This window comes from Monodelphis domestica, chromosome 4, assembly GCF_027887165.1.
Source record: "Monodelphis domestica isolate mMonDom1 chromosome 4, mMonDom1.pri, whole genome shotgun sequence".
NCBI classification, from domain to species: Eukaryota; Metazoa; Chordata; class Mammalia; order Didelphimorphia; family Didelphidae; genus Monodelphis; species Monodelphis domestica.
In genome coordinates, this window is record NC_077230.1 from 382,648,710 (window position 1) to 382,937,067 (window position 288,358).

At 42.2% G+C, this 288,358-nt stretch overlaps 4 protein-coding genes and 1 non-coding gene across 17 annotated transcripts in view; 2 read left to right on the plus strand and 3 right to left on the minus strand.

Annotated features, from left to right (window-relative positions):
• Positions 1 to 22,342: 22,342 nt before the first annotated feature.
• On the minus strand, positions 22,343 to 60,692 carry RCAN3 (RCAN family member 3). 4 transcript variants are annotated; one of them, XM_007491310.3, is made up of 5 exons: positions 60,424 to 60,692; positions 51,517 to 51,770; positions 32,126 to 32,299; positions 30,623 to 30,794; positions 22,343 to 27,602 (listed from the first exon to the last, which is right to left on the minus strand). In XM_007491310.3, exons 2-5 carry the CDS (start codon positions 51,709 to 51,711, stop codon positions 27,418 to 27,420), a joined length of 726 nt encoding a protein of 241 aa, XP_007491372.1. In that variant the 5' UTR covers positions 51,712 to 51,770; positions 60,424 to 60,692; the 3' UTR covers positions 22,343 to 27,417. The 4 variants fall into 4 exon arrangements, with proteins under 4 accessions (XP_007491372.1, XP_056651542.1, XP_007491371.1 ...); XM_056795564.1 differs by having other exon boundaries at positions 60,430 to 60,527; XM_007491309.3 differs by lacking the exon at positions 60,424 to 60,692 and adding an exon at positions 59,069 to 59,425.
• Positions 60,693 to 62,959: 2,267 nt separating this feature from the next.
• Positions 62,960 to 138,899, minus strand: NIPAL3 (NIPA like domain containing 3). Of its 6 annotated transcripts, none has more exons than XM_056795563.1 (13): positions 138,627 to 138,899; positions 130,881 to 131,117; positions 103,121 to 103,189; positions 98,951 to 99,122; positions 97,486 to 97,545; positions 96,930 to 97,051; positions 93,999 to 94,095; positions 85,710 to 85,845; positions 83,303 to 83,391; positions 77,152 to 77,215; positions 74,821 to 74,915; positions 71,909 to 71,931; positions 62,960 to 68,923 (listed from the first exon to the last, which is right to left on the minus strand). In XM_056795563.1, the coding sequence occupies exons 2-13, from the start codon at positions 130,971 to 130,973 to the stop codon at positions 68,894 to 68,896; spliced, it is 1,050 nt and encodes a 349-aa protein (XP_056651541.1). In that variant the 5' UTR covers positions 130,974 to 131,117; positions 138,627 to 138,899; the 3' UTR covers positions 62,960 to 68,893. The 6 variants fall into 6 exon arrangements, with proteins under 6 accessions (XP_056651541.1, XP_056651537.1, XP_056651536.1 ...); XM_056795559.1 differs by lacking the exon at positions 71,909 to 71,931 and having other exon boundaries at positions 62,960 to 68,574; positions 68,724 to 68,923; positions 138,627 to 138,850; XM_056795558.1 differs by lacking the exon at positions 71,909 to 71,931 and having other exon boundaries at positions 62,960 to 68,574; positions 68,724 to 68,923; positions 96,930 to 97,075; positions 138,627 to 138,850.
• On the plus strand, positions 78,057 to 78,163 carry LOC130454119 (U6 spliceosomal RNA). The gene has a single exon (XR_008911803.1). It is a non-coding gene; the product is annotated as a U6 spliceosomal RNA (small nuclear RNA).
• Positions 138,900 to 148,675: 9,776 nt separating the features above from the next.
• STPG1 (sperm tail PG-rich repeat containing 1) lies at positions 148,676 to 229,913 on the plus strand. Of its 5 annotated transcripts, XM_007491307.1 has the most exons (10): positions 148,676 to 148,751; positions 157,229 to 157,363; positions 161,864 to 161,982; positions 183,879 to 183,980; positions 194,200 to 194,370; positions 201,473 to 201,584; positions 206,105 to 206,273; positions 222,531 to 222,599; positions 224,526 to 224,713; positions 229,756 to 229,913. In XM_007491307.1, the coding sequence occupies exons 2-10, from the start codon at positions 157,303 to 157,305 to the stop codon at positions 229,830 to 229,832; spliced, it is 1,068 nt and encodes a 355-aa protein (XP_007491369.1). In that variant the 5' UTR covers positions 148,676 to 148,751; positions 157,229 to 157,302; the 3' UTR covers positions 229,833 to 229,913. The 5 variants fall into 5 exon arrangements, with proteins under 5 accessions (XP_007491369.1, XP_001365938.1, XP_056651545.1 ...); XM_001365901.2 differs by lacking the exon at positions 222,531 to 222,599; XM_056795566.1 differs by lacking the exons at positions 148,676 to 148,751; positions 157,229 to 157,363 and adding an exon at positions 162,437 to 162,583.
• A 7,922-nt stretch (positions 229,914 to 237,835) lies between these two features.
• Positions 237,836 to 288,358, minus strand: part of GRHL3 (grainyhead like transcription factor 3) — a 54,835-nt gene continuing 4,312 nt past the window's right edge. The window contains exons 2-16 of the mRNA XM_007491306.3: positions 275,688 to 275,874; positions 273,081 to 273,142; positions 271,801 to 272,140; positions 270,654 to 270,727; positions 269,345 to 269,498; positions 268,340 to 268,451; positions 265,171 to 265,265; positions 259,816 to 259,974; positions 258,658 to 258,736; positions 257,365 to 257,498; positions 254,584 to 254,618; positions 252,564 to 252,652; positions 251,277 to 251,362; positions 247,051 to 247,115; positions 237,836 to 238,468 (exon numbers count right to left, since the gene is read on the minus strand). Coding sequence (XP_007491368.1) covers positions 238,354 to 238,468; positions 247,051 to 247,115; positions 251,277 to 251,362; positions 252,564 to 252,652; positions 254,584 to 254,618; positions 257,365 to 257,498; positions 258,658 to 258,736; positions 259,816 to 259,974; positions 265,171 to 265,265; positions 268,340 to 268,451; positions 269,345 to 269,498; positions 270,654 to 270,727; positions 271,801 to 272,140; positions 273,081 to 273,142; positions 275,688 to 275,874 — 1,786 coding nt within the window. The 3' untranslated portion in view covers positions 237,836 to 238,353. The remainder of the gene's footprint in view (positions 238,469 to 247,050; positions 247,116 to 251,276; positions 251,363 to 252,563; positions 252,653 to 254,583; positions 254,619 to 257,364; positions 257,499 to 258,657; positions 258,737 to 259,815; positions 259,975 to 265,170; positions 265,266 to 268,339; positions 268,452 to 269,344; positions 269,499 to 270,653; positions 270,728 to 271,800; positions 272,141 to 273,080; positions 273,143 to 275,687; positions 275,875 to 288,358) is intronic.

Genomic DNA, 288,358 nt, shown 5'->3' on the forward strand with positions numbered 1-288,358 from the left:
TGGTAATAATTTAATTAAAACATTTAATTTCTAATATAGATCAGAGGAAGCGACCCTTCTGGTTCTGAGACACAGTAAAGTTACAGAAAGAATTCTGTTACCCTTTGTTAATAATCTCAAAGTAAAGAGAAGGCTAGAGGAAGAATCCTTTCCCTAATGCCCATCCTTGCAGGGCAGGAGATGACCATCCGGGCTTTCTGCTAGTGGTGTCTATAGAAGCCAGCTTTGATCCTGAGAAATTTTCCAGGATGTAAGTCACTTCTTCAATCTCTAGGCAAGCAGCCATGCCCGATTCTGACGACTCAGTGTTCCACTCTGCATTTCAAGTCTAATTTGGCACCACTTCCCAAGGTCAGGAAGCCTGGAGTCTGCTGGGGGTGGAGATTAATTTTATAAATCACGGGGCAGATCACCAGAGAACAACTTCAGATCCAGGAAGCTGGCTGACCAATAGGGTTACTGATCCAGGGGATGGTGGCCAGCTTTGAGGGGGGATGGGGCTACCCCAAATACAACATTAACCATAAACAGGAAATATTTTGTTTTCAGCTCTTCAGAACTGTGTCCTTGAGTCTCTTGGCAAATGGAAAACGAGGAAAAGGAATTGGATGGACAAATGAGGGGTCATGGCATGAAATCAAAGCTATTCCAATTCATCATGCATCATCCTGCCAAGATCAATCTTCCTAAAGGCTGCTTTCATCCTATCTCCCCAACTCTGCCAGGAACCTTCAGTGGTTCCCCATTGACTGTAGGCTAATATTCAAATTCCTTTAGCTTGATATTCAAGGCTTTCTGAAGCAAAATCTGATTCCCAACTACTTCTCCAGACTTGATTCCTGATATTTCCCTATATGAATTCTCTGCTTCAACCAGGCATGGTTTTTTTTTTCTTTCTTTTCCTGCTCCTTCTTTTATTAATTTGGGTATTTCTTCAATTAATTAATTAATTAAGAAGATTTTTTTCCCCCATGGTTCCATGATTCATGTTCTTTCCCTCCCCTCCTCCCTCCCTGTTCCTGGAGCTGATGAGCACTTGCACTGGGTTTTACATGTATCATTGTTCAAAATCTATTTCCAAATTATTAATATTTGTAATAGTGATCAATATGGGTATTTTGACAACAATGCAGATCAAATCCATCTATCTCTGCTCAACCTTTGCAACTTTTATCCAGGTCTTTTCTTATCACATAATAGAGCACGGGACCTATAGTCAAAAGACCAGAGTTCAAATCCAGCCTCAGATACTTACTAGTGGTTTAACCATAGGTAAGTCATTTAATCTCTTTCTGCCTCAAAATAATAGTAAAAATAGCAATATTTATACAGTGCTTATTATATCTCAGGCTCTGTGCTAAGTACTTTAAAAATCTCATTTGTAGTCTCAAACACTTTCTAGCTGTGTGACCCTGGGCAAGTCACTTAACCCTCATTGCCTAGCTCTCACCACCTTCTGCCTTGGAACTAATACATAGTACTGATTGTAAAGGGGAAGGTAAGGGTTTAAAAAAATCTCATTTGATCCTCACAACATTCATAGGAGACAGAGGTTATTATTATCCCTATTTTACAGAGGAAGAAACTGAGGCAACAGAAATTAAGTGACTGCAGTGAGTGTTTGTCCAAGCCTGGATTTGAACTTGGGTCTTTCTGATTCTATGCATCTAGAGATCCTGGCACTCTACCCACTGTTTTCTCCCAGATGCCTCTGTTTCCTCCTCTGGAAAATGGGAATAATAATAGCACCTACCTCCCATGGTGGTTGTAAAGCTACAATAATATTTGTAAAGCATTTTGAACATCTGAAAGCTCTCTATAAATATCATTATGATTTGAAGCCATGCATACACTTTATTATTAATTATGTGTTTTATGATGGATTCCTGTGAATGTCTAGGGAACGGCCCTGCCCTATTTCTTCCTAGCCTACAGCTCCCCTTTGTAGGGGACCTCTCTGGGTGGATGCAGGCTTTCTCCTTCCAGTTTCCTTTCAGTGTAAAGCCTTTCTGATAAAACTTGTCAGATTACAGGTAAATAACATTCTCATTGTTTGATCTCCTTAGCAAGTAGTTAGTCATTCCCAGTATTTGTTGATTGAAATAGCTGTTGTTGACCAAAGACTTGCAAGAGCTAAAAGACACACAAGCCCAGACTGATATATTCAGGCCCCTAAAGGAGGTGGTGGAGCCTGTTTGCTCAGCACTCTGCGAGAAAGGCACAGATGGACAATGAACAGACAGATGGATGGAAAGACGTACAGACGTACAGACAGACAGACAGACAATGCTGCTGGATTGGGTGAAATCATTTTAATTTTGCTTTCCAGAACCTGATATTCGTAGCAGGCAGTTTCTCCCACAGGGCTCCAGTGAGGGAGTTCTCCTTGTTCTCAGTTCCCCAGTGGGGTAAGAATGGCCAAAGTAGGATTCTTGATAACCGTGCTACAGATGAGTATTGTCTGAAGCAACCAGCCACCAGGGCAGGGACACCAGGGCTTTGTGCCCAGGTGTCAAAATGGAAAGAGAGTCTACTGCTCTCGTCCTCCTAGCAGAGGAAAAACACAAAAACTATGTTTGGCATTTAGTTAGCAAGAATTTCCTTTTTTTTTGAGGGGGAGGAAGGGGAAAGACATTTTATTTTGCCAATTCCAATTGACCAATTACCCATTTATTTTACCAATTTACCAATTACCCATTTATTTTATCAATTTAGTTGACCAGCTGGCCAATTACTAATTTATTTTTACCAATTTAATTAACCAATTATCAATTTATTTTACCAATTTCATTGACCAATTGACCAATTACCAATTTATCAATTATCAATTTAACTAACCAATTGACCAATTACCCATTTATTTTACCAATTTACCAATTACCAATTTATTTTACTAATTTACCAATTGCCAATTTAATTGGCCAATTTAGCAATTACCCATTTATTTTATCAATTTAGTTGACCAGTTGGCCAATTACTAATTTATTTTTACCAATTTAATTAACCAATTATCAATTTATTTTACCAATTTCATTGACCAATTGACCAATTACCAATTTATTTTACCAATTTACCAATTATCAATTTAACTGACCAATTGACCAATTACCCATTTATTTTACCAATTTACCAATTACCAATTTATTTTTACCAATTTAATTGACCAATTACCAATTTATTTTACCAATTTAATTGACAAATTACTAATTTATTTTACCAATTTACCAATTATCAATTTAACTGACCAATTACCAATTTATTTTACTGATTTAATTTACTCATTTACCAATTACCAATTTAATGGCCCATTTACCAATTTAATTTACTCATTTACCAATTACCAATTTAGTTGACCAATTGACCAATTACCAATTTATTTTACCAATTTTACCAAATTTACTAATTACATTTACCAATTTCCCACATAAGCTTTCTGAAGTTATATGATCCAAATTGTCTCCTTCCCTCCTCCTTCCTGGAGCTGGTAAGCAGTTTGATCTGGGTTATACATGTATTTCCATTAGCCTTTTGAAAAGATGAGATAATCAAGAGGAAGGAAGGATGAGGAACCTTCCTGAGCCTTCTAGTGTAAATAGAATAAAGGGGTTATCATAAATCTACGGGAAAGATAAATAATGCTGGGACCTTAGGAGTTGCAAGCCTCTCAAGGGTGATCAATTACTGACAAGGCAGGAGGAACTAACCCTAAAATTACATCATTATAGCAAATCCCCAACTCATAAATGGATTGCTTTCCAAAAGTTTGTTCATAATTTGTTTGCCTAGATAGGAGAATGCATTCCCCCCACAGAATCAACATTATAGATCATGCTTAGGGTTTCCAGGCTACTCACAAAGGCCTATTTAACCCATAATGTAACTGAAATTCTACATATTTGCAAAACAAAATAGTTTTGTTATTTTGTAGTGTCTGCTGTATCAGACTTTTCTTGAGCCCTGTTAGGATTTTCTTGGCAAAGATACTGGAGTGGTTTGCTATTTCCTTCTCCAACTCATTTGACAGATGAGGAAACTGAGGCAAACAGGGTTCAGGGGCTTGCCCAAGGTCACACAGCTAGTAAGTATCTGAGGTTATATGAATAAAATAAAGTAACAAAAAGTGTAACTATTAATTAAACAAAATAGAAAAATAATAAAGCTGAATAAGAGTTTTAAAAAATCTTATAATGTCAGAGCAAGGAGAACCTTAGAGATCATCTCTTGAGATCCCTCATTTTACAAATGATGAAACTGAAAGTCCCTTTTGTAAGTGGAAAAGTGGAGACTCAGGTTCCTTAACTCTCAGTCCAATGCTCTTTAAAAAAACAAACATTATTTGATTTTTCCAGTGACAAAAATATAATTGATCTCCCTCCTACCCCCCCTTCATTGAAAAAGAAAAACAAAACTCTTACAACAGATAAGCAATGCCAAGCAAAACAAAATCCCAGCATTGACTGTTCTTTCGACTCTGATGCTGCCAATATTTGAAGAAAAATAGATTGAAGTATGAAAAATCAGCCGGAAACTTATAGGGGGATTCTGAAGGGGACTTCGATGAAAGTATTTTCAGCCTTCAGAACCTGGACCCCTCACCAACATGTATTCTTTTTCTTTTTTTTAGTGTTATTTAATTGGTCAATTTAGAACATTATTCTTTGGTTACAAGAATCATGTTCTTTCCCTCCCCTTCTCCCACCCCTTCCCATAACTGACTCACAATTCCACTGGGTTTTACATGTGTCTTTGGTCAAAAACTTTTTTCATCCAACATGTGTTCTTTTAAAAAAAATTATTTTAATTAATCTTTTCCCATAGTTCCATGTTTCATGTTGCCTCCTTCCCCCTTTCCCTCTTCCCTCTCAGTCCCAACATGTATTCTTAATGTAATATTTTTTAAAATTTCCCTCTATTATTGGAATAATAATTTTTAACATTGATTTTTCTAAAATTATGAGTTCCCAATTCTCCTCCTCCCTTCTTCCATCCTCCCTTCCCTGAGATGGTCAGCAATTTTGTCTAGGTTATACATGTGTGATCACGTAAAATGTATTTTCATGCCGGTCATGCCCAACATGTAGCCTTCCATCTAGTGACACTGGCCTCCTGGGGGTTTCAAGAATAAGACACTCCATCTCCAGACTCTGAATGCTTTTGCTGGCTGTCCCCACCTGGGCCCTGGAAGGCTCTTCCTCCTCATCTCCACCTCCCAGCCTCCCTGGCTTCCTTTAAACAGCTAAAGTTCAGCCTCTACAAGAAGCATTTCCCTAATGCCCCTTAATACTAGATCCTTCCCTCTGTTGATTATCTTCAATTATCTATGTCTTGTTTGTAGGCAGTTGAGGGGTACAACGGATGGAGTGCCAGGCTGAGAGTCAGGAAGACCTCCTCTTCCCAAGTTCAAATCTGGCCTCAGACACAGTAATTGTGTGACCTTGAGCAAGTCACTTCACCCTGTTTGCCTCAGTTTCCCCATTTGTCAAATGAACTGGAGAAGGAAATGGCAAACCATTCCAGTATCTCTGCCAAGGAAACCTCAAATGGGATCACAGAGTCAGACACAACTGAAACAACTTAACAACAACAAATATTTTGGTACATACTTGCCTACATGTTGTTTTCCCTGTTAGACTGGAAACTCCTTAAGGGCAAGGACTATCTTTTGCTTTTTTTTTTTGTATCCCCAATGCTAAGCACAGTGCCTGGCACATAGTAGGTGCTTAATAATTTTGGGAGGAGGACTAACTTTGTAAGTGGATGGCATTAGATCTTTGTGACTTCTAATTTCACTTTAGATCATATGGCATACTTTTCCTTGTGATATAGGCATAGAATTAATATTCCTCAATAAATTTTAAAATGCTAATTCAATCTTTTAAGAAACTGATTTCAGCAGGATGGGTGATCTCTCCCCTGGTAATGATTGCAACCTCTTTTTTTTTTATATAAACTGAAAATTTTTAATTCATTTCCCTCCCCTATCTCCTCCCCTCCCCTTCCCATAGCCAGCTCACAATTCCATTGGGTTTTACTTGTGTCATTGATTGCAATCTCTTGATAACTTAGAATATTTTTTAATCTTAAAAATATTTTTCCATGTTTACATGCTTCATTTTCTTTCCCTCCCCCTTGTCAGAGCCAACAAGTAATTCCACTGGGTTGTACAAATGTTATCCTATTTCCATATTTTTCATTTTGCAATAGAGCAACCTGACAACTTTTTAACATGCATTTTCCAAAATTATAAGTTCCAAATTCTTCCCCAAGGATGGCAAGCAATTTGATCCAGGTCAAGAGCCACTATAATTCAGACTCATTACCCTGCAGTGAACCTGGCAATAAATAAGCTTTCCAAATTTCAGAACTTGCATTCTATCGGCAGAGTAATTGAAAAGCCAGAGTCATCTCCACTGGGGACAAGGCATAAAAATAGGCCATTGGTAGAGGGCTATAGAAATAGATATATAACATAATATACATATTATATTCCGTAGATATCTATAATATAGAAATAGTGAGTTGTTATTTATTCTCATGCGTGTGAGTCATGATTAGAGTTGTTGTTTTTCTTTTTGCAAGAAGAGATTCCTAAGGACAATAACTGGTGAACAAATGGGGACAGGAATGGGGTGGAGAAGAAGCATCAGTAGAGATTTAATGAGATTTTACAGAAGAATATTTGTCTGAGGAAGAGTTAACGGGTGGTTCAGGAAACCCGAGAATTGGATGTGTGCTGGGTTTTAATAAAGTGTGTACCCGTGGAGAAGTGGGTGGGAGAGGGTGGTGTTAAAGGAGGCTATGTACACACTCATGACAAAGAGATTGTGTGGAAAATGACCTGAGTTAACATTAGTGAAAGACTGTACAAAGGGGTGGGGCTGCTGAGAATTCCCAATGGTAGCTTATCAGGGAAGTAATTGACTCAGAACCACTTAGCCTATGGCCAGAGCATGGCTGGGGGGAGGAGGGAGGAGAATGTCCAACCTGCTCGACAAGATGTTTCCAAGTAGGGTGCATATCACCTGGGGAGTGGCTGCCCCTCAACCTCATTGTTGGGCCCAATGGGAGAAGGAAGGCAGTGGCTGGACATCATGGCGGGGGAGAGGAGTTAGGAAGGTAGAATCATCGACTTTGGCAATAGATTGGATATAGGGAGTTGGGGGAATGGAAGAGTAAGAAGTTGAGGATGACATTGGGCTCAGATCTGAGTGAGTGGGGATGAACTTTCTCTGACATTGCCACTACCCCAGTCCAAATTCTCATCACCTCCTACCTGAACTATTGCAATTACCTGTTGGCTGGTGCCCTTGCCAAAAATCTCTTCCTTACTCTAGAACATCCATTGACTTTTTTTCCCCTGAAATGCAGTTCTGACTCTGTTGTGTCCCACTCAATGAACTCCAGTGGTTCCCCTATCTCCTCCAGAATCAAACATAAAATCTTCTGTTTGGTATTCAAAGCCTTTCACCACTCTAGACCATCCATTGACTTTTTTTCCCTTAAATGCAGTTCTAACTGTCATGTCCCACTCAATGAACTCCAATGGTTCCCCTCTCTCTTCCAGAATCAAATATAAAATCTTCTGTTTGGTATTCAAAGCCTTTCATGACCTGGTCCTGTGCCTACCTTTCCAGTCTTCTTAAATTATACTCTCAAGTACCCCACCTACACCCTACTCTGTGATCTAGTGACACTGGCCTCCTTGCTATTCCCAGCAGCACAAGACATCTCCCAACCCTGGCTGGCTCCCATGTCTGGAATTCTCCCCTTCAGTATCTCTAACTCTTGATCTCCTTGACTTCCTTCAAGTCTTAGCTAAAAATTCCATCTTCGATGAAAAGTCTTCCTTGGTTCCCTTACTGAGAATGCCTTCCCTCTGTTTTAGCTCCAATTTACCCTGTATATATCATGTTTACACTGTGCAGATGGAAAATCTGCCACACCTGAGCTACATTCCCAGCATCCTTTTAAGCTACGTCCTCATTTTACATAAGGATGTTTGGGAGATAAATCTGGCTGAGACCCATACTGCTGAGAGGCTCTTTTGGGAGCTTGTGCTTATGGTAAAGTGCTGCAGGTGTGAGTTTCTGGCTCTCTTTGCTCTGCTCACTTGACTGAAAGAACCTTTACTTTTCCCTCTTTTTTAAATTTAGTATTAGAAATACTATATATTTTTAAATACTAGGAGTATTTATTCAATTTTACTCCGACAACACATAGCTGTTTGCATGGTCTCTTCCATTAGGCTGTGAGCTCTTGGAGAAAGCACCAATTTTTGCCTTTCTTCATAGTGTTAACACCTGGCACAATGCTTGGCAAAGTAGGTGTCTATAGACTGACTGGAAAGATAGAGAATAGTAATAAGGAAATTAGGAAGAGGGGAGAGTGTGGAGGAGATGGGAGAAGTTGGGCAATTAATCCAAGCTTTGTGTCATCTCCAAATTTGATAAGTATGCTATCTATGATTTTATCCAATTCATTGATAAATGGTTAAAAGGCACAGGGTTAAGCCAAGAATCCTGGGGGGAACTGCAGATTATTTTCTAGGATGGCATTCAATGATGATGATGATGATTTTAAACATTTACCTTCTGTTTTAGAATTTATACTAAATATCCATTCCAAGTGCCTAATCCTTATTGCTCTTCTGCTTTGGAATGGATATTTAGTATAAATTCTAAAACAGAAGGTCACACAGCTAGGAAGCATCCAGAAAGAGGCCAGATTTGCCCCAGAACAGAATTATTATTGTCTTATTCTTTTTTTTTTTAAATCCTTACCTTCCATATTGGAATCAATACTGTGTATTGGTTCCAAGGCAGAAGAGTGGTAAGGGCTAGTCAATGGAGGTTAAGTGACTTGTCCAGGGTCACACAGCTGGGAAGTATCTGAGGCCAGATTTGAATCTAGGACCTCCCATCTCTAGACCTGGCTCTCAATCTACTGAGCTACCCAGCTGCCCCTTATTGTCTTATTCTTTGGTTCTGGCTACTTCACAATCAGGAATCTATCCAATTGTCCAACTCGCATCTCCCTATGTTTTTCATAAGAATAGTAAGAGAAACTCCATCAAATGCTTTACAAAATCTAAGTCAACTGACTTCCTTCCTCCTACTGACCAGGCTCCTGCCTTCTCTGCTCCCTCTACTTGGAACCCTGGAAGTCAGACAGAACCGCCCCCCCAAAGAAGCCAAGATGCCTAGCAAATGGGCCAAGCCTATGAGGAAATGCCTCTGGTGGGCCATACCCAATATTTTTGTCACGTTTACTAGTCCCAGATTCAGGAATTCAAGAAAGCCTTCAATATGGTCGGCAATATCTAGTTCAGGGTGGCCAACATTTTCCCAGTTTGAGTTCCTGGAGGGCACATTCAAACTGTCTGTGAGACCCCAGAGAACCCTGGGAGAAAGTGCTTGCTTTGGGCTGCTGGACAGAGGGGGAACTGAACAGCCCCCTGAATGCCAGCTCTGCACAGGGGCCAGGGCTTTGCCAACATGGATCTAGGTGAAAACATCTCAGCAGGCAGGCTAAACCAGGCTGAGGATAACTGACAGCCCTCAAACCCACTGATGAGTGTGTGGGGGGAGTGTCTTCCCCTAGCATGGAAAGACTTTCCTGGTGGAACAGAAGGAAGTGAACAATTTATTCCAAAAGACCAGGAAGGTGGCAGAAGCAAGTGAGATGGAGGGAACACATAGAGCTTGGGTAGACACTGAAAATGCCGAGGTCATCTGCTATATCTGTGCCATCACTAGTCATCTTCCCTTTTGGCTTGCCTCTTGAAGAGAGCAGGAAAAGGGACTTTTGGGAAATACTAAGGAACTCTGAGGGATGAAGTCCAAAGGCTCCAAATCTCCATTTATACACCTCCTAGTGAGTGTCTACTCTGGACTCCAGGGACTACATTACTTGGTCATTTTACAATTCAACCCAATGCCCTGAACTAGGGAAGAACCAGCCTGTGAGTTTGAGGCACCTTTAGAGCATTCAGTTCAAAATGGCGAAGATGTCATTTGGGATACAAGACTGGAAGGAACTTAAGAAAGAGATTAAGGTTGGTTATGTAGATCGAGGAGTCAACTCTGTAGAAATTATCATTGAATCCATAGGAGCTGATATATAAAACGAGTGAGTGTAGCCAGAGACGAGAACAGGACCTAGGACAAAGCCTTATGGTTCACTTCGAGTTCATGGACATGGCAGGAATGAAGATTCAGCAAAGGAGACTGAAGAGTGGTCATATAAGCAGAGGAAGAGAACCAAGAGAGAATAATGTCACGAAAATGAAGAGAAGAGTCAGATCAAATTAACATGCTTTTATTAAGAACCTACTATGTACCAGACACTGTGTTAAATGTTGGGGACATAAAGATAGGCAAAAAAAAGTTCCTGCCCTCAAGGAGCTAACAGTCTAATGGCAATAATGGTCATTGGTGTCAAGACTAATAAGGGTAGAGAAAAGCTATTCAATCTGTCCATTAAAAGATCATTGAGGGGGTAGCTGGGTGGCTCAGTGGATGGATAGTCAGGTCTAGAGAAGGGAGGTCCTGGGTTCAAATGTGGCCTCAGACACTTCCCGGCTGTGTGACCCTGGGCAAGTCACTTGACCCCCATTGCCCAGCCCTTACTACTCTTCTGCTTTGGAGCCAATACTTAGTATTTATTCTAAGAAGGAAGGGAAGGGTTTAAAAAAAGATCATTGATAACTTTAGAGAAAATGGCTTTGGTTGAGTGATGAGGATGGAGGCCAGATTACAGCAGATTTGGAAGAGAATGAGAGGAGTAGGAGAGCCAGATTTGGACAGATGTTTGAAGGTGGGCCAAACCACATGGGGAAGCACATGGGAGGACAATGTAAATGCTGGTTGTGCTGGGTACATCTAAGCTTCACACTTCTTACCTAGATGTGTAGACACCTACTTATTCTTTGGGCCGCACATTGTTCCCTCCAGCTATTCACATGCCTCACTTGTGGTCCACAAAAATGGTGAACACGGCACTAATATCCCATCCAGTTATCAGACCAGGGTGTCATATGTAAGGACGTGTCCAAGAAGCTGTGTGTACATGCATGTTAGAGCCAGTGCAGGGTGTGAGTTGTATGAATCCATGTGTAGGCACATTTAACTATAAGTGTGTTCAAAAGCACATGTGTGTGTTTGTGTGTAGGCTAGAGTGTTTTCATATGCATGCCTCCAAGGCGTAACACGGACATCAGATTTGATTGGCCAAAAGAGAAAAAAACCCAAATAGAAGCCCTTGACACAAAAAAAGACAATCCAGGCCAATGAAATCTACAGCATTTCTCTATTTACCAGGTTAGAAAGAGTCAGAAAAGGAAATAAGATAAGCCTGGTATGACTCATTCTTGATAAAGCCATGCCACCACCTTGTGATCGCCACTTCCCTTTTAAGGTGTTCATTAACCATTTCTTAGGTAAAGAAGTCTAGAATTTTCCCAGGAATTGAAGTCAAGTTCCTCAACCTAGAGTTTTGCAGGTGCCATTCCATTATTTTTTAAATTCAGGACAACATCGATCCTTCTTCAATTCTCTCTCACCTCTCCTGGTCTCTACAATCAAAGACCCTTGACAGAGGCTTAGCAGTCCTCACAGCAAAGTTCTTTCAGGGCCAAGGATGTGGGTACTGATGACATGAGCTCATCCACACAAGTTGGGTTCTCTTCGACATATCTCCTTACCTATAAGGTTTTTCTAAATTTTATTTGTTTTCTAAAAATAAATAAACCCTTGCTTTCTATATTAGTATCACTTTTAAGTCAGAAGAGTGGCAAGTACTAGGCAATCAGGGTTAAATGACTTGCCCAGGGTCACTAAGCTGAGGTCATATCTGAATGTAGGTCCTCCCAACTCCAGTCCTGGTGCTCTATCGCCTGTGCTAGGCTTGGTACCCTTCACTATAAGCTCTTTCTTAGCCATGCTTGTTCTGCTCTTTCCAGCCCAGAGATCCTCCTTGGTGGGAGCAAAAAATAAAAAAAACAAAGCAATAAAGAATCCAGAAGTTATTATTCCCACACAGAGGTCCTTCTCTTCTTTGCTCTTCCTCTTTTCTCCAAGTCAGCTTTAAAGATTAGGAGACCATCTACAGAGAACTTAGAAAAAAGGATGATGGAGAATTACATGGTACGAGGTGTGCTTGGGTTGGGACCTATATGAATGCAGGAAGTAGGCCTATGGATGCAGTTCTACTGAGGCATCTGTCTGGGGTTGGGGTTGGATGATCAAAGTGACTGATGATGTTTCTGGCGATTTCATGGGCTAATAGGTGGAGAAACCAATTTACTTAGACTAAACTCCTCAAGGGTAGGGGCTGTCTTTTGCCTTTCTTGTATCCCCAGTGCTTAGCCCAGTGACAAGTCCTTAATAAGTGCTCATTGGCTTGACACATATGTTGTCACCTCAGGGGCTAGCTGCCTAAGAGTATACAGATATTTATTTCAGGTGTAACCTATATCAAATTGCTTGTCATCTCAGGGAAAGGTGAGGGGATAGAGAAAGAGAATTTGCAATTTGCAATTTTAAAAAACAGAATGTTAAAATTATTTTTACATGTAGAAAAATAATCATAAATATGTTAAATTTAAATGTATTACATTTAATAGTGAAAAATTGAAAAACACTGACTTCTGTGTATCTGCATGATATTAGAGTTTCTTTAGGCTAGTTATAGACTCTGAAAACAGGGAGGCCTCTTGGGTGAAAAACTAGCATAGCTGATGGGAAGTGAGATCTGAGTCCAAGTTTGCCATGATTACCTACACAAATGAACCCATTTTAAAAAATGGAAATGGGAACCCAGGCCTAGAGATGGGAGGTCCTGGGTTCAAATCTGAAATTAGACACTTCCCAGCTGGGTGACCCTGGGTAAGTCACTTACCCCCCATTGCCTAGCCCTTACCACTCTTCTGCCTTGGAACCAATACACAGTATTGATTCCAAGATGGAAGGTTAGGGTTAACAAAAATGGAAATGGGAAAACGTAAATCTTGGAAACCCAAAACACCAACTCGGGTCATTTCTACACTGGAAAGAGGCATGAAAAATTGGCTCCTTCTGTACACTTATAGATTTTATTTCCCAGCCTCCCGCCTTCCACACCCAATTAGGAAGCCCTTTGGGCTTTCTTAACACGGGCATTCTAGCTCTCTCACTCTTCTCTGAGCACAATTAAGAAGACACTTAACCTCCCTCCTCTTTCATGTCACACTAATTTGCTTAGCAGAGGGAATCTAGAGCAGCAGAGAGGAAATGGATGCCCTTTTCTTAGGCCTTTTCATTACATATGGCGAGTTTCAAGAATAAACTGTTCAGTGCTGAAGGCAAGTTACCTTCCTTTTTTCTTTTCCTAAGGGCTAGTGGGAATCACTACCAAATGACTGTCCTTCCAGAAAGTAAGAAATAAACCAGGGCTTTGTAAGAGGCTGATTATTATTTCACAGAACCAAGGGGCTAGAAATGACTTTAAAAATAGCTCTTATGGAGAAATATTTACTTTAGAAGGTATAATTTTATATAAATGTACAAATTAATTCTCTGTATAACACGAGAATCATAATCTCCTGCACCACCGCAGACTCTGGGGAGGAGAAGAGAATTGGGTTCATAGCTTAGTTTGGTCCCCTAGTTCCAGGTCCAATCCCCCCGCCTCGGACTCTTGTCCCAGGTACCCTGGCTTTTCAGGGCTTCCATCCTGAGCCAGTTGGCTGTACAACCTCACCTGCAATCCTGGCTCCAAGGTCAAGGAGGCTCAAACTTGTAGGTCTCATCAGAATCACATCTGGCTCCTGAAACTGAGGAGGATGAATGACACAGAACAGAAATAAACACCCCCAAGTCCATTTCTCAGAAATGGGGCAAAAGAGAGGGAACAGAGGAAGGTAAGTCCTTCCCTTCTCATTGTTTCGGTTCATAGCATCCTCTCTGATGCTGAAAACAAGAGTGATTGATGGCAAGAGAGGGTGAAGGGCTCAGATTTAACAGTTTTAAAGATACAGGTTTCTAATCAAAGGAGGGTACTCCCATCCTCATGGTAGTGGACAAAGTTAAGCTAACTGGGCATGCTCAAAAAGACCCGCAAGATCAATAAACAATCCAGGAATAAATGATCATTTATGAAGTGTCTAATATGTGCCAACTGCTGTGATAAATGCTAGAGATACAAAGAAAAGCAAAAGAGAATCCCTGCCCTCAAAGAGCTTACAATCTAATAGGGGAGACAACATGCAAACAAATATAAACAAGGCTATCCAGAGGATAAATAAATAATCAACAGAGGGAAGGCCTGGAATTCAGAGGCTTTGGGCAAGAGCATCTCCATGCTTAGAGAAGTGGGCATTCCCAGAAAAGCCCATGTTGCACATTTCTCCTTGTCTGAAATTTACTATCTGCAGCAAATAGGCAGGGGTGCATTTTTGCCCCCACAGTCCTCTTTCCAAATTCAGAAAAGTTCTCTCTAGTCTCTGAAGAGGCATTTGATGATGAACATTCACTTGCTTCCTCAGTGCCATACAGTAAAGCCTCAAATATCAGAGGCAAATCCCACAGGTACAGAAGAAAACCAATGATCTCCAAATATCATAGAAAGTTATTACAGATGCACAGAATGTGGAACATTTTACAAAATTCTTCAAATAAGGACCTGACAAAGTTTTCTAAATATTTTGGCCTCATGTGGTCTTTTACAACCCATAAGCAAAACAGAGAAGTAGGAGAAAGATAACTAGGTTCCATCTCATACTGAAATATGGTCCTCATGGAGCTCTTCCTACAAGGATTTAAGACCTGGGGTCAACTTGGTGTTGTTCTCTTCTCAATCAAGAAAACTGTGAAGGCTTGTACAAGAATATTCATAGCTGTGCTCTTTGAGGTGGCAAAAAAATAGAAAAATGAGGGGATGCCCATCCATTGGGGAATGGTTGAACAGATTGTGGTATATGTTGGTGATGGAATACTATTGTGCTCAAAGGAATAATAAAGTGGAGGAATTCCATGTGAACTGGAACAACCTCCAGGAAGTGATGCAGAACAAAAGGAGCAGAACCAGGAGAACATTGTACACTGTGGTACACTGTGGTACAATTAAACATAATGGACTTCTCTATGAGTAGCAATGCAATGATCTAGGACAAATCTGAAGGACTCCTGAGAACGATGCTCTCCACATCCAAAGGAAGAACTGTGGGAGCGGAAACACAGAAGAAAAACAACTGCTTGATCACATGGGTTGAGGGGGATATGGCTGGGGACGGAGACTCTAAATGATCACTCTATTGCAAATATCAATGGTATGGAAATAGGTCTTGATCAATGACACATGTAAAACCCAGTGGAATTGTGTGTCCAATATGGGGGGGGGGGGGAAGGAGAGGAGGGAAAGAACATGAATCTTGTAACCATGGAACAATATTCTAAATGAACTAATTAAATAAAATCCCCCCTCCAAAGTGACCTTTAAGAAATAAAACTGTCACGGGTGGACCTTTCCCATCCATCCCCTGAGTGCATCAGGCCATGCATGTGGAGTCTACACAAAAATGGTCCCATCCTACTCGGGCCCATTACCAAGCCTAGGATAAGTATTAAGTTTACTGTGAAAAATTTGGAGTCACTAGGTTGTTGCTATTGCACACTATCTAGTAGAAATTGGGGGTAAGTTGTTTTTGTTTGTTTGTGAATTTTGTGGACACTTGGACTGCCTACCTTTTGTGAAACTGTCTTCTGTCTTTTTAGGGTGAGAATATCCATGTAAATGCAGAAGCAATTGACATACTTTTCTGTTTCTCTAACTGAATCCACTATGCTTCTTGAGCGAATTTGCAATTCCATTTGATTTACTCTGGAGGTACCAATGATCCATGGGGAAATTTTGGGTGTTCTTTGGGATAAAGGACCTGGAAAAATTTCCTGGACCTCTATGGGGTCCACTGGAAGTGACTCCTAAAAAAGATCATCTGCCCTAACTATATGCTTTAGGGCATTCTCATTCATTTTCAGTCATTTCAATCTTGACTCTTTGTGACCCCATCTAGGGGTTTCTTGGCAAAGGTAGTGGGAGGTTTTTTATTCTCTACATCATTTGATAGATGGGGAAATTGAGGTCAACAGGGTGAAGTGGCTTGCCCAGGGTCACAGTGCTAATAAATGTATGAGAAGGGATTTGAACTGAGGGAGAAGAAGCTTCCTGACTCCAGGCCTGGCACTCTATCCGATGTGCTACCTATCTGCCCCTGCAAGTATTTTTATTTCTAAAATATAGACATATAAGAGGGAAAAAAGAGGCTATTCGATAGTGTTCCCTCTTTTTCCAAAACCTTTATTAGTTGTTGTTTTCAAGGTCAACCCTAAGCCTTATCACTACTCTGCAAGCAAAGCAAGTGTGGAATCCCAGATTCTGTGACAGACCAGACCGCAGAGCAATGTTTTGGGTCACACACATACTTTTCAAAACAGTAGATTCATCTGTTTCTATGATAAAAGCAAATTTCTTCAAAATTGATTCTGTGTCTATTTAAAACTGTGAACATGGGGGCAACTGGGTGGCTCAGTGGATTGAGAGCCAGGTCTAGAAACGGGAAGTCCTGGGTTCAAATTTGATCTCAGACACTTCTCAGCTGTGTGACCCTGGGCAAGTCACTTGACCCCCATTGCCTAGCCCTTACCACTCTTCTGCCTTGGAGCCAATATACAGTATTGACTCCAAGACAGGGAAGGTAAGGGTTTAAAAGAAAAAAAAACAACTGTGAACATATATATTTTTTGGAGACAGAAACAAAAAATAAAGATTTGTTTTCATACTCCAAAAAAGAAAAATCTCAACGATTTAAATAACATTAAAATAGGACCAAAGTAGGATAAAAGGGAATGTATTACAAAACAATTTCTTGCCCCCAGAGCACATTCTTTAAAAGCAAATGAATGTCTTCCTTTCATCTTTAAGGGCCTAAATCTAGTAAGGAACCTTGTCTCCTTTCCTGGTAAGATTTATCTAACTTCAGAACACGTCGCACTCCTCGCTTTCCTGCCAAATGGCGAGCTCTCAAGTCATATGCTGAAGACACTGACAAGGAACGCTGATGGACTGTATCTGTTTCATGGATCTTTGTGGCCTGAGAGCCAACTTTGTGCTGATGCATGTATTCCGAGATGGCAAGCCGGAAAACCTTTGCTGCCTGGTAAAATCTACTCCAGCACTCAGGCTACTGGCCTTTGGCGAGGTCAAGTTCTCGTCTTTTTTTAAAAAAATTATATTTTTATATTTAATATTTTAATATTTAATTTATATTTAATTTAATACTTATTAAAATTAAGATCACATCTTTTTATGAAAGAAAAGCTTTTGCCAGAGGAAAAGCTGCTCTATCCAACGCCCCCACCAAAAAAATAGAGTATATCAGATATACTCTATAAATAAAATACAAGAAAAAAAATGAGACTCCAAGACTACCTTTAATGTGGAACTGAGAGAGATTCAGAAGACTTAAAGAAATAGGAGCAAAAAAAAAAAGTGAGACCTTTAGTTTTGGGCTTCATTAAATCCGCGGGGCTCCCTCTGGTGGTCTGATCTAAATGTGTACTTTTTCTTTTGCCTCTGAAAGAAGTTATGAAAATTAAGAAATAAAATAAATAATAAATTAAAATTAAAAAATTTTAATTAAATTAAAAGTAATTTAAAATTTAAAAAATGCTTAATATTTAAAATAAGAAGTTGTGAGAAAATAATTTCTTGAAATTTAAAAATAAAGAAGTTGTGAGAAAATAATCTCTTGAAATTTAAAAATAAAGAAGTTGGGAGAAAATAATTTCTTGAAATTTAAAAATAAAGAAGTTGGGAGAAAATAATTTCTTGAAATTTAAAAATAAAGAAGTTGTGAGAAAATAATTTCTTGAAATTTAAAAATAAAGAAGTTGGGAGAAAATAATCTCTTGAAATTTAAAAATAAAGAAGTTGGGAGAAAATAATCTCTTGAAATTTAAAAATAAAGAAGTTGGGAGAAAATAATCTCTTGAAATTTAAAAATAAAGAAGTTGGGAGAAAATAATTTCTTGAAATTTAAAAATAAAGAAGTTGGGAGAAAATAATTTCTTGAAATTTAAAAATAAAGAAGTTGTGAGAAAATAATTTCTTGAAATTTAAAAATAAAGAAGTTGTGAGAAAATAATTTCTTGAAATTTAAAAATAAAGAAGTTGTGAGAAAATAATTTCTTGAAATTTAAAAATAAAGAAGTTGTGAGAAAATGATTTCTTGAAATTAAAAAAAAATTTTAAAAAGCATGAAGAGAAGTTATGGGAATGTTAATCCACAACTCTTTCCTTTCAAAAACATTTAGGTTTCATTTTAAAATTTTAATATTTTCTTTAACTGTTATTTCTGGCCAGGAAAATATGGGTAAGTCGTCTACAATTTAACAGGGGACTTTTAAAATATTGCTTTTTAGAAGACGTATTTAATTTCAAACAATTCTGCTCTTCATGCCATACTCCTGGAGATCCCAGAGGATAGAATGTTGTTCTCTCCTTCTAATTCCCAGCATTTAGCACATTTAGTCAGTAATTAATGACGGTCTGACAGCTTGGGAGAATGTCTTTGTTCCCATCAGGCTTCCCTTGATGAAACCGCTGTTGAGACTGACCAAGCTGAGCAGCAGAAAATCTCTGGCCTGAGAAGGTGGAATGGCTCTGAGGATTGATCAAAATCACCTGTAATACCATTTCTGGCAAAACCAAGTGGCTTAGATAAGTCTGTTCTAAAAATGGAGTCTGAGGTAGCTCAGTGGATTGAGACTGAAGTCCTGGGTTCAAATGTGACCTCAGACACTTCCCAGCTGTGTGACCCTGGACAAGTCACTCACCCTGTTGACTGCAGCCCCTGTCCTACCTCAGAGTTGGTGTGGGGAAAGAAATGAAGGTTCTGAAGAAAGACTATTGCCAAACCTCCTCGTGCCCGCTGCCTCGGCTGGATTCTCATTTGTGTCTGCTATGCTGCTATGTTCTCCCTCTGCAGAGTTCCCTGCATCTTGTCCGCCCCAGACCCTCTGTCCTGCCCGCTGGCTCGCCTTGATGGTCCTAGGATTCCCCTCCCCATCTGGGTCCTTTCCCAGACCAAAAAGCCCTCTCTGGCTCCTAATTTCCCACGTGTGTTTTCTTCCGTTATTAGGATGTGTGAGAGTAAAAATAATGAACACTCCAAGTATTTAAATATATAGGATTTAATAACAACAAAGGGAGAGAGGAAGGGGCTCCTTCAGCCCGGTGAGCAAAGCACAGAGACAGAGACCCACACCTGGGGCGCCCCCAAAGCCCCGAAGGATGCGTTTCCACAAAATTTATCTCCCAAACGTAAGGACGCAAAGTGAAGACGTAACTGAAAAGGATGCTGAAAATGCATATCAAATTTCTATTTGCACAGATGTAAGATCCTCAAGGGCAGAGACTGTCATGCTTTTTGTATCCATGTTCCCACAACTTAGCACAATGCCTGGAGTATAGTCATAAATGCTTTTTCATTCATTCATTCATTCATTCATTCATTCATTCATTCATCACCTCACTTGTTTTTAAACTATCTTCTAAAATTTTGTTAAATGTTTCCCAATTACAAGTATCCCTTCCATATCACATGAGTAAGAAGTGTGGCACCTCCACCACTTAAGAAATCTGTTTAAAATGTTTTGACCCTCCTTTCCGACCAGAGAGGTCTAAATTTTTTCTTTTTCTTCTATGGGGTGTTTATAGTACTTTATATGCATTTATGAGTTCCTGATCTTTTAAAGATATCTTTACATTTCTGGGGGTGGCTAGGCAACTTCATAGAGTGAAAAACCAGGTCTAGAAATGGGAGGTCCTGGGTTCAAATGTGATTTCAGACACTTCCTGTGTGACCCTGGGTAAGTCATTTAACTCCCATTGTCCAGCCCTTACTGCTCTTCTTGGAACCAGTAAATAGTATTGATACTAAGACAGAAGGTAAGGGGGGGAAAAGCAAGGAAGGAAGGGAAGGAAGGAAGAATAGAAGAAAGAAAGGAAGGGAGAAAGGAAGGATGAAAGCGAAAAAGAAAGAATGAGAGAGGAAGGAAGGAGGGAAGGAAGAAAAAGAAAGGAAAGAAACAGGGAGGGACTCTTTCTTTGTATATATAGCACTTACTACTACCTGGCACATGGGAGATGCTAAATAAATGCTTTTTATTAGTTGATTGTGAACTTAACACCGATGCCAATTTAAATGTTTTTGTTCTCACCAGAAATATTTAGTGGTGTTATTGTATCATCTTTGTGACTGCAAATAATTTGCCTAACTTCTTCATCTACAAAATAGGAATGATAGCATGATAACTATAGTAGAAATCCCATGAGGCTACTGTAAGGCTTAAGATAAATATATATAAAGGGTTTTGCAAATGTAAAGGCATTACATATCATTATCATTTATATTTCTTATGCTACTTCTTATGACTTTAGCTTGACTTGGTCTTTTAGTTGGTCCTTTCTTTTCCATAAAGAGAAATTTTTAAGAGATTTAAAGTGTTCCTTGAAAATTAATCCCATTTTAACACGAAATATAGTGAACAGTCCTAGGTTAACAGTCAAGAAACCTCCGTTCTATTTCTCTGCCACTAATTAATTAGACAATTTTGAACAAGTGACTATTTCTTTGGAATTTTTTTTTGTTTTGTTTTTAAAAAGAAACCCTTACCTTCTGTCTTAGAATTGTTACTGCAGAAGAGAGGTAAGGAATAGGCAACAGGAGTTAAATGACCTGCCCAGGTGTGAAGATTGGATTTAGCTATCTCCTGATTGTAATAATGAAGACACTCTTTAACAAAATCAGGAATGTCTACACCTGTACTTAAGGATTAAGAATCTAGGAGGATGGCCTTTAATAGACATGTGCAGAAACAGCTGACAGATCTTTCGGCTGTCCTAAGTCAAGTTAAGCTACCATTGGTACAAATGAGATGCAGGAAAGTGATGTAAAACTGTCCATATATTTTGCATCACTTCCTCTCTTAGCTCTCTTTCCCTGGAGAGGTGGCTCTGGCTGGTGACTTCCTGTGAGCAGGCTCGGGCGCTAGTTCAATCCTGGAACTTGAGACTGGAGGAGCTCCCTCAGACAGCTTCCTTGAGACAGTCACGTGGCGAGTGATAAGACTGACTCCTTTTCCCTTGGCTCTAAGGGGAGGTCCCTTGGCCAAGGCCTTGAACTCCTGCCTGGCTCAGCCTGAGCCGGAGCAGTTTAAATGAACTCATTCCTATCTCTCTTTCTTACACTCTTTCCTCTATATCAATTAAAATCACCATAAATTTCCAGCTGACTTGGGTATTTTATTTGGGATATCCCATGGCAACCAGTAATTATAGTTTAGGTCACAATGCTAAAATTATCCTTCACACAGTTAGGAAGTGTCTGAGGCCAGATTTAAATGTACACTTCTATCTCCAGGTCTGGCTCTCTATCTTCATCTAGTTGCTCCTCAAACTCAGCTGTCCAATTTATAAGATATGGGGGTTGGTTTAAATGATTTCACTGAATGGAAATGGGCTTAGATTTGGAATGAAAAGTCTTAGGTTTCATTGTTCGCTTTGCTGCTTTACTTTCCACATTACCTTGGGAAAACAGTCCACCTCTGAGAGCCTCAGATTCCTTCTCTGCAAAACGAAGAAGGTGACCCAGATGGTTATCATGGTTCCTTCCAGTTCCACATCTAGGATCTCGTATTCCTGCCAGAATTTGTATCTTGGGCTATTTCCTCTTCTAGACAATAGCAATTGACATGATTACCCCCATCATCAGTCACGATTAGAGTGCTTCCTATCTCTAAGTGGTTATCCAATGAAACATGTCTGGGGGAAGGCAATTCAAGACTTTGTGGGATATATCGTTCACCGCACTTTTGGATAAAGCTTCCTTCCCACCCCCACCTCGCCTTTATTATTTTATTCTACTACAAGAACAAGAATTGTTTTATTCTGTTAAACCCTCAGCTTCTGTCTTAGAATTGATACAAGTATCAGTCCCAGGGCAGAAGAGCAGTAAGGGCTGGCCATTGGAATCAAGTGACTTGTCCAGGCTTACCCAGCTAGGAAGTGTCTGAGGTCACTTTTGAACCCAGGTCCTGCTAACTCTAGGCCACTGTGCCATAGTTGCCTTAGCAGGAATCATTTTAAAGACAGCAGGGAGTTATCCACTTTGAACTCTGGTGGAAACCAGGAGGGAAGGTCCATCCTGAATCTTAACAAAGGACTACATGGGGTCCATTCTGCCTGGTTCAATCTCACCTCCCTGTCACCAACTACATGCTGAAATCACCACACAAAAGACAATTCATTGTTATTTTAAAAAATTAACTTTATTTCTTACAGTTTTGAAAAACAAAAAATTTCTTAGCAGGAATCAGTAAGCTTCCTAAATAAGGACATTCTGCTTTTGCTACATGACAGCACAAAGTACATGAACATTAGTCCTTACAGCACAATATGCTCTATGTCGGCTGATCATACACAAGACCACAATGAAGACCATCTTCTTGAGTACACCAAAATGAGGATGACACAGGCAGACGTTACTGCACTCGCTGTGTTTTGAAGCTCGATGATACACAACATACCTCCCAGGATCCCAGAGGGAGGCCCCCCAACCTAGAGCCTGTGGCAGGGCATAAATGGGAAGTGGGGCCCTGGCTACAGAGCCCTCTCGTCTTAAGGGGAACCCTCTTAGGGCAGGACGAGCAGTGGAAATGGACATGGGTACATCCTGTAAACACTCTTTCTCGTTTGGAAAAACTGCAGGAAGAGCGATAGAGAAATTGTATGGCACGTTAATGAGAAGGTGACTGCCTTTATCTACCCCATCTACTTCCCAAAGCATGACATCAGAGACTTACAGTGGGTAAAACAAGAGGGAAGACCCCGCACCATGCAAACAGGCAGGCCGGTCATCGTCACGAGGATGTACATTCAGGAGATTCCCTGAGGAGTACCAAAACTCCAGTCACAGGATTCTGGGTTGAAGAGGCGGGGGGATTAAGCATTTACATAGCTCCTACTGTGTACTAGCTCTTTACAGATATTATCTCATTTGATTCAAGAAAGAAAGAAGCAGGCCCAGGGAGCAGGGAGTCGGGAACGACGGTTTTCACTGGGCACAAGAGGATTTCACAAGCTTGGGGGACAGTTTCTTCTCCAAACATCGTTGGTGCTATTACCTTTTTGGCCAATGAGTCTAGTGATTACTGTCTGTCAGGTGGTTTTAACATTTACCAGACATAACAAAGGTCTCCTGAGCATCTAAAACGTGTTTTTAATAAGCAAAACAATGGTTCTCCTGACAGAAAGTGCCTGACTCACATGGCCAACATTATGGCACAAAGGAAATTAGGCTATTGAGTCACTATATCCAAACAATGGGCCAAAGGCTGAAAGTCTTATTTTCATTCATTCAGTGAATATTTGATGAATGTTTATTATTAAGCAGTCAGATTTCTCTAGACAAGAAGCAAACAGCTGCCCAAGTCCCCACTCTCTTTCCTTGACCTGGCCAATATAAATTAAGTGCAAAATGTATTCCCAGAGGGTGGGGATACACAAAGCAGGAAAAAAACCCCAGTTCATTGAAGTTTAATTCATGTCATACAACATAAGGTGCACTGCTATAGAGAAAAGAGAAAAGCTAAAGTGAAAAGAGCACCAGGAGATCGATCACAGGGGATGTTAGATTTCCCACCACTTTTGTATGCTGGTGACTCACTTTTTGACTGAAGTCATGATCTATAAAAGGCATATAAGAGGCCAAGGGGACACTGGGCAGACTGTTTTATACAAGCAGAGTTCAAAGACATATTCAATCCCAAAGTGGCTCTTGCATGATTATACCTCATGGTTCCCCTTTAACATGAGGCTTGCCTCCCCACAGCATCCTCCTTTCCCTCTGAAGCATTATGTGAAAATCCCAGTCTATTGCAAGATGTACCCTGGAGAGACTTCCAGATGGTTTCATTCTGTAACACTAGACCTAGATTTTAAGCATAATATTTACCTTAAAAATCTCACTACAATTATATTCTGGAAAGACCAATACATATGGCTGGTGTGGCGGATTACTGAGATGATGATATTTAAGCAGATTCCAGTTAAGCTCCACTGGGTTGAATTAAAACATTATAAAACCTACAAAGCATCAAACCTAGTTTTATGAGTTAAAAATACAATAGCCAATGGATAAGTGAGACTGCACCTACAGACAGTCTTTTCTCTGAGGTTGCAGAAGGAGCTCTTGAATTCCGGGACAAGTGAGTGTACCCATTGCTTTGATCATCATTAAATGGTCTCAAGAGCATCAGGTTTTATTTTTTTCCTTGGGGAGTTTTATGCAGGAGGGAATTCAAGTACTCTTTGGAAGAAAATTAGGTAACTTCATGCCTTGCTCTCTGAAAATCCATACGTGGTGCTAAGTAGCTGTTTGGAGGCTCTGGGCATTCTGCTTCCAGGGCATAACTAGCATGACTCAGCCTTCAGGGTAGTAAAGGCAAGTCCCTGGAGGACAGAGAGACACACAGCCTTTGTGTCCTGTAACACCCTGATATTGTTTCAATGAAAACACTCTTTCAACAACCACAGTTCAGACTGCCAAGGTCATTTACTGAAAGAGGGGAGACATACCCCAAAAGATGGTAAAAAATCTATCCTAACATTACTCTTCTCTCAGAAGTTCCCAGTGGCTCCTGCCTTCCTAGACCATCTGTGCCACAAGATAGTCTTTGGTGCACCATGGAATGAAAAAAAGGGGCAGAAAGGGCAGCTTCCTTCTGGAGCACTCTAGTGTTTATATTCACATCAATCACCTTCCCTCACTCCTCCTTTCCTCCCCCATAACACAAGGCACCTGTCCCTTTCCCAGAAGTTTCTAAATGAGTTGTTTGTTCAAGTAGCAATAATGAACTACAAAGAAAACATGGCCATTAGTTATTCAGACGAGTACAAAGGTCAACTTGGTTTATAATAAAACAATTTCAACAGCAAAAGCATTGTACTTGGTAAAAGAACAAAGTGGTACATAGGAGAGTTCTTCATTTTACAAGACAGTTAAGTGACCAGGATGCATAGTTGTCCTCAAGGCAGAAGCTACACAACTCATTAGGTTCCAAAGTGATTCATTCTGATACGGAAAAACTGAAAGGTGTGGCTAATTGTTACTTAGACACTCACCTGGTGAAACTGCACTAGAATTCTCCATGTGCCACCCTCACAGGAAACAGAGAATGCTGGCACTGGGAGGGACCTTCGAGAGCTCTGGTCTGGCACCCTCATTTTACAGAGGAGGACACTCTGTAACTGAAACAGAGGCCTCAAGAAGGGAAAGGATGTGTTTCAGTGACACAAGGGATCTTTGTGGCAGGGTCAGGATCAGAACTTCTGATTCTTGGCTCATTGCTCTTTCTAATTCTAGACCAAGCTGATGCTCTAGAGCTGTCCTGGTAGTCTGTTTAAAAAGCATTCACTTGTTAAAAAGATTTTTTTAACTCATCCACTATTCTCAAACAAGGGGGGAAAGCAGTCAGCTGGTATTGCATGGCTACTTCAAAGTGCTTTATATCTCACTGATAGGGCCCATTAGACTGGCAGGTGAGGGCAAAGCTGGAAGAAAACAAAAGCAACAAATAGGATAGACTGTGGTCACTGGGAAAGTGATGATAACCCGTAGCTACTTATGGGGAATCTGGATATGATCTCAAGCATTTTCAAAATGCATGTTATTTCTTAGTGGCCTCATTCTCTAACTCTAAACTGGTGCTTGAGGGGTAAGAATGATATGGTACCAGCACAGTCCTGAATTCAGATCTATGAAGTGAATTCATTCAGTGGTTGTCAAATAAATTGCCAAATGCTGATCCAAATTCAAAAAGTTGCTGATTAATTAAAAATGTCTACCCAATTTATATCAAAGTCTAGCAGTGACAGATTCCAGAATATGTACATGTGTGTGCATGCATGCATCTAGGGATAAGTCTAACACAGATTTCAGAACGTGGAAGGACCAGGGACATATGGAAGATGAAAAAACAAAATATTGCAATAAAACAAAAGCCCACAGAAAAAGCCTACTGTCATTAGAATAGGTAATGCTCAGCAAAAGGTATGAGAAATATCTGGAAATCACTGATGTGTACTTTCCAAGGTGCTTTCCCTCTGAGAAGGATCATGTGCACAACTGAGAAGCAATACCACACTTAAGTGAAAACAAGCAGCTAAAAATCAGGGCCATAACTTCATCCCTGAAGCAAATATGATGAGTCAGTTGATTTCTTTTCTCCTCATAACTCTTAGAAACAGAAAACCGAGAGCACGAGGACTTAATTTCCAAGAGAACATACAGACTCATTTTCAAATGCCAAACCACCTTCAGAAAATCGCTCACCTTTTTTTATCTGGACGATGGGGCAGACACAACCAACACACATTAACAAAACCAACAATCTCAAGGACCAGTGGTTAATACAAAGAGGCTAATAGACTAACATCGAGTGGCTGAAAACATGTTTTTACTCTAGACAGGAACACAGTAGCAAATGGCAATTTATGATTAGCCATTTGACACCATGGTCAATCATGCCTACTGGCAAGGTGTCCCGCTTTGAAAGGGGCCACCAGGAAGCTGGCCTTTAAGAGCGCATATACATCAGGAAGGGGTTCTGTGGATCTCTTCCCTTCAGACTTTCTGTTAAGGGTAGAGGACTACAACATGCACATGGAGAGACGCCAAAGTTTTCATCAGTCAAGGTGAATTTGGCATTTCTTTCCAAAAACTTGAAGAAAAAATACTTTGACATGGGCCGATTCATTGTCTATTAATTCTCCTAGACATCAGATTTCTAGCCGTGCAAAAATGTTAGTATATACTGAATAGCATTAACATTTGATCAATATATTAGTTAGACGCTAGTATACCAGTACAAAAATACCCACGCTGACCTGTTAAACTAGAGACTATATTTTTAAATCCATAAAATGGTACTGTACTGGGTGAATATAGATCCAGTTTTTGGTACCCCATGCTACATGATATTAGGGAAGTTAAAATTGCTGGAAAAAATAAAACCAACTTTCTAATGTTCCACTATTAAAATGTCAGAGATGCTACGTTGGGGGTGGTACTATTTGTTAAATTAAAGTGCTGTTTAGAATATCATCTAAAATTTTTAACATGAAAGACAATCATTAGTAAAATCTGCTGTTACCCTGTACTATATTTAATAAGCATGACTTTCAGAAGGAACAGCACAGGATTGCTGAAAACACAGCATCTGTCACCCTTCCACTCTTACTGACCTATACCATCAGCAGCAGGTGCAGACATTTACTCTCCGTCCCCAAAACCATGTGAGGCCTCTCCTGGTGCTGTTGGCCTCACAGCGTACAACCCAAAGTGTGGGGTTCATTTCGTATCATTGAAGGTGCTTCAGGACGCCTAGTTGGAGCGATTTTCTGTTTGGGATTTTTCACTTCTTCTTCCTCTTCAGTTTCACTTTCACAGACATGCACAACCACACTTGGGGTAGACTCAGTCCCTGCATGAAGTTCGTATTTCTCTCCTATGGGAGGAATCAAAGTCAAGGATGAGGCAAAGGGTCTTTGAAGACAAAAAAATTCCACTGTTTCACAAAATATGCTTAACAGAGGAGCAACAATGAAAATAAAGGAATCAAAGTAACCCATTTACTTTGAGCTGCCTGAACTTCCCTTTCCCCTTATGATCAAAATTTACTTATACAAAAGTGCTTAGGAATCTTATAAGATGGTGAATTTTAGAATATTAGAGATCATCTTGCCCAATGCTATAATTCTACATTTAAAAGTAATACCAGGGCAGCTAGATGGCTAAGCAGATTGAGAGCCAGGCCCAGAGATGGGAGATCCTGGGTTCAAATTTGACCTCAGACACTTCCTAGCTGTGTGACCCTGGGCAAGTCACTTAATCCTCATTACCTAGCCTCTACAACTCTTCTGCCTCAGAAAATACACTGTATTGATTCTAAGATGGAAGGTGAGGGCTTAAAAATAAAAATAAAAAAAAAGTATTTGCCTCTCAAAAAAATAAATTAAATTAAATAATGCCTTCTCAAATAGGGCAGTCTAGTCAATAAGGCAGTCAAAGAGGCAGGAAAAAAACAAAACCTTTTGTATTAACTGGTAAAGAATGCTTTTTTCAAAGGCAAACTGTTTATTGTTTGGTGCTAGAAGAAGTAGAAAAGAAATTTTGTTTAATAAAAAACTACAATCTGTGCAAGTTTTCAGATAAGCTGTGTGGGGCTGGTTTGATTACAAGAGAGGCAGAAATGAACTGTGGCATATGCAGAAAGGTTTCGATCATCTTGTAGAGGATGTAGGGCAATGTCTCTTTTATATGTGAACAGTCTGATTGTTTAAAGGATTTTTTTTTGTTCAAAATTGATCAAATGTGAGTATAAAGAAACACAGTTGGGATATAGCTTGTTAAGCTGGACCTCTCTGCACTGATCACATATAATACACCAAAATATTTATAGCTTGCACTTCTGGGGGTAGAGAAGAGCTGGAAACAAAGCAGATGCCCGATACTGAATAAACCGAAGGACATGAATGCAAGGAAATGTCAACACGATGTTGTAATAAACAACAAAGACGATGACTACAGAGAAGAATGGAAGGTCATACATGACACAAACCGATGCAAAGGGGAGTCAGCAGAGGCAAGAACACAATCACACAGTGACTCTGGTGGTGTAAAAGGAGAGAACCACCAAAAACACAATGGCAAACGAATGTGAAAAACTACAAAGGACAAGCTTGGCTCCAAAGAAGAGGCCCTGTAAGAAGGCACTTTCACCCATTCCTCTGAAGGGAAGAGTGGAATACTTGTAAATGCCAGCTTTTTATAGGTACTGGTTGGTTTTACAGAGTTTTCCCCCTCCTCTTAGTCTTCTGTTTTTTTCTTTCTCATAATTGTGGTGTTGTTATAGAGTGGCTCCTCTGGGAGGGTAGATGGAGGAAACTGAGGATAATGTAAATAAAAATTTAATACATGCAGGTGGTATGATTATTTGACAAGAGAATTATAAAAAGTTAAATTTTTTGAAGATTTTAAATGGAAGGGTTCTTAAAGACCATCTAGTTTGAATTATTTTTCTATCAGGAAACAGAGTAAACTTTCAGAAAAAAGCGAATTTTCTAAGGTTTCACTGCTAACTAAGGCCGAGCAGAGGCAGATCCCAGGCATCTTAAACTCCTTGTTCTTGTTGTAGTTTGGTTATTTGATCATGTCTGACTCTTTGCGACCTGCTGGACCACAGCATACTAATATATCCATGTTCACCGTTCCCTTCTCCAGGGGATTAAGGTAAACAGAGGTTAAGTGACCTGTCTAGGGTCACACAGATAGTGAGTGCCAGAGGCCACATCTGAACTTGGATCTTCTTGACTCCAGGCCCGGTGCTTTAATCCATTGAGCCGTCTCACTGCCCCTTACAATTAGTCCTATGCTTTTCCCTTTACATTGTGGGGTGGGAGAGAAAGTAGAGACAGATAAATGTAGGTGGGCTTAATGAAATACTGTGGCCCTGAGAATTTGGGAAGCTCTGAGAAAGGCTGCTTGATGGTCAGCTCAAGGCTCTAAAGACTTATAAGTAAGGCCAGTGCTGTGAGCTGGTAGGTCCGGCCAGTCACCAGGAAGGAAGCTCCCTGAAACTCTAGCTTGATTCTGTATGGAAGGGGTGGGACAAGGATTAAGTAGTGCTGAGACTGGAGGTCTGAAATGAGAACTCCTAAATGTTAACAACAGCTTAGTCTGGCCTACTGTCTGATTTGCCCACCGCTCCTGCCTTTTAGTCTCCCCGCACACAGTGTCAGAGGCTCCCCTTTCACAGGGTCTGTGAGCTTAACTCACTGGTGAGCAGCTGGGAAGAAAAGAGGTCGCTCTACGCGCTGGAAGGAGCATGGACTAGGAATGCCAGGGGCTGGGCTTACAGAACATTTCCCGTTCTGAGATCTCTTTTCTTTATCTTGCCAAATGACAGAGGTGAACTAGGAGTCCTTGTCTACCGCTAAGACTGATGACCAAAATCTAGGGCACAGTTAGATCCCTCATTTCCTAAAGCATGGGTACTCCTGGGCCCCTCCTTGAGCAGTCAGTCCATGGTGAAACTCATGGACTCCTTCTCTGAATAAGGTTTTTAATGCATAAAATAAGATACTCAGGAGAACAAATGAGACTGGTTCTATTGAAATATAATCCTTAAAATGTTTTAAAACAAGTCCACGGATTCCCAGGTGAGGGGCCCTTGCACCAGACAGGCCAGGGCTTTTCAAGGCACAGACCCTCCCATCTTTTGAGCCTACAATTATGGAAGATTAGGCTCCCTCCCCACCACCAACAACCATGAGTCATCCTCTATAGGATTTCTTCTGTTCTTGTGAAGGGAGGACCGAGGAGGTAGGTGGGAGAGATGAGAAAGAAGTACAGAAAGGAGAGGAGATGACCAAAATGGCCTCTGTGGCTACCTCATGCTACAGGCAGCCCAGGTGCCCAGCACAGCTGCAGACAATCCCCCCAAACTCAGACAAACCCAGTCCTTACCAGGACCCAGCTTGGACACGGCACAGAGTAAGTCATAGTTTATGACGGGCATCGCATCTTCACCCTGCTTCCAGCCCACAGGAGGAGAGGCTGGTGGGGAGATCAGGAACTGTTTGACAGGCTGCGGGGGGAGCAGGTAGGCTTTGTCTCCTGGTTCGTTGGACATCTGCACCTGAATAAGAAGAGTGGAAATAGGAGAGAGAACAAACAATGAGCTGGGACACTGGGATGCCCATGCTCACTCTCTATCAAGAGTACCCTCTCCCCTTTACTTCACCCAATCAGGATTTAAATGGCTCAAATAAAGAAAATGGAAAGCTCTCTGCCACCATACGAAAGCAAGAACATGAGCATGCGGTGCTGCGGCAGTGCAGTTTTCACTTTTACCCTGGAGGAGTTTGGACAAAAAAGCATAAACATCCATCTATTCCATTAAGTTCTCCACTGGGGAGGATAGGAATCAGTTAAAGAGAATTTAGGTATAACACATGACATTCCAATCCCACAGAAAAAAATACTTAGCATGTGAAAATAAAGACATTTAAATCTACTCAATTCATCAAAAAGAAAAGGAAAAGGGAAGTTTATCCTGACTCCTCTAAAGAGTTCACTTGCAATGAATTCCTCCTAAGTGACTCTAGCTAAGAGGAAAAGGACACAGGGGAAAGATGAGGATAACAGATCCAGCCAAATCTGAATGAGCTTCAGGAGGGTTATCCTGAGCAATACTGAAATTCTAAACTGTTTTCTTCCTTCTATTATTCAATACCACTGAGGTACAAAACAGGCCTGAGGGAGCATCTCCACAAAGCCCCTCACATTACAGATGAGGCAACCGAGGCCTGGGGAATGCACGTGACTTGTCCAAGGTCACTAGTAAAGGTAGAGATGAGGTATGAGCTTCTGTCTTTTGACACTTTGATATATACTAGTGGATATGGAAGAGACCTCAGATTGGCTTGTAAAGAAGATGAGGCCCAGAGGGCTGGCCTAGAGGTCATTTAGCTAGATAGCAGCAGAGGGAAAAACTATCCCAGGCCTCCTCTCCCAGTCTAATGTTCTTCATCAGGCCACAGATCTGGAGCTGGGAGGGATTTCAAAAAGCACTGAGTCTGCCCCTCCCCTCATTTTACAGCTGGGACTTATATAATGTCACATTAGGTGACTTTAGGCAGCTACTGGTACAGTGAATAGAGCATTGCCCTAGAGTCAGGAAGACCTGGGTTCAAATCCAGTCTCAGTCTCATTATCTGTGTGACCCTGGCCAAGTAACTTAATCTTTTGTTTGCCTCCATTTCCTCATCTATAAAATGGGTATAAGAAGAGTACCTATTTTACAGGGCTGTTGTGAGGCTCAAATGAAATAATAATGGCAAAGCACTGAGCACAGTGCCTCCTGGTTAGGGCTATACTGAAGCTTGTTCCCTCCCCCTAGAAGATACCTTTTACAAACCAGAGAAAAGGAAAAGTTTACAAGACGATGCAATCTGCATCCTGAAGTACCTGTGCAAAATAGAGCTTCAGCTTCTTGCCATCAAAGTCTGTTTCATGTAGCTCTATCCGGGCTCTTGCTGCAGCTTCAGGTTTGCTGAAGTTTATTCTGACTCTTCTAAAGCTTTTAAATAACTGAAACGTAACTTGGTCATCATAGAGTGTAAAAAGTGCTTCAAATCGCTCCTAAAATAAAAGAAAGATGATATTTGATAGGAGGAATCTTAATTGATTGAAAATACAAAGTAATGACACACACAGACACACACAAAGTGTGAGCATTTTTATACTAAAACAAGATAATGAAACTCTTTACAATGATATCACTAGCTCTCTCACAGATGACCCCCTTTTTCTCCACACCCAGGGGATTCCCTAGGCTGCTAATTTGTTGAGTTTTTTCAACAGGTCCTTAATCTCTCCAGCACCCTGTGATACCCAGAACTGTGTTGAATACTAGCAGGAGGCCTGAAGCCAACTGTCCAAATTCTTTACCAGTGCCCTTCATTGTTTTCTGTCAGAAATTAATTTCTGTTCAAGTAACACATAAAAATGGAGCTTTATTGTATGTACTTGGCACCTTTAAAGACATATTCTGAGCAAATATTCAACCTTGAGGAATTCTCTTTCCCCTCAATTTGTATTTTCCTATTTGTGACATTTTCCCCAGACTCCACAAAAGAGTTCAAATATCTATTCTTTGCTCACACAAATACAATCAGGAAAAAAAAATAATTTTGAAAAGAAAATGTGTGACCCTCAAAATGAAATCAGACTTCCATTCCTACAAACACTCTAAAAGACAGTCAGCTTCGTGTGGCTCACCTGTGAGACATGAGAATCACATGTACACAGGGAACTGAATGAGGCCAATTTCATGGCTTGGAAATTGGTGTATGAAAAGGGAATGGAGTGAAAGGAAGTACTACTATGTTATGAATTAACAATCATCATTTGAGTACCATTTCTTTCCTCTTCATCATTCATATCATCCCCTTAAAAGAGCAAAATGTATCTTTCTTGTTTAGAAAATGCTAAGACTGGCTTCATAAAAGACCAAACCGATACTTAATTGAGGTTTTATTTTAGAAGCATTTTAAGGGCTCTGAGTAAGAATCCAAATGCCTGAGAGGCAGGAAGTTTCCATGTTGGAGGGACTGGAAAAGGAGCCAGGCAAGAACTTCTCAGGATGTGCAAACAACCACAAGACTTTGGTTTTTATAATAACAACTTGTGTTTCTATAGCAAGCACTCTAAGGTTTGCAAAACTACACAACAATGTGTGTTCCTCACAACCATCTTAGGAGACTGGTGCTATTACTGTGCCCGTTTTACAGCTAAGGAAACTGAGGTAGACAGAGGTTGAGTGACTTGCTCAGGGTCTCTCAGCTAGAAAGTATTCAAGGCTGGATTTGAACTCAGGGATTCCTGATTCCAGGTCCAGCGCTCTATCCACTATGCCAGCTGTACAGTACAGAGAGTACAGAGTCATCCTTGAGTTCTGCTTCTGAAGCATATGGACACTAAGTGCCTCAGAGATGCTGTTGCCCTGCACTGGTGGAGAGTTCTCTATGAAATCACAAGTTAGTCCTGCTTTCCCCGGATTAATGATTTTTCTATAATGATTAAGTAGAACGACATATTAACTGATCCTGAGTGACCCATGTCTTGTTATTTACATTCTCCCTTAGCATCTCCCATTAAAATAATTTTTGGTCTTTATGCCAGAGATGCGCTATAACAAGGGGTTGACATGCAGGTGCTGGCAGTCATATGATTCTCTCCTGTAATCCTGTGGGAATCACCATACAGAATTCATATCCCATCCAGGCTCATTCCAAAGAAGCTCATGAGCCAGGTTGGCTTGCTCTTTCTCCTACAAACAGGAAACTACAAGCAACTAGCTAAAACTGTTGGCATCCCATGGAAGGCCTCATTTGCCTCATTCACCCTCATTCTCTCTCTTATCAAACTTTGATAAGTTATATGTATTTTATATAACTTTGATAAGTTATCCTTCAGGAGCCTCTCTGTAAACTGCATATAATATAGCCAATCCATATATAAGGATATTTAGGTAGATCAAAGTTTTATTTTGTCATCTAATTTCTTATCAGGAATTTATGCCAGGAATTTCTTAATTTAATATACATGCCATAAAATACTGCTAAGGAACATACATATTAGGCAACTGAAAATTACTGCTGAAATAAAACAAATGACTTTTGGGAAGAACAAAAACTTTTTTTTTTTTAAACCCTTACCTTCCGGCTCCAAGGCAGAAGAGTGGTAAGGGCTAGGCAATGGGGGTCAAGTGACTTGCCCAGGGTCACACAGCTGGGAAGTGTCTGAGGCCAGATTTGAACCTAGGACCTCCCGTCTCTAGGGCTAGCTTTCAATCCACTGAGCTACCCAGCTGCCCCCAGAACAAAAACTTTTAACAAATAACTTGCTTTGTAAAAATTTATAACAATTTTGCCTCATTCACCCTCATTCTCTCTCTTATCAAACTTTGATAAGTTATATGTATTTTATATAACTTTGATAAGTTATCCTTTCCAAGTTCACTGATGTTTATACACTAGTATTTAAATAATTTTTATTTTGGGGTATGTACAATTAAGAGTCATTATTTTTCTGCTAAAATAACATTCTACTTAATTGGGAAAATTTGACTGCTGCCCATCTAAACTAGAACTAAATGGGTGAGGGGTGTGTGTGGTTCTTTGGAGGTACCTGGAACAGCTGTCATAAAGTCAAATGCATTATTCCAAGAAAAGCCCACACCCTGACCCCTTTTCTGCTTTTACTTAACCAACAAACCTCAGCAGCTTTCCAAGAATCAACAGGGTAGAAGGAAGATAAAGGCCTTGAGAGCACAATGATGCTGGTGGGCAAGAGTTTCCTAACAGTAATAAAGGAGACAGAAAAGAAACATGCAGAGACAGAGCTGATCTGTGTCTGCCTGGGTCATATGGTAGTAAATAATGTCCACAAGGATCATAACACTGAGCCATCAAGGAAAGGCCAAACTGTGCTCAATGACATTTGTCTAAGAAAGAAGAGGAGTACTAAACATCTTAGAGAAATCTTTCCATCCCAAATGGTTCAAAGAAACACATTTTGGCATTTGAAAAGATAAGCTTCAGTTCTCAGAAAAATTCATTTCCCAAAGGTCCTACACAAACCAGGTGCCATGTACTGCTGGCTTAAAGAGCAATCCAGACTCGTGTTGCTTCACCACCTGTTGTCTTTATTTTCACAAGAGTCTGTGCCCTTTGCAGGATAGATGGCTTAACAAAGGTTCCAGTAATGACTAGGAATGTAACAAGTGGTATTTAAGAAACAGTTCAATACTCATAGGAATGATGTCAACATTTAAGGTCAGAGATAAATCAAAGTGATTAAAAGTAAAGACATCAAACTCTTTTTTGAAATTTTAGAGAATCACTTCAACTGGGCAGATATTGCCTGAGATTTTGCTAATTCGCAAATAAAAATTCTACATAACTCAAGAAAACTGACCAATTTCACAATACATTTGCTATACAAAATAAAACAAAACATGAGATTTTATTGCCTATGACACTACAGTAATTATTATAAAATACAAAATGCAGCAAAAAATATGTAACTAGCATATACTACCTTAAAAAAAAGGTGGTAAGTTACAGATGGACTACAGATATACAAAATCATGGCAGGATATCACATGATATTCATACTTGGCTTCTTCAGTTATCTGCCAATAATCTCAGATGCAGGATATAGAAACGTAGGATTAATTAGGGAAAGCACAGTGTATATGTATGCCAAAGGGCAACTGTGATCTCAATGCATGTATATTAAATTAAACAACTCCTGGCATAAAATGTAAGGCAGTAAGAAAAAATAGCCTTTTGGGTGAATATTCTCAACGATTTCTTTCCCTCATCTCTCCTGCCAGTGGTTTGTTGCTACATGTCCAGGAAAGGTCATAAGATCAGAAATCTAGAGCTGAAAGACATCTGCTGTTTAGCAAACTCCCCAAATATCAATAACAACAACTGATGTCTATACAGTGATTCTAAGTTTATCTGACACTTTGCAAACATTCTTTCATTTGACCCTTATAGGTAGGTGCAACAAATGATATAATGGAGGCACATCACATGAGCATTCTAAAAAGAAGAATTTACCTATATAGAGGAAGGAAGGAATGGAGGGCGGGAGGAAGAAAAGAAGGCAGGGAAGGAGGATAGAGGGGAGAGAATGAAAGAAAAGAAAAGAATGGAGAGAAGGAAGGAAGGAGAGGGGAAGAGACACAAAGATGGGGACCAAGAAATAGAACAAATTATAAAGGCTTAGTGAATATACCCCTAAGAGATGAAAGACAGCAAAGTACCACATTTCCTGCAACACTTTTTGTGGTGGCAAAGAATCTGAAACAAGATGTGTAAATTTTAAAACTACTCCACCCTACTCAGACCTTACTTTAGAAGACTTAGCTATTTCCTGATTTGTAACAATGGAGATACTTGGTCTAACAGAATCAGGTCTTGGGAACTCTACATTGCTCCACCCCACTTAGTTTAACAAGGTCAGGAATGTCTGCACCCATACTCAAGGATTAAGTAACAAAAAAGATGGCCTTCAACAGACATGTGCAGAAACAGCTGAAAGACCCCTGGGCTGTCCTAAATCAAGCTAAGCTATCATTGGTACAGATGAGACGCAGGAAAGCGACGTAAAACATCTATATAGGGCACATCACTTTCTCTCTTCACCCTCTTTCCCCAGAGAGGTGGCTCTGGCTGGCAGCATGCTAAGTGTTCTGACATCTTGGTGTGGTGGAAGCTATTTGTCTGGGTTTTGGCGGTGAGTTTGCCCTTGAGCTGATTCAGGTTCAGGTATCTTGGCTGAGCCCTCTTGGAGTTCAGGCTGATTCCTTCCTCCTTTACTCTCCAAACCTTATCTTCCTAGAGCCTCTGGTCTTCCTCCTGGCACAAACCAGGTGGGAGAAATCCTACACCCTTTCCTTCTTCCTTCTTCTTAATTTCTTTCCACTATATTAATTAAATCATCATAAATTGACTTGGGTATTTTTTTTATATATTTGGGATATCCATGGCAACCAAATAATTAATATATTTTAGGTCACAATGCTAAAATTATCCTTCACAGGTGGATCACTATAACTTGGGGAATGGCTAAACAGTTGGCAGGAAATAAATGTAACAAGATTACTTGCTCTATAAGAAATGACACATGAAAAATTCAGAGATGTAGATGGGAAAGTACAGCAGCAAGCAGCACTAGATTTGGAATCCGGGGGATTGGATTCAAATAAGAGTTGAGTCATTTTCTCATGCGAGTCACTGATGTTCTTCTTCTCTTCTGACCTATTTCTTCAAATAAAAGGAGAACCTTGATGGCCACTTATTCCCTACCACGTCTAAATCTATGATTGCAAGATTTATAGAAAGTGATACACAATGAAGAAAACAGAACCAAGAAAACAATATATGTCAGAGCTACAACAATGTAAATGAAAAGAACGACAACAACAAACAGTCAAACAGCCTCAGGGAAGAGTTGAGCAATGGGGCTCCCTCCCTCCCTTCTCTGCCTGGTAGGGAGGCTAATGTGATGGCTGCAATTGCTAGCTTGTTTTCTCTTTCTTTTTTATTCTTTGTCATAAGGGACAGCTCACTGGGTAGAAAGCAGAGGAATATATTCCAAAATGAGGATATAAAAAGAAAAGACTGATTAAGAAAATAGTCTGCCTGGGTCTTCAAGGTATTCTGCTTGATGAGTATGTGTGTCTTAAGAGTGAGCCAGAGATAGGAAAAATGAATCTGGTATTACCCAAGTTGGCCTCATTTATTCCCATGTCCTTTATAGTGCGAACATATCATGGATTGGAGGAAAGGACTCTCATAAGGAGGCTGAGAAAAAGACCACTCCTGTCAGCGGTCTGGACCTGGGGCACAATTGTTCCGTGGCACTACCCTGTGGTGGCCAGGAAGAGTGGCATCCCTCTTGGGACCCTGCTCCTGGGAAAGGTGAGGAATGACACCAGCAGGACACCTGGCCTGGCTCCCAACAGCTTCCTGGTCACAACTAAGGCTCAGGCTCCAGTAAGGACTGCCAAACTTCTTTACAGCTGATCAGTCACAGCAACTAAAGCCCCTTAATGGGTGATACCTGCCTGGGCAGCTTGGACGGAGCCTGGCAGTACCTCTGTGGAATGGCTGCAGGAAGGCAACAGGCCTGAGCCAGCAAGTGTCCCTCCTCTTCTGTCACTACTGCTGGCCAGGAAATAGGCCCTGCCCTAGTGGGGGTGCAAGAAAGAGAACTCTGCCTTCTTGTCCAACAAGGGGCTGAGCAATGGACATTTCCTGGTGAGCAAAGGACAAACAAGCTTCCAGCCTGCCGTCTGCCGGTCAGCACATCAGCTCTGCCCACTGCCTGCTGAGCCCTGCTATATGCATTGCTTCCTCTTAACAGAACATGACCTCACTGAGAGCAGGGACTGTCTCTCTTTTTAGTTAATCTCAGAACTCAAAACAATTCTTGGCACATAGTAAGTGTTTCATATATTTTTAAAATTAATTCATTCTTGAGCATATTTTGCTTTATTTCAAATTTGTTACAATTAACAGTACTCACACAGTACAAATATTATAATTTTCTATTAAAGAGATTAATCTGAATTACTTTGTTCTTTTACCATACCAGATGAGTTCTCTGCATAGACAAAGTCAGTTAACAATTACTTATTAAGTACTACCATGTGCCAGGCAGTTGCTAAGCCCTGGGGATATGAAGAGAGGCAAACAACACTGTTGAGGCCCTCAAGGAGTTCTCAGTTTAATGGGGGAGACCATATGCAAACAGCTATGTATGAATAAAACACACAGGATTCACTGGAGATAATCTCACAGGAAAGGCACTACCAGTAAGGGGGTTAGGAAAGGCTTTTTTTTCTGCAGAAGGTAGAGGTTTAGCTGGAACTTAAAGGAAGCCAAGGAAGCCTGGAGGTGGAGGAAAGTAGGAAGAGAACTCCAGGTATGTGGTCTGACTGTGCTGATCATTAGAATGAAAAATAAAACAAATTAATGTCTACACAAACCAGTTTTCTATACCCGAATTCTCCTTAAATTGAATCTTTAAAACAAATCTGCCGGCATTCCCAAATGCAGGGATATGTTCTGTTTAGATGCTGTTAAGAAACTCTTCTTGGGCATTAGAGGACACACTGAGAATAGCTAAGGCAGGGGAAGCCTGAACACTTCTAAAACAACCTTTGACTAAACAGAAATCACGCTTCTTAAAAGCTGAAGTGAAAGCTAAACATACAGACACTTGGTCTGAGAATTTAAATGCTGGCATTTTATTTTAAAATCCAAAACAGATTCTTAGAACTTAGAATTTAGTGGAGAATTCTGACATCTGTTTTGTATGTAAAGAGCTGTGCAAACCCAAGTATACCATACAAATGTTAGATATCATCCTTAGCTACAAAGTAAGTAAGAACAAGAAGGTACAGTGAAGTACTAGAAGGTTTCCTCAAAGTTCACATCCTTGGCACTCTCGTTCACCCTTCACACACCTGCACTCTAGGACTTTTGGTATGGGCACACACACATACATGCAAAAGCTCTAAAAGGTTGGTGAGCAGGAAACAAGCTTTTAAAATGTCTCAGTAACAAGTGATAAAGAGATAAACAGTGAGCATTCCTCATAGAGTTCTAACTTATCTTTTCTCTGAAAGGATTTTTAGGGGGTAGCTAAGAGCATGAGGCCTGGGGTTGGGAGGTCCCAGGTTCCAATCTGGCTGCAGACCCTTCCCAACTGTGTGACCCCGAGTAAGTCATTTAACCCTAATCACCTAGCCCTTACCACTCTTCTGCTTTAGAACTAATACATAGTATTGATACTAAGATGGAGAAGTTAAAAAAAAAGAAGAGAAAGTGCCTTTGCGGGGCAGGCTAAGGTACCACAGTGGATAGAGGGCCACACTTAGGGTCAGGAGAATCTGGATTCAAATCTAGACTTGGCTACTTCCTACTTATGTGACCCTGGGCAAATCACTTAACCCTATTTACTTAGCCCTTAGAGTTGTTACTAAAACAGAAAGGGTTTAAAAAAAGAAAGCAGTTTTAGATGTATTCTCATTTAAAAATAACTTCTGAATTATCTAATGACAAAATATAAACTGACAGAAGCAATGACACATTAACCCCATACTTTATGAGGGGTGGTTAAACAATTACTATAGATAAAATCAAGAGTTGTGAAAAACCAAAATAATTTTAACTGCTATGCTTTCAGTGATGCTTATGGGATATTTCCTTTTCCCAGTGGAATATTTATAGGAAATCACATATGTTATATAACCTGAGAATCTATCCTGTTACCAAAAGAAGAGTTTTCCAGATAAGGCAGATCAAGGGCTGAAAATAACTGAAATCATCTGTACTATGAGGTCAACTAAAATCACAAGTAATACATACAACAAGAGGAGAGAATACCAATTTCTCACTTTATGGGGAACTCAGGCCAGGGAAAGGAGGCTTCAGAATTTCAAGTCAGAAGAAGCACAAGTTGGATGGGTCCCAGTGGCCACCTAATGGTGACATTTTTTTATCCTGTTTATCCTTTTCCTTCTGTCCCCTCTTCCAAAAGAAGTAGGGGATCCATTTATCTGGGTAAGCACAATGCCAGAGAAGGGAACAGATTGCGCCTTGTCCCTTTGCTCTGGACAGTTAAAAAGATGAATGTACCACTTCTGTATCCTCTAAGGATGAGCAGGTTAGCAAATTTCACAGCTGCCTCTGATGTCAAGGGTCCCCAGTGCTGAGAGGGATGCTGTCTGTGCTTGAAATGGACAAAACCATCTGTTCTGTTTACAGGGTTGTCCATTTCTGAGACAAAAAATTTTACTTGTTTGGTGTCAAGGCAAGATATTATTATAGGTAAAAAAGGTAGATGTCAGAATATAAAATATCCTAAATGAAGAAAAGCACTATTCTGATAACTTAATAATGCAACCTGGACACTTACAGTTTATAAATATTGAAATACCAAAGGGAGGGAGCAGTGTACATGGGGAAAAACCTAAAATCTATGAACTTTTATCTTTCACAATGCTTTCCGTTAGTGGAAGGAAAATGCTGACTGATACCTGCCCACCACTCCCTGCATCAGGGAAACAGATAGACAACCCAACCATCAAGAGGAAAATGTAGACTGTAACTTGTCTTCTCCAGCTATTTACTATATATTTTTATGTTCTTAGCATGTTACTCAACATGCTTTGGAATGTAAATTCTTGGAAGGCTGGGCCTCATATAAATTATAATCCAAAATGTCTAACAGAATGTCATGGGATACTGTAACACTAAATAAGGTGGTGCAACTATGCTGGTTTATTTTTCATGGTAAGACACTGTCAAGTTAAAAGTATGAGGGGCTGTGAAAACAGCTGAGCTTTAATACATTAAGGGTACTCTGCCTCTCCATGTGAGTGTAACTAGAGAAAACAGACTTAAAGTGTAAGAAGAGATATTTTTAAAAGCAGTCTGGAATAGTGGAAAGAACTGGTAGAGTAGACACATCTGGGTTTCCATCCCAGTTCTACTATGAAGGAGATCTGGACAGATTGTAAAGTGATCTTAGGCTGCATTAAAGGGAGGCTTAGTATTCAATCAGAACAGCAGGGAATTAAGTGCTTATTGTGTACAAGGCCCTGGATTAGATGCTGGGGGTAGAGACCAAAATGAAATGGTCCATGCCCTCAAGGAGCCTTCATTCTATTGGGGCAGCTCTAAACATATGAAGGACATACAAAAACAGAGACCGAGACAGGGGATGTGAGGAAGAATAAGAAATCCTAGGCCAGTTGTTCCCAATAAGTATTTTTTAAATAAGACTAACATTTTAATTTTGAATACAGTAAATATCACTAACATATAAACAAAAGCTGGGGGGAGGTTCTTAATAATTTTTAAGAATATAAAATGATCTCAAGACCAGAAAGTTTGAGAAATACTGGACTAGGCTATAGAATTTGTGACTCTGGGCTAGGCCTGACTCAGGCTAGTCTCTTCATTGTTTAAGTTTGATACTGGAACAAAATGAGACACTTACAGATCATTCTAAATATAAAACCAAATGAGACTTGCTTAGCTATAGCTTTAGAAGAATATTCAATAAAGAGTGGCATTTCTAACCTCTTGAGCAGACTCAGCCCAGTAAAGCCTCCTTAGAGATCTACTAGCCAAGCTCCTGGGGCCCTCTCCCTTCCCCTATGGCTGTTTTATACTCAGGAGATGAGGAAGTGAAGTGAGCCTTCAGAGTCCTTCCCCCCTTCCCCCCATGCCAACCAAGTCTTGAGGAATGTCTCAAATTTTTCAGTGAAAAAACCAATCTAACCTCCATGGGTAGAGGGATTAAGGTATTATTCCTACTGGGAGGTGAAAAGCAAGCAACAAGGATTGAAGCCAGGTTCTGAGGGGCTTCAAATGCCAGATAAGAGTTTGCACTTGATTCTCAGGGCAATAAGGAACCACTGGCATTTATTGATCAGGATAGTGAGACAAAATCACCTTGGTAGCTGTGGGCAGCTGGAGTGGAGAAGGAAAGAAGGGACATCGATTAGAAGCTAAAGAACTATAAAATGAGTTTTGATTTAGATATTCTGAATTTGCGATTCCTCTAAGATGTCTTACTCTAAATGGCCAAGAGATGGCTGGTAATGATGGCTGGAAGCTCAGGAGAGCTGAGGGCTAGGCATATAAACTTGGAAGTCATTTGTACTGAAATGATGATTGAACCCACTGGAGTTGACAAGATTACTCAGAGAGTATAGACAGAGAAAAGGGCTTGGGGGTATACTCACAATGGAGGTGGGTGAGTTGGGGAAAGAGCCTGAAGTCTAGTCAGAAAGGCAGGAGAACCAAGAAGGAGAATTGTGAAAATTCAGGAAGGAGAATGACTGACAGCTTCAGATGCTGCAAGGAGTCAAGAAGGGTTTGATTATTAAGAGCTTTTTGTTAACTTTGAAGAGCAGTAACCACAGAGTAATGAGCTCAGAGATCAGAAAGCAAAGGGTGGAGATTTGAGATAGAGACAAGAGGGTATATAGCTTTTTCTAGGAATTTTCACTGTGAAAGGGAGAGAAATAGGATGAGAGCTTGAGAGAATGGTAGTATCAGCTGAGGGTTTTTAAGAAGGGGGAAGAGCCAGACAGGTGTGTCTTGCTTCTGAAGGAAAAGGTTGAAGATTAGTGAGAGGAAAGATGACCATGCAGGAGGTTTGCCAAGAGGAGACAGAAGAAAATGGAATCAAGAGTACATGCAAAAGGGCTGACCTTGTCAAAGCAAAGAGTGGTAGTAAAACAGGAAAGAAGGGGGATTTTGAAAGACAGTGAAGGGAGGAACAGGAAGTTCACTGCAAATGGCCTCTAGAATTAGGACTGAATGGGTAGAAGTTGCAAAAAGGCAAATTTAGGTTTGATGTAAGGAGAATACTTCTAATAATTCGAATAATCTAAAAGTAGAAGTGGCAGTTTGAGGAGGTAATGCAGTCCCCCTCCCTTTACTTTAAACAATTTGTCAGGTATGCTGTAAAAGGGATCTTCTACCAGGTACAGATTTTACTGAGGCCCTTTTCTATGATGCTTTTGGAGCCTTTGGTACAAATGAGGGCATACAGGGATATTAAAAATAATGATATTTAAGGGGCCTTTCCAGGTCCTTGAATCTCTGATTCCAAAGATTCTATAAATCATGCAACATATAAATGCCCTTTCCTTTACGCCTCCTCAGTCACTAAAGCAAAAAATGAAATGACTTTTATCTGAGGATTTTAATCCAATAGAATTGAATTCTACTGTATTGCCTCACCATAACATAGTGGGGGGGGGGTCTGTGGCTCCTTATTTATGGGTGAGTGGTCCCTATTCTATTTTGAATTTGACACCACTAATGGAAAAGCTATCACAGGAAAAATATCTAACTAGAAAAAATGGTGGGTTGGAGGCAGCAAGGTAGCATAGTGGAAAGAGTGCCAGGTCTGGAACTGAGAGGACCTTGGTTCAAATTTGGCCTCAGACACTTCCTAGCTGTGTGACCCTGGTCAAATCACTTAGTCTATTTGCCTAGTCCTTACCCTTCTTTTTTAGAGTTGTTAGTTAGAGAGAAGACAAGAGATGAAAGAAAGAAACAGAGGAAGGAAGGAAGAGTTGGGTTGGCTATCTAGTGAGAGTAAGAACCAACTGTTGGTTAGTACTCCACTATATCCACACAATGGAAAGTAAAGTCAGAAAGGTCCTTAGCATTAGGAGACGACACAGACAAAGGTCCCCCAGAATTGGCAGTCAAGGATGGCTTGGAATTTGTACCACTGTATGCAATGCCCACCACATCAAGAACATCAGACACAGTAGGTACTGAGAAGAGACTTAAAACAACACTAAAATCACTGAAAAATTGTTCTCCTTACACTAAGAAGAGCTCATATTTCAATAACACTAGTGATTACTCATACAACCACTTCATAAGGTGGGGAGTGTAAACATTTCCATTGTATAGATTAGGAGAGAGAGGTTCAATGACACATCCCAGGTCCCACTGCTACCAAGTGGCCAAGTTGAAACCTGCACCCATGTCTTTTCATTCAAATCCAGTAATCTGTCTGATATGAGATGGCTCTGTTTAAAACAGAAATGCCAGCGCAATTAGTGCCTATATTTGCTTAACTTTCATTTAGAACATTTATTCTCTATTCTTATAAAGATTCACAAATGATAACCATAGAATCAAGGCTTTAGATTTATGCTTAGAAAAGGTTTATGCTGAAGATGGTGGAGGTTAAGTGTTTATGAAGACACACCAAAGGATTTAGGTCAATTAAGAGTATAATGCTAACAAGGTCAGTCTTGCAGATTCAATCCCTTTATGATCTACTTTATGATCACTAATTCCTGCCAGCCATCTCATGAATAGGTGCCACTGGTCAGAGGAATGAGAGATCATCAAGCAAAAAAGGATAGATATTTTAATAAAAAATCCCTCCTGTGATGGGGGGAAAAAAACCCAGTGCAATGCATATCTGAGCATTCAAGGAAATCTCGGCTCTTTCTTCAGAACAGATCACATAAATAAGGAAAATAAATATGGGAAGGAACTATAATATAAATTACATAATATTTCTTCATAGAGCCAACTCTGCAAAGACAGGTTGAGCCAAACAACATGTGCTGAATGCTTACAGACATCATTTTGTACATTTTATATACATATATGTATATGTTTTTTTCTTTCTCAGAATTTTACTATATAGTAATCTCAAAAACTCTTTATATATATTCATATATATATAAATTTATATATTTATATAAAAACCTAGGCTATTTTAATTTTATCCTTACTTGAAAGAAGAGTAGAGATGGAGTTACAAATAAGGGTAATTGTAGCAAGTGACAACTTCAAAACTAGTTAAGAAAATAAGATGTTAAAATATAGTGCTATTAACAAAGCTACTAAGACGGACTACCTTTGACACAAGGAATCACAGTCCAGAGAGTATGTGCATGCGCATGCATATGTATATATAGACATGCACACACATGTGCACATACATGCATGTATAACAAGCACATGCAGATCTATAGGTATGTACTATATGTGTGTGCTCACATATCCACATATGTACACATAAGGTCCAATGTATATATAAGTATGTGTATACACACATATATAAATGGTAAAGAACATTTTTCAACCATTTTTGCATTTGTCATTGTTTTCTTCACTTCTTCTTTATGGCAGAATCAAAGACAAGATTATCTCTATGGCACAAAACTTCTTAGCAATTGGAAATGGCAAATGGTTCTTGGGTAATTCAGACCAACACATTTGGAAGGATGTAAAAACCTGTTTCATTTGTCCCAATAGTTGGAAGGCTATAAAGACAAGAGGCATTTCAATTCAGCAATAAACTAAAATCCTTTTGAAAATAAAATGTCTATCTGCACTCAAGGTCATCATGCAGCTACCAATCAAAATGTGATCTCTTTTATGTGAATGACAGAGATTATTCTGGCATTAAAGACATCTAAGTGAAGAGTGTTAAACACGAAGAAGAAAAAATGATATTTTTAAGAGAAGTTACTGAATGATGAGATTATTTTCCACTTCATCTGTTCCTCACTCCTCTATGCTCACCTGAAAAGTGACCCTTTCTGCTTAAGACAGGGTGTCCCCCAAAACTTGGTGTACTTAAGCATTTGCTGCTTTTCAAACATCCATGCAGAGAGCACTGAGCTTGCAGCCATAAGACCCAAGTTCAAATCCTGTCTCCATCTCTCACAGCTGTGTCTCTCAGCCTCCATTTGTCTGAAATGGGAACAATGATACTTGCACTACATTCCAGACTGCTGGGAGGAAAGGGCTTTTCAAACTGCAAAATGCAAAGCCAGAGATGAAAACATATTCCATCTGATAAATCCCCACTAAATTGCGTGGAAGAAAAGTCTGTTCCATGGCCAGATATCAGGGTACATGTTATCTTGGTCAGAGTTTTCATGAATATAGTTTTTAGATGAATGAGAATTGCACAGAGCTTCCTCCTATAACAAATATCCAAAGCTATCTTTTCTATTTAAAGTATGGAAACAGTGCTAACCTTGTTTTAAAAAAGCTTTAACATGCCTGAATTTAGGAGAGTAGAGAACAACCAGTGAGGGTGCAGAGACAGAAAAAGATAACCAAATGCTATTTTAGGAGTAAGACAGGGGAAGGAAGAAACTTTAAAAAAGCAGATATCTCTAGGGACAAAATGCCAGCATTGATACTAAGTAGCAGGGAAATCTTACAGGATAAGAGCTTAATAATTGGGACAGGTATTAGTTATTAATCCCAATGCCATCCATTCCTTCCTGAATGCTGCTACTAAAACACTGATGTGACTGTGTTAAACCAATGAGTGTGACAAATTGGAGTGTCCAGAGAAGGGAAACCAGGAGAGGGAGGGCTTTGAGTTGGTGTCCCAGGGGATCAGCTGGAGGAAGTGGGCATGTTTAGTTTAGAAAAGAGAAAATTCATGGGGATCATGATAGCTGTGTCCCAGTATTTGAAGCATGGAAAAGGAATTACGACTTAAATCTGTTTGGTCCCAGAGAAAATAGAAGAAATGTCAGGTAGAAGGTGGCTGGGGGCTCTTATTCTTTGAAGATCTTCAAGAAAAGCATGTTTACTTCAGAGGATGGATTGTACTGTGAGGATGGCACCCTCTCCCTACTTAAAAAAATCTTCAAGAGCTCCCTGTTGTCTTAGAATAAAATAAAAACCCCCAGCATTTAAAGCCCTCTCTCAACATTCTTGCTCCTATCTCCCTTTCCAAGCTTTTCCAAGTTTATCATTCACTTTCATGCACTCTTCACTCTGCTAGCTGTTACCTGGACAATTCTATCTCCCCCTTCTGCACAAGGAAGGGGTTCCCCCTCCCACTTCTACCTCACAAAATTCCAAGACAAGTCCTTCAAATGCCAAATCCTGTATTTCTTCTTTCAAGGGCTTTCCTGACTTTCTCCCTTTCTTAAAATTTCTCCCTTTCTTAAAATTGAATGTGTTTTGTACTGACTTCTCCATGTCCACAGGACAGTCTCTTCAGTAGGATGTAAGGTCTTTGAGAAAAGAAGCTTTTTATTTTTGAATTCTGACTGCCTTGAACATAGCAGGATTGTGTTCGTAGTGCCAAACTGACTTTTAGTTATTCATGACTAAAATCTAATGGAAAAAAAATAACTTTTTTCCCAAGGGAATAATAAACTGGAGAAGATTTAGGCATTTGAAAAATGAACTATCATTTTGTTCCAGCCAACACAATTAGCCAGATTACATATAAGTGGAGAGAGTGTGAGGTCTGGAGTCAGGAGAACCTGAATTCAAATCTGGCCTCAGACACTTACTAGCTGTGTAACCCATGGCATGTCACTTTTAACACTGACTGCCTCAGTTTCCTCATCTATAAAATGAGCCAGAAAAGGAAATGGCAAACCATTCCAGTATTTTTGCCAAGAAAACCACAAATAGGGTCGTGAAGAGTTGGATATGACTGAAAAGAATGAATGTTAGCATAATGTAAAATCTCATTCAGAATTTGTGATAATCTTAGCACATCCTATATAATTTTTATTGTGTAAAAAGCCTGAAATAATTCCTTTGTATGAAGATTTGCCTTCAAATAAGGGTTCTGGTTTAGTCATATCTGGCATGTTCAATTCTTCTTAACCCCATTTGGGGTTTTCTTGGCAGATATATTGGCATGGTTTGCCTTTTCCTTCTCTGGTTCATTTTACAGATGAGAAAGTTGAAGCAAACGGAGTCAAGTGACTTGACCAGGGTCACACAGATAATGTCTGAGGTCACAATTGAACTCTGGTTTGACTCCAGGCCCAGTGCCTTATCCACCAAGACATCTAGCTGTCCCTCAAGTATAGGTAATATAGACTAAATCACTAACTTTCTGAGCTTCTTACAAGGTCAGAAAATTAAGTATTTCTTTAACTTTAAGATTCAGCAAGTAATTCTTTGCTCTGAGAGGGCCCCTAGATTTATACTCCATTGCTGGGCTATCCAGGAATAACTCTGGACAGTTCATTAAACTTCTATGGGCCTTGGTTTCCTCACATAGAAGGCTTTTTGTGGATGATCTATAGTCTTTTCCAATTTTAAATCTCATAATCCTATGCTGGCTGCTATTGAATTTCAATTTAATCATTAGCTTCTTTTAACTGATTAGTAGCCATTTATATCAGTTTCAATCATGTATTATGCTCAGTACACAGCATTCCAAGTTTTAGAGTCTGCAATGGTCCACAAATCTGATGTTTCATTAGGTCAGACAGACCTCCTGCACAAAAATGAATTAGTGACGTTCTGCTACCCTATACATTTTAAACCTACCAAATCAGATTTCATTTGCAAATGACTCATTTTCAGTGTTTAAGGCCAGGAGCGCTAAGAACCTTTTTTATATCATGGATCCCGTGGGCAATTTGATGGAGCCTATAGATTCTTTTTTTTAGAATAAGGTTTTTAAAGGCATAAATACATAGGATTACAAAAGAAACTGATCATATTGAACTATAGATATCCAAGTATAAAAAAAAGTTCATGGATACAAGTAAGCATTCCTGTTCAACACATACTGCATCAGAGTAGTACATCCTCCTCTGAGTTATTTGTTGTTCCTTCTGTTCAGGTCCAGTTGACCAGCACAAATACAACAGCAGGGTCTGTAAAGGTCAGAGGTTGGGATGTGTGTGTGTGTGTGCATGCATATGTATATATTTATATGCATTTCTACATACATTAATATACATATATGTATATCTTATCTATCATATCCATACACAATAATACCATATATATGCATTTGTATTTATTTATTGTGTCTACTATATGTCAGGCCTTTTGCTGAGTACTTTACAAATATCTCATTCGATCCTCAAAACAACCCTGGGAGAAGATGCTTATAGAATCCTTATTTTAGGGGGCAGCTGGGTAGCTCAGTGGATTGAGAGCCAGGCCTAGAGATGGGAGGTCCTAGGTTCAAATCTGGACTCAGCCACTTCCTAGCTGTGTGACCCTGGACAAGTCACTTGACCCCCATTGCCTAGCCCTTACCACTCTTCTGCCTTGGAGCCAATTCACAGTATTGACTCCAAGACAGAAGGTGAGGGTTAAAAAAAATAAAAAATGAATCCTTATTTTATAGTTGAAGAAACTGAGGCAACCAAATGTTAAATGACTTGTCCCATGGCTACTCGGTAGATGGGCCACACTGCTTGGTTGATCCAAAAATTATTCAGAATGGCTCTTGATAGTGTTCTGCTGCTAGAAGTATAGTCTAAGATTAGTATTTCCTTCAGAATGGTGGGCTTGGAAGAGAACTTGAGGGCATCTGTCTAACCGATTCTTAGAGGGATGAGAATCTTCTCTCTGATATCCTCAACAAGTGGCTATTCAATGGCTTGAAACCCTGCAGCAAAGGGGAGATTTTGTTTGGAAATCACTAATTGTTAAGGAAGATTTTCTCACAATGAGCCTTGTGCAAACTCATCCTCTAGTGTCATGGTTCATTCAGTAGCTGTGGGAATGACTACGCCGTGCATGATGGAAAGAAGTCTTCTTGGACCTGGGGCGGGCTTGTACTCTCCTGGATATTCTGGCTCCTCCAGACACGTCCACCCACATCAGCTTGCCCCATCTGCCAGCCACCCACAACTCAGAGCAGACCCTGGAAGAGATTCTGTCTGGGGACCCTTCCTAGGGAAGGAAGCCCCAGGCCTGTTGGACTTCACTCCCACCTGGCAGGCTGCCTCTTCTACAGTTTCCTCTCTAGCTCTGGAACCTGAACCACCTTAATTCTGTCCTGTTCTGGGATGGGGCATGTGTATTAGCAGCCACTTCCATGTTTACTTTAGGAATAACTCACAACTCACATTTATGCAACATGTTATAGTTGACAAATCTGTACACATATGATTATTTCCATTTTATAGATGAAGAAACTGAGGTTAAAGGCTCATGCATATACAACCAAAACTAAGACTTGTCAGTCCAATACTTTCTATCAGGCCACTTCACAGACACTAAGATTTGAGCAAACCATCAGTCACAAGGAGTTTTAAAACACAAAATCAAAGAGCCATGAAAAAGTGCATTTTTTCTCTAATACCATGACGTAGGACCATTCTTGTCTAATGCATGGAGCTGTAGAAAAAAAACAAAAAACAAATGTGGTCCACGAAGTGATCTTTGAAAAGTGCCTATGCAAGCGCCATGTATGAATCTGCCCTAATGGATGGAGGCTGAAGACACACTTTGAAAAAGGGAGTCCTCTTTGAAAGCACTTCCTTAAATTTAGGAAGCAGTACTAATGGTGTACAGACATAGCTTCCATATGGCCAGCTTCTATGAATACATAAGTTGTTCATCCCAAGACAGTAAAACTCCCATATTTTGCTGCACTGTTTCCTGTAGAAGGCAGGAAGGAAAGGGAAGGGGGATGAGAGTTTATATAGTGCCTACTGTATGCTAGGCACTATGCTAAGACCTTTGCAAATATTATTTCATTTGATCCTTTAGGAGAGAGGTGCTATTATCCCCATTTTACAGATGAGAAAATTGAGGCAAATAGAAGTTAAGTGACTTGCCAAGGCTCATGCAACTAGTAAGTGTCTGAAGTCAGATTTAAACTTAGGTCTTCCTTACTTCAGGGTTGGTGTTTTGTCCACTTGTGCCATCTAACTACCTACATATAAGCATAACCAATATCCCATCCAAGTAGAAAAAAAAAGGTAATTAGGACTCTATGACTAATAATTACTAACCCAAATATACACCCACCTTCTGCTCTTGCACCTCAAACACAGTTTCATGGACACTGCATGCAAAAAGTGAGGTAGGCAGATCACTTAAATCCATCATCTCTTCCAAATCATCCTCATTTTCACCAAAAATCATCTCTTCTTCCTCTTCTTGGTCACTGCTATAGAGGTCTGACTGGCTATCGCTCCAAGACTTCATAGCGTCCCTTAGCATTGTCTCCTAAAAGCAGATCTCTTCCTTTTTCTAAGTTCCAGGATGTCACGAGGCACCTGCTGTAAAAGAAACCAGAGATAAGACCAAAGAGAATGTTGTAGCGCATTCTCAAGACAGGAGTACTGGGATGATGCACTTTTATTCAGAAGAGATAAATGAACCCCCTAGTTACCTTTTTTTTTAAACTCTTGCTCAATTCTAAGACAGAATAGTGGCAAGGGCTAGGCAATGGGGGGTTAAATGTCTTGTCCAGGGTCAGAGAGCTAGAAAGTATCTGAGGCCAGAATTGAGCCCAGGTCCTCCCGATTCTAGGTCTGGCAGGCATTCTATCCAGTATGCTAACTAGCTGTCCCTCTGGTATTTCTTAAGCCAACTAATCTCAACCTTCTACAACTGAATACTATTGGTTTTTTTTCCTTCCATACAGATGTTTTACATTTCATCAACTATAGGTAAAGGGTCTTCAAAAGTTCCTAGCATGTGTAAAAAGGCAAATGCACACACAAAAAATTTCAATTTGCAAAATAGCATCAAAGTGATGAGGAAAACATGAAGCACAATTGTGTTTACATGTTTGTTTTTCATTTAACTTCTCAACAACACTGAAAATGGCAAATTGGTAGGTGCCCAGACTGACTAATTTACCATCTGCAACCAGAAATCTGTTCTCTAGTGGTGCCACTGCCTTTTCTTAATTAGTCAGTTCCTTTCAAAGATATCAACTAAGCAAAAGTTCTCTATGAATTTAGTCATTATGAGAGCTAAAAATACTTCCTATAAGTACTGAGATAAATCAGATAACATAAAACCTTAAATAAGGATCTGGATATCACAGGGTACATTATGGGATTCTAGCAACTAGAGAAATGAAAGAGATCTGTCTAGATAGCTCTTCCACCCACCAGGTCCAGAGCAGAATTCTATAAAACAGGATTCCCATTTCTTTGGATAGCTTATCTTTCAGAGACATTCAAGCTCATTACCTCTTGAAGTGGTTATGCTTTTTAAAAATAACAGATAGGGCTTTTTTGTTTTTAAAATCAGAATAGGCACTCTATTATTATTTTGACGTCTTTTAAGAGAGATGGGATGAGGAAACACTAGCCATTTGGGTACCCGAAGACAAAGAGGCAAACTGTTTTTCAATGATATGATTTCCCTTTTTAAAGGCCCATCCCAATCAATAGTATATGAATGTGATGGAGTACAATTATGCAGATTTCCTATCATACTGAGAACCAGAATTTCAGAGGACCAATAATGAGATAAATGTTTGGATTCTTTTGGGTTTTTTTTTTTTAATGGAGGGGCATAGTCATTGTGGAAATTTGTTTTGATTGACTAAACATGTATAATGAGTTTTGTTATTTTTGTGTTCTCAGTTGGAGGTTGGGGAGAAAAGGGTTAGAAGGAGAAGATAAATTTTGGGTGATTAAAACAAGTAACATTTTTAAAAAAATAAATAAACATTAGAAAATTAAAGTTCCATCCTCTTACCCCTCAAAAGAAAGAAAAAATCAAAACAACACAGGAAACAGTACTTCCTGTACCTGAATTTTTTTTCATTTTTCATAACATGTTACCTTCATTTCCTGTTTTCTCCCTTTCTATCACTAAGACTACATTTAAAACATTTGTCCTCAGTGCTGCTATATTCCTATTAGCTCTATAGTCTATAGATATCAGAGATTACTAGGGTTTTTTCAACCAGTTTTAAACGTTATTGCATTGAGGTTTGAAGTACTGTACTACTGGTATGGTACACCAGGAGGGTTTAAAAGGATTGCTGCCCACTTAAAACACATTCACATAGAACACAGAGTTTTTGCCTCATCTGAACTATCTGTTCTATGACAGAACTCAAATCATCACAATGAGATTAGTGTCTTCATGAATGAAACTAATGTCTTTGCCACAGAATAATTAACACATATCCCTAAATGATACGACTAGCAAAAGGACAGGACAAAAATGAAATCTAAATCTGCCATCTTCATTTTTTAAAATGCTAGTCTCCAAAATAAAATTCAAAGCCAAATTTAAATAAGATATTTGGAGCTAAAGCAAATTCCCTACTCATTGTCTCAATATGGCACCTATTGACTGGCATTCTCAAAGGCTGTGCAAGTTCTGGTCATGGGCAACAAGTGCTTTGTCCTGAAGCACCAAATTTAGAGGGTGCCAACTTACATTTCTTTCATAGAGTAGAAACTATAAAGCTTAGTACCTTGCTAGTAAGAAGACTAGATTTCTTACTCCATTCTCCAGCAGACATCCTCAACAGGGACTTGCACCAGGGAACCAGGATCTCCATCTTCACTTTGCCCCATAACAACTGAGAATCCTGCCCCTTCCCCTTAATTAAGGGAATGATTGCTTCATCCCTTTTATTGCTTGAATGGTTTGTATACTTACTCTAAAATAAAAGTCTCTTATTATGGCTAGTCTGGCTGACAAGTGTTAACAACTAGTCTAGGCTTTAGGGATGAACCCAGAGATGAACCACATCAATCTACCAAGGAACCAGCATAGCTAAACTGGTAGAAGCTCATTACCAGAAAGATGGTCAGTAGGGGATTGTTGTTTTTTTTTCCTCCCACCCACAGAAGACCACAGAGTATATTGTGGGGTGATTGCTATCTACATTGTAGAAGGAATCTACACTGATGAAAACACAAATCCCTGATGGTATGAAAGTAAAGCTATCTCTAAAAAAAAAAAATCACATGAATTTTATGTCACCCTACAATATAGCTAGCTGCCTTTGTGAGATTCTGTGGCTGGGAAAGAAAAAAATAATCCCCAGCTAGCTAACTTTCTGGTAATGTGCTCTATAAATTTCGCTATACTAGTCCTTGGTAGACAGTCAAGATTTTGCATTATTATGTAATGAACATCTTACCCATATTGGAATTAAGAAATGGGCTCTTTCTTATTAAAGGCAATGCAAACATTTCTTGGCATAAATTCCTTCCTAGGCATGAGTATTTTTTTTTAAAGCTCACTGTCAAATATTCTCATAATTTCCCACCAACGTTTTAACTACAGCCAAATATGAATAAACACTGGGGCTAGGCTAAAATCAGCTGGCTGAAATGACAATCTTATCATAATAGAAATAAGTTTGATCAGTGTGCATTAACAGTTAGTAAGGGACAGGGAGAAGCCATGACTACTGGAGCTATTCATTTTCCCCCCTTCCTGACCATAACCAACACAGAGCTGTCACCAGCGTTTAGTCCCCTCAAAGTACCAGCTCAGGAAGAATGACTGGCATTAGCAACAGAATGGTCTGTAGCTATCCTTCTAGCTTCAGGAAGCAAAGGTCTTCACGGATCAGGGTTTAACAGCCTCTTCAGCACCAACTGTAGCTAACAAACTAGAATCTAGCAATTTGGCTCCTTGTGGATACATGAAATGAGTGAAAAACTCCAAGGAAAAGAATCTTGTGTCTTGCTACATTATCCCTTTTGCTAGAGGAGTCTAACCATCTTTCTTCCTTTTATAATAAAAAACAAAAAACCTCTTGCCTTCTCTCTTTGAATCATACAAGAAGTGGTTCCAAAGTACAAAATTGGTAAGGGCAAAGTGACTGGGGTTAAGTGACTTGTCCAGAGTCACACAGTTAAAAAGTGTTTGAGGCCAATTTTGAATCCAGGACTTCCTATCTTCAGGACTGTTGCTCTAGCCACTGAGCCACCTAACTATCCCAGCGTGACCATCTTTCAAGAAACACTGTCAAGCTGCTTTAGAAAGTCCACTAACTAATAGGCCATACTGTGTATGGGAAGTTCTTATCAGGTAGGTTCCTTTTTAATTGGAGTACTTATAAGGGCAGAGCTGATACTGGAATCATTTCAGAGAAATGAACTTCTGAACCTGGTTCAATTTATCCAAACTCAAGTACAGTAATGCCCTCACATGGAGTACAACATCCTTCATAAGGATGTTCAAAGAGCCATCCAACCAACCTGGAAACAAACTGGGATTCTATTTCTAGCTGTACAAAGTTCTTGCTGAATGACCTTGGGAAAGTTATTTGACTTCTTTGTGTCTCAATTTCCTTCTTTCTCTCTTTTTAAAAATCCTTTCCTTCTTTCTTAGTATCAATTTTAAAACAGAAGAGTGTCAAGGGCTAAGCAATGGGAGTTAAGTGACTTGCCCTAGATCACACAGCTAGGAAGTTCCTGAAGTCACATTTGAACTCAAATCATCTCTACTCCAGGCCAGGCACTCCGTCCATTGTGCTACCTAGCTGCCCCCGTGTCTCAATTTCTTCATCTGTAAAATAAGAAGAAATATTCACAGATGCTATAGAGCTTAAACAGATTTGAAGGCATTCCACATTCCTCAAAAATACTAGGTAATGTCAATTTGTGATTATTCTGAGGTTGCTTATTATACAAGCCTTTTGCTTGCTCCTCCTACTCCCTTTTCATTTCAACATTTACTGGCAGGAGCTTACTATTTCTAAGAAGCTCTGGGAAAAGGTTTGCTGAGGACAGAAGCTAGAACTATAAGCAGAAATGAAAATCTGCTTTTTCTTTGGATTTCTAATCATTGGATTTCATACTACCACAAACACAGATCATCTCAAATAGGTCATCACTGTAGAGATTCCATGCTTCAGTGGGAATGGGAGTAGGGAATTATTTGGCCAGACAGGGAAACCAAGTAGGAAAAGAAAATTTAAATGTCATGCTTTTAAGAATATTTAAATTATATGACTTAAAAGATGTGTTATTTACTTATGTCTCGTTCCTGTTACTGAAAAATCAATCTCAACTATCTGCCTTTTGCAAATGACACAAATGTCCTCAAACTCAGACTCTTTGAAGGGGTGAGAGACTTAAGAACACTATTTAATGTAACTGAATACTATTTTCCTTGATAACTGTGCCTAAGTGGTGTTCTCATAATCACACTATTCCTCTAGCCAATCTACAAAGTTAATGTTCATTTACAAAGCTTAGAGAGAGCAGTCTCAAAATTCAGGAAGATGGGTTCAAGTCTGCTTCTGATTGGTTAGCTGACTCTGGGTAAGTCACATCTTCTGGTTCAGTGCAACTCTCGTAACTTTAGGTTTTTTTTTAAAACCTTTACATTCTGTCTTAGAATTGATACTAAGTATCAGTTCCAAGGCAAAAGAGGGGTATGGGCTAGGCAATAGGGATTATTAAGTGACTTGCCCAGGGTCACCCAAATTCAAACCCAGGATCTCCCATCTCCAGGCTGGTGCTCTATCCACTGAACCATCTAGTTGCTCCAATACTCTTTACTGTTACATGGCAGAGAAGACTTGCAGGAGTAGAGGGAGTACTCTCATCAAAAGTTCACAGATTCAGTCCTTAGCCCCTACAAAGCTCACCTCTTTCAATGTCATTTTACAACTTAGTGGGGGAGAATATAATTTTCCTAAAAAGCACTGAGAACCTCTTTTAAAAGAATGTGAAATGGTTTCTATCTGCAGCATGGTAATAGAGTAGAATATAATAACTACATGTTAAATAACATTTATGATAGGGCTCTGGGGTTTATGGGTCTCACACTAAAGGACATCCTAAAATCATCTCTATACCACTTCAAAGAGTTCATAAAATTGAAACCAAACCAAAAAGATGTGATGTATAAACATGTGAATGTAGTTGCTTTTTAATCCTATGTTGTCTAACCACCTAATGAGCCAAACTGTAATATAGCTGATCTTAGGTACATCCAAGAGCCAGTTGTTAGTAAAAACAAAATAGGAGTGGAATATACTTTAAAATGAGTTTCGTCTTAGATGAATGCATACCATATTAGTTTATGTTAGGTAATTTGCACTATAGGCTTTATACAATCTAAATCATCTTTTTGCATCCCCACTGAAAACAATTTCCATGGCCTTCTGTTTCGGAGAGATGATATTGAAATTTCCTTCTGACTCTAACATCCTTTATCCTTAGGACCCTTGCCTTCCACTTCCAACTCCCAATTCTGATACTCTATGTTCCAAGGTCTCTCTGGCTACATTCTGGGGTCTCTTCCAAAGCACTACCTCTTTAAAACAGGTTTGGGTCTGACATTAGAGAGAACCATTAGCTGCACTTATGGGGAAATAATTCATATTTAATTAAAGGACAATTATAGATTTTTTAAAAATTTACATTTAAAAGCTGACCTCCCATACTTCCTAGCTGTGTGACCCTGGGTAAATCACTTAACCCTCATTGCCTAGCACTCTTCTGCCTTGGAACCAATACTCAGTACTGATTCTAAAGCAGAAGGTAGGGTTTTTTTTTTTTAAATTTACATTTATATTGTGCTTTGAGGTTTACCAACCACCTTTCTCACAATGATATATCATAAGCAGAATGTAGGCACTGTGGTGCACTGGTGCGATAACAGGATTTAAAACTGGTCAGCCCTTTCTTAAAACCTAGGTTCAAATTCTGCCACCCACAACTTATTGATTTCAGACAAGTTGCTTACCAGCTTCCTCATCTGTGAAACTAGTGGTCAGACTGGTTGATCTCTGTTTTAGTCTTTCCCAAATCTTTTACATACATACATAATAAACAGACACATACATATACATAGATAAATATCCATTCATATTGAATAAATGAATGAATGAATTGAAGGATTATCATTCCCCATCTTACAGACGGTAAAGGTTAAGTAACTTGTCTAGAGTCCCAGGGTCCCAGGGTTCCTGACCATTGCTCTTTCTAAAGCCTGAGTCCTCAAATGGCCTCTCCCTGCCATTCACACTGAAGGAGAAAAGAATCCTGGAAAGGGGCCACCCTTGCTCTCTCTGCCCAGGCAGGCATTCAGAGTCAGGGAGCACAAGTTTGGTGAAGTTACAGAACCTGCCAGGCAATTGTCACTCAGGCATCTCGGGGACAAAAAGCGTCTCCAGTAGGGGAGCGTCCCCTTGTTTCCCAGCAGAATCAAATCTACCAACAAAACGGTACCAGCGGTTGGGCAGGGTCTACCTGGCAGGCAGGATCACGGGGAGGGGCGGCTCGGGGTGGCAGTACTGCAGAGGTTAGCGCATCTTCAGGGCTGCAGACGCAGCCTCTCCCCCTCCTCTTAACCCCAGCTTGGGGGCTGCTCCCCTGGGGCGCAATTTAAGGATTACAGCGTGGAGGCGGGGCTGGCGGGGGATGGGGGACCACTCCCATTATCTGACACAGGATGACCACTGAGGCAGCTGGAAGTCACTCCCCGCCCAGCAGAAGGGCGCGCCTGTCGTGGTGTCGCCACTCCTAGAGTGGCGGGGGCTTGGGGTGGGGGTGGGGGGTGCGACACGCAGGGCCCGGGGCTCCGAAGAGCTGGGGAGGGCGGGGCTGGAGGCCGCAGCTGTCAGACTCACCGCAAACTTCCGAGGACGCGGGCAGGCGGGCCGGCGGGAGGCGGGGGCGCAGGGCGGGAGCCGGACCCCGGGCCGGAGCGGCGAAGGCGGCGGCGGCGCCAGTGCACAGAGCCCCAGAGGCAGCCACGGGCTGCCCGCGCGCCCCAGCCTCGCGCGCTCCGGCCCCGCGCGGCCCCACGGCCCAAGCGCGCTCCCGCGCTCTCACTCCTCCCCCTCTTCCTCCCGTTCGTTCCCCCTCCCCCCCATCATCTTTTCCCCTCCCCCCTTCGGGAGAGCCGGGGAGGACTGAGGAGGGAAGAGGCGGGAGCGGGACCCAGACCCGAGCAGGAAGCAACCCCGCCTCCCCTCCTTCCCGGAGCTTCAGGTGCGCCTGCGCAGGTCTCGCTCTTTGGCTCGTGACCCTAGCCCTCCCGCCTTCTCTTCTTTCTCCTTTTTTTTGGTACCTCTTCGCTCTTTTTCTTTCCCCTTTCCTTTCCTCATTTCCCCATTCTTTCCTTCCACTTCTCACTTCTCGTCTCATCTCTTTACTGTTCTTATTCCCTTTCCTCATTCCTTCTTTTTCACTCTCCTTCCCTTTCTCATTCCTGGCTTCTTCCACGATTCCCCTCCATCTCACTTCCCCTTTCTCCCTCCATTTTTCACTTTAGCCCCTGCATTCCATCCTAATCCTAATCCTCCCCCCAATTGGAATAACTAGAATTAGGGGAGCGAAAGGGGTGTGACTCGAACCCAGACCGTGGAAAGTAACCCTCCCTCGCAGTTTTCACTACGCGTGCACATTTCTCCTTTTCTTCCCCTCCCTTGGGAGTGGGGAATCACAGGTTCTCCCCCCCAACCAAGAGCGAAGGGCGCCTGCGCTCTCCCCTCCGGGCAGGCGGTCCCCGGATTTGGCTTTGCCTTCCCTGATCTCGTCCTCCAACCGTGTTCAGTCCGTCCTGGCCCTTCGGCAAGAGGCACGCAGGGAAGGGGCCCTCACCCCGGTCTTGAATCTTGCATTTCCCATAACAGATGCGTCTCAGAATGGAAGAGGGAGGCAGTCATAGACAAGGAAACTTAAGCCACAGCAGCAGAAGGATGGACCCTAGTCTAATGGTTCCCAGTTTAGCCCTGGAACGGAACTAGAAGGCTAGAGGGGAAATCAGAGGGGGGCCTGAGGCGCTAATACTTGCTCTGCCCCAGACTGTGCGGTGTGACCATAGGCAGTTCATGTCCCTCTCCGAACCTGGGCTTCCTCCCCATTTAAGCAAAGGGATTAAACTATCGAACCTCCAAAATTATTAATCTGAGGTCTATAGACATCCACCTCACCCAGATTTCAGCAGTGAGGAAAAAGTTACATATTTACATTCACTAACCTCTACCTGAAATCTTGCATTTCCTTCCACGAAACCTTCTGAAAAGCCAGACTGCCAAATGGGTCCACCGCCTGAGAAGGTTAAGAGTCCCTGTTCTAAGGCTCCTTCCGGCTCCCAGGTTATGTTTTACCTGCCTCAACTTGCTCTTCTAAGGAGTGGCACTTAAAAAAACAACAGACCGGAGGCAATTCTGACCCTCAGACTGAAATGCAAAAAGCCAGGCCCAGGGAAGGGCCTTTGTGTTCTCTGGCTTTTCTTGATCAAGGCTTGGCTTGAGTCAGATTGGAGCTGAGAAGAGCCAAGCTGAACCCCATAGAAAATGTATGACTTTGGCTCTGTTCCAGGGAAGCTCTCCGGAGTGGGATCATTGCCCTAATTTCCTCTTGTACAGCTGACCTTAAGCCCCATCCTGACAATTTACTGCAACTAACTGGAACCTCTAGCCACCTGGGGTCTTTGCTCACCCCTGCCTGGAAATGCTGTTTTTCCTCTTGCTCACTTCAATCCTTCCCTCTCACCCCCTCCTCCCTCCTCCAGGATTTCCAAACACTAAGGATTCTGGACTTTGAAGGGATGTTAGAGATCGGCTAGCCCAGCCCTCTCATTTGACAGATCAGGAAACAGACCCAGAGAAGGGAAGTTACTTGTCCAAGTCTCAGAGGCTGAGAAGAAGAAAACAGGAGAGGACACAGGCAAGTAACACCCTGTCCTAATGGCAGGGACGCCAGTGTCATCACATCACAGAGCCATCCAAGCACTGAGGTACGAGATGGGCAGCAAATAGACAAGTAGACACATATATAGTAAGACAAGTAGATAGATATACAGACAAATTGATAAAGAGATACAGAAGCAGACAGATTAGACAAGTATATAAGTCAAGTGGAGAATAGAGAAGTAAGTCGACATAAGTAGATAGATATATAAACAAATCAACATATAGACAAGTAGATAAATATACAAATAGATTAGATAGACAGGAGATAAGAGGATGGTCCAATTTTCTAGGGGAAAGGGGATGGGGATGATGGCTTGATTCAAGTCGAGGCATCTGTATAGCTGGAGATGTCATTTCTTTCTATTTTTTAATCCTTACCTTCCACCTTAGAATCAACACTGTATATTGGTTCCAAGCCAGGGCTAGGCAATGGAGGGGGATGGGGGGTCAAGTGACTTGCCCAAGATCACTTAGCTAGGAAGTGTTTGAGGTCAAATTTGAACCCAGGACTTCCCATCTCTGGACATGGCTCAATCCACTGAGCTACTTAGCTGCCTCATTAATAAATGCAATTTGCTTGATTAATCCTATGAAGATAGGTGAAGAGAAAGGAGGGGATTTGTACACAGTCATGCAGCTGGGACTGAACCTAGAACTCCTTCCAGAAGGAAGGAAGGAAGGCAGTCCATGCAGCCTGATCATCTTTCATGATCCCTTCCCATCTCTACCCCCTCCCTATTCCTCCTACTAGGCAGCTAGAGTTGAATAACAGCAGGGAGGAAAAGGAATACTTCCAGGATCTCTATCCAATGAAAAAAATGTGATAAGCGGGTCTGTCCCAGGAAGCTCAAGAAGCCACTGCTCACAGCTAATGGAGTAGGGTCTCTTGTTAAACTGGATTTCCAGAAATGTTCTGTTTCTGGTATATTCCTTTTTCTCATCAGATCTAAAAGTACAGGCCTTTATAACTAGGAAGAAATAATAAAATTACATAGTACTTATATGCCAGGCACTTTGCAATTATTATCTCATTTGATCCTCACAACAACCCTGGGAGGTACATGCTATTATTGTCCCCATTTTACAGATGAAACTGAGGCAAACAATTTGAGTGACTTGCCCAGGAACATACAGCTAGTGTTTGAGGTCAAATTTGAGCTCAAGTCTTCTAAACTTCAGGCTCCTACATTCTAACCACTGCATCATCTAGCTGCCTCTAGGTAGATTTAAATTCCTTAAATGTAGCCAATAAACATCCCTTACAATTAATTATCCAATTGCCTTATATTTGCTAATAATTTCATTCTCTTTCTAAGGTTTTAAGGCCTGAGGGATAGGAACTGAACCTATGATTTCATTGGAACAGGTTATTCCCCATGAAAACAAAAGCCCACAGCTGGGGAACCTGACTTCCTAAAGTCACTGCAAACGGGAAGTATTTGGGTTTTCATGGTGAAAGGGCCCAGCAGAGTGACATTTGCCATTCATCTTTTCTCCTTCACACAAGCCTTTTAGAAACTGACCCTAGCTTTTCACAAACTGATTTCCTAAATAGGCTGGATTTGAACTCAGGAAGATGAGTCTTCCTGATTCCAAGCCCAGGGCTCTCTCTGTTGCTGCTCCATAGTAAGTGCTAAATATCTCTTGACAGTATGAGAAAACACATTTTAATATAATATCTAGCAGGTACTTGCTTGAAATGGGGTGGGGGGGAAGGAGTTGAATCAAAATAGGCATCCCTCATGCCAATCTGTCCTATCTCGAGATAATTCCAGAAGTATCATGCCAAACTTGAAGATAAGTACTCAAAGCATATTATTCAATATTTTCATTATTTATTTTTATTCATTTAAATTTTTATTATTTTTCTTAAATATCACTTTGTAAAGTTACTCTCAACTAGTGGACAGATACGTTTTAAAAGAAATACAACATGCATCATCAGGTGTGAAATGAACAAAATATAAGAGGGTGTATATAGTACATACTGGAAGGCAATGAGATCCATGATTGCTGGGGAGTCTTGAGGCAACTTCATTCTGGACCTCAGCCAGTGTCGAACCAGATTTGTTCAGAAACTTAAAACAGAGCATATTGTACAAGCACATGCTGGTGTATCCCCACAGAGTACAACAAAGTCACTTGGCTTCCATTAGAGAAACTCACGGACATGTCCAACTCCTTTCTCCTAACAGCTTTTGGCTCCAGGGCTGGGGAAAAGCCAACCTAATGTATAACCCAATGTGATGGATGGATGGCTGCTTCTAGGAGAGTGCTGCTGGCACTGTCTTATAGGTACATCGGTCCTTCATCTCTTCATTAAAGCCTGTGATAGCTTAAAGCTTGGAAGAGCTCATCAGTTTTTTAAAAAGTAATACATTTTATTGATATATTGTCTTTTTACACCACCTAGATTTTCTTCTGTATCCCTTTCCTTCCCAGAAAGCCATCTGCTATAACAATATTTCTTTAGAAAAAAAAACAGCAAAATCAATCATTACATTAAAAAAAAAGTCAGTATATATAGAAAGACCCTAACCCTTTCCACCTGCAAAATTAGATATCTTTTCTTTTGGGCCACATTTGTTGTTGTTTTTGTTTTATCCCCTATCTTCTAGCTTAGAAGTGATGAGTATAGATTCTAAGGCAGAAGAGTGGTAAGGGCTAGGTAATGGGGTCACGCAGGAAGGCAACATCTGAGACAAGATTTGAACCCAAGGCCTGGCTCTCAATCTACTGTACTCCCTTGCTGCCCTGCACATTTGTTCTTTATAATTTCATTTTTTAATTTTTAAAATTGTTTCTCATTTGTCATTTTTTATTGTTTTATGGTTATCCTTTCTATTTCAATCACTGTTGATATTGCATACAGTATTTCCTTGGTTCTGCTTACTCCACTCTGCATCAGTTCATGTCAGTCTTCCCATATGTTTCTGTATTCATCATATTTGTCATTTATTATAGCACAGTAATAACCTATCACAGAAAGATCTCATGCTAATTTTTGAGTACAAAACCTTCAGCGTCTCAGCCTCATTATCCATTATTCTCCTATTTCCACCACCACTAGGGAGGGTATATGGTGGTAAGTTAGTGGGAATGAGAATAGCAGTAAAGAAATGTTCAAAAGCATGTCCCAACCAACATTTATTAAGTGCCTACTATGTGCCAGCCACTGTATTAAGCCATGTTCCATGGCTTTATTCTGTGTGCTGAATTGCTGACAAGGAGGTTTGGTTTGCCAATGTGTTAGGACTTGGCAAGTTGGGAAGGAAAATCAGCTAGAAAGAAGGTGGCCCTTTCTTCTCTTTGCAGAGGTCGGGGTCTGTAGGTGTGAAAACACTGCCTATACTGTCAGACCCAGGAGTGGGGACAGTTAAGTTTGCTGAACTTTTTGCCCCTTTTTTCTTCATTATAGAGAATGGCTCTCTGGGTAGGGGAAGGCAGAGAGACACATATGGAAAGGAAGGTGATGCAAGAACAAAAAAAGTAAAAATTAAAATAAGACACAAAGAGGAAGGTTGGGGAAGCCATGGAAGGAAAGTGAGATGAGTTTGCTGGGTTGGCCACCAGACTGTTGAGAGTGGCCACCCCCTCACAAGCAGGTGTTTCTTGTTTGCTAGCAACAAGCAGGCTGTTTACTCAATACTCACTTCACAGGGTGTGTGGGATTAAAGTGTTGGAAGCCTGAAGGTACACTTGAATTACTGTTGTTAAGAGACAAAGGAAGGGGATAGGTGCTATGTATAAATGTGCCATGATCAGTTGATTATCCTAATCAGATGATCAGCCTAATATTCTCCCAACTTCACAGAACACATCTTTGGGTACCAAAGGGCTTCCCCTCAAGTTGGGTCTCTCCTTTGGCTAGAATTGGGCTGATTGTGTGCCCAAATTCAGTTTCTGCATGAGAGAGGCAGAATGCAATAGTAGGAATAGCAAAGACTGGGATTCAAGAGTCAGGGTTCTAACCTCAGCTTTGGAAGGAGGTGGACATTCTCACTCTCACTCTCTCTTTCCTCCCTTCTTTCCCTCACCTTCAATCCTAGAATCAATACTGTGCATTGGTTCCAAGACAGAAGAGCAGCAAGGGCTAGGCTATGGGGGTTAAGTGACTTGCCCAGGATCACATAGCTAGGTATTGTTTGAGGCAAGATTTGAACCCAGGACCTCTCATTTTTAGGCCTGGTGCTCCATCCACTGAACCACCTAGCTGCCCTGTGAACTACATAATTTCTTAGATTTCTTCTTGCTCTAGATTTCCATGTTTTAAGAGCCCTCCTAACTCTGACATCGTGTTCTGTATAAATGGAGATTTTGAACCTTTGACTTCATTCCCCAGCAGTCCTTAGTATTTCCCAAAATTCCCTATAATCTCTCCTGAATCTCCATGTTGACAAGATCACGTTATTGGTATTTAAGTGGATGCATACTCCTCTCATGCTCTCTCTTTGACCTGCGACTGGGCTGAATTCAGGCAGTTCTTTTGCTTTAGTTATTAATAAAACTTTATAAAATATATTTTGTTATTGTACATTAATTTTAATCTTTACAGTTCTAAGGCTCCTCCCACCTTTGCTATCTTGTGTTCTACGGCTCTTGCCAGCTCTGATCCTCAGGGTTCTCAGGGGCCTTCCAGCTCTGACCCTCTACTGTTAACTAATCCACTGTGTCTCATCCTGTAGACTCAAAGCTTGCTTTGCTTTATGCTAGGGTTACTTTTAATTCATTATCAAATTTGGTTCTTATAGAAATGTATCCCAAGGAAAAACATTTTGTAATATTCTCTTTTGTATCTTAAAAATAAATACTTCACCTTATTCACAGGGAAGATACTGGGTCTATGGGCCTGAACTAGTGCCAAGCACAATCCATTAAAATGAATGGGTCTAATGACATGGGTCTCTTAACACTGTTACCTGGCCTTGCAATGGTAGGCCACAAGGAGAAGCAAGAGTGTTTCGAAGCTTGGATGGAAAGAATGCTATAGATCCTGATGACTGTTGGCCTTATTTAAGAAATTCTGAGGAAGAAGCAAGATCTCTTCGTTTTACCTTGCTGAACCAACTGTGGTGGGGAGTGGGGAAGGAGAACATTAGTTTGAAACTCATGAGGAAAGACTTCTAGCCTTGGTTTTGCCTAGAATTTGCTGTATGATCCTGGGAAAATTTTTTGGTTTCCTTTTTTGTAAAATGAGGGTATTGGAATCTCTACTCTCTCAGGTCCTTTCTAGCTGGGGTCTTCTGTCTTCTAAGGCCCCTTCTAACTCTAACATTCCTGATATCTTAGCTCTTTAGCTAAAAGAGACCTCAGGCCATCTAGTCCAACCATCTCATTTTACAGAGGAGAAAACTGAGGCCGATGGAGAGGAAGTGACTTGCCTCAGGTCATACAAGCAATAAGAATCAATCATGGAATTCAAATTCAGGTCCTCTTTGTTCCCCCTTCAGTCCCAAATCCTAGGTTCTTCCCCCAGCTCTGACATTTGAGGATTTTATTATAGTCAGTGTTCAGGGCCCCATTGGTTTATATAAATATGTCTTTTCTCTAAATTTTAAAAAAGATATCTAGACTGGATTAAGGGGAAGTCACTTCACACATGCATGCATACAGTGAGAAAATATTGACTGACCTCCTCCAGAAAGTGTTTCCATTTCTGAACTTGGTCTGTGTGGGCAGGGTGTGAAACACCCTACTCAACTGATCCCTGTTAAGTTCAAGGAAAAATGCCAACACACAAGTTTAGCTTGTGATTTTCAAAATCTCAGTTTAGAAGGAAGTAATGAACAATTCTGCCTTCCAAATGAACACCAAGCCTTCTCAGATGGCCTTTGCTTGGAAAAGATAAAATCCCAGGAATGCATAAATAAATCCCTGTCTTCTGAAGCTTATAGGGAAGATCTGGTGTTCTATAAGTAATATTACTGCTATCCTTGTTTCTAATGGTTAAACCAGTTTTGACTATCGTCAGGTAGTGAAGGGAGTTCCCTAACCACTTTTGTGTGAGATTTTGGATGTAAGAGGAATGCCCAGATCAAATCTTAGTTACAGCCTTCTTTTTAGGCTAAAGAAGTTCTAATTTTAAAATGCTTTTGTATGGTCCCTATTTCCTTGAGGTTCTCCATTTTGCCACCATATTTATTGGGGATTCCTGGATGTTAATCATCCTTTACCCTCAACAAGGTGGAGTAAGGTGAATCTTTTTCAAAGGCATCATTCACTTCAAATGTTAATTAATACAGACTTTCATCACTATTCTGAATATATGGGAATGCTGGCTCCTGCAACAAAAAAAAAACACCAGATCAGGGTTCCTGATCTAAAGGATGGTGAGTACATATTTCACAGATTGTCATGAACATAGAAGACCTCTTCAAGGTCTTAGGTGAATGGAAAGGGAGGTGATTTGGGCCAAGGGGCAAGATGTGAAGATGGCATGGGTCTTAGGATACATCAAATAGCAAAAGAATTTGAAGGAGGATCCAGTGCTGGTAGACCCTCTGTATTTACAGAATGATACAAGCAAGAATCTGGCCAAATGAGAACTGTGGGGCCTTTTCCAGTCTGCATTTGGGAGCAGGGAATACCTGCCCGGATGAATTCAGAGATCCAGAATTTCAAAGATAGTCTTGGATTCATCTCATCAATTGACTTTCTCCCTAACATCTAACTATGGCAAACTACAGTTTACCTGTTGACTTCCCAGCTCCTAAACTGGGGGAAGGGGGAGTTGTAAAGCTCATTGTGGCACAAAATTAGTTTCAGATCTAAATTGATTCTAGATCAAAATTTAGAGACACCATTCTTGCGTTCCATCAGAGTACCATGACCCTAGGAGCACACAGTTGGGTCCACTAGCCTGTCACCCACCTTGTGTTTGGCATTGGATCTGTATAAATTACAAATGGCCCAATCTAAGGTTTTACCCAATGTGCCAGTCCATGGTAACATTGTTATACAGAGATGATTGCAAACATATAATTGAGAGCGATATTTGGAGATCAGTCATGCACTCCAGGTAGGACAAGATTAGAAATAAGGATCTCAGCCCCAAAGGTCTAACACTTCATTGCCTGTCTCACCCTCAACCAGGAGGGTTCTGTTTACTTTCAATCAATCAATGCACATTTATTAAGCACCTACTATGTGCCAGGCATTGTAATAAGCACTGGAAGTAAGTAGAACGCAGTTACCTTTCACTATTTATTTAGACAGGTACATAACCATCGTGTGAGATGCGAGATCCCAGAAGAAAAAAAACAAACCCGTACACACAGCTGATGTGTTCCTTATTGCATACCCCAAATACTGTGTTTTGTTTTGTTTTTGCTTTTTTTGCTATTTTTCTATGCAACAGTTCAAACTCAGAAGACCAATACAATCTGCTGTTGGTTTAAGACAAATGACGTCTGAGTTCCCGGCTCTGCTGAATTCTTTATAAAAAGAAACAAACAGAAAAAACCACTTAGGAAAGCAAATTTAAGCCCAGAGTTTGAAGTCATGACCCACTCAGCCCGGGCAATAAATAAACAAACCCCTCCAGAGTTCGGGGCTGGATGATCAGTTTTTTTCAAGGCCTTACTCATTCTCTCTTTGTATGTTCCAGGACTCGGTAGGGAGCCGCAGAGATGGCTCTGGAGCCGTGTTCCTCTTGCATGACGGGCAGTGTGGCGGGCGTGTAGATTTCAGAAACATTGTCGTTGTTCTCCAGGGCGCCATAGGAAAAGGAAGCTTTGAGTTCGGGCTGGACCGTCATTCCTTTGTCGTGTATATTCTGCATACCTGAAAAGAAGCCCATTTTTTTTTCCCCCAAAGAGGATCATATTGGGGTGGGTGAGGAGATGGGAGGACATCTTCACCCCAGCCACTGGCTAATTTGAGAACTAATCATGTGCATTGTCAATTTCCTGAGTGCTTTGGGTTTTTAAGGGGACCCTTGAAAATTACAGTTGCTTAGCAACTGTGGGATGAATCCTTCAGAAATTATGCATAAAGACCTGCCACTGTCAAAAGAAGGCACAGTGGGTTTAGAATGTGGAGGTTCATTCCCTGTGGGATAAAATGTCTTACACATGGTAGGTGCTCAAGAAATAGATGTTGATGGGCCACTAGGTGGTACAGTGGATAGGGAGCCAGGCCTGGAGTCAGAAGGAACTGGGTTCAAGTCTGGCTTTGGATACTTCTTAGCTGTGTGACCCTGGACCAGTCACTTAATCCCCTTTGCCTGGCCTTTACCGTTCTTCTGCCTTGGAACCAATACACAGTATGATTCTAAGATGGAAGATGAGGGTTTAAAAAAAAAAAGTCTTGAGTTCAAACCTCACCTCTAATGCTAACTAGCTGAGTGATCCTGAGCAAAGTAATTTAATTTCTCTCACCCCAAGTTTCCCCATCTGCAAAATGGGAAATATAATAGCATCTACTTCACTGGGTTATGAGCAGACGTGTGCTGGAACCAACTTGAACTTACTGGTAAGAGCTTATTGTTAAATTTTCAGTGTGAGCATTTTTATTTTGGAAACTGACGAATGCTGTAAATTGGGGCTTGGTTTTATTGTCTGTAGATTGTCTATACTTAGTAATGGAGAAAATGTTAATAATGCAGGATAAATTTAAAAATAGGTGGCACATACAATTTTTTTCCTACTGAGTCCATTGTTAAACAATGACTGACATACCCCTAGTTATGAGGCCCAAATGTCCTGCATTTGCATCTGTGAGACATCATGTGAGACAAAAGAACCTTTAGAGTTTGTTCTTCCTCCTACAAGAATTAGTACCAACCAGCTGTTTGGAACCTGCTAAGAAGTGCCAAATTTAGGATCAGAAATCTAGAGCTGGAAGGAACTGTGTAAGACACTGAATCTCTCCAAATCCAAATTAACAGATAAGGAAACAGACATTTATCAAATAAATGTCTGAAGTGAGATTTGAACCCAAGACCTCTTCACTATAAGGCCAATACTCTAATCACTGTACCACCTAGCTGCTAAAAATGAGAAACTGAGTTCTTTCTAGAGACAGGCATCATTTCTGGAACTTTCTTGCCTTCTTCATTGCATAAAAGTTGACTGAGATCCATTTTCAGGGCATGATTTTAGATCTAACTTGAGGGAAAAGTTAACACTGGATTCAGAACTTGAAGGAAGCTAAAAGATCACCTAATCCAACCCTTTTATTTTTTTACAAATGAGGAAATTGAGGCTTATTGAGGTAAAGTAAAACAGCCTGGCTTAGGGGTTAGAAGGCTGGCGTTAGAGTCAGGAATTACAGTTCAGATCCTGCCTCTGACACTTGGTTTTTGTATGACAACAGGTATGTCACCTCACCTCACTAAGTCTTGGTTTCCTCATCTGTAAAATAGGGATAATAAGAGCTGCAGCCCAGGGTCATGGGGAAGTATATATAAGATTATGTATTTAAGGTGGTTTGTCAGCTTTTGGGGGGCAGCACTATATAAAATGCCAGTTATAATTATAAAGTGACTTGCCCAAGGTCACACTTATAGAAAATTAAGGATCAGGACTAGAATTTGGAACTAGACCCTCCAATTTCAACTAGAATCTGTTTTTTGCTTATATCATGTTCTCCCACCCAATCAAATAATTTCTTTGTTTCTCAAAACTCACCTATACCAGAGTAAACTAATAGGCTCAAATGTGCCTTTGGTGTTTAAAGAGATTCCAACTTCAAGGATTGCTTAAACATTTTGTGGTTGTTCCTATCCTATATACAACTAAATATCCTTGAAAAAACAGGTCGTGGGGCAGCTTAGGTAGCACAGTGAATAGAAAACCAGGCCTGGAGTTGGGAGGACCTGGATTTAAATCTGGCTTCAGATACTTCCTAGCTCTGTGACCCTGGGCAAGTCACTTCATTAGATTGCCTAGGCCTTGCTGCTCTTCTATCTTAGAATTGATACTAAGTCAGTAAGGGTTTTTTCAAAAGAAAGAAAGGAAGGGAGGGAGGGGAAGAGAGTGAATGAGAGAAAGGGAGGGGAAGAAGAGAGAGCAAGAGAAAGAGAGAGGGAGAGAGAGAATATGAGAGAGAGGAAAGAAGGAAGGAAGGAAAAGAGGAAGGGAGAGGAAAGGAGGGAGGGAGAAAGGAAGGAGGGAAGAATGGACCTCAGAAGCCATGTAGTCCAACTCCTGCACCATGGAGGTAATGTGACTTGCTACACAGGTAGCAAAAACCACGAGGGCAGCAAAGATAAGCAAGTGGGAAGTCCCTGGATAGAAAGCACAGAAGCTACCAGCCCGCCGGCAGTGAATAGTACTCGGGGCCAGGCGGCCTGCCTGCCTGCCACCCTGGGCCAGATGAATCGGTGGACTCTTCAGTGTAATTTAGCCTTGATACTGAATGTCACATCGAATCCTCTCGGCTCTCGGCCTCCTTGTCTCTTTCTCATGGTAGGGAAGTGATCTGGGGTTCTCAGGGTCCAGGCCAGCCCAGTGTAAGCCCCAGCGGGTCCTATCCAAGCTGGAAAGGCTTCCGGTACAGGGCCAGCCTGGCTAAGTTTAGAGACATTTGTCAAGGGAAAGTTGTCTTCTGGGAGGTGAATTATTTTTTTTTTTGACCATAGCAACTCATGAAATTGTCTACTAAGGACATAGTAAAGGGTGGGATGGGGAGGAAGAAAGGATGACCTCTCAGTGGTGGGGAAGGGCCACCCTGATGAGGTCATAGGTCTTTGAGGAATCAAAGTAAGGAACAGACACACACACACACACACATATACACACATACACACACAGAGTAATACCTCACCTCCTCACCTATCTGGATCTTAGCTGAGAAACAAGGAAGGAAACAAATAAGGCTTCTAAGCAGCCAAAAGAGACATCCCAAAGTCCATGCACCAAAGCTCATGCACTTTCATCAGAGATTTTTGATATAATATTAGTACCAGAGCCCCGCCTAGCCTCTAGCTTCCAGACCCACAGCAGGCTAGAAGCAGCCAATCAGAAAGAGGGGGGGTTGGAAAAGAGGGAGTGACTATAGGCAGACACATCGTGACATCAACAGAGGAGAGAAAAAACAACCAGCAAAAGCAGATACAAGAACTCACAAAACACAGCGATCTGGGGCCATCTAGTACAGGGGCAAAGAATCCCGTACACCTCAACAGCCCTGAGGGAATCACTATATTATAGCACAGCAATAACACTGTAATAATAGGAGCTCAGAATGATGACCCCGAGTCAAAGAAAAGGTTACGTGATCTTTCGCATCCTCTGTTTAAGAAGATAGGGAAGCGGGCCATCTACTCGATTATTTGAGAATCCACTGACGTTTATATAGCACTTTAAGGTTCAAAAAATAATCTAACGCTTGGCTGTGCAACTCTGGGCAAGTCACTAACCCGATTGTCACTAGCCCTTGAAGCTCTTTAGTCTTTGAATTGATATTGGACAGGAAGTAAGGGTTTCTTTAAACATATACACATGGAACACAATCTTTGGCTCTCAGCTACACCCAGTGAGACACACACTGTAAGTTCCTTGAGAGCAGCAACAGTCTTTTGCTTTTCTTTCTTTGTTTCTCTGGCACTTAGAAGGGTGCCTGGCACATAGCACATGCCTCCATCCATTAATAAATGCTTGTAGATTTGATTTGACTTATTACAGGTACTATTTATTCCCCTTTTACTGATGAAGAAATGGAGGCTCACAGAGGGCACATAGCTAATAAGCTTCAAGAGGCAGCAGTACTGAGAATGAGTGTTAGAGCTGAGTGAGGCAGGAAGCCGAGTTCAAAACCCATTTCTGAGGTTTATTAGATACCTTATGCTGGGCAAGTCACTTGCCTCAGTTTCCTCAATTGCAAGAGGAGGGAGATGGACAAGATATCCCCCATGATCCCTTCCTAGCTCTAAATGGATGATCCTGGGAAGGATTGAAACCTAGACCCTCCTGACTCCAAGACTGATGCTTTATCCATTAGGCTGTGCTGAGCTCTGCTCTCCCTTTCTTTCTCCCTGTGTCTCTTTCCTTCTCTTTCTCCTTTTCTTTTCTCTGTTTTCCTCCTTCCTGTTTCCCTCTGCCTCTCCCCTCTTCTGTCTCCCTCTGTTATCCCTTAACTCCATCTCCCTTTCTCTCACCCCATCTTTCTCTGTGTGTGTGTCTCCATTCCTCCTTCTCTTCCCTGTCTCCCTCTCATTCTCTGTCTCCATTCCTCCCTTCCTTCCTCCCTCCTTCTGTCTCTCTTCTCCCTGCTTTGCTATTTTCTTCTCTCTGTTTCCATCTTTCTTTGCCATACTCTCTCTCCTTCTCTGTCCTCTTTCTCTCCTTTTCTCTCTTTCCCCTGTCTCCCTCTCCTCTTTCTGTCTCCATTCCTCCCTCCCTCTCTCCATTCTCTATCTGCCTCTCTGACTCTCTCTCCTCCATCTATTTCTCTCCTTTCGGTTTCCATCTGTTTCTCTCCCTCCCTCTCTTCTCCCTGTTTCCCTTTCCTTCTCTTTCTGCCTCCATTCTACACTCTCTCTCTCTCTCTCTCTCTCTCTCTCTCTCTCTCTCTCTCTCTCTCTCTCTCTCTCTCTCTCTCTCTCCTACTCTCCTCTCAGAAATTTAGCATTTCCTTCAATAACTCATAAACATTATTCTGAGAAAGGATCTCTAGGCTTCATCAGACTGCTAGAAGAGACCATGACACAAAAGAGTCTACAATCACAGGATTTAGCAAGAGAAAGCACCTTGGAAATCATCTAGTGACTAAGCAGACCTCCTTATTTGCAATGAGAAAACAAAAGAGTTCAGAGTCTCCCCTAAAGTCAAACAGCTACTGAGGAAACTTTTTCATCCCATAATGGAGGTGCCTGATGGCACGACAGATAGGGTGCTGAGCTTGGAGTCAGATGAATGCAAATTCAATCCTGTCTCAGACACTTATTAGTTGTATGGTCTTATAAGCTTTCTCAGCCTCAGTCTCTTCATGTGTAACATAGGAGAAGGAGGTGGACTCAAAAGCCTAATTCCAAGTCTATAATCTTGGAAAGGCATAAACTCTCAACCATCTGGAAAAGCCTTGACTATCCAGGATGACTCATACACAGAGGGTCTTCATGGAGTAGATTTTGATTTTTGAGGCAATATCTATCAAGGGAAATGGATTTTTTCCTCCAATAGACAGGATGAAAATGGGGGAAAGGGACGTGGCTTCCGAGGAGCTGGAGTTTCTTTAGAAAACAATGAAGTAGTAAAAGTCAATTGGGTAAAAGGGCTCAAATTGAAATACTCAGGAAAAGCCAACTGATGCTATGTTGAAGCACAATGGACAGAGCTCTGGGCCCAGTTCAAATTTGGCATCAGATACTTTCTAGTTATGTGACCCTAGACAAATCACTCCACCTCTGTCTTCCTCAATTTCTTCAACTGCAAAATGGAGATAATCCTAGTACCTACTTCCCAAGGCTGTGGTAAGCATCAATTGCAATATCTGCAAAATGTGCCTAGTTCAGTGCCTGATGCGTAGTGCTATATAAATGTTTGTTCCTTTTCCTTTTTCTTCCCCCCATGTTTCTATGAACCCATGGAGGGAAAAAGAACCATGGAGAAAAAAAGACACTCAGCTAATGTTTTGTGGGCAAAGCACTCAGGCTCCTTCCCTCCCCTCTGCCCAGCTCCCTTCTCCCCCATCCCCCATGCCCACCCCCATTCCGCACGAGGACAAGGAATGGTTACCTGGCATGGCATCCATGGAAATGTAGGGTTCAAATGGAATGGCCTTCTTTCTGTTCCTTGTGATTAAGAACACTCCCAAGAAGGCAATGAGGCAGCTGAGGAGAGCAGATAAGACGGAAGACACAATGAGGCCAACAGCCGGATGGCCAGAGACTGGGCCTGAGACCACAGTTTCTAATTCTCAGGGCCAGAGAGGACATGATGGCCAGAGCAGCTGGGGGACAGGGCAGCCCTAGCCGGCTCAGTGGGGCCTGCCTTACCTCTAATCAGCAGGGAACAGCAGTTTTGGGAGCATAATAACAGGGTGCCCCAGCCCTCCTTACTTGCCCTACCCTGGCAGTGATTAGGAGAAAGAATTCTTTCCCTTGGCAGAGACATCATGGGAATGATGGGGAATTGGGAGACCTGAAATGGAAGAGACTGGGGAATGGGATGAAGCCCTTATTTTCTTCTGCTGGGGATAACTGCTCAACTTTAGGAAGTCTCTGGGCTTAAAATAATTCTGTCACAATGACAAAATGATCCTGACTGAAGATAGGGCACAGGTGGATAGAGTGCTGTGGCCCCAAATCCAGCCTCATTCACTAGCTGGGTGACCTTGGGCAAGTCATTTGGTGGCTCTTCATCTGCGTTTCCTCATCTACAAAATGGGGATAATAATAGCATCTATCCTGGGTTGTTGTGAGTCTTAAATGAAATAATAATAATAAAGTGCTCGGCACAGTGCTATAGCTAATAATTGTTGTTTTTTTTTTTTAGATTAAACATGCTACTACTTTACAGGGGTATCCAAGAATTAGGCAATCACAGATCTACAACTATAAGGAAGTTCAAAGATCATTTGTTCCAATCCCTTCATTTTACAGATGAGGAAATAGGCTCAGGTTAAGTGATTTGCTTAAGCTTATTTGGGTAGTGACTATAACAGGTAGGATTTGAACTCAGTTCTCTGGCTCTGTGTATCTCATGTTTAAGGAACAGCTGAACAAATTAGGGTACATGAAAATAAAGGAACTGTAATTGTGCCCCAAGAAATCAAGTTATGAGAAATTCAGAAAAACACAGATTGTATGAATTTAAGCAGAATGAAATTGTTTTTTAATTGTTGGGTTGTTTTCAGTCGTGTCTGACTCTGTAGGGCCCCATTTGGGGCTTTCTTGATAAAGAAACTGGAGTGGTTTGCCATTTCCTTCTCCAGCTCATTTGGCAGATAAGGAAAACGAGGCAGACAGGATTAAGTGCCTTCTCCAGAGGCACATAGCTAAGTGATATCTGAGGCCAGATTAGAAATCAGGAAGAGAAGTCTTCCTGACTAGCCCTGGCACTCTGGGCACTATTTATGGTGCTACATAGCTGTCCAGGCAGACTACAATAGAGTACCAGAATGGGCTGGATTTGGAGGAAAAGAACCCATGTTCATGTCCAAGTTCTCCTACTTGCTGTCTGTGTGAGTTTAGGCTCTAGCCTTAGACAATGTTGATCACCCTCTTTTTCTCTATCTACCCAGCCTGCCTGATTCTCTCTCCTCTACTCCCATCCTGAAATATTATTGCCCTTTGGACAAACTCAAACAATGTCCCATAGACGTCTCAACCTCAACGTGCCCAGACTAGAGCTTATTATCTTTCCCTCTAAACCCTCCTCTCTGCTCCACTTCCTTATTATTGTCACCCAGAATCCTAACCTCAGTTCTCCGTTCACATTCGTCCTCCACAGCCAATCTGTTGTCCAATATGGTGGTCGTTTCTTCCTTCCCAGCATCTCTCATACAGTCCCCCTCTCTACCCTCCCACAGCCTCTTGACCCATCTCCCTGCCTCGCCTCTCCCCACCATACCCCATCCTCAGAGGTCCGAGGATAGATGATGGCTTAGTGCAGAGGCAGATGGGGATGACTCCAGAAGCAGATTATTGGATACAGTCAGAGGTTGTCATTTTATCTCTTGGCTTTTCTTAACAGCTGTTTTTCCTTGTTAAGAGGGAGGGATTACAATTTGAAATGATAGTGGTACAAAAAAAAAGCATAAATAAAACTTTAAAAAAAAGTCAAACTGGGGATAGCTAGGTGACTCAGGGGATGGAGTGTCAGGCCAGGGAGGTTCTAGGTTCAAATCTGGCCTCAGACACTTCCTAGTTGTGTGATCCTGGGCAAGTCATTTAACTTCCATCATCTAGCCCTTACCACTCTTCTGCCTTGGAACCTTTGTTCCTGCCTTGGAAAACTGTATTGATTTCAAGACAAGGGTTTAAAAAAAATTTCAAGATAAGGGTTTAAAATAAAAATCAAACTTTATATTTGCGTGTAGGTAAATGGAGACAGTCATTAACTTACCCGAGTGCAAACATACATATGTGGAGGGCGTCCTCACCAGTGAAATCCAAGTAAAATGTTGCTCCTGACATAAAAAAAAACAAAAAAACACACATCCTATGTTTAAGTGCTTTTTCTTTCATATAATTAAAAAAAATAAACTTGAAAAAAGCCTCTATATGTGCCAAAATATTCCTAGTTTGTAAGAATAAAGTTGCTATATCCAGTGATAGGGGAAAGGCTGAACAAGTTGTGGGATTTGAACGTAATGGAATTAGAGCATGCTGTAAGAGCTGACAGATGTGATAAAAACAGAGAAGTCTCCATGGACTTACCTGCACTGATACAGAGTGAAGTAAGCAGAACCAGGACAACAAAATGCACAATGACTACTGAACTATGATATGGAACAATAGAACATGAATGACATGAAATTATAAAGAGCAAACTTAGCCTCAAAGAAGGGAGCTGGAAAAACACCTCCTCCTTGCTCTCCCTCTGCTCAGCTCCTTTGCAGAGGCTGGGATCGACAGATGGAGAGCATTGCATATTTTTTTGAAGTGCTGACTAGTTTTAGTGGATTTTTTTAATCATTCTTTTTCTCTTAAAAAAAAACTGAATTTTTAAAAAAAAGACCTTCTATTTTAGAATGGATACTAAGTAGAGGTAATAAGCCAGAAAAGCAGTAAGGGCTAGGCACTGGGAGTTGTGACTTGCACATAGTTATACATCTAGGTGTCTGAGGACACATTTGAACCCCTTTCTAGGCCTGGCTCTCTGTCCACTGAGCCACCTTGCTGCTCCCTTCCTCTTTATTGTAAATTCTTGGTCATAAGGCATGGTTCTTTGGATGGGGGAAGGATACAGGGAAAATTTAGGCAATGTAAAAATAAAATATAGCAAAAAAGGTTTTAAAATAAAAACTAGTGCTTGCTTCATAAGTACATATACTAAAATTGGAATGATACAGCAAAGATTAGCATGACCCCTACACAAGGATGGCGTACAAATCTGTGAAGTATTCTTTAAAAAAAAATTAAAACTAAACTCCAACAAAAATAAATGGCAAAGACTTTTTTTTTAAAACTCCCATGTTCTAGCTTTTAATAAGGCAGAACCAAAGGTATCAACAATCAACAAAGAAGCAAAGAAAATGTGTTTGTGGGCTGAGTTCCCTTAACAATAATAATTGATATCTACATTACCTAGAATCATGCATCAAGGATTGGGAGAGACCTTAGAGACCACAGAGTCAAAACCTCTCATTTTAAGATGAGGTCTAGAGAGACCTGTCCAAGGTCCTACAGCCAGTGCTAGAGGTTGGATTTGAATCCAAGCCAATTTAAGATCGGTAAACCACTTTATGTTCATGATCTCCCTTGAGTCTTGCAACAACCCCCTGAGGTAGGTGCTCTATGGAAGGCATCATTCCTATTTTACAGATGAGGATATTGAGGCTTCCTGATTAAGTGAGTTGAATGGTTATAATTCTGGCAAATGCCAGAATCTGGATTTGAACTCCAGACTCAGCACTTTTATCATTAAATTGTGTTACTTCAGAGGTAGCTAGATGGCACAGTGAATAGAGCACCAGGCCTAGACTAAGGAGTACCTGGGTCAAATATGGTCTCAGACACTTCCTAGCTGTGTGATCCTGGGCAAGTCACTTAACCCCAATTACCTAGCCTTGCCCTTCTGTCCTAGAGTTGTTACTAGGACAGAAAGTAAGTTTTTTTTTTTAATTGCATCATTTTCCAATATGATACATGCCCAATGTTCAACCACCATTTACCCTGTTTTCTTTTTGCTTATACTCTTTTTGAACCAATGAAAAACCTCCTGGCTTTGGAGCAGAATCCTCCCTTTGATGCTTAATACTCTGAGCAAGTCACAATCACAGCATCCTCACTAGTAAAATGAAGAGATTAGAACTAAATGGTTCCCGAGGTCCCTTCTTTACTGTTCCTCTGAAACCAAACATTCTATGAATTAACTCCATGACTTTTCACTGGCTGATTCCCATGTCTGGAATTCTCTTCCTCCTCACCTGGCTTCCTTTGAATACAAACTAAAATCCCACCTTCTACAAAAAGCCTTTCTCAAACTCCCTTCATGCCAAGTGCTTTCTCTCTGTTGATCATTTCCAATTTTTCCTGCCTATAGCTATTCCTACAGTTCGTTCATTTCATTTGTATGTTTCATTTATTTGTAAGTTTCATTCATTGGTTTCCACCTTGTGTCCGCTTCCACTGGTAGCTCCTTGAGAGCAGGGACTGTCTTTTATCTTTCTTTGTATCCCAGCCCTTAGCCTAACAGACTTGTTCTCTCTTCATTCAGTCTTCTTATCTTACCTCTAGTTATGAAATTCCTTCTATCTTAAAATTATATCTAAGACAGAGGAGGGCAAGAGCTAGGCAATAATCAGGGTTAAGTGACTTGCCCAGAATCACACAGTTAGGCGGCCAGATTTGAATTGAGATCTTCCCCTCTCCAGTACTCTATCCATTGTGCTACCTAGCTGCCCCGGAGATACAGTTTTGACTCCTGCTTCTATGAGAGAGTCATTTAAAGTCTGTGAGAGGGGGCGGCTAGATGGCCCAGTGGATTGAGAGCCAATCTTAGAGATGGTGGGGACCTGGGACACTTTTCTAGTTGTGTGACCCTGGGCAAGTCATTTAACTCCCATTGTCTAGCCTTTACTGCTTGTCTGCCTTGGAACCAATACACAGTATTGATTCTAAGATGGAAAGTAAGTTAAAAAAAATTTTTTTAAATGTTAAAAAAGTTTAAAAAATAATAAAATCAATGGTGTTTGGTTTCCACAGTTTCCAAAGGGGATGATGTCATCTGTACTATTTATTTCACAGGGTAGTCCTTTGCAGACTGTAAATTGCTCTAGAAATAAGAGATATTCATATCATGCAAATATTGAGAATTACTTGGCTGCCCTTGCCCAGGAGAACTCTGAAGAATTTGACCTACAGAGCACATCTCGAGAGCCCCAAGGTTCCCCAAGGGAGGGTGCTGAGGCACTCTGTCCCTTTCTGTAGGTTTCCTCTTGGGATTCCACTGGAGTCAGTGTTTAGTCTAGACCCAGAGGTCAAGTCCTGCCTCTAGTCACTTAATGGCTGTGGAGCCTAAGTCATTTTTTTTTAAACCCATACCTTTCGTCTTAGAATCAATACTATATATTGGTTCTAATGTAGAAGAGTGGTAAGGGCTAGGCAATGAGGGTGAAGTGACTTGTCCAGGGTCACATAGCTGGGAAGTGTCTGAGGCCAGATTTGAACCTAGGACCTCCCATCTGTAGATCTGGCTCTCAATCTACAGAGCCACCCAGCTGCCCCCATGGTAAGTCATTTTACTTCTCTCAGCCCCAGTTTCCCTATCTGTAAAAAGGAGATGCCAATATTTGCACTACTAAATTTCCAGGAATATGGCTGGGAGAAAAGCATTCTGTAAATCTCAGAGATCTCCTGAAAAGTGGGCTCTATTATCATTGTAAATGCATCCACGGAATAGTACATGGGGAGTTAAGAGGCCCAAATGTGACCGAGGATATGAGGAGCTTGGTAGGGTCTTTATGTCAATGTGAATTAAGTTTTAATGGATTCTCATGGAGGTTTACTTTAGTGTGAGGTGGTTTTTTTAAACTTTTTTTTTATCCTGACCTTAAACATGAAATAAAACAGAGGGTAGAGCAGCTAAATGTATTTAGTTTCCCCCATGCCCTCGACAGCACCTCGGGACTATAATTCAATGAAGGTTAGGGCTCTCTTTAAGGGGTGGGGTCAAAAGATTACAACCTAATTATAGAGCTTTAACCAAATCACCCCAAGCTATAATCTAATTGCAGAAATGGAAAGAACACATGACTGAGAATCAGTGTGCTTGGCTTTCAGTCCTGCCTTTGCTACTTATGAGCCATATGACCTTGAGAAAGCTCCTTCTCTGGGTCTTGGCTTACATGCCTGTAAAATAAATACTCAGTATTTTTTATTTTTGGATGTTTAAACCCTTATCTTCAGGCTTAGAATCATTAAGTAGTAGTTCTGAGGCAGACGAGCAGTAAGGCCTAGGGTCACACAGCTAGGGAGTATGAGGACACATTTGAGCCCAGGACCCTCCTATCTTCAGGCTTGGCTCTCTATCCCATGAGCCACCCAGATGCCTCAAGTGTCCTAAAAGCCTTCACAGCTCTGTAATTCCCTAAGGTCCCTCCCAGCTCTGACATTCTGGGTTCTAAGGTCCCTCCCAGCTCTGACATTGTCTGTTCTAAGGTCCCTCCCAGCTCTGACATTCTGGGTTCTAAGCTCTCTCCCAGCTCTGACATTGTCTGTTCTAAGGTCCCTCCCAGCTCTGATATTCTTTGTTCTAAGGTCTCTCCAGCTCTGACATTCTCTGTTCTAAGGTCTCTCCCAGCTCTGACATTCTCTGTTCTAAGGCCTCTCCCAGCTCTGACATTCTGTGTTCTAAGGGCTCTCCCAGCTCTGACATTCTCTGTTCTAAGCTCTCTCCCAGCTCTGACATTCTGTGTTCTAAGCTCTCTCCCAGTTCTGACATTCTCTGTTCTAGGTCTCTCCCAGCTCTGACATTCTCTGTTCTAAGGTCTCTCCCAGCTCTGACATTCCCTGTTCTAAGCTTTCTCCCAGCTCTGACATTCCCTGTTCTAAGGTCTCTCCCAGTTCTGACATTCTCTGTTCTAGGTCTCTCCCAGCTCTGACATTCTCTGTTCTAAGGTCTCTCCAGCTCTGACATTCTCTGTTCTAAGGTCTCTCCCAGTTCTGACATTCTCTGTTCTAGGTCTCTCCCAGCTCTGACATTCTCTGTTCTAAGATCTCTCCCAGCTCTGACATTCTCTGTTCTAAGCTCTGACATTCTGGTTCTAAGGTCTCTCCCAGCTCTGACATTCTCTGTTCTAAGCTCTGACAGTCTGGGTTTTAAGGTCTCTCCCAGCTCTGACATTCCCTGTTCTAAGCTCTCTCCCAGCTCTGACATTCTCTGTTCTAAGGTTTCTCCCAGATCTGACAGTCTCTGTTCTAAGCTCTCTCCCAGCTCTGACATTCTGGGTTCTAAGGCCTCTCCCAGCTCTGACATTCTGGGTTCTCAGGGTCCTTATAGCTCTGACATCACTGTGATAAATGATAATAGCTGGTATTAAATGGCAATTTGAAGTTTGCCAAATACTTGACATATATTACCTTAAATTATCTTCACAAGAACACTGGGAAGAAGGTGCTGTTATTATCCCCATTTTACAAAGAAAAAGGCTTGGAGCAAGTGACTTGCTCAGGATCACACAGCCAGCAAGTGTATGAGACTGGACTGGAACCCATACCTTCCCAACTCTAGGTACAACACTACATCCATTGTACCACCTTGCTTCCTTTCGTTTCTTGATCTGAATTTTATAGAGACTCACTCAAGCTGTCTAGGGCATATGGCATTAGATTTAGAGCCAATAAAAACTGGATTTTAAACTCCACTCTCTATACTTACTAGATCTGTGAACGTGAGCTTAATTTCTCTATGCCTCAGTCTTCTCATCTATAAAATGAGGGGGATATACTCTAAGGACCCTCCTAGCACTACATTCTATAATTTAATAATTCTCATTAGGGAGAATGATCTAGTAGAAAAAAGGCAGTTTTGTGGCAGCTAGGTGGTTCAGTGGATAGACAATCAAGCCTAGAGATAGGAAGTCCTGGGTTCAAATCTAGCCTAAGATATATCTTAGTGTGTGACCCTGGGCAAGTCACTTGATCCCCATTGCCTAGCTATCGCTCTTCTGCCTTAGAACTAATATAGACAGAAGGTAAGAGTTAAAAAATAAAAGTAAAATAAAGGTAATCCAGGGGGGCAGCTAGGTGACACAGTGGCTAGAGTGTGAGGTCTGGAGTTGGGAGGACCTGAATATAAATCTGGTCCCAGACACTGCTTAGCTATGTGGTCCTGGGCAAGTCACTTAACCCCAATCGCCTCACCTTGCTGTACTTCTATCTTAGAACTGACACTAAGAAAGAAGGTAAGGGTTTTTTAGAAAAAGAAAAAAGGAGCTTGGCTTAATAAGAAATGCCTCATTGGCCCCTGGGATTGTATGTGAGTGTCATCTCCATGCTGTCAATTATAAAAAGGAAAAGAAAAGAAAATCTAGCTTTTCTACATCAGTTACCTGCTGTGATTGCGATGGTCGTAGACAGAATGTAGCCTACACTGGCGATGAGCGAAGAGTCGTAGAGCTGGGTGGCCTGGCTTAAGAAGCTTTAAAAACAAGGAAACAAGCACAAAAGTCAGGTCCTTGGAGGAGAGGTCAGGAAAATGATGATTTAATTTCCTGGTTGTAAGTGGGTAATGACAGAGCCTGGCACATCAAGAAGGGCCCTAAAGAAGCACAATCAAGAATAGCAAAAGAACCAAGGCTGTTATTGCTTTGCAGATTACTCAGGATCCTATTTGAGGAAAGAAATGATGCTCACTAAGGCTCATGAGTGCCTGCCCTCCCGGCTGGTCACCTTTCCAACCCAGCCCAATGCCCAGCACAGAGCAGGTACTTAGTAAATGTTTACTGATTGACTGGTGGACTGTCAGGGTTCAGAGGAGAGGAGGAAACACTGATTGGTGCTCTCTGTAGAGAGCTGGGAGGGCTGGGTCTCCCTCCTTTCCAGGGAAACCAGGTTCTCTGACCTTCTGCCTCTGGCAAAGTTCTTGTTTCTGTCTGAAATTCTGGTCCTATTCTTTCTCCTTCTCATCTCTGAAGAATGGGTTAATAGTCTACAAGGTCCACCTTGAAGCCTTCCTCTTCCCCTATCGAGATGTGATCTTGAACACTTATGGTGACTTGGTTATACTTTTCTCATTGCATTTTTTATACCCTCTTGGTATCTTAGATCTTTTGTACACTCACCTTTTCCTTGTTAATAGACTATAGAACCCTTGAGGGCAGGAACTCTGTCATTTTGGGAAACTCTTTGTCACTCCAACACTTGGAGTGATAAGCAACAGGTAGATTTCGGTTGGTGTATAGTTTTTTACTATTCCAAATGTTAGGATCCATTAAAATGTATTCTGCAAAATATTTTGTTGAATTCATACAAATGCAATCAGGTCTAAGATAACGAAGGATATTGGAATAAGAGAGCTGGCTGGCTGACACACACACTCTCTTTCTCTCTCTGTCTCCCTTTCTGCCTCTGTCTCTCTATCTCCCTTTCTCTCTCTCCCTCTCTGTCTCTTTTTGTTTCTCTCTCTCTCTCTCTCTCTCTCTCTCTCTCTCTCTCTCTCTCTCTCTCTCTCTCTCTCTCTCTCTCTCTCTCTCTCTCTCTCTCTCTCTCTCTCTCTCTCTCTCTCTCTCTCTCTCTCTCTCTCTCTCTCTCTCTCTCTGTCTCCCTTTCTGCCTGTCTCTCCATCTCCCTTTCTCTCTGCCTGTCTCTCTTTATCTCCCTTTCTCTCTCTCCCTTTCTGTCTCTTTTTGCTTCTCTCTCTCCCTCTGTCTCTCTTTTTGTTTCTCTCTCTCCCTCTCTGTCTCTCTTTTTGTTTCTCTCTCTCCCTCTCTGTCTCTCTTTTTGTTTCTCTCTCTCCCTCGGTCTCTATGATTCTCTCTCTCTCTCACGCTCTCTGTCTCCCTTTCTGCCTCTGTCTCTCTATCTCCCTTTCTCTCTGCCTGTCTCTCTGTCTCCCTTTCTCTCTCTCCCTCTCTATCTCTTTTTGTTTCTCTCTCTCCCTCTGTCTCTCTTTATGTTTCTCTCTCTCTCTCTCTCTCTCTCTCTCTCTCTCTCTCTCTCTCTCTCTCTCTCTCTCTCTCTCTCTCTCCCCCTTTCTGCCTCTGTCTCTCTATCTCCCTTTCTCTCTGCCTGTCTCTCTTTATCTCCCTTTCTCTCTCTCCCTCTCTGTCTCTTTTTGTTTCTCTCTCTCCCTCTCTGTCTCTCTTTTTGTTTCTCTCTCTCCCTCTGTCTCTCTTTATGATTCTCTCTCTCTCTCTCTCTCCCCCTCTCTCTCTGTCTCCCTTTCTCTCTCCTCTCTGCCTCTCTCCTCTTTCTGTCTCCATTTTTCTACCTTCCTCTCTGTTTCTCTTTCTCTCTGCCTGTCTCTTTCATCTCTCTTTCTGTCTGTCAGTCTGTCTCCCCCATCTTACCTTCTGCTATAGGCTATTGGGGTTAAGTGATTTGCTCAGGATCACACAGCTAAGAAGTGTCAGAGGCCACATTTGAACCCAGATCCTCCTGACTCCAGGTCTGGCTCTCTGTCTACTAAACCACCTAGCTGCCCCCAAGAGTTTTCTCTTCAATAACTGACATAGATTAGGATATTAGAGAATCTGGTCTGCTGCTCAAGGCTGGCTTTCATTATAAATTTCTTAGGTACTCAGGGTTAAGAGAAGCCTTGCAGGCCCTAGGACCCCTCTGTGTTATGGGAGACCCATCCCAGGAGGGGATGACACAGTGAATCAGTACCACTCTGCTCTAGGCTATGGAGTGTCAATACTGTCTTTTATGATGATGCTCTTTCTCTCTCGGTTTAAAAGTGGGGCCCAATCAGCATCTAAACCCAGTGAGGGGCAGCAGGAAGAGAAGGTAGCTTACGCAGCTTGGTAGACAGTGGTGGCAACCATGCACACCAACATCACATAGAAGATGGGGTAATCCAGCTGGAGGTTCCCTTGGATTGATAACACAAGCATTCCTGCGACAGCCTTGACCGTCACCACCGTCATGGAACCTGTAAATGATTTGTAGAATTTTAAAACACTGTTTCCTTGGAAAAAACCAACCCACATACACAGGACAGGCATTTCTAAATATCAGCTTCCTCAACCCCATGGAATCTGACTTGGAAACTGATTAAACTAAAACCAAATGATAAAGCAACCATCTGTTATAGTGCATGCCACATAGAGGCACTGGACCTGTGGTCAGGAAGACCCAAGTTCAAATCTACCCTCCATCACTTACTGGTGTGTTGCCCTGGGACACTTCACTTCTATTTGTCTCAGTTTCCTCATATATAAAATGGGGATAGGGAAGTCCCAGGACTGAAGTTTTGTGCATCTTCCCAGATTAGTCTTTCTATCTCAATTAAAGACTCATTATAAAAATAAAATGGGAATAATAACAGCACCTACCTCCCAGGATTGGTGTGTAGATCAAATGAGATATTTGTAATGTGGTTTAAAAACGTTGAAGTGCCATGGAAATGTTAGTTATTATTTTTTTTTTCTGTACTCGTAGTCTCCCATCATTCTAAACCACAACAATCCATCAATCAATCAACATTTATTAATCACCTACTAAGTATCTGGTCGGGGGATACAATGGAAGATAAAAAGGCCAGTTTTGCTCCCACAGAGCTCATGGTCTATAGAGGGAGATAGCAAATTACTCACTGCACTTACTCTGTGTTCAGCTTCCTTTTAGTCAAATTTTCATTTCTATCTGTTATCTCCACCAATTAAGACTAAAAGCTCCTTTAAGAGAAGGATCTGGAGTCAGGAAGACCTGAGTTCCAATCTGGTTCCAGATACTTACTAGCTGAGTGACCTTGGGCAGGTCACTTTACCTTGTTTGCCTCAGTTTCTTCATCTGTCAAATGAGCCAGAGAAGGAAATGGCAAAACCACTCCACTATCTCTACCAAGAAAACTCCAAATAGTCATGAAGAGTCAGACATAACTGAAATGACTGAACAATTCTTAGCAGTGCTTTTCATATATTAAATAGATAAAATAATTATTTATTCTTTCAATCACTATGTATATTTCTGCTTTCTTTCCTCTTATTGGTTCCTACATGTTTCTTGTAGGATAATCTCTATGCTGTCAATTATGAAAAAGAAAAGAAAAAAAATCTAGCTTTTCCTACATCATATTATTTTTTCTGCTGTAGTTATAGTCATAATTGATTCAACTATTTTTCAAATCAATTAGCACTTATTTTTTTTCTGGTTTTTTTTTTCTTTTTGTCCAAAAAGAATAATTAGGAATATTTTGTTATACATAGACAATTTTTTTTTGTCATTAATCATCTTGGAGAGTAGTATTAGTAGGCCCAATAGTAGGAACATTAAGTGAAATAATTCCAAACTGTTTTCCAGAAATGAATGGTCCAAATCACAACTCCACCAATCGCGTATATGTGTATAGGTAGGCAGGTTTTAGCAGAACATCACAGAAGAATTGAATGGACCATTCACAACTCGGGGTCAATTGAAAAGTTCCTTCGAGTTTCAGCTAAAAGCCCACCTTCTCCTGGAAACCATCCCCAATCCCTTTTCATGATAGTAACTTCTCTCTACTGATTATCTCCATTTTATCCTGCCTCTGTCTTTATACATAGCACTTTGCTTGCTGTCTCCCCAATTAGACAGTGAGCTTTTTGAGGGCAAAGGCTGTCTTTTGTCTTTCTCTGTATCTTCAGTTCTCATCATGGTGCTTGACACAAAACAGACCAGCATACTTGTATTATGGGCATTTCCTAATATGAACTTCCCCAATCTCAATAAAAAATGTTAATTGACTAACTAAACACGTTAAAGGAATGGGTTCAAAAAGGACAAGTAATTTATCACGATTAGCTTTTTTTTTAAGCCCTTACTTTCCATTTTAGAATGTATATTGGTTTCTGGGCATGGGAATGGCAAGGGGGTAGGTAATGGGGGTGAAGTGACTGGGCCAGGGTATCTGAGACCAAATTTGAACTCAGGACCTCTATCCACTGAATTACCTAGCTAATTTTTTCATCTTGGTGCCTCCAGTGCCTATTAAAATGCCTCTTATATAGCAGATGCTTAATATATTTTTGCTAACTGATTGAGATGAGGTTGGAAAGATAGATATGGAGGCCATCAGAGAGCCATGGGCCTTTGCCAAGTACCATTTCATTCTATAAATTTGAAGTTATGTACTAAAAACAGTAATAATAATGTTTGCTATCTTGAGACTACTTATTGTACTTCTTAGGTGCCATCTTGAGATTCCAGGCTCCAGCTCAACTCACTTACAGTCAGCAAAATGAATTATATCCTTTCTGACTGTATCACCAATACCATCATGCTTGTTTCCTTGTATTAAAGCTTCATAAGCCAGGCCACCCGGCTCTATGACTCCTCCCTGATCAACAGAGTAGGCTACAGTCTGTCTGCAACCATGGCAATCACAGAAGGTCACTATTATGACATGCTGAGATTTACTTTCTTTTTTTCTATATTAACAACATGGAGATTACAGTGATGTAAAAGCAAAGGAGCTAATTAAGTATGCCTCCCTACCAAACTGCCTTTTTCTGCGTATCATTCTGTCAAATTAGGACTAGAAGATCAAAGAATAAGGAGGGGAGAGCTCTTAGAAGAGAAGATGTCAGAGCTGGAAGGACCCTTAGAACAGAGAATGTCAGATCTGGGAGGAACCTTAGAACAGGGAATGTCAGAGCTGGGAAAGACCTTAGAACAGAGAATGTCAGAGCCGGGAGAGACCTTAGAACAGAGAATGTCAGAGCTGGGAGAGACCTTAGAACAGAGAATGTCAGAGCTGGGAGAGACCTTAGAACAGAGAATGTCAGAGCTGGGAGAGAGCTTAGAACAGAGAATGTCAGAGCCGGGAGAGACCTTAGAACAGAGAATGTCAGAGCTGGGAGAGACCTTAGAACAGAGAATGTCAGAGCTGGGAGAGACCTTAGAACAGAGAATGTCAGATCTGGGAGGAACCTTAGAACAGGGAATGTCAGAGCTGGGAAAGACCTTAGAACAGAGAATGTCAGAGCTGGGAGAGACCTTAGAACAGAGAATGTCAGAGCTGGGAGAGACCTTAGAACAGAGAATGTCAGAGCTGGGAGAGACCTTAGAACAGAGAATCTCAGAGCTGGGAGGGACCTTAGAACAGAGAATGTCAGATCTGGGAGGAACCTTAGAACAGAGACTGTCAGAGCTGGGAGAGACCTTAGAACAGAGAATGTCAGAGCTGGGAGAGACCTTAGAACAGAGAATGTCAGAGCTGGGAGAGACCTTAGAACAGAGACTGTCAGAGCTGGGAGAGACCTTAGAACAGAGAATGTCAGAGCTGGGAGAGACCTTAGAACAGAGAATGTCAGAGCTGGGAGGGACCTTAGAATGGAGAATGTCAGAGCTGGGAGAGACCTTAGAACAATGTCAGAGTTGGGGGAGAGACCTTAGAACAGAGAATGTCAGAGCTGGGAGAGAGCTTAGAACAGAGAATGTCAGAGCTGGGAGAGATCTTAGAAAATAGAATGTCAGAGCTGGGAGAGACCTTAGAACAGAGAATGTCAGAGCTGGGAGAGACCTTAGAAAAGAGAATGTCAGAGCTGGGAGAGATCTTAGAACAGAGAATGTCAGAGCTGGGGGAGACCTTAGAAAAGAGAATGTCAGAGCTGGGAGAGATCTTAGAACAGAGAATGTCAGAGCTGGGAGAGACCTTAGAACCCAGAATGTCAGAGCTGGGGGAGACCTTAGAACAGAGAATGTCAGAGCTGGGAGAGACCTTAGAACAGAGAATGTCAGAGCTGGGGGAGACCTTAGAACAGAGAATGTCAGAGCTGGGAGAGACCGTAGAACCCAGAATGTCAGAGCTGGGGAAGACCTTAGAACGGAGAATGTCAGAGCTGGGAGAGACCTTAGAACCCAGAATGTTAGAGCTGGGGAAGACATTAGAACGGAGAATGTCAGAGCTGGGGAAGACCTTAGAACAGAGAATGTCAGAGCTGGGAGAGACCTTAGAACAGAGAATGTCAGAGCTGGGAGAGAGCTTAGAACAGAGAATGTCAGAGCTGGGAGAGAGCTTAGAACAGGGAATGTCAGAGCTAGGAGAGAGCTTAGAACCCAGAATGTCAGAGCTGGGGAAGACCTTAGAACGGAGAATGTCAGAGCTGGGAGAGACCTTAGAACCCAGAATGTTAGAGCTGGGGAAGACCTTAGAACGGAGAATGTCAGAGCTGGGGAAGACCTTAGAACCCAGAATGTCAGAGCTGGGGGAGACCTTAGAACAGAGAATGTCAGAGCTGGGAGAGACCTTAGAACAGAGAATGTCAGAGCTGGGGGAGACCTTAGAACAGAGAATGTCAGAGCTGGGAGAGACCTTAGAACCCAGAATGTTAGAGCTGGGGAAGACCTTAGAACGGAGAATGTCAGAGCTGGGGAAGACCTTAGAACAGAGAATGTCAGAGCTGGAAGGAGTCTTAGAACAAGGAATGTCAGAGCTGGGAGGGACCTTAGAACAGAGAATGTCAGAGCTGGGGGAGACCTTAGAATGGAGAATGTCAGAGCTGGGAGAGACCTTAGAACACAGAATGTCAGAGCTGGAAGGAGTCTTAGAACAAGGAATGTCAGAGCTGGGAGGGACCTTAGAACAGAGAATGTCAGAGCTGGGGGAGACCTTAGAATGGAGAATGTCAGAGCTGGGAGAGACCTTAGAACAGAGAATGTCAGAGCTGGGGGAGACCTTAGAACGGAGAATGTCAGAGCTGGAAGGAATCTTAGAACAGAGAAGGAGCCCTTAGAACACAGAATATTTGGAGAAGATAAGTCTTAGAAGGTGATAGGATTGTTGCTTTCAAGAGTTTGAAGAACTGTCATGGTGGAAAGTGTCAGATTTGTTCTGCTTGGCTACAGGAGTAAGAATAGGAGTCAAGGGTAGAAATTCTAGAGAGATAAAGGTGTGATTTTGTATTGCTAAAAGGAAAAACTTGATCAGAACTGTCAAAACTGGAACAAATTGCCGCAGAAGGTATGAGGATTCTTTGAACAAGAAGCTTCCAACAGAAGCTAAATCACTGCTGGGTGGGGAGGCAAGAGGGAAGATTCTCTATCACAATTAACAAGTATTTCTTAAGAGCCTAATATATGCCAGACACGAGGCCAAGAGCTGGGAGGGTCAAGAAAGGCAAAAAATAATAGTTGCCTTCCAGGTAGTTAATATTCTAATGGTATGAGTTGGATTAATTGAGTTTTTTCATTTCGAAAATGAAGGAATGAGATTAAATAATCTTTGAGATTCCTCCCAACACTGAATTTATGGTTCTAAAATTCGATAGCATGCCAGGTACCTTACAAGGGTGATTCTGTGATAGTTGACTTAAAAAAAACCAAACCCATTGTCTTTGGTCTTAGTAGCAATTCTAAAACCGAAGAGCAGCAATTGAAGTTAAATGACTTGCCCAAGGTCACATAGGTAAGAAGTGTCTAAAGCAGATTTGAATCCAGGTTCTCCCAGCTCCAAGCCTGGCGCTCTATCCATTGTGCTACCTAGGTGCCCTGATGGATAACTTTTAAAGACCTTTGTTCCATATAATATCAATCATTCTAATGAAAAGAGAAGAAAAACAAAGACCAAATCCACATCCAAGAGCACCAGAACAACTGATAGTCAATTACGCACCTATTCTCCCTCTGACCCATTTCTTAGACTAGGGCTCGGTGAACTGTGGCACAAGTGCCAATGTAAACAATTCACTAGAGGCCACTGACACGGGCTGCTTGATGATGCCTCCACTGTGGAACACACCTCCCTCTCTCAACCCTCTGCCCAGGACTTGTTGTACCAGTTACTGCCGGAGACATGCCCATCATACGCCTCGCTCTCGGGTGCTCACAGCAGTGCCCAGCATGCGATTGTACCCCTGCCCTGCCCAGAAGTCAGAAGGAAAAGATTTGGAAGCTTGAGCGACATTTTTAAAAAGATTGTCAACCTCAGTGTGCGGCGGGTGGCACGTCTGTAATCCCTCATTTGGATTCTACCGCAGGGCTAAGCCAATTGAGTATCCTAAGTCTGGCACTACAGGGGAAGCCCTTGGTGGAGGATTGGCAGGGCAGGTTAGAGCTCCTGTTCCAACTGGCATGATGAGCCACAAATGGCTGCTATGCTTCCAGCCTGCAAGATAGAGAAACCCATTCTGGAAAGGAAAAAGGGACTCAAATGTGGCCCCAGACACTTCTTAGTTGTGTGACCCTAGGCAAGTCACTTAACCTGAATGACTAGCCCTTGCTGCTCTTTTGTTGTAGAATTAATACCAAGACAGAAAGTAAGGAAAAAAATTTTTTTTAAGAAAAAAAGAAAGGAAAAGTTCTCAATTCTCCAGTCTGGCCCCCCCTCCAGATTTATGAACATAGCTGAAGTTTTAAAATGTATACATATGTAAGTATGTGTGTACCCATTATTAGACTCCAGAATTAGTGTTCTTTTCCTTTACCAAGGGCTCTCCCTATTCATGACTCTTTTGACATAGCCCTGCTTCCCCAGGGAGCCTTCTCACATAACAAAGACAACGACCAGTGAAAACCAACCACCAACACAACTGCCGGAAGTGTTTGGAGTGTGTTTTATGCCAGCTGCTGCAATGAAAAGAGGAGGAACTCTCTTTCGAAAATGCAGCTCAATGTAATGATTTCAATATATATTAAACTGCATGTGAGTTTTTTTTTCTTTTTTGAGGAGAAGAGAGGAAAGGGGGAAGAGGGGAGAAGGGAAAAAGAAGAGCAGGGGAAAGAAACCAGAAGAGAGAAAGAAGAAAGAGAGAGAGAGAGAAAAAGAGAAGGAGAAAGGGCACCTAGTTAACTCAGTGGATAGAGAACTAGGCCTGGAGACAAGAGGTCCTGGGTTCAAACTGGCCTCAGACACTTCCAAGCTGTGTGATCCTAGGCAAGTCATTTACCCTAGTTGTCTAGTACTTGCTGTTTTTCTGCCTTAGAACTTATACTTAGTATTCATTCTAGGAAGGTGAGGTTTAAAAAATTATGTTAATGAGCGAAAAACATCAATTTCCAAATTGTTCATAGAATAATATTGATTCTAAGTCAGAAGGGAAGGGGGGAAGGAGAAAAGGAGGAAAGGAGGGAGGAAGGAAGGAAGGAAGGAAGGAAGGAAGGAAGGAAGGAAGGAAGGAAGGAAGGAAGGAAGGAAGGAAGGAAGGAAGGAAGGAAGGGAGGGAGGGAGGGAGGGAGGGAGGGAGGGAGGGAGGGAGGGAGGGAGGGAGGGAGGAAGGGAACAAAGGGAGGGGAGGGAAGGAAGAAAGAAAGAAGGAAGGAAGGGAGTGAGGGAGGGAGAAAGGGAGAGAATAAAGGGAGGGGAGGGAGGGAGGAAGGGAGGAAGGGAGGAAGGGAGGAAGGAAGGAAGGAAGGAAGGAAGGAAGGAAGGAAGGAAGGAAGGAAGGAAGGAAGGAAGGAAGGGAGGGAGGGAGGGAGGGAGGGAGGAGGGAGGGAGGGAGGGAGGGAGGAAGGAAGGAAAGGAGGGAGGGAGGAAGGGAGCAAAGGGAGGGGAGGGAAGGAAGAAAGAAAGAAGGAAGGAAGGGAGTGAGGGAGGGAGAAAGGGAGAGAATAAAGGGAGGGGAGGGAGGGAGGAAGGGAGGAAGGGAGGAAGGAAGGAAGGAAGGAAGGAAGGAAGGAAGGAAGGAAGGGAGGAAGGAAGGAAGGAAGGAAGGAAGGAAGGGAGGAAGGAAGGAAGGGAGGGAGGGAGGGAGGGAGGGAGGGAGGGAGGAAGGAAGGAAGGAAGGAAGGAAGGAAGGAAGGAAGGAAGGAAGGGAGGGAGGGAGGGAGGGAGGGAGGGAGGGAGGGAGGGAATAAGGGGAGGGGAGGGAGGGAGGAAGGAAGGAAAGGAGGGAGGGAGGAAGGGAACAAAGGGAGGGGAGGGAAGGAAGAAAGAAAGAAGGAAGGAAGGGAGGGAGGGAGGGAGAAAGGGAGAGAATAAAGGGAGGGGAGGGAGGGAGGAAGGGAGGAAGGGAGGAAGGGAGGGAGGAAGGGAGGAAGGGAGGAAGGGAGGAAGGGAGGAAGGGAGGAAGGAAGGAAGGAAGGAAGGAAGGAAGGAAGGAAGGAAGGAAGGAAGGAAGGAAGGAAGGAAGGAAGGAAGGAAGGAGGGAAAAAAATAAGATCCCTCACCAAGCAAAGCAACGAGGAGGAGGATGACAACGATGTAGTTGACATTTTTCTCCTTGTAGAAATACAGCAGTAAGCAGAATACAATGATCTCCACAAGCTGCAAAAGAAGAGATAAAATTCAGTCTATGCCCATCCATGGAAACCCAGCACTGTCCCCAGTTCCATCTATGTAAACACTCCAGGAAAGTTCTCTCCTGAGGCTATGCCATGCTGGGCTGGTGACTCTGTGTTCCAAGTCTATGGAAGTCCTGTGACCTTTGCACCAAATGTTCATTGGAGGATGAATCTCTGAGCATAATAAGAGAGTGATGGAGAGGCAGGTCTGTGATCCGAGGACCAGCTTGGCTAAGCTCAGAAGCAGAAGGGGATAGATTGAGGTCTAGATTTGGAGTAAAGACAGCCTGGTAAGTCCCTCGTCACTGCTTGAGGGAGTCTCGTTAAAAAGAGCCCGCCATCTTTCCAGGCAGCCCATTGTACTTTATAGAAGTTTTCTCTGGCCTCAGACTTAGATCTGCCTCTTTGCAAATTCTACCTACTGTTGCAGATTATGCTCTCTAGAGCCAACCAGAAAAGTCCTTCAGTTCATCTTCCCTCCCTTCCTATTTAAAATTAAAATTCCTATTTCTTTCTTAGTAATGTCTAAGATAGAAATTCAGTAAGGGCTAGGTAATTGGAGTTAAGTGACTTGCCCAGGGTCATACAGTTAGGAAGTGTCTGAGATTTGAACCCAGAACCTCCAGTTCCTAGGCGTGACCATCAATCGACTGAGCCACCTAGCTGCTCCCTGAAGTCACATTTGAATCCAGGTCCACCTAACTGCAAGCCTGGCTATTCACAGTGCCATCCAGCGGCTCCCAAAAGTCTAACTCTTCTTCTAGGTCAGCCCTTTCAAATACCTGGATGTGGCCATCATGCCCAAGTTTAAAAGCTCCTCCAAACTAAACATTCAGAGGCCCTCTACCGTTGGGCAATGAAGACAAACAGGGATGATACGCTATACTTTGCCAACTTTCAAGAGCTAATACAAATGTGAATCATGTTATTATTATCATTGTTCAGAGACATTCATCACATTCATTACAAGGCAATGAATATCTTGGTGACAAGTTTAGAGATTTAGAGCTAGAAGGGGCCCTGGAGGTCATGTTGTCCAAATCTCTACAGATTTTACAGATCTTTTACAGATAAGGAAACTTATAGAGGTCTGGAAACGTTAAAAGGCTTTATCCAGGGTCCCACAGCCATGAGGGAGAAGTGGCACTGCGACCAGGTCTAATGCCAAGGCCAGCCCTTGCCTCCACAATGATACACTCTCTCTACTATAAACTGTCTATTAAGGGGGGTAGAGTGATATCTATCAGTGGAAGTAATGCTCACAGTAATAAAATCACAGATCCTTAAAAAAAAAAGTCTCTCTCTTTCTCTTCTCTGTCTCTCCTCCTCCTCTCTTTCTATCTCTGTCTTCCCTCTCTCTGTCTCTCTCTCCTCTCTCTTCCCTCTGGCTGTCTCTCTCTTCCTTCTCTCTCTGTCTCTCTGATCTCTCTCTCTCCCATTTCTGTCTCTGACTCCCCTCTCTCTTTTTGTGTGTGTGCGCCTCTCCCCTCTCTTTCTCTGTCTCTCCTTTGTCTCCCTCTATCTCTGTCTCTCTCCTCCATCTGTCTCTGTCTCCCTCTCTTTCTGTGTGGGTGTCTCTCCCCTTTCTTTCTCTGCCTCTCCTTTGTCTCCCTCTATCTCTGTGTCTCTCTCTCCTCCATCTGTCTCTGTCTCCCTCTCTTTCTGTGTGGGTGTCTCTCCCCTTTCTTTCTCTGCCTCTCCTTTGTCTCCCTCTATCTCTGTGTCTCTCTCTCCTCCATCTGTCTCTGTCTCCCTCTCTTTTTGTGTGTGTGCGCCTCTCCCCTCTCTTTCTCTGTCTCTCCTTTGTCTCCCTCTATCTCTGTGTCTCTCTCCTCCATCTGTCTCTGTCTCCCTCTCTTTCTGTGTGGGTGTCCCTCCCCTTTCTTTCTCTGCCTCTCTCCCCTCTCGTTCTGTCTCTCCTTTGTCTCCCTCTATCTCTATCTCTGTGTCTCTCTCCTCCATCTGTCTCTGTCTCCCTCTCTTTCTGTGTGGGTGTCTCTCCCCTTTCTTTCTCTGCCTCTCTCCCCTCTCGCTCTCTGTCTCTCCTTTGTCTCCCTCTATCTCTGTGTCTCTCTCTCCTCCATCTGTCTCTGTCTCCCCCTCTTTCTGTGTGGGTGTCTCTCCCCTTTCTTTCTCTGCCTCTCTGCCCTCTCTTTCTCTCTCTCCTTTGTCTCCCTCTATCTCTGTCTCTGTCTCTGTCTCTCTCTCTCCTCCATCTGTCTCTGTCTCCCTCTCTTTCTGTGGGTGTCCCTCCCCTCTCTTTCTCTGCCTCTCTCCCCTCTCTCTGCCTGTCTCTTTCCACTCTGATACTCTTTCCTCTAAGGCCCTCCTAGCTCTCTCTGACAATCTTTTTTCAAAGGCCCTCTTGACTGTAACATTTTGGCCTTTGAGGTCCCTTCCAGCGCTGACGTTCTCGTTTCTAAGATCCCTCTCACTCTGATACTCTATGTTCTAAGGTTCCTTCTAATTCTAACATCTTGGGTTCTGGGGCCCTCCTAGCTGTGTCATTCCGGCTCCTAAGATCCCTCCCACGCTGACATTCTCTGTTCTAAAGCCTCTTCCAACGCTTAAATTCGGGGTTCTAAAGGTCCTCCGAGTGGTGACATTCTATGATTCAATAACCTGATACCTCACACTAACAAATTTTAAAAAGAGAAAAGCATATATGCAACCCTATATTTTACATGTATTTATTTAAAATATATTTACATTTAATTATTGTATGGCTTAATTTATACATTTCTAAATTATAAAAAAGCTTAAAACACAGACATGTAATGAATGCCCTCGTCCAGGTGGACCTCCGAGGCTTCTTACCATATACAAGAGAAACGGCCAGCTCACTAAGTGCTTGGTGATGTTTTCTCCTGTCATCTTTTCATGACTGTTGGGCCCGAAGGTGACGAGCAAGTACGTGCCTACGACGGCCAGGCCACAGCCTACAAAAGACAAAACATAACGCCCTGTGGGGAAAACAGGGACACGAGACACAAAGACAGGTTAGTCAATGAGTAGATGGGACAGCGCCAGTTGGGTACGCGGCCCGGAGGCAAGAGCCAGCAGAGAAAGATCCCACTGGGGCGGGACGGGGCCACTGCAGGGGAGGGTCGCCTGGTCTTTCAGGTCAAGGGAGGCCCAAACCCAACAAAGCCAAACCTGAGCTTCTAACAGCTGGATACAAACAAAATGTTAGCGGCTGGAGAATAGAGAAACGTCCCCCCTCCTGCGGGCCTCCTCAGCCTCCAACCTTTCAGAAAGGAACAGAAAGGAAGTGAGCGGTTCCCGAGCCCAGGCTGGGGGAAAGCGGGCAGACTGCCGTCAGGGAGAACAGCGAATCAGGAAAAGAGAGAAAAATCAGAAACTGGAAACTTACTCAGAAAATCTTTGGGTTTCCATTTTTCCTTGATGAATATGATTCCTATTATGGCACTGGCTGCAGGAAAAGACGGAGAAAGAAGAGGAAAGGTTGACATCCGCTCAGATTTCATCCTGCTTCCCATTCAATGGGTTTAACCGTCCTCTCACTTGTTAACCCTGGATGTGGAGGGGTTCAAATCCTGCCTCCAACGTATATTAGCTCTGACCTTGGGTCAATGGCTTCACCTTTCTGGTCTCAATGTCCCCACCTACTAAATGATGGAATTCCATTAGAGAATCACCTCCAATTCTTTTTTTAACTTTTCCCTTCTATCTTAGAACCAGTACTGTTCTATTGGTAAGGGCTGGGCTATGGAGGGTAAGTGACTTGTCCAGGGTGACATGGCTAGATTTGAACCCAGGATCTCCTAGGCCTGGCTCTATCCACTGAGTCACCTGGCTCCTCTTTCTCCTCCATTCCTAAATGTATGTTCTTATGACCTAGGATTTAATTGGTGCAGGAACTCTGGGTGAAGTAGCTCCTTTTGCCAATATAGAATAGCCCCTGTTCTGTGGCCTCAGTAGAGACCCCAAGCAAAAACCATTGACTTGTATTCTAGCCCTATGTCTGTTCATGGTGTGCCTTTTCTTCCTCCTCTGTAAAATAAGGATGGTGGTTGGCAAGAATAATTGAGTTGGGGTGGGGTGGGGGGAGCTAGGTAGCACAATGGATAGAACACCATGCCTGGAATAGGGAAGGCATGGGTTCAAATCTGGCCTTAAAACACTTCTTAGCTGTGTGATCCTGGGCAAATCACTTAACCCTGAATGCCTAGCCCTTGTTGTTCTTTTGTTTTTGAACTGATATTAAGGCAGAAGGAAAGGGTTAAAAAAAAGAAAGAAAAGAAAAAAGAATAATTGAGTTTTTAGAAGTAGATTTCAAAATAAAATTTTTAAAAATTTAAATTTATTTAATTAATTAGGAATCTTTTTCCATGGTTCCATGATTCATGTTCTTTCCCTCCCCTCTTCCCACCCCACTCTCGTAGCCAACGAGCAATTCCACTGGAATTTTTAAAAAATGAAGTTTTAAGACACATGTAAAACCCAGTGGAATTGCACTATGGCTATGGGAGGTTGAGAGGGAGGAGGGGAGAGAAAGAACATGAATCTTGTAACCATGGGAAAATATTCTAAACCAATTAATTAAATAAAAAATTGCAAAAAAAAAAAAAGCCAAAAAAACCAAACACTGTCCTACCCTGTGTGCCTTCCCTTCTCCCCAATATGCACGATGTTCTCTCTGTCAGGATTCTCCTGACTATGTTCCAGAGTCTCTGAAACAAAGACTTCTCTCCCTAAGCCCAGCTCAGTAAAATATGTGCCTGTCCTGATCTGTTTGGTACTCTTCCCAGGTACCAAAATTCCTAGTTCTGACTTTTCCAGAGACCCAACTGCACATGAAACCCCACTTATCTTACCAATGACAGAGACAGCACTGAGGGGTACGATCAGAGAGAGAGGTGCAAAAGCGTAGGATGAGAACACTCCCAGTTCTCCCAGAAGCATCAGGAACAGGCCAAGCCACCATGTTTTGGTCTTGAAGTAGGCACGGGGGTCCTTAGAGCCTGCGAGTCGGATGTGGCTATATTTCTAAAAGGACAAAATCAGAAGTAGGTAGTGGAAAGAACGCTAGATTGGGAATTATGAGCCCAAATCAAGATGGCCCCAGAAGGCTAGGATGAGACTCAGATCATTGATCTGACCCCAAATCAAGGTCTCTGGCTTTGGAGTCAGAGGATCTAGGTTCAAATTCTGAATCTAATACATACTATTTGTGTGTCCTTGGGCCAGAGGTTTATTCCCTCTGAGCCTCAGTTTCCTACCCTGTAAAGAAGATGAAGGGGTTGGCTTTGGAGGTCCCCTCCAGATCACAATTTTTGATTCTATGGTCCCATTTCAGTTACTTATGAGATGTATGATCCTGAGCAGTCGCATTCCCTCTTCAGACCTTGGTTTCCTTACCTATAAGATGAGGGTCTTGGAATAGATGATCTCTAAGATCCCTTTCAGCTCTAAAAGTATGAAATGATGATGAATCACCAGGCCTTTGGATTTGTATAGATGCTTGACAATTGAACTGCATTTTGTTGCTGAATGATGGAAAAGAAATCAAGAGATCTGGGTCCTGGGCCCAGTTTTGCTCCTGTGTGTGACTCTGGGCTGTGCCTTGGTTTCCTTGTCTTTAAAATGAAGGAGTTAAGTCTAGAAGGATCTTTATAATCCCTTCTAGCTTTTAAAATTCAATGATTTTCTAACTCTTAAGAGTAGGAAAGGACCTATGAGGTTATCAGCCCATCAGTCAATAAACACTTACAAAGTACATCTTGGTGGCAGATACTGGGCCTATCTACTCCTTATCTATGCCTGGAGAGGAATCTTCTTTGTAACAATTGGTTGTCTAGCCTTCCTTTTGATACCTCTGGGTGAGGGGCAGTCTACCTCCCAAGATAATCCACTTAAGAAAACCCCCAAAAAGCTTACCTTCTGTCTTAGAATCAATGCTAAATATTGGTACCAAGGCAGAAGAGTGGTAAAGAATGGGCAATCGGGGTTAAGTGACTTGTACATGGTCACGTGGCTAGAAAAAGTCTGAGGTCATATTTTAATCTAGGACCTCTTAACTCCAGGAGATCCTTAGAGCCCACAAGGCAGATATAGCTCTATTTCTAAAAGAACAAAACCAAAGGAAAGCAGTGGGAAGGATGCCAGACTGGGAATTAAAGAGTCCAAATCAAGATGGCCCCAGAAGGCTAGAATTAGACTCAGATCTTTGATTTGACCCCAAATTAAGGTTTTGGTTTTGGAGTCAGAGATTCTGAGTTCAAATTTTACCTCTAATGCTGGTTCTCTATCTATTGAGCTACCTAGCTGCTCCTGTGGTAACCCACTTTTGGAGAACTCTGATTATGAAGTTGTTTTTTTCATACGTGAGAGAAAATGATCAACGCCCCCTCAAGGTCCCTTCTAGCTCTCATTCTACAATCCTATGAATCCTATTGTTATACATAATGCCTAGCATACAGTAGGCACTTAATAAATGCTTGCTTAGTGACTAATTACATTGGCTCCAACATACTGGTGTTATTCCCTTTGAGTACAAATGACAACAAATTGAGCATCAGGACACTTAGGCTACAAATATTCAAAGTCTCCCTTGTTAGGTAGCAAAAAGAAGACAAATGTGACCTCAGATACTTCCTAGCTGTGTGACCCTGGACAAGTCACTTAACCCCCCCATTGCCTAACTTTTACCACTCTTCTGCCTTGGAATCAATACACAGTACTAATTCTAAAACAGAAGGTAAAGTTTTAAAGAAAAATTTTCCAATGTATATTTCTTTCTTCTCTAGCTAAGGGATGAGCTCTTTGAAGATAGCAGGTTTAGTAGAGAGGGTGTTGCTTTTCCTTTGGGGCTGAGGGGAGGGTAGTGGATAGGGTGGCAAGTACCATTTTTGGTTAGTTTGGCAATTTCCACATAAATCCTTTTTTTCAGTAAAAAAAAAAAAGTCTTATTCCCCAAAGTATCTCCTGAGCAGCTGGTCCCAGGGCCAGGATATTGTAGGCACCCAGGAAACATTTTTTGAATGAAAAAAAAAAAAGAAATACTCAACATTAAAGAAAATTATCATCACTGATGTGTTGTATAATGTTCTAGTTAAACCAGTTCTCAACAGCCAAACACCCTGGCAGGGAGGGAATGGGAAGACATGTGTAGGAGAGTTTTCTATAGTTTCTATATATATAAGTAGAGTCTGATGAATAGGGCGGGGAAGATAAAACCCACTCTTTGGTCTGGTCTATTCGTAGTGGCAACCACAAAACCTTACAGCAAGGTACAAACATTCCACTGGGCTCATTCAATAATAAATGTGTATGTGACAGACACCCTCTGCTCTTTGCCAGGAATACAAATTCTGCAAAATGATACAGTTCCTTTCTTGAAAAAGCTTAAATGTAGTAAATGAGGTACAACATGACAGCTAAAAGTACTAACATGATCTTGGTCTCCATCAAGAAGTACACTGTCTAGGAATAGGGACGTGACATTCCTACTATACTCTGCCTTAGAGTCCATAGGTAGAGTGTTTTGTGCTCAGTCCTGGACAACATTTTGGAGAAGGGTATTACTCTCTGGAGAACAATCTCAGGAGGCAGGTATTCAAGATGACAAAGGACCTTAACTCAATTCCATATGAAGATTAATTGAATGAACTGGGAATTCTTAGTTTAGAGAAGTCGTGGGGTGGGATACGCCAGCTGTTTACAAATATTTGAAAGGCCTAGAAAGGAGATTTGGCTCATTCTGTTTGGCTGTACAGGGTAGAATTAGGAACAATGTGTGGACACTTCAAAGGCTGAAAAGTTAGCCTTACTGTCAGGACAATTTTCCAACGGTAAAGTGGAAACAGTAAAGACTGCCTCAGGAGGAAGTCGGTGTCCTTTCACTAGAGCTAAGTAAAGGCTAGATGACATCTAATGAAAGCTTGAGGACGCTTTGGGTCAGGCTAGATGGATCACAGATTTAGCGATGGAAAGAACTTTAGAGATCGTCTAATTTAACTCCCCTCATTTTACAATCAAGGGACCTGAACTCCAGAAAGGTTATATGCTTTTGCTCAACATTACTGAAGTCTCTTCCAATTCAGATTCTGTGAGCCAGCTGAAAGGATAGAGTGCTGAACCTGGAGTCAGGGAGACCTAAATTCAAATCTAGCCTCAGACACTTAACCAGCTGGGGGATCCTGGGCAATTCACTTTACCGCTATCTGCCTCAGTTTCCTCATCTGTAAAATGGGAATAAAAATAATAATACCTACCTCTCAAGGTTGTTGTGAGGATAAAATGAGATATTAGTAAAGTGCTTTGCAAAGCTTCATGTTCTACATGAATGCTTAGCTATCATTATTTTGTGCATATTTTATCTATATATTTTACATATATCCATATTTAGCTACACATTTTATATATCTATCTATGCACTTATCTCTATATTTTATATCTATGTTTATATTTGTCTACATATTTTATATTATTTATATATTTTACATATACCTTTCTGTATATATTATTCTCCATAATCCCAAGGAGAATATAAACTACGGGAAAACAGGACTGTTTTATTTTTATATCCTTGTTTTCTAGCACATGCTCAATTAATACTATCTTTTTTAAAACCCTGACTTTGTCTTAAAATCAATACCATGTATTGGTTCCAAAGCAGAAGGCAAAGGCCAGGCAATGGAGGTCAAATGACTTGCCCAGGGTCACACAGCTAGGAAATGTCTGAAACCAGATTTTAAACCCAGGACCTCCCGTCTCTAGGCCTGGCTCTCTATCCACTGTGTCACCTAGTTGCCCCTCAAGCAATACTTGGTACATGTCACATGTTACCAAACGGACTTGTATCCCCAGAGTATGGAACAGAGCGCCCCAGGCAGATTTAGGGTTCAGTCTATACTTACTGGCAGGAAAACCCCAAACCAAAGCACAAAGGAATATGAGCAGAGCTCCTCAAATGAGGGAGACTTAAAGCTGACCTCTGACTTGCTTTCCCCAATAGCCTTTTTCCCAATGGGACTGACACTCACCTGGAGATTGAGGGCTATGCTGACGACGAGATGTCCAAAAATAGCCAGCAGTGCGCCAATCAAATTTTCCTGCAAGGAAAATTAAAGAGGGAGAGATGAACACTTAGTCCCCATCACAGAGACAACGATGTCCATAAGACCAAATGAGATGAGGTCCAGAAATAGCATAAGATGAACAAAATAAAAGGACCACTCCAGGCAAGAACACCACAGAGTCGTTTAAAATGATGTTGGACCATCTAGAGATTTATAAGCGTTTGGAACTTGTGGCAAGAACGATGCCTGCCAGAGAGACTAATCAAGGAAGCTCTCCCTGATGGTCTTGGGGTAAAGGATCCAGTTTCTGGAACTACTTCCTCGTTTCCTTGGAGGGAAAAGAGACCAGACAGCAAAGAGTTGGTGCCTCTCAAATTTGGAGGATGTCCCACCAACATGGCAGTCGCTACAACTGGGACCTCGATTCATCTGGATTAGAGCTGTATCCTTGCTAAGTATTCTTTACCATGTTGCAGTTATGCAAACTTCCATTTGTTAACTGTTCGATAACTCCAAAGATCTTATATTGTTGCAATCCTAACAGTAAACATCATGTCAGAATGAGCCAGGTCTTGCCTGATACGGAACTGGAAGGATCATGGGGACGTCGGAATACAGAATATTGGAGCTAGGGGTTACCTTGGAGCAGTCAAGTGTTAGACTTGAGAGCCATACAGGAATCTAGGATGGAGGAGTGGGGAGGTACTTTGGAATACAGGAGGTGAAGTTCTACGAGCATAGAGATGAAAGGGATAACTGAGGTCAATTCCTTCATTTTTTTAGATGGGGAAGGCAAAGGCCTCCAAGAGCTTAACAGACTTTCCAGAGGACACAAAAATATTAAATTCATTAACCTCAAATTTCAAATCTGACTTTGCAGTCAGGAAGATCTGGGTTTGAGGCTTGCCTCTGAATTCCTGGCCAAGTCTCTAATCCACTTGGTTACCCCTAGCCAACTCTTTAAGACTACAGATGACAGAGTTGTCTGATCTGTTTTGGCAGAGGCAATTTCCACAGTGGAAGTTCTCTATATTAATAAAATTATAGGTCCTGATTAAAAAAAAATCAAAAACAAAAACAAGGACAAATGGGGTGAGTTTCAAATATAGCAGCTTATTCTTCATAAATTCTCTTCTGTACATGAAACTATTTTGCTAACAAGTCATTATTACTAATTGGCACTTATAAATTGGGTCCTTTTATTCAAAGGTTTCAAAGGGCCTCAGACGTGTTAATTATGTCTCCAAGTCCTTCTGAAGTAGTGATTGTTCCAGTTTTATAGTTTTCTGCCCCACCCTCCAAGTTAGTTAAGTTCCCTTAACTAAGGTTGGACTCACCTGAGGGCACAAAGCAAAGGTAACCCAGAGCTAGTCCTAGACACAGGTCTGACTCCCCATGTCTTGGTTCCCATCACTAGACCAGGGGATCTCAGCCTTTCAAAAGTAGAGTTATCACACTAATAAGATCTCCTCTCCCAGTGTTCCATGGGACTTGTGTGGGGCTGGAGGCAGAGCCAAACTCCCACAAGTACCAAGGGGAACATGGCAGCCATAGCCCACCTACGCACATTATTTACAGGATTTAGAAATTGAAGATATCTCCTAGTCCAACCAAGTCCTTTATTTTGGACAAAAGGAAACTAGGATCCAAAGGGGTTGTGTGACTGGTCCATGGTCACACAAGAAAGAGCAGACCAAGAATTGAGCCCCAAGATCATTTGACTCCAAATCTAGGTTGCTAATCCTTGAATGTTATGGCAGACAGTCAGCTTTGTAGTCAGAGAACCTGGGTTCAGATCCCCACTCTGATTCCTTACTCCCTGGATGAGCCTTTTCCTCACTCCTGGTTGTTTGCTCCTCAAGAGGTACTTGGATGGGATGGCCACTGAAGTCCCTTCTAGGTCTAGATACCCATGATTCTTTGAAATCTTTATATTTATTTCCAATAGTGGGAGAGATCAGCCTTCAGAAAAGTTGAGTGTCATTTTCCCCATATTTCCCAACTCATAATTTTTCAGGTAAGGTTTTAATAACTACCATAAGAAACAATTCAGTTAGTCTGTCAATAAAACACATTATTTGCCTATTATTTGCCAGGTACTAGTTGCCAGGCAAAGGACAATCCCTGCTTTCAAAGAGCTTATAGTCTAATGGAAAACAATATGCAAAAGAAGATGTACAAACATGCTCTATATAGAACAAATATGAAGTAATCAATGGAGGGAAGGCACTAGAGTTAAAAGGTGTTGGGAGAAGAAGATGGGGGTAGTGGTGGTGGGCAACACTTGAATCTTCTTCTTATGGGAACTGGCTCAAAGAAAGAATAACATACAAACTTGATTGGCTATAGAAATCTATCTTACCCAGCAAAAAAGTAGAATGGGAAGAGGAAAAGAAAAGAGAGGCTGATAGAAGGCAGAGCAGATTAGGGGACGTGGTGGTCAGATGCAAAATACTTTTGAGGAGGGACAGGGTGAAAGAAGAGAGAGACAGAAGGAGAAACAAGAGAAAAATAGGATGGAAGGAACTACACAATAATCACAACTGAAAAATATTTTATAGTGTCTCTAATAAAGACCTCACTTCTCAAATATATAGAGAACTAAATCAAATTTATAAATATAAGTTATCCCTTAGTTGAGAAATGGTCAAAGGATAGGAACAGTTTTCTGATGAAAAAAATCAAAATTATCCATAGTTTATGAAAAAAATGGTCTTAATCACTACTGATAAAAGAATTGCAAATTAAAATAACTTTGAAGTACCACATCACACCTATCAGATTGGCTAATAAGACATAAAAGGAAAATGATAAGTGTTAGAAGGTATATGGAAAAGTTAGGACACCAGTGCATTATTGGTGGAGTTGTAAACTAATCCAAATATTCTGGAGAGCAATATACTATGCCCAAAGGGTGATAAAAACCATACATACCCTTTGACCTAGCAATACCACTACTAGGCTTACATCTCAAAGATATAAAAAAAAAAGAAAGAAAAAAAGGACCTATATGTGCAAAATTATTTATAGCAACTCTTTTTGTGCTAGTTAAGAATTGGAAATTTGGGGGATGCCTATTAATTAGGGAAAAGCTGAACAACTTGTGCTTTGTGATTGTGTTAGAATACTATTGTGCCATAAGAAATGATAAAGGGAATGGGTTCAGAAAAAACTACAAAGATTTACATGCACTGATGCAAAATAAAGTAGGCATAACCAAAAGAATATTGTATATAATAACAGCAATATGTCAAGGCTGATCAACTGTGAATAACTTCTCTATTCTGAACAATACAAAGATCCAAGACAGTTCTATAGGACTTATGAAGAACAATGCTATCCACCTGCAGCGAAAGAACTGAAGGAGCTGAAAGCAATTTAAGCATACTTTTTTCAGACCTTTATTTTCTATCTTAGAAACAAAAGAGAAGGCAGAAAGCCAAGGACAAGTTAAATGGGGTTAAGAAACTTGCTTTCTTTACTTTTCTTGGGGGTTATGTCTTCTTTCACCGCATAACCAATATGAAAATGTATTCTGCACCACTGCAGATGTCTAACCGCTTGCCTTCTCAATGAGGGGAAAAGGGAAACAGGGAGAAAATTTGAAAGTCAAAATTTTTTAAAAGTTAAAAATAGTTTTTACATATAATTGGAAAAAATATATACATACATATTTTAAAAGAGGGATTGAGAAAGATTTCTTTTAGAAGGTGGGATTTTAGATTTACTTGAAGAAAGTCAGGGAAGCCAGGAGACAGAGATGAGGAGGGAGGGTATTCTAGAACACAAAGCAACAACTCACACCAGATCCTTTGTGCTACTGAATTAGTATTAATTAATGATAATTAATAGCATTAAATTAGCAGCATATTCCAATCTGCTTCCCTTTCAACAGTCAAGATGTTGATGTTGCATGTTCATAGGAAGAGAGATGCTCCCCCTTCCTGGGCAGATGACAGTCTCAATGCCCATCTTGTCAAAAGTAATTCTTCCTCCTTCCAAAGGAAGATTTCCCCAGCCCTTCTTAATTCTACTGCCTTCCCTCTGTCAATTATTCCTCTTTATCCAGTCTATAGCTTATTTGTAATTATTTGAGCTCCTTGAGGGCAGGAACTTCCTTCTGCCTGTCTGTAGTCTCAGCATCTTAGCACAGTGCAGCTAGTATCTAGTAGCCACTTAATAAACGCGTATTGATTGATGTGTCAATGCTTATTTGTTAAAATGGTGGGTTTCTCCCCTTTTCTCAAGTTTTTAATTGAGAATGTTTGAAGACAATAGTGATAACTAGTATCAGTGGAGAGAGGGCCAGGCCTGGAGCAGGGAGGTCCTGGCTTTAAATTTGGCCTCAGACATTCCTAGTTGTGTGACCCTGGGCAAGTTACTTAACCCCTAGGCCTTACTGCTCTTCTATCTTGGAACAGATATTTAGGATCAATTCTAAAACAGAAGATAGGGATTAAAAAAACCAAACAACTATAAAAAATCCAAAAGTGATCCCCACCCACCCAAAAAGAGAAGGAATAATGAGTCATCTTTTTCATGCACAGAAAAGAAAAGAAGGAAGTTTAGAAGGAAGCATTAACAAGCAGGTTAGTCATGAAAATAATGTGTGGAATTATTATAGACTTGAAAGGAAAATGCAAGTGACATGAAATGGACATTCAAAGTTTCACACCTAATCCTTGTTTTGTGTTCTGCTACCTATGTGGAAAAGCTCTTTTGAGGGAGGCTTTAAATTTAGAATAAAAAGTTCATTTTTTTAAAGGTGGAGAACAATGCATTTAATTACATCCCATTTATTGCTTTTTGGCTTAAATATGGAGATTTTCCACCATGGCAAAAAAAAATGTTCTTTAAATTTATAAAGCACTTTAAAGTCTGCTAAGCACTATATATATCTACATCTAATCTCATTGATCATTCAAAAAAATCAAACATTTTTAAAGTACCTTTTTTAAAGTATGCCTGCTACCACATTAGGGTCTGAGGATACAAAAGACAGAAAAATAATCTTTGATGCTCATGACAACCCTATGAGAGATTATTCTCCCCATTTTACAGATGAGGAAATTGTAGTTTGAAGAGAGCCTATCCAACTAATAGGTGGGAGATTTGAGCCTCTAAGGCATCATGATGCATAGTAGAGGGGTCAAACACAAGGCCCACAACACCCCTAGTGCTGCCCCAACCAGATTAAAATGTAAAAGGAGAAAAGTTAACAAAATAAATAAAAATGCAATAGAATGTAGATAACACTAAAATGTGGTCTTCTAAGTAGAATTCTGACTTAAAGTCATAAAGACTCGAATTCAAATCCCATCTTGGAGAGTTTTTATATGTCCCTGGACAAGTTACCTAACCTCTCTTGGCTTCAGGTGCCATATCCATCAAATGAAGAGGCTGGGCTCAATGAATGACTCCTGAAATTTCTTCTCCCTCTAAATCTATGATTTTATTATATTTAGTCCTTTCTATGGATCTGAAGTCAAAGGGAGGCATCAGGATATAATGGGGAAAACAATGCAATTAAGAGCCCAAGGTATGGACCTTGGGCAAGTCACTTGACTTTACTGAGCCTCAGTTTCTCCATCTGGAAAATGAGTCATGATCTTCTCACCACCTATGTCTTGGATCTGATCTGAGGGAAATGCTTTGTAAATCTCCATGAGCACTCTTCCTAGCTGTGTGACCCTGGACAAGTCACTTAACCCCATTTGCCTAGCCTTTGCCCTTCTGTCTTAAATCCTGTTACTAGGGCAGAAAGTAAAAGTTTGGAAAAAAAAAAACCTTTAATGAGCTCCAGACATGGAAAAGAATCTTATAATTTCTACCAAGTGAGGATGTGTTTGTCTCAGGGAGAGCAGGCAGGCTTCCACCTACTTATTAATATAATGTGATTGCTTTTGAATGGGATGGAGGAGATGACTCATGAGGTCCCTTCTAATTTCACATCAACAGGTCAGCAATTCACAAAGCTGGGTTTGATCCAGCATCTCTGGAAACAGAGAAAAAAGAAGGGGCTTCTTTGGGCAATAAATCGGCAAACTCTTGTGGAGCTCCTACATAAAAAAAGGCACTTAATAGAGGCTTTTTGAGCTGACTGGAAAGCCCAACACTCAACCTAAACCCTGCTCTGCCTCTAAAGCATCATCAAGTTAAAAATAGTATAAGGAGGGCAGCAAGAGAGCACCATGAATAGAGAACTAAGCTTAGAGAGCTTTAGAGATCCTGGATTCAAATCTGGCCTCAGACACCTCCTAGCTGTGTGATCCTGGGCAAGTCATTTAACTTCATTGCCTGCTCTTCTCCTTTGGAATCCACGCACAGTACTGATTCCAAGACAGGGGTTAAAAAAAGAAGAGGAAAAAAATGCCAAATGAGGCTTGGGTTCAATTCTGGTCTCAGACACTTCTTAGCTCTGTGACTCTGGGCAAATCATTCCTTACTGCTCTTCTCCCTTGGAATCCTTACACAGTACTGATTCCAAGATAAGGGTTTAAAAAAAAAAGGAAAAAAAGAAAGCCAGGTGAGGCTTGGGTTCAATTCTGGCCTTGGACACTTCCCAGCTGTATGACCCTCGGCAAGTCACTTAACTCTGCCTAGCCCTCGTTCTTGTCTTAGAGTTGTTACCAGGACAGAAAACAAGGGTTTTTCAAAAACATGGTATGGGACTTGGTAGACTGATGTCAAGATGCTCATCTGGGAGGCAGGGCATAAGCATAAGAGAAAAAGGAATGAAATTAACGAGGGAGGGGACAGGTACCAAGTGGGTGGGGCATATCGTGCAGGAGCCTCTGTGGAGATAGACTCCTAAGATAGTCACTGCTACTGGAGACCCAGCAAAGGGAGTTCTGGCCCCCCAAAGCCCCAGCCTCTGTTGGGAAGGGGATAAGATATTATCAGTGGGGATGCCACTAAATGCACCATCTGCTGCTTTGTTGCTGAGCCTTAGGGATCGTGGGGCTTTTCCATCAGACTTGTAACTGAAATCTTCCATGGAGGATGTTTTCCCCCATTAGAATGTGAGCTCCCATAGAGCTCTCTCTCTTTGGTTTGGATCCTGCTGCTCTGCATGTTGTAAATGCTTAATAAACACTTTATTCATTTATTCATCTACACATGAGCAAATAAAGAGGTAGGCGGTGGGCTGGAATGTAGCTCCCCAGAAGGAATAAACATGGAACGGTTACTGAGTAAGGAATCTTTAAGTGAGCTGACACCATTCAAAGGACTGGGGAAAATGAACAAAATGGAAATACTGGGAATATGTTCTGTGTGGTAATACATGTATGACCCAGACTGAGTCACCTGGCAGTACCAGGAGGGGGGAGGGAAGGAGATAAGTTTGAGGGTATAACTTGGGAAAACTTGTACAGAAAATCAATATTACATGTAATTGGCTAAAAAAAAATACCAAAGGATCCAGGAAAATAGCTTGTTTTGGTTGAGCAGGCTAGGCCATTGATGATAAAAGGCCATGAAAAAGATTTTTAGTGAACTGATTTTAAATTTCTTTTATAATAATATTAACAACATACTCTATAATATAATAATAATACACAACAGTAACGACGACTATTTATACAGCACTTATAAATATTATCTCTTTCTGTCCTCACAACAATCATGGAAGATGGATGCTTTCATTATACCCATTTTGCAGATGAAGAAAATGAGGAAGAGGTTAGGTGACTTGTCCTGGATTACACAGCTAATAAGTGTCAAAGTGACCTCAGCTACCATCTAGACTGGTTATGGTGAACCTATGGCACCAGTGCCAAAGATGGCACACAGAGCTCTCTGTAAGAAGCACTCAGTCACCCTTCCTCCCCACCCCCAGAATTCATTACTGGAAAGGCAGAGAAATTTGGTTGGAGCTGCTCTTCCCTCCCCTTCTCCACTATGCCTGTCATTTTTTCACATCTCCCACCCCTCTGCCCAGCAGCTAATGGGAGCACACAGGGGGGTAAGGTAGATGGCTCACAGGTGGCAGAGCTGGAGGGGAGCAGAGAGCGGGGGGGCCCCTCCCCTGCCCCTCTCTATACTCCTCACCTGCCTGGCAGCCCAATGGAAGCACTTCCTCCATGTGGGGTAAAGGTGCATGAGCATGTATGGGCGGTGTACCCAGCATGTGGGGGAAGGAGCATGGCACACAGTATCAGTATAGGGTTAGGGTGGGTTGGGGGCAAGGCCTGGCACTCTATCTCTAAAAGGTTTGCTATCACTCATCTAGACCATGGGTTCTTAGCCTTTTTTTGTATCATGAATCCCTTTGATAGTCTAGTAAAGCCTATGGACTCATTGCCTAGCCCTTACCACTCTTCTGCCTTGGAGCCAATACACAGTATATATATATATATATATATATATATATATATATATATATACATATATATATATACATATATATACATATACATATACATATATATACATATACATATATATACATATACATATACATATACATAATTTTTTTTTTAACTCCTACCTTCTGTCCTAATATCAATTCTAAGGCAGAAGATCAGCAAAGGCTAGGCAATTGTGGTGTGACTTACCTAGGGTCACACAAATGGGAAGCCTCTGAGGTCACATTTGAACCCAGGACCTCTTGTCTCCAGGCCTGGCTCTCAATCCATTAATCTGCCTAGTTGCCATGCCCCAACCATGGTTTTCTTTCTCACTTGTTTTCCTCTATAAAATTTCTTCTTTTAATAACAAATTTCTACATCAGTTTTCCAAAGTTATATGATCCATATTGTCTCCCTCCCCCCTCCCAAACCTGACAAGTAATTCAATCTGGGTTATACATGTATTACCATGCAAAACATGTTTCCATATTTTTGTGAGTTATTATTCCATTATTATTCCATATATTCCATTTTTGTGAGTGAATAATCTTATAGAACCAAAACCCCAAAACATATACCCAAATAAACAAGTGACCAATCATATAAACCCTTACTTTGTCTTAGAACCAATACTATGTACTGGTTCCAAGGAAGAAGAATAGTCAGGGCTAGGCAATGGGGGTTAAGTGACTTATCCAGGGTCACCCAACTAGGAAGTATCTGAAATCAGATACTTCAGAACCTCCTGTTTCTAGGCCTGGTTCTCAAACCCTATGTCTTTCTAATAAATTCTCCACTAAAAGCCTATGTCTAATAGTCCCACTATATTTTTATTCATGAATTCCATTTCACAATCAGTTTAGTCCTTTGTTTTTTCTTAGATAAACCTTGAACCTGAAAGCATCCCTCAAGCAAAGCTTTATCCTGGACCTAGAAAGAGCTAGATTCTAGCCCCAGAGTTCCCTTGACACATCGGAGCAGCTCAGACAAGCTTCTTGGGCTGTGGCATCATCTTCCCTTTCAGCTTTCCTCTCTCTACAACACCGACTTATAGCCATTTCTCCTCTGGTCTGATCAACGAATTGATCAATAAGCGTTTGGTCATTTGAAAAAGACATAAATGGAATGGCCACTTTCCTGAGGGGGCTTATACACCACCAGGGGAATATAACAGATGCCTAAGGAATCCACCAACTCCAATTTTTAAAGGTCTTACTACTTGCAAGTTACTGGGGATAAAAAGGAAAAAAAGGGAGAAAGAGGAGAAGAAAAAAAGGAGGAGAGGAAGAAGGAAGAGGAAGAAGAGGAGAAGAGAAAGAGAAGGAGGAGAAGAAAAAGGAGGAGGAGATGAAGAGAAGATGTTCCTGCCCTCTGTGGCTTACTTACACTCCTACTAATCTATCAGTCAACAAGTATTTTTTTTCCCACTCTGGACTAGGCTAGGTGCAGTTTAGGTGGCACCATAGTGCATCGTGCTGGACCTGGAGTCAAGAAGTTGAATCTTCCTCACTTCAAATCTGGCATCAGATACCTACTAGTGACCCTAGAAAAGTCACTTTACCCTTTTTGCCTCAGTTTCCTCACCTATAATATAAACAGGAGAAGGAGATGGCAAACCATTCCAGTATCTTTGCCAAGAAAACCCCAAATGGGATAGCAAGGAGTCATATATATAACTGAAATGACTGAAGAATAACATGTGCCAAGCACTGAACACAGGGCTACAAATACACAATGAAAAATCAGACATCCCTACCCACAAGGTGCCAAATGGCCAGAGTTGATCCCAATTTCTGACACTTATTAGCTTTATAGCTATGGGCAAAATCACTCTAATTCAACAAATCTTGGTGTCCTCATCTGTAAAATGGGTATCACATAAGGACTGTCCTTGAAGTTTTAATGAGCTAATAATGTAAAGTCCTCCAAATAGTTAAATTTATGCTATTGGGGGTAGCTGGGTGGCTCAGTAGATTGACAGTAGGGTTCAAATTTGGCCTCAGACACTTCCTAGCTATGTGACCCTGGGCAAGTCACTTCACGCCCATTGCCTAGCTCTTACCACTTCTGCCTTGGAATCAATATGCAATATTGATTCTAAGATGGAGAGTAAGGGTTTTTAATACAGAAATGAATAAATAAATGCCTGCTATTATTATGCCCTCCTCAGTCTCTTCCTCTAACCTGGGAAAAGCTCAAGTTACAGTCTCAAATATCAATGGGAAAACTATTAGGAAAAAAAATCACATCACAATTGTGGGTTAATCTAAAGTATAAACAAAGGCCAGGCTGTTTGTTCCCCCCAGTTAGTGTTACACTACAAATCAAACCAAAGATCCCCACCCTTCCTGAAGCCTTCCTAGAACATCAGGGGCTTGAAAGTAAATAACTGGAGGATAAACTGAATTTACCCAATAGAAAAAAAAACAAAAACGATTGATACATTGTGTTTGGATGCATTATTTCCCAATGAGCAATGTCTCTGGGCCTCAGTTTCCTCTGCTGAATGAGAGAGGTAGCTTTTGGCACTGGGTCCATTTGCCTCTGATCCTATAAGCATTCTTTTTTGTCCTTTATTGAATTGTATCTCTCCAAAAGAAAAAAAAAAGTGGAGTAAAACCATTTAAAATGCAGATGGCAACTGTATCCTTTTTGTAGTTGGCCATGTATGAGCATTCTCCCCATTTTCAAAATGAAGACATTGAGGTCAAGAGCTTGTCACAGAGCTCACAAAAGTAGGAAATCAAGATGACAGAAAAAGCACTGGGTGAGGAGTCAGATGATCAAGGCTGATTCATGTGATCTTGGACAAGTCATTTCAACTCTGGGGCATTAGCCTCATCAACTGTAAAATCAGGGGACTGGACTAGATGATATCTAAAGTCTCTTCCAGCTATGAGTTTATGATTTAAAACTGGGTCTCCTGATTCCAAATGCAGCCACAGGCTTTCTCTTTTATTTATCTGTTCATTTATTTATTTAGGGGGAGAGGGATGAAAATAAAACATTTATTAGGACATTATTATGTGTCAGACCAAACAGAGAGAGACAGTTCGTGCCCTCGTGGTTTATTGTCCAAGATCCAAACTGGAATATTTTATCACTGAGTTCTCTTCCAACTCCGATATTCTGTTATTCCATGATATATTTCTCAATAATGTCCTTCATGAAATTAGGAAATAACGAGTAAGGACACAGGTCTATTCAGGGAGTTATATTTCCCTTTAGTTGAAATTGGGCTTTTCCTTCATTAAAAGGATTACAAGGGGAAGCACCTAGGTGGCTCAGTGATAGAGCCAGGCCTACAGATGGGAGATGCTGAGTTCAAATCTAGCCTCAGACACTTCCCTGGGCAGATCACTTAACCCCAATTGTCTAGCTCTTACCCCTCTTCTATCTTAGAACCAATACTAAGTATCACTTCTAAGATGGAAGGAAAGGGCTTAAAAAAAAGTTATCAGGAGAGGTTGTTGTTGGGAAAAAATTTGTATGGGGGTATGTGAGAAAGGGGAAGTCCTTCTTAGGGATGGGAATGCTGGCAGCCTCTGAAATATCTTAAACAATGTGCCTTCCCTCTTATGTTCTTCCTCATTTATCTGGAATATATGCATGCTGATCTGCCTTAGACAAAACTTGGAAGGAGTTGACTTGGCCTGCTCTCCTCTCTGGGGCTAACCCACATTTAAAAAAACCCATTGAGGGGGAGAGTTGGGAACCTCAGTGGATTGAGAGCCAGGTCTAGAGATGGGAGGTCCTGGGTTCAAATCTGGCCTCAGACACTTCCCAGCTGTGTGACCCTGGGCAAGTCACTTGACTCCCATTGCCTAGCCCTTACCACTCTTCTGCCTTAGAACCAATACACAGCATTGATTCCAAGAGGGAAGGTAAAGGCTTAAAAACAAACAAACAAACAACAACAACAAAAAAACCAACAAAAACTTCAGTGGGCTATGTAGAAAGGAAAAAATGACAATCTAGCTAAGAACCACAACCTCCTGTATTGGGGTTCTCAACTGATCCTGGCCCAAACACTATTTTAGCCTGCTACTTGAGAAGTTGAGCCAGAAGGCACTCTGACTTCAGACCCGATTACTAGTTGTGTGACCCTGAGCAAGTCACTTCACCCTGTTTGCCTCAGTTTCCTTCTCTCTAAAATGAGCTGGAAAAGGAAATGGAAAACACTTCTGGTTACTCTGTCAACAAAACCCAAATGAAGAGTAACAGACAACTGAAAAAGGACTGAACAACAATAGTAGTGAGACAGTAGGAAGACAACTGAACTCTGGAAGGACCCTATAACCAAGTCAGGATTTGTCTCTTCTCCCTCCCTATTACAGATCAAATCCCACTTCCAACTAGTTACCCACCTCCAGAAAAGTCTGAATAGGTTAATTCATTATAAGCATGAATACCAACTAATTTATTTAATGGTTTATTCAATGTGTGATCCATCCAAGGGGCATCTGCTTTTAAAAAGAGACTATCTTAATCCAAGGGAGTGAAGCTATAAAGGTGTTTTTTCCAACACTGGCAAGAGTTATAGTCAGATATTTTGAGACATGCATGCCAATAATAATAATAATAATAAGCTGTTGAGTAACTCAGTGGATTGAGAGCCAGGCCTAGAGACAGGAGGTCCTAGGGTCAAATCTGGCCTCAGACACTTCCTAGCTGGGTGACCCCTTGCTGTTCTTCTGCCTTGGAACCAATACACACGGTATTGATTCTAAGAAGGAAGGTAAGAAGTTAAATAATAATAGCATTTACATAACATTTTAAGTTTGCAAAGCACCTTACCAGTTTTGCCTTATTTGATCCTCACAACAATCCTAAGAGATAAATGCTATTATTATAATTATTTTACAGATTTGGAAACTGAGGCAGAGAGAGGCTAAGTGATTTGTTCAGGGACACAGGACTAGTAAATGTCCGAGGAAGGACTGAACTTAGGTTTTCCTGGTTTCCAAAACGAGGGTTCTATCTACTGAACCATTTGGCCAGATTTTAATTCGATTATCAAGACTCCATAGGCAATTGTTAGAAATTAACAGTAGATCACGAATCTATTCCTAGGAGAATCATTACAAGATTATAGAATTGCTTTTTTAGTTGGAAGGACTCTAAAGATTCATTTAATCCAATCAAGGATTGCTAACTTTTATGGGCCTTAAATGATCACTGACTGGGGTCTCTTTAATTCCAATATTCTTTGTCTTAGTCTCTTCCAGCTTGGATATTCTCTGTCCTAATAGCTGACATTCCCTGTTCTAAGGTCTCTCCCAGCTCTGACATTCTGTATTCTAAGGTCTCTCCCAGCTCTGACATTCTCTGCTCTAAGGTCTCTCCCAGATCTGACATTCTCTGTTCTAAGGACTCTCTCAGCTCTGACATTCTCTGTTCTAAGGTCTCTCCCAGCTCTGACATTCTCTGTTCTAAGGTCTCTCCCAGCTCTGACATTCTCTGTTCTAAGGTCTCTCCCAGCTCTGACATTCTCTGTTCTAAGGTCTCTCCCAGCTCTGACATTCTCTGTTCTAAGCTTCTCTCCCAGCTCTGACATTCTCTGTTCTAAGCTTCTCTCCCAGCTCTGACATTCTCTGTTCTAAGGTCTCTCCCAGCTCTGACATTCTCTGTTCTAAGGACTCTCCCAGCTCTGACATTCTCTGTTCTAAGGACTCTCTCAGCTCTGACAGTCTCTGTTCCAAGGTCTCTCCCAGCTCTGACAGTCTCTGTTCCAAGGTCTCTCCCAGCTCTGACACTCTCTGTTCTAAGGTCTCTCCCAGGTCTGACATTCTCTACTCTAAGGTTTCTTCCAGCTCTGACATTCTGGATTCTAAGGTCCTTCTAGATCTGGCATTATCTGTTCCACTACCAGTTCACACAACCTCTCTTATTCTACACTCTTCTACTAGCTAAAAAAAAAAAAGATAAATATTTATTTTGAAGAGAATAAATTTTAAATTAAGAGGGAAAACTGAGAAAAGATCAACAAGCCTTTTAGTAGGAATTATCATTTGATTATAGGCTCAACTCTAATTATGTATCCTGAAGGTCTGAATGTATTCTGCCCATGACACTATCTATCTACCTAAATGCCAAACCGATCTGTCATCACTTAAAATTTACTGAACACCCACAGCCTACAGGACACAATAAAGAAAAGAGACCTGTCTTAAGTTCCTTCTGCCTGCTCCCAAGGAGTGGCTGATCAAACATAGAGAAAACACAGTGCCATTGTCTCACCTTTGGCTGTCTCTGCCATCTGTAACTTGGGTTGGCCAGAGTGGCTGAAGGCCACTTCTCTGACATTTAAGGCTTCCAAGAAATTTAGCCTTCCCCCATTCTCTTCCAAAGAGATCTTTTCCTCCCTTTGATGCTAATTGCAACGCTTCCATCCCTTCCATGGTGTGGAATCATAGACTCTCACAGCATTGGAAGGATGCCCCTTGGGCATCAGGGACCACTCTTTTAAAAAAAAATTGATTAATATAGAATATTTTTCCATGGTTCCATGATTCATGCTCTTTCCCTCCCCTCCTTCCTCCCCCCTCTCGTAGCCAATGTAACAGTTAAAATTTTAGGGAAACTGAGGCAGGAAGAAATTAGTTTCTCTCTGCAAGGAGTATTATATTTTTAGAGGTTTATTTAAGATTAAGAACTTAAGAATATACAAGTAAGAAAAGCACATGTCTAGGCCAGAGAGAGGCCTAGACAACCTCACCTACATCATGAAAGATCCATCTGCTTGCAAGCGGAAACAGGAAAGAAAAAAAAGCCCAGAAGCCTTTCCAATCAGGTTAAATACCCCAACTCGATCTCAGCCCAGGTGAGAATTCAGTGATATTACAAAGCATTCTGGGGAAGTGGAGCAAGGACTTCTGGGGATTGAAGTTCTGGATTCAAGTCTCCATTTTTACATACCCCCATTTGATCCTCTGGGAAGAAAGACTTCCCCAAAGGATCATGAAAACATAATCAATTTAAAGATTACAATAATTTGAGGATAACTTTCTCAAATTTTTGTATACATAGATTTTTGATATTTTGATACTGATTTTGAATTCTTCTTTAATATATATATATATATACAGGTTTATATTTTTTCCCTTAATTTTTTCCCTTTTTTTCCTTTTGTTTTCATTTTTGTTTTCCTTTTGAATTAACTCACCCCCACCCCCCAACTAAACCTTGCATCCTTAGCTGGACTTGGTGTTTTTTTCCAACACTTTCTTCAGGGGGGATTGTATTTTCATAAAATCCAAGATTTAAATTTTGTTCGAGATAGATCTTCAGAGAAGAAGCTTGCTAACTGACTGAATCCAGAGAATGAACTGTTTGCAGAAAGATATCTAAACCCTTTCACTTCAGGAAGATCCAGAATGAACCTTGGGGTACGGTTGATTGAACATTTTTTGAATGTACACTCTTATGCCAAAGGGGACTGCCCCCTAATTGGCTTTTGTCAATGCGCCCAGCAAAACATTGGTTTGCTGTCTTTCTCTCTCCTCTATTTCCCTTAATCTACAACTATTGTAGTGTTCCTCTTAGTGGGTAAATTTTTGCATACACTTGCAGTTAGAATTTTTCAGGGTGCAGGACGCTTATGTTTAGTGATCAACTGGGGAGACTAGTCCCCCAATCATCATCAGGGGGGATTGTGAATTTTAAAATCTCCATCTTGCTTGGTCTAGCACCCAGGATTGTGCACACCCACACTACACGGGCATGTGCTAGTCAATGACAAATCAGAAATAACTAACTGCCCACCTGGGCTGTCCTAAACCAAGCTTGAGCCACCATTAGCACTTGTGAGGCACAGGAAGTAAGGTAGGGAACAGCCTCTGGAATTCGCTCACTTCCTGTGGACAGAGCTAGGTGCCAGTTCTTGCTAAGAGCTTGAACAGGGAGGAGGCCCACAGACAGCTTTCCTTCAGATTGGTCACGTGAGTCAAGGACTGATTCTCTTCTCTACCTTTGCCTTTGGCCCTAAACTCCCTCTGGCTCTGCCAGAAGGTTGAATTAACCTTTTTCCCTTTTCTCCTCTCTCCTTCTCTCCCTCTCCATTTTCTTACTCCCTTTGTGATTAAACCACCATAAACTCCATTCTGACTTGAGTGTTTCATTTTAGGAATTTCATAAGTAAATTCCTTGGCGACCATAAATTAATATTATAACAATCTTTAAAGGTGATTTTTCACCATAACACCAATGAGCAGTTCCACTGGGTTTTACGTATGTCACTGATCCAGACCTATTTCCAATTTGTTGATATTTGCATTAGAGTGATCACTTAGAGTCTACATCCCCAATCATATTCCCATCAACCCATGTGATCAAGCAGTTGTTTTTCCTCTGTGTTTCTGCTCCCACAGTTCTTCCTCTGGATATGGATAGCATTCTTTCTCATAAATCCCTCAGAACTGTATCAGGGACCATTCTTCAGGGACCCAGGGAGCATCCTTCCCACGTGGTCATCCCAGGCTCTGACTAAACACTTCCAGGAGTGGGGTTAGGGGCTCTCGAGCTCATCCCCCTGAAAAAATCCCGCTAGCCAAGCACTGGGGATGCAAATGGAAGAGCAAGTCAATCCCTGCTCTTGACATTTAAAAGGGGAAATAACATAAACGGAAGGTTTTAGCCACAAATTCCACAGTGCCCAAAGAGAATCCCAGCAAAGCAGAGGGTGGTGATGCCTCTTACCTATAACTGCCTAATGTCCATTGTCAGCTTTCTCTGAGCATCCCAGAGTTCCTGTTCTCCCCCATTTCCACAGGGTTCCCGATTTATTTTGTAAATCCATGTTGCTTCTTCCAGGAGAATGTCAACTCCCTGAAGATGTTCATATCTTTCATCTTGGTAGGCAGTGAGATATTAACCCAATCAGAAAGACCTGACTCCAGGCACTGACTAGCAAGTTGCTGTGTCTCTGAGCTTTAGTTTCTTTCTTTCTTTCTTTTTTTTAACACTTACCTTAATCAATACTATGTATTGAACTCCCATCTCCAGGGCTGACTCTATCCTCTGAGCTACCTGGCTGCTCTCACCTTTTTTTTTTTTTAATCTTTAGCTTCTATCTTAGAAGTTACTGATACTAAATGTTGGTTCCAAGGCAGAAGACCTGTAAGGGCTACATAACTGGGATTAAGTGACTTGTCCAGGTTCATATAGCTAGAAAGAATCTGAGGCAAGATTCGAACCCAAGAAGTCTTTAGCCCTTTATCCACTGATAAAGGGGTTCCAAACCCTCTTCCTTTCCTCTCCTCTCCTCCCTTCTGTTTTCCTCTCTTCTCCTTTCCTCTTCTCCCCTTCTGCTTCTCATTCAGAGCTAGGGGCTGGTCCTGGTTGTTGTTGTTGTTTCAAACCCTACCTTCCACATTAGAATCAATACTGAGTATTGGTTCTAAGGCAAAAGAGTGGTAAAGGGGGCGGGGGGAGATAGATTCCTGATGACTAAAATCTAAAAAATGGGCAGGGGAGAGTTAATTCCATCTTCACAGGGCTAGGCAATGGCTCTAGACCTGGCTCTCAATCCAGCGAGCCACCCAGCTGCCCTGACTTGGTTGGTCTTTTAAAGAATTATTTAACAGTATAACTACCAGATCTGCCTGACACCCCTACGAGGGGTCCAAAATAAAAGGGGGAAAAAGCTACCCCTGAGCCTTGGTTTCTTCATCTGTAAATAGGGATCAAATGAAATAATCCTTGTAAAATGCTTTGTAAATTTTAAAGCTTCCTCTCTCTCTCTCTCTCTCTCTCTCTCTCTCTCTCTCTCTCTCTCTCTCTCTCTCTCTCTCCCCCTTCCTCCCTGCTTCTTTATTCCTATGTATTTATGCACATATACACATGTGTATATATGCATATTATATATCATCTATAGCTGGAATATGTGCATTTATGCATGCACACACACACACACATGCTATTGTCTTTGTAAATCCAATGCATACAGGGCCTGGCACGCTGTGGAAGATCAGGAAATGCTTTTTTAATTGAATTTATATTTAGGCCCACGCTGTCTTCCTCTGTCTTCTACCCACCAGAGTCACAGAGGCAGCACAGCATATGGGAAAGAACACAAGACAAGAAGCCACGAGGATGTGAGTTAAAATTGGGGCTGTTGTTACTGTTCAGTCATTTCAGCCGTGTCTGACTCTTCGTGTTCCCATTTGGGGTTTTCTTGGCAAAGGTACTGGGGTGGTTGGCCATTTCCTTCTCCAGCTCATTGTACAGATGAGAAAACTGAGGCAGATGGGCAAATGCAAGTGGCTTGCCCAGAGTCACACTGCTAGTAAGTGTCCAAGGCCCCTGAGATGGTTAAATTTTCAGTTTGGGCACTTGTACCTTGGAAATTAGCAATCTAAGAATCAGGCCTTGATGTATTGCTTTATTGATGGTATAGACTTTAGAAAATGATGGGGAAAATATTAATAATGCAGAATAAACTTAAAAGTATATTGTTTTGGGGGCAGCGAGGTGGCTCAGTGGAAAGAGAGCCAGGCCTGGAGAGGGGAGGTCCCAGGTTCAAATCTGACCCAGGCAAGTCACTTAACCCCCATTGCCTAGCCTTTTTTGCTGTTCTTCCTTAGAACCAATACACAGTATTGTCAAATGATTTGGAGAAGGAAATGGCAATCCTCTCCAGAATCTTTGCTGTGTGACCCTGGGTAAATTACTTCACTCTGGTTGCCTCAGTTTCCTTGTCTATCAAATGAGCTAGGGAAGGAAATGGCAAACCACTCCAGAATCTTTAATATATGACCCTAGACAAGTCACTTCACCCTATTGGCCTCCGTTTCCTCATCTATCAAACGAACTGGAAAAGGAAATGACCAACTTCTCCAGGTTCTTTGCTATGTGACCCTAGACAAGTCACTTCACCCTGTTGGCCTCAGTTTCCTCATCTATCAAACGAACTGGAAAAGGAAATGACCAACTTCTCCAGGTTCTTTGCTATGTGACCCTAGACAAGTCACTTCACCCTGCTGGCCTCAGTTTCCTCACCTGTCAAATGAGCTGGAGAAGGAAATGACAAACCACCCTGGTATCCTTTCCAAGAAAACCCCAAAGGGAATCATGTAGAATAGCATGCAAGTGAAACTGAGTAGCAACAACAAAGTCCTTGACCATTTTTTTTTATTATTTTATTTTATTATTTGTATCCACAGAACTGAGAACAGTAGCTAGCAAGGAGTCAATGTCTACTGAATTGAATTGAACCTGCCATTCAAACAAGAATGTATCAGAAACCTCTTCAGGGTGGCTTTCTCTCATTCTAATGTTATTAAGAGACACTGTCTAAACCCTGCCACAAAGCACCCCACACTTACTCTTCAGGGGCACCCAAATTCCTAGTCACTGGCCTAGGAGCTTTGGATTCCAGCACCCTCAGGGAGCCACCCTCCCTGCCCTGGTCATTGACGCAGGCTGAAATATGCATCCTGGGGCTCAGAGCGTAAACTCACAATGCCACCGAGAGGGCTCCTTCACAGAGAGCTCATTCACTTTGGTCCGAGGCTCCTGAAATCCATCCAAAAAGAAAAGATGACACCTTGGCCAGAGCTCTCCTTCACTTGGATTCTCTCCCATCTCCCTTGCCCTATTTCCATATGGGGCAGCTATTTAAAAAAACAGTTAAAGGGGTCACTGGGTGGCTCAGGGGATGGAGAGCCAGGTCTGAGGGTGGAGATCCTGGGCTCAAATCTGACCTCAGACACTTCCTAGCTGTCACTTAAGCCCAATTTCCTAGCCCTTATCAAGCCTTAAAACTAAAACTTAGGGGGCAGCTGGGTATCTCAGTGGATTGAGAGCCAGGTCTAGAGATGGGAGGTCCTGGGTTCAAATCTGGTCCGAGATACTTCCTAGCTGTGTGACCCTGGGCAAGTCACTTGACCCCCATTGCCTAGCCCTTACCATTCTTCTGCCTTGGAGCCAATACACAGTATTGACTCCAAGACGGAAGGTGAGAGTTAAAAACAACAACAACAACAACACTAAAACTTAGCATAAATTCCAAGACAGAAGGGAAGGATTTTAAAAAAATAAAACACAACACTGTCTGGTTTAATAATAGTATCTGTGGAATGAAATTCTGAATGAGATGGGGAAGGGAGGAGGAGTAAGTGAGCAGTTGAAAGATACTAAAGTCTGGTCTGATCTGAAGAAAATTCCTGTTATTTTGAGTTAAAAATTTCAGAAACCCACAATCCTTTGTGATCATTTAGTGTCTCAGCGCTGGAAGCGACCTCACTGGCCGCCTGGTCCAAACCATACTAGAAAATGAAATCAATTCAATAATTCAATGAAACCCAACATGCATTTATTTACTCATGTACCTGGCATTGTGCTAGGTGCTTGGGAAACACTTCCTAACTGCAAACTTCACAAAACAACCCAAAAAAGGTCCTGCCTTCACGAGGCTTATATTCTATTGTTCTCTTTTATTACTGTCTTAATCCAAAGATGGGTTGCAGATGTCCCTTTCATTAGGGCTTGTAGAAAAACTGAGAAAGATCTATGACTATGTTCTGTGCTAAATTACATGTGTTGATTTTAGGAGTGTGGCCTGTATTTTGATCAGTAGGGTACCCGGGCTTAACAACCATTACAAATCAAGATGGAATTAGGTGCAATGGAAAGAACTCTGGTCTAGTTTCTCTATCCTATCTCTGCTGTTTACTATAAGTTCAGGATCTTGGACAAGTCACTATATTTTCCTCATCTGTAAAATCGGGATAATAATGTATCACCTACCCCCCCCCCCCCAAAAGCAAAATTAAATACAAACCAAAAACACTTTGTATAAATTATAAAGTAGCAAATAAACATATTAGGGACCTTACTGGACTCAAATCTGCTTCCCTGTAACTTCTACTCATTAAATATATATTTTTTTAATAACCCTTACCTTCCACCTTGGAATCAATACTGTGTATTGGTTCCAAGGCAGAAGAGTGGTAAGGGCTAGGCAATGGGGGTCAAGTGACTTGCCCAGGGTCACACAGCTGTGAAGTGTCTGAGGCCAGATTTGAACCTAGGACCTCCCATCTCTAGGACTGGCTCTCAATCCACTGAGCCACCCAGCTGCCCCCATTAAATAGATTTTAATTGCTTTTTACTTTCTGCAAGTGTTGCAAATTTTATCAAGGAAAATCTGGACAAAGTCATTAATGAAAATGGGCAAGAAGGGGATGCAGGGGACAAAGTGCTGAATCTAGAGTCAGGAAGTCTCATCTCATGAATTCAAATCCAGTCTCAGAAATGAGTCCTAACTGGGTGGCCCTGGGTAAATTCCTTCATCCTGTTTGCCTCAGTTTCTTTAACTGTAAAATGAGCTGGAGAAGAAAATGGCAAAACACTCCAGTATCCTTGCCCCAAAGGGGTCATGACTGAAAATAACTTAACAGCATGACCCTTCTCTCTTCTACAAATATTTAACCAAAGACAAACCTAGAGTCCTAGGTTCAAATCTGTTCTCAGACATTTCCTAGCTGTGTGACCCTGGACAAGTCACTTAACCCCAATCACTTAGCCCTTACTGTTCTTCTGCCTTGGAACCAATACACAGTATTGATTCTAACACGAAAGATAAGGTTTTAAAAAATATACATTTACCCAATATTCCTAAGGCATAAGGCTGACCATATTACTACCTTCTAGGGGATCAGCATCTCTTTATTGCCTCTAGGATAAAAGCTTGGCACTTAAAATCCCAATCAGTCTGGCTCCAGCCACCTTTCCAGCTTCATTTCCAATAATTCTCTTTGGCATCCCTACTTTCTGGCCAAATGAGTCTGTTCCCTTTCCCCCCCAAGGTTGGCACTCCATGCTCTCCTACTGGTCTTTGGCCAGGCCATTTCTTCCCCCAGCCCTCCCAGATCTTAGAAAGCAGACTCACTTGTGTCCTTCCCATCCCTGGCTTCCTCAAGGCTCCTAGCTCAGGAGCTGTCTCCTGGGTGAAGCCTTGCCCTGAGGCTCTCACTTTCTCCTTCTAATGATCATGCCTAAACACGTCTGTTTTCATGAAAGTGGAGGTTTCTTGAGGGGCCGGGACTCCTCTCTATTTTATATGTGTTTCCCCAGACCAGGTAATAAATAAATACTGAAGAACTGTCTGGTGACTTGGATTTTCTAGCTCATGTATTTTTTTTTTAAACCCTCACCTTCCGTCTTTGAATCGATACTGGGTATTGGTTGTAAGGCAGAAGAGCGGTCAGGGCTGGGCCATGGGGGTCAAGTGACTTGCTCTAGCTCATGGATTAAGTATCTACTATGTGCCAGGCACCCGGGAGCCACAAAAACACACATGGCATTCTTCTTCTCCCTAAGGAACTTACACTCCACTTGTTTTTGGTTATTTGCCACTAAGCTCTGGCATCCTGAAAGCTGGACCTTTCCTCTTGTCAGCTCTCGTCTAGGATCTTGCCAGGAATTTCTGGTTTCCCAATTTCAGAGACTGTTTCTGCTTGACCCTTTCCTGCTCGCTGACCAGACCTTCCCCTATCCTGGGAATTTCCCATCCTTTGCTCCCTGTCGTGGGACCCTGCTTGAACCCTGCCCAGGGACTTTATGGACGTCTGGGGCCACCAAAGGGGCCAGGCAGTAACGACAGGTCACAGTAATGGGAAAGAGATATAAAATATAACAGGTGAGGCTTGGCTTGGCTACCTCCCCTGCTATAGTTCTTCTTAGCCTCCCTTTGGGATGGATGTCACTGAGCGAGAATGGTTGGCATCTTATGGGAAGAACTCCGGGCCCAAGAGTCAGGAGAGACCAGAGTTTATTTTGCGGGGTAATAGTTACTGGTTTGGTAACACTGAATAAATCACTTACATTTTCCATCCTCAATGCAGCAGTCATTCTATTTAATTCTATTCAATAAACTCCAGGGGCTCCCTATTACCGACAGGATCAAATCCTCTTGTTAGGCTTGTCAAAGGCGTCCTAACCTGGCTCCCACCTCCTTTTCCCATCTTCTTACTCCTTACTCACCTCCGCCTCCTCTGGAAGTCAGTTACACTATTCTCCTGACCGTTCTTCAAAGAAGACACTCAGTTTTGAGAGGTGAGAACCAACCCTTCATTGAATAGCAATTGAGGCAGCTAGGTAGCACAGTGGATAGAAAACCAGGTCTGGGTTCAAATCTGACCTCGGATACATCCTAGCTATGTGATTCTGGGCAAGTCACTTAATCCCCATTACCTAGCCCTTGTTGCTCTTCTGACTTAGAATTGATACTAAGACAGAGTGTTAGGGTTAAAAAATATAGCATATTTGGGGTTTGGGTTTTAAAAGATTACTCTATTACAGACTAGGATTTGAGTGATAATTCATGCATAACCCAGTGGAAGTGCTTGGTAACTCCAGGAGTGGGGAGGAAAGAGGAGAGGGAGACACCATGGATCAGATAACCACAGGAAAAGATTTAAAAAATAAAATTGTATTAAAAAAAAAATATATATATATATAAATGGCAACAGCAGTTGCCATTGTCTGCTTGAAAGTTTCCAAAGCACTTGCACTGGCTGTCCTCTTTGTCTGGAATGTTCTCCCTTCTTATCTCCGCCTCCAGACTTCCTGGCTTCCATCAAAGTCTCAACTAAAAGAACCAAACGAGCAATAAGCATTTATTAAGTTCTTACTGTGTGCCAGACACCATGCCCAGCTCTGGAGATAGAAAGCAAAAAAAAAACAAATAAACCAGTCCCTACTCTCAAGGAGCTCATAATCTAATGGGGAAAACCATACACAAGCAATCATGTAGAAACAGAAATTTAAAAAAATGTATATGCAAACAGAAATGATAGACAGATGGATAGATGGACAGATCGATAAACAGACAGTATAGATTGATAAATGGACAGAGGTAGACAGAGAGAGGGAGGGAGGAGAGAGAGGAAGAGAGATAGAGGGAGGGGGAAAGGGAAAGAGGAAAAGGAGGAGAGAGGAGAGGGGAAGAGAGGAAGAGGGGAAGAAGATGAGGGGGAGAGGGGGAGAGGAGAGAGAGAGGGATTTAAAGTTGCAATGGCAATAATCCCAGAGGGAAGGCCACTAAAATTAAGGAGGATTGGGAAAGGTTTCTTGGGGAGGGAAAATGACACTAATAAGAGACAAGGGATGTTTCTTGAAGGCAAAGGACTGTATCCCCAGCCAGGAGGTAGACATGGAGAAAGAGAACATGCCAGGCATGCAAGTCAGTGAGTAAAAATGCTTAGAGTTAGAGACGAAGTGTCTTGTCCCAGGAAAAGCAAGAAGGCCATTGTCATTGGATAAGAGAATTTGTAGGGTGGGCTGGGGGAGGTAAAAGATATAAAGACTGGAAAGGTAAGGGCCATCTGGGTGCCTCAATGGATAGAAAGCCAGGAAGTCCTGGATTCAAAGCTGGCTTCAGACACTTCCTAATTCTGTGACCCTGGGCAATTAACCCCAATTGCTTAGTCCTTACTTCTCTTCTGCCCCCAGACTGATGCTTAGTATTGATTCTAAGAGAGAAGGGGCTTAAAAAACAAAGACAAAAACAAAAACAAAAAAAACAACCAACCAAAAAAACCCAGAGTGGTTTGATCCTGGAGGTGTTAGGGAGTCATAGGAGTTTACTGAGTATGGAAGTATCCTAGTCAGACCTGCTTTAAGAAAACCACTTCAATAGCTGACTAAACAATAAAATGGAGTGAAGAGAGACTTGAGGTGGGGAGATGAATAAGCAGACTATTGTGAGGAGATGAGGGCCGGCCCCAGGAGAGAAGGAGATATACTGGAGAGATGTTACAAAGGAAAAATCAACAGGCCTTGACCATTGATTGGATATGGGGGTGAGAGTGAGGAGTCTGGGATGACACTTGGGTTGTGAGACTGGGGGACTTGGGAGATGACCAAACATTTTGCAAAAATAATCCTTCCTCCTTTCCTCCCTCTCTTTTTCTTTTTTCTTTCCTTCCTTCCTTTCTTCCTCCCTCCCTCCCTCTCTCCCTCTTTCTCCTTACCTTCTATCTCAGTATCAATTTTAAGTCAAAAGAGCAGTAAGGGCTAGGTAATTGGGGTTAAGTGACTTGCCCAGGGTCATACAGCTAGGAAGTATCTGAGGTCATATTTAAACCCAGGTCCTCTGGACTCCAGGCCTGGAGTTTTATTCACTGTTCTACCTAGCTGGCTCTCTAAAAGCTTTTTCTGATCCCCTTAATTCTAGCAACTTGCCACTATTAAAAAATGTCCAATTCATCCTGTCCAAAAGCATATTTGTACATTGTTGTTCATGATTGCCTTCTCTATTAGATTATAAGCTACTTGAAAGCAGGATCTGTTTTTGCTTTTCTTTGTGTGCTCATTGCTTGGCACCAAGCCTGGTACATAGTGGGTGCTTAATAAATGTTTGTTGACTACTGAACCTGTGTAATTAGAAATCTGTTACCTTAAAAACTACGATTCCCAGGAGCCCACTGACTTCCTGTCGTTACATGCTGATATAGACAGGAGAAATCTGTTACCTTAAAAACTACGATTCCCAGGAGCCCACTGACTTCCTATCATTACATGCTGATATAGACAGGAGAAATCTGTTACCTTAAAAACTACGATTCCCAGGAGCCCACTGACTTCCTGTCGTTACATGCTGATATAGGCAGGAGATAAATTGGGTGGGGTTCCTGGTCTTGCTCTTTTTCCTTCCTATGGAGGCTTGCAGCTATAAACAAGGCCTTTTTGAACAGGTAGATTAGTTTGGCACATAGTTTTGTTTTGCTACCTTTTTATTTCTTTACTTTTAGTGATTATTAATAAATCTCATAAAATATAATATTGAAGTTATTGTATATGAATTTTAATTTTTGAAAACCTCAATTCCTTGTATGAAAATGAAGATAATAATGCCTGAAAAACTCTAGAGAATTATTATGATCAGTAATGTGTTACAGAAATGTGAGCTTCTGCCCTGACAGAAAAAGATCAATCCTTAATATAACAATAATCACCCCTGCCTGCTTAAAAGTTTCCAAAGCATTGTAGGAACCATATCCTATTTGAGTCTGGTGACAACCCTGGGATGTAGGGCACCGGAGGTAACAGTACCCCCATTCTGCAGGTGATAAAGCTGAGGCTCAGAGACATTAGGTGACTTTCCAAGGTTCACACAACTTAGAAGAGTCAGAAGGATATCGATCTAGGTGTCTGTGTCCTCAGTCCCGCCTCCTGGCTTCCTAGGAAGAAAACCTAGGCTTCCTTCAAGGCTCAGCTAAATCATATCTTATGCAAGAAGTCTGTCCTGGTTCCCCTCAATACTAAAACCTTCCCTCTGTTACTTATCTCCAGTTTATCTTGTCTGTGTGTCTTCTTTGTACACTGATATTGGTTTGTTGTCTCCCTGAGGGCAAGGACTCTCTTCTTGTTTTTCTTTCTGTCTCCAGCTCTTAGCATGGTGTCTGGCACATAGTAGGTGCTTAATGAATCCTTGCTGACAGAATCACAAGTTAGTTGCCTTAACCACTGCTATTGAATGATTACAAAAGCAATTCTATTGAATAATTTTCATATTCATAGTTAGAAAACAAGTTGCAAACCAGATGGAATAAAAAGGATACAGACCCACCTTTCCTTCCTTCTTTCTTTTTCCCTTTCTTCTCCTCTCTCTTCCTTCTTTTCTTCCTTCCTGCCTTTCTTTCTTCCTTCCCCTTTCTCTTTCCCTTCCAGCCTTTCTTTTCTTCCTTCCTTCCTTTCCCTCTCTCCCTTTCTTTTTCTTTTTCCTTCTTTCCTTCCTTCCTTCCTCCTTCTCTTCCCTCTTTCCTTCCTCTCTCTCTTTATCTCCCTTCCTTCCTCTGATTTTCCTTCCAAGAGAGAATACCTACACTATCTTTTTAAAATTTATTTTTATTTTTATTTCCAAATTCTACCCCTCTCTCCCATCCCTTCACCGCCCATTGAGAAAGCAAGAAATACATACATATATATATATATATACACACAGATGACATCACTGCATTATCTTAAATGATTGTAAGAACCATGTCAGTTGGTCATATATGATGACTTCTCCAAAAACAGTGATTGCTTAATTAGCAGTTATACCATTAAAAAACAAAAACAAAAATTCTATTTAGAATCAATACTAAGTATTTGTTTCAAGGCAGAGTAGTAAGGGCTAGGCAATGGGGGTTAATTGACTTGCCCAGGGTCACACAGCTAGGAAGTATCAGAGGCCATGTTTGAACCTAGGTCCTCATGATTCCAGGCTACCTAGCTGCCCCTGAGGTTCCTTTTGTTCCTAATCTATGAAAAACACAGAAAAAAATGATTAACCATGCAAGCATCTTTCCACTTGACAAGCATCTAAAAAAGTATCAAATTAAAAACAAAATTCTTTTTTAGTCAATGGAAGAAAAAGTCCTTACCTTGTAAGAGAAAGACACTTCATTCACGGAGACAGCCACGCTTGTGGGCGGCAGCTGCTGGAGCTGGAGGTCGGGGCTGTTGTCTCCCTCCATGGTGGTCTCTACGAGTACATCACGTCTTGGCTCTCCCCTTGTCACTGAAAAAGCTTTCAGGTGGACAACTTTAGGTCAGGCGGACCCTGGAGCCCATCCTTCCTTCTGAGTCTTTACCGCTTCCCGGCCTCCATCTTCTCATTGCTACACAAAAGAAACTCCAAGTCAGTCATTGTTCCTTCCTGGATCCCCCTTCCACCATTTATTAGCCACCCACACCTGGGGCACTCTGTTTGGGGATGGACCTCTGAGCTTGCCCTATTTTTTACCAGCACTCAGAGAAAAGTAGATGTCTTATCTCACAGGAGGTTCTCCTGAGTAAAGGTTTGGGTTTAAACTTCTTCATATGCTCCAGGAAAAAGGACATTAAAACATCATCCACTGCTGCAATTGAGGTGGCTCAGTGGTTTGCGAACCAGGCCTAGAGACAGGAGGGCCTGGGTTCAAATGTGGCCTCTGATACTTCCTAGCTGGGGGACCCCAGGCAAGGCACTTAATCCCAACAGACTAGCCCTTGGCTTTCTTCTGGATTAGAATTGATACTAAGGTAAAAGGTAAGAGTTAAAAAAAAAAGTCACCCATAAGCAAACAACAGGTCTCTCCCTGCTCAATCTAACACTAATATCACACACACCTTGACTCTTATAAGAGTACCTTAGATGGTTTTCCTGCCTCTACTGGGCTTCCCCTTTCCTCACTGCAGAGGAACCTTCCTAACCCAGCCCTATACACTGCTGCCTCTATCCTTCCACACTTCTTCAATTAAGAGTCTCCAACCTATACAGTCTTGTGGTCTCCAATCTATATAGTCTTGTGGTCTCCAACCTACATAGCCTTCTGGTCTCCAATCTATATAGCCTTCTGGTCTCCAATCTATATAGCCTTCTGGTCTCCAATCTATATAGTCTTGTGGTCTCCAATCTACATAGTCTTGTGGTCTCCAACCTACATAGTCTTCTGGTCTCTACCCTCTATAGTCTTCTGGTCTCCAATCTACATAGTCTTCTGGTCTCCAATCTATATAGTCTTGTGGTCTCCAACCTACATAGCCTTCTGGTCTCCAATCTATATAGCCTTCTGGTCTCCAATCTACATAGCCTTCTGGTCTCCAATCTACATAGCCTTCTGGTCTCCAATCTACATAGCCTTCTGGTCTCCAATCTACATAGCCTTCTGGTCTCCAATCTATATAGCCTTCTGGTCTCCAATCTATATAGTCTTGTGGTCTCCAACCTACATAGTCTTGTGGTCTCCAACCTACATAGTCTTCTGGTCTCCAACCTACATAGTCTTCTGGTCTCTACCCTCTATAGTCTTCTGGTCTCCAATCTACATAGTCTTCTGGTCTCCAGTCTATATAGTCTTCTGGTCTCCAATCTACATAGTCTTCTGGTCTCCAGTCTATATAGCCTTCTGGTCTCCAGTCTATATAGTCTTCTGGTCTCCAGTCTATATAGTCTTCTGGTCTCTACCCTCCAACCTATACAGTCTTCTGGTCTCCAACTTATACAGTCTTCTAGTCTCCAACCTATACAGTCTTATAGTCTCTTATATAGTATTAAGAGTCTCTAATCTAAACTAACCTGCAGTCCAAACTGATCACATCCCATATTCACTATCATGTCTAGCATCATGTGGTATCAAATTCAAATGAAGACATCTAGCAGTATACTTCTTGTCTTACCCATTCTAAGGCAGAAGAGAGGTGAGAGCTAGGCAATGGGGTCAAGTGACTTGCCCAGGGTCACCCAGTTAGGAAGTGTCTGAGGTCATATTTGAACCTAGGTCCCCTGGTTTTCTGTCTACTGAGCAACCTGACTGTCCCTCCAAATTATTTTAATCTTGTTCAGTGGCACTCTTTATATTTCTAGCACCTATCACACAGTAAGCTCTTAAAAAAGTTAGTTTATTGGCCGCATAATACATATTCATTGAATGAATGAACGACTCTACTACTCATGTTTCTGGTGCTTAAAATCTGCCATCCCATGTTCCTCTGTTTCTTTGCCCCCTTCACAATCCAACTAAAGTTACACTTCTTCTATACCAGTAACACACATTCTCTCTCTTCTTGCTCTCTCCTTTTCTCTCTCTATATATATAAACACACACAAACATATATAAAACTACATATGTAACTATATAACAGAACTATTATATCTATAGTTTTCCTGCTATTACAAATAATGATAATAGTAATAACAAAGTACTTTGAAATTTATTGTGTTTCATTCTTACAACCACCTTGAGAAGTAGGAAATGAAACCACTACTATTAGCTCCATATTACAGAGAAATCTGAGTCTCCTGAGAGGGTCAGTGACTGGTCCATCATCATGCAGTTAGCACCAGAAGCAAGATTCACACCCAACTCTCCCTAGACTCAGAATCCATCAGTGTTTCCGTCATCAGGATCCCTGCCTCTCCAATAAAAGCAAACAAAAACTCTTTTGCTAGAGAGCCACCTGTGTTTATCCATCTTTTTCCTAGAGAAAAGACTCCTACCCCCTCCAGCTGGAACAAATTATGCCCAGCAAATTGGACAGGGTACTGTGGATGCTCATATCATTAAGAATGCCAGGCTTAGATATGGGAGGTCCTGGGTTCAAATCTGAACTCAGACACTTCCTAACTGGGTGACCCTGGGCAAGTCACTTAACCCCCATTGCCTACAGCTCACCATTCTTCTGCCTTGGAACCAATGCACAGTATTGATCAGAGATTGAAGGTGAGAGTTTAAAAAACAAACTTCTGCCAGAGTTCCTCACCCGTTTCTAATGACCTCCCAAGTCTGATATTTCCATTCCCACTGAAAGAGCAGCAGAAAATTCCAAACACTTGTCAAATCTCTTTCCTTCCAGGATCTCCAAACTGTTTTCCAGAGGAAAGAATCTTATATAATTCAGACTTATGTAGCATTTTAAAATTTGCAAAGCACTTTACCCAATGAGGCAGGGGTTATTGTTATCCTCATTTAACCAATGAGGAAACCGAGAGAGGTTAAATGCCTTAACCCACAAGTGTAGCTAGTGGCACAATGGATACAAGCTCAGGGCCAGGAGTCACGAAGATCCACGAATTCAAATCCAGCCTCAGACACTTATTAGTTGCATGACCTTGGACAAGTCATTTAACCCTGTTGGCCTCAGTTTTCCTCATCTGGAAAACAAGCCAGAAAAAGAAACAGCAAACCACTCCATTATCTCTGGCCAACGAACCCCCCCCCCCAATGGGGAATGAATTACAACATACCAGAAATAGCCGGGTACTTGGAGTCACAGGTGGCTCTAGTTCAAATCCAGCCTTTGATACCGATTATATGACAAATTATGTCTTTAAGCCTTAGTTTTCTCATCTATAAAATGATCACGATAATTCCTATAGTCTTACTATGAAGAGGCAATGAGAGTGCCAGTAAGGGAGTCAGGAAAAGTCAGGTTTGAGTGCTTCCTCTGATGTTTACTGGTTGTGCCAAAGTGGTCATGGTACATCCTCTGTCTTCATTTCCTCATTTTTAAAGGGAGGTCCTCCAGGCTAGAATGTCTTCTTCACTCAAATGAGGAAATGTAAGTGAAGCCCTTTGCAGACTTAATATTGAAAAATGAGTAATTATTATTTGATGGGTCTATGAGCTTGTCTATTCTATTATTAGACTAATTAAATACCTAATAAATGCTGCCAAAATAAGGAAATTAAACAGTTCCTGTCCTCAAGGACTTCTATTCTCTTTGGGAGGTGGGGGTGGAGAGAACACAAATAATAGAGAAATATACAGAATACAAGGAAGTGAAAATGGGATCTTTGGAGAAAATAGAGAGCTGGGAGGTAGAAAGACTTCATGGTGGAGGCAGCTTTTGAGCTGAGCTTTAGGGAAACCAAGGTGTCCAAAAGACAGAAGCGAGGAAGAAGAAAATTTCCTGAACGGGGACATCAAGATGTGTACAATCTGTGAAAAAAAACTACAAAGATTTCTTCCCATTTTTTTCTTGATTCTCTTGATATTTTTGACCTTTTGTTTCTCCAAATAAATTTTGTTGCTGCTTTTCCCAAGATCCACAAAATAATTCTTTTGACACTTTGACTGCTTTGGCAGTGAATAAATATATTAACAAAGGAAAAAAAAAAGGTGTGTGTGCAAAATTGCAAGGAGCTCAGTATGAACAAGAATGGATAGAAGGGAGGGGGTCACATGTAAAAAGGCAGGAAAAGGGGTCAGGTTTGGAAGACTTGTAAATGCCAAATGGAGGAGCTTCTATTTGATCCTGCAGGTGATTTGCAAGCTTTAAAATGCTCAAAATTCCTCCTGAAGTTCTAATTTTGAATAGTTTTAGGACTTTATGAAATACTGGTGCAGCCAGGTAGCTCAGTGGATAGGGAGCCAGGTCTAGAGACAGGAAAACCTGGATTCAAATCTGGCCTCAGACATTTCCTAGCTGAGTGATCCTGGGAAAGTCATTTAACCCCCATTGCCTAGCTCTTACTGCTCTTCTGTCTTGGAACTGATATCAATTCCAAGACAGAAGGTAAGAATTTAAAAGAAGCACCCCCCCCAAATACTTTGGGGAATGTTAAGTATTGTGTAATTGGAAAAAATTAATATTAAAAATTGTTAAATGTTTTGTATAATCTATATAAAAATGCTTGCCTTTTCATGAGGAGAAGAGGGAGCGAGGAGAATTGGGAACTGAAATTTTTAAAAAATGAATGTTAATTAGGGGGCAGCTGGGTAGCTCAGTGGATTGAGAGCCAGGCCTAGAGATGGGAGGTCCTAGGTTCAAATCTGGCCTCAGACACTTCCCAGCTGTGTGACCCTGGGCAAGTCACTTGACCCCCATTGCCTAGCCCTTACCACTCTTCTGCCTTGGAGCCAATACACAGTATTGACTCCAAGATGGAAGGTAAGGGTTTAAAAAAAAATGAATGTTAATTATTTTTACATGAAACTGGAAAAATGTAAAAATTAAAAGACTCTGGGGACACCTTGTATCAATTACATTTATTACTGTCATCCTCTTCCCTTGATCTTTGGTGTTCATAGGTTGGGTTTTTTTTTTTTCCAGCTCTTACTTTCTTCTGTCTTAGTAACAACTGAGACAGAACTAGGCAAAGGGGGTTCAGTGACTTTCCCAGTCACACACAGCTGGGAAACATCTGGGGCCAAATCTGAACCTAGGTCCTCCTGATTCCAGGCTTGGTGCTTGATCCACTGAACCACCTGGCAGCTCTGTGTTCATAGGATTTAGAAATGTAAGGATCCCTGGAGGTGGAGCCCAAACCCCCATTTTTATAGTTGGTTAACAAGGATTTATTAAATGTAAAACAGAAAGGGGTAAGGAGGGAAGTAACTGTTTGACCAAGTTCACACAGCTAAAAAAGTAAGAGGAAGGATTCAGATCCAATCCTCTGGTTGCAAATTGAGGGGTCTTTTCACCACACCACTCTGCTCCTTTATACTTTTCATCTGGTAAGGATTCCACGCATGCCTTTGGTTGTAGGAAAGATCTCATGGAAAAGCCCACCTTGGAGACCATCTAGTCAAACCTTTTTTTATACAGTAGGGGAAACTGAGTCCCAAAGTGAGAGAAAATAATTGGTAAAAACAAGGAGCAAAAGTACAAGTTCTATAATAACAGCTGGCAGTTAAATAGCATTTGAAGGGTTTGCAAAATACTTTAAATGTTTCATCTTGTTACACTACTTATAAGGTAAGTGCTCTAGAGGAAGAAACCAACACTGGGAGAATTTACATGCCTTACTTGCCCATGAGTGCATAACTAACAAGTGTCAGAGGTATAATTGGAACTCAGGCCCCTTTAGAATACAGTATCCTTTCCTAGCCTATCCCAGGCAAGTCTTTTCAAAGGTTAAACCTTTCTTTCTTCCCCTGCTTCAGGATCTTGGTCTCTCCCAAGCCTGCAATCTTCGGAAAGCCAGTAATATCAGATGAACTCTAACAAAAGAGCCCAGAGCTAGAAAGAGAACCAGATCCACAGCAGAAGCCCAGACTACCCTCCAGGAGTTTTCTCCTTTCTGTCTTTTAACAGACTCATAACCCAGATCTGCAGGGGGTGGCAGTCTCTTTGTCCCTGCTTCCCCTTCGGAGTTAGTCAATGAGTAAACAGGCATTTATTAAGTTTTTTTTTTTAAATTTTACTCTATTCCAGGCCCTATGCTAAATGCTAGGGAAAGAAAACCAAACAAAAAACAGGCCCAGCTCTCAAGGAAGCAGTCTGGAGAGAGGAGTCACAAGCTAAAAAGCAGGAAAAGGGAGGCAGGTTTGGAAGAACTTTAGAAGCCAATTGAGGAGTTTCTATTTGCTCCTAGAGGTGATCTGAAAGCTTTAAAATACCTGCTTTTCAAGGAGATGCTATTTAAATAACCAGATATATACAAGACAGCTCTAACTTCTGGTCTCCATGCTGATGAAAATTTGTATTCTCAAAATCCTATTAAAATGCATAAAGGTTTGTGCACCCCGGATTTTATTAAGTAAATTGAAGGTAGGAGGAAGCTAAATGGCTCAGTGGATTGAAAGCCAGGCGTGGAGAAGGGAGGTCATGGGTTCAAATCTGGCCTCAGATACTTCCTAGCTGTGTGACCCTGGGCAAGTCATTTACCCCCCCCCTTTTTTTTAAATCCCAATTTAATCCCATTTGCCTAGCCCTTACTGCTCTTCTGCCTTGGAACCAATATTCAGTATTGATTCCAAGACAGAAGGTAAGGGGTTTCATTAAAAAAAAAAAAGGTTGAGAGTATTGTAGCTCCTGGGGCTTCTCACCCATCCTCCGGCCCAGGATAAAGGGATGGAGGCAAGAGGCCTAGTTCTAAACCAAACTCTCAATAACAAGCTGTGAGATCTCAGGCCCTTTAACCCTCTCCCAGTCTCAGTTGTCTTAGATTATTAGTTGATCTCTTTTCTAGCTCTCCGGCCTAATTAAGGAGAACATATTATCAAAGGAAATACATTCCCACAGTTTAAGATGGTCACATAGGCAGCAGAGATGCTCTATGGTTTAACCCTGTGTCTGTTGAATTAAAGGAGTCTAGGACAGGTGAATGGGGGTGGGGGTGGAAGGAAGGAAAAGGACATCAAAGGCCCGAACCAAGACTGGTCCAAGGTCACACGGGTGATGAGCTTCGAAGAGTACAATTTGAACCCAGGTTTCTTTGACTCCTGAGCCAATGCCATTTCCACGGCGCAGAGAGAGGGGAGCACCCACCCAGGAAGTCCTGGGTGTGGCCCATAACAGAAGAATTAAAAATAACCAAACCAAACCTTCAGCTAGAGCTGGGTCAGGGGATAAGGCTACGATTACAGGTCCCTTTCCTACCCGAGGTCATTTCTTTCTCCAATGTTAATTCATTTCACTTCCTGGTTTGCTTTAATCAAGCAATCACCCTCCGGCAGGTAACTAGATCCCCCCATCCCCCCACCAGGTAAATGCAATTCGTAAAGGGCACATTGGATCCCCGTCTCTTGTTCGAACCCGAGCCCGGTACCAGGAAGCACAGACCAATGGATGAGAACCCGCATCAGAGAGGACTGATAATGAATTAACTTTCCATCTACTTGAGGAAAACAAACCCATTCTCTCACTTTGCGGGAGAGCCCCAACCAAGCCCCGGACTGCGTCCTCCGATCCATGTGGCTCACCTGCGCTTCCTCTACAAACCCTCCATCCGCGGAGGCTTCGGAGGGAGGCCGCCGGCTGTGCCCCCTTCCAGTGGGAGAGGACCCCGGGCTGATTTCTCTCCCAGCTGGGCTCTTCCCCGCTGGCTGGTGCAGCGCTTCGCTCTCCGAGGCGGGGCCTCAGCTAGCCTGCCACTTAGCAGTGACGCTCAGTGACGCTAAGCGGGCGTGAAATTGACATCCCCAGGCTATTGGCTGGAGCCCGGCAAGCTTGTCTGAAGTGCGGGGAAAGCAGGGGAGAGCCGGGGAGGGGCGGAGAAGGGGAAGGGACTCCCACGGGGCTCGGGCTACACCTACGTTCCGTGGCCGGGGCTGGGCATTTCAAGGACTGTCTGGGCAAATGGGAATTGGCTTCAGGGATCGGGTCCAGCAGTGACTGATTAAATAAACTCCTAATTAAACCGAAAAGAAAAATAATACCTGCTCTCGGAATCACTGATGAGATCAAACGGGCGCATTACGTAGTTGATCAGGAAAGTGGCATGAAAGATGATTAGGAAGGGCCGTACAACAGAAAAGGAGACCCGGGAGAGGAGGCTAAGACGCAGTGGGAGGACCAGAACTACGGGGGCCACAATGAGAAAAGGAAGGAGGGGAGAGATGAGAGATGTTGCTAAGGTCAATTCCATCAGATTTGGCATCTGATTGGATGTAGGGGTAAGGGAGGAGTGAAAAGATGACAGCAGTGGGACATCCAGGTAAAGACGTCTGGCAGGTATATGAAAATATAGGCCTGGAGTCATTATCGATAGGCAGCATGGGGGGTGGGGAGAGGGGGGAGAGAGGAGACAGAGGGGGAGATAGGGGGAGAGAGAGAGAGAGAGAGAGAGAGAGAGAGAGAGAGAGAGAGAGAGAGAGAGAGAGAGAGAGAGAGGAACAAGTGAACAAACAAGTGAATTGACGGGGGTCCAAATCTCACCATTGCTGCTTACTAACATGATCTTTTGGCAAGTCTCAACTTTTCTGAGCCTCAGTTTCTTTATCTGAAAAATAAACAATTTGGACCATATGGCCTTCAAGGTCCCTTCTAGCTTTATATTTATGATCCCATGAAATAAAATGTGAGAGACTTCTACATATATGAGGATTGAAATTTTGGTAGTAGACAAAGGCAGACCTGGGAGGATCATGAGATTTTGAAAGGTTATTGGTTTAATGAGGTAATTTGTGAGTTGTTCTACTAGACTGACAGAGTCAGAAGTGAAATCAAAGGAATTAAGGAAGTGGAACCAACGAGTATAGACTTTCTGTAAGTCTGACAATGAAATATGGTCAAGTTGTCTTTTCTTAGGCTAGGGGAGACCTAGGCATGATTGTAATCAGAAGTCACTAGGTGAGGTATTGATGAAAGATTAATGGAAGAGATCATGGTCAAGATCGTTTGCCCAAACTGTTGTCTCTCATGACTAGGATGCATTTTAACCTCCCTTCAATTTGTAGAATCCTTAGCCTTCTTTATGGACAAGTTCATAGGCCATCTCTTCCAGGAAGCCTTTCCTGATATCCCTCATTGTTAGTGTTCTCTCTCTTCTTAAATTACTGTGTGTAAATAGTAAATGATTGTAGTAATTAAGTCTTTGATAATCCCAAAGATTCCTGCTTGGGGACAAGAACTTAACATTTAACAAAAATTGTTGGGGAAACTGAGAAGTAGTTTGGCAGAAACTAAGCATAGACCAACATTACACAAGGTGTATTCCAAGATAAGATCAAAATGGATAAATAATTTCAAAATTAAAGGTGATGCTAGGCCTAAAGATGGGAGGTCTTAGGTTCAAATTTGAACTTAGATACTTCCCAGCTGTGTGGCCCTGGGCAAGTCACTTGACCTCAATTGCCTAGCCCTTACCACTCTTCTGCCTTGGAGCCAATACATAGTATTGATTCTAAAACAGAAGGTAAGGGTTTAATAAAAGAAAGAAATTAAGGGGAATATTATAAATAAATTAGGGGAACATGGAAAAAATGTAACTTTCAGATCTGTGGATAAGAGAAGAGTTTATAACCAAACAAGATATAGAGAGCATTACATAGGATGTAGAATGCATAATTTTGATTATATGAAATTAACATGCTTTTTGCACAAATAAAACCAATATAACCAAATATTAAAAGGAAAACAGAAAACTGCAGAAAAATTTGCATCAAGTTTCTCTGATAAAGGTCTTATTAATCAAATATATGGGGAAGTGAGTCAAATTTATAAAAATAAGAGACATTCCTCCGTTGGTAAATGGTCAAAATTTACAAACAGGTGATTTGTAGCACTTTATAGTCATGTGAAAAAAATTGCTCTAATCACTCCTGATTAGAAAAATGAAAATTAAAATAACTCCAATACCATCTCCTACCTCTCATATTGGCTAACATGTAAGAAAAGGAAGATGACAAAGGCTGGAATACAAATTCCGATACTAATGAATTATTAGTAGAGTTGTAAACTAGTCCAGTAATTCTGGAGAACAAACGGATATAAAACCATGCATACTCTTTGACTTAGCAATACTACTACTAAGTGGACTATCCCAATGTTTGTATCCCAAATTATTTTATCAAATTACTGTATCCCAAAGAGATCAAAGAAAAGAAGAAAGGATAAATTTATACAAACATATTTATAGCAGCTCTTTTTGTAGTGGCAAAGAATTGGTAATTGAGGGGGAAGCCTATCAACTGGGGAAAAACCAAACAAATTATAATATATGATCATGCTAGAATACTATTGAGCTATAAGAAATAACAAGCAGAATGTTCTCAGAAAAATCCAGAAAGACCTACATGAATTGATACTGAGTGAAGTGAGAAGGATCAGAAGAGTGCACATAGTAATAGCAAAATTGTAGACAATCAATTGTCAAGGCTTAGCTATTCTCAGCAATACAATGATCTGAGACAATTCCAAAGGACTTAAAATGAACAATATTGTCCACTTCCAGAGAAAGAACTGATGGAGTCTGAAGAGAGGAGAGAGGAGAGAGGAGAAATAGAGGAGAGAGGGGGGGGGGGGGGGAGGGAGACAGAGAGAGAGAGGAGAGAGAGAGAATAGGAGAGAGAGACAGACAGAGACAGACAGAGAGACAGAAAGGGAGGAAGGGAGGGAGGGGAGAGGGAGAGAGAGTCCTGTGAAGATGAGTCAACAGAGCAGCCAGGAGAGGGATTGAACTTGCTCTTTATACCAGAGAAAAAACATTCAAGCTCTAGATCAAAGCTAATTTATACAAGGTCCAGCACTCACAGTCTTGTACACTTCTCCTGGCTCCCCACTTCCACATTACTCCCCACTCAGCTCATCATATCTCTTCTACACCAAGACTGGAATTTGCAATGAATCCAGATTCAGTTTATATCATTGTTGTTAAACAGAAACAGAGTCATTAATCCGAAAATAAGGATCCTGTAGCTGCATATTGACTTTGTTGTATTTAAAAAACCCTTACCTTCTGTTTTAGAATCAATACTATGTATTGGTTCCAAGGTAAGGGCTAGGCAATGGAGGTTAAGTAACTTTGCCCAGTCACAGAGCTAGAAAGTGTCCAAGGTCAAATTTGAACCTAGGACTTGACATCTCCAGGCCTGGCTCTCTATTCACTGAGCCACCTAGCTGGCTCTTGACTTATTTTAAAAATAAAATATTATATATGTTTAATTGCATTTTTATCTTATAAAATATTTTCCAAATACATTTTAAACTGGTTCTGGTAGAGCTGTAGGACATGTGTTTGACACTTCTGGTCTTTTTTTTTTTTAATCCTTACTTTCTATCTTAAAATCAATATTGGGTTTTGGTTCCAAGGCAGGAGAGTGGTAAGGGCCAGATAATGGGGGTCAAGTGACTTACCCAGGGTCACACAGCTAGGAAGTATCTTGGACCAGATTTGAACCAAGGATTTCCTGTCTCTAGGCCTGGCTCTCAATCCACTGAACCACCCAGATGCCGCCTTGTAGATAATCTTTTTAAAAAGGTTAATAATAGTGAAAAGGAGGAAAAGCTGGACAAGCTCTGTCTCTGAATCTCATTTATAATTCTCAGATCTACTTATCTAGCCCTAACCTCTCTCTAGTTTCTCACCTCCAGTTGTCTATTTGGACATCTCCAGCAGGATGTCCTATAGACATTGTAAACCCAACATGTGTAAAAGTGAATTCTTCCTAACTTCCCTGTTACTCTTGAGGGCATCCCATCCTCCCAGTCTCCAAGGCTCCTCTCCAGGTTTAAGACCTTGCATCATCAATTCCTCACTCCATTTCAACTGCCCCCCCCCCCCCCCCCGCCTTGCTCCTCATCCAATCTGTTGCCAAGGCTTGTGGATTTTATTTTCATAACATCTCTTATGCCCCCTTCTCTTATCTTCCACTGGCACTGTTCTGTTATAGGCTATAGGCATTCATCACTTCATGCCTGGACTATCTATCACAATAGCCCACTGGGCGGGGGGGTCTTTTAGCCTCAAGATTGTCACTACTCCAGTCCATCAAAATGACAGCTAAAGTTTCAGGCATAAAGTATAGATCTGACTATGTCAGTCCCTTCACACAACAAGCTCCACTGGCTCCATATCACCTCCAGGAGGAAATATATAAATATATTTACTTAAATATATCAAATAAAAATATTCTAAAAATATAAAAGCTGGATTTAAGGTTGCTGGGAGAAATAGCAACAATCTCAGATATGCAGACCATACCATGCTGATAGTAGAAAGTGGAGAAGAATTTTTTTTCAAAATTCCAACACTTTATTTTATTTTCATTCATTCATTTATTTTGTTAATTCCATTTTTAAATTTTTAAATATTTTCCCATGGTTACATGATTCATCTTCTCTCTATTCCCTCTCCCAGAGCCAAGAAGCTAAATTAATGTGGAGAATTAAGAAGCCTCTTGGTGAGGGTGAAAGGAGAGAGTGTAAAAGCTGGCTTGAAGCTTAACATCAAAAAAACTAAAATCTTGGCAAGTGGTCCCATCACTTTCTGGGAAATAGAGGGAGAAGAAATGGAAGCAGTGTCAGATTTTATATTCTTGGGCTCAAAGATCACTGTAGATGAAGACTGCAGCCATGAAATTAAAAGACTTGTTCCTTGGAAGGAAAGCTATGGCAAATCTGGAATGTGTACTAGAAAGCAGAGATATCACCTTGCCAACAAAGATCCACAAAGTCAAAGCTAGAATTTTTCCAGGAGCTGGGAGAGTTTAAGTGGGCTATCAGGAGAGCCAAATACCACAGATTTGATGCTTTTGAATTCTGTTGCTGGAGAAGATTTTTAAGAGTTCCTTGAATAGCAAGGAGGTCAAATCAGTCAATACTTAAAGAAATTGACACAGATTATTCCTGGGAATGTCAAATACTGAAGTTGAGCTTAAATACTTTGGCCGCATAATGAGAAGACTCTGATGTTGGGAAAGATTGGAGACAAAAGGAGATGACAGAGGATGAGATGGATAGAGAAGGTCATGGAAACAATGAATATGAACTTGGCCAGATTTTGGTAGATAGTGGCGGATAGAAGGACCTGGTGTGCTATGGTCCATGGGATCATGGGCATAATGACTAAACAATAAAAAAGCCTTCCTTTTGTGTTCAAGGCCCTTCATAATTTGGGGTCCACTACCCTCTGCTTCAGTCTTTCTATACCCCGTCCTCCTTGATTCAGGAACACTGACTTTCCTAATATTTCTTTATTTCTTTTCTTTTCTTCCCCTGATATTTTTTGAACTTCCAAGGAACTCCATCTCCCTACTCCTAGCATTTTCTCTGGCTGTCCCCAATAAGTCCCAACTAAAATCTCACCTTCTATAAGAAACCTTTCTCCATCTCTTGTCATTCTAGCACCTTTCTTCTGTTGATTATTTTGGATTTATTCTGTATATATCTTGTTTGTACATAATTGTTTCCAACCTCTTCCCCTCTCCCCCAAGACTGTAAGCTCTTTGAGGGCAGGAACTATCTTTTGCCTTCCTTTGTATTCACAAGGCCTTGCATATAGTTGTTCAGTTGTGACCCCTTATCCGTGGGGTTTTCTTGGCAAAGATACTGGAATGATTTGCCATTTTCTTCTCTAGTGGATTAAGGCAGAGGTCAAGTGACTGTCTCAAGGTCACACAGCTAATAAGTATAAGTGTCTGAGGCTAGATCTGAATTCAGGTCTTCCTGACTCCTGGCCCAGCACTACTCTATCCCCAGAATCCAGCTATCCCATCTTCTAAAGAATGGTCTGAATAGGGTTGAGTAATTTTGAAATTCACACCCTCTGACCCATAGTAGGGACTTAGTAAATGTTTATTGACTGACTACTTTCATTTCACTCCCTTCTGCATAACTCTCTATTCTCATCTCTCTGTCCTTCTAGCTGTTCCTCAGAAGTAACTTCTGCCTCCATGATTTTGCATATGTGGTCCCCATCACAACTATTCTCTTTCTTTATCTCTGCTTTTTAGAATGCCTAGATTCCTTCAGATCCTACCTTTGGTACCACTTGCTCTATGAGGCCTTTCCTGATTGCTTGAGTTATTTCCGTTCTTTCCCTATTGAAATCACCTTGTAATTGTTTTGTATTTAGTTATCTATGTGTCCTCCCTACCCCAGTTTGGCGTGTGATCTTCTTAAAGGCCAGCTCTGTTTCTTCCCTGTCTCTCTGCCTCAGATCCAACATACATAGGAAGTCTTAGATAATTGTTTGAGTCAAAGGATTGCAGGATTAGCAGTTCTTGTTTGGAGAACAAGAGGGAAAGATGAAAATTAAATAAAGGTCTGGGAGTGTGAGAGAGAAATTTAGGTGATGTAAAGACAAAGGAACCAATAAAAATATAGTTTTAAAAATGCAGGAGAGAGAGGGATGGCTGACTGCTGGAGCAGAGGTCTTAGAGGAGACTCAAGGGAATCAGAGGTGAATTTGAATACTCAGGAGAGATTATTTGTTTTCTGTTTGTCTTCATGGAAGGAAGCAAAAGGAGAAAGATGGTGAGAAGGTTTGAAGAATAAGGGAGGGAGCTAAGGTAGTTTATCTTAATTGACCTTGATTTTTTCCTTTTTTCCCCAGACTTTCTGTCTTAGAGACAACTCTAAGATAGAAGAGCTAGGCAAATGGGTTTAAGTGGCATTGAAATTGGTGACCAGAAAAAAAAGCAGAGAATAAAGAAATGAAGGAGTTGGATTAACCTTTGCTCAGCTGAGATCAAATTCTGCAAATCTCTATAGTGTAAAAAACCCATTTGGACAGCTAGGTGGCATCACAGTGTATAATGCTGGGCCTGAAGTCAGGAAGTCATCTTCCTGAGTTCTAATTTGACCTCATTTCCTAGTTGGGTGACCCTGGGAAAGTCATTTCACCCTGTTTGCCTCAGTTTTCTCCACTGTAAAATGAGCTGGAGAAGGAAATGGCACACTGCTCCAAAGCTTTGCCAAGCCACAATTGAACAACCCTAAAATCCCACTTCTTTAAAAAACAAAACAACTCCCCCCTTTCTGTTTACTTTCTATTCTTAGAATCAGTACTGTGTATTGGTTCCAAGGAAGAAGAATGGTAAGGGCTAGGCAAATGGGGATTAAGTAACCTGTCCAGAGTCACACAGCTAGGAAGTGTTTGAGGCCAAATTTGAACCCAGGATCTCTCATCTCTAGGCCTGGCTCTCAATCCACTGAGCCACCCAGCTGCCCCCAAAACCTTACTTCTTATCTACTTTTATATTCCTTCCAAATTAGAGCCGAGAGCTAGGAACAAGGAATTCTAGATTTTTATCCAGAAGGGTCTTTATTCATTATTTAGCTCCACTCCCTCACTTATCACTTAAGGAAAATAAGGCACAGAGAGCTTAAGTGATTCATTAAAGATGATGAAACTAATGAATAGTGGAGTCAGGGTTTGAACTTAATTCTGTTGACTTCAAATTCAACTCAATTTTCATTGCATCTTGTGCATCCTGACACTTGGCTGTGCAGTCTCTACCTTCTTACTAGTCACAGCAATTAAAGCTTCGGAAAAGAAAATTCTTGCCACCAAAGTCCTTGGCTCTGTCAAATGGTCCAACACCAGAAATAGATGGGGTTTTATCAGTAGAAATGACAACTAAAGAAGATATTCCCATGATGTTTTTCTGCTGTACCCTAAAGGCTTATTATTATTATTATTATTTTTAATAAATCCTTATCTTCCATCTTGGAATCAATACTGTGTATTGGTTCCAAAGCAGAAGAGTAGTAAGGGCTACGCAATGGGGGTCAAGTGACTTGCCCAGGGTCACACAGCTAGGAAGTGACTGAGGTCACATTTGAACCCAGGACCTTCTGTCTCTAGGTCTGGCTCTCCATCCACTGGGCTACCCAACTGCCCCCACTCTAAAGACTTTAAAGGGTTTTCCCATCCAACTTCTGTTTGTGTTGTCTTCCTCATAGGAATGTGAACTTCTCAAGAGAAGACATGTCTTCCTTTTCTGTTAGTATCCCCAGAAGTGGGCACAGTCTTTGCACATAGTAAGTACCTGGTCAACATTTTTTCATTCATTCATTCCTGGTACTGTGAGGTTTATGCACAAAGTGAGGAATGAAGGAACAGGTCAGCATTGTGGAAATCTCTGACCTGGGTGTTCCTGGGTTCTTTTCAACATTTATTCACTATCTGTTTGACTAGAGCAAGACACTTTCCCTCTGTATTAGGTTTCAACATCTGGAAAGTGATAACAGTAATAATAATAGCTTGCTCTTAGATAGTGCTTTAAGATGTGCAAATATCATCTCATTTGATCCTGAAATCAAATGGGTGTATGGGGTGCTCAGGGAGGAGTAATATCTTTGGTATGGAGGGCTTGTCGTGCCCTCCTAGGGCAGCTCTCCAGCCTCTGACCCCCACCTGACACCCAGCTCTCACTTGTGGCTCCCAGTAGCTGCTAGCATGCAGCAGCGGCCACACCCCAGGCAACAGCCTTGATAGGCGGGCCAAACCTTGTGAGGGTAGCCATCCGGTGGTCGTGGACCCCTGGTGAACCAGGGCTTTGCTCACCCAGCATGTGAAGCCTGCTTTGGCTGAACAGACGGAAGAAACCAATAAGAAGGTTCAACGGCTGAGATGGCAACGCAGCAAAGCACTGTGGAGTGCTCAGGGCGTGTTGGAGCACAAAAGACAACACAGCCACCCAATGCAGCTGAGGAAGTCTCCAGCTGTAACGACTTTTCGTGCCATTGGACCCAGGCTTCCAATGCTGAGAGAGTGGGACTGTCTCTGTGCATCCACTTTTCCACTTAAATCTTCATGTACAGGTGTCTTTGTGCACAAAAACACACAAAGTCAATCGTCATCCTCGGTTACCGAGAGACTACTACTACTACTACTACTACTACTACTGATCCTGAAAACAGTCCTGAGAGGGAAAGGCTATTATTACCCCCATTTTACAGATGGAGAAATAGAGGCAGGAAGGTAAAATATGATGGTCATGTCTTTGTTTTTGCAGGGCACTTAGGTGACTCAGTGGATTAAAGCACCGGGCTTGGCATGTGGAAGGCTCATCTTCCCGAGTTCAAATACGAACTCAGACACTTACAAGCAGTGTGACTCGGGACAAGTCACTTAACCCCATTATCCTCAGTTTTCTCATCTGTAAAATGAGCTGGAGAAGGAAATTGCAAATCACTCCAGTATCTGTGTCAAGAAAACCCCAACTGAGAACAAAATCGAAAACGACTGAGGCACAGGGATGATCTGAGGGTCATTCATTAGGAAATCAAAGGAGATCTCCAAAGCCTTAGCTTCTTGGTGGGCTGTAATTAGGAGAACCAGGGCACACGGGAGCGGGCGCCACCGGGAGGGTCCTAGCTACCAGTTGGGTTCCTTCTGTTCTAGGACTTCCCTCCTCATTCATAACCAGCGCCTTCACTTCCCTCCAAAACAGAACTGCTCTAAATGACTCGCACTTTGAACAGCGCATGCGCCCTGAGAGGGCAACCTTCCGAAGTCTCCGAAACGCTTCTGGCGATTGGCCCAAAGAGACTGGCCTTTGGATTGGCCCCAAACACGGAAGTTTTCGAATGTTAGACTTTTTAGTTGTTATAGTAATGGGAATGTTCCTTGTCTTTTCAGATTCATCGTAAAGGGCTAGGTAGGAGAAATTGGGGTGTGTTGGGGAGGGCGGGCGGGGGAGGACCTGGCGCTTCGGGGAGTCCCTTTGGTTGGGCAGAGTGGGCTTCTGAACCCTCCCCACGTTCAAGGGCTCCAGGTGTGCCCTGGAGGGCCACTGCAGTGAGGGGACCTCTCATCTTCCTAAAAAATGACCACTCCCACCGTCCTAGGGACAGAGAGTCTGTGACGTCTGAGGCTCTCTTTCTTGGGGAGAATTCCCGAGCCTTCTGAAGCCTCATTCCTCCCCGTCTCCGAAAGGAGCATGATAATGGCTACACTCTCCTCTCTGGGCTGTTGAAGGACGAGCGGGTGGGGATGCTCTTTGTAGATTTAAAAGTACCATGGAAACATTAGTTTGGTTTTCTTCTTCCTCAGTCTCCTGGCTTCTCTGTCTTTACTCAAGTTCTCCCTAAAATTCCACCTTTAGGTGAAGTCTTTTCCGATCCTCTTTAATGCGAGTGCCTTCTCTGTTGAGTATCTCAGTTTATACCATATGCATCTGATTTGTAGTTGTCTGCGTGTTGCTCTTGCCTTTTAGACCGTAAGCCCCTTGACGGCAAGGGAGTATAGTACTTCTCTTTTCACAGTGCCGGGTTGTTAATAAATATTACTTGGATGACTGATTGGAAGGAGTCCTGAGGAGTCTGAGCCGGATTTGAGTCCCATCTCTGTGTCTAGGCATTGGATAAGCTATTTCCCTCGTCTAGGGTCTCAGTTTTCTCTCCTATAAAATAAAGGATTTGGATTGTACATCTCTAAACCCTATGATCCCAGCAGTATGATTTTGATTTCTCTGTAAAATGAAAGACAACATGGCATAGGGAGGCTAGAAGCCAGTTCTAAGTCAGAAAGACCTGAATTCAAATTCTACTCCTGATATACAATGCTTCTATGACCCTGGGCAAGAAACTCATAATTTTCCCAGAAGCCCATCTACATTTATCTCACCATATGTTCCCTATTTATTTAATTTTTTTGTAAAGATATTTTACCAATTACAGGTAATAATTTTCAGTATGTTTTCTGAAGTTATATGATCCAGATTGTCTCCCCTTCTTCCTCCTCCTTTACCAGAGCCCTATATTGATTTAAAACAAAACAAAACTGGTACACTAAAAATTTTAATTTAATTAAAAAAGGAACTAGTAACTCTTATCACCCTCCTCTGTTATGGGGTGGCCTTGCCAATTAAAGGAAGTACTGTGTATATGCAACCCTAAAGAGCTTTACAATCCTAAAGTGCTCTCTGCCTTGTTTTTTCCACTTTTGAGATTAACTGTTTCCTTCCAAGTAGGTTTTCACTGAAGATAAAAAAAAATCCTCCTTCAATGAAATGTTTTTTAATTTAAGAATAAATAAAAAATATAATATCAAACTCCAATATTAAATAAACCAAGTAAATTTGATTAGTGACATTTAAGTATAAGGTAATTTTTTAAACCCTTACCTTCTTTCTTAGTATTAATTCTAGGATATGAGTGATAAGTGATAGAAAATTGGGGTTAAGTGACTTGCCCAGGATCATACACCAAGGAAGTGTCTGAGGCCAAATTTGAAACCAGGTCCTCCTGACGCTAGGCCTGGGACACTATTCACTGTACTACCTCGATGCCCCTTAAATTAATTTCAAAGTGGAGACTTTTCCCATCATTCAGTTTTTAAGTCCTTGTCTGATCTCTTCATTCTCATTCATTGTTCTTTTTTCATGATAGTTTTTATTTGGTTTTTAAATTTTGTTTCAGCTTTTTTCCTTTACATTATTATATTTTTAAAGCTTTTGTCTTCTATCTTAGAATCAATACTAAATATCAGTTCAAAAGCAGAAGAGTGATAAGGACTAGGTGATTGGGGTTATGTGACTTGTCTGAGGTTGTTCAGCTAGGAAGTGTCAGAGGTCATATTTGAACCCAGGTCTTCCCCTCTCCAGACCTGGCTCTCTATCCACTGAACCATCTCATTGCCCCTTCTTTACATTATTTTATAAAGATCTGTCCAGATTTCCTTGTATTTTTCATGCTCATAGGTCTTAATTGTGTTATAGTATTCCATTACATACATGACTTCTTTTTTCTTTTTTTGGTCTGGACCTGTAATTTCATCACCATCAGGAAACTTCCGCTACTAATATAGATCAAAATATACTTTGGGGCTTATACAATCTTGGATATTTGCCTAGACAACTGAAATGTTAAACCACTTGTCTGAAGTCACACAGCCAGTATAGGTCAGAGAAAGAACTTGAACCCAAGGTGTTCTTATTTAATGTCAGCAAGTATTAATAAGAACTAACCATTTGCCAGGCAGTATGCTAAGGGCTATGGATACCAAGAAGCAATTGAAACAGACCCTTCTATCAAGGAGCTTCTATTCTAATGGAAGAGACAACTACCCACATACCCAAGTATATACATGTAGAATCTCCTCTGGACTCAATCTTCCAACTCACATTGGCACTGGAAGATTGGGTTCCCAGGGAATGGTGACTATTCTTTCTCCAGATTTTAGGAATAAATCTTTTGCATTTATCCTCCTGAAACTGTAGATCTCGTCCCCCCCGTGTGCTTCTCCTTAACAATTAGCCAGTAGACTGCTACAGTAAAGACACTAAAATGGCACAGCAAGAACAATGGGTACAAAGCATTACCTAGGCATCACTGTCCCTCAAGTATATGCTGAATTCATGGGGATAGGGAATAAAGAAAGCTCAAATTTAACAGTACAATGGTTGGGAGGCACACTTGTAGGAAACACAGGTGGCAACTCAGCTTTGGAACTGCAGGGATTCATAATCTTTTTGGGAAGGTGTAATAATAGGATTATAAAATGTAGTATTAGGATGGATCCTGACTAGAGTGAGGGAGTGACAGTTAATCCCTGACTATTGTGGGTGTTAGCCAGCCTTTTCCTTCTCTATGACCATAGCCTTGGTTTTGAGGAGAAACAAAGAAAACTTGTAGTTTTCCTTTTGTCCACTTTGGGAAAAACCAGGAAGGAAACCAGTTTCTATCTGCTGTTGTGATAACATTTTATTTTGAAGAAGAATCACAGAAGATCCTGCTTGCTTGGACTCTTGAGTCTCACCTCAGAGCCACACACTCAGCTGAGTGAGCCTCTGCCATTTTGCTCACTATCTTTACTTACTTGGAGACAATTTTAATATAGAGATACTTGAACTTATATATAAGGATTTAGTTAGTTTAGTCAGATGGTGTTTGGGGATTTTTAGTTATTGATAAGGAGATTTACAGAGTAGCTTGGGTGATTTCTCAAGGCCAGAAGAATTTCATTTTGTGACAAAAGAGGAATGGGTAGAGTATTTAGTTCCCTTAGTATTAAGGCATTCTCAGTTTATAATCCTTATATTTGACCTTCATAATACAAATAAATAAATATTTTTATACATATTATGGTCTCTAAGATAGTTTGTGTACTGAGTCCAGTGAAGGAAGTTTACTCTTGGACTTTCCTACAAGGAGGAGAATTGGAATACTTCATAGACACAAGGCAAAGTATCTAGTTAGTCTCCATCCTAATAATACATTTTATAATCCTATTATTACAAAGGGCCTACATAAAGTTTGCTGCATGGGCAAGTTTCTCAACTCTGGATTGTCACATTTAAGGGTACATCATCTCTTTTTAAAATTTTTATTTTTAATATTAATTTAAAAGTTGAGTTTCAAATTTTCTCTGTCCTTTTGTCCCCTCTCCAACCAGTTGATAAGGCAAGCAATCTGATATCAATTATACATATGAAATCATGCAAAACATTTTTCCATATTAGCCATGTTCCAAAAAAAAGCAAGAAAAAGTAAAAAAACATGCTTCTATCTACACTCAAGAGTTCATCAGTTTTCTCTGGAAATGGATAGCATTTTTCATTGTGAATCCTTTGGAATTGTCTTGTATCATTTTATTGATCAAAGTAGTTATCTTTCACAGTTGATCATTATTACAGTATTCTTGTTACCGTGTATAATTTTCTCCTGGTTCTACTCCCTTCATTTTGCATTCATAGTTCAGACAATTCTTACCCTTTCATAATTTCTTATCTCACAGTAGTATTTCATCACAATCATATACCACAACTTGTTCAGTTTCAATTCTGCAGTTAATGGGCATTCCCTACATTTCCAATTCTTTGCCACCACAAAAAGGGCTGCAATAAATATTTTTGTACATGAGTCCTTTTGCCTTTTCTTTGATCTAGTTGTAGTATTGCTGGATCAAAAGATATACATTGTTTGATTGCTCTTTGTGCATAGTTCCAGATTATTTTCCCGAATGGTTGCACTAGTTTACCACTCCTTCAATAATGTATTAGTGTCCCAGTTTTTCCATATTCATTCTAATATTTGCATTTTCCTTTTCTGTCACATTAGCTGATCTGATGGATGTGTAGTGATACCTCAGAGTTATTTTAATTTGCATTTCTCTAGGTCAGGGCAGATTGATCAGATTGGATTATTTATAGGGGTTCCTGCTTCTGCTGGACAGGTTGATCTACTGAACCTCTTGGGTGGAGCCCACTTTGTGATGAGGAGCTTCAATATTTATCACCTCTACTATCTGACTTAGCTGGATGCATTTAAAGTGTTTTTTCTTCTTTTTTTCCCTATCAAGGGCTGTAACTCTAAGCTTATGGCCTTGGATCTGTAGTTTGTAACCTCTAGGAAAGATTATAAGACCATGAATCTAGAGCCAAAGAGAATTCCAGAGACCATCTAATCTAATCCCCTCAATTTCCAGATGAAAAAACTAAGGGAAACCCAAGGAGTTCAAGTGACTTGTCCAAGGTCATTTAACCTTAGCAAATGGCAACATCAGAAATGGGGTCCTTCTGATTCTAGAGCCAGTGTTCTCTGCAGTATTGTATGCTGCCTCTCTTAGGGGATAAAGGATCAGTAATTCTTTCACCACAGGATGTTTCTTACTTTTACTTATGGTGAAATGCCACTTATATTTCTCATATACCTATTGGGGTTTTTGGACCAAGAGAAGTTTGGGATGGAGGTATTGAAAGAGTCTCTGCCCTAGCGCAAGTTACATGCAGCTATGCCTCTGCCTCTGCCTCTTTTGTATCTGAAAATCTTTCCCTTTCTATTTCATTATCTCTGCTTTTTTTTTTTAATCCCTCCCTTCAGTCTTAGAATCAAAGTTAAATATTGGTGATACTGGCTGAGCAATAGGGATTAAGCCCAGAGTCACACAGTTTGGGAGTGTCAGAGGTCAAATGTAAACCCCAGACTTCCCTTTTCTAAGCCTGGCTCTCTATCCATTGAGCCACCCAGCTGCCACCTCTTTTAAGGTTTCTCCTAGCAACCATATTCTGTGTTCTAACATCTTTTCTAACTCTATGATTTATACACAGAGTGCACTTAAAGTGTTTCTGCTCCACACCTATTTGCTTGGATTTACTCATATTTTAAGAATTATTGCCTAACCCTTACTGCTCTTCTGCCTTAGAACCCATTGGTTCTAAGACAGAAAGAACTGATTATTATTGTTATTATTTTAATAGCATAGGGGGGCAACCACATGGCTCAATGGATTGACATCCAGTGCTAGAGATAGGAGGTCTTGGGTTCAAATGTGGCCTCAGACATTTCCTAGCTGTGTGTGATCCTGGGCAAGTCACTTAACCTCCATTAAAATCTAGCTTTCACTATTCTTCTGTCTTGGAACTAATAAACAGGATTCTAAGATAGAAGGTAAGGGTTAAAAATGGGATAGCATTAGTCAGCTAATCCTTAGCCTTTCAGAGAAAAAAAAAAGAAAAAAAAGCCACACACATATAAAATATAGGAATTAAAGCTTTGCCAAATGTGAGGGCAAAAAAAGAATCATTACCTTTGGGCAATAAGCAGACGAATTTCCTAAGCACAAAGGGAGAAGTGACCCTGGGCAATTTCCAATGTTCTCCCAACATTTCACAGTCAGGACTCTGTGTTCTTAGTGGAAAGCTCTGTTGATAATAATAAAAATGATAAGTAGAGAACAAATGACCTCTACTGTCTTAGGCAGTATAAAAGCATGGCATTTGAATCCTAGGGACAGGTTTATAGTTTAGAAGGAAAACATGAATTAATGTTTATAAAACAGAACAACCCTGGAAGCAGATGATGTCGGATCTCGAAATACCAGCCTGAGTCAAGAGGAGTTGATCTCTAATTGGCTGGTCACTTGGCAATGAATTCTTGGGCCATGACAACCTATGAAACAAAGAAAAGTACAAAATGGTCTTGGGGCCTTTTTGGCCTCTCTTGACTGTTGACAGCATGATAGCTCTCCACTCAAAAACAATCTCACATGGACTTTTCTTCAAGACAACCATTGTATATCAGTATTCAGCAGAGCTGATTTATGTGGACTCTCCATTTCATGTTGCAGAGCATTAAAACGATGTTCTCAAGGGTTGAGATTTAATAAAATAAATAATTTTTATGGATTCATCGAGGACATTATTTCTTGTTTGTTTGTTTGCCAACCCTATCTTCTGTCTTAGAATTGATACCGAATATCGGAAATATGGGTTCAAAGGCAGAAGACCTGTAAGGGCTAGGCAGTGGAACTTAAGTGACTTGCCCAGGGTCACACAGCTAAGAAGTGCCTGAGGTCAAATTTGAACCCAGGTCTTCTTCCTTTCTCCAGGCCTAACTCTTCATCCACTGAGCCACCTAGCTGCTCCATTGAGGAAATACTTGAATGAAACTGGTGAAGAATAGGATAATATTAGGTGAAGAAAACTAGGATAGTTAGGTGTCAAGACCTTCCTTTGGGCCTAGGAGTCAGCGGTTTGATCGTCCATTGCTTTTCACCAACAGTACAAATGCCAACCAAAGTTGTTTAAGGATAAACTATAAGATTCAAAAAAGTTACTCAACTCTGAATAGTTCAGAAATACTTCTGTTTGTTGGAAAGCATTCACATAACAGTAATATCTTCTTTGATGACTGGTGATGATTGATACAAGACAACGAAAAACCAAACATCAAGTCTAACCTTGTTTGTAGGTTCATTCACTTGTAAGGCAAAAATGTAATTCTATATCTGAAATATTAACTTAATCTTCATGTTTGTAGGACATGAGCAGCTGGACAGAGTACCAGAACTGGAGTCAGGAAGACTCATCTTCCTGAATTCAAATGGGGACACAGGCACTTTCTAGCTGGGTCACCCTGGGCAAGTCACTTCACCCTGTTTGCCTCAGTTTCCCTAACTGTAAAATGAGCTGGAGAAGGAAATAGCAAAACACTGCAGTATCTTTGCCAACAAAACCCCAAATGCGGTCACAAAGACTACTGAAAGACTACTTGGAGACTCCTGAAAAATGATAGCACAGGTTTTTAGCTAAATTCTTAACTCATAGGTATGTAGTCTCTGGAAAACTCCATTGTACACTCAAGAGAGAATGAGAGTGAAAAATGCAAATAGCATCTTAATATTAGTATGAAAATAGTTTTGACTTTGAGGGCCCCTTGAAATGGTCTCAGAACCACTGATGTAGTTCAACTCCTTCCTCATTTTCTATCCACAACTCCAAAAACAGAGTTCGGTGCAGAGTAAGCATTCCACAAGTAATGACTCAATTCCATTCAATTCTACAAATATTTAGTATAGCAGGGGCCATAGAACTTTATTCAGCCAATGCCACTCTGCTAGAAAGTTAGTAATAAATATATATTTACATATAATAAATTAACATATGACATAGTATTTAATTAATGTAATAATACTCTAAATTAATATAACATTAATATAAACAAGTCATTAATAGATATTATATATCCAATTTATATGAATGACAAATTATATGAAAAATTTATATGTATATTATATGATTATTATTATACTGTAATATATAAGACATATATAATGAACATATTTATATAATGTAATAATTTGTTAATTATAATTTAAATGATACTAGAACAATATGTTATATAAATTTAGAATGGAATATTTTAGTAATAGTAGCATATCTTAAAAGAGTAGAAAATCACAAAACCCTAGCTAACTATCATAGTTTGGACAATAGACATTCTTCATTCACTTGTTTCCTATGTGGCTAATTAGGTTGAATTCTTTTGAGTGAATAAGGATCTCATAGGTGGTTCTGCCCTTTGAGCTCCTTAAATTAGGAATAAGGGAATAAATATTTATTAAGTACTTACTATATGCCAATCCCTAAATGCTTTACAAGAGTTATCTCATTGTTTCTAGCCTTAACATTCTCTCTTTTGACATCTCCCCCACCCCAGCCATGACCTCCTAGGTGTTAAGATCTCTTCTAATTCTAACATTCATTGATTCTATACATAAATATAATTCTTACCCTTGGAAAGGTTATAATCTAGGTGGAAACTTGACATATGTGAAAAAGAGAGAGAGAGAGAGAGAGAAACAATAGCCATAATGCCATTCATGCCCTTAAAAGATTGCATTTTCATGTTCTAGGTAATAATTAGAAGAAAAAATGTCAGGGAAGTTTTCTTTCAGAAGATCCAGATTGGTTGCTGCTCCTTTGTAACATGGCTACTATCCAAAGTGACTTCCACAGAAGATCCAGACATTCTAAAAAGTTACAAAAAGGTCTTGTGAATTTAATAAACATTTGCTTAAGGGTGTGTGTGTGTGGGATTGGGATGGGGGGGGGGAGAGATCTCCATGCATATAATCCATGTACTTTGTAGAGCTGAGTTGTTGGAATGTAGCTCACAACAGTGAATTTGTTTGCCTGTTTTCCCATAGCCCCTCCAACAACTACTATTTTCCTTTTTTTGCCATCTTTGATAATATGGTAGATATGAAGTAGAACCTCCCAGTTGTTTTAATTTGCATTTCTCTAATTTTGTTCTCTTATTCTATGCTTTATTGTTCTATTGTTTGAGTTTTCTAAAGGCTATATAATATTTGTGTTCTAAGTTCTCTTTCTAGATTCCGCCTCTCTCTGATATTCCGTGTTCTAAGGTTTCTCCTAACTCTAATATTCTATCCTTTCAGATCTTTTCTATCTCTGGTCTTTTGCATTTCCTTGAGGGTAGCAACTAGATCTTTTTATTTCTATGTCCTCAGTGCCTTGGACATATTTTTGGAATCAAATTAATTCTTCATAGTGTCTTCAGAGCATTCCCTTGGCCAGCATGAACAGGGATCTTTGCCCTGGGTCCAAGTCTTCTGTGCTTTTCTCCTAAACTGTAGGTACTAGTGGCTAGTCGGGGAGGCAGGAGACTGAAGAGGCAGCAGGAGATCAGAACTGGTAGCCTGAAATAGCAGATGGTCTTTAAAAAAAAAAAGATCAAAGGTTTATAGTGATAGTAACATGCCCTCCCCTTCCCCATTTTTAGGCAGGAAGCTTGTGATAGATTATCTATCCCTGTACTATTTATTCAATCTTAGAGGCTGACTATGCCTATTTCAATTCAGTTGTTTTTAGACATGTTTAAGTTCCTACTATGTGCATGGTACCATTTGAGACACTGGGAATTATTGAGTTGTTTCAGTCATGTCTGATTCTTCATGATCCCATTTGAGGTTTTCTCTGCAGAGGCTAGACTAGTTTGCCAGTTCCTTCTCCAGCTCATTTGACAGATAAGGAAACTGAGGCAAACAGGGTGAGGTGACTTACCAAGCGTCACATAGCTAATAAGTGCCTAAGGCCAGATTTGAATCCAGAATCTCCAATCTCTAGCCCTGGCTTTAAATCCACTGAGCTAACTAAATTCCCCCTCATGGAATTTTTAATTTTAAAATTTATCATCTCACCATGGTATCAGTCAACTAATATTGTGACTGAAATTCATATTTCATACAAATATGAAAATGAACCAGTCTCTACCCCAATCTTTTATTTGGGGGCAGCATTGATAAGAAAATATATGATACATAAAAACAAATATACAATAATTTAAGGAGGGGTACCAACAAGTAAGGGAGTCAGGAAAGATCTCTTAAAGGAGGTGGTGCCTGAACTGAGCCTTGGAGAATATTATGGGTGTAAGAATCAGAGGGAAGGACCCAGAGACAGGAAACAACCTTTACAAAGGGTTAGGAAGAACTGGTGGTCCAATTTGGCTGGACTGTAGAGTGCATGAGGAGGAATAGTGAATAATATGCCTTGAAAAGCAAGCTTCCATGAAATCGTGATGGGCTTTCAATATTGACTAAAGACAATGGGAAGCCCTGGAAGCTTCTTGAGGAGTGTAAATTGGTAAAGGAAAGAGCCCTTGCTCTTGGCACTAGAAAACTTAATTTGAGTACGTTGGTCCTCTTTCCTAGCTCATGTTATTTTGGTTTTTACTGAGCTTTGTAAACTTTGTGAGGTGCTATAGAAACTTTCATTGTTATTATTGTAACATCCAGGACACCCTTTCATACATAGGCACCAAGTGTTGGAAGCATTCTGTGGGTCAGCCCCCACAAGATCATAGCCCCTGAGCCCCTACTGGAGTGTTTATTTTTACCAGTTATCCAGATGGCACAGTGTGGCTACTATTGGACAAAGTCCCACCATCTTTCTCTTTTGTGTTCAGTCTTCAAAGGTATACTGGATCTTTTTTTTTTTTTTTAACAGGGAAGCAGTTTTAGGGCCCTGGTTTCAAGTCTTGGATGTGGGGGCAGAGGGAAGACAGTGTATCTATCAATTTACCACATTGACCTCACATTGTCTTCTCCTCTGGTAGTTTCTTTTTACAACTCTGAGGGCAGTCTATGTAGCTTCCTCTTTCCTGCTTTTCTCCAGGTGTTGCTGCTAGCCAGGTTACCAAGAGTAAAGAGCACAGAACAGGGAAAGAGACCTGGGAACGTTCTGTGTTGTTCCCCCGACTCCAACTCTTTATTTTTGTTTTTTTTTTGTTTTATCATTATTTTGTTTTAATAACAAATATCCACGTAAACTTTCCAAAGTTATATGATTCATTTTGTCTCTCTCTTTTCTTGCCTCCTCCCTCCTGGAGTTGAAAAGCAATTCAGTCTGAGTTATCTATCCAACTCTTTTTTATTTAAATAAAAGTTTTATTTTTTTTAACTATCAGAAATATATTTTTCTCTCCCTCAAAAAAGAAAAAAAAGAAAAGCAAAATCCTTGTGACATATATACATAGACAAGCAAAAAAAAATTTCCTCATTGGCCATGTTCAAAATATATGTCTACTTCTGTACCTTTTATTCATCTCTTGTAGACATATATTTTGAACATGGCCAATGAGGAATTTTTTTTGCTTGTCTATGCATATATGTCACAAGGAATTTTCTTTCCTTTTTTGCGGACCAGTAGCCCTCTGGAATCATGGATGGTCACCTTATTGACCATAATTCTTAGTTTTCAAAGTTCTTCTTATTGTACAGATTATTCTCCTAGTTCTGCTCATTTCATTGTTTATCATTGTTTATCATTTAATTTTAAAATAACTCTTCTGTCTTACTGTCAGTTCTAAGACAGACAAGTGGCCAAGGCTAGGCAATAGGGGTTAAATGACTGACTTACTCAAGGTTACATAGCTAGGAAGTATCTGATGCCAGATTTGAAACCAAGTCCTCCCAACTCCATGCCTGGTGCTCTGTCTGCTGGGCTATCTAGCTTCCCCTCTTCATTAGTTTAAACAAGTCTTCTGAACTGTTCATTTTTATAATATTGATATTACTACATATATATATTTTTTCCTGATGGTTTTGTTCATTTCATTCTACAAATGTTCATATAAAATTGTCCACATCTCCTTGAAGTCATCTTATTTTTGCCCCTTCTTAGAGCTCAGCAGTACTCCATCACATTCACATCCCACAATTTGTCCAATTCTCTAACTGATGAGCACTTCCTTAGTTTTCAGTTCTTTGTCACTCAAAAAGCTGGTATAAATTTTTTTTTTGCACTTATAGGACGATTTTCGCTTTCTTAGCTCTCTTCTGGGTCTAGATCTAACAGCAGTATAGTCAAGTCAAAGGATGTACTATGTTGTCCTTTATAAAGTCCTTTAGTTTGCAGGATGTCTTGTCTTCTCTTACTGTTTACTGTTATCCCCTGATGTTATTTTCCATCTTTATGGGTCTGGCCAATGTAGGGAATTAATATGTCCTAACTGAGGAATGGGAGGTTGTCAAAATAAGTCTTACATGGAGGAGGAAACTGAGGCCCAGAGGGGAAAACTCACTTGCCCCAAATCATCCAGCTGATGTTTTGGAATCAGGACTGAAATCTAGACACTTGTAGGCTGAGTGCTGACAAGCTCCCTTTTCATTAAACTCTTGCTGCCCCAGATGGGCTGATGGAGGGCAACACCCCATCTGTTGCTATTCATTTCTTCCTCAAAAGCACTGTATTGGATGAACAGCTTTATATGGCAGTAGTAATTTCATTAAGAATAGTGTGATTATTTGTATCTCAGCTGAACAGACATTTTCCTGGGGCCCTTCAAAAGGATGGAAAGATGGAGGAGGTGGGCCAAACTTCGGAGTTGTCTTTAAGCATTCGTCACAGGGTTCTACTTGGCCTCAGAGGATGGAACTAGGACTAATTAGCAGAAGCAGTGAAGATGCATATTATACTTGAGAGAAGGAAAAACTTCCCATCATGCTATCCTACTGTAGAATGGGCCACCTTAGATATGGCAGGCTCCCCCTCCCTGAAGGTTTCCGCAAAGGCTGAATGGCTGCTTGTTGGGGAGGTCTTAGAGGAGACTTTTTCCCCCCAAGTATACATTTGCTTTCCACGTCCATAGCTGAGGTTCTGTGATTTGTGATGTTTCTGTCTAGTCTGGTTATGACAATATATCTGAACTAGTGACTAAGAAATGACTCTTGTTGGGTCCTGTTCCTCAAGATTTATTTAAACTGGGTGAGAAGTCAGGAGCTACAATTATTATTATTATTTTTTTGTATCTTCCCAGGGAATGAATTGTTCTGCACACATTATATAGATACTTAATAAGTATTTGGTATCTGACTGAATTTGAATAAACAGATTTTGAAAGAGGTTCCTCCTATAAGGGTTAATTTACTCCCAACTCAATCTTGATCTCTGAGATCCATTTCCCAAATTCTTCAGTTCATCTTTTTCTGTTTTTAAAAAACTGTCTTTTTTTTTTAATCGTTTAGGTTATACTGGCGCATATCCAAAGCAATCTTCTATTCCTTATAAGTTTCGGACCATAGTAATCCCGGATTCAGAAAGGAAAGGATTTAACAGTCAAAGCAAAAGATTTTGTTATAAACTGGTAATGATGCTATTTTTGATATTTCCTATTTTTATTCAGGATTTTAGCATTATTAGCTTGTCTCATGGGAGCTATTCCTACACCCTTAGGAGGCATTGTCACTCTCTCTGTGGGCCTCAGTATTTTATCTGTCAAGTGAAGGAGTTAGTTTGGAGAATGTTTAAAAGTCCCTCCCATGGGGGCAGCTGGATGGCTCAGTGAATTGAGAGCCAGGCCTAGAGATGGGAGGTCCTGGGTTCAAATCTGACCCCAGACATTTCCTAGCTATGTGACCCTGAGCAAGTCACTTCAGTATTGATTCCAAGACAGAAGGTGAGGGTTTAAAAAAAAGTCTCTTCCAGCTCTAATCATATTCTAAGATCCCTCTAAAATCTGACATTCTATATTCCAAGATCTCTCTCAGTTCTGATAGCCTGTGTACTAACCTTCATGTTCTGACTTTCTCTGTTCTAAGGTTCCTTCCACCCCTGACTTCCAACTGTGCTATTGTATATTCTAAAAGTCTACATTCCAGATAGTGTCCAGCTCTAAAATGTAAAAACTCCTACAAATAAAGTTCTTTAACAGTACTTGGATCTTGCAGCTATAATAATAACAAGAGGTAACATTAATAAAGCCCATTAAAGTGTGTGCATACAGTATGTAGATGTAAAATTTTCATTTGTCCTTCTTTGTTTTGAACACCAGAGGGCGGTGTATCCCATGTATCAGTGAACGTTACTCAATTAAAAAAAATTATTTATTTAGTTAATTAAATTAGAATATTTTTCCATGGTTACATGATTCATGTTTTTTCTCTACCCTCCTCCCTCCCTGCTCCTGGAGCCTACAACAGTTTCACTGGGTTGTACATGTATCACTTAAACATACTTTAAAAAAAGGGGGTTTTGTTTGTTTTTTGGTGTGAAGTGAGATGGAAATGACTTAAGTCTTGGGAAAAATCATCTTCTCTTCTGTCTGCTACATTGCACAAAATGTCATTGGCTTTTAGTTTTCTGTTTCTGGGGAGGCTGAGGCTGATGGATCTCTTGAGTTTGGAAGTTTGGATCTGTATCAGGCCAAGGTCTAGCTTCCATGTCAAGTGTGATGGGGATCTGGCTTTGAGGGGCTGCTGCAATTCCGGCCTTGGCAACATAGGGAGACCCTATCTTTAGAAACACACATAAACTGAAAAACAAGGACCAAAAAACCACAAGGTCTGATAAAGTAGGGATGATCCTGTTGGGGATGAGGATCCTCTAAATTTCACATGTTTTATGCCATTTACATCATATTTTATATTATTCATCTCTTCCAGCTACCTATATCTCTTTTATATCCCTTATCTTTCCTTCTTGATTTTTTCTCTTTCAAGATACTGATCGTTAATGTGATATAGTGGAAAGAACCACTGATGGAGAGGGAGAATGTAGAAACTTGAGTTCTACTGTCAGTGTGGCCTTCATCACATAGTTCCCCTCTCTGGGCTTCAGTTTACTAATTCTTGTGTGTGTGTGTGTGTGTGTGTGTGTGTGTGTGTGTGTGTGTGTGTGTGTGTGCATGTGCATGTGGTGGGGCAGATCCGTAATGTCTAACATTCTGCTTTCTAAAGTCCCTCCTAGCGTTAAGATGCTGTGATCTAACATTCTCTCTTCTGAAGAACCAGTGGAGTTTATTGGTTATTGGAAAAATATTCTAATTTAATTAAATAAACAACCAATTTGATTTGGAGTCAAATCGCCTGGGTTCCATTAGAATCCTGCCCCTTCCAGTAAATACCTTGGAGCCCTGGGGCACTTTTTGCTCAACCCGTTAGTGTCTTGGGTGACTCTCAAAGGCTGGGTTTCAGGGGAGATATCAATTTGCATCTGGCTCTGGTAACTCTCCGTCCTGACAAAATCACCCACTTGTCTGGCCCAGTTTTAGAAAAGCAGATATCCTATTGTCTCTGGGTCCTCTGTTCAGCTGATCTATTTTTATTGGATCTTCTTTTCCCATAATTATTGCTTTCTTGCATAGTTTGAGAGCTATTGTACCATCACCCTTCAGGTTTCTCTCTCATTGATCTTGTTATTCTTGACCATATTTTAAAAATATGAATTTTGCTATGACTTGGTCAAATTCTATTAAAATAATCGATTGATACTATTTTTGATTCAACGTAACCGTGAGCAGGAGATATCCTTTGGTTTGTTCACTTTCCCCATTACTTCTGTGAGTAGTTTTGAGCTTGTTTTCATAAAGGGTTCTTGTACATGGGGTAAGTTAATGTCCAAATATTTGATGTACTTTGTCATTATTTTTTAAGATATATGTTAGTTTTTCTTGGTTCTTTGTGGCATTATTTAAAAATGTGAGTGATTTTTATGTTTTTTTAATTATTTCCCACCACTTTAATAAAGTAATTAGTTATCTTCATTTCTTTTTTTAAAAAAAAATCCCTGTTGATCTTATTTAAACCCTTATTGATCTTAGGATCAGTACTATGTATTGGTTCCAAGGCAGAAGAGAGTGGTAAAGGGCTAGGCAATGGGGGTTAAGTGACTTATCCAGGGTCACACAGATGGGACGTGTATGAGGTCAGATTTGAACCCAGGACCTCCCATTTCTAAGCCTGACTATCCATTGAGTCACTTAGCTACCCTCCTCCATTTCTGTTTTCATTTACTGTTTTGAGTTCACAGCTATGACTAGAGCAGGGTAACTAGGACTTTTTTTTAGGATACTTATCAAATTTGCATTGCTTCAGTGAAGGAACAGATCTCACTCCTTCTCATCTCTAGCCCTGACTCTCTATTCATTGAGCCACCTGGCTGCCCCCATGAGTTTTCTATGAATATGTGTAGTAATAAACTATCAGTCACCCCCTGGGGCAGGGTTCCCTGCTCCACTAAGGGGTTCTAGTTAGTCCTGGGGAAGCCTGATTGACCTCTAAAGAGCTGGGCTAACTCTTTGTGCTTTATGACCCCACCCTGGAGTCCTGGGAGAAATCACTTAAAGAAAATTTAGGTTCCACCCATGTAAAGTAGCCAAAAATAGAGAAGACAGATAGTCCATTTCTAAGGTAAGGAAGATAGTTTCCTTCCTCACATTCCCAAGACAGGAAGACAAGAGCAAGCTCTCTTAGGAGGAAGTTTTTTCCTGCTTCAATGACCCGTGGTCTTCAACACAGGTACCCATTCCTCTATCATGGAGACCAAGGGACCAATAAAGGTATTGTTCTGTCATCCCAAAGCACCAGCCCTTCAATACAGAGCCATGTGCCACTAGAAGGGAGTCTAGATCAGCTCTTGGTATGCTCCAGTGTGGCATATTCAACTCCAGATGATCAGGGGAGCCATGATTATTTACCCCCCCCCCCATATAGTCTGAAGATAGAGCTATTTCAGCTTCTTGTTGCCAATGTATAATCCTTTAATTTCTTTTACATCCCTTCTTGCTAATTCTAAGATGAAAGGAACATTTGGTTTTAATGGAAGGCATCTAGTGTTTCTCCATGGCTTACATTAGCTTGTAAAACTTTTTAAAAAACCAGATCTATGATTTCATTGAGGTAGCAAACTCCCAGAGAAGAAATTTCTCCTATTGATGCTTATCAGGGCTTTTTCTGGACTTATAGTCTTATAGAATTGCTTAAATGACTTGCCTAGGGTCACACAACTAGGATGGATGGAGGGATTTGAAGCTAGGTATTTCCTGACTCCCTAGACCAATTCTCTGGCTGCTACTTATTTCCTTTGTAAACCCTTCCTTTCCATTTTAAAATCAATATTGTATATTGGTTTTAAGGCAGAAGAGTGGTAAGGCCTAGGCAATGGGGGTGAAGTGACTTGCCCAGGGTCACCCAGCTGGGAAGTGTTTGAGACCAGATTTGAACCCAGGACCTCCCATCTCTGGGCCTGTCTCTCAACCCATTGAGACACCCAGCTGCCCCCTGCTATCTGTTTTATAACACAAACCACTGATATTGTTTTCATTCAACTTTGTCTAGTGCCATTAGGACCACTGTATTTCACCAGTACTTAAATCTTTTCCCCCAAAAGGAACAGTAGGTGGCAGCAGCAAAGCATAGAAGAGCTGGAAGGAGCTTGGAGGACTTTGGGTCCAACCTCTTTTTATAGAGGAGAAAACTGAGTCTCTCTCTCTCTCTGTCTCTCTGTCTCTCTCTCTCTCTCTGTCTCTCTGTCTCTCTCTCTCTGTCTCTCTGTCTCTCTCTCTCTCTGTCTCTCTGTCTCTCTCTCTCTGTCTCTCTGTCTGTCTCTGTCTCTCTGTCTGTCTTTCTCTCTGTCTCTGTCTGTCTCTGTCTCTGTTTCTCTGTCTCTCTTTGTCTCTCTGTCTCTGTCTCTCTCCCTGCCCGACCCCCCCCCCCTTAGAATCTTCCTCCTATAAGAGAGTTGAGCCATTTCTTATGGACAAGAGTCTCCCATTACATTCATATACCATAATTTGGTCAGTCATTCCCAGGTGCTTTGCCCTAACTCTCTGTGTTCTAAGATCCTGACCAGCTCTGGCATCCTACATTCTAACATTCTATATTCTAAGCTCCCTTCTAATGGTAAATTCAGTGTTCTAGGGTTCCCTTCCTGCTCTAACATTCTGTGAATTTAAGAAAACAAGTGCTAGATGAAATTTCTTTCTTCCTTGCATGCTTTCCCAAAGTAAAAAAATTAACAAATTGATTCACTAGTTTCCACTTTTTGTTCCCTGTGATTTCTTTCTGCCCACTTGCTAAAGTAATATGGTTGATAATATTTTGCATTTGTAAAGTGCTTTATGGTCTGCAAAGTGATTTTACATTCTTTGCCGAATTTTGTATCCTAAAAATCCCCAAACTCTTACCTTTCAGCTTAGAAATTGGTTCCAAGGCAGAAGAGTAGTAAGGACTAGGTAATGGGGTGGGGGTGGGGTCAAGTGACTTTCCCAGGGTCACACAGCTAGGAAGGGTCTGAGACCTTATTTGAACCCAGGACCTCCTATCTCTAGGCCTGGCTCTCAATCCAGTGAGCCACCTAATTGCCCCCACCTCACTGATCTTATCAGAAATACTGTGAAGTAGAGAGATGGGGCTTTATTATTCACTTCCATTTTACAGATGATAAACTCAAAGCCAGAGTTGAAGTGGTTTTCTGAGAGTCATGCAGGTATAGTGGGCAGAGCAAGGTCTTTGGACTCTTTGGCCAGTGTTCTATCCACATGGACACATTGCCTATTTGTAGAAAGTTTCTGGATTTCCAGGAGATCAACAGCAGGCTACCTTCCCTGGTCTGTGGAGCCCTCATCTGTCTTGTAAGACTTGTGTTGGAAGAGGCCTAAGCAAAAAGGAAAGGTACTCAAAGGGAAGCCACTGCCAATTCCCCTTGCCATCTTTTTGGACATTTTCCAGGAGTTCTAAGTGAGGAGTTTCTGAATTAATTCTCAAACCTGGACACTGGAGGGCCTGAGATTTCGAGTTATCGCCTAAAAGTGCTTTTGCTATTTAGATTTCTTGCTAGAGTCGGCCAACATGGAAGTGAGCCAAACCACAGGTGATAGCAAGGTTAAATAGGGGAGGAAGTCAAGAGTTTTCACAAACTTAATAGCTCCCAAGGCATTCCAGTTCTGCCCCTAACTTTACCTGTGTGACCTTGGACAAGTTGCATCCTCCTTGGGAGCCTCTGTTTCCACTTCTGCAAAATGAGGAAGTTGTCTTAAAATTTTTCTTGACATGGATCCTTTGAGCAGCCTGGTGAAGCTTATAGATCACTTCTCAGAATGTTTTTTTATTCAGTTGTTCTTCAGTCATGTCTGACTCTTCTTGACCCCATTGGGGGTTTTCTAGGCAAAGATAATGGAGGGGTTTGCCATTTTCTTCTCCAACTCATCTGGCTCATGAGAAAACGGAGGCAAAGAAGGTTAAGTGACTTGTCCAGGATCACACAGCTAGTAAGTGCCTGAAGCCAAGTCTGAACTCAAGATGAGTCTTCCTGACTCCAGGCTTAGCACTCTATGCACTCTGTGGTGCCAACTCACTGTTCTACATTGATCTTAAATGTACAAAATGAAATATATAGGATGACATACGAAACCAGTGGCTCATGAAAATAAGGGGGAAATTTTCCCATCCCCTGAAAATAAGAATTCCTGTATTAGATGATCTCTAAATCCTTTTAGTTCTATTAATCCATGTTGTAACATTCTAAGTTCTTTTGGCTTTGGCATTGTATGTTCTATGTAACTTCTTTGTTTTAAGATTCCTATAGTTTGGTCATAGTATGTTTTTAAAGTCCCTTTCAGCTCATGGGCTCAAAGAAAAAGAGCTGGAAGGAACTCCAGAGTCAACCCTCAATGTCTTTATTTTATTTTTTCTTTTCTTAACCTCTACATTTTAGAGGTGAATAAACTGAAGCCCACAGACTAACTGATTTTGTCAAAATCACCCAGGCAGTAAGCTTCAATATTCTTTGTTCTAAGTTCTAAGACTTTTTGTAGCTCTCACAACATATGTTCTCTTGGCCCTTTTGGCCTTGAATAGTTGTGATACTAAAATACTGCATACAAGATTAAAAAAAAAACCCTTACCTTCTCTCTTAGAATCAATACTGTGTATTGGTTCCAAGGCAGAAGAGTGGTAAGGGCTAGGCAATGGGGGTCAAGTGACTTGCCCAGGGTCAAACATCTAGGAAGTGTATGAGGTCAGATTTGAACCTAGGACCTCCTATCTCTAGGCCTGGCTCTCATCCACTGAGCTACCCAGCTGTCCCTTGCATATAAGATTTTTTACATAGCCAGTTCTAGTTCTTTGGATCTAGTTCTTTGAAAGTATTTTATAAATAAGTAGAGAATGTCATCAACCAGGGGTTCTTAACCTTTCTTTTGTCAATGTATAAAATAAAATGCATGACATCAATTAGTTGTGTGACCTGGGACAAGTTCCTTCTGTTTGCAGGGTCTCATTTTCCTCATCTGTCTATTTCATACCCAATACTCAAGAATACCAAGTCTAGAAAGGATATCCTTCTGGCAAGTAGGAGATAGGGAGTTGGGGCCTTGAGGTTTCTATAGGAAGAATGCAATCAACCTCTTGGTAAGGGAAAGTCAAATTCAAGAGGATTGATTCTTTATATTGGCACGATATGTAAAGCGATGTATCCGTCTCATAAAATTGATGTGGGAGTATGACACGGGTATTTTGGCAGTTTTGTTGAAGGAAGTGTGGGATTTTTGAGTTTCAAAGCATAATTTAGCTTTTCTACCATCCATTCAATGGATGGCCCAAAACTTAGGTCAAGGCCCTTAATGTCTCTGTAACTCCATTTTCTCTATCATAAAATAGAGATGAAAATAAAAAAATCTAAATGTTTTAGAGATGGTGGAAATTTTTGAATGTCAAGTATTACAGAGAAGGTACCAGTCTGTATTAAGAGAAGAAGCTTTTCTGGGGGTTCCTTACACTAAGAAAATCACAAAATTAGCCCCATTACTAGATTTAACTGAAGTTGGAATTCAAACTATTGGGACCTGCATTGTAGAATCACATGATGTCAGAGCTGGGAGTGCCCTTAGGACATGGAATGTCAGAACTGGGAGATACCTGAGATCCTAGAATGTTACTTTCATTTCTACCCTAGCCAACAAATATTGGCATTCAAACAAGATGTTCTAGGGCTCCAGGGCCAAATCCCACTGGATGTGTCTGATGCCTCTCCTATGACAGGCAGTGTTGGTCCCACGGACATGTCTCCTCATTCCACTAGGTAGGGATGGAATTGTGTAGTGGAAGGACTAGAGAATTGGGTTCTAGTTGTATCTCTGTCACTAGTGTTAATTTTATGGTTGGACTGAATATTTAATTGGTTGCCAGGGATTTAATTTCTAAATCCCCAAAATGAATTACTAAAGTCAAATAGAATTTATGGTAGTTTATTTTACAATAGAGGGAAGATATTAAAGAAGAGAGAAAAGGGAGAGAGAGAGAGAGAGAGAGAGAGAGAGAGAGAGAGAGAGAGAGAGAGAGAGAGAGAGAGCAAGCTCCAGCTTCCTCTGACTCAGGTAGCAATTCTAAGGCCCCAGCCAGGGGAAAGGAGTCTCATGCCTCTAGAAAAGGCAAGGAAGGAAGTCAGCTTTTACACTCACCACAGTGACCATCTAAAAGGAAAGCAGTTTGAGGTCTCCAGTACCAGCTCCTCCAGGGTCAAGATCCACAGCCAGATGTCTCTCTTCATACCAAGTCTGAGTGTCTGTCCTCTGTGTATCTCTGATTCCACTTTTAAAGACCCTTTTCTAATGTGTCATTTCCCCTAAATTTTACACCTACCAATCACAGCCAACGCTCCACTCCAGAACTGCCCACTCTTTCACATGTGGGTCACAGAACTCCCACTCAATGTATTAAATGGGTGTTCACACCTTTTTGTGGTTAAAATTCAAAAATGGGTAGATCTCCATACTCAACTTTAAGTACTGTGCTTTACATTTTGGGGATTAAAATCTAAAAATAGACAGGGGATTACAATTTAATCTTCACAATCAAGGAAGAGCTAAGTACCTTCATTGTTACAATCAGGGGAGAGCCAAATCCAATCTTCACAATAGCTTTCTAAATGACTTTGGGGAAGCCCTTCCTTTTTTTTTTTTTAAATTTTTTGCATCTCAGTTTCCTTATCTATAAATTAAGGGAGTTGGGCTAAATGTTCTAGTGAGCCCTCTGTAATTTTCAGTATATTCTGATTTTAAAAGTGATCTCCCAAGTCCAGAGACATCATGGTGCATGAGGGAGGGCTCAGATCCGGCTTATGATCTTTACTTTCTGTGTGATCCTGGGAAAATCCCTTGATCTATCTAAGCCTCCATTTTTTTTAACTTATAAAATGGAGATAATAATATTTGCAGAACATACCTCTTAACTCCTTCACTCCTCTCTCCCAAGTTGAAGTGGCCCCCCTCCTTGCCAAGGGAAGTCCCTTTACCTGCTTGAGCTATCCTATGCCATCCCATCTTCTCCATCAAATTGTCTTCTTGCTCAGCCCCTCTCACTTTTTTCAATCTTTCTCTTTCTACTGGCTGCTTCTCTACTGCCTAAAAACATGCCCATGTCTCTCCTATCCTCAAACCCTTCTCCCCCCATTGCATCTATCCCTGATATCTTTCCTTCCTCCCCTGGCCTTCTGGCTATCTATAATAGGTGCTTTTACAAAATTCCTTTCCTCTCATTTTTTCCTGACTCTTTGCATTTGGGCTTCCAGTTTCATTATTCAAGTGAAATTGCTCTCTGCAGTCACTAGATTTCTTTCTTTCTTCCCCCCCCCCCCCCCAACTCTTACTTTCTGTCCTGGTAACAAGTCTAAGAGAGAAGAGCAGGAAGGGCTAGACAAACAGTGGTTAAGTGACTTGCCTAGAGTCACCAGCTAAGAAGTTTCTGAGGTCAAATTTGAACCTAGGACCTCCTGACTTCAGGCTTGGAATTCCATCTACTGTGTCACCCAGCAGCTGCTCCCAATGATTCTTTCTTTCTTTCCTTCTTTCTTTCCTTCCTTCTTTCTTTCTTTCTTTCTTTCTTTCTTTCTTTCTTTCTTTCTTTCTTTCTTTCTTTCTTTCTTTCTTTCTTTCTTTCTGTCTGTCTTTCTTTCTTTCTTTCTCTCTTTCTTTCTCTCTTTCTCTCTCTCTCTCTCTCTCTCTCTCTCTCTCTCTCTCTCTCTCTCTCTCTCTCTCTCTCTCTCTCTCTCTCTCTCTCTCTTTCCCTTTCTTTCTTTTTTCCCTTACCTTTCGTCTTAGAACATATGTTAAGAATTGGTTCAAAGGCATAAGAGTGGTAAGGGCTAGATGAAGGGAGTTAAGTGACTTGCCCAGGGTCACATAGCTGGGAAATGTCTAAGGCTAGATTTGAAGCCAGGATCTCCTTTCTCCAGACCTGGCTCTTTTATCTACTGTGTCACCTAGCTTCCCCCACTGATTTTTTAAAACCCTTATCTTCTATTTTGGAATTAATACTAAGTACCAGTGGAATAATTTGGAATCAGTACTAAGTACCAAAGCAGAAGAGTGGCAAAGATTAGACAATGGGAATTAAGTGACTTGCAAGGGTCATACAGCTAGGAAGTGTCTGAGGCCAGATTTGAAGCCAGGATCACCTGTTTCCAGTCTTAGTTCTCCATCCACTGAGCTAGCTTCCCTTCCCAATGGATAGAGCTCTGGGCCTGGAGTCAGGAAGACTCATCTCCTTGAGTTCAAATGTGGCCTCAGACACTCACTAGCTATGTGAATCTAGGCAAGTTACTTCATTCTGTTTACCTCAGTTTCCTCATCTGTCAAATGAGCTGGAGAAGGAAATGACAAACTGCTCCAATATCTCTACCAAGAAAGCTCCAAATGGAGTCACAAAGAGTTGGACACAACTGAAATAATTAAACAACAACAAATAAAAATGAAAAATGTTACCAATGGGGGCCGAAGGGGGTGTCTATTGACTGTCATCCTCATAAATGCTCAACATACCAATATTGTTTAATCTTTTGTAAAACTACCAGTATTACTAACTGTTTACTTATTAACCTGCTGACACTCCCAGCAGTCTCAGGGGAATTTCAATGAAAGAGAGATAACTGGTGCACTTTCTTGAATCAGCCACATCTTTTGAGAGTCATTCAGAGGGTTTGATAAAGTGCATATTGAAATAAGTGGATGGGAAGGGTAGGAACTAGGTGTTCTGTGAAGCATGTCCTGTCCCTGACACCACCCTCTGGGACAGGTATTAATGGCTAGTATTGTCAACAAAATTTTAAATCTCTTTTGAGTCACAGGGAAAAATCTCATCTATTTTAAAAAATGGTATACTCTTTTAATCTCTTTTAAAAACTTTCCTTTAAGAAAATAAAATCTTATTTTTATTGTCATCTTTTGTTTTCTGTCACCTTCAGTTCTGAATACATTCCTGCCATTTCCTCACCCAGTGAAAATCTCTACCTTCCGTCTTAGACAGAAGAGTGGTCAGGGCTAGGCAATTGGTGTTAAGTGACTTGCCCAGGGTCACACAGCTAGGATGTGTCTGAGGCCAGATTTGAACCTAGGACCTCCCATCTTTAAGCCTAGCTCACAGTCCAATGAGTTACCTAGCTGCCCATATAGATTATTAAAAAAAATTTACATGAAGTGTTCATGATATAGTAGAGGCAGCTAAGTAGATAGAGCAATTAAACTTGGAATTAATTACAAAGTTCTGAGTTAGAATCTTATCTACATTTAGCTGGGCAAGTCAAAGTTATGTTTTCAAGACATATTCTACCATCAATTCATTGGATATTACAAATTTTAGGACAAGGCTCTTGACTTCTCTGTATGTCAGTTACCACACCAAAAAATGGTCTAGTCTCAATTTCCTCATCTGTAAAATGGTCATGATAATAACCAGACAAGGTTATTTTAAAGATCAAATGAGATCAAATAGAGTTGGAAGGGATAGTAGAGGCCACTATTCTGAATCCTTTTCTCTCATTTTTACAGGTGAGGAAACCGAGCTACAAGGAGGTTAGGTAACTTGGTCAAGTTCACACAGCTAGTATCTATGGCAGGTTTTGAATTTAGGTCTTCCTGACTCTTAGTATTCTACCCACAATGCTATGCTTTATAAACCTTAAAGCTTATGTATAAAGCTTATGTATAATGGTTATGTATAACCATAAGTAGTATTAACAAGAGTATCGACTTACACATCATAGAGTCTGGGTTAAGAGTGGAACCAAGCTTTTATTTAATACCTGTGATCTTAGTCAAGTCATTTCAAACTTTTTGGATCTCAGTAAAAGGAGAGGTGTGGCCTTCTGTTCTCTTCTATACATTTAAAAATGCATCAATAACTCTCTTTTCTTTTTATTCATCTTTTTTGTCAATTCTGTCTCTTCCCCTGCCTCCCCATCCAGTGTGAAAAAAGAGAGAGAAAGAACACAAAATATGTATAATACTAGCAAAACAAATCTGTCTAATTGGCCATATACAAAAACATCTTTCTCATTTTGGATTTGGACTCACTTCTCTCCTGCTTAACCTTAATTCTCTACCATCAGGCCTCCAGCCTCATCATTCAACTGGAATTGCTCTCTCCAGAATTACCAGGGATCTGTTCACTGCCAAATTCAATGGCCTTTTCTATATCTTCATCCTTTTTTCCCCGCTTTTAAACATTATTTGGTAATTTTCAAACATTATTCATTAGAAACAAAGATTATTTTCTTTTCCTCCCCTGCTCCCACCACCCCTCCCATTGGCGATACATGATTCCTCTGGGTATCACATGGGTCCTCGATCCGAACTCATTTCCATGTTATTGGTTTTTGCATTAGGGTGTTCATTTATAGTCTTTCCTCAATCACATCCCTTCCGTCCCTGTAGTCAAGCTGTTGCCTTTCCTTGGTGTTTTTACTCCCACCGTTTGTTCTCTGCTTGAGGGTAGTGTTTTTTTTCTCCTTGATCCCTGCAGGTTGTCAGGGACATTGCATTGACACTAATGGAAAAGTCCATTACGCTCAATTTTACCACAGTGTATCAGTCTCTGTGTACAATGTTCTCCTGGTTCTGCTCTTTTCGCTCTGCATCACTTCCTGGAAGTTGTTCCAGTCTCCATGGAATTCCTCCACTTTATTATTCCTTTGAGTACAATAGTATTCCATCACCAACATAAACATAATTTGTTCAGCCATTTCCCAATTGAAGGGCATCCCCTCATTTTCCAGTTTTTTTGCCAACACAAAGAGCGCGGCTATGAATATTCTTGTACATGTCTTTTTCCTTATTATCTCTTTGGGGGTATAAACCCAGCAGTGCTATGGCTGGATCAAATTGCAGACATTCTTTTATCACCTTTGGGCATAGTTCCAAACTGCCCTCCAGAATGGTTGGATCAATTCACAATTCCACCAGCAATGAATTAATGTCCCTACTTTGCCACATCCCCTCCAACATTCATTACTTTCCTTTGCTGTCATGTTAGCCAATCTGCTAGGTGTGAGGTGATACCTCAGAGTTGTTTTTATTTGCATCTCTCTGATTATCAGAGATTTAGAACACTTTTTCATGTGCTTATTAATAGTTTTTATTTCTTTGACTGAAAACTGCCTATTCATGTCCCATGCCCATTTATCAATTGGAGAATGGCTTGATTTTTTGTACAATTGATATAGCTCTATATAAATTTGAGTGATTAGACCTTTGTCAGAGGTTTTTGTTTTGAAGATTGTTTCCCAATTTGTTGCTTCCCTTCTGATTTTGGTTACATTGATTTTGTTTGTACAAAACCTTTTTAATTTGATGTAATCAAAATTATTTATTTTACATTTTGTGACTCTTTCTATGTCTTGCTTGGTTTTAAAGTCTTTCCCTTCCCAGAGGTCTGACATGAATACTATTCTGTGTCAATCTTCATCCTTTTTGACCTCTCTGTGGCCTTTGAAACTGCCCATTACTGTCTTTTCCTGGTTACTCGCTTCTCTCTAGTTTTTCACAACACTGGTTTCTCCTGGTTTACTTCCTGCCTGCCTTTGCTGAATCATCACCTAAGCTAAGTGTCCAGTAAGCTACCGTTTTTGTTTACTGTGACTCTGTCCTGAGCCTTCTCTTCTTCAGTGCCAAGTTTGGGCTGCCTTAGTTTCTATAGTCAGTTTATGAAGTTGGTAGGATGGATGCAAGTTTTAGCTGGCACTGAATTTAACAAGATAAGGGGTTAAAGAGAGCAAAACTGGACAAAAATACTTTTCTAAATTTGGTGATCCCATCAGCTTCTATGGATTTAATTATTATCTCTAAATAGATGATTTTCAGATCTATTTATCCAGCCCTTGTCTCTCTTCTTACCCTTGTCGTACATCTCTCACTGCCTCTTAAACATCTCAGATGGAAAGTTCTATGGACATTTTAAACTCAACGTGGCTAAAACTTAGGAGGCAACTAGGTGGCTCATTGGATAAAATGCTGGGCCTGGAGTCAGGAAGAATTGAGTTCAAATCTGGACAAAGATACTTCCTAGCTGTGTGATCCTGGGCAAGTCACTTAACCTCTGATTTCTGGTCAAAAGGATCTACTGGAGAAGGAAATAGCAAAAGGATACTGAAGTATCACTGTCAAGAAAATCCCCTGGATAGCAATGGTCATAAAGAGTAGAATATGACTGAGCAAGTCAACCACAAGAAGTCTAAAACTGAACTTATTATCTTTCCCCTTAGTACTCCTGTTTTTCTAACTTCCCTTTTACTGTTGAGGGCAATATCCTCCTCCTACTCACCCAGGCTTGAAATTGTCATCCTCAATCCCTTGCTGTCTCCAAATCCAATCTATTGCCAAATCTGTTGATTTTATTCTCGTGACTTCTCTTCCATGAGTCCCTTCTTTCCTTGGACATTGCCATCAACCAGGTCTGGAGCTTTGCCAACTCAAGCCTGGGTTATTATAATCATCTTCTGATTGGTCTCTCTGACTTAGGTCTCTTCCCGCTCCAGCTCATTGCTCCCTCAGCTGCCAAACCAATCTTCCTTGAGGTTAGGTCTGACTGTGGCACTCTCTCCACACCTCCTTCAGTAAACTCCAGGGGCTATGTGTTACCTTCAAGATGGGCTATGAAATCCTTGTTTGGCTTTTAAAGCCCTTGATAATTTGGCCCCTTCTTACCTTCTCAGCCTTCTTATAGACCTTACTTCCCCTCACATGGACTTTTCATTCTAGTAACTCTGGCTTCCTTTTTGCTCCTCCCACAAAACATGCCATCTTCCAATTCTGAGCATTTTGATTGCATTTCTTCCATGCCTGAAACTTTCTCCCCCCTTATTTCTGCCTCCTGACTTTCCTCATTTTCTGCAAATCTCACTATAATCTCACCTTCTGCAAGAAGTTTTTCCTGATCCTCCTTCATGCTAGTATCTTCCCTCCAAGATTATCTCTAATTTATCCTGTATGACTTGTTTGAACACAGTTGTTTGTATGTTGTCTTTTCCATTAGACTATGAGCCCCTTGAGGGCAGGGACTATTTTTTTGTCTTTTTTTTTGTGTGTAACTGAAGTGCCTTAGCCCACTGGTATAGGATTCTCTCCTTATTGGTGGAAATCATTGCCCTGCGCAAGTGAGGCAGTGTGAAGGAGAGAGAAAAGCTTTAAGCTCTTTCCTCTTCAGTTTGTTGGGCTTTGCATGCTCTTGGCTGCCAACTGTGAGAGATGATGAGAGGCCAACCCTTCTTTGGGTTGCTGAAGGGAGAATAAGACTCTGGGAAAAAACCAACATGAGAGGAGTAAGCAGTCTCCATCATTCCCCTTTCACTAAGTGCTTGTTCCACTACAGACTTTGGTGAGTTTTTCCTTGGGTGAGATCTGGGATGCACTCTCTTGGTTGAGCTGAGTTATCTCCTTCCAAATGTAAGAACTCCTTCACTTTGTCTTGTCTGGTATCCATTCTCCTCTGATTTCTATTTTGCTATTGACTTTGGATCAATGGGTTTCTTTGCTTCCTGCTATGTATGTTCATGATGGACCTGGCATTTGGTGGGATGGGAAGACCTCAGGCGTAATTTCTCTCCTTTTCTCCCCCAACTCTTAGTAGGGTTCTTGACATAAAGTAGGAGCTTGATAATTGTGTCTCCACTGACCAACTGACTATCAGGAGGTGGGTAGCTTGTTTGCCATTAGTCCTCTGACCCAGGTCCCTCAACTAATTCTCAAGAGGCCTGGTCTTCAGTCTCCAGTAACATCCTAGTCAGTGTTTTCTGAGTGCACTTGAGGTTGTCAATGATCCTTTAAAAATGTGATGCTTCAGGTATATTGGATTCAGTTCAAAGTGCCAGTTTACTCTGGAGAGAATTGTGAGGTGAGCAACCAGGATGGTGAAAGACCTTTAGTCTATGTCACATGGAGATTATGTAAAGTAGCAGTTCTTAAAACTTTTTGGTCTCAGGACCCCTTTACACTCTTAAAAATGATGGAGGACCACTCCCCCAAGAGCTTTTATGTGGGTTATGTCTATTTATATTCATAGTATTTGAAACTAAAACATCTTATAATGATTAAGAAAATAGTTTTGACCTAGCAGACCCTCTAAAAGGATCTTGGGCACCCACCAAGGGTCCCCAGACCACATTTTGAGAACCAGAGGGTTAAAAGAACTAGAGTTATTCAGCCAAGAGAAGAAAATGCTCATGGAGGTACATATGACAAATATCTTCAAGATCTGAAGGGCTCTCATGTGAAGGACAACTTAGACTTATTTTGTTTGACCTCAGAAGGCAGAACCAGGGAAAATTCCACCTGAAAATATTGTACAATGCTCAGCTGCGAGGGACTAAACTATTATCATCAAAGCAAAGTTCCAAGATAACTACAAGGGATTCATGATCAAAAATACTATCCACAGCCAAAGAAAGAACTGTTGGAGGCTGTTTGCATATCAAACAAAGAATGCCATTTTCCACTTTATTTCCTTCATGAGTTCTTTCTCATATGGGAGATATGTCTTCTTTCACAGTATGAGGAATATGAAAATATGTATTGCATGACAGTGCTAGTATAATTTATATCAGACTATTTACTTCCTTGAGGAAAGGGGAGGGGGAGGAAGAGAATCTGAATCATAAAATGTCAGATAATTATTAAAAAGGGTTACAATGTGTAATTAGAAAAAATTCAAATTAATTGAAAAATAAATTAACAAAAACACAATGCTTAGAATTCCTGTCAGATTCCTGCCATTTTTTATTTTTACTTTTAGAGTAGTGGAACTGGTTTCCTTTGTAACACTGTGTTTCAGACCTAGTAAATCCAGGTCTAGGAGCTGATCCAAAAGCCCCATGTTTGGGCCTGCTGATGTGGCCATTTGTCTCTGCTTTTCTTTCCTTTTCAATAATTGGCCATCATAGCTGCTAAAGGACCCATGCTTGTTTAAGGAAGTAACCCTCATCAATGGGGCTCATTCTGGTTTTCCTGGTTGCTCCCTCAGGGCTCCATCTTGCCTGTCACATCTGGCACCCTCTTTTGTTTTGCACAAAATAAGGAGTGTTTTCTTGTCTGAATCACAGTTGCTGCCTTTTGCTTCTCACTTGTGATGAGGAGCATGGAAACCCAGATACTATAGATAAGGATTGGTAGAGGGACAAAGAAGTAAGAGCAGGAGGAGAGGAGGGAGGAAGGATGGGGAAGAACTCATGGGACATTTTGTGACACCTAGATCAACTCATCATTTAAATAGGGGAGAAGGCTGTGGCCTAGAGAGGTGAGGTGACTTGTCCCAGGCCACACAACGAGTGAAAAACAGCCAAGATCAGCATTCAAGTTTGTTATTCCAAGTCTAATGCTCAGGGATAACCAACTTGAGCTCAGTACACAACTTGGACGAGGGGAAATTGGATAAGAGTAATGTTCCCCAGTATTTGTCTCTGGTTCTTGAACAATTTCTCTAGTGAAATGAGCCTCCAAACTGGCTTAGTGTTTATATTAGATGTATCTTCCTTATATTTCATAGACTTATGGGAAGCCAGAGCTGAGAAGGGCCTTCAAACACAGAATATCAGAGCTGGGAGGGTCCTTAGAACAAAGATCACCAGTGCTCAGAAGGGCCTTCAAAACATAGAATATTAGAGCTGGGGTAGGGGGTAATGACTCAGGAAATCAGAAAGTTTTTCCATATATTGCACCTAAATCTGTCCCCTCTATAAGTTTCATTTGTCTTCCCTTCTCCTTCTCTCCTTTCCCAAACTCCCCACTCTTCCAAACTTTCCTATTTCTTTTTTTAAAAATCCTTACCTTCCATCTTAGAATCAATACTGAGTATTGATTCCCAGGTAGAAGAGTGGTAAGTGCTAGGCAATTGGAATTAAGTGAATTGTCCAGGGTCACACAGCTGGGAAGTGTTAGATTTGAACCCAGGCTCTCCTGACCTGACTTTTAATCCACTGAGCCAACTATCAGCCATCTATATCTATATCTATCTATTTATAAATACAAATAAATAGATATGGATATATACACATATCTATACACATATGTATATATGCACACATAATTTTTTAATCCTTTATCTTCTGTCTTAGTATCAGTTTTAAGCCAGAGGAATGGTAAGTGTGAGGCAATTAGGGTTATGTGACTTGCCAGGGTCATACAGCTAGGAAGTGACTGAGGCCACATTTGAACCCAGGTTCTTCCAACTCTAAATCTGGCCCTCTATCCACAGAGCTCCCTATTACCTTTTCCTATTTCTTTTGAGGCCATCTCTATCCTTATAATCACTTAGTTGTATAGTCTCATCCTTGACTCCTTCCTCTGTCTCTCTCACCCTACACTTTCAATCTGTTGCCAGTTTTGTTGCTTCTACCTCCCCAACATCTCTGTCATCTGCCCTCTATTCATTCACCCAGCCGTTATCCTGGTTCAAGCACTCATCCCTTCTCTTCTGGAGTGTAGCTGCCTCTTAATTGGCTGTGCAGCTTCAAGTCTTTCCACACTCCACTCTTTCCTCTATAGCGCAGCCAAAGTGATTTTCCTAAAGCACAAGTCTGACCCTATCTCAATAAATTGCAGTGGCTCCCTATCACTATATAAGCTCCTTTGTTTGGCCTTCAAAGCTCTTTAAAGACTGGTCCCAACTTACCTTTCTAACCTTATTACATTTTGCTCTCCTTCGCATATACTATGGTCCAGCTAAACTGGCTGCCTTATGAGTCTTCATTCATAGAAGTTCATCTCCCATTTCTATGCCTTTTCCCAGGCTGGGCCCCAAACCTGGAATGCCCCCTTTCTCATTTCTGCCTCTTAAAATCCCTGGTTTTCTTCAAGATTTAGCTCAAGCATGAAGCCATTCCTGATCCTTCCAGCTATTGGTACCTTCCCCTACCCCCTAATAACCTTAATTGCTCTTTTGCATATATTATGTATGCACATATACATGAGAATGAGCTCTCTGGGACAGGACTATTTTGGCTCTTGACTTTATTTCCCTATACTTCACCCGGTGCCTGGAATAGTGGCTGGAGCTTATAAAAGTATGCCAATTAATTTATTGTTTTTTTCTATTCATTTTCCCCAGCTCTATTCACTGGGACTAGAAAGAACAAGAATAATTCCTATTTTGTGGGACAGCAGAAGAGTACAAAAATTAGGATCATCCTTTAGAGATCTGAGTTCTCTGGCTCTCTCAATAGAGCCAAAGAAGGCTTTAAGGGTTGTCATATCACACTGTTGACTTGCAGTGAGCTTCCTGTACAGGAAAATTATACTCCTCTCCCCCTACTTTGCTTACAAACATCCTTCTGTTTAGTTATGCCTCCATTATCTGGTACATAGGAAGCTGATTTTTTTCCCTACTCAAGTGTGAAAGACTTCACACTTATACTCTTAAAGGTTAATTTACTGGATTTGGCCCAGTGCTGCATGTAGCCTATTCATATCTCTTATTTTTTATTCTATTTTATTTTATAGACCTTGGCTATTGATCACTTCCTGGAACTACCTTGTGTGTATTTTATGTATTCTTATATGTGTACGTGTTTGCCTCAGTTTCCTCAACTACAAAATGAGAATAAGAATAATATCTATCTCTCCAGATTGCTGAGAAGATAAAAATGAGATATTTGTAAAGTGCTTGGCACATAGTAGATTCAAGATAGATGCTAGCCCTGATGATCCCTTCCTGACAGAATGCGAGTTCATTAAGGGGAAGGATTGGCTCTTTGGGTCTCAAGTCCCTCCATCAGAGCCAGTCAATTAATAAAAGTATGTTTGGTGTTTACTATGAGCCAGGCATCATGCTAACTTGAATGCATGTGAACATATACATAATATACACAAAATAGTTTTTTAAGGTGGTTATGGGAGGGGTTGGCTAGCAGAGGCCACCAAGCATCACAAAGTACAAGATGACATTCAAGCTGAGTCTAAAAGGGAACCACATGACCCAGGCCCCATAATTATAAATGCCCGCTGATTGATTTATTGATTCTACCCATTTGTAGAGCTTTGTCTTCCGGGACCAAGAACAACAAGTATAATCCTTGTCATCTGCGGATTGCCCAATGGTCTGATCTTGTTAGAGCACAGCATGACTGTCGCTTCCTTAGCCCTAGATCTAGGATTTTAACTCTCCCTGACATTGTTCAACTTATGCCATTTGCAGGTGGACACTTGCCCTCTGGAATGTGTCTAGACCTTTCAGCCCTTTAACTTAAGCCACCAGCTGGTTGTCACCAACAGATGAACTGTTGACCCAGAGGTGAAAGACTTCATTTTATGACCCACCCAGGAATCTGTCTCCCAAGCCCCCTGTAGTGATTCCAGATGTTTGGTTCTTCCATTGTCTTTCATGCAAGCCCAGGGGATAATCTCCACTTCATTTCCCCCCTCCTTGGCTACCACTTAGATGGCTTCACATGGCACCATCAACTTTGCTGGAGGCTGGAGATCAAGCCCTGGATGGCTGTTAGGTTTTGTTAACAAACTGTATCTAGCTCTCCCTCCCTCCCTCCAGGCTAAACACACAGCTTCCATGGAATCCTCATTACCAGTAAGCCTGAAGAGGAGATCCCAGCTGTCTCCTGTACAGAACATGGTGCCATCTTCCACCTGGTGGGGCTGCAGTTCTGACTAAGATATTGGGTGTAGAACATTCCTGCTCCATAAACACTAATGGATTAACTAAGGTTGGAGTCCTGCCATGGGACTTGAAGATCTGGCTTCTCTACTGTCTGTTGAATTAAATAATTCGATTCAAATCCAATCAATTTAACATTTATAAACCCTGAAGTATGAGCTAGGTACTGGTGAGACAAAGCAAAAAATGAGATAGCTCTTGTCTTCAACTTAGGAAAATATAATTATAATTTGATAATTAATATCAATCACATAGGATATTATTATACAAGATTCTATTATAACATCACCTATTAATATTTTTAAATTATATATAACTTTTTAAAAGTATGATATTATAGGATAATAAATAATAATTTGCATCTATATAACTCTCAAAGATTTATAGGACCCTTAATCTCTCTGGAGGTTGTGTTATTTAGTGGATAGGACCCTGCTTTTTTTTTTAAACCCTTACCTTCCATCTTGGAGTCAATACTGTGTATTGGCTCCAAAGCAGAAGAGTGGTAAGGGCTGGGCAATGGGGGTCAAGTGACTTGCCCAGGGTCACATAACTGGGAAGTGTCTGAGGCCAGATTTGAACCTAGGACCTCCCATCTCTAGGGCTGGCTCTCAATCCATAGGACCCTGTTTCTGGATTTGGAAGGGTCATGTATATAAAGTAAGCTAGAAGAGACTTCAGAGAGTATCTAGTTAAACTCCTTCCTTCATTTTTTAGAGATAAGGAAACTGAGGCCCAGAGACTCCAAATGACTTTTAAAAACCTCTTACCTTCTGTCTTATGATCGATACAAGTATTGGTTCCAAGGCAGAAGGGTGGTAAGGGTTAGGCAATGGGGGTTAAGTAACTTGCACAGGGTCACATAGCTAGGAAGTGTCTGAGGACAAACTTGAATCCAGGACCTCCTTTCTCCAAGAGTGGCACTCTATTAACTCTATCTTAGCTGTCCCTATTCCTTATTTCTTGCAGCAGGTACCAGAAATGCTTAAGAAATGGGGGGCCTAAAGCCTAGGGATCAATAATACCTGCCCCAAAGTCTCACAGAGAGTGAGAAACAAAGCTGAGATTGCAACCCAGGCTTTCTAATTCCTAAGACTCTTTGGGAAGTTGCACATTCACTTTTCCAGGGCTGTGACAAGGCATTTAGAGAAACAAGTAGAAGTTGGAACTTTTCATTGAAGCTGATGTGGGCAATACTCACTTGTTGGGCATTCTCATTCAGAGACAGGAATGTGTTAGAGAGGATGGGCACGAGCCCTGCCTGGTACCTGTCAGGCACTTAATCATGTTTGTTGATTGATGGTTGATTGTTATGATTTTTCTCTTTTTCCCTCAGGATGATAACCCAGGTCCAGGTTTCTATAATGTCATTCATCAATCTCCAGAGTTCAATAGTGTCTCAATATCAAGGAAAGGAACAGGAGCTTTTCCTTCTATGGTAAGAGAATCTTCCCTTTGGAGGCTTGTTGCATTCTAGCCTTCTTCCTTCCTAGCTTGAAACCAAAGTCCAATAATCTCTGGCCTTCCTTGTCTTTTATTATCCCTTTTACTCCCATTAATAATGTCATACCTGTTAGGTGCTTTTCTATCTCCCAGTGGCTTCCAGGCAAGGGGCCTCATGGAGTGCTTACAACAACATCCTTCTAGTCCTTCTGGGGAATGATAAGATTAATAGAAATAATAATAGCTAATAGCTAACACATATATAGTCCTTTCAGGTTTATAAAACACTTTCTGTGTATTATCTCATTTGATCATCACCCCAAATCCTGTGAAGTAGGTGCTATTTTATTTGCTGTGGTTGTTGAGCCATTTTAGTCATGTCCAACTCTTCGTGACCCTATTTGGGGTTTTCTTGGCAATATACTGGAGTGGTTTGCCATTTCCTTTTCCGGCTTATTTTACAGATGAGGAAACTGAAGCAAATAGGGTTAAGTGACTTGCCCAGGGTCACACAGCTAGTAAATGTCTAATGTTGGATTTGAACTCAGGTTTTCCTGACTCTAGGCCTGGTGCTTTATCCATTGTGCCACCTCGTTGCCCCTGTTGGTGCTGTTATCATACTTATTTTCTAGATGAAGAAACCAAGAAGGTAAGTAACTTGTGCAGAATTATTATACAGGTGGTGGGTGTAGAAGGTAAAATTTGGACCCAGGTCTTAATTCTTGCAACTAGGTACTGATAAATTTTGGCTGTAGAAATGGAAGCTAAATTAGGTGGCCTGTTGAAGGTTACACAGACTAAGTAGGGGAATGGGGGGATCAAGAGACTCAGGTCTATTAATTCCAAGTCCAAGGTGCTTTCTATGATGCCAAATATCTTCCCTGTCTGAGAAGCCTTAAGTTTTTCACAGCCATGACTCCTGGGCAGGAGACAAACTTTCTTCTTCAATGCTATTGTCCATTTTGTAGATGGGTAAAGAGAAGCCAGGAGAGGTTCCATTTTGTTGCCACATCTAGTGCCACACCCAGGCTGAGATGGAGAGAGAGAGAAGCTCAGAATTTGATAATTTGGGATGATTCAGTTAGGTATCTTAGCAAAACTGTGACAATAATATTTATAGAATGCTTTCTGATGACAAAGCACTTGCCTCTCAACAGCCTTGTGAAGTAGTGAGCATACTGTCATCATTTCCCTTTTTTCATATGAGGAAACAATGGTTTAGAGAGGGGGAGTAATTTATCCAAAGCCACATAGCATTATTGTGTGGGAGATAGGACTGGAGTCCCTTGTGGAATATATGAAAGAGACAGAGACAGAGACAGAGAGACAGACAGAAACAGAGACAGAGAGACAGACAGAAACAGAGAGAGAAATGATTATGATGGGGAAAGAGCCCAGTCCTACTGAGAGAGGCTCTGTTTCTGAGTGTTCATAACCATGTCTAGATAAATACGAGACACCAATGGATCTTGGCCAAGTCAAAATACAGAAAATCATTTTGAGAGAGAAATGACAAATATCCAGTGGATGGCATTTGAAGACTTCTTATTCTGTTTTTAAGTTGAGAGGGAGATATGGCAGAAAGAGCTCTTTCAGATTGGGGCTGTGCCATCTGTGGGTAATAGCATCCATCTATCTACCTACCAGGGCTCCTGGGAGGAAAGCCCTAAGAGAAGAGAGCTGCTGCCACTCTCCTTTAAAAGTCATCAAGAGACTTCGTCACCACCGCAAATGATCTCAAAGTTCTTTACTAGTCCTGTTCAGAGTCTCTCAAGAACATAATGAATGAAGCCGCTTCTGTTTGGTATTTGAGGTTGACAGAGTTGAATTGCCCAAGGTCTGCACCAGCTTTGATGTAAACGCTGCTGTTCAGTTCTGACCGCCCACATCCCCCAGCGGGTTCAAGACCCATCCTGCTGGGTCAGAAGGACCACGCCTTGCCTGATGCCACGAGTACCTTGCCAGTATGCCGTCTCAACACCAGCCCCAGGGAAGGCACGCAAGGGAAGTGCCCTCATCCTGGCACACTCATCAGCCACCAGGACCTAACCCTGACTCTGGATCCACTGTGACCCACAGCACGCCACCTCCCACTGGCCCCGTTGCTTCATCTCCATCACAGAGGCAAGACAGCTCATCAATCCCCCTCCCCCTGAGGGATTATGGGAATCCACCTGTCAGGGACTGAGGCACATATACACATGCTTGAAACTGCACGGCTCCAGAAACATACTAGAGGTTCTGACTGCCACCAGCTGAGTCATCAGCAAACACTTCCTGCAACACCTAGGCTTCCTTTCAGTGAATTGCTCAGCCAGACAGGGGCTCTGCCCATAGCCCAGCTCCATTCCACAACAGACAATCTATTAAACAAGGCTATAGGCTGGTCATTGAAAATAATGACAATAATAATAATATAGCACCTACTATGTGCCAGGCCCTGTGCTGTGTTTTTTTTTAAACAAATATTATCTCATTGGATTTTTACAACAAGTTGGGGAGGTAGGTGTTATTATTTAATTTCACATTTAACAGATGAGGAAACTGAGGCAGACAGTAGTTAAATGACTTGCCCAGGGTCACAGTGCTGGAGGCTGGATTTGAATTCAGGCCTTCTTGACTTTGGGTTCAACATGAGTCATTGCAATGCCTGAATATTGAGATGGATGCCACATGGAGCCTTCTCTCGAGAAGCCTATAACTGGATGTGGAGAAGGGCAAACACACAAATTCTCCTGATACAAGAGAGCAGCAGAGGAGAGTGAGACAAGTGCTAGGAAGAATCTGGGGAGTGACAGGTCCATTTCAGCTGGATGAGAAAGTGATGGAAGAGTGGCTATCATCAGAGAGGGGCCTGGAAGGAAGGGAAAGAAGGACTTCAGCCTGGAAATGGGGAGGGGGAATCATGGGAAGAAATGAAACTAATGAAAATTGATGTTGACATAGTGTGGTAAGGATAGCAGAGCACATTAATGCCCTCCCTCACTGATCTCTCTAGCAATGCTATGAAGGAAATGCTTTAATTATCCTCATTTTATAGAAAAGGAAAAGGAGCCTCAGATAGTAATATCATGTGAAGGTCTGAGGATCATGCATATGATGTGTGATTTATATACAGGCCAAATCACATAGTTGGGTAGTATCAGAGGCAGGATTTGAATCAGGATCTTCCTAACTCCAAGTCCAGCACAATCTCTGTCCATCATACCTCTCTGCTTTGATGCCAAGGCAGTGGGAGGGTATGATAGCTTGGAATGGGATGAGTTTGAGGACTGGGCTGGGGGGAGGAACAGATTAAATCCCTCAGATCATTTTGTCTGGGGTACCAAATATGGGAAGAGGAATAATAGTATTTTCTTAAGTTGGAGAGGTTGGAGAGAGCTGATTTGATAGTCAATGGGGAATCATTGGAAATTTTGGAATAGAGGACAGTGGGCCAGTGGGGCGAGAGGATGAATTAGAGAGTGACAAGCCTGGAGGCAGCAAAACTGGTTAGGAGATGACTGCTATAGGCCACACAAGAAAGGAAGGGCCTGATGCTGGGCAGTCATAGAGGGAGTGGAAATGAAGGGCCAGAGAGGCACTGGGGAAAGAGGCCAGACTTAGCTTGTGGGCTGAAGATGAGATATGTGTCAGAGAGGACTCTTAAGGAATGGAGTCGCAACACAGACCAAGTCACTGGTAATTGGACTCCCGAAACCAGAGGCTTATGGATTTGGAACTCTGAAGCCATGAATCTCTTCTATAGCATCCAAAACAAGAAGTCATCTAGCCTCTTCTTGGAGTCTTCTAGGGAGGAGAGGCCCTCAGAAGCAGCTATTCCAATTGGGTAGAACTCTATAACTGGCAGAACCTTTTCCTATTTTTTTCTGAATAGCAAAACCTAAATCTGCCTCTCTTTAACCTAGATCCATTGCACTCACTGCTGCTTCTATCCTTTGGGGCTAAGGAGTACTTCTTCCATGCTACAGGCCTTTTCGTACTATATTCAAACCAATCCCAAACCAATCTAATCTATTTTTAAAAACCCTTAACTTCCCTTAGAATTGATACTAAGTATCAGTTCCAAGGCAGAAGAGCAGGATAAGGGCTAGGCAATTGGGGTTAAGTGACTTGCCTAGGCTCATACAACTAGGAAGTGACTGAGGTCAAATTTGAACTCAAGTCCACCCAACTCTAGATCTGTTGCAATCCACTGAGCCACTCTAATTGGAAAACCAATCAAATTGGAAAATCATTAAGTTCCTACCATGGGTAAGATACTGTACTGGGCACCAGGAATACAAAGACAAACGCAAAAACATTCCCTGCTCCCCAAAAGCTTAGGAACTGCCATCCCCTGCCCTCATCAAGTCTTCTCCAAATTCCATGGCCCCAGTTCCTTTAGTCAACCCTTATATGGCAGGATTTCTAGATCTTCCACCATGCTGGGGCTATCCTTCTCTAGGTGTTTTTCGGGAGATCTTTGAACCTAAGGAGCCAACTCAGCTCATTGGCCAGGGCGACTCAGGAGGCTGAATCCCTTTGTGTGGGGAACATAATACTGTGGACGAATACTATCTCTGGAGAGTACTCAGAGGATATGGGTTCAGATCCTACACCTCACACTTAGTACCTGTTTGCCTTTGGCAAGTTATTTCTGGACTCCCAACTGATATTCCTCTTAGTTCCAAGTCTATGATCCAAAACAGAATGAAAGAATATTGTTGTTTGTCCTTCATTTTTAAAGAGGACTAATGACGTCATGAGGTGATAATTTGATTTGCATGTGAATTGGATTTAAGTGAGCCAGAGTTACACAAAGTTCTTCCCCTCACTCTGTCTTCCAGTGTCATCAAAGTCCAGTGGCAAGACAAAAGGCAGGTTGACTGGCAAAGGTCCAGGATGCAGTGGATTTACTTGGTTTCTTTGATGTTTGACCAAACTCTAAGCACTCCACAGCTCCTGTTTCAGGCATCATCATGGCTGTTGGAACGAATTTTTCTCATCATCTCATTCCACTGGGGATAATCTTCACTTGCTTAGGGCAGACACCCCTTTACTCACTGACCTGTTGAGACCTGTCAGTTACCCTCAACCTGGTTTAGCCTAACTGATTAAAGAATACAGGGAATTTTAAAAGGAGTAGAGGGCTAGAAGGGTACTCATATGGTCCAATCTCTGCATGTTATAGTTTAGGAAATTGAGGCCCAAGGAGATTAAGAGACTTCCCCAAGGTGACAGAGGAAGTGACCATCATGGGGAGGGGTGGGGTTAGGGATTGGATTTAAGTCCTCTGGCTATCTAGGGCTGAAGGCAAACTTCCATGGATCAGTTCCAAAACAAAGAGCTGGGATATTCAATAGATCATATGAGACTTAGGGTCAAGGGCTGGACTTTGGCTCACCTCTGCTTCCCAAAATTTCAGCTGGGAGGGTTCTGGTCAGTACCATAGTGTCCATTCAGCTCCAGCCCAAGAGAGGAGAACCATATACTTCTGGAAAGAGAAGTACCAGGGCAAGTTAGTACATGAATTGATTGGAGATTAATGGTCCCCAAGTAATGGAAAACTTGCAAATCTTAAAAAAAAATCAGGTATTAACAAGAAAGACTACGTTTTCCTAGTCAAATGACAGCAAAAGGTATCACTAACAAAGAATGAAAAATATTATTTTTGTCATCATAGCATTAAAAACTAAAGGAATAATATTAGCAGAACAGAACACACTGGACTGGCTACAAACTTATAACTTCCATTTTCTTGAGTAAGAAAAAAATCAAAACATTTAAAGCGTTCTTCAACAACTTTGGCCAGTCAGCAAATGGACTGATTAGAGGTTAATGGCCCCAAGATAATGGAAAACATGGAAGAAATGAGGGAAAACATGACTTTGATCGTGGCTCAACGTTGGTTCTTTTGGTAGTTTGAGTGTTGCATCATTTGTTTGTCATATGAAGAATAGACTTAGCCCCCCCCCCCCCATGTTATTAATTAGTTAAGGAAAAATCTGGTGTGGTCGCTGAGAAAGGCTTTTGACCTCATTGTATGTCTTCTTAAGACTCTTGCAGCTTTGGGGTTCAGATACTTACTAGCTATGTAACCCTGGGCGAGTCTCTTAACCCTCAGTTTCCTCATCTGTCAATGAGCTGGAAAAGGAAATGGCAAATCATTCTAGAATCTCTACCAAGAAAATCCCCAAATGGGGGAGAATTGGACACAACTGAAACAACAGCAACAACAAAAGGGCCTTACTTCTAGGTAATATGCAGTACATACATTTTTACTGAATTGAATTTCTTGAAGAGTGGAAGGATCTGGAGCCAGAGGACCTGGTTTTGAATCTTGGATTTGTTATTGCTACCTGTATGACTTCATTGGGCAGGTGATTTGCTCCACCTCTCTGGGCCCAAAGCCTTCTCTTTTGTCAAATCAGAGGGTTGGAATCCGTGACTTCTGAGGTTTCTTCCAGCCCTAAAGCTTTGATTCCAATTAGGGAAGAACTTTGAGGGCTGAGTTCTTCAGTATTTGGTTCATGGAATACCCATGTTGGGGTGAAATAGCCTATTGATTATTCGAGCTACAAACAGGGGTAGGTAAAGTGGGTAGCTGCCCAGGCCATGGAGTCAGTGGAGTAGAACCAGGAGCATTTTGTAATAGGGCTTTTTGAAATTAATGCATGTCTTTACATTGGCCTTTAGCCCGAAGGCTGGGAAATGATAGTGCACATGTTTTAAATGCCAGAAAATTCCTCTCTGTGGCATGTAGGGGTTTATTGTGCAATATGCCATGTATTAGAGTTAAGGCTTGGAGACTCAGGTAGAGACTAAGGCACAAGAGGGGATGCAATTTTCCAACCTTGCCTACCTTGTCCTCCCTGCTCACACATCCCAGGGTCACGCCCTTTGACCCTTTCTATGAGAATGGAGTGGCTTGCCCTCTCCCTTCCCACCCTGGAATCACCATGGGGGCAGGAGCCTTGATCCCAGGGTCTTGGTAAAGGGTGAAGGTGGGGAAGAGGACAGAGGAGAAGAAGCCCTCCCACAGCTGCTCAGTGGCCAGCTTTAGTCCAGAATTGAGATTCAGCCTCAGCTGTTTATAAAGCAGCCACTAAGTGCAGATGTAGTGCCTGGTGCTGGTGATAGAAAGATGGCCTAAGACGCAGGCTGGCCCTCAGGAAGCCCCCAAGAGGGAAATGGGACCTCTCATAACCAGGGACTGGAGGCCACTGGACTTGGAGTCAGGAACCTGCTTCTGCTCCCTGATTACCTGTGTGACTTTAGAAAAGTTGGCTTGTCCAGGTCTGTTTCCTCATCTGTACAATGTAGAGGTTGGGCTAGAAGACCCCTGGGGTCTCTTCTAGCTTTATTCTATGATTTTGGGATTCTATTAGAATGGAAAATCCTTGAGAAGAAGGTGCAATTTGTTTTTTGTATTCTTAGCACAGTGTCTGCTGCCTAGTAAATTAGTAGCCCTTAAAAAAATGTTTACTGATTGCATGCCTGATAGATCATTTTTTTTGACTAGATGATTTCTGAGTTCTCTCTATGCTCTCTGTCATCCTGGATCCTATACAAGGTATAACATGATAAGGGCAAAGGGAAGGGCCAGGGGGAAAGATTAAGGAAATTGATTAGGGAGAAATCAATTTCAGCCTACAGAGGAGATGAAGAGGATGTCAGGAATGCTTCCTGGAAGAGGTGGCACTTAAATTAGGTCTTGAAGGAAGAAAATCTTTTTAATAATAGATGTCGGTATATTGCTTTAGATTTTTGTGTTCCAAACCTATTGTCTCCAAGTTGCCCAACAACCTCGTGAGGTAGGAACTATGATTACCCCTATTTTACAGTCAAAGAAACTGAGTCTCCAGGAGGTGAATTGAATTATTAATGAATGCCAGAGCCAGGATTTGATATAACTCCAAGATATACATTCTATCTCTTCTTGGCATGATAAAAATGAGGAGGGAGTATGCTGCAGGGAGTCTTAAATGCATGGAAGCTATGGAGTGAAGGATGAGATGAGGAAGAATTAGTGGATGTTCTACCATATTGGACCTTATCAAACCCTAGTTCATTCCAATCCAACTCAATATAATACAGTTTAATCCAGGCCAGTCTAATCTAATATAGTCCAGGCTAATCTAGTCCTGGGTAGCTAGGTGGCACAAGGGATAAGAGTGCCTAGCTGAGGGTCAGGAAGACATGCATTAAATTCTGACCTCAGATAATTATTAGCTGTGTGACCCTGGATGAGTCACTTAGCCTTGTTTGCCTCAGTTTCCTCTTCTGTCAAATGAGTTGGAGAAGGAAATGTCAAACCACTCCAGTATCTCTGCCAAGAAAAACCCAAATGGGGTCATGAAGAGTAGAACCAGACTGAAAAACAACTAAACAACACCAACAAATCCAACTCAGTCCAGTCTACTCTACCCCAAGAAGTATTTATCATAAGTTTACTGTATGCCAAGCCCTGTGTTAGATGGTAAAACAGAAAGACAAACCAAAGCAGTCCCATGCCTTGAAGGAGTGAGGCATGGGGGAGCATGGAGACACAGAAGCCTGGAACGGACATCATCATTGGAGAAGAGAACAGTAGTAGAAGGATCAGCAAAGCAGCACCTTTGTAAGCTCTTAGGCTGAGACCATGCGACCTCATTCCTTCATTTTACACATGGGAAAATGGCACCCAGGAAGTGGCTTTGAGGGAAGCCGTGTTCTGGGGTCATTATTTCCTGAGGGTATACAGGGAGGGACCAGCTGGACTGAACTGGAACCCAGGACCTTTGCTTTCGGACCCGGTGGCCAAGGCTCCAAGGAGCTGAGCTCAGTGGGTCAGGGCCTCACCCTGTCACCCTGCCCTCAGGCACCATACAAAGTCTCCCTGTGAAGCTCCCTCCCCCAGCTTCCCTGGCCCATTGAAACTCCAAGCAATGTCCTCAACTATTTCACTTGGAGATAACTGGACATTTTTTCTCGATCTTACTCTGATACCTGCCATAGTATCCCGGGTGAAGAAGATGTTATCGCCTGGTTTCTATAGCTTTTGTCCCTCTTCGTTGGGCAAACATCAATTCTGTTTGTTTTTTAACTGAGAACACTTTGTCATGGGCTTCCTGGATTGGTTCTGATGAGACGGCAGAAATAGTGTTGGGTCTTATGTAAACACCTACTCAGTGGGAAATGGGGGAAGGGGGAACCAGTCTCGTGGAACCGTGGCCAACGGCAGGTTGGAACCCAATTCCACTGTACCATCTGGGGATTCCACGTTGTTTACTTGTATGAAACAGTTGAGAAGAGAAGATTCTAGTAAAATATTAAAGCTCCCAAGCTCCCTTCATAACCCTTAGCACACAGCTGATGAGTCAAGTACCAATGAATCAGAGAGGCAGTCAGGGCAGCAGAAATGCACTGAAAGCAAAGTCTTTTATGCCAAACCCCAAACATCTGATACATGCTTGGGTAGGTTTTTTTTTTTTTAGCTCAAGCTAAAACAGGCCTCAACTTGCTTTTCTCAAGAACCCAAACCTACAGGCCAGAGGGCATATGGGACTTCTCTTACTAGAAAAGGCAGCCCATGATGTACTTGGAACTTGGAAGAACTCTGAACTTGGAAGTCCAAAAACTTGGGTTAGAGGGCATCAGGTGACTTTAAGCAAATTGTTTCCTGTGCTTTAAGCCTCAGTTTTTACACTTTGAAAATGGAAATAATCATACCCTCCCTCAGGAGATTGAGAGCCACTGGGCAAGTCACTTAACTCCCACTGTCTAGCCCTTACTGCTCTTCTGCTTTGGAACTAATACTTGGTATCAATTCTAAGACAGAAAATAAGGGTTTTTTTTTTTTAAAAGGATACTAGCTGTATGACCCTGGGCAAGTCACTTAACCCCTATTTCCTAATCCTTACTGCCCTTCTGTCTTGGAACAAATACATAATGTAGATTCTAAGATGGAATGTAAGGGTTTAAAAAAAAAACACAATGGTTCTAAGTTTATGCAGCTAGCATATGCCAGAGGCAGAATTTGAACTTGGGCCGTGATGATAACTTCGAGACCAGTCTTCCACTGTCTTGTTACTTTATCATCACCATTGTCGTCATCCTCACTGCTGCCATTCTTGCTGTTTGGGATAGTTTCACCCTTTGGGAAGGCTTGGGAGCCTCTATGTTCCTCTTCCAGTGTCCTTGAGTTAATCTATAATGTGGTTGCTTAGATTTCTTCTACTGTCTCCCTGCAGGATATTCGAATGTACATGAAGGCTCCTAATTACCCTGCAGCTAATGCCTACAACATCCCATCGAGTTTTATTTCCAAGAAGGACTTCAGTCAAACAGGCTCTAGCATGTTCCAGTTACCCTTCTGTGGGAAAGTCACCAAGTGGCTCACCCCAGCACCCAATCAGTATGATGTAAGGAGAAAAGGGCCAACAAGGATGGTTGGGGTGGGGGGAGAACACCTCTAGTCCCTGCCCTGTCCAAAGCACAAGAACCTTCTGTAATACCTCCAAGAAGTAGCGGCTCAGCCTCAGCTTGGAGACCTCTCCTACTTTGGAACTCATGGCTTTCTTAGGCCTTCCATTCTCTTTCTGCTACCATTTGTGGCTTTCGGGGTCCTGGGTGCTGGTGCTGGTATTAGTCGGGGAAGCCTACAAGCAAAGGGTTGAGGACACACACACACACACACACACACACACACACACACACGGAAGTCACTCCCTTGACACTAATTCTATCAGCAAGTCCTGACACCATCTGTATGTACCAAGATGCCAGTGGGAAACTCAGATGACTTACAAGTTAAAAAAAAACAAAAAACAAGCCACTCTCCAGATGGGCTTGCTAATACTAGCTAGCATTTAGCCCAACCTCTCACAGAGTCCTTCGAATAAATCTTTTGCATTTGCTTTTCCAAGTACATCGTGAGGTAGTCAGGATTCCCATTAATATCACAGGCTTCAAAGCTGGGAGAAAGCATAGTTAGGCCCAGAAAGATGGAGGAGAATGTAAGCTTCTGGAGGGCAGATTCTTAAGTCTTTCTGTCCCCAGTCCCTGGTGCTTAACCAATATTTATTTTATCTCTTATCTTCTGTCTTAGAAGCAATACTGAATATCAGTTCCAAGCCAGAAGAACTGTAAGGGTTAGGCAATTGGGGTTGAGTGACTTGATCAGTGTCATGCAGCTAGGAAGTGTCTGAGATCTGATTTGAACCCAGGACCTCCCATTTCCATACCTGACTCTCAATCCACTACTGTTCAGAAAACACTCTTAGACCTTTTTTTTTTTCTTTTGAAAACCCTTACCTTCCGTCTTGGAGTCAATACTGTGTATTGGCTCCAAGGCAGAAGAGTGGTAAGGGCTAGGCAATGGGGGTCAAGTGACTTGCCCAGGGTCACACAGCTAGGAAGTGGCTGAGGCCAGATTTGAACCTAGGACCTCCCGTCTCTAGGCCTGGCTCTCAATCCACTGAGCTACCCAGCTGCCCCCTAGACCTTTTTTGCTATTTATTTTGCCCCTTCCATTTTCCTGTTCCCACATGAACCTGGTTCTGACCTGTGAGGCAGGGCATCCTTGGCCAGACTTGTCCATGGTGGTTAAACCCTTTCTTATTGATGGGACAGTGGAATCAGAAAGAGGAGTAGTTATACTCCTTGATTTTCATGGTCACTTCCAGACCCTCTCTCAGCAAATTTTAATCTTTCCAGGTTCTCCCCCATCCAGTTAGATGGCCCTGTTGGGATCCCTTTGGCTTCCAGGTCATTCTCTGTCTTTTCCCAAAAGTTCAGGATCCAGCTCCTAGACTCCCTCTCCATTCCAATCCCTGCCCTCCTACTGGGGGGTCTAAATAGATATATTGCTATTCCCTCAAACACCCCTGAAGTGGATCCTGTGAAGGAATTCTTCCTTAAGATCTTTTGGGGACTTTGCCCTCTGATGCAGCTTTTTCTGGGGGAATAGCTTCAGTTTTCTCATCTTTAAGAGAAAGAAGTAGGGAGTGGGACTAAATGGCTTCTAATACCTTTTACAGTTCTGAATCTAGTGTCCTGTGGTTCTATCCATTTGTAATCAGGCCATCATTAGAGAACTTTGATGGCTTTCCCTTTAATACACAATTATTCAAGAGAACCCCTTCCATGTCCCCTGAGGAGCTCAGGCACTGTTCTAGAAGTCCCCCAGTTCTCTCCCCAACAATGCTACTCTCTTCCTCTCCCAGGAGATACCTTCCTGCCAAAAGTACAGGAAGGAACAGGCTGGCAGAATCCTTGAAGGTATGAGGTTTCAGGACTAGTCTCTATTGACTGTGGTACAGAGAAAGCAGTACCAGCCTGTGAGAGACAACAGCATTTCCCTCCATGCTGGGGAATTTGATGAAGCCCATGCTGCCTCACTCTGGTCATAGCTTGGTTAGATATAGAATAATGCCATTAAAGACTCTTTCCTTCTCATCCCTGTGCTGGCCTTCCTATCTCTGTTTTACTGACCCTTCCCTTCCTCCTCTATCCTGATCTCTCTTCCTCTGCCCTTATCTTTCCTTCTGTACCCTGATCGCTCCTCTCCTCCTCTGCCTCCATCTCTCCTTCTCTGCCCTGCTCTCTCTCTTTCTTCCTCTCCTTTCCTTCCTTTCTCTCTCCTCCTAGCCAATCCTTTGCCCTATTCTATTCTTCTCTCTACCTTTCCCTCCCTTGCCCTTTCTTTTCTTTTCTCCATCCAACACCTATCCATGTCCCTTCTACTGCATGTGGATTCTGGGTCTAGGCCCTGTGGCAGGTGCTCCAGTGGGCAGACATATTGAAAAACAATCCTCCCAGAATGGCCCAGCTTCCTTTCACTTGCTCTCAGGACAATGGGAAACAGGTAAAAATATTCAAATCCTGTTAGCCACACTGAGTTTTACTGCAGGGTGGGCCCCATTTTCTTTCTCATACCCACAAAACAAAGAATGCCAGACTTTAGAAATGGAGAGACCTGGATTTACACCCTAGATGAACAACCCAGGCCAAGGTGGCTTGTCTTTTTAAACCCTCTCATCTGTAAAATGGGAGCAATAATCTTTTTTTCCTCCCTGCTTATCAGGAATACTATAAGGAAAAGCCCTTGGAAAACCTTGACAGTGATAGAAATTGGAGCTGTTGTCATTATGCCCCAGCCACCTCTATCCACTGGAACCCCTCTTCCTTTGCCTTCATCTCCTAGCTAACCTGGCTGTTGCCCTCACTGAAGTGCCATCAGCTCCACCTGTTTGCTCTCTCTTCATGCCATGCAGCCTGATTATCTGGAGCCCTGGGAACAGGTGAATTCCACAGCTTCTCTAAACACAAAATCAGGAATTCCATCTGTGGTTCTGAAGATACACTTCCTAACCCAGGAGCCTCCCAGGCAGCCCAGTCACCTAAGCCCCAGCAAACAGTTTCACCAGCCCAGTAAATGCCCCCGTGGAGAGCCCAGGGAGCCTTTTATCTAAGACACACAGCACAAGGGCATCTGAAATATTTCTACTTCGTGCCTGATCTCAGCTTTGCATCATTTTTAGAGCTCTTGAGCACACTAACCTATCCAGACTCTTATCAGCAGCCTAGGATGCTGGAGATGGACATTCTTTCTTTCTGGTTGGTCCAGAAAAGCAGAGCCAAGGGCAATACTGACCCACACATCCGATCCTAATCTGAGGTTGCACCACTGACTTGGGGCACACAAAGAGTTCTTGCTCCATGTGTGTCTGGTTGTCATTTTTGACAAAGGAGACTTGTGGCCAAGGAAGGAAGAAATCGAGTGTTTATTAAATGCCAAATGAAGTGCCAAGCACTTTATAAATACCTCATTTGATTTTTATATCAACCCTTCAAGATAGATGCTATTATTATCCCCATTTTATAGATAAGGAAACTGAGGTAGAGCTTAAGTGACTTACACAACTAGGGTGTGTCTGAGGCCAGATTTGATCCCAGGACCTTCCAACCACTGTGGCATGTAGCTATCCCTCAATATGTTAAGTGCCTGATATATCTAGGCACCCTATTGTGTGCTGTTATATCCTAGTAAAGGAAGATACTATTCATACAGAAGACAACCCATGAAATACATACAAATTATAGGGGCAATTAGGTGGCTCTGGATGGAGAGCTAGACCTTGAAGCAGGAGGCCTAGGTTCAAGTCTGGCCTCAAATCTTCCTAGCTGTGTGGTCCTGAGCAAGTCACTTAAACCCCCTTGCCTAATCCTTACCTGCTCTTCTGTCTTGGAACCAATACATATTATTCAATCCAAGATGGAAGGTCAGGGATTAAAATATATACACACTCAGATGCATGCATACACACACACACAAACACACACATGTATACAAATTACAAGTATTCCTTCCACATCATGGGGATTAAGGGTATGGTACCCCATTGGAAAAGCTATATAAAATTTTTTGGCTCTCCCTTCATACCAGAAGCCATATAACCAAGAAGTGTCTGAAGTCATAATTGAACTTAGGTCTTCCTGACTCCAGACCTGGTGCTCTATCCACTGAACCATTCAAAATGTCAAGAGGTTGGGTGAGTGGTGCCATGTTTGGCTCCATCTCCTGTCTTTGCATAGGTGGTCCTCTATGCCTAGAGTACTCCCCCTCCTGTTTGCCTCCTGGAATTCCTGCCTCCATTCCCCACAGCTGTGAGTGCTCCCTCCACCAAATATGTTGTTGTTCAGTTGTTTTTCAGCCCTGTTCAACTCTTCATGACCCTATATTTTGGGATTTTCTTGGCAAAGATACTGGAGTGGTTGGCCATTTCCTTTTCCAGCTTATTTTCCAGGTGAGGAAACTGAGGCAAACGGGGTTAAGCAACTTGCCCAGGGCCACAAAGCAAAGATACTAGAGAGGTTGGCCATTTCCTTCTCCAGGTCATTTTCCAGACAATAAAACTGAGACAAAAAGGGCAAATAAGTGACTTGCTCAGGGTGACATAGCTAGTAAGTGTCTGAGGCTGGATTTGAACCTGGGAAGATGAATCTTCCTGATTCCAAGTCTGGTACTCTAAGCACTCTGGCACCACCTAGCCGTCCTACAAAATTACATTTAAATATAGTATCCCTTCCACATTGTGACTTTCCCCACTGTGGTTTTTATGTATCAGGATTGGCATAAGAAATTAAATGGGAATTTGGGGAGTGTTTTGAGAAAGTTGTAGAAGATACCCGAAGGCCAGCAGATGACACAGAAAAAACTTAGAAACTCAGAAATGCATAAAATATTTAGAGAGAGTATTGTATAATATAAACATATTTTGACTTTTAATACCATAAATATACCCAGTTTCTTTTACTATAAACACTTCAAGAAAGAAAAAGGAAAAGAAAACATTTAGACTGGTACAAAGGGAGGGCCAAGAAATTTTATGTGGATTTTTCAGATGTCCCTAAGCCCCGCAATGTGGAAGAAATAGCTGTAATTTGTATACATGTTATGGGTTGTCATATGAGTGAATAATATTTTCCTTTAATAGAATGTAAGTGCCTGGGGGGGTAGCAGACACTATTTGGTCTCTGTATCCTCAGAACACAGTAGGATGCTTGGATGTAACAGGCATTAAAAAAATACTTGTTGAGGGGCAGTTAGGTGCCACAGTGGATAGAGCACAAGGCCTGAAGTCAGGAAAATCTGAGTTCAAATCCAACACTAGACATTTACTAACTGTGTGACCCTGGGCAAGTCACTTAACCCTGAATAACTGCTCTTCTGTCTTAGAATTTATACTAAGACAGAAGGCAAGGGTTTAAAAATATAAATAAAAATTGTTGTTAAATGCCAAGTTGATTTGTTATTGCCAGAAGGGGAAAATGATAATAACAACTTCTATTTATGTAGAACATTTTAAGGTTTACAAGTTCAATTTAGTTGAATTCAATAAACATTTATGAAATAGGCATTCTGTGCGAGGTGTGTTTATAGACAGCACGTTGGGGTGAGCAGAGCTGCCTATCTCTGAAGCAAAATAACTAATGTCTGTGGACAAGTGAATTAATCTCACTGAGCCTCAGTTTCTTAAACATCAAAGTGAAATAATACTGAAATTTTGAGATACTGAAATAATAATAATAATGATAATAAGAACCAAAAAGAATAACTAGAATTTATTTAGCACCTTAAGATTTGCAAAGTGCTTTAAAAATATTATTTCATATCAACAATATGGAAATGGATTCTGGTCAAGGACCCAGTGGAATTGTGGGTGGGCTACGGCAGGGGAGGGGAGGGAAGGGGGAGGGAAAGGAGGAATAGAAAATGATTTTTGTAACCAGGGAATAATGTTTGAAATTGACCAAATTAAAAAGATAAATTAAAAAAATATTATTTCATTTGATCCTCACAATAACCCTGAGAGGTAAGGGCTATTATGATTCCCATTTTACAGATAAGAAAAAAGAGGCAGGCAGCATTTAAGTAATTTACTTGCCCAGGGTTGGGTGCAGCATGGAAGTATCTGTAACTGGATTTGAACTCAATTTTTTTTCTCATTCTAGATCCAGTGCTCTCTCCACTTTGACAGGCAGACAATATATTCACACCCAAGCTTGGAAATGGGAGGTCCTGGGTTCAATCTGGACTCAGACACTTCCTAGCTGTGTGACCCTGGGCAAGTCACATAACTTTCATTGCCTAGCTCTTCTGCCTTAGAACCAAAACTTAGTAATGATTCTAGTACTGAAGGTAAGGTTTTTTTTTTTTTTTTAAATTCAGCCTCAGATACTTCTTAGCTATGTTATCCTGGGCAATTCACTTACTATTCTTTGCCTAACCCTTTCTGTCTTAGATCTGTTACTAGGATAGAAGGTAAGAGGGTTTTGTTTGTTTTAAGGAGAGTGAGAAACAGGAGGGTTTAAATAGGTGGTGCTCCAAGTTTGAAGGATGGGAGATATCTTTGCATGCTGATTAGTAGTCCAATTTAGTTAGGAAATGGATTCTGGTCAAGGACCCAGTGGAATTGTGGGTGGGCTACGGGAGGGGAAGGCTAGGCTTCCTTCCTTCCTTCCTTCCTTCCTTCCTTCCTTCCTTCCTTCCTTCCTTCCTTCCTTCCTTCCTTCCTTCCTTCCTTCCTTCCTTCATTCCTTCATTCTTTCCTTCCTTCCTTCCTTCCTTCCTTCATTCCTTCATTCCTTCCTTCCTTCCCTTGAATATTGGTAGTAAGGACTAGGCCAATATAGATAAAGTGATTTGTTGAGGGTCGCAAAACTAGGAAGTATCTGAGGCCAGATTTATTAGTTAGATTTCTAAGGTTGTTTCCAGCTCTTGATCTATGAGTATATAACCTTGTTTCTATCTATTTTATATGCTTTTAGTATTATATTTTGCATTATAGAAATTTATGTGCATGTCATCTCTTCTGTTAGAAGATAAGTTCTTCAAAGATAGTCTCTATGGCTTATTTTATGTCTGACTCTCTTGGGGCTTAGTGTCCAGTAGTTGTTTGGTAAATATTTGTTGAATGAATTAAGATTGTTCCCTCCTTCCCTCTAAATCTTCCCCAACAGACTGCAGTATCTTTCTGCATGAAACGGAATGATTTGTGTTCTGGGGTTGCTTTTTTGTCAAAAACCCCAAGAGCATGGACAACCATTAGAAATAAGCTGACACCTCCCCCAGGTAAGTGGACAGAGGTACTCAGACTTCTGGGATATAGTGGTGTATGACTTTCAGAGCCCACATCCTTTATTGGCTTTATTATTATTATCGAATGAACCGAAGAATTTTGTCTAGGTGGGGGACTCAATGTGGAAACTCCAATGCAGATTAGCAGTTGCTCTGTAATTTGAAATCTTAGTGAGCTATCAAAGAAGGAAGGAAGGGAGGAAGAAAGAAGGAAGAAGGAGGAAAGAAGGAAGAGAGTGAGAAAGAGAGGGAAGAAAGGAGGGAAGGAGAGAAGGAATAAAATATTACATGCCTACTATGTTCCAGGAACTTTATAAACTTTATCTCATTTGATTCTCAGAATAACCCTATGATTAACTATTATTATCACTTTTAAAGTTGAGGAAACTGAGGGAGACAGAGGTAAAGTGACATGTCCAGAGTTATACAACTAGTATATTTATGGAGACAATGAAAGGGTAAAAGATTTTCCCAGGGCCACAGAATTGGGATGTATGAAAGGCAGAACTTAAACCCAGACCTTCCTGTCTTGGAGGCCAGCTTACTAGCCATCCATATGATGCCACCTCTCACATTATTTACTGATGAATAGACTCAGAAGTCTATGGTGCTCCATAGTTACAAAGTTCTGTCAATACTTTTGGCCAAAAGACCTTTGAAGAAGGGCTGGCTGGACTCAAAGGATCATGGATTTGGAGTTAGAAGGAACTTTGAAGATAATCAAGTCTTCCCATACATCTTACAAATGAGAAATGTGAGGCTGCTTTACATGAAAAGCAAGCTGTAGAAGTCGATTCAAATCCAGCTCTTCTGACCTCAGACCTCTATTTTATAGAAGAGGAAACTGAAGGGGGGTAGGAGAGGTGAGGGGTAGGAGAAAGGACCCAGCCCAGCACCAGGTAATAACTGGAAAAGCCAGGCTTCCATCCCAGTTTTCTTGACCCTTTTCCCCACCCTCAAGTCCACTATTTTCTACTCCTTGTAGTGGTTGGGCAACCCAGTGTAACTCAGCCACACTGGAGAGAAAAAAGAGGATCTTTTGGGCAATAGAGTTCTTCTTGGCCATGGAGAGAATTATGGAGAATGTCAGATCTTAAAAAACCTAGGATAAAGTTGAAAAGACCAACCATATCTTTTTGGGCAAAGAAACTGAAAGAAGACCAGTCTTGTAGCCAAATGGAGCCACCTTTGTTTTTAGAAAAGAATTCAATTGGATTTACTTCTGTGAATAGTTATTAAGTAGTTACTGTGTGTATGGCACTTTGGGTGCAGTGACTTGCCCAGGGTCACATAGTTAGAAAGTATCTGAGACTATATTTGAATTTAGGAAGATCAGTATTCCTGACTTCAGCTCCAGAGTTCTATGCACTAGGGCACCATCTGTTTAGCCCAGGATTCAAACCCAAATCCTCTGATTCAAAATCTTTGCCTATGGTCCCATGCTACCTTCTATTCCTGGCCCTCAAGGAGATTAAATCTACTAGGAGATATTAAACAAAGACACGAATAAGTATAATACTAAAGAGGATGTGAAGCTTATGAAGGACAGATTCAGACAGTGCTGGAAGAAAGGAGAGATAGAAGAGAAGCCTTTAGGCTGTGATGAGAGGGGATCTAAGAGAAGATCAAGGAAGGCTTCCTGGAGAAAATGGCCTTTGGTTAGGTCTGGAATGAAGTGAAGGATTTCAGCAGACAAAGGTGAGGAGGAATAGAATATATTCCCCAAAGGAATCATCAAGGTACAATGAAAAGACCACCTGCTCTCCTTAGAGGACCTGATTTCAAATCTAGTGTTCATCTCTTGGGCAAATCACTGAACTCTTCTGGGCCTTAGTTTTCTCATCTGTATAAAAGGGGGCAAGGAGGTTGGACTGGATGGACTTTAAGATCTCTGTTCTTCTAGTAATGCCCTGCGTGGGGAGAAGGTGAGGTGGGACGGGGTTGGGGAAGAGTGAGAAATTCAGTGAGAGTGGAATGTAGGGAGTATGTATGACAAGGGAAGTAACAACAACTTTCATAATAATAATGGCCACGTGTAGTGCTTTAAAGGTTCATGAAGTGTTTGACACACATAGTCTTATTTTGGTACAATAAGTCTGGAAAGTTGGTGCCAGATACAGAATTTGGTGAGCAAGAAGAACAAAGAATTTCTACCTGCAGCTTCCCTGTGGCAGGCCTCCAGTAGACTACAGAGTCTTTCCTTGGCCTGGTGGCCCTGAGATTCTAGTGGATGGTTCAAGGCTTAAGGCCTTCTCTCAGCAGCTTAGAGCAAAATGGCCAAATGGCTAATGGCACCAATGAGCCACAGGCCATTGAATCAACTACTGTGGGCAAAACAGGCCTGAGCCTGTGGGCTCTCATGGTAAATCTCCATTCTGTGGAAAGGATAATTACAGATGTTTCCTGTCCATGCCCTGTGGGGCCAACAGAAATAGAAGAGTGATTGGAAGCAGGCTGTCCTGCTGTGTCCTTGTCCTCCCAGATGGGCCTGGGCCGTTGCGCTTGGGTGATCTAAGCAGCCACAATTTTGCTCTCAGTCACTGGCCTTCCCAATTATTAGGCAGGGGAGAGATGGAACAGCTGAGGAAGCCAGGCCCTTCAGGACTTGACTAGGTTTTTATTTGGAAACATTAATCATTTTTTCTTCTGAGATTCTAAAGGATTTGCTAGCCCCCAGAATTCTTGCTCTTTTCTCCACCTTCCCAAGGTGGTATATACAAACCCAAGCTTTCCAATCAGCCATACTATCTTGATTCACAGGCTTTTTTCAAGTTGAATAATAATAGCATAGAGTGATAGACCTGGAGATAGGAAGACATGAGTTCAAATTTGACCTCAGACACTTGGTAGCTGTGTGACCCCGGGCAAGTCACTTCATTCTGTTTACCTCAGTTTCCTCATCTGTCAAATAAGCTAGAGAAGAAAATGGCAACCATTCCAGTATTTTGCCAAGAAAACCCCAAATGGTATCATGAAAAGTCAGACAGGACTAATCAACTAAATGACAAGAAAACATTTATAAAAGATTTTCCACACAACAACTCTGAGGGAGTATTATCCCCATTTTATAGATAAGGAAAGAAAAGCTTCAGAATTCAAAGCCCCTTTTTCACCAGACTCTAGGTCCATTAAAAACTTTGGTCTGCCCCCATTGTAATTCTTCTCAATATAATATAGAAATGCCAAAAGTTACTGTATTCTGATGTATCCTAAGAAAAGAGTTGCTCACCATTTATGGAAAAGATTACTTGAAATCATGCAGTTACCCAGACTAGGAATGAGAAGTCTTAGGTGTCCCTGTCTTTGAACTGTTGCCTAACTGGGTGACCCCGGGGTGCCCTGAAGTGGGAAGGGGAAAGACAATAACCTAAGCTGCCTTATAGCTCTGATGTCCTATGATCCATGGCACCTCCCAGCCCTGATATTCTATGTTCTAAGTTTCCTTCTCATTCTGACATTTTAGGTTCTAAGCCAGCCCCCTGCCTCCCCCTGCCCCCGCTTTGACATTCTGAGTTCTAAAGGTACTCCCAGCTCTGACATTCTGTGTTCTAAGGTCTCTCCCAGCTCTGACATTCTGTGTTCTAAGGTCTCTCCCAGCTCTGACATTCTGTGTTCTAAGGTCTCTCCCAGCTCTGACATTCTGTGTTCTAAGGTCTCTCCCAGCTCTGACAGTCTCTGTTCTAAGCTCTCTCCCAGCTCTGACATTCTGTGTTCTAAGGTCTCTCCCAGCTCTGACATTCCCTGTTCTAAGCTCCCTCCCAGCTCTGACATTCTCTGTTCTAAGGTCTCTCCCAGCTCTGACAGTCTCTGTTCTAAGGTCTCTCCCAGCTCTGACATTCTCTGTTCTAAGGTCTCTCCCAGCTCTGACATTCTCTGTTCTAAGGTCTCTCCCAGCTCTGACATTCTCTGTTCTAAGGTCTCTCCCAGCTCTGACATTCTCTGTTCTAAGCTCCCTCCCAGCTCTGACATTCTCTGTTCTAAGGTCTCTCCCAGCTCTGACATTCTGGGTTCTAAGGTCTCTCCCAGCTCTGACAGTCTCTGTTCTAAGGTCTCTCCCAGCTCTGACATTCTCTGTTCTAAGGTCTCTCCCAGCTCTGACATTCTGTGTTCTAAGGTCTCTCCCAGCTCTGACATTCTCTGTTCTAAGGTCTCTCCCAGCTCTGACATTCTCTGTTCTAAGGTCTCTCCCAGCTCTGACATTCTGTGTTCTAAGGTCTCTCCCAGCTCTGACATTCTCTGTTCTAAGGTCTCTCCCAGCTCTGACATTCTGTGTTCTAAGGTCTCCCCCAGCTCTGACATTCCATATTCTAAGGGCCCTACCACTTTGGACATTGTATCTTTTTTTTCCTAAGCTGCCCTTTAGCATCTTAGCAGGAAGTGATTCTTTAAAACATTGGCAGGCTTAGCTTGCTATTCCCTTTCGGTTGTCAGGGTCACAATCCCTAGGCTCAGAACCTCCCTTCTTATTAACCAAGGAAATTCTCTTATTCTTCCTTATCCTTCTTCTTTCTTAGGGCATTACGACATCAATGAGAGCCTGGTGAAGGAGGCCCCCAAGCTTGTTGGGTGTGGTTTTAAGTCAAGAACTGGTCGGGACACGAAGGTAACATCTTTTGTCCCTGGGCCAGGCTATTACAATCCTAACGGCCCCATCAAAATCACCCCAAAGAAGAAAATGATGCCGTGAGTTGGGCTTTTATTTGTTGATGAGGGGGTGGGCAAGGAGAGTCCTCCATTCTGGGAAGAAGCACCCACTGGGCAGAGGCTGGGAGAAGGTGGGCTGCCTCCAGGAAGGGAGCCGGCTGCCTTCTGATATAGGAGTCCTTGCCCTTGTTTTGACCTGGTTCCCCTGGGCCTTCTGGGGATGCCTGTGAGCCTCTTCTCACAATGATAATTTTAAATAGTTGAAGATAATGCTAAATTTCACTAAGAGGTTAATGAAGATATAGGGCTTATTTTTTTTCCCCATCCAAGTTCCTAGAGCTTCTGAAAACTATCCAGAGGCCCTTTTGGGCCCATGGACCCCAGGTGGGATCTCCTGCTCTATGAAAATGGATTGCTTATTGCTGTGGGTGAGTCCCTTTAGCATCTTCTTTTTCCTTGGCTGCTCTTGTTGCTTATTGTTGCCCTAGCCAGGACAGCCTAAGGAGACAGAAGCCAGGGAGACCTCCAAAGGGAAGGAAGGTTAACTATGAGAATGTCCTGTTGCTCCCTGTCAAAAATGGCATGTGGTCTAGACAATCACTGAAATACTCTGAAACCCTGCGAATGCATACAGTCTCCTGGTCCTACTCCCAGGGCAGGACATAATCCATTGTCACAGGATGGAAAAAATGGAAAGGACTTTAGAGGTCATCTAGACCAACTTACCCATTTCACAGAGGAGGAAACTGAGTCTCAGAGTGGAGAAAGTAGTGCCCAAGGTCATATAGGGAGTAAGTAAACAGCAGAATGGGTCAGACCTTCAGAATTCTGATTGCAAAGCCCAGCTTCTGTCAGCTTTCCCTGGTGGCTATCCTAGAGCAGCCTCTTACCACCTGCTTCCTCTCTCAGGCTGCCCGAGGACAGCAGGTAAAAGTAGGGGGAACCTGAACCTTTGGTATTGGACTGGTCCCCTTGAGCTGTGAGTTGAGCTGTTTGTTTGGGAAGGAAGGAAAACAAAAGTCAGATGAAACACCTTTGTGGGACAGTTCTGGAAGGGCTATTATCCTTCTGGTCTTCCCAGTGTTCTGCTATTTGTGAACAGTCTTCTGAGTTTTCTGGGTCCTTGGGAAAATCTTGGGCAATCAGGTGTGATAGAGGGTACCTGAGACCCAAGATTCAGAGCTTACTAATTGGATGGTTAAGGAAGATGGTGGCAGGTCAGTGGTCAGTGAGTGATCTTGATGGCACATTCAGAACTCTTCTTGGTTCTCTTAGGTGGAAGGAGGTCACAGAACCCTGGCACTCCATGGCGGCTGGACCTTCCCACCTTTCCAAACTGGATGTTCCTTTGTGCCTTGCATTCTTCTGCTCAGAACCCTTAAATTGTTCTCTGTTGCCTGCTAAGTATAATCTGAATCCCATAGGGCAAGACTCTCCAAAATCTGCCTCTACTGGCCTTTTTCAGTTTGTCATACTCCACATTTGACATTCCAAGCAATCTGGGCTCTCTCTTAGGCATTTGCTCAGCATCCCCTGAAGCTATGTTTTTGCCCCAGCTGTTCCTTATACCTGGCATGCCTTCTGCTGCCTTTTGACATTTGAATTCTATCCATCCTTTAAAGCCCAGAGTTGCACTCTGCTTCTTCTTCTAATGAACTGTTTCTGATCCTTCCCAGGTGGATTACAGTGAGACTAGAATAAATGCTAGGGGAAGAAATCTTAGGACTTTCCTGAAACAGAAATACACAGGTCCCAACATTTCATAACATTTCTCCATTAAGGAATAGGAAGGAGTGTGGTTGTTCAGCATTCTCTTTGTGACCCCATTTGGGGTTTTCTTGGCAAAGATACTGGAGTGAGTTGTGATTTCCTTCTCCAGCCCATTTGACAGATGAGGAAACTGAGGCAGGTAGGGTTAAATGACTTGCCCAGGGTCACACAGCTAGAACATATCTGAGGCCAGATTTGAACCTCATTCCTACTGGCTCCAGAACTGTTGTTGTTGTTTTTTTGCTATTGGTGTTATACTATAGATTGTTCTGCTTCTGTTCATTTCAGTATGCATCAGATCAGGCAACTCTTTCCATGTCTTGTTGAAATCCTCGATTTCTGAATTTTTTACAATGCAGGAGTACTCTGTCACATTCGTATTTCAGAATTTATTCAGTCGTTCCCCAATTGATGGGCAGTTCCTAAGGGAACAAATCCAGGCTATTTATCTCCACGTGGGAAAAAGTGTTCCAAATCAATAATTAGTATGAGGATCTAATTCATATCCATCAGATTGGCAAAGATGACCCCCCCCACCAATGACAAAAGTTGGAGGTCCTGCAGGAAAACAGGTATATTGACACACTACTGGTGGATCTGTGAATGTGTCTGACCATTATGGAAAGCAATTTGAAATTATTTTCAAAAAGTTACTGAACGCCCATGCCCTTGGACCCTGCTATACCACTGCTAGGCACAAGTATACCCCAAAAGAGATCAAAGAAAGAGGGAAAGGTCTTCCTTTACGCACAAAAATGTTCATAGTACTTCTCTTGATGGCAAAGATCTGAAAATTAAAGGGACTTTCTTGAGAGCTAGGAGTGGGGAATGTGCAACTACAAGTAAATACAAGGTAATGGGGGAGGAGAGAGGATTTGGAGTGGAAAGACCTCTAAAAATTGTTTCCATTACTAATGACATAATGTAGGAGATGGCACCTACTTTTTGGGAGGTAGCACAGTGGGTAGAATGCCAGTGCTGGGGTTGGGAGGACCTGGGTTGAAATCTGGGCTTAGAAATTTCCTAGCTGTATGACCTTGGGCAAGTCACTTAACCCCCATTTGCCTAGCTCTTGCCTTTGTGTCTTAGAATTATTACTAAGACAGAAAATCAGGGTTAAAAAAAGAGAGAGGTGGCACCTGTGATGACCCTTTATTTTATTTTTCATTAGTTTGCTGCCAATTATATGTAATAACAAATTTCCACGTACATTTTCTGACGTTATATGATCCCAATTGTCTCCCTCCCTCCTTTCCTTCCTGCTCCCAGAGCTGGCAAGCAATTTGATCTGGGTTATAGATACATTATGTGAAGATCCTTTAAAGGAGCCAGGGGTTCTACTTTTTCTTTTTGTATCCCAGCACCTAGTACAATGCTTGGCACAACATTTAACAAATGCTTGTTTTGAATTGGATTGAACCGTGCAGGCAGAAATGATGAGGGGCAGAGCCTCATAGTCTGTAAAAAGAGATATGAGAGAAAAGAGTGTCAGAGAGGTGTGTGACAATGGGGTTAAAGTTTCTTGTTGGGGGTCACACAGCTAATAAATGGTAGAGGCAGGGCTTAAACTCAGGCCTTCTGCCCCCACCAATCTAGCCCCGCTTTCAGAGGGATGCCAGATTTTGTAACCACCAACCACCCTTTGGTGATTCAAAAACCAAGAGGGTTTGTGGGTCTCCAGAATATCTTACCAAAAGGCCTTGATTGTCTGCTCAGGCTCTTCTTGCTGACATCCATAGCTCTCCTCCTGATGATTCAGAGAGCCAGGGTTACCTAGGGTGAGAGTTTCTGGAGATCCCAAAGGGGCCTCCTGCCTCCCAGCTCACCTCTGAAAAGGAGGAGCGTCTAGCCACATATTTCCAACCCTCTGTCTGTTTCCTAGAGTTCCATGTGCCCCTGTCTCTGCATAGACATGTTGGTAGACGGCATTCACTGGCTGGGGTCCAACTTGGCCAATTACACCGGACCCACCTAAGCTTCCCCTGGGATTTTCGATTAGCTATGGGAGGCTTCCAAACCCCCCTTTCCTGATCTGACACCTGTTGCCCTGTCAAACACACACAACATTCCACCCTAGAGGCAAGTGGCTGCCCTTTAATGATGAGCAAGCTGCCCCTTTATCCTTCCCAAATGATGGGAACCCCCTGCTGCCAACTTAAATCTGTTCCTGGGAGTGTCCTGAGGGTCTCTGATGTCTTCCTGGGCTGACCTGCTGAGTGCTGGGAGACATTCATTATTCTCTCCTGATTTGCAAACAGCCCAGATTTAAAGCCACAGACACAATTAATCCTTCAGGCTGGGAGAAGGCTGACCCTTTCATAGAAATTCCCCCTTCCTTCCCCTCACCCCCTGCCATAGACACAGACATGTAGGGCAGAGCCTGGAGTGACTTTTATAAATAAGTGATGCAGCTCATAAAAGGCTTAGTTATGATGAACCCAGGGACTTCTCTGCTTTTCATCAGGTCTGTTCTTGCAAAGCTGCCAAGATGCCTCCTTGCTGTCGAGTGAGAAATGTCTGGTGGACAATGAGTTGTCCATCGTATTCCTAGGTATGAATGAAGGCCACTTTCAGCTCTGGCCTTCTATGTTGCAACGGTCTATGTCCTAAGACCCCATCTGCCTTTGACATTCTGTTATAAGAGTGTCTGGTCCTAGAGCCCCTCTGCCCCCGACGTTCTAGATTCTGGCATTCTCTGTTCTAGGCTGCTTCTGCTTCTAACATTCTGTGTTCTTTTTAAAAAGCTTTTTTATTCAAAGATATTTTATTTAAAAATTACATATGATAACCATTTTAACATATTTTCCCCAAAGTTATAATATCAAAATTGTCTCCCTCCCTCCTTCCCATCCTCCCTCCCAGAGATGGTAAACAATTTGATCTGAGTTATATATGTGTTATCAAGCAGAGCATACTTCCATACTGTAAGAGCATACTCCTATAAAACCAAAACCATAAATGAACTAATGTGAAAGATAGCATATTTTGGTCTGCATTCCAACTCCAACTATTCTTTCTCTGGAGGTGGATAGCATTCCTCATCATAAGTCCTTCAGAATTGTTCCAGATCATTGCATTGTTGAGAGTAGCCAAGTCTATCCCAGTTGATCATCATACAGTATTGCTGTTATTGTGTATAATGTTCTCCCAGTTCTGCTTATTTTGCTCTGCATCAGTTGATGTAGGTCTTAACAGATTTTTCTGAAATCATCCCACTCATCAGTTCTTATAGCAATATTCAGTATTCCAAGGTCCCTTCTGCCTCCGACATTTTATATATTCTATGGTCTGAGATCTCCTCTGGTTCCGACTCTAGATTCTAGCATTCTTTGTTCTCAGGCACCTTCCAGCTCCAAACTACTATATTCTAAGGTCCCTTCTGGTTCTAAAATTCTGTGTTCTAAGGTCTCTCATAACTGACATTCTGTTCTAGGGTCCCTTCCAGTTCTGACATTCTCTTCTAAATCTCTTCTGGTTTTTCCATTCTACTTTCTAGGGGTCTTTTCATCTTTGACAGTCTGTGTTAGAAGTGTATTCTTGGGACAGCTAGGTGGCACAATGGATGGAGCACTAGGCCTAGAGTTAGGAGGACCTGAGTTCAAATCTAGTTTCAGGCACTCCATAGTTGTGTGACCCTGGGTAAACCACTTAACTCCCATTTGCCTTACCCTTCTGACTTAGAGTTGTTACTAAGACAGAGTTTTGTTTTGTTTTTAAACTGTATTAAGACTTTTGGGACATTCTGTATTGGCAAGAGTTTTGCAGACTTTAAAAGCCCCTAGAAACCTTGGTTCATAGAAACACAGAAAGATCTGGAAGGGACCTTGGAGGTCATTGAATCTCCAATGCCTCTCTCAGCTTTGGGGTTCCATGACCCTCTGTGTAGAGCAATTTGCTACTAGGAATACGGAGAGACATAATGATGATAAAAATGATGATGATAACTAACATTTATTAAGCCCCAACTGTGTGCCAGGCATTGTACTAAGTGCTTTACAATGATTATCTCATTTGATACACAATGATCCTGGAAGGTAGAAGCTGTTATTATCCCCATTTTACAGATGAGAAAACTGAGACTGAGAAAGCTAGCGTGACTTGCTCAGGGTTACTCAGGAAGTAGTTGAGGCTGGATTTACACACAGGGCTTCCTGATTCCAGCACTCTAATCATTGCACCAAGTAGCTGATAAATAATAAGAGCTCTCATTTCTAGAGCCCTTTGAACCTTGCACAGCCCTTTACATGTATTATCTTATCTAATCCCAGGGCAGAGGTTCTGCAGCTATAATGACTTTTGAGCTTAGTTTCAGAGACATTAAGTCACTTATTCCAGTTACACACCTGGAATCTAGAGTCAGAAGCAAGATTCAAACCCAGGGCTTCCTGACTCAAGTCCAGCATTCTCACCCCCAAGCCTTGCTGACAGACCTCAAGTAGATTATGGCCTAGTGGAGGACAGAACACAAATAGAAGAATATGATATGAAACACACCAAGAAACATGTCTAAGGGACATATAAATCAAGTATTCCCCAATGCATAGGGAATGAAAAATAATTTCCAATTGGGATTGGGCATGAGGGAAGCCTTTCTGGAAGAGGCAGCATTGGAGGTAGGCCTGGGAGGTTGGAGAGAGATTGCATTGGGGAAAGGCCTTCCAGATGTGGGGAAGAGCACTGGCAAAGGCTTGAAGGAAGAAAAGACCTGGATATATGGGGATGGGCAGTGGGGAGGCCTACGACTCACCCCTTCTTTCCCAGGCAAAGGAAAAAACTGAGATTGAGTAATGCCTTGAAGGCATTTGGGGGGGGCTAAGTGTTGAAATAGATAGAGGGCTGGACCTCAAGTGAGGAAGATGTGGACTCCAGTCTGGCTTCAGACACCCAATAGCTGGGCAACTGGGTGAGTCCCTTCACCTTTGCCTCAGTTTCCTCGCCCATCAAATAGGGATAACCCATGAGCATCAAATGAGATTTATTTATTAAAGCACTTTATCCCACGATACCTAGAACATAACAGGTGCTAGATAAGAGCCTCTATTTGCTGTTATTGTTGTCCTCATTTTACAGATTTAAAAAGTGAGGCTCAGAAAGATTCAGTCACTTCATGGTTCCACAAGCCAGTGTCAAAGGCAGGATTTGAACCTGATGTCCTTTTGGTACCAAGTCCAGATTCTGTCCTCTTTGAGGGAGAAGATGTCTTGGTCATCTGGTCCAACTGAAACCTGAACAGGATGTTTAACAGCACAGCTCTGTTAGGAGAATATAAAGCCCTTGAGAACTGGCAGAGGCCCGTGTAGGGGTCTTTGTATTTGTAGAGCCCATCCCATAGGGGGCTTTGGGAAGCCTCTTTTGCCTGAAGGATGTTGCAAGTCTTAGTTTAAACTTGCCCTAAGACTTTGGGGACACTGTATATATAATATACTAGCCAGTGTGGGCTTACACACAGGAGCCCTGTGGAAGAGCGGACTACAGGCATTCTTGCCCATATTCTTCCCGTGGGGAGAATAGTTAAGCTCAGACTAGAAAAGGTTCTTACCCAAGACCCCAAATCTAGTGTCAGAGGTGAGATTTGAACCTAGATCTTCCCAAATTCTAAGTTGGACACATGGTAGGTGTTGAAGAAATATTTGCTGAATTCCCAGCTGGTGTTAAGCAAAGGTTATCAAGCTCAGGGGTGTCAAAGTCAAATAGAAATGGGGTCACTAACATTTTTAAACCTCTTATCTTCCATCTTAGAATCAATACTGGGTATTGGCTCCAAGGCAGAAGAGTGGTAAGGGCTAGGCAATGGGGGTCAAGTGACTTGCCCAGGGTCACACAGCTGTGAAGTATCTGAGGTCAGATTTGAACCCAGGACCTCCCATCTCTGGGCCTGACTCTTAATCCACTGAGCCACACAATTGCTCCTTGGGGTGGGGGTGTCACTAACTTATACAGAATGATCTCTGCCAGCCACATACTGATTTAGAAAACCTCATATAGGTGTGTATGTGGGGCAGCAAGTGGCTGGAGTCAGGAAGACTGAGATCAAATCTGCCCTCAGACACTTACCTGCTGTGTGTCCCTGGGCAAGTCACTTCATCCTGTCTGCCTCCGTTTCCTTCTCCATCAAAAGAGCTGGAAAAGGAAATGGCAAACCACTCAAAGATCTTGGCCAAGAAAACCCAAGTGGGGTTCCTAAGAGCCAGACGTGACTGAAAAACATACACATACGTACATCCGTATATGGCATGTTTATTAACACATTCAAGTCAGACAGGAATGATGACCTGGTATGGGCTGCACTTGGGAGTGACCCAGGGGCCATGTTTAACACTTCTGATGCAGCCTAACCTGGAAGATTTCCATCAGTGGGTAGAGGACGAAGAACAGGCTGAATCACACCTCAGCCACTTACTAGCAAGTGGTATTGGGTGAGTTGGTTACCCTCTGCTTGCCTCAGTTTCCTTGACTGTAAAATGTGGATGATAATAGCACCTCCCAACCAGCGTCATTCTGAGGTTCAAATGAGACGTTTGTAAATGCCTGCTTGCCACATAGTAAATATTTAAATAATGCTTGTTCTGTGATCTTTTCCCCCATAGGTACAAAACCAACAAAAACCTAAAGTGACTAGTACAAATACAGTTGTAGTTCAGTTGTTACAGACATGTCTGACTCTTTGCCCCATTTGGGGTTTTCTTGGCAAAGACACTGGAATGCCATTTCCTTCTGCAGCTCATTTTCCAGATTGACGAAATGAAGGCAAACAGAGTCAAGTGACTTGTCCAGGGTCACACAGTAGTGAGGCTGAATTAGAACTCATCATGAAGAATTTTCTTGACTCTAGGTCCAACACTCTACCGCTACATCACTCAGCTGCCCTCCCCTGCATCACAATATGGCACAAAGGAGTTAAATATAAAATTATTTGGGAGGGACCGACCTAGCAGTTGGGAATCAGAAAAGGTTTCATTCCTCTGCATGATGGCGCTGGGTCTTAAAGAAAGAGAGGGAGGCTAAGAGGCAAAGTCAGTAACAGTCAATAAACATTTCTTAGTGTCTACTATGTGCTGGGTACTGGCAGAGGTAAGGAGAGAGTGCAATTCCAGGCACAAGGGACAGACAATGCAAAGGCACGGAGATGGGAGATAATGTCCTAAGTAAGGAACAGCTAGATCCCAGAGTGCGGGAGAGGAATGACCAGGAGGATGGTGAGAGAGACTGAGGCTAGATCGTGTAAGGCTTTAAAAGCAAACTACACACATTTAGGTTTTATCCCAGAGGGAATAAGACTTGCTTGAGTAGGATGGTCAAGTGGTCCAGGCTTCCCCTGAGGAAAATCACATTGGCAAGACTAATTACTTTTTCATGAGAGAGAAAGACTGTAAGCTCCCTGAGGGCAGGGACTGTTTGCTTTTTTGTCTTTGTATTTCTAGCACCTCGCTTTCTGCTTGGCACATAGTAGACACTTAATCAATGCTTCAATTTTGGTAAAGAGAAAGATCATAAGTGGCCCTTGATTGGTAGTTAAATTGGGTTAAATAATATCATCCACAGGATAACTAGCTGGGGGAGAAAGGAGAGGGGAGAGGCAGGCATACCACCTTCTCATAACACCAATAACATGAATAACTTACATTTCTAAAGGCTTTAAGGTTTACACAGTGCATCTCTCACCCTGGGAAGTAGGGGTCTTAGCGCTTTTATTCCCTAGCTGCTGCTGGGGAAACTGAGGCTAGAGGAGGCCAAGTGGCCAGCCCTCAGTCATATGCCTGGTCAGCACTAGGGCTAGGAGTGAGCCCAGCTTCTTCCGATTTTGCATCTGGCTCAGCTGGAGACCCTACTCGGCCTCCCCTCTGCTAAGACCCTTTCTTTCCACTTTAGAGGCCAGAATGGATCTGCAATTTCCCTGTGAGGAGGAGACCTGGGCTGGAGGGAAAAGAGGGTCTGGAATCTGTGAATGCAACAAGTATGCTCCCTCCTGGCTCTTACAACTTCTAGGAATTCAGGAAATTTCATGACAGGGCAGGCAACAGGCTCAGCAGTTTCCCAGGGAATCTGGGAATGAATGGCCAGTGGAGGAGGAGGGAACCACAAGCCTGGACAGGAGCTGACTGGACATTTATGATGAGGGAGAAGTCCACCACACCCTCCCTGCAGGCCCTGCTCCTGGACAGACCCAAAGGGGAGGGAAAGGAAGGGAGCTTTGGTTCTCCGGGTACATTTCTCTTTTGAATAAGTGCATCCCTGCCAGCCAAGCAACTGTCATAGGAGCTCCTCATCTTGGATAAATCACTCCTCCCCTAGCCTCAGTCTCCTTCCTCGTAAAATTAGGAATTTGGACTAAATGAGTTCTTAGATGCCTCCCAGCTCTGACATTCTGGATTCTAAGACCTTTCCCAGCTCTGACATTCTCTATTCTAAGGTCTCTCCCAGCTCTGACACTCTCTGTTCTAAGATCTCTCCCAGCTCTGACATTCTCTGTTCTAAGACCTTTCCCAGCTCTGACACTCTCTGTTCTGAGGTCTCTCCCAGCCCTGATATTCTCTGTTCTAAGCTCTCTCCCAGCTCTGACATTCTGTGTTCTAAGGTCCCTCCCAGCTCTGACATTCTGTGTTCTAAGGTCCCTCCCAGCTCTGACATTCTGGATTCTAAGACCTTTCCCAGCTCTGACATTCTCTGTTCTAAGGTCTCTCCCAGCTCTGACAGTCTCTGTTCTAAGGTCTCTCCCAGCTCTGACACTCTCTGTTCTGAGGTCTCTCCCAGCCCTGATATTCTCTGTTCTAAGCTCTCTCCCAGCTCTGACATTCTCTGTTCTAAGATCCCTCCCAGCTCTGACATTCTCTGTTCTAAGGTCTCTCCCAGCTCTGACATTCTCTGTTCTAAGGTCTCTCCCAGCTCTGACACTCTCTGTTCTGAGGTCTCTCCCAGCCCTGATATTCTCTGTTCTAAGCTCTCTCCCAGCTCTGACATTCCCTGTTCTAAGGTCTCTCCCAGCTCTGACATTCTCTATTCTAAGGTCTCTCCCAGCTCTGACATTCTCTGTTCTAAGATCCCTCCCAGCTCTGACATTCTCTGTTCTAAGATCCCTCCCAGCTCTGACATTCTCTGTTATAAGCTCCTTCCCAGCTCTGACATTCTCTGTTCTAAGGTCTCTCCCAGCTCTGACATTCTCTCCCAGCTCTGACATTCTGTGTTCTAAGGTCTCTCCCAGCTCTGACATTCTCTGTTCTAAGCTCCTTCCCAGCTCTGACATTCTGTGTTCTAAGGTCTCTCCCAGCTCTGACATTCTCTGTTCTAAGCTCCTTCCCAGCTCTGACATTCTGTGTTCTAAGGTCTCTCCCAGCTCTGACATTCTGGGTTCTAAGGTCTCTCCCAGCTCTGACATTCTCTGTTCTAAGCTCCTTCCCAGCTCTGACATTCTGTGTTCTAAGGTCTCTCCCAGCTCTGACAGTCTCTGTTCTAAGGTCTCTCCCAGCTCTGACATTCTCTGTTCTAAGCTCTCTCCCAGCTCTGACATTCTCTGTTCTAAGCTCTCTCCCAGCTCTGACATTTTCTATTCTAAGGTCTCTCCCAGCTCTGACATTCCCTGTTCTAAGATCTCTCCCAGCTCTGACATTCTCTGTTCTAAGGTCTTTCCCAGCTCTGACAGCATATGATCTTACTTCCCTAAGACTCTAACTTAGTGACAGAGGCATTACCTAACCTTGCAGCTGCTCATTGTGGCCAAGCAAGGACCCAAGAGATTGAATGAAAGCTAGGTCTGAGGCCCCTGTTGTGCAGTTTACTTAAGCAAGAATTCTTACTATTTTTTAAAATTTAGAATATTTTTCCATGGTTACATGATTCATGATCTACTGCCCCCCTCCCAGAGCTGACAAGCAGTTCCATTGGGTGGTACATGTATCATTGTTCAAAACCTGTTTCTATGTTAATCATATTTGCACTAGGGTGATCATTTCAAGGCCAAACCCCAATCATATCCCGATCGAACCACATGATAGATCATATGTTTTTCTTCTGTGTTTCTGCTCCCACAGTTCTTTTTCTGCATGTGGATATTGTTCTTTCTCAGAAGACCCTCAGAATTGTCCTTGATCATTGCATTGCTGCTAGTATCACAATGTATCAGTCTCTGTGTACAATGTTCTCCTGGTTCTGCTCCTCTCACTCTGCATCACTTCCTGGAGGTTGTTCCAGTTCTCATGGAATTCCTCCAGTTCATTATTCCTTTGAGCACAATAGTATTCCATCACCAACAGATACCACAATTTGTTCAGCCATTCCCCAATTGAAGGGCATCCCCTCTTTTTCCAATTTTTTTTTTTGCCACCACAAAGAGTGCAGCTATGAATATTCTTATACAAGTCTTTTTCCTAATTATCTCTTTGGGGTACAAACCCAGCAGTGGTATGGCTGGATCAAAGGGCAGTCTTTTAGCACCCTTTGGGGATAGTTCCAAATTGCCCTCCAGAATGGTTGGATCAATTCACAACTCCACCAGCAGTGCATTTTTGTCCTGACTTTTGCCACATCCCCTCCAGCATTCATTACTTTCCTTTGCTGTCATATTGGCCAATCTAAGAGGTGTGAAGTGGTACCTTCAGAGTTGTTTTGATTTGCATTTTTCTAATTAGGAAGGATTTAGAATACTTTTTCCTGTGCTTATTGATAGTTTTGATTTCTTTATCTGAAAACTGCTATTCATGTCCCTTGCCCATTTATCAAATTCAGGAATGGCTTGATTTTTTGTACAATTGACTTAGTTCCTTAGTTTTGTTATAAGAATATTCTCCCAATTTGTTGTTTTCCTTCTAATTTTGGTTGCATTGGTTTTGTTTGTACAAAGACTTTTTAATTTGACATAATTAAAGTCATTTATTTTATATTTTATAATGTTTTTGCATGGTCTTAAATTCCTTCCTTTCCCACAGATCTGATAAGTATACTATTCTATGTTCACTTAACTTATTTATGATTTCATTTTTTATATTTAAGTCATTTACCCATTTTGAATTATCTTAGTATAGGGTATGAGATGTTGATCTAAACCTAATTTTTCCCATACTGTTTAACAATTTTCCCAGCAGTTTTTGTCAAATACTGAGTTCTTGTCCCAAAAGCTGGGAACTATGGGTTTACTGAGGTCATTTAGCCCAAGTCTATTTCATTGATCCACCCTTCTGTTTCTTAGCCAGTACCATATTGTTTTGATGACCATTACTTTATAGTACAGTTTAAGATCTGGTACTGCTAGGCCTCCCTCCTTCACATTTTTTCCCATTATTTCCCTTGATATTCTTGATTTTTTGTTGTTCCAACTGAACTTTGTTATAATTTTTTCTAATTCTATAAAAAAGTTTCTTGGTAGTTTGATAGGTATGGCACTGAATAAGTAGATTAATTTGGGTAGGATTGTCATTTTTATTATGTTAGCTCCTACCCATGAGTGATTAGTGTTTTTCCAGTTATTTAGATCTAGTTTTAATTGTGTGAAAAGTGTTTTGTAGTTGTGTTCATATAATTCCTGTGTTTGTCTTGGTAGATAAATTCCTAAATATTTTATATTGTCTAGTGTGTTTTTAAATGGAGTTTTTCTTTCTAACTCCTGCTGCTGAATTTTGTTGGAAATATATAGGAATTCTGATTACTTTATGTGGGTTTATTTTGTATCCTGCGACTTTGCTAAAGTTGTTGATTATTTCCACTAGCTTTTTAGTTGATTCTCTAGGATTCTTTAAGTAGACCATCATGTCATCCGCAAAGAGTGATAGCTTGGTCTCTTCATTGCCTATTTTAATGCCTTCAATTTCTTTTTCTTCTCTAATTGCTACTGCTAGTATTTCTAGTACAATGTTAAATAATAGAGGTGATAATGGGCATCCTTGTTTCACTCCTGATCTTATTGGGAAGCCTTCTAACTTGCCCCCATTGCAGATGATACTTAAGCAAGCAATCTTAAGAGCTGGGTTCTCCATGCTCTGCCCCTAGTTTGCTTCATGACCTTGCACAAGAATACAACAGCCATCACACCTATAGAGCTTTAAGCACAAAGGACTTTCTGCCTGTGGCCTCATGGCAACCCAACAACTGAGGCGCTGTTGGTAGTATACCCATTTTACAAATGAAGAAATCAAAATTTAAAAAGGCAAACAGCCTTGCCTATTGTCACAGAGCAATGTTGGATGGGATCCCAGGCCTCTCCTGACTGCCCGCCCAGTGCTCTGTGAATTGTTGCCCCATGCTGCCTCTGGGCAAATCATTGCCTTGTTCTGGGTACTCATTTCCTCCTTCAGAAAATGAATGCATAGGTTACTAGATAATCTCTAAGACCCCTTCTATCTCCAAATCCTGGGATGCAATTCAAATAGCATCTGGCCCTCCATTTAATAATCAGTTCTTAGGGAAGCAAGGTGACTCAGTGAGATTGAGAGTCAAGCCTGGACACAGGAGGTTCTGGGTTCAAATTTGAACTCAGACTTTTGTAGTTGTGTGACCCTGGGCAAGTCATTTAGCCCCTATTGCTTAGCCCTTACTGCTCTTCTGTCTTGAAACAAATACTTAGTATATTGATTCTAAGACAGAAAGTCAGGCTTTTAAAAAAAAAGGGGGATCAGTTCTCTAGAGTGAGCCAGGCATATCCTGGACTAGAGTGGCTACCACTGAATTCTTAATTTACAGTGTTTGGGGATGTCACCCTTTGCCTTCAAAGACCAGGTAACTAGTCTCTTGAGGTAGTGTCCAGGAGCTAAATCTTTGGCAAGGGTATTCAAGTCCATATTCTTGTTACTTCCCCTCTAGGAGACTTTAGGGAAATCACTTCCTTTTTGTGGCCTTTAGTTAAGAATAGGAAATATTGTGGGACCATAAAGCTTTATATAAAACTTGTTTCTCATTTATCATAGGCTTTTATATCTTTGGATGTGTAAAGGACCTTAGAGGCCATCTAGTCCAACTGAGACACAGATAAATGAAGTGATTTTCCCAGTATTCTATTGGTAGAAAATACCAGAGCTGGGATCAGAAACCAGGGCCTCTGACTCCTAACTCAGCAGTGGTCTTTCTGATGCATTGGGATGCCTCTGAATGACTGTGCCATCCATACCTGCATCAGCACTGATAGTTCACAGACAGAGGAGCCTGACTTCCTCTGGCTCCTCTTTATTCTCCTGCTGCCCATCTCAATCCTGAGTACATCTACTTCTTCTGAAGTCCTGGTCTCATAGCACCCAGTTAGGGCAGACTTGGAGCAGATGCCTGTGTGTGTGTGTGTGTGTGTGTGTGTGTGTGTGTGTGTGTGATCCTTATTAGGGGCACTATGCCCTGACCTGAGGTTGTTTTTAGGACCAACTCACTTTGAATGTTCCTATTTTTGAGCTTGAACATCTTTGGCTGGTCTGGCTCCAAATAGCCATGGAGAAATGGGCAAAGGGATCCTTGGGAGTTGTTTCTATGACTTTATATGGTAACCTTCTTACTGATACCCTTCCACACATAAACACCAAAAAACCCAAAAAGGTGTATGGGTTTGAGAATATCTGCTTGTGGCCAGTATGGGAATTTATTTTACTTAACTATATGTGTGCATGTATGTGTTTTAAATCCTTACCTTCCATCTTACAATACTGTGATTCAGTTCCAAGGCAGAAGAGTGGTAAGGGCTAGGCAATGGGGGTCAAGTGACTTGCCCAGGATCACGCAGCCAGGAAGTATCTGAAGCCAGATTTAAAACAAAGACCTCCCATCTCTAGGCTGGTTCTCAATCCAATAAGCCACCTAGCTACCTCCTATGAATATATATATATATATATGTATATATATATATTAAAACCTCCCCCCTCCCTGCCAATGGAGTAAAGGTGGGCAGGTGGGTGAGGGGAGAGAGGGATAGGGCCAGAGAGAGAAAAAGGAAGGAAGGAAGGAAGTCCTTGAAGGCCAGGAAGAAGTACAGACAAATAGGACAGATTTGAAAGCTACAGGTTGAACTCTTCTACTTAAAAGAAAAACATGTTGCCCATAGTAGAGATCTGCAGTTTTGTGTGTAATCCTCCTTGCTCTTTTTTTGCCTACTCTGTATATAGAAATGCCCCTTTAATTTAGTGGTGGTGAATTTCAAAATCAAAATAAACTTCAAAAAAAATTTTATGAGTATCAGCTTGGCTGGGGTAGAAGTAATCACAGCATAAATGGAGTTTTTGATATACTAATGTTGGTGCTTAAAGAGACTTGTTGGCCAGGCCATCTGTGTGAGGGAGATGTCTGGGCAAGCCAGGCAGTGGAGTCCCAGATGTGTGAATCCTGGGAGACAAAGATGAGGAAAGGCAAGGCGGATGCTTTGTAAAGAAATTGGAGACAACTTCATGAGAAGATGATTCAGGCTGAGGAGCAACCACCATCAAAGGCTTGAAAAAAACTAGGGAGCAGCAAAGAATGGGAATGACTCTGAGCCTCAGTGTCCTCATCTGTAAAATGGAGGTGTTGAACAAGATGGTAGCCCTTTTTCACTCTGACATTTTGGGTTTTATCATTCTGTTGTTTAAGGGCTCCCAGCTGTGACTTCCTGTGTACTCTCATAGATTGGGGACATCAGGCTGTCTGCCTTGGGAAAAGGTAGGGTAGTATAAAAAGGTCTTTAGATCTAGCAAATTACCATCCTTTGTACCACATCTGGGCAACTCAGCTGTGAAAACAGAAATTAAGGACTGGAACTAGTGGTCATTTCTGAAGCTGAGAATGGAAGGACGCTGGCTTCCTCAGTGTGAAAGCCAGGTTTAGGAGAAACCTTACTCTGCCTTGAGTAAGAATCTGATCTCAGTGTTTGAGCTGGCACCTCTAAGCACAACAGAGAATTAAACTATTAAGCCATCTCTCAACCTCCAGTCTTGATCCCTCAAATTTTGCTGGCATCTTGCCAGCATGATTGTACTAAAGCACAGTTATGACCAGGTTGCTTCCCAGCTCAAGAATTTTCAATGACTCCCTATTGTATATCTGGTAAAGTTCAAATTCTTTAAGTGCCTACCATGTGCCAGCCACTGGGTTAAGTGCTGAAGATATAAAAAGAGGTGAAAGAAGGCAGCTAGGAAGTTCAACTGATAGAGAGCCAGACCTAGAGATGGGAGGACCTAGTTCAAATGTGGCCTCACACTTCCTGACTGAGTGACTCTGGATAAGTCACTTTACCCCCTTGTCTTGTCCTTGCCACTTGAACAAATACAGAGTATTGATTCTAAGACAAACGGTAAGGATTATTTTTTTTAAGAGTCCAAAAGTAATCCCTGCCTCAAAGGAGTTTATAATCTAATGGAAGAGACAACATGCAAACAAATATACACAAAGCAAATTATATACAGGATAAATAGGAAATACAGTTATCTTTTCCCCATTGAGACTTTCGCCATTGTGACTTTCCCTATTTCCCCACAGTTGTGACATATTGCAAGTTGGCTTAGAAATGAAATAGGGGTTTGGGGGGAGTTTTGCAGAAACCAGAAATGATGTAGAAAAAGTTTAGAAACTCGAAATTTTCAATAAGGTACTGTGAACCCTCTGTAAAAGAAAAAGAATTGAGATCCAGGCCCAGACAGGAGGTCTTGGGTTCAAATGTGACCTTAGATACTTCCTAGCAGTGCTACCCTGGGCAAGTCACTTAAACCCCCATTGCCTAGCCCTTGCTGCTCTTCTGTCTAGGAACCAGTAAATAGTATTGATTCTAAGACAGAAGGTAAGGATTTAAAAAAAAAAGAAAAGAAAAGAAAAAAAGAGACTTATCTGGTATGAAAATTTTATGAGAATTTTTCACATCACCTTGGGGAAGGGACTGTACCCCTAAGTCCCAAGGTGTGGAAGGGATAGCAGAGGGAAGGCACCAGAATTGAGAGGGATTGGGGGAGGCTTTCTGTAGAAGACGTGATTTTAGCTGGAACTTGAAAGAAGCCAGGGAGATCAATAGCCAGAGCAGAGGAGGAAGAAGAGCTTTCTAGGCATGGGGGAGAAGTAGAGAGAATACACAGAGCTGAGAGATGGGTAGCTTTGTTAGAGGAACATCCAGGAAGTGCCGCCCAATGGAAGAGTACATGGCAGGGAGGAAGGTGTCAGAAGACTCAAAAGGGAGGTGGAGGCTGGATTTTGAAGGACTTTGGGAAAAGGCATCTCCAGCTCTAAACGTTCTCTCTTAGACTCTAAGCTCTCGAAGGCAGGGACTCTACCGTATTTGTCCTTGAATTGATGCCGCATCTGGTCCAGGGCTCCTCCACTAGTGGGCTCCTCCGAAATGGCTGTTGGAATGAATGAACCGCATTAACAGATGTCAATAAAGGGCTCTATGTTTCTCCAGATTGCATTACTCACCTAAGCCAGGCGGTGTGAGGCAAAGCATATTCTCTTCCTTTTTACGTAAGGAAATGAGAGTCCAGAGAAAGGCACTGATCTGCCTGAGGTCAGCCAGCTTAGAAGAGGCAGCGGTCAGATTGGAGCCCAGGCTTCCCAAGCTGACTGCGGGTCGTGAATAAAATCTTCTCCTTTGTCTTTGCACAGGAAACGATATGCACTGACCTTCTCTGCATTCCCACTGCCTCCTGTCCCCAAGCCTCCCATCCCAGGCCCTGGCCAGTACGACCTTGTGAACTACGACACCCCCACAAAACATTTCATCTCCACCTCCACATTCGTGTCCAGCACCAATCGGTGGTCAGGAAACGCAGACCAGACGCTCCCAGGGCCATGTAAGATGACTATGAATATTGTTTTAATCAGAATAATCAGGAGCTGTCGGCCATTCTAATTTTCCAGGAATGGCAGCTTAAAGGAGCACAGTTAGCTTTGCCCAGCCCCTTCCCAGCAGATCTAGATGGTAGCCCTTCCAAGGCTCTGTGGCCCATAGATGGCCTTCACAACTCACCATGGTCAAAAGACAGTTTTCACTTGGTGGCACTGACCTAGTCATTAGCCTCTCTTTTTTGGCCAAAATTCAGCGAAGCTGGATCCTCTTTTCACCTGTATTTTCTCACCTCCTTATCTTTGCTCATGCGGTTCCATATGCTTAGAATGCCCTCCCTCTCCCTTTGAATGAACTTGTTGAAATCCCTTGTAGAAGCCCTATCTATCCCTTCCCTTCCCAAACAATCCTCCTCTTTCTCCCACTTTTCCCCTCTCCAATGAGAAAGCAAGAAAAACAAAACCTGGAGTATAAGTATGTACAGTCAAAGCTGGCCACATCCAAAGACAAAATGTCTCAAGCAATGCTCTAAGCCCATCGCCTCTCTGCCAGGTGATGTCCTGCCAAGGCGTAAAAAAATTTTTTTACAAGTGAATTCTACCAAACATTTATTTTTATTTTTGAAAAATTTATTGTTGGGGGCAGCTGGGTGGCTCAGTGGATGGAGAGCCAGGCCTAGAGATGGGAAGTCCTAGGTTCAAATGTGGCCTCAGACACTTCCTAGCTATGTGACCCTGGGCAAGTCACTTGACCCCCATTGCCTAGCCCTTACCACTCTTCTGCCTTGGAGCCAATACACAGTATTAGCTCCAAGACAGAAGGTCAGAGTTTAAAAAAAAATTCTTGTCATGAAAAACACATTTTTTATTAAATAAAAAATTTTAAACCTTTACCTTCCGTCTTGGAGTCAATACTGTATATTGGTTCCAAGGCAGAAGAGTGGTCAGGGCTAGGCAATGGGGGTTAAGTGACTTATCCAGGGTCACACAGCTGTGAAGTGTCTGAGGTCAGATTTGAACCCAGGACCTCTCGTCTCCAGGCCTGGTCACCCAGCGGCCCCCTGCCTACCCTTTAAAGCCCAGCTTCTATGAAGTGTTCCTCAGGGAGCCTGCCCTGCTGTTTATTCCCTGTCTATAATGACTACCAGCCTTGGATTTCCCAGAGTACTTTGTTTTGTTTTATCAAATGTATTTATCATGTCATTTCCCATCTTATGCTTATGTACTTCATCCTCCTTCCAGACTAAGCTCCTTGGGGGAAGGACAGTTTCTTCCCTAAACTCAGCACTGTCCCTAGCATTCAGAAGAAAACCCTGCACTCAGTAGGTGCTAAATCCATGGTTAATGGTGGTGGGGGCCCCCCCTCTGTAAGGCAGAGTCTGCCACTAGGTCAACATTCCAGCAAAGCCTTTCCAGCTGGCTGGATGACCTTGGGCAGGTCTCAGGCTTCCTGAGCCTCAGGTTCCCCTCCTGTAAAAAGGGGAGCTGGGACGTTGCCACTGCCAAGAGTTCCCTTTTGCAAAATGCTGAACGGTTGGCAAAGCACTTTACATATATGCCCTAGCCGGATCTGCAGAGCAAACAAATGAGGTAGGTCGTCTTATTATTCCCATTTGGTGGCTGGGGAAACTGAGGCTCCAGGAGCTTAAGGATGAAGGGCTCCCATGTCTATGGCCCCTTCACGTTGGCAAGTGCCTTTTTGTCTCTTGCCTCAGCTGATTCTCACTACCACTCGAGGAAGGAGGTGCTATGATTACCCCACTTCACAGATGAGAAGCAGTGTCTGAGGAGTCAGGCCTTCCCGACCATTAGTCTAATAGCCAGCATTCCTAGAACACCTTGAGGTTTACAAAGCTCTTTATAAAAGTGATCCCATGTATATTCAGAATGGCCTTGGAAGGTAGGGACCCAGTTTACAGATGGGGATATTGAAGCAGAGAGCGGTTAAGTCACTTGGGAAGTGGAGGGCGGATTTGGCCTGTGCCACCTTTTCCACCTTCCTCACAAGGGTTCTATGAGGATCAAATGAGATAACAAGATCTGGTGGACCCTAGCAGGCCACAAAGGCTTTGGGACTCAGGCAAAGCTTTGTTTTGGCTACAACACGGATGTAACTATCTGCTGAGGCGTGGAGGGCTGATGACGGAGGCTGGAGGAGACCACAAGCACCCACATTTGGGAGGCTGAAGACCTTTTGAAGTTCTGGATGGGTATTTGGGAAACAAAAGAAGGTGGTTCAAACCCCTGGGAAAGCTCGCCAGTCGTCTTATATGACCTAATCAATGGATGGTGGGAGATTTAGCAAGAAAAAAGTGCCAGATTTGTAGCAAAAAGACCTCGGGGTCTGGTCCCTCCATCTTCTCTGGGCCGCCATTTACTCCTCTGTATTCAATTGAATTCAGCCTTTTGTTGTTCCTCAACTGTGCCTAACCTTCATGACCCCTTTTGGGGATTTTCTTGGTGGAGATACTGGATTGGGTGGCCATTTCCCTCCCCAGCTCATTTTGCAGATGAGACACTGAGGCCAACAGGATTCAATGACTGGCCCAGGGTCACAGAGCTAGTGTCTGAGGCCAGATTTAATCTCTAGTCTTCCTGACTCTAAGGCCGGGCACTCTATCCATGGTGCCACCTAGCTGCTCCAAGATTCCAAGAGGAGTGACACTGGGTGGTTCAGTGGATGGAGAGCCAGACCCAGAGATGGGAGATCTTGGATTAAAATCTGAACTCAGACATTTCCTAGCTGTGTGACCCTGGATAAGTCACTTAAGCCCTGTTGCCTGACCCTTACCACTCTTCTAATTGGAATGTAAGGATTAAAAAAAAAAGATTTCAAGAGGATGAGGTGGAGAAAGTGAGGAAGGAGGGTATACCAGGGATGAGGAAAGAGCCCAGAAGCCCCAGGGGTGACTCTCTAAGTGAAGGGACCAGGCCCAGATAGGTTGGGTTAGCACACAGAGAATGTGAATGGGGGCACATAAAAATGATGAGGTGGGAGCAGAAGATTATGAAGGGTCCTGGCAAGCCTAAAATGCCAGCAGGACCATGTGACCTTCATATGCTGGCCTCTGAATGATTGCCCCACTCCTCAGCCCCACAGATGGGCTCCTTCAGAAACATGAAATTCCCTGGTCCAAGCCTAGCTCTAGGAGTGAGGACGCTACTGTTCTACCACCGTGCTGCTTCTTTCCCCCCTAAAACTGACTCTGGGAGACGTCCCCAGTCAGTGACAGGAGGGGAGAGAGGGAGGAGGAGGAGTCGGGGCTCTCAAGAGAGTTGAGATCACCTCATTCAACACCTTCACTTTACACATGAGGAATCCTAGATCTTCTTTCTGACCAAGAATCTGAGAAATCCTCCCTGGGGCCATGTTGTGGCTTCCTCTCTAGGGAACTGGCTTGAAGTCCAAACAGTGAGCTCCCACCTCCAGCATGCCCTTTCAGCTCCACAGGGTGGACTTGGCTATGGCAGCATCAGCAGACCTTCCCTGACATCAGGGCCATACTCAGCTTCCCCTGGATGAAATAGGGCCCCATTCCTGTAGAGAGGTTACCTGGGAGATAAGTGACACAGTGCTGGACCTGGAGGCAGAAAGACCAAAGTTCAATTCCAGCTTCAAACATTTCTAACTGTTGTCACCCTGGGCCAGTCGCTTCACTGCTGTCTGCCTCAGTTTCCTCATTTTTAAAAGTAGACATAAATCCAAGGTGGTTTCGGGGATAAAAGGAGATAATATTTGCAAAGCACCTTACAAAACTGAAAGTGCTATATAAATGGTGGCTATTATTGTTTGTCCTGCCAGAGACAAGTCCCAGATTCCCCTTTTACTTTCTCCTCCTCTCCCTGCCTCCTTGTCTTTGTGAGGATGCTAGCAGAAGTTCTGTACCAAATAACCAATGAGCACAGGGCTGAGCGCATTGTCCCACAGCACCTAAATGATAGGATAACAAAATGCTTCCAAATCCACAATCTCATTACAACCATCCAGTGAGGGATGCTGGGCAGGCCTTTACATCTGCATTTCACAGATAAAGATACCCAGGCTCTGGGAAGCAAAGAGTTTGGGTCCAGTTCACACAGCTGGTTAAATAGAGAGTTGGAGGCTTGAACCCAGGTTTTATAACCCAGAGTCTTATGAACCCAGAGTTCATAAGATTTAGTACTAACACTGGGGGAAAAAAAACTATTAAAAAAAGATATAAAAGAGGGCAGCTAAGTGGCTCAATGGATTGAGAGCTAGGCCTTGGGTTCAAATTGGCCTCAGACACTTCCTAGCTATGTGACCCTGGGTGAGTCACTTAACCCCCTGCATAGCTCTCACTGCTTTTTCAGCCTTAGAACCAATACACAGTACTGATTCTAAGATGGAAAGTAAGGGTTTAAATAAAGAAAAAAGACATTATACTGCCTGAAAGGGACTTTGAAGATCATCTATCCAGGGGTTCTTTACTTGGGGTTCATGGGTCTGTAAGGGGTTAATCATGCAACAAAAGAGAAAGGCAACAAGAGATCTGATGTTGGAAATCACTGTAGAGAAGCCTGAAAGGAAAGAAATGTCCAATTCAGTAAAACAAGAGAGGGGGCTCCAAGCTTGTAGACTGGGGGAAAAGGTGACTTTTTTTGTTTTTATTTACACCTAGATAAAATTTAGCATTTCTTTCTAAGCAGAGGTTCATAGCCTTCACCAGACTGCTCAGGGGACCAAGAAGAATTTAAGGACACTTGAGCTAGTCTAACTCCTTCATTCCACACATGGGGAAACTGAGGGCCTATGTGACTTGTCCAAGTTCACACAGGTACTTCCAAGGCACCCTACTTCCCTAGATTTTCCCATTTTCTAAAGAACAATCCTTTTCCCTCACCCGATATTCTTAGGCTCAGCCATAAAGGACACCACCAAGTCATTCTGCATTGACTCAAAGAACCCTTGTCCCAGGACAATGCTGCTTCCTCTGGAGGAAGATCACGAGATGCCCAGAGCTGTGAGTGATGACTTCTTAGGAACTAGATTTCAGTTTCTGAACCATGGATTTTTTTTTTCCTTCTCTAGGTACATACAAGCCCGAATTCCCTGGAAAACAGTCTTTTATCTACAACAGTGACAAAAAATGGATCCCTGTTTTATAACAGAGTCCTAGACTTCTCTTTCCCCATTATTTCTGCTGAAGCTGATCAGCAAAACTCATTAAAAGTCTCATTTCTTTTGTTTATGGGTGTCTGCTGACTTGGGCCGGAATCTTGGGGCTCTGCTCTCAGAGACATGATGACAGGGGGGTGATGAGTTGGAGAACCTAGAATGAGATTAGACTGGAGTGAAGCTCCCATCCAAAACAGGGGTGTTCCGGGAATAATGCAGGAAGCTTCTTTAGGTTAGCTCTTGCCTCTTGGTGGCCCTCTCTAACCCTTGTCATCTTCCTTAGCTATCCAGGCCCTTCTCTCATGGTGGCTGGGGGAGATCTGAGAAGTGTCTAGCTCTTGGGTGCCACATAACCATCAACTCATTGCTGGAGCTAGTATTCCAGGTCTCCCAAGAGCCCCTAAATGACTCCACAGTCACTCCAAAAGGCGTTGGGTCCCTTGCTTACAGAACCAGTAATTTAAGATTTGGAGAAGAGACTTGGAAAGCCAGACCAGAGCCTGCCAACCAATCCCAGCAATAGTGTTTGAGAGCAGATGGCTTCCTAGTCCTTGAGGGGATAGAGTTCTCTTTTGAGCCCAGGAACAGCCTTGAGAAATCTTCGGAAAAGGTCATTTCCTGGGCTGTAGGAGCATGTTCTGCAGTCCCTTCACCCCTGGCTCGATGAGGCCCAATCTATTTTCAGGCTTCTGAAAAACCAAAAAACCAGACAGCTGGTACAATTAATTAATGTGGACAGTTACTTACCCTTCCCCATCACTATCCCCCATGATGAAAATAATTGGGTTAAAAGAAAACCTCTTACCTTCTGCCTTAAAGTCAATACTAAGTATTGGTTCCAAGGCAGAATAGTGTTAAGGGTTAAGCAATGAGGACTAAAAGTGGTTCACCAAGGAACACACAGCTAAGAAGTGTCTGAGGCCAGATTTGAACACATGACCTCTTGATTCTAGGCCTGACTTTCAATCCCCTGAGCCACCTAGCTGCCCTTGTGATTGGACTTTAATTCAGGAAACCAAACAGGCCTCAGCATTAACACAATCTCCCTTCATTCCCCCCTCCCTCTCCAGCACACACCTTTGAGAGGGCTTATTCTCAGCTAAACCAGAATTAATGCCTTATAACACAACTCTCCTGTGATCGCTGGTCCTCCCCAGGAATTAGTATCCTGACCTTCTCTGACCTGGTGCCTTGATCTTCAAAAAGTACCCAGGAACTCCAGGATCCATGTCCAGCCCAATTTAGCATCTTTGAGGTCTGTGTTTTAACACAATCCTTAAAGTTCCTCCAGAGTGTGTATGTGTGTGGAAGTGGGAGGAGGGACAGGGCCTGGGGTAGTGTTTCACTTGCCTAGGAAAGTTCAATTTTTAACTGGATAGGAAGCAAATGGTGTCAAGTCACTTTCAGGGTGGGGATGGTGCACATTTTCTTTTGACATTAACCATAGTTCTGCTTAGCCTCAGTCTTGGTCCATGAATTCCACCATGTCTCTAGTTTTTTTGTTTTCTCTCCCTTTTTAAAAATAGATAAATTATATTTGGAGTGTTCATAAAGGAAAGCATCATGGGATGGCAGTGGGTATGGGAGGGGAAGAAAGGAAATCTATAATAGAGGCAACTTAGGTGCCACATTAAATAGAATTTTTTATTCTCTCACATGTTGGCCTTGTAGAAACGCAAATTTGGATTTTAAAGTCAGAAACACTTCCCCACTCCCATCTTTGGAGTTTCAGGCAATAATCTCTGAGAAGCAAAAGTTGAGTCAGAACTCGGAATCCTGACCAACAGTTAGAGATGGAGGAAAATATACAAGAATATTAGGAGATAGAATATCAGACCTTAGACATTGACTAAAGTGCTGGAAATAATCTTAGAACATGGAATACTAGTGTTGGAAGGGGCCTTAGAACTCATTCTATTAGATTGTGAAATTCTAGAGCTGAAAGAATATAGCATGCCAGTGGAAGGAACTTTGAATATCAGATCCATATCAGTGGGGTATAACCCTAGAAATTGGTGCCAGAGCTAGAAGGAGCCTCAGAATACTAGAATATAGAATTCTAGACTATAGGATTCTAGAACTGGGTGGGACTTTAGAACATTGAATATCAGAACCAGAGGACCTTTAGAACAGAAAGTATCAGAACTAGGAAAGATCTTAGAACAAAAAGTGTTAGAACTGAGAGGGATCTTAAGACTAGGAGATGTGCTGAGAGGAGATTTGGAACACAAAATGTTAGAACATAGAATGTTATCCTGGAAGAGACTTCTGAATTCTTCTACTCTAGTGGTTTTTAACTTGGGGTTCATTAATTTTGTTTCATTTTTATTTTTTCTAAAATTCAGTTTTATTTTCAGGTCCAAATTTTCCCTGTCCCTCCATTGAGAAAGGAAGAAAAACAGAACATGTTATAAACATGTATAGAAGCAAGACAAATTCCTGAAAGTCTATGAATCCTTAAAAAAATCATATTTCTTTCAATATAATTAGTTTCCTTTAAAAAAACCCCAAACCTTGTCTTAGTATCACTTTTAAGACAAAATTAGTGAGTGGCAAGGGCTAGGCAATGGGGGTTAAGTGACTTGCACAGGGTCACACAGATAGAAGTGTCCAAGGCCAGATTTGAACTCAGGTCCACCCAACTCCAGGCCTGGCACTCTATCCACTGAGATACCTGGTTATCCCTATAATTGATTTCCTTTGTAATCCTATATATTTTATGAATTTAAAAACATTTTTCTGAGAAAAGGCCCATAGGCTAAACTAGGTTGCCAAAGTGTATCCATGATATCCCAAAAGGTGAAGAATTCCTGATCTGGTCTAATTACCCCCTTAATAGCTAGGCCTTATCCAAGGCCACACAAATAGTTCAAGGTAGAACCGAATCTACACCCTAGATCTCTTGAATATTCTTCCCATTGTATCAGGCTGCCAAGATGATGATTCTGTGCATGTGTGTGTGTTGTAGAGAGCCTAAGCTTTAGCTAGGGTTTGGGGGAAGGTAACTGCTGAAGTCTCTTTAATTGGATAAATTCATAGGGTTCTAGAGGTTCTAGAATTCTGGAGTCTCTAGGATCCCTTCCAACTACCATTCTCGATCCAGTGTTTACAAGTTGCTTTGGGGAGATCTTTTGAATGGGAGGCTCTTTTCTCTGAACCAAGATGAATGGAGAAGTGCATACATACCCATGGCCTTTGTTAGCTCCTCTGGCTCTGGGGAATTTGGGGCCAGTGCTTGGAGCCAGACAGGAGGCCACAGCAAAATCCCCCCTGAGTGAATGCAGATGCAGGTGATGGCCATTAAGAAAGGAGATAAAGTGAGTGGAGCCCCTAGGCAAGCCTGTTGTCCATTTGGAGGGGCAGGGCTTTGGGAGAGGTCAGATCAGGGGCACAGAGAGTGACTTGGGGAATAAAATGGACAGAGCTCCCCTTGTGGATTTTAGTTATAACCCTGGAGACTAGCTGGAGCCCATATATAGAAGAGCTGAGTTTCCCTCTAGAAATGAGATGCAAGAACCTATTCCAGGTCTCTTGGGAGGCAGTGTGGTACAGGGGATAGAACAGTAGATATGGCATTGGAGAGCCTGGCTTTGGAACACAGTCCCCACCTATATGATCCTGAGCAAATTGCCCCTCTAGGCCTCAGTTTCCTTCTCTGTAAAAAGAGAGGTCTGAACTAAAGAGCCTCTATGGTTCCTTCTAGCTCTGAAGCTTTGAGTCCTTCTGTGACTCTTTTCTTGGTACCCTGTGGGAGGTACTTTGAATAACAGCCTACATTTCTATAGATATTTCTCCTTATGCCAGCTTTAGAGAACTGAGAAGGAAAAGCCATGTGACCTTTATTTTATAAAGACAAATGACTTGCAGAAGACCATATAGCTATAAAATGTCAAAACTAGGATTCAAACTCATGTCTCCTAACTCTAGGGGCTTTTCTCTTCCTTTCTTCTTTCTTTTCTTCTTTCTTTTCCTCTTCCTCCTCCTCCTCCTTGTTTTTCTTCCCTTTCTCCTCCTTCTTCCCTTATCATCTGTCTTAATATCAATTTTAAGACAATATAGCAGCAAGGGCTAAGCAATAAGTAATTGTCCAGAGTCACATACTCTAGGGCCATGATGGCAAACCTTTGGCACATATGCCAGAGGGGGCACCCAGAGCCCTTTCTGTGGGCATGTGGATTTGCCATCACTGCTCTAGGGACTTTTCCCACTTTACCACAGTGTGTGTGTGTGTGTGTGTGTATATATATATATATATATACATATATATATATATATATGTCTTGGTGTCTTCCTCTCGTCACCTCACTATATTCTAGAAATAAGAGATGAATCTTTACCTGTAGTACATGAAGATTGGGTGAATATGGATGTTTAGCTTAGAGAGGAAGGTTGAAGAGAAGGGAACAAGGGAATATTTATTAAGTGTCTTCTATGTGCTCAGCCCTTTGCCAAGGACTTTATAGATATTACCTCATTGTTCCTTACAGCAACCCTACAAGGTAGATGATGTTATGGTCTCCATTTTACAGATGAGTAAACTGAGGCAGAGAGAGGTTAAGTGAGTTGCCTATCTAGGGATAGATTTGAGTTCAGGTCTTTCTGACTGCAGGATCAGTATTCTATCCACTGTGCCATCCAATTGACCCTGAGGAAAGACTTAATGGGGTTATGATATCTGGGGGTCCGGGGGAGCAGGATTACTCTATACAGACTCAGATGGGAGAGCTAGAGCAAATGATAGAAATCACAAGCAGGTAGACTTTTGTTTACTAGATGCATTAGTAAGGGAGGGACTTGCCCAGGGTCGCATAGATAGGAAGAGTCTGAGGCAAGATATATAGAAGAACTTGTTTTTTAAAAAAGGTAGGCAATACTAGAATGATTATTTTAGAGGGAAATAAGTTCTTGAGTTCTTGGGCACTGGAAGTATTTGAGAGAGCTGAATCTCTCACAGAGATGCTGTGAAGGAAGGGTAAGACTAGAAGACCTCTAGAAAAACTCACTTCCTGAATTATGTGCTCCCAAATTCTGTATTTTGCAACCCTTTCCAGCTTTTATAGTCTAGGTTATAATGTTCTTCTCAGTTCTGCTATTTGAAATTTTAACTTTTGTATTTTAAGGACCTACCTCTAACAGCCCCAAACCCTTACCTTCCCTCTTAGGATCAATACTATGAGGGTTAAGTGACTTGTCCAGGGTCACACAGCTAAGAAGGTATCTGAGGCCAGATATGAACCCTCCAATATACTAGGCTATTTAATTATTTGCCACCTCCCTCCTGTCCCCCCCCCATTAAAGTGCCTCCTTTTAAAGGATATCTTTAGCTCTAACATTCTTAGTTTTTTCTTTAAAAACAAACAAACAAACAAACCAACCTCTTACCTGCTATCTTAGAATCAATACTATGTATTGGTTCTAAAGCATAAGAGTGGTAAGGGCTAGGCAAGCCCTTAAGTATTAAATGACTTGCCCAGGGTCACACATCTAGGAATTGTTTGAGGCCTGATTTGAACTCCTGTCTCCAGGCCTGGCTTTCAATCCATTGAGCCACCTAGCTACCCTCATTCTTAGTTCTAATGTGCCTTCCAGATCTGACATTCTTTTGTTCTCACATCCTATAGTTTAAGCAGTACATTTCTTAAGACAGTTTCTTCCTCCAAGAAGTAGGCATCTACGGCATCCTTCTCTGTATATCTGAAAGGGAAGGTGGGATTTCCTTGGAGATTTTGCCTTCCCCACAGAGATGCCTTTTCTCTTAGTCTTGGGCACGGACCTGTCCTGTCTCCTTGCCTTCTCCAACAAGATGGTCCTGAAATGAGAAGAACAATCCCATTTGGACCGATATGTAGACTGTAAAGTGCTATCAGGTTTGGGATCCTCCTTGACCTCTGCAAAGAGGGTGTGGGATTCTAGAAGGAAGGGCAGGCATTGTTATTCCTATTTTACAGCAGATGCTGGGCCTCCCCCACATCACACACATCCTCATTTTGCAGATGTGGAAAGTGGGCCCAGAGAAGGAAAGTGACTGCCCTATTGCAAAATAATATCAGAACTAGAATTTGGACCCAGATCCTTCCATGTTCTCTCTCCTGCACTTCCTGCCTCTATGCTGTGCCCTTGAAGCGACACAGGCACTTCTTTAGGCCGTGTTTCCTGGTGAGGCTGTGTAGAATAGTGGCTAGAGCACTAGATCTGGAGTCAGGAAACCTCTTTACTTCTCAGCCTCAGTATCCTCATCTGTAAAATGGAGATGATGATACTTGTTTACCTCTCATCATTAGTGCATGGGGCTTTTAGATACTATAGAAATGTGAGCCCAATTCTTCATTTCTCCTGGTCTCTGTTTCTTCATCTTTTTTTTTTAATCCTTACTTTCTGTCCTGGCAATAATTCTTAGGCAGAAGGATGAGGGCTGGGCAAAAAGGGTTGTCACAGCTAGAAGTATCTGAATTCACATTTGAACTCAGGACTTCCTGACTCCAGGCCTGGAACACTCTGCTCTGCATCTTAGCTGCCCCTTATTTCTTCATTTGCAAAGTGGGGATGATGGTCTTTTCCCCATCTCCATCACAAAGCCACTATCTGGACCAGAGTTGACAAGCATTAAAAATGCTTGTCAAAAAAAAAAATTAAATGACAAGCATTAAAAAATGCTTGTCAAAGCTATAATCCTTACCCTCCTTATGTGTGTGGTTTGAATGAAGCAAAGATTCTAAATCCTCAGATCTTTTCATATCGAATATCTCTGTCCAGACCATCCCAGGAACTTCTTTATTGGTAGGGAGCAACTGGGGGCAACTAAGTGGCTCAGTAGACCAAGAGCCAGGTTTAGAGATGGGAAGCCCTGGGTTCAAATGTGGCCTCAGACATTTTCTACCTGGGTGACCCTGGGCAAGTCACTTGACCCCCATTGCCTAGCCTCTTCTGGAACTACTATACAGTATTGACTCCAGAATGTAAGGTAAGTGTTTAAAAAATAGGAAATGATGGGTCTTAAATATTTAAGTGGTGGGAGGAAAAAATACAGAGAGACTGAAAGAGAGACAAATGAGGTTGACGTGCTCAGCTCTCTCATTTCTGGAGACATGTACAGAAGAAAGTTCTATTCCAAATGGAGTGTTAGCTAGTCCAGCACTTTATTACTAAATGATACATTGACACAATACAAAATGAGTTTTAAAAAAATCCAAGAAATGTGAAATAACACATTGTTTGAAATGATAAAAATGTTCCCATGAAAAATATAAAATGTTGCATATATATACAATACATATTTATATTTTATATATATATATAACAAATAGACAAAAAGTAGATCCAGGAAATGTATTATGCATTAACATGGTGTCAGCACATAGCAACATTATCCAATAAAATATGGCAGCAAAAATGGCATTATATGTTACTATGACCAGTAACATAGTTTCAAACAATGTGGCATCAACTAGTAGCATGGCATCAAATGGCAATATGATATCAAGCACCAGCAACTTGATATCAAATAGTAATATCATGCTACATAGAGACATGGAGACATGGAGCAGGCAATACTCAAACTGGACCGGAGGGAGAGAACGTCTCCAGAGCTAACCAACCACAGAACAAACACCTAAACAATGCACAGAATGAAGTTTGTGGCATCAGAAACACACAGTATATCATATCTCTTGTAAGTGATCAGACACAGTAAGAACTTGCACCGACTAAATAGCTACAGCATCCACGGAGTGAATTTTGTGTCTAGAAAATCCATCCAACATTACATATTTAACAACATCTCAGAACAGTGACAGCGGCAATAGGGTGTCCAATGGAGCAGTGATGGATCATAACGGTGTAGACCAGCAGCAAGACCAGTTAGGCATGTCATATTAGGAAGTAAAGGACCAAAATAGCCTCAAGGAACCGGGTAATTTGTGACCTTGCGTCAGACATAATGAACAATGACTCGGAAATTCTACATAGCCCCCTTTTAAGAGCAATAATATTTATACTTCAGCTTGGGGCAAGAAGTGGAGAATGAGTGGCCTGGTATGGCTGGGTCTGGCTTCAAATGTCTTTTTGTCCCATGAATGGAATTTCCCCATCTGCCTTCCTATTCTGTCCAGAGATGGGAATGGAAAATAGGAGAAGCCACAAGAGTAGCCTTGGAAGCCAAGACCACCAAGATCCCAACCAAAATGTCTGGCCATCAGCATGGCAGGGCAGCCCCAGTGCAAGGAGCAAGAAGACTCTGCTCTCCAGGGTGGGGTAGGCAACAGTCCGAAGACTGGGATGGCTGCTGTCTCTGGAATCAAAGACTGGGCAGCATCCCCAAAGAGGCAAAGCTTCTCTTGGGAGTTGTGCAGACTTCTTCCGAAGATGGAGCATCTTCCCTCCCAGGTGAGTGCATTCAAGTAAGTGAGAACACTGAGGAATAGAAAGAGGTTGTATTGGGTTTTTAGGACTACATTCGGGCTCTCTGAGTCAAATGTAGGCCAAGAGGTCCAAGGGCAGAGCAGTGCTGGGGCCCTATAGCTCCTTGAGGATAATCTGAATTTTGCCATCGAGTTCTCCCATGTCGAGTAGAAAGGCCACATGGTTACTGTAGTGCTGTATGATATTGTTGTCCATGTTCACCAAGATTCTGGAAAAGAAGAGACAAGAATTGAGCAGGCTCTGAAGGCCAAGTGAATTCAGCGTCAAGATTCAAGTGCTGTAAAGAGGTCTGAAAGGGGAGTAACTATGAGAAATTCAACAAGTCCCATGGGTTTTTTTAACCCCACCTTTTCCCTCTTAGAATCAAAACTGTGTATTGGTTCTAAGACAGAAGAGCGGTAAGGGCTAGGCAATGGGAGTTAAGTGACTTGCCCAGGATCACAAAGTTAGGAAGTTAAGTGACTTGCCCAGGATCACAAAGTTAGGAAGTTAAGTGACTTGCCCAGGATCACAAAGTTAGGAAGTTAAGTGACTTGCCCAGGATCACAAAGTTAGGAAGTTAAGTGACTTGCCCAGGATCACAAAGTTAGGAACTCTTAACCCAAGAGTTTGACCAAAGTTTAGGACCAAAGAAGAACCGAATGTAGGAAGTTTGAAGGGATTTTAGGACACAAAAGATTAGCGCTGGGAGGACCCTTAGAACACAGACTGTCAGAGCTGGGAGAGACCTTTGGGCACAGGATGTCAGAGCTAGGAAGGATCTTAAACCATGGAATATCAGAGCTTAGAGATTTCTTAGAACATGGTATGTCAAATGGGAGGAACATTAGAACAGAGAATATCAGAGCTGGGAGGGTCTAGGAACACAACATATCAGAGGAGCATATCGAAACTTTTGAGGACCTTAGAACATGACATTTTGGAGATGGAAGTATCTTTAAAACATGGGATGTTAGAGCTGGAAGGGACCATAGAAAACAGTGACACACACCAATGACAGCAACAAATACTCATGTATTCATTGCATAACACATCAAGCTTTCTAAATGGCCTCTCGATGAAGTAGATCCCACCTGTATCGTTATCTCCATTTTACAAATGAGGAACTGAGAAGTTGTGACTGGGACTTGCCCAAGATCACAGAGCTAGTTCGTTATTGGCAAACCTGGGGCGTGGAACTCTATCATTTGCTGTTCCATGGAGTACTCTCTCCTGTGGTATAGACCTTTCCCTTCCACTGCCTCCCACCAGAGCTGTGCTCTACCTAAACACTAGACAACATTAGCCCAAGGATGGACAGGATGAATCATACAGTCTTGGCGAGCTGTGTATAGGGAAATTTCTTCCTACCCTGAACCGGTCATTAGGCAAACTGGGGAGCCTTGGGGGCTGAGGAGCCCTTTACGCAGTTATCTCTGGCAGCATCAACAGAGCTGTTATTCTCTGGGCTGAAGATCTCTGCTTGGGGTTAAAGTGCTCACAGAGCCGTGAGCATCCTGGTTGTTCTCTGCCAGTTAATTATAGGAGTTTCTTTCCTGGAATTGTGTTCAGATGGACTCCCCAGTCAAATCCACAGGGGGCCCTTTGTCTTGGTATACCCAGGGTAGGGGAAAGCCAGAGAAAAGCCCATAGGACCTGTTCAAATTCAGAGCCTCTGGCCCCTAAGGCCAGAATGGGCTTCTTTCTCTTCTCTGGGGCAGTGCCATAGCCATAAGAGCAGGGAAGTGAGAGTCATTGAATTAGAGGATCATCGATATAAAGCTGGAAGGTACTCAGAAAAGCATCTCGTCCAACCCCCCTCGGTTTCCTGATGGGGAAGCTAAGGACCACAGAGGTTATTGTTCAAGATCACAGAGTGAAAATGGCAGAACCAGCCTTCCAACCAGGATCTCTGATTTAGAGGCAGAAGGGACTTTAGAGCCCATCTAGTCCAACCTCATTTTACAGATGTGGAAACCTAGGCAAAAACATGGGAAATGACGCCCCAAGTCCAAAGAGATACGAGCTAACAGAAATGGAATTTGAACCTGGGCCCTGCTACTCCAGTCAATCCACAGGTCTTTCCATTGAACCCCTTTGCTTCTCTGTGAATCAAAGAGGGTCATGGAAGCAGGAGCCATGCTTCTGCCCTTCTGCCAAGGAAGGCTTCCTTGTAGAGGGTAAGCTTTGCCTCTAGCCTTCTCCCTCTGCATCCCAACCTGTCCCTTCTCAGGTAAAGGGGAACCCCAGGAGGAGCCAGCTGGAAGACGTGTGTGTGTGTGTGTGTGTGTGTGTGTGTGTGTGTGTGTGTGTGTGTGTCTAGGGAGGTTATGAATACCCCAGCACCTAAAGCAACAGGCAGGCATAATGTGTGACCTGATTGTCATTTTTACTCTACTATCTGTCTCACTTCACATTAAAAACCTGGCCAGGGGCCAGCAAAAACAATGTATTAGTTAATCTTCCAAGCACTCAGTGATGCTTGCAAAGCTGATGGTATCTCCTTTTGTCCAGAGGACTTGCTGTGTAGCTTTATGAAAATAAACTTGGCCATTTATTAGAATTTCCTGTTCATCAGATTACCGAGAGAACCGGGCCCAGGGAAGGGTGAGGAGTCAGCCAGGCTTCTTCACCAGAGCTTTTCTGGGGGGACATCTTTCCTGATCTGCTGTCTGAAGCAGCCCAATCAAGGCCACCTCAGAATTAAGGTTAGAAATGCTTACGAGCTGGGGAAGGCGTTCCTGCTTCAGCAGAATCTTCCAGAGACACACCCTGGGTCCAGCCCTGGCCTATGGTAGACCTCTGCTGAGAGGGAGAGATGGAAGAGGTGCTCTAGGGTGTATGGCGGCGAGAACACTAATGAAGGAGGCAATGGTGGCTGCTTCCTCTCCATGGTTTTCCTCACTGCAGAATGTGGCCTTGGACTAGATATGGTCCCAGTTCGAAATCTGTGACCCTAATCCTGTAGAGTGTGGAGGCAGTGATCCCAGAGCTGCTTCCCACCTCTGATGTTCTCAAGTCCCTTCTACCTGGAACATTCTATGCTCTATGCTTCCTCCTACCTCACTCTCTCTCGATCATTCTATGTCAAGGGTCTCGTTGGGTGTTAATTCCACCGTCGAAGGCCACTTCCATCATTCTGTTTTCCTCTGGCTCTTTCTCACTGACATTTTAGTCTAACTCTGACATGGGATGTTCTAAGGTCCCGTTCCAGCTCAGGCATTCTGTGTTCTAAGTGCCCGAAATCCTCTGAGCCTGTCCACCTCTCAGATGACAGCCTGGGGAAGGAGGCTCCCAGCCAGGGGCTTCCCAGACCACCGAGGCCTGCCCCCTCCCAGCTCTCCAGAATCCACTCAACTGCTGTGGCAAGCCAAAGATCCTGCTTTCCCTGCCCCCAAAGGAGGAGAGTTTCGTTCAGGAAGTCAGAAGCAAGAAGCCCAGGGGAAAAAAGCCAAGGGAAAGTCACTGTGGGCTTGTCGGGGCAAGGCTGTGCTCCGTGCTGAGCTGGGTTTCTGATTCAGCTCCAGCGAGCACGGGAGCCCCACTTTAAAACCGAAACTTAACTAAACAAAACGCACACACACACACACACACATACACACGCCCAAAGCTATTCTCAGGGCCCCTGGTGATGAGCTCATTAGAGAATCATACATGCAGCTTAGAGCTGGAAGGGATCTCATGAAATCCTGCCTCCTGCCTGCCTTCAGGTGGGGCAAGTATAATTGCTCCTATTTCACAGATGAGGCAACTGAGACCCAGACTTCCTTCCTATCACCCAGCAAGGTTGTGGCAGAGAGGGAAATGGGGACCTGGACTGATTTATCTTCAGGATCCCAGGCCTTATTCAACCCTACTGACTGATGGGCTTTAGGAAGCCCCCTCCTACTTGGGAGACTCCAGAAGCGATTTGTTAAAAAGGGAGGCCTTGGGGGCAGCTGGGTGGCTCAGTGGATTGAGAGCCAGGCCTAGAGACAGGAAGTTCTGGGTTCAAATATGACCTCAGACACTTCCCAGCTGTGTGACCCTGGGCAAGTCACTTAACCCCCATTGTCTAGCCCTGACCACTCTTCTGCCTTGGAACTAATACACACTATTGATTCCAAGACAGAAGGTAAGGGTTAAAAAAAAAAAAACAAGGGAAGCCTTCCATATTTGCCATCTCTGGAGATAAAGATGGTGGTGGTGTCGAATAGGAAGAGGCAGCATGGCCCAGGGAGTCCCACTGGGTCAGAGACCCAGCTGGTGGCCACAGGGAGGGTACTCAAGCTGTCTGGGTCTCAGATGCCTCATCTAGACAATGGGACAATACGGTCATGGGCTGGAAGGCAATTCAGTCCTGGTGGAAAGAACAACTAGCTCTGGGCCAGGGTTTTTGAATCTTACCTCTGAAATGGACTACCTGTGTGACCTCAGTCAAATCACTTAATTTTTGAGGGCCTCTTGTTTTCTGATCTGGAAAATAAGGGAGCTGAGCCACCCGGCCTCTGAGAATCAGTGGTCCTATGGCTCCCAGGGTTGTTGTGGGAAAGCAATTCATAAGCCCTAAAGCACCGTGCAAATGTGAGCTATACTTATTATGAAAAGATCCTGAATTCATAGTCAGAAGACCTGGGTTCTAGTCTCTCCTCATTCCTTATCAGATCAGGGTGCCGCCCTTTCTGAGCCTCAGTTTTTGTAGCTGTAAAATGGGAGATAATCTCACCTGCTCTCCTTCCTTCCCTCGCCTCTGATATTATTGATTTTCTAACCTGTCCTTTCCCCGGGCTAACCTGATGGGTTTCTGCAATGGGGGGGTTGGTGGGGGTGGGGGATGGGGTGTAGGGGTGGGGGGGTCAGAAGGAAGAAGGCCCAACCCCTCATCACAACACTTTGCACTCACAAAACCTCCAAGAGGAAAAGGCGCAGACAATGTCTGCAGGCAGAATTCCTGAGCTCCTTCCAGTGGCTATTAATAAAGGGGACGAGAGAATCCTCCAGGAGAGGGATTGTGGGAGATAGAGCTCAGTTTCAGGCCATTGTCCAGGTAGAACTGGGGTTGGCTGGCCAAGAGTCTTCCCATTAGCCCCTTGGTATTATTTACTCTTAATCTCTCACAAATCACCATTCCCCAATCAGCAGCCACAACATAATGACTGCAAATTGAGGCTTAGCAGCAAATGACTATTGCTTCCCAGACAATGGCTGGCCTCGAGAATGCCAGGCCTGCCCACCCCTGCTGTGGGTGGGGTTGGGGGGCCCCTGGAGGTGGGAGGAGATGCCTGGCTCAGGGTGTGTGAATTTCAACAGAAAAGCAGAGGATGTTGGCTTGCAGCCTTCAGGGGAGGCAGAAGAGGGAGGGGGGGGGGGGGGCGAACTGCCATCTCTACAGGCATTGCTGGTCCACAAAGCAGCCCGCATTCATTTTCTCATTTCGTGTTGGCTGTCCTTTCTCCGGCCCTTTCTGCTCAGAGGCTGATTTGGTCCCTCATTATCCAGCGTCAGTGGGAGGGCTTAAGCCCAGGGGCTCTAGGCTCCATCCTTCAGGGCCCACCGCCTCTCTGCCTATTTGGCTGACCGCAAGGATCCCCTTCAACACCCTTCCTGGGGGCCTGCCTGCAGCTAGAGAAGTCAGAGCCTGCGGGGCCCTGCTGGGGAGGAGCGGGATCCTCTGGGAATTCTGGGGTGCCAAATGGTGGCTAGAGAAGCCAAGATATCCACTGGCCCCTCCCAACTGAAAACTCAAGCTAATTTTAGTAAGGGCCTACTAAGGACCGGGCCCTGAGCTAGGCTCAGGGGGCACAACAATGAAATGCTTCTTGTCTCGGGCCATGCTTGGGAGGAAACCAATACAGTAGTGGAGTGGGAAGTTTGTAACGTGGACGATAATGATAATAATGACCAGCAGTGAGATAGCACTTTAAGGTTTGCAAAGCACTTTACAGATGGTATCTCATTTGATCCTCACAAGGACCCTGGGAGGTGGGTGCTCTTATGCCCCCATTCTTACGGATGATAAAACTGAGGTTGATGAGAGGTGAAATGACTTGCCCAGTGACACACAGCTAGGTCTGAGGCAAGATTAGCACCTAGGTCTTCCTGACTCCAAGACTAGGGTTCTCAGTGTTCTCTCTACTTTCTTTGTCTGTCTTTCTTTTCCTTCCTTCCTTCCTTCCTTCCTTCCTTCCTTCCTTCCTTCCTTCCTTCCTTCCTTCCTTCCTTCCTTCCTTCCTTCCTTCCTTCCTTCCTTCCTTCCTTCCTTCCTTCCTTCCTTCCTTCCTTCCTTCCTTTCTTTCTTTCTTTCTTCCTTTCTTCCTTCCTTCCTTTCTTCCTTTCTTTCTTTCTTTCTTTCTTTCTTTCTTTCTTTCTTTCTTTCTTTCTTTCTTTCTTTCTTTCTTTCTTTCTTTCTTTCTTTCTTTCTTTCTTTCTTTCTTTCTTTCTTTCTTTCTTTCTTTCTTTCTTTCTTTCTTTCTTTCTTTCTTTCTTTCTTTCTTTCTTTCTTTCTTTCTTTCTTTCTTTCTTTCTTTTTTCTCTCTTCCCATCCTCCCTCCCTCTCTCTTTCTTTCTATAAAACCCTGACCTTCCATCTTAGAATTACTACTGTACATTAGTTCCAGGGCAGAATAACAGTAAGGGCTAGGCAAAGGAGGTAAAGTGACCTGCCTAGCAGCTAAGGAGTATATTAGGCCAAATTTGAACCTAGGACCTCCTATCTCTGGGTCTGGTTCTCAATCCACTTAGCCACCCAGCTTCCCCCCTTTTTTTCCTTTTTTCTAAAACTCTTACCTTCTGTCTTAGTATCAATTCTAAGACAGAGGAGTGGCAAGAGCTAGGCAATTAGGGTGAAGGGACTTGCCCAAGGTCACACAACTAGGAAGTGTCTAAGACCTGATTGGAATCTATCCACTTTCAGCACCTACTACTAGTCAAAGAACCTGAGGTTAAATTTCCTACTCTGCTTCCTAGGTAACTTGAGCTTCAGTTTTCTGCTCTCTTAACTGAGGGGAATTGGACTCCATGATTTCAAAGACCCCCTCACAGCCAATCTCAAGGCTTTTTCTATTTTACTACCCATATTCCTTCAGGTTGGGGACAACAGACCAGTCTTAGGCCGACTGTGCTATGGGAATGGGCATTGTTCTTCCTCTTGTCCTGTAGGATTCCTCATCTCCCTCAGGGTGTCCTGCTCAGAGCAAAAGAAAGTGCTTTCTAGAGGTACTCTAGCCTATGTGGAATGAATGGGCAGAAGGGAGTCAGGGACAAGCTCCTTAAAGCTGAAAAAGTCAAGTTAGGTGTTCTCTTGTTCTAATACCACCCCCCCCCCCCCCAGCCAGCCAGGCAAGCTACCATATGTATTTAGTACCTGTAGATAAATAATAAGACCAGCCTTTCACACACTTGAACTCAGAACCTTAAAATGTAGGGGAAAGCTGGAAGAGATCTTAGAATATAGAATATCCAAGTTTAGAAGGGCTTCAGAACCCAGAATTTCAGAGAAGGGAAGAACCTTAGAATACAGAATGTCAGCACTGAGAAGGAGCCTTGAAACAGAGGATAGCAGAACTGGGAGGGCCCTTAGAACCCAGAATATCAGAGTTTGGAGGGACCTTAGAACACAGGATGTCCAAGCTGAGAAGGACTTCAGAACCCAGAATTTCAGAACTGAGAGGGCCCTTAGAACCCAGAATATCAGAGTTTGGAGGGTCCTTGGAACAATGGATGTCCAAGTTGAGAAGGGCCTCAGAACCCAGAATTTCAGAACTGAGAGGGCCCTTAGAACCCAGAATATCAGAGTTTGGAGGGTCCTTGGAACAATGGATGTCCAGGTTAAGAAGGGCCTCAGAACCCAGAATTTCAGAGATGGGAAGAGCCTTAGAATACAGAATGTCAGCTCTGGGAAGGAGCCTTGAAACAGAGGATTATCAGAACTGGGAGGGCCCTTAGAACCCAGAATATCAGAGTTTGGAGGGACCTTAGAACACAGGATGTCTGAGCTGAGAAGGGCCTCAGAACCCAGAATTTCAGAGATGGGAAGAGCCTTAGAATACAGAATGTCAGCTCTGGGAAGGAGCCTTGAAACAGAGGATCATCAAAACTGGGAGGGCCCTTAGAACCCAGAATATCAGAATTTGGAGGGACCTTAGAACACAGGATGTCTGAGCTGAGAAGGGCCTCAGAACCCAGAATTTCAGAACTGGGAGGGCCCTTAGAACATAGACTAGCAGAGCTGAGAGAGATTTCAGCACATAGAATGTAGGCACAGGAATCCTATCCAGTCCAACCAGCTGCTGTACACAAGGCCCTCTGTCAGGACAGGCATTTGGAGGATACAAAGAGAAAAAGACAGACATTTGGGTGTCTGATCTTAAAACATAAAATATTAGAACATGAGTACATGCAACATGAAAACATATCTAGAACATATGATAATCTTGAGTCACAGGGAGAGGCACTGACATTGAAGTGTCCTTAAGGAGACAGAATCTTAAAGGTCATCTCATCTTACAAACAGGGAAATTGAGGCATAGAAAAACCTTGCCCAGGTCACTGGGAGTGACCAGAAGAGCTGAGAGATCTGATTCTAGTTCCTTAGACTGGCTGAGGGTGCAGAGCTCAGCCCGTTCTCCTGAGGGCTTTGGGGCCGTTTCCCCACTTCCTTCCCTAAGGAACCCTTGCCAAAGGGGACACTAGGGAAGATACCAAATCCAAGCTCTTGGACACAGTGTCTCGGGTCCCACCAGTAGGCTGGGTCAACTTGAGATTTACAAGCCTGTTAAAGTAAGAGGCTATTGACAAGCAGGTGCCAGCGTTTCTTGGCATGCACTTACTTACCCTCGCTTGCATTTTTTATAGACTTTGTAAATGCTTTCTTCAGGAAAACCATACTTCTCTGAGATCTGCAAGAGAACAACCAGCAGTTCATTTGCATGATGCCGAGGCCAGATTTGGAGGGGTGGGCTGGGGGGAAGCCAGGGGGAGGAGATGTTTCCCCACCATCAAAAAATAACAATCAAGTCTCATGTTTGTAGTGCACCAGGCCTTTCAAAAGGCCTTTCACATCCATTATCTTCCTGGAATCTCCGGATAAGCCTGGGAGGAAGGCAGGGCCTATGGCCCTGGGCAAATCTGCTGTAGATGCTCTAGAAGATTCTTTCCACATACTATAAAGATTCCATTTTGCCCACTAGGAAACTAAGGACTAGAGAGGTAAAATCACTGAGTTACAGAACTTTAGGGTCCCTAGAACAGAGAATAACAGAGCTTGGAGAGGTCTTAGAACACAGACTATGAGAGTTAGAAGAGATCTTAGAGGGGGCAGCTAGGTGGCTCAGTGGATGGAGCACTAGGCTTAGAGATGGGAGGTGGGAGGTCCTGGGTTCAAATCTGACCTTGGACATTTCCTAGCAGTGTGACCCTGGGTAAGTCACTTAACCCCATTGCCTAATCCTTGTTACTCTTCTACCTTGGAACACTAACCCTTACCAATACCAATTACCAATTGGTTCTAAGGCAGAAGAGTGATAAGGGCTAGGCATATATATATACTGTATTGATTCTAAGACAGAAGGTAAGAGTTTTGAAAAATAAAAGAAGACATCTTAAAAGATGGAATGCCAGAGGTAGAAAGGACCTTGCTCCTTTCCCATTCTGATATTCCCTGCTCCAAGGCCCTTTTTAGGTCTAACTTTTTATGCTTCTGTAATACTCATGTGATATAAGTCCAAATCTAAAACCACAGAAAAATATTTGGGGTTCCTGAGCCCCAACTAGAATATTTTCTAAAAGAAAAAAATAGATACTTTCCATCTTAAAGTCAATACTGTACATGGGTTCCAAGACAGAAGGGATGGACAATGGGGGTTAAGTGACTTGCCCAGGGTCACAAAGTTAGGAAGTGTCTGAGGTCAAATTCAAACCCAGGACCGCCTGGTACTCTTTCCACTGAGCCACCCAGCTGCCTCCAACTAGACGGTTCTTCCTTGCTCTCACCCATTCATTACATGAGGCCAAGATGATGCTGAGTTGTAGCCTGAGGATGGCTGTTTCTAGGGCAGAAGCTTGCTCTGGGACCCTTTCCTTGTAATGAAGTGGCCCTGTGTTTCTTTGATCCCCTTTGTGGGTTCTCCAGCTTTCACTTAGCACCAGGAGGGGCAGTGAGAGAATAATAACTTGATCAATCACTCTTTGGTTGGCTTCTTCAGACCTTCCCAATAACTGCCAAGGGGACCACCGCCCCGTTACTCCTCAATCACCCCACAGTCACCCCAAATCTCACCCTTTCTAACCTGACACTCTCTTGCGCCATTGTCTCCACTCACATAGTTCAGGCCCTCAACATCTCCCACCTGGACCACTTTTATGAGCCTTCTAATGAATTTTTTTTCTGCCTATTTACTCTCTCCTTCAATCCAGCCTTCACTCAGCTGCTAAAACAATTTTCTTGAGTGTAGGCTTCATTGTGTCACCCCTCTTTACTCAATAAAATAAAATGCCATTTGTAAAAAGGAGAAGAAAGGGAAGGAGAAGCCCTGAGCACAGTGCCTGACACATAGTAAACCTCATATAAATAAATGCTTGTTCTCTTCCCCCTTCCCTTCGCTAAATTGCAAAGGTTCCCTATTATCTCTTTATGGTTGAAATTACTTTGTTTGACATTTGAATCTCTTTCCTTTTTTCCTTTCTTACTTGCCTCCCCCTGCTACCTTTTCAGACTTGTACCTTATTCACTTCTATCTACACTATGGTTCCAGGTGTATTTGCTTCTTTGCTGTTCCTTGAACAGAAATTTCCATCTCCCATCTCCATGCCTTTGCACTGGCTGTGCCCTATGCTTAGAATGTTCTCTCTTTGGCCTCTACTTTAAGAATCCCTGATTTTCTTCAAAACTCAACATATATGTTGCCTTCTCCAAGAATCCTTTCCTGATTGGCTCCATTTTCTGAGCTGCAGAACCTTCCTCTAAGATTACATTCTATCCATTTTCTATATGCTCATGTGTTTCTGTGTTGTCGCCCCAGTTGAATGTATGCTTCTTGAGGGCAGGGATTGTTTTGGGGTATCTTTGGGTATCTAGCCCTTAGCACGATGCCCAATTCAGATCGACAAGTAAACCAAAGCTGGCCAGAGACATTCCATGGTCCAGAACTAGTCTTGAAGGGATCTCAGAGGTCACCAAGTCCAATCCCTCACCTGATAGATGACTGTTATCCATAGCCTAGCTCCTAGTAAATGGCCATCCAACCTCCCTAGCTCCTGAGGCAGGCTATTCCATTGTAGGAGAGCCATATTTAGGAAGTCCTTCTTCATGCTAAGCCCTGTGGACGACTCCATCTCAGCCTATTCAAGACCACTTGGTTTCATTTCAATTAAAGCTCAAGGGAAAACAGGTTTGCAAGGCTAACAAAGGCACTGGCCCATCATAAAGCAGCCATCAGATTATGGAGCATTTACAGCGTGTGCTTTTCCTGAGGAGCCAATGTTATAGAAGCCTGGAAGATAAGCATCACAGAAATATGCCGTGTGTGTCCCTCCCGCAGCCCAGCTCCCCAAATCCCCCTGGAACAGGGAGAGCCACCGAAGAGCCCGGGCTTCAGGTTTCACCTTAATGGACCCTAGATAGGATCAGAAAGATGTTGGCTTTTTTCATTATAGCAGAAAATATGAAAACCTTTGGGGATTTTAGTAGGTTGCTGGCTCAACCTAAGTCAATAGTAGACGTGAAAGACCAGGAGAGGGGAAAAAGTAAATAGAGCTTCAAGGCTTTCTTGGTGGATCAGGGTGTCTAGCATGAGAGAGACTGGCTACCAGAGCCCTGGTCTGAGCACTGCTAGTGAGGAGGGAGGCTCTCATGGCTGGGGGGCCCATCTGGAGTGTCACGTCAGGGGCCGGTGCCTCATTTTAAGAAGGATGACTACCAAAGCTGGTCAACGTCTACTGAAGGTAATTCGTATCGGGTGGCCACTCTATATCTCTACTGGACAAAGGAAGTGGAGATGTCCAGAGTCCAACCCTGTGCCTTATACAGATCTTTAGAAATGTGTGTAGAATGCAATCAATGGAAGTTTAGCCTGGAGGAAAGGAGACAGCAGAGTGGGGCTGGAGAGCATGGGAAATATTTTCAGGTCTCTTTGAAGGGCTGTCCTATGGAAGATGGATTGGCTTAGTTTCCTTGACCCTGGAGGTGCCCAGCAATACAGTACGGCTGCCTTTGGAAGCAGTAAATTCTCCATTATCAGAGATATTTATAAGACAATATCAAGAATGTGGTAAGGAGGAATAGCTAGGTGGCTCAGTGGATTGAGAACCAGGCCTGGAGACAGGAGTTCAAATCTAACCTCATAAATTTCCTAGCTGTGTGACCCTGGGCAAGTCACTTAACCCCCATTGCCTAGCTCTTACCACTCTTTTGCCTTGGAACTAATACACAGTATTGATTCCAAGATGGAAGGTAAGGGTTAAAAAAAAAAAGAATGTGGTAATGGGAATTCCTGATTCAGACAGTGGACTGGATGATCTTTATAGAGCTCTGATATTCTGTGTTCTTAGGGCCCTCCCAGCTCTGACTTTCTGTGTTCTGGAGGGAAGTTTGAAGTAAGCTTGGGCTTGGAGCCAGGAAAATGTAAGTTCAAATCCTGCCTTTTTACTCATTAACTTAGTAACCCTGAGCAAGTAAGTGATTTGTACCTCTCTTTGCCTCTGTTTCTTCATCTGTAACCTGAGGGAGTTGGACTTGATGGTTTCTTGATATCCTTCCAGCTCTAGATCTATGGCCTTAGGTCTAGTGGTCTAAGCTTGCCTGTGGTCTAAGCATTCTTCTGGTTTTACCATTTGATGTTTTCAGATCATGTCTGGTTCTAAGATCCTTTTTGACTTCAAGATTTGAAGAATAATAGAGGCAGAAGAAGACGGCCAGATCTTCTCATTTAACCACTGGGGAGAGGAGCGAGACTTGGATATAGATGCTCCCTGTATCCTTCTATGATTATCTAAGCTTCCTTGGGTACTTTCATTCTCCTCCCACCCTGCCAAATAAATTGAGGATTGGAAAAGAAACGTACCGCGTTCCTCAACCCTTTGAGGTCTGGGGTCTTCAGCATGAGGGCATCGAACACCTCCTCTGTCTCCCTTCGGACATATAACAAGACTGCAAAGGACAGGAAGCAGCCTTTAGTCAATGTGAGAGGGAAGAAGGAGGCAATATAATCTCAGACATGGGGATCACAGGATTAGTGTATTTAGAGACAGAAGAGACCGTATATTCCCACAACCTCCTTCGTCTTAGAGGGTCCAGGGAGGTTAATCAACCTTCCCAAGATTGTGTAGATGACAAATGATAAAACTGAGGTTTGAATCCATCTTCTGATCCCCAATTCAATACTTTCCCCATGAAACCATGGATTATTGAACCACCTAAACTTTTTCAAAGACCCACAATGAAAAGAAGGAAGCCCAGCCCTCATTCTTTGTCCAAACTCTGAGGAATGGTCAGCCCTTGGTGGCAGAATTGACTTTGTGGCCAGTGGCATGACACGTTTCTTGGAAGACCACAAGGTATTGTGAAAAACGTATTGGTCTTAGAGTTAAAAGATCTGAGTTTAAGGCCGAGTGCGCCACCTGCTAGCAGTATGACAGGCAAATTATTTTATCTTTCTCTGAGTCTCAGTTTCTTCCTCTAGAAAATAGGAATAATATTATTTGCTCTACCTTCTTTGAAGGCATTCATATTCATAAAACACTGTAAAGGGGGCAGCTGGGTGGCTCAGTAGATTGAGAGCCAGGCCTAGAGATGGGAGGTCCTGGGTTCAAATTTGGACTCAGACACTCCCTAGTTGTGTGACCCTGGGTAAGTCACTTGACCCCCATTGCCTAGCCCTGACCACTCTTCTGCCTTGGAGCCAATACATAATATTGACTCCAAGATGGAAGGTGAGTAAGGGTTTATTAAAAAAAAACCAAAAAGAACCCCCCCCCAAAACACTGTAAACTTTGAAGCACAGTATACTTGGGCATCTTTATTATTATTCCTCCCTCGCCTCAGATATTAGCCTCTCCCGGAGTGGTACCAGGGGCTTAATCCATCCTGACTTTCTGAGAGGACGGGCACAGATCACCGTAGTGTGCTGCTGGAAAGGCCATGGAGGTGGAGTCAGAGAACTTGTCTGTCTAACCCTAGGCAAGTCAGCGCCCCTTTCGGGGCCTCGACTTTCTTCTCGGCAAAATGAGGGGCTGGACTCCATGACCTTCGAGGTCTCTTCCAAACGTTGTTCTCAGATTCCTTCCAGACCCAAACCCTCTGATGCTGTTAAATGGGGCCTGGGGGTGTGAGGCGGGGAGCAGCCACCTACCTCTCTGGAGATCGTCTTCCTTGGCTTGCTTGGGTGGCAGAAGGTCAAAGTCATCAGAGAAGGGTGAACAGGTTCGTTTCAGAGGCAGCCTGAGGGGACAGAATGGCAGAGGGTTCCAGGTCAGAAGGGCGGCCAGGAGAGAAACTCCATCAGCCACAGGAGGTGCCTTCTCGTCAGGTGGACTTCTGATGGCTCAGACAGACAAAGAGCAGGGCTGCTCTGGCCCTCTGTTGACAGAGTGGGGACTGGGGGAGGGGGGAAGCATGAAGTTGGGGTCCCTCTAGACAGCGTCACTGGCCCGGAATGTAAAAGCCAGTGTTCTGGGGAGGGGGCGGTGCTGGGGAAGTTGGACACACTTGGAATGGGACCTGGTAGGATGGAGATGAGCATAGATGAGGGGTTCTCGTCCTGCATCCCTTCTTGGAATAATATATTAAAACAGACTCTACGGGGTGAAGAAGAAAAAACCGCTGTTCTGAAGGGCAACGGATGGCCAAAAGAGCAAACTAGGCTCCCACAGCTGAGCCAAAGAATGCCTGGCGGAGCTTCTACATTTCTCAAAGAAACGGGAAGCAGAGGGCAGTGATCCCCGTCGTGGCCCAGGGGCCCATTCTCTGAGGAGCCCATGCCACATTGAGGAGGTTGTAAATGTCTGTCTGTATGCTATCTGCCTTGCAGAACAAGGACAGGGACAGACCAGGTTTTATTTATTGATTGATTGAAACCTTTCTCTTCTGTCTTAGAATTAATACTGTGGATTGGTTCCAAGGCAGAAGCCAGGGCAATGGGGGTTAAATGACTTGACCAGGGCCACACAGTAGGTCTTATCAAATTACCTAATTTATTCCCCCAAGAGCAATGGTTTATTTATTTTAAAAAAATGTTTATCCTGCGCACGGCACTGAAGAAATGTTTCTTCAATGAAGCAATGAATGAGGGACTGAGTGAACAACAGATTTTGCTCCTAATGGCCCCCTGAAAGAATAGAGTGATTGAGAGGAGGGAATCCTGGGCCCCCTCCTCCCCAGCACCAAGCTGTCTCAGAGAGCCGCCAGCCAATCTCTCCATCTGCCAGGCCATCTCTGAGAGTTGCTCTTCTGTTTGTTTTTACAAGAGGTTGTCTCACCAGAGATTAGCTGAGTTTTCACATAAAACGAGTCCAATAAAAACTGGGGGAGTTTCAACGAGAAAAGAGACTCTGGTCCCCAGCTCTGTGGTTGAGGCCCACACCCTGGAGCGCCCGGGCCTCCCTTCTGGGGCTGGTTCAAGCCAAGGCATGGTCAGCCTTGAAGAGACACTGAATTGCCTCTGCTCACAGGAGCCGCTTGATCCATTCAGAGCTGTCCGTTTCCTAAGGGTGGTCAGCAGTCTTTCTATTTCACCAGACAGACTGCAGCCCTCCATGCCTTAGAGAGGCGTGCGTGTCAGGGGAAGAATCTTCACGTGCTGTCAGCACAGGTCCTGGCTCACAATCAAGGTTTAAATGAATACATTTCTGTGTCGAAGAAAAAAATCATCCTCTGCTGGCCAGTTAGCAAATGCTGAACTCCCCCGCAATTATAGAGGTTGGCCCTGAATGGCAGATAGAAAGTATAGCCCCGGTGGGAGCCTCTAAGCCTTTCCAGCCGCGTGGCTTCTCCAGACCTTGCGTTGTCTCTGGCGCAGCCTTCCAGAACCCAGGATCCCCTCTGCACCCCCAGGAGGCATCAAAGACTGCTGTATTTTGTATTCTCAGGGCCTGGCATGGCACCCGGCACACAGAAGGTGCTCAATAAATGCTTCTTCATTGATTTTATTTCCTTCATTCATGGAGATTCTTAGTAGTAGGATTATGAGTGTTATTGCTAATGCCAAGCACTAGCTTGTCAATGGGCCTGTGTAGGGTGAGAGGGGTGCGGGAGGTGGACCTGAGAAGAGGGAGCAGCCTAGGGAGGAGCACTGACCTGGAAGGGGGAGGAGGGGAGGCAGAAGGAGAAAAGAGGAGGGAGGCGACAAATGATAGGAACTGGTTTCTTCATACCTGTTTGTGCCGTTGTGGATGGTAGGAGAACCAGCCTAAAAATGCAAAAAGAAAGACATGTTGTAGCATATCGATGAAGAATTTTTTACTTGGGACAGCCAGTAACAATTTGATCTTAGTAGACAACTTGGTATGATGATTAGAACATGGGCTTGGATGATGGGAGGTCCTGGGTTCAAGTCTGGCCTCAGACACTTCCTAGCTGGGTGACCCTGGACAAGTCACTTAACTGATCATTGATTCTAAAATGGAAGGGGAGGGCTTATAAACAATTAAAACAACAACGACATGGACTTGAAGTCAGGAAAACGTGGGGGCCAATTCTGTCTCTGACCCTTATCAGATATGACCATGGACTCTTGAGCCTCAGGAAGTTCTCTGAGGCTTGGTGACTCATCACTCCAGATCATAAAGAGGAGTCCACTTCCTCCCAAGGCAATCCATTCTCCTTTGGGATGCCCCTTGTGCCTCACTACATAAAACCCATATTGGCCTCTCTGCAATTTGTGCCCATCATTCCTACTTCTGTCCTGCCACAGGACTTTAAATGCTCAAAGATGGCTATCATTGCCACCCCACCCCCAGCTAGCCCCAGACCTTCTCTCCTCCAGACTAATCATTCCCAGTTCCTTTGATCATTTCTCCTGTCTCATAACCTCCAGACCCTTCATTCTCCTGGACCTTCTCCTCTCAACATGCTTGCTGGTCCTAAAATCTAGACCCCAATAATCTAGAGGAAGGACTGGATTGCAACAGAAACCAGCAGATCTCTTTTGTTTGGGGCATTTTATCTGGAATAGGGAGCAGAGCACTGGGCTTGGACTTGGGAAGACCTGAGTTCAAACCTTGCCTCAGACACCAGCAGCGAGATCCTGGGCAAGTCACTTAAACCTGTTTGCCTCAGTTTCCTCATCTGTCAAATGAGCTGGAGAAGGAAATGACAAAGCACTCCAGAATCTCTGCCAAGAAAACCTCAGATGGGTTCACAGAGAGTCATATGTGACTGGAAAAATGACTGAACAACAACAGCAGATACCTAGTGGCTGTAAGGTCATGGACAAGTTATAATCTCTCTCCACCTCAGTTTACTCATCTGTAAAATGCAGATAATGATTGTATCTACTTCAGAAGGCTCTTGTGAAGATCAAATGAGATTATATATTTATATACGTATATATATAAAGTACTTTGTAAATCTGAGAGTTACAGAAATGCTAGCTATTTGTATTGTTATTATTCTTTTTGTTATTATATATAGTGTTGTTATTATTATTTGTTATAATGTAGCTGAAGATTGCTTTAGTTCTTTCGGTAACCATGTCACATTGTTGATTCAAATTGCCTTTGTGGATCAGCCCTTCTTCTCCCTCCTCCCCCCATCCCACTCTGTCTCCCTCTCCCCTGTCCCCAGCCTATGCCTGTGAAAAGGTCCTCCTGAGGGTCATAGCTTGGGGAGCTGCCAGACCTGGTAACTTCATTTTGCTCAGAAAAAACCATCTCCTGAACCTGGCTCCAGACTCTCCACCTTTCACTTGGCCAGACATTTTATAAACATATGTTGTAAGCTACCATATGGAGCTGTCTGAACCCAGAGCCTCCCGCAGAGGGCTGAGTCAGGAGGCCACCTGAGCCCTTGGCAACACGTCACCGCATGTTGCCGCGGCGGCCTCAGGGAGGCCGATTGTGTCATTCCTCTGACATCCCGTGCGGCACGTCTCCTTGCTCTCTACTCCTCTCCTCTCTTCTCCACACCGGCACCATCGTCGCCTTCCTCAGATGGCAGCTTTCCTGAGAAATTTTTATTCTTGTTCCTGACCAACTTCTAGTTTACTCCAGTCTGGATTCTAATTTGGATCTTGTCCCTTGCCTTCATCATTGGCTCATTGAAGCCCCTTCATATAGAGACTATAATAGGTAAGGAAGTGGGGAATGCACCCAAAGCAATAATGATAGCTTTAAGGTTTGCAAAATACTTTACATATGTGTTTGCATTATTATATTATTATCCCTTTAGGTGCTACTATTATCCCATTTTACTTATGGGGAAACTGAGGCCAAGAAAGATTAAGAGACTTGCCCAGGATCACAAAACTAGGAAGTATTTAAATCAGGACTCAAACTCAAGACCACTGAGCCTCTTATTTGCCTTGGATACCACCAGAGAGACCACTCAAGGCACATGTTTTCCTATTGTTGGTCCAACAGCATCATTTCTATATGCTAATCATTTTGCCCCTGTAATGTGTTTCCCATCTCAATGGCAACTAGATGGGATGCTACTGGTGTTGGTAATATGTGATCAAGAGTGGAAAGAAGGCTGGCTTTGGAGCCAGAGGACTTGGGTTCCAATTTCAGCTCTGCTACTTATTACTGATGTGATTGCTGGCAAGTTACTCAACATGTCTTGGCTGCTTTCTCTATATAATAAAGGGGTTGGAGGAGATGATGTCTAAGACCTTCTGATTTTAAATTTATAGCCCTACAATACTCTGGTCTCTACCAGTCTGTTCTAGACATCGGAGTGGAGACTTTGGGGGATTGGAGTGAGATGAACCCTGGGCTTTGCTTCGAGGGGTTTTCTTTTATTCAGGTAGAAATGAACTCTGAACTTGTTCTGGAACTATTAGGCAACTCCTATTGTCCAAAAGCTGGGATCTGTGCCTTGGGATGTTCTCAATGAATACCATCTCCTCTCCCCAAGGTCCTCTGATGAGCATTATTCCTCCAATCAAGGCTCTCAGGTTCTGGGCTGCTTAGACCCATTCTCTGAAGCTTACTTACCACGCCATTCCTTTGCAAGTTGGAGAAGTGGATGTTGGGGATGAAGAGAACAGGCTGGCTCTCCAGGTCAGTTTCTGGCCGAAGGTAGGTGGTCTCATTGCCTCGGAAATTAGAGAGTGGGCAACCCTTGAGGCCTGCAGAGGAAAAACCAATTTGAGCCCAAGAAGGAGCCTCCAGTCACCAGCAGAGGTTGAAGGAAAGGTTCCTGAGCCAGGGGTCTGTAAAAATGGAGATTTGAACCCCAGACTTCAATCCTCAGAAGTCCTTGCTAGTTCCCAGAATTCCCTCTAATTTCCCTGAGTCCTCACCTGGGCGGGGAAAAAAAAAGAAGGGTATTTAAACTGACTGTACACACAGCTCTCACTCTCTCTGGGCTTCTGCTTCTAGGGACACGTGGCTCTCTACCTAGCCGGCAAGATGTAGGTTGCACGTGCTTTCTTATTTTGTATTTTCCTTATTTTCTTTCTTTCTTAATCTTTAATAAACCTCTAAAAATATAATACTTTTAGCAGAGAAACTAATTTTAAATTTAACCGTTATGGAGAGTAACTAATTTTAACTGCTACAGTTCAGGTCACTTCTAATCCCAGCTCTGGTATGAACTAGTTCATTGTGTGACCAAAGACAAGTAATTTTTCCTTTCTGGGACTTGATTTCAAGGGAAGGGAGACCAGAAAGATGATCTCTAAGGTTCCAGATCTAACATCCTATGTTCTAAGGTCCTTCCCATCTCTGACTTTCTGTGTTCTAACTTCCTTTCTATTTCCGTTCCAAGGTCCCTTCCAGCTCTAACATTTTATGGTCTAAGGACTCTTCTAGCTCTAACATTCAACATGCTAGCATTCTATATACCAAGGACCCTTTGAGCTCTAACATTTCATATGCTAATACTTCTATGATCTAAGGCTTCTTCCAGCTCAAATATTTTTCATTCTAATCTGTTATGTTCTAATGACCCTACCAGCTCCATTTACAAGCTGACATTCTATGTTCTAAGGTTCTTTCTAACTTTAATATTATTCTGACTAACCTACAAATCTGCTATGTTCTAGGTCCCTTTCAGTTTTAACATTTGATGTTTCCATGATTCTACACTTTCCCCCTTGGGAGACTCTACTGGGGACATGAAGACTCTCACTAAGAGAAGCCAAGGAGCCGGTGTTCCCATCCAGACTTCCATCTCTGATCCCTGCCCCATCCTGTCTCTCTAAAGGCATTCTGTGAACCCCTGGCACCTATTGTATATGGGGAGGAGGAGGTACCAGCTGTTCTGCCCCCAGGCATCATACTGACCATTGTTGCTGGAGTCTGGGCATTTGGCTTTCCTCCGAAACTGTTTGCGTTCATCATCCCGCATTTTCCTCTCTGCACCCTGGATGGGGAAATCAGAGTCACGAAACCACCCCAGACAAAGGGCTGTTTGCTTTCATAACTGCTGCTTTGCATCTTACAATATGTGTAAACCACCTTGTCATGTTTTCTTTACAAAGCAAGACCAGGAAATGATAAGATGACAGCTTGACCCAACCCATCCCTTGTGATAGGATCCCAGCACTGATTTCCTCAGCTGAAATCCCCAGATGCCCCACCTTCTGGGTCACCTTTCAGAGCAGAATGGCTCATGGGGGAAGACCACATCTCCTAAGGCAAAAAGCTGGCAGGGATGCTGAAGGGGGACAAATGCCTGACATAGCAAAGAGAGACACACTGCCAGCCAATGCTTGTTGACAACCCATTGCATGCCCAAGATTGAGCTAATGGGTTTAGGAGAGATACAAGTCTAAGACTTGGTCAAGGAGACCGTATTCTAGTTGGGCAGACAAGATACACATGTATAGTCCCATCCACATCTACATTCCACCCCCAGCACAGAAATGACATTAGATGTAGCAGAAAGTCCTAGATTGGAAAGCTAGAAGACCTGGGTTCAAGGCATTGCTGTGTATTAATAATTGTATGACTGGATAAGTCACTTCTGGGATTCAGTTTCCTCTTCCATAAAAAATAAGGGGGGGGGGGTGGAGTTGGACTAGGTGGCCTAGATTCTTTCTAGTTCTACTATTCAATGTTCTTAGGTCCCTCCCAGTTTTGACATTCTCTGTTCTAAGGGCTCTTTTAACTCTGACATTCTGGGTTCTAAGGTCTCTCTCAGCTCTGACATTCCATGTTCTAAGGGCTCTCCCAGCTCTGACATTCTGGGGTCTAAGGTTCCTCCCATTTCTGATACTCTGGGTTCTAAGGCTCCTTCCAGTGCTGATTATAAGATTCCTTATGTGTTTGTTTTCTATATTATCAAGATCTTCAGCCTTGACCCAGCCTCAGTTGAGCTCACTGGGAGAAGATGGAGGTTGGGGAGTCTAGGAAGGAGCATTCTGATGTCCTTAGTTATAAGAGGAATCCTATAGGGAGGGGGCCAGTTCCCCTTTCCCAAGTGTTCTGAGCCCCCATTACCTTATCACAGAATATCTTGATCTGGCAGACAGCTCGGTGCACCAGGCGGTCTGTCCCTGTACCACAATCATAAGTGTCTATCTGGAGATTTAGTGGAACCCCTTTTACCCCCTTCTGAGTGGAGAAGTCTGTGCTCAGACAATTGACTCCAATGAATACCTGGGGAGAGAGAGAGGAAATGAAGAGATGAGTGGTCTTCCCAAGGTTAAAGCATTTAGGCTTTGAGCACCACCCTAGCTGGCCGTAGGGCCCAGAGGCCTAGGAGTTTCCCCTAGTTTCTAAAGGGATTGCCCTTGAAAACAGCAGAGAATCATGGGGAAAGCTCTGGCATGGGAGTCAGGAGAGCTGGGTTACAGTCCTGAGCCTGCTACAAAGTCATTGTGTGACCTTGGACAAGACTTTTTCTCCTTCAGCCTCAGGATCCCCCTCTGAAAGGCAGTCTCTCAAGTTCCTTTTTGCTGAGATGCTGAGATGATCTAGATTCTCCTCTTGCCAGCTCCGGAGAGGAGGAGGGGGAGCAAAAATGACACCCTCCATTTTTGTAGCCTTTCTAGGTGGACAAAGAACCCTCTCACCCACCCTGGGAGATGGGTAGGATGGGTACTATTATCCTGGCCACTTTGTCCTTGAGTCTCAGTTTCCTGATCTGTAAAAATGAGGTGATTAGGCACTGACTGATCTTAAACCAGTTTCCCATCTTATCTGCCTTGCTGTACCTTTGAGTATTGTTATTTTTTATTTTTATTTTTTTCATCTTGGAGTCAATACTTTGTATTGGCTCCAAGGCAGAAGAGTGGTAAGGGCTAGGCAATGGGGTCAAGTGACTTGCCCAGGGTCACACAACTGGGAAGTATCTGAGGCCATATTTGAACCTAGGACCTTCCATCTCTAGGCCTGGCTCTCAATCCACTGAGCTACCCAGCTGCCCTCTCTGATTATTGTTATTAAGCATTATTATTATTAAATGATGGTACCAAGGCAGTATGATGTGGTAGATAGGGAGATAGTATAAGAGTTCAAGTCCTGCCTCTGACATATACATATATATGTATATATATTTAGAGATTTTAAATATATATTTAAATATATCTTTATCCATCCATCCATCCATCCATCTATCTATCTATCTATCTATCTATCTATCTATCCATCCATCCATCCATCCATCCATCTATATATACTTTCATACATCTATCTATCTATCTATCTATCTATCTATCTATCTATCTATATCTATCTATCTATCTATCTATCTATCTATCTATCTATCTATCTATCTATCCATCCATCCATCCATCTATATATACTTTCATACATATATCTATCCATCTATCTATCTATCTATCTATCTATCTATCTATCTATCTATCTATCTATATCTATCTATCTATCTATCTATCATCTATCTCTCTCTCTATCTATCTATCTATCATCTATCTATCTATCTATCTATCTATCTATCTATCTATCTATCTCTCTATCTATCTCTCTATCTCTCTATCTCTCTATCTATCTATCTATCTATCTATCTATCTATCTATCTATCTATCTATCTATCTATCATCTATCTATCTATCTAAATAGAGCAGTTGACTAGCCCTGGACAAGTCAATTCATCTCCCAAAACCAGTCACCAGGCAGCTTTCTCTGATGATAAGTAATAAGTGAATTGCTGCTTTGCATTAGAGGAAGGAATTTCTGCAGCCCAATGAGAGTATAGATCCAGACCACTTCTCCTAAAAGAATAATAGCGGTAGTCACCAATGGCAGGTCCCTCAAACACAGGAGCCAGGGATCCTTCTCCCTTTGGCTTCCTAAATAGTTCCTAGGGGCAGCTCCAGGCTCCTTCCCTGCTGCCTGGTGCCTCCCCCACCCCACCCCCCCAGGCTGGCTGTTTTCTCCCTCCCAGTCCTCTCAGGAGTCTCAGGATACCCCTTGTCTCTAGTCTCTGGTAGCTATTCTCTTCACGGTGGCCTTGGGGGTCAACATGCCAAGCATACCTTCCTTGAGACAGCTCAGGACTAAAAGAGGTGTGTTAAAATCTCTGGCTTGTAAAAGGCCCGGCTCCCCTTAGGGCCTTCTGAGTCTGTGAGAAAATCCCAACCGAAACCCACCTTCCCTTCAGTCTCTTCCACCCCACTGGGAGCCAAGAGACAAGACAGCTCTGGGCTGTTCTATATCTGGAAGGAGGGGGAAAGGCAGGGAGACAGAGGAGGGCTTCCCCAGACTCCACATGGCCATTTGTTTAAACAAGAATCGCCCCTCTCCTCTGCAGAGTGCCCAAGAGCCCCTCCTCCCCACTCCCCAGCATTCTGGATCACTAGAAATAATTTGTATTGCATTCTCCAGTTGGCTAGCAATTTCTTCCCAATGCATTCCAGCAAGTGGAACAAGCTTGCCCATAGTCACTCGCTGAGTGACAGAGCCATCCATATTAGGACTTCAGAGGCAACATGGCCCTGTAGAAAGAACATTGGCTTTGGAGCATGGTAACCTGGGTTCAAATCCTACCCACATCACTTAGGCAACTCAGGCTCTCTAAACCTTTAAACCCTTCCCCCTTCCCACATAGCTTTTAATTTTTATTTGAGATTAAATTAAAAAAATTTAAAAGTTCATTGTTTTATTTATGTTATTATTGAGTAATATCATTATAAATGTAATTATTATATTATAAATATAATATAATGTAATATATAATGTGTTACATAATGTTACGTTACATTACTATATTATATTACATTATATTACATTACATTATATTATATTACATTATATTATATTACATTATATTATATTATATTATATTATATTATATTATATTATATTATGTTATGTTATGTTATGTTATGTTGTGTTGTGTTGTGTTGTGTTGTGTTGTGTTGTGTTGTGTTGTGTTTTATTGTGTTGTATTATATTATGTTGTGTCATACTTGTTGTTATGTTATATTATACTATACTATATAATTATATTACATTGTTATATTGTTATATTGCATTATATTATATTACATTATAATATATATTACATTACAATATATTGTATTGTATTATATTACATTATATTTTATAATTTATTATATTATGTTATGTTATATTATTATATTATATTATGTTATGTTATGTTATCATATCATATCATATCATCATATCATATCATATATCATATCATACCATACCATACCATACCATACCATACCATATCATATCATATCATATCATATCATATCATATCATATTATATTATATTATATTATATTATATTATATTATATTATATTATATTATATTATATTATATTATATTATATTATATTATATTATATTATATTAATGATAGGTCCTGTCTCAGGAGAACATCTGCCTTGCTTTAAGCTCACCTAAGATAGGAACAAGGCCAGCTTTGCTTCTACAACTCTATTTCTCTCCCCAAGACAGAGCAACTAGGAAGGAAAGGTTACCTTAGAGAGGGAAGAATTTCAGATAGCCAAAGGTCCAGTGAAAGGAGGTCCTGAACAGAAAACACAAAGCTGAAACTTCTAAACCTCACCTATAAGGTGAGAGGGTTCCATGAGATGACCTCTGAGGATCCTTCCACATCTAAATCTATGATTAGGAAGATAGACTTTGGGTCGGAATGGAACGAACTCTGGATTTTGAGTCTGTGGTCTTGGGTTTGAATCTCTACTCTATCTGTATGATTATGGGTAAGCCACTGAAACTCTGGGTCTCAGTTTTCTCATCTGTGGTTAAATGATTTACCCATGGTCACACAGCTAATAATAAAGAGAGCAATATTAACGTAGAGTTTTAAGATCGCCAAAGGACTTTACATCTATTATCTCATCTGATCCTTATAACAGCCTTGTGAAATGAATGCCACCATAATCCCCATTTTCAGAATGAGGAAACTGATAAGTTTCCTTAACTGATAAGAGAGATAAGTGTCACTAGGATTATACTGCTATCAAGTATCTAAGTGAGGATTTGAACTCAAGTCTTCTTGACTCCAAGACCAAATATTTTAACCCTTAAAGTCCAGTATTAGAACTTGAAGGGTCAGTGTGGTATGGTCGGAAGAGTCCTGGATCTGAAATTTGAGGACTGTATGATGTCATTTTTCTTTTCCATAAGATAAAGGTGTTGTTGGACTAGACAGCCTCTAAGAGTCCTTCCAATTCTAATTCATAGGATGCTCTGGTCTTTTGACTTCAAGGCATATATATATATATATATAAATCATCTTACCTTCCATCTTAAAATCAATACCAAGTGTTGGTTTCAAGTCAGAAGAGTATAAAGGCTAGTCAATGGGGGTTAAGTGACTTGGCCAGGGTCACACAGCTAAGAAGTATCTGAGGTCACATTTGAACCCAAGACTTCCCATCTCTAAGCCTGACTCAATTCACAAGCCACCCAGCTACCCCCAAGGCCTGTACTTCTTGAGTTGTATTTCCCACAGGTCTGGGAGTATAGAGTGGGGATTCTCATTTCTAAACAGAACAGGTCTAATCTTTCCACTACTTGAAGACCTTCCCAAGGCAGAAAACATGTCACCCCCTATTTTCTCTAATGTATTCTGAAAGAAATCATATCAATAAGGGGGAAATGTTCAGTACCTGTCTCACAAATTTAGGCTTTTAACTCATAAAAGAGAACCAAAGGAAAGCAACTTCTATAATAAAATCCTGGGATACAGTGAGAACCGAGGGCAAATGGGATTAGGGCAAATCCAAGAAAAAAATTCTCCCTAGGTTAAGCATCTCCCTTCCAAACAATGACCCATAAGAGATGGGTGTCCTAGTCTCATATTGACTCCAGCTAGCCACATGGACGTAATTATATTTTTCTTCACATCTAGGCTCTGGTGAACTGCATCTCCATAAGATAAGATGGGTTTAACTTGTTCTCTGAAGTCTTTTTTGTCTCCTATTCTAATGTTCTAGAGATCCCTTTTGCCTTGACATTCTAGATTCTAAGAATCTTTCTAACATTCACTTCCCATGTTCTAATGTTCTACTTTTTAAAAATCGTTTTTGTTGTCCTATTCTGTGGTTCCTTCCATCTCTAACATTCCATATTTTAGCACCCTATGTCATAAAGACCAAGTCTTCTAACTCTAATAATCTATGTTCTAAGGTTCTGTGTTTTAACATCCCTGGATCTAAAGTCTCTTTCAGTCCTAACATTGTTTGTTTTCACGTCCCGTGTTTTAGTATTCTGTGCTCTTAACTCTCAGCCTATGTCTGCTCTAACATTCTATGTTGGCCCTTCTTGATTGACACAATGAGCAACCACGGGGATCTTCTAGTGGTGATAGTCTACGGTTCTCTGTTCAGTTCTACCCGAGTACTGACCTTGGCTTCTTCGTTCACATTCCACACGAAAGACAGGGCATTGTAAGCCACTTCCTCAATATGTTGGACAGTATTGAAGTTTTCTTTGCAATCCGCTGAAACAAGATGACGCCCGGTTAGGAGTGATTCAGAGGGCGGAGCTTTAGGAAACTGGGACATGCCCATATATTGGTCCCAGGTCCTCTTACCCAAGGGCTGGCTACCTCTAGGTCTCTTACAGATGGGCAAGCTGTGGTCCAACAAGGACAATTGATGGATTCAAGGTACCTTGCTAGAAACTAACTCCCCAATTGTTTCGTAAGAAGAAGTTCTTTTTCATTTTTCCACTTTTGAGATTTTTTGTGTGTAGGAGTGAAAAGGTGCAGGGGCAGAGTAGGGAAAGAGCCCCACTGCTGCCTGTGCCCCTCTTCCCAGCACACAATTGAGATGGAGAAGTAATGTCTAGCCTTGAATGAGAATGCAAGATGGGGCAGTGGGAAGAAAATTGGACCAAGGGTCTGGACATTTAGATTTCTGGTCCATGAATGGCCATGTCCTTCCTCTTTAAAATGAAGTTGGCTGAGATCACCTCTGGGGCTTTTCTTGATGTAATGAGTGGATGGAACCTAGGTGTAGAACTTGGAAGACCTGGGTTCTGATCTTCCCTTTGACATTAGCAAGACCTGTGACCTCTCTGAGTCTCAGTTTCCTCAACTGTAAAATGGGGATATATTATCTGTAGCTGTTACTTTGCAGGAATTTTGTGAGCTTAGGATGTGATAAGAAGATGCTTTGTAAATTTAAATTCCTGTGTAGATGTCAATGATCATTATGATAATACTATAACACATGAATTGAAAGAATCCTATAATAGGAAGGAACTTTGGAGGTCACTTAGACCAATCCTTTCATTTAGTAAATAGGGAAACTGAGCTCCAAAGAGATGAAATGACTTGCTTCAGGTCATATAGCTAACATGTAGCAGAGCTGGGATCAGAATCAAGTTGTCCCCAACTCCAAATGCAAAGGTCCTTTTCACTGCTGCCTCTAAAAAGAGAGGCTAACATTCCCTGGAATTAGAATGTAAGCTCCCCGACTTGACTTCTCAGAGTGGACACATGGGCCTGGCACCATCTGTAATGATGACTTATACTTACATGGCATGTTACAGTTACAAAATACTTTTATCAGTCATCTAATTTGGTCCTTACCATAATCCTGCTAAGTAAATAGCTCAAACATTTTCTTGATTTTCTAGGTCTGGTAGAACCTGCCGGAGCTTATAAGTTTCTCTGGCAAAGCCTTAGCCCCAATAACAGAGTTTATTTCCTGAGGAGCAGCCTAGTTCAGTAAAGACAGGCATATCTCCCAAAGTCAAGACACCTAGTGATGATTTCTTTTGTCCTTGGCAACTAGAGAAACAAAGAAAAATGGCAGAGCTGGGAGGGTCTGGGAGGTCACCTCATTGAACCTTTTCATTTTATAGATGAGCAAACCGAGGCCCAGGAAGGTTCAATGAATTACACTTAAGGTATTAAAGAGCAGGGACAGAATTTGAAGGCACATCTTCCCCCATTCTACCACCTGATATTCTTAGTCCTGATATTGTGTTCTAAGGACTCACCTTGCTCTGGAATTCCCAGCTCTGACATTCTCTGTTCTAAGTTCTCTCCCAGCTCTGACATTCTCTGTTCTAAGGTCTCTCCCAGCTAGACATTCTCTGTTCTAAGGTCCCTCCCAGCTCTGACATTCTCTGTTCTAAGGTCTCTCCCAGCCCTGACATTCTCTGTTCTAAGGTCTCTCCCAGCTCTGACATTCTCTGTTCTAAGGTCTCTCCCAGCTCTGACAGTCTCTGTTCTAAGGTCTCTCCCAGCTCTGGCATTCCCTGTTCTAAGGTCTCTCCCAGCTCTGGCATTCTCTGTTCTAAGGTCTCTCCCAGCTCTGGCATTCTCTGTTCTAAGTTCTCTCCCAGCTCTGATATTGTATTCTATGTTCTAAAGGCTGGCTTCCCTCCTCAGATCAGGAACTTTCCTAGCAAGTTTTCCACTCTGTGGCTGTTGAATGGGAGCAACTACCCTCTTCTTTGTGATACTTTGTGCTAAACATAACCTTGTGAGACCCAGCACGGAGAGAAACCCTCTAAGAAATAGTCCCTGGCAGCGTCTGAGCCTCCTTGTCAAACACTAGGGTCTTGGCCAATGGTTGCTCCAATGGAGAAAGCACTTGCTGGGAAAAGGCTGGGAATCAACATCTGGGACTGAGACAGAGGCCAAGAATCCTAGTTTAGGGGTGTTTCTTCCTCCCCCGACTCAGAACCCATAGCATAGTCACTAGAGTACTAGATTGGGAGAGAGGAGACTTGGGGTGAAGTCCAGCTCTGTCAGGTGTGTGACCCAAAGGGACAAAAAGCAACTGGTTATCAATATAGCCATTATTTAGCAGGATCAGAGAATTTAGAACCAGACCATAGTTTATTGAATGTTAGTGATAGAAGAGAACTTAGTGACAGAATGATAGAGCTGAAAGAGACCTTGGAATATAGAAAGTCAGAGCTGGAAGGACCCTTGGGGTACAGAATGCAATAGGTGGGGGAGGGGGTTCTTAGAACATAGAATGCCAGAGCTGGGAGGGTCCTTAGAACATAAAATCTTAGAACTGGGAGCAAACTCCTCCATCTCCCTTGCCTTCATAAGCGCCCTCTTTAGTAACTAATGAAGAAGCCTGGAAGTCATCAGATAGCCTGAGTTTGAGTCTAGCAGGAGCCCTGAACTCCTACTTTACGACAAAGTTGGTGTTTGTGCCTATTTCCAATGGTTCATGGGAGCCAAGAACATTGGACCTAGCCTGAGTTCCATCCATTCTAACTGTGTAATCTTGAGCAACTGTCTGCTCTGCTCTGGTCTGCAGGAAAGCAAGATGGAGCCACTGGTCCACAGCTGGTAAATGGCTAGTAAATGACAGAGTCAGGATTCACTTTGAACTTTCAGGCTGTGACTTTTCCATTAGAGCTAACTGCCTCTAAAGCCTCGAACCCTGAAGGAAGTGCCTCTACTGCAAGCACAGTGCCCCATCTTCTGGGCCCTTCTCCTCCCCCTGGCCCATCATTTCTCTGGCCATGGGCGCATCCTGAGGACAGATGACGGCATCTCTGCTGAGTCCTGTATACGCTGGGGAGGAGCTGGTTACTCACCCACATCAATGACCCGTTGTTTGGCTGTGGGCTGACGAGAATGCCAATGCTTCCAGAATCGCAGCTGCTCCACAGGGATCTTCTCATTGTCAAACACAACCATGATCATGCTCTACAAAGCAACCCTTGTCAGTATTGAGGAGTCAGGCCCCAAGCCCCATATCCGGTCCCTGAGTTCCCTCACTAATCACCACTTGGCAGGAGGCCAAATGGCGGAAGTTATTGGAATTTGGTGGTTCATTCTAGAGGGCTTTGCTTAGAAACATCTAGTCCAGAAGACTGAAGCCCATGACCTAAATCCAGTGTCTCCATCCTCTTTGTGCCTCAGTTTCCTCCTAGGCATTTCAACAAGTTGCAGAATCCTAGAGACTATGGGTTGGAAGAGTCAATCAACCCAACTTCTTTTTTTCTTTTTCTTTTTTATTTCTATGAATCTATGAATTTTTTATTTCTATGAATCAACCCAACTTCTACATGAATGGTCATTTCCTTTATATTCCTGATGAAGGGTCATATAACCTCCACTTAAAATACCTATTGTGATGAGAAACTTAGTACTTCAAAGGCAGCCTATTCTAGTTTTGGACAGGTCTAGGTTTGGAGACCTTTTTCTTTATATCCAGCCCAAACCTTATCCTTTGCAACTTGGATCAATAGGTCATTTTTTTCAACCTTTATCTTCCATATTAGAATCAATACTGTGTATTGGTCCCAAGACAGAAGAGCAGGAAGGACTAGGCAATAGGGGTTAAGTGACTTGTCCAAGGTCACACAGCAAGGGAGTGTCTGAGTTCAGATTTGATTCCAGGGCCTTCATCTATAGGATTGGCTTTCAATCCAGTGGGCCATCCAGCTTCCCCGGTATAGTTTTTATGTTGGGAGGTTTCCTCAGATTCTTGGAGGCAAATGCCAACCCTACTATAGCCACCACCATTAACTAATCAGCATTGTGCATTTGATAGAATTCTTTTCCCTTCTCACAATACCCTGTGGGGACTCACTGACCTTCACTTTGTTGGAAGATAAATGCAGGCATCTGCCTCCTCCAGGCGTCCTCAGGGTAACTGGGTAGAACTGGCCTTTGTTGAGATAGGCCATTGGTGACTCCCCAGATTTGATGTGGATGGCTTTGGGAGAACCCAGGGTATATTCAAAGTCACTTTGGAGAGAATAAAGAAAGATCTTGTGAGAACTCAGGCCAGAAGGATTTCAGTGTCCATCTGTAGGGCTGGGCAGGGTCTGTGTCTCCCACAGTGTGATTTCTCCCTTACTTCCTCCTTTACCCTCTAGTCAGGGAGGGATGGATGGAGGAGATGTCTGAGCTCTCAGGGCTGGGCATGAGTTCTGCAGTCTCTGAGCAGAGGTCCTTCACCTGGAGAATGGACTAAAGAAGTCATCGGGGGCCCCAGGATGGGTCTGCTCAGGGCACAAATTGCCCAGGTTTATGGAAGGTGGAATTTTCCAAAGAATACTGCTGGCATAAGAAGTGGAAGACTGGGGAGAAGGTGGTGCTACCCCCAGCCCTGATAGTTAATTGCCACATGGCCTTAGAAAGTTACTCTGGCTTTCTGGGTCCCAGTTTGTTCATTCATAAAATGAGAAATGTCTAGATGGTATATCTAAGGCCCATCCCTTCTAGATTTGATATACTCATTCTCTGTGGCTCTGACATTCTATGTTCTAAGGACCTCCTAGCTCTGATATTCCATATTTTAAGGCATCCCCTAGCTCCCAAAATTTTTATTTAATTAATTAATTAAGAATATTTTGCCATGGTTCCATGATTCATGTTCTTTCCCTCTCCTCCTCACCCCTCCCCCTCCTGTAGCCAACACACAATTCCACTGGGTTTTACATGTATCATTGATCAAGACCCATTTCCATATTATTAGTATTTGTACTAGGGTGATTGTTTAGAGTCTACATCCCCAATCATATCCCCATCGACCCATGTGATCAAGCAGTTGCTTTTCTTCTGTGTTTCCACTCCCACAGTTCTTTCTCTGCATGTGGATAGCATCTTTCTCATAAGTCCCTCAGAATTGTCCTGGATCATCATTCTCTGTTCTAAGGGTTCCCCTTCAGACTCTGACATCCTACATTACAACATTTCCTCCCTTACTTTTAACATTCTCTATTTTTTGAATAGAAGGAAAAGAAATAACAAAGGAAAGAACTAAAGAATTTGGCTAACAAAAGGGGGGATGGGGAATGGAATTTGGGGATTGCTTATGTCTGTAAACATTTCTTAATTGACACTCCCCTTCCACCACCAACCAATGGCCATAGAGCCAGATAGGCTTGCTTTTGTTACCTCTTAGTGCCAGGGTAATCCTCTGGACATTGGGGCTCTGAAGGACTTTTCAAGATATCAGGAAAGAGTAATGACTGCAGGGAGACAAAATCACAGGAGAAAGCTTTGAGTGACTTACAGTGTGACACCGGGGCTGGTCCAATGCTGTTTTTCTAAGGATCCCAAAGCATCTTCTCACTCCAAGCTCACCACCACCCACTGGTTTCCCTTACAGCATGGGTCCCCTTTCCACATAGTCTGATCCACTAGCAGTAAAGGAGTATTGTGTAGCTGTACCATTCGACAAATCAAGAAATCAAGGCCTCAACAAAACAAAACAAAGGGCCCTCAAGTTCACCTCCTATATCAGGAGAGGTGGTAAGACCCCTGAATCAGTTCAAAGTCCCAAGTTTGCATTCAGCTAATTCTCTCTATAGCCTTAGGCAAGGAGGAAGTATCATTTATTTAAAAAAAAAAAACCTATGGGATTTGGAATCAGGGGACCTGGGTTTAATCACAACTTTGTCATTTGCTACTTATGTAACTTTGATCAAGTGACAGCATCTCTCTGGGTCTCAATTTCCCTACCTGTAAAATGAGGCACTTTGACTAGATGCTATCTTATGTACCTTCCTGCTCTAACTACTTAAGTTCCTCCCCATTTCTGAACCCTAGCTTTCCTATCTTTGAAATGGGAACGAAAATCGTTATAGTTCCTGCTTCCCAGAATTTCAAGGAAAGTGCGTTTTAAACCTTAAGGCTCTCTAGAAATGGGAGCTGTGATTATTTTTAATAATGGTTTTGGTGCTCTGACCACACCTTACCACTTAACTCCTGTCTAATTAAGTAGCCACCACATCCCTTCCCCAGGGGAAAGCCTCACATGAACCAGAATTCTTCATTATAGGGAAAGGGATGTTATCTCCATCCTTTGTCACCAAGTTCCCTCCTGGCCCTAACATTCTGGGACTCTGGCTTTGTCTCCTTCACTTGGATATAGGGCTCACAGCATACCTCTTTAAAAAACAAAACAAAACAAAAACCCTTACTTTCTGACTTAGAACTAATACTATGTATTGATTCCAAGACAGAAGAGTGGTAAGAGCTAGGCAGTGAGGGTTAAGTGACTTGTCCAGGGTCACACAACTTGGAAATGCCCACAGCTTACCTCTTGTCCATCATCCTTGAAGGTGCTGTCAGGCTGCCACCGCTGCTGGGGTGGGGGTCCGTGGATAGTCTCAAACAGGTTGCTGAGGCTGCTATCATACATGTCACCAGTAGGAAGCAAGTAGCTGCCATCTGCAGGGCTATCCTCTAGCTTGCTGGGGCCAGGAGGGAGGAGGCCTGACTTGGTTGAGGCTGTCCCCTCCAAGTTCATCAGATTGTTCTTCTTGGTTAGGTCTGGGTACTCCTGGGACCCCGAGACATTTTCAGTCAAGAACTTCATGAGATGAGTGGGGCTCTCCAGTGGGGGAAAGTCTACTTCATATTCCATCCCATGGTGGTACCTGGGGGAAAGGATTTGGTTGCTCACTTGAAGATGACTTCTGGAAGTGCTTGGTTGCATCTTATCCATCCATCCATCTATCCATCCATCCATCCATCCATCCATCCATCCATCCATCCATCTGTCCATCCATCTATCCATCCATCCATTCAACAAATATTTAATCAACAAGTTAGCAAGTATTTACCAAGCCATTAAGCACATTAAGCTCCATGCCTAGAACTGTGCTAGGCATAACTGGGGGCCGAAGAAGGAAAATAGAAACAAGTCATGGTAAAAGAAGGGCACCCTTATAGGATTGGTTGATAGTGAGTGGAGCTCTCCAGGAACATCCTTCAGGAGGGGATCATGGGTAAACTCATGCCCCAACTTGACCATTTTCCTTCTGAGCATCTCTGGCTTAGAACCAGTGAGGCAGTCTTTGGTTATAGACACTGAGAATTGTTTAGAGAGATGGGAGCCCAGAGCTAGTGGCCCAGGGAGAAACACAAGTCATGGTAGAGAGAGTCAATGGAGAGACAAGTAAGGTTCTTTGAAGTTGGGAAAACCCAAAGCAGGTGCCAGGAAAAGATAGGAGTCATGAAAGATAGTTCCCTCCCAAGCTTCCAGGCTTTTAAATTTCTTTATGCAAATGAGTCAGTCCCTCCTTCCTTCTGTTAATTAGCTGGAAATGGGAAGGAGGCAGAAAGAAGGGAAAGGGCGGAGAGGGAAAACCAAAGAATTGAGAACTGGGAGGAACCCAAGTGACCTTATAAGCCAAACCCCTGATTATATAGATGGGGAAACTGAGGCCCAGAGCAGGATAGTAATTTGCCAAAGATCACCAAGATAGTAGGGAACAGAGCTGGGATTTGAACCAAGGTTCTGATCCCAAATGTTATTGCTATTTTTCAAGATAAAGGAAGAAGAGAGGGTGCTGATGGGGAGTCAGATCTTCTCACCTCTTTCCTAGGTCACTTCTTGCTCCTGTACTTGAGGAGAGGATCCGTTTTTCCTTTGGGCCCTGAAGGAGAGAGCAGATATTACTGAACTTTTGTGAACTTCCAGATTTATGGGAAGGGGACTATAGGAAACTCATTTTATCTTCATCCTTGTTTGGAGCTAAATATAAGCATCTTCTTCAGCATGAATAGCTTCTGCTCTATTCTTCACAGCCATTCGATCCTCTCTCTCTCTCTCTCTCTCTCTCTCTCTCTCTCTCTCTCTCTCTCTCTCTCTCTCCCAAAAACCTCATCTTCTGTCTTGGAATCAATCCTGTGTATTGATCCCAGTGTAGAAGAGTGGTAGGGGCTAGGCAATGGGGATTAAGTGACTTCTTCGGAGTCTAATAGCTAGAAAGTATCTGAGGCTATATTTGAACCCAGAACTTCTCATCTCCAGGTCTGGCTTTCTATCCATTGAGCCACCTGGAGGCTCCTCATAATGTTCTCTTCACACCATGGTATCTACCTGTCTACTTTTTCACATTCTCCCCACTGCCTCTCATCTTTGTTTTTCTTTTTTAAGTTTTCTTTTCTTTACTTATCTTCACCTATTAGAATGTAAGTTCCTTGAGGTCAGGAGCTAACTTTCTTTTTGTTTCTATTTATATTCCCACTACTTAGCACAGTGTCTGGCACATAGTGAGTACACAATAAATGCTCTATCTATCTAACACATTTTAAAGTCAGTATCCAATACCAATAGCTGGGTTATCTCTATAGCAGGAATACCTTTGGCCTTCCTATTTCTGATCAAGTCAATTACATAAGTTCTGTTAACTATTATTACAATCAATGACTACCATTCATTCATCCAACTATCCACTTAGTTATTCATCTATTCATCCTCCTATCTCCCATTCTGCATCCATTTACCTATCTCCTCCATCTATTCACTTCATCATCCATCCATCCATTCATCCTTTGTCCATCCCCTATTCATCATTCCACTATCTATTTGTCCATTCATCATTCCATTCAGCCATCTTGTCAAATGAGTGTCTACTACAAGTGTCTACTACCATGTAACCAATTCTGTGGTAGGTGTTATAATAAATACAGAAATTAATAAAACATGTATAACACTTTTTTAAACTTCCATTTTTTAGGAAGACAAGACTAAGGAACCAGACTTGAAGAATACAAGAAGTCTACAATTAAGTACATAATAATAATTAATAATAGTAATAACTAACATTTATAAAATACTTTAAGGCTTCAAAGTGCTTTCTATACTTTGCATCACTTTATCCTCACATCAACCACAGTGTCTGGCACATAGTAGATGCTTTTAAAATGGTTATGGATTGACCAACAACCCTGGGAGGTAGGCACTATTATTATTCCATTTTTTAAATGAAGAAACTAAGGCTTAAAAAAAGTAAATGACTTGGTTAGGTTCACACAGCTACTAAGTGTCTGAGTCTGTATTTGAACTCAGGTCTTTCTGATTTTAAGTCCACTACTCTATCTACTACATACAAGGCTTAGCTACCTAATTAAATATAATCAAGTGATAAGATGAAAAGTGACCTGTGAGAAAGAAGGGGAAAAAATCCGTGTGGGTTGTAGTTACCGATGAAGGCTTAGAGGGAGTGGGAAGGGAGGGGAAAGGCACTTTTGAGTTGGGTCCTGAAAGACCTGGAAGACTTAGAAAGACATAGAACAATGAAAGTCATTTGAGATGGTCAAGATTGGTAGTATATTGAGCATAGACTGAGGGGAGGAGAGGTAAAGACGAGGGCGATGGAATGAACCTGATGTTTCCAGATGTAGAAAAGAAGAGGGAAGACAATAACAAGGAATAAAAGTGATGGACAGTTCAAATATTATTGGTATTAATGTGCTATCAGGAGAACTAGAGGAAGGACTTCTAGCACATTGGATGGATCTTTTATGGATAATTTATGTGAAGACATGACTAAGTCACAAAAAAAGGAGGACTAGCAGCAATGCAATGACCCAGGACAATTCTGAGGGACTTATGAGAAAGATGCTATCCACATCCAGAGGAAGAACTGTGGGAATAGAAACACAGAGGAAAAACAGCTGCTTGATTACATGGGTTGATGGGGATATGACTGGGGATGTAGACTCTAAGCGATCACCCTGGTGCAAATAGTAATAATATGGAAATAGGTCTTGATCAATGACACATGTAAAACCCAGTGGAATTGCACATCAGTTACAGGGGGAGGGTGGGAGGAGGGAAGGGAAAGAACATGAATCATGTAACTATGGAAAAATATTTTAAATTAATTAATTAAATGACTAAACAAAAAAACAAAACAAAAAAGGAGAAGGCTCAGTGGATTAGCTGACACATCAGTGGAGAGATATAGCTCATGTCTCTTTGCAACATCATTAAAATTAATGATCCAGACTTGGCCGGGATTTTGGACACATCCTGAGGAGTTATGGGAAATAACTATGTATAACAGAGAGATCTCAGAGGGTCTTGGAAGCTGGTAGGGGGTGGAGTGGGAGGAGGAATCATATCTGGCAATGGTTTCAGGCTCTTCAAAGGCATTTTCCACAGTGAATTCTTGACAATTAATTCTGCCATACCATGTAGTAGTCATAGAGAAAGCTCAGGGCAGCAACACTATCTTCGTCCCCGTTGACTCTCATCATGGCCTTGGTGGCAGCAGTCAGGGGATTTCCCAGATAGGTCTTCCAGGCCTCATCTTCATTGGTACAGGAGAACTTCTGGAAGTTGACGGCGTCGTTCTTGAGTACCTGCACAGACCTGAAACTGGGAAGAAATCGAGAGGGTCACACTTGGTCTGCCTTGAAAGCTCATGCAGAAGAGTTATGGCCAAGGAGATTCTGAAGCCAGCTCTGACTGGCTAGTAAGAACTGACAGTGTTTATACCTTGGAAATCCGCAAATGCTAAAAATCAAGGGTTCATTTATTGTTTTGTTGATTTCTAGATTTAAGGAAATAATGGAGGAAATGTTAATAATGCAGATTCAACTTAAAGTGTGTGCATTTTTGGATATTGGGTTATTAAATATTTACCAGCACACTCCTGGGTTTATAGGAGATCATTAGCTGACTTAGTAAATGCTCTGAGACACAGCACGGTAGGGAGTTCTGGCTTCAACTTGTTGCCTGTGTGATCCTGGACAACTAATTTAATCTTCTAAGTCTCAGTTTCCTTATCTACAGATCTAAATACATAGAAATGTAAGATCCTTGAGGGCAGGCACTTTCATTTTTGCCTCTCTCTGCATTGCTTAGCCCAGGGCTTTGAGCACAATAGATTATTCATTTTTGTTAACATTATTATAACTAATATTTTTATCATGCCTACTATGTGCCAGGTGCTATGCTAAGCAGTTTTAATAAATATTATCACACTTGACCCTCAAAACAACCCTGTGGAGTGGGTGTTATCATTATTCTCATTTTACAAATAAGGTAACTGAGGCAAACTGGTTGAGTGTCTTGCCCAGGATCACACAATTTGTAAATGTCTGTGGCCATATTTGAACTTAGGTCTTCCTGACTTCAGAACCAGTGCTGAGTCACAGAGTTGGAAAAAGTGGGGAAAGATTGGAAATGGGGAGAAAGGGTAATTTACACATTCTTTCCCAGGACAGTGTGGTATTAACCAATTGACTATACTATATGATATCATAGACTACAAGCCCCAAGAGGACAAAAACTACATCATTCTTCTTTACATCCTCTCCTGACAATGACTAGCACATGATAGATGCTCAATGATTACTTGCTAAACCAACCTTATTGAAGAGAATCAGAGAATTTGGTGTGTTGGGAATAGACCCTAGGTGTTACCATAATACAAATAAACACCATCAATTAATTAGTTAGTTAATTCAGCAATTAGTTAATTAGTTCAGCAGTTCATTCATTCATTCATTCATTCATTCATTCACTCATAGGAGAGTATAAGCCTAGTTCTGCCATCAATTAACTATGTGTCTTAAGGCAAGTCATTTCTCTCTCTCACCTTCAGGTTCCTCATCTGAAAAAAGAGATTTTCTCAAAGGACCATTCTAGGTCCAGAGTCCAAGCTTTAAGATCCAACTCCATTCAATTCGCTTTTATTAATTACTACTTACTGTGCACCAGGCACTGGGCAAAATGCTGGGGATACAAAGATAACAAAATGGCATCTTTCCTCAAGAAGTTTACATACGGGGGCAAGGGAGAGAAGGAACAATATATAGGAAATATATACAAAATCAGTGCAAAGTCACGAGAAAACAATGAACAAGAAACACTACTAATCTGGGGGGAATCAGAAAGTTCTTGTGCAGGAGGCTGGGACTTGAGCTGAACCTTAGATGGTGCAAGGGATTCCAAGAGGTAGAAAGGGAAATCATTTAAAGGCACAGCCTCTGCAAAAGTATGGAGGTGGGAAATAAAACATCATGTAAGAGAAAAAGTAGGAAGGTCACTTACGCTGGGGATGCAGAATGTGTGAGGGGAAATGCCATGGAATAAATTTGGAAAGACGGGAGCCAAGTGTTTAGTTTCTAGCTTTATAATTTTTTTTTCTAAGATCCCTCTGAGCTTTGGTTTTCTATGTTTTAAAGTCCTTCCAGCTCTATGTCTTACTATGCCTTCCAGTTTGGACATTCTGTGTTCTAAGATGCTTTTCACTTCTGACATTTTATATTCTAAGAGATCTCCCAATTCCACTGGTTCCATTCCATGGAAACATCGATGCTTGACACAAGAGTGTAAATGGAACCTCAGGAATCCCAGTGTTTGCAGATGAGTTTGGGGACAGCCACTTAGATGGCTCCTGGTCAGTCTACCAATGAAGCCAGACCAATTCTTAGGCCAAGTTGGGTCTAGGGGAAGTGGAGGCAACATCTAAGAGAGGAGAAGAAGAGACACCCAGGGAGAAGGAAGATAACACAGAGGAACCTGCTCCTCCCAGGGGCTTCCAAGGGAGATGATGCTCACAAGCTTAGCCCTGGGGAATTGGGAGTTTGAAACTGAGAGGAAGCTGTCACCCAGAAAAGAGAAATGATAGAAATGTTCCTGCCATTTGGGCGAGGAGTGAGAAGGGGTGGAGGTGCCCCAAGTTTCTGCCGCTATAAATCAAGCAAGCCTGACAGCAGAAATGTCAAAGGCCAGACTCCTCCCAGTTGCCTTCTACCATGGAGGAATGACACCCAGCAATGTTCCTTCCCTGGATAGGAGGAATGGAATGGCAGGCACCATGCAGACACTCTAATCGCAATGAAAAGAGCCCCCCAAACTTTGTAAACCATGCAGGGGATTCAAGAGAAACTGAGGTCATTGAATATTATTAACATTGGAAGAGAGAGAAGAATATAGTATTTTAATCCTGGGAAGTATCATAGAACACAGGATGTTGGAGCTGAAGGGAACCTTAGAATGCCAGAGCTGAAAGAGACTCAAGAACCAAAAATTTAATAGCAGAAAGACCTTAGGGATCATCTGCTCTAATCCATGCATTTTATAGATGAGGAAAACAATACTCAGACAATTTGTCACAGTTTCGGAATTAATGAGGGCGGGGTGGTCAGGAGCAGAAAGAACTGACCCAAAGATGGTCATAATTTTGTGACAAAAACCCAAGATGCCATATTAGGAAATACTCTGGGGACACAAAGACCAATGAACCACAGTCCCGTCCTTGAGGAGTTGGGAGACAAAGGCCCTTTGGAGATATGTCATTGCACAAGGAAAGCTGTCACATATGGGTCTCTCATCCTGACAATGAAATGTTGGAGCAGACAGAGATAAGATGGACAGAGACAGACAGACACAGAGACATAGACACACACACAGAAAGAGAGAGCAAGAGAAAAAGAGAGAGGAGAAGAAAGAAAAAGGAGGAGATAGAGAGAGCCCACATTTCATTAGTATGTTTAGGGAAGGCGGAGAGGAGACTGTGGATGATTGAGGACATGAGGTTATTATTAGGCCTACAGGCACTCCTTATGGGTTTCCACTTCTTTGACTTGACAAGGGATGAGTCCCAAACCATATAACCAATAGCTCAACCCTGGTGCTGATGGGAAAATCTGAAGAGAACTTAGGGCTTGTACTTGGAGGGGGAATAGGGTGAGAAAGAGTTATAACTGAATTGAAGGTGCTTTCTGAAATAACAGGTTTTTAAAGATATCCACAAAATATGGTTCTGTCCTTTGTGACCCAGAGCACTATGGGAAATAACCAGTTGCCCAGAAGTCTTGGCATATTGGAAAGAGTATTGTAATTTTTGTCAAAAGACCTGGATTGAATCCTTTCCATGCTGTTGATTATGCCATGGAAGAAAGCTTTCAATCACTTTGGGATTCATTTTCTCCTTACATAAAATCAGGGGATTGGATGAGAAGATCTTTAAGATTCTTGACCATTCACATATTTTGTATTTTAAGGTAGACATACTATGTTTAATTCAATTCAACATTTATTAAACATTTAACATGCCAGGCACTGTCATGTACTAGGGATACAAAGACAGGAAAAAAAGGTCTTTGTCCTCATTGAGCTGTGTTCTAAGGGCACTGATATTATATTTTGTCTTTTTTAGACATGAAGTTCTCTGTTCTCTATTTTGCCTGTCTGTCTATCTATCTATCTATCTATCTATCTATCTATCTATCTATCTATCCATCCATTCATCTATCTATCTATATATCCACCCATCTACCTATCCATCCATTCTTCTTTCTATCTTGCTATGTATCCATCCATCTCTATTGATCCATCTCACTCTACCTTTCTCTCTCTCTCTTTCTCTCTATCCATCTATCTAACCATCACCTAAATCTAACATAAACATAATGCTTTAAGGGGTTTGCGAAACACTTTACAGATATTATATAATTTTATCCTTGCAATAACCCTAAGAAGTAAGTGATATTTTTATATTCATATAAGAAAACTGAGGCAGAGAGGAAGTTAAATGACTTGCCTAGGATCATGAAGCTAATATGTGTCTGAGACTTCCTGACTCCAGCTATAGTACTCTATATACTATACCCCCTTGCTGCCTATGAAAATACAGAAATAAAACTAAGATAGCTTTTGCTTGACATGAACATATATTAGTACATATACAATACATACAAGATAAATATAGTCAGATTGTCCAATGACTCCAATCATAGCTATTCCCTCTTCAAAGGGAACAATTTAAGACAAAGCTTGCTACAAACCACCTGGCAAATGCCCAATTAACCATAACAGGTTGGAAAACAACAATTGACAGGCAAGAGTCACTTAGAATAGCCTCCAAGAAGAACATGGCCAGGATGTCCTTAATGGTCTTTGTGTTTGCTAAAGCAACTTGCCTTCCCAATTAACATCATGCCTGGATTTGGAGGTAAGGAGCTGGGAGCAAATCCCACCTCTGAATTTATTACCTGCCTGACCTTGGTTGAGTCCCTTCATTTCTGTGGGCCTCAATTTTTTAATTTATAAAATGAAACTAGACTATCCATGTCAGAGTGTTAAGGTGAGGAAAGTGCTTTGTAAATCGTAGAGTGCCCTGAAAATGGGAGTTGCCTAGCAGGCTAAGGAAGGCACAGGTGTCACCAATATTCTGGCTTGTATCAGTCACAGCCCAGAACAGCATCCCTTAGCTCAGAGACCTCCAACAGGACTTTAAGGTCATCTTGGGTTGGGGGACTGGCCAATCCTTATTTATTTCCAAATAGTGTTCAAATGCCCAAAGGGCTATAAAATGGTGCATATGCTTTGACCCAGTATTACCACTACTAGGTGTGCATCCCAAAGAGATCAAAGAAAAAGGAAAAGGACCTTTATGTGCCAACATATTTATAGCAGCAGTTTTTGTGGTGGCAAAAAATTGGAAACCGAGGGGACGCCCATCAATTGGGGAATGGCTGAACAAGTTGTGGCATATGATTGTGATGGGATACCATTGCACTATAAGAAATGATGAAGGGGCTGCTTTCAGAAGAACTTGGGAATACTTATATGAACTGTTGCATAGTGAAGTGAGCAGAACCAGAATGGCATGCACAGTAACAGCAATATTGTTTGATCATCAGTGAAAGACTTAATTATTCTGAGCAATACTGTGATCTAGGATAATTCCAAAGGACTTCTGATAAAAAATGCTATTGATCTCCAGAGAAAGAAGTGATGAATGCAGATCAGAGTTTACTTTTTACTCTTCCTTTGTTTTTCTTGCTTATTTTGTTGGTCTGTGTTTTCTTTCAAAATGTGATAGTTAAGTGACTCCAGGGTCATGCAGCTAGGAAGTATCTGAGATCAGATTTGAACTTAGGATCTCCCATCTCTCGGCCTCACACTAAATTCACTGAGCCACCCAGCTGCCCTGAAATCATACTTTATTTTTATTTGTTTGGGTTCTTGTTTTTTCTTTTAAAATGTTACTAATATGGAAATATATTTTGCATGATTGTATGTGTATAATCTCTATCAAGTTGCTTGCCTTCTCAAGGAGGGGGAAGGAGGGAATTTCGAACCCAAGATTTAAAAAAATAAATGTCAAAAAATGTTTTACAAGTAATTGAGAAAAATAAAGAAAATAAGAAAGACTAAACAACAACAAATTAATAAAGCCAAATAGTGTTCAGTCACATAGGAAAGGCAAAAGGAGCTGCCACTGGGGAGGAGTGGACTGGCCCTCTTTCTCTTTGCCTAGTGGCACAAGGCTGCTCTCCCATCTGGGAACATACTCTCCCTGAACTTCTGAAACAGGAGAATGGACTGAAGACGCTGAAAGCTGAGTGCAATGAAGTGGATAACACCTGCATTCATTTCCCCTTTCTTGGCTTTCTCCTTGGGGAGGGGCGACTAGTAATTCCCAGGACATTTTTCACTTTCCTCCTCCTTGATGGGTGTCTGGCTCTGCTCCCCTGGGGACCCACCCCTCCCACGCCCTCCCCCAATCTGCTCGATGCTATTATTGCAATAGCATTCATTTCAAGGACTGCGGTGGGAAGGGCGGCTTCTTACAGTCAGAGGCAAAACAGTCTGCCTGGGGATCTTGGCCTCCAGGGGCCACTGGCACTGAGCCAAGAGCCCCTGGCATGATGCCAGTGCTGTCTGGGCCACTGTCAGGTGGCAATGCCAAAGCCATGCTGCCTCCCAAAGTACCACCAGCTGACTCTGGGCTGCCAGGTCTACCTGTCTTCTCTAGGATCCAAGGACTCTCCTCTCATAGCGCTGGTCTCAATTTCCTCATCGGTAAAATGAGGAGGTTGGAATAGAAAGTCTTTTCTAGTTTTAAATCTCATGACCCTGTGCCTGGGGGTCAGGAGACATGGCTTCCTGGCCAAGATCTGCCACTAATGTTTTGTATGACCTTGTGCAACTTCTATGGGCCTCAGTTTCCTCATCTGCAAAGTAGGGATAACAATACTTCCCTTGCCATTTTCCTAGGGTTAAAAGGATCAAAAAAGAAAATGAAGTACTCTGTAACCATCAAGTGCTAATAGTTACATGATATTTATCAGTATCTTTCTCCAATTGTAGCTCAGGGATTTGTTTTGGGAAATGGCCAGAAGAAAGAAGTCCCTCTAGTGTTTCATAGAATGTCACTAGAAGAGTCCTTAGAACAGAGAATGTCAGAGCTGGGAGAGACCTTAGAACCCAGAATGTCAGAGCTGGGAGAGACCTTAGAACAGAGAATGTCAGAGCTGGGAGAGAGCTTAGAACCCAGAATGTCAGAGCTGGGAGAGACCTTAGAACAGAGAATGTCAGAGCTGGGAGAGAGCTTAGAACCCAGAATGTCAGAGCTGGGAGAGACTTTAGAACAGGGAATGTCAGAGCTGGGAGAGACCTTAGAACAGAGAATGTCAGAGCTGAGAGAGATCTTAGAACAGAGAATGTCAGAGCTGGGAGAGATCTTAGAACAGAGAATGTCAGAGCTGGGAGAGACCTTAGAACAAAGAATGTCAGAGCTGGGAGAGACCTTAGAACAGGGAATGTCAGTTCTGGGAGAGAGCTTAGAACAGGGAATGTCAGTGCTGGGAGAGAGCTTAGAACAGAGAATGTCAGAGCTGGGAGAGATCTTAGAACAGAGAATGTCAGAGCTGGGAGAGACCTTAGAACAAAGAATGTCAGAGCTGGGAGAGACCTTAGAACAGGGAATGTCAGTTCTGGGAGAGAGCTTAGAACAGGGAATGTCAGTGCTGGGAGAGAGCTTAGAACAGAGAATGTCAGAGCTGGGAGAGACCTTAGAACAGAGAATGTTCTAACAGACTGGCTGGAAGGAAAGGATGTTAGATATGGGAGAGAACTTGGGACAGAAGATTTCAGAACAAGAGAGGGGCATCTGAAAATAGTATGTTAGGTCATAGGATGTAAAATCTGGAGGTTTAGAGATCACCTTAGAGACCCCTGCTCTAAACTTCTCATTTCCTGGAGGAAGAAAGTAGGTTCCAAAGAGGAGAGTCTTGCCTAGAATCTCCCAATTAGGTTTGGCACTTAGCTTCACTGAGTCCATGCTGAAGGAAGGTGGGAATAGCTTGAACAGAAAATGTTTAAGTGGTAGTTTACTTTAAAGCACTACCTAAACATTAACTTCTTAGAAAGTGAGATAGGAATTTAGATCCTTTTGCCCCAGATCGATCATTTTACCCTCTATACCATGTGGACCCTGTTTGCTTCTCAAAGGGGTTTGTTTGACATTTTGTATTCTAAGGGTCCTTCCAGCACTGATATTCTGCTTTTTTTTTTTTTTAAGCCCTTATCCTCTGTCTTAGAATCAAGACTGTGTATTGTTTCCAAGGCAGAAAGTAGTATGAGCTAGGCAAAGGGGATTAAGTGACTTTTCCAGGGTCACACAGCTGGGAAGTGTCTGAGGCCAGTTTTGAACCTAGGACCTCCTGTCTCTGGAGCTGGTTCTCAATCCACTGAGCCACCCAACTGCATCCCCCATCATGTGTTCTAAGGTCTCTCCTAGCTCTGACATTCCCTGTTCTAAGGTCTCTCCCAGCTCTGACATTCTCTGTTATAAGGTCTCTCCCAGCTCTGACATTCTGGGTTCTAAGATCTCTCCCAGCTCTGACATTCTCTGTTCTAAGGTCTCTCCCAGCTCTAACATTCTCTGTTCTAAGGTCTCTCCCAGCTCTGACATTCTCTGTTCTAAGGTCCCTCCTAGCTCTGACATTCTCTGTTCTAAGGTCTCTCCCAGCTCTGACATTCTCTGTCCTAAGATCTCTCCCAGCTCTGACGTTCTCTGTTCTAAGGTCTCTCCCAGCTCTGACATTCTCTGTTCTAAGGTCTCTCCCAGTTCTGACATCCTGTGTTCTAAGGGCCCTCCTGGCTTTACATGTCATGGTCTAGGGTCCTTCCAACTCTGACATTCTCTGTATTAAAGTTCCTCCCAGGTCTAACACTCCAGGATCTAGGCTGGTTCCTCTCTCTTCTGACATTTTATGTTGTAAAGGTTCTTCATGATTCAGACACTCTGTGTTCTAAAGCAACTAGAAACCAAATACTGGAACTCAGAAGTTGTACCTGGGTTGGGGTGTCATTAAAGGACTGTATCCACAGTTTCTCCATGCTTCTGTTCATCATTCATCTTGGTTATGCATACCTCTGAGTAAAGGCCTTGGATCTACAGAGCATCCCATCCAAGCCCAAATATGGTACTCTCTCTACTTTGCAGAAGGTCAAGGCCACAAGTCTGGGTTCCCCTGTGGGGAGGAAGCTCTATTGGAATCACCAGTTTCTGCCCCTGTCCATGGCCCTGGCTCCACCCCACCTTCTCTTATGGAAAGGACTTCATGGGGCCATGCTCCTGGGGAGTGTTGACACACTGATCCACCCATCAATTTACTTGCCAAGCCCTATTGCAGAGATATCCAGCCCTCATCAGAGGTGATCAATCAAGCTCCCTAATTACCCACAGGGAGGCACTGCCAAAAAACTGCACATGGCGGAAAAATTTCCCCAACCTTCTCCCTTCCCAACAGCTAGCCTTTGTTTATGAGGAAGGCTCTGGGCTGCGTGGGCCTTCTGGATGTCCACTCAGACTCTTGGAGGCTGGTTTTACCAAGTTCAAAACTTATTTCATCCTTTAGTGGTATTTGGGGGGATTGGATGGCTTAGCCTGGAGAAGGTCAAAGCCTTTGACCGCTGACGGACGGGTCCTCTCTGAGCCTTGTTCCACCTCTAACCTAGGAATGACCAGTATCTTCCTTGTCATCAACCTTTGAGATGCCCAAAGAGATCACTGAGTCACCTGTGTCTAAAGCCCCTAGTGGAGACTGTTGTTTTCTAGCTCAAGCTTCTAATTGTATATTAACTGCTTTCCATCTTCTAATTAAATAGTGGGTTCATTTCCTTTCTATTTTATTGGGGGGATCCCAATTTATCTGATCTTGTCTTTATGCCCCACTTTCTCTCATATCCCATTTTCCTTCTCTTACTCTCTTGGCTCTCCCTTTCCCTCCCTCCCCACCTTTCTTCATGGGTCAATATTTTTCTGTAACTGAAAGCCAAGATCCATCTCAAGTATCAGAAGTCAATCACAACATAACTGTAAGTCACTATTAGACGACTCATTCAAACGATTCTAAAGTTCCAAACAGAGGATCTTAGGGTCATAGATTTAGAGTTGGAAGGTATCTTAGAGGCCATTTGGTCCAGCTCTCATAGGTGAGAAAACTGTGGTCCTGAAAGATTAAATTCAGTTCATTAAATATAAAGAGCCTACTATGTGCCCAGCACTGTGCTAGGCAACTTGGCCAGGGTCATATAGCTAGACATCTTCCTTCAAGAATCTCAGAAATATGTTGTACATATCAATTTCTTTGTTCTCAGTGAAGGGGATGATGATGGCTGTATTTGGATAGAATAGCATTTATTATCCCTGTTTTACAGATTGGGAAACTGAGGCCCAAGGCAGCTATTCCACAGCAACTCAGTGGCAGAGCTAGAGATATATAACTCAAGTTTCTTAAGTCCCAATTTAATATTTACTTTATTAGGCAAAGCAACTCGATTAAGTAGAAGCCTCCTTAGAGTCTAGCCAAGAAACACTTTTCCACTTCCTCCTTGTGGAATTACAAAATATAAAATGTCAGAACTGTAAGGAGTCATAAAGAGTAGACAGTTAGGACATAGACTGTTCCTGCTGAAAGGTTCTTAGAACCCAGAATGTCAGAGTTAGGAGGAACCTTAGATCACAAAATTTCAGATCTGGTAGGACTCTTGGAACATGTAATGTCAGAGCTGGGAGGGCCCTTAGAACACAATGTCAGAATTAGGAGGAACCTTAGAACACAAAATGTCAGAGTTGGGAGGAACCTTAGAACAAAGAATGGCAGAGCTGGGAGGAACCTTAGAACAGAGAATGTCAGAGCTGGGAGAGACCTTAGAACAGAGAATGTCAGAGCTGGGAGAGACCTTATAACAGAGAATGTCAGAGCTGGGAGAGACCTTAGAACAGAGAATGTCAGAGCTGGGAGAGACCTTAGAACAGAGAATGTCAGAGCTGGGAGGGATCTTAGAACAGAGAATGCCAGAGCTGGGAGAGACCTTAGAACAGAGAATGTCAGAGCTGGGAGAGAGCTTAGAACCCAGAATGTCAGAGCTGGGAGGGACTTTAGAACAGGGAATGTCAGAGCTGGGAGAGACTTTAGAACAGAGAATGCCAGAGCTGGGAGAGAAATTAGAACAGAGAATGTCAGAGCTGGGAGGGATCTTAGAACAGAGAATGCCAGAGCTGGGAGGAACCTTAGAACCCAGAGTGTCAGAGCTGGGAGGAACCGCAGACCACAGAATATCAAAGAGGTAATCTTAGAACCCCCAAAGTCAGAATTGGACAGGATTTTGGAACATAGAATGTTAAATCCAAGTGGAGTCTTAGAACCCAGTATGTCAGAGCTAGGAGGAACTTTAGAGCACAGGATGTCAGATCTGGGAGGGCTCTTTGAATATGGAATATCAAAGCTGAGAGGGTCCTTAGAACACAATGTCAGAGTTAGGAGGAACCCTAGAACACAGAGTGTCAGAGTTGGGAGGAACCTCGAAACCCAGAAAGTCAGAACTGGACAGGATTTTGAAACGTGGAATCTGAGCTAAATCTGAGAGGGGCTGTAGAATCGAGAACGGAGACTCTTAGAGGAATCTTAGAAAGTAGACTAGTTGGAGACAGAAAGGAGCTGAGAATAAATATCACTGGAGTTCTTGTCCACATGCTCTGCTCATTCTAGCCCCAGCATACTATTTTATCCTCCACCTGCCCCATGCCTAGAATGTGCTCCCTCATTTGTGCCTCACAGAAACCCCCTTTTCCTTCAAGGTTCAGCTCTAGGGCTTGACCTGTTCCCCCAAGTTCTTAGTGCCCTCCTTAGTAGAAATGACTGTGGATTGCATTTCCCAGGTGAGTGTTTTTTCCTTCAAAAGAATACAAGCTTCTTGAAGGGAAGGCATGTTCCCCCAGTGCCTAGGTACCCCAAGAACCCTTCGTGGGGCTTCCTGCGTTCCCGCGTGGCCACAGATGGAGAGAGCGGAGCCAAGAAGTGGGCTGGGGCTGCCTCCCTTGCGCCTGGGCTGTTCTCTTGGTGGTGACTCAGTGGGATGGTCACGAATGGCCAAGAAAAGAGACCAGCTGGCTGGGGCAGGGAGCGCAACGCCCTGGGGAGGCAGGCAGGCAGGCAGGCTCATCCAATCTGCCTGTGGTTAGGAGGCTTATTCAGAGGCCACAAAGCTTGCCAATAGCTCGGGCTGCTGGGATGGCCGAGCTGTCAGCCCATTCTGTGAGTTTTACAGCCAGAACTTAATGATGGCTTTTAACTTTTCATTCACCGGGAGCGTAACTCAACTTTTAATAAGACACCTTGTGTATGACAAAAATGTGCTCCTGGCAATCATGGTTTCGACCACAAAACCACAGCGGGGAGGAGCTCCTGCTTAACTCTTTCAAGGCTTTGGAGCAGTTAGAGCAGGTAGCTGTCAGGTGGGCCTCACTGGGCCCAATCAGACACCAGCCTGTGCCTTCCTAGGTTCCTGCTGGAGACCTGGGCTCAGATCTCCAAAGCTGGGTGAGTTACTCCTGACTCTCCACCTCAGTCTTCTCATTTGCAAAATGGGGCTATAATAGGACTCCTTGCCGGTCAGGGTTGTTGTGGATGTGAATAACTGTTAGTATTCATTTCTTCAGCACCTCCATCCCTCCCTGTCCTAGCAGGATGACTCTCCCAGGCTCTACCCAGCAATGGGCCAGGGAGAAGATTCCAGAAGGCAAGCGGGTGCCCCCTCCCTCCCTGAAATG

Coding starts and splice junctions, on each gene's coding strand:
- RCAN3 (XM_007491310.3), bottom strand. CDS start 51,711: ATGCTAAGGGACGCTATGAAGTCTTGGAGCGATAGCCAGTCAGACCTC. Junction 30,795..32,125: donor TGAAGCTCTATTTTGCACAG/GTACTTCAGGAT, acceptor CTTCTTATTCAG/GTGCAGATGTCCAACGAACC. Junction 27,603..30,622: donor CGTGTCCAAGCTGGGTCCTG/GTAAGGACTGGG, acceptor TTCCTCCCATAG/GAGAGAAATACGAACTTCAT.
- NIPAL3 (XM_056795558.1), bottom strand. CDS start 130,973: ATGGAGGGAGACAACAGCCCCGACCTCCAGCTCCAGCAGCTGCCGCCC. Junction 99,123..103,120: donor GCATAGCCCTCAATCTCCAG/GTGAGTGTCAGT, acceptor TTGTCCTTTTAG/AAATATAGCCACATCCGACT. Junction 68,924..74,820: donor TTCCATGGATGCCATGCCAG/GTAACCATTCCT, acceptor GCTTCTTTTCAG/GTATGCAGAATATACACGAC.
- STPG1 (XM_007491307.1), top strand. CDS start 157,303: ATGGCTACTATCCAAAGTGACTTCCACAGAAGATCCAGACATTCTAAA. Junction 222,600..224,525: donor GCTGTCTGCCTTGGGAAAAG/GTAGGGTAGTAT, acceptor GTCTTTGCACAG/GAAACGATATGCACTGACCT. Junction 224,714..229,755: donor CCAGACGCTCCCAGGGCCAT/GTAAGATGACTA, acceptor TTCCTTCTCTAG/GTACATACAAGCCCGAATTC.